The 213,798-nt window shown below is 43.1% G+C and overlaps 5 protein-coding genes across 23 annotated transcripts; 1 reads left to right on the plus strand and 4 right to left on the minus strand.

The window, feature by feature from the left end:
• Positions 1-10,088: 10,088 nt before the first annotated feature.
• Positions 10,089-84,116, minus strand: ATP7B (ATPase copper transporting beta). 7 transcript variants are annotated; one of them, XM_053899906.1, is made up of 22 exons: positions 83,815-84,116; positions 83,398-83,502; positions 50,135-51,389; positions 42,950-43,207; positions 40,734-40,897; positions 38,801-38,962; positions 36,604-36,680; positions 34,666-34,840; positions 32,770-33,003; positions 31,979-32,070; positions 24,521-24,648; positions 24,252-24,406; positions 23,899-24,033; positions 20,826-21,020; positions 18,727-18,909; positions 17,296-17,464; positions 15,512-15,655; positions 14,080-14,321; positions 12,235-12,438; positions 12,017-12,134; positions 11,453-11,555; positions 10,089-10,856 (listed from the first exon to the last, which is right to left on the minus strand). In XM_053899906.1, exons 2-22 carry the CDS (start codon positions 83,446-83,448, stop codon positions 10,583-10,585), a joined length of 4,518 nt encoding a protein of 1,505 aa, XP_053755881.1. In that variant the 5' UTR covers positions 83,449-83,502; positions 83,815-84,116; the 3' UTR covers positions 10,089-10,582. The 7 variants fall into 7 exon arrangements, with proteins under 7 accessions (XP_053755881.1, XP_053755888.1, XP_053755864.1 ...); XM_053899913.1 differs by lacking the exon at positions 83,398-83,502 and having other exon boundaries at positions 14,080-14,222; XM_053899889.1 differs by lacking the exons at positions 83,398-83,502; positions 83,815-84,116 and adding an exon at positions 61,901-62,892.
• Positions 84,117-84,360: 244 nt separating this feature from the next.
• Positions 84,361-98,047, plus strand: ALG11 (ALG11 alpha-1,2-mannosyltransferase). Its single transcript, XM_019447649.2, has 4 exons — positions 84,361-84,479; positions 90,384-90,614; positions 94,284-95,215; positions 97,722-98,047. The coding sequence occupies exons 1-4, from the start codon at positions 84,436-84,438 to the stop codon at positions 97,991-97,993; spliced, it is 1,479 nt and encodes a 492-aa protein (XP_019303194.2). The 5' UTR covers positions 84,361-84,435; the 3' UTR covers positions 97,994-98,047.
• Positions 98,048-102,377: 4,330 nt separating this feature from the next.
• NEK5 (NIMA related kinase 5) lies at positions 102,378-163,903 on the minus strand. 8 transcript variants are annotated; one of them, XM_019447642.2, is made up of 24 exons: positions 163,697-163,759; positions 162,294-162,453; positions 162,046-162,184; positions 153,158-153,254; positions 146,092-146,189; positions 144,347-144,430; positions 144,186-144,256; positions 143,006-143,092; positions 140,995-141,049; positions 138,889-139,089; positions 138,728-138,809; positions 136,731-136,864; positions 134,126-134,310; positions 133,238-133,304; positions 131,844-131,960; positions 130,768-130,854; positions 129,077-129,169; positions 126,681-126,761; positions 126,377-126,445; positions 124,527-124,635; positions 119,056-119,205; positions 117,872-118,009; positions 111,683-111,788; positions 102,378-104,182 (listed from the first exon to the last, which is right to left on the minus strand). In XM_019447642.2, the coding sequence occupies exons 3-24, from the start codon at positions 162,160-162,162 to the stop codon at positions 103,915-103,917; spliced, it is 2,496 nt and encodes an 831-aa protein (XP_019303187.2). In that variant the 5' UTR covers positions 162,163-162,184; positions 162,294-162,453; positions 163,697-163,759; the 3' UTR covers positions 102,378-103,914. The 8 variants fall into 8 exon arrangements, with proteins under 8 accessions (XP_019303187.2, XP_019303188.2, XP_019303185.2 ...); XM_019447643.2 differs by lacking the exon at positions 163,697-163,759 and adding an exon at positions 163,385-163,477; XM_019447640.2 differs by lacking the exon at positions 162,294-162,453 and having other exon boundaries at positions 163,697-163,903.
• Positions 163,904-166,801: 2,898 nt separating this feature from the next.
• Positions 166,802-191,641, minus strand: NEK3 (NIMA related kinase 3). Of its 4 annotated transcripts, none has more exons than XM_019447654.2 (17): positions 191,541-191,641; positions 188,555-188,726; positions 186,219-186,312; positions 186,034-186,131; positions 184,191-184,274; positions 183,551-183,618; positions 183,385-183,471; positions 181,267-181,321; positions 178,233-178,433; positions 177,516-177,588; positions 174,495-174,544; positions 171,127-171,226; positions 170,466-170,606; positions 170,077-170,211; positions 167,810-167,936; positions 167,296-167,376; positions 166,802-167,186 (listed from the first exon to the last, which is right to left on the minus strand). In XM_019447654.2, the coding sequence occupies exons 2-17, from the start codon at positions 188,669-188,671 to the stop codon at positions 167,159-167,161; spliced, it is 1,539 nt and encodes a 512-aa protein (XP_019303199.2). In that variant the 5' UTR covers positions 188,672-188,726; positions 191,541-191,641; the 3' UTR covers positions 166,802-167,158. The 4 variants fall into 4 exon arrangements, with proteins under 4 accessions (XP_019303199.2, XP_019303196.2, XP_019303195.2 ...); XM_019447651.2 differs by lacking the exon at positions 191,541-191,641 and adding an exon at positions 191,362-191,521 and having other exon boundaries at positions 174,495-174,541; XM_019447650.2 differs by lacking the exon at positions 191,541-191,641 and adding an exon at positions 191,362-191,520.
• Positions 191,642-197,492: 5,851 nt separating this feature from the next.
• Positions 197,493-212,840, minus strand: CKAP2 (cytoskeleton associated protein 2). 3 transcript variants are annotated; one of them, XM_019447663.2, is made up of 9 exons: positions 212,676-212,840; positions 211,652-211,733; positions 205,306-205,381; positions 204,333-205,195; positions 203,678-203,882; positions 202,271-202,441; positions 200,023-200,092; positions 198,259-198,511; positions 197,493-197,767 (listed from the first exon to the last, which is right to left on the minus strand). In XM_019447663.2, exons 1-9 carry the CDS (start codon positions 212,743-212,745, stop codon positions 197,512-197,514), a joined length of 2,046 nt encoding a protein of 681 aa, XP_019303208.2. In that variant the 5' UTR covers positions 212,746-212,840; the 3' UTR covers positions 197,493-197,511. The 3 variants fall into 3 exon arrangements, with proteins under 3 accessions (XP_019303208.2, XP_053755947.1, XP_053755955.1); XM_053899972.1 differs by having other exon boundaries at positions 205,306-205,384; XM_053899980.1 differs by lacking the exon at positions 212,676-212,840 and adding an exon at positions 212,053-212,158 and having other exon boundaries at positions 205,306-205,384.
• Positions 212,841-213,798: the final 958 nt, after the last annotated feature.

Below are 213,798 nucleotides of genomic sequence, written 5' to 3' on the forward strand. Positions count from 1 at the left end.
GGATCCTCTGAGGCTTGGCTGTCCTGGGGCTGTCCCTCTCTACGACACGCCAGGTGGCCTCTGCCTCGAAAGTGCCATCACAAGCCCACCTGACTGCCAGGCAGCACCTGTCTTCTGCTAGCCCCGGCCACGAGGGGAGCTCTGAGCAGCCCGCAGCCACTGCAGCAAAACGCAGCCTGGAGGGGGATGGGCTGCTCTACTTTTGAGCCATCAGAACTGAAGGGGTTCAAGCATTTTCTCCCACATATATGCTCCCTCCTCTTCCCTCTCTCCAACTCAGCCAGGAGGGGCAGCCTGAGGGGCGGGGGCAGAGTCCAATGCATTTTCTCCGAATTCAACCGAAGGTGAGCCTTCTCCTGGTTCACACGTCCATGCCATCATCCCTCCCTCTGACCAGTGTGGGGGGTTGTGGCGTGTGTGTGTGTGTGTGTGTGTGTGTGTGTCGGGAAAGGTGCGCAAGTTGAGCCTGATGTGTAGTCTTCCCATTAACTCATCTGGGTTGGGCCATTTTGAAATATAAAAGCAAGACTTCTGACGTCGTTCTCCCGGTCCTCCCTCCCACCTCTCTCCGGGCAACACTGGCCTCTATGCAGGAGAGGTCATGGGGTGGAGACAAATGGGCTGGGGAGAGGTGGACAACTCTTCATTCACAGACCACCCCTTAGAGTTACTACCTGAAATACTTCCACAGTTACTGCATCAGGAGAACCTCTGCCTGTGCCCTATTCTTTTTTAGACAGACACACGAGAGTTTCCGAGAGCTCCATTAAGGAGTCTCCATGAAGGAGTCCTGTTTATACACCAGGGTTTTCCAAACTCACCTGGCTTCCGGAGATTCTTTGGAGAAGCTTGAGCGGGCCCGGGGGGCAGGCTTAGGCTGTGACTGCTGGCACTGGTTGGCTCAGGGGACTTCGGTGACCTTAGTGGGGTGGCTTTGTTTCCTATGGCTGCTGAAAGAAATTATCACAAACTTAGCAGCTCAAATTTATTATCTTGCAGTTCTGGAGGTCAGAAGTCCAAAATGGGTGTTATGGGCTAAGATCAAGACATCGGCAGGGGTGTTTTCTTCTGGAAGCTCAAGGGAAGAGTCCATTTCCCTGCCTTTCCCAGCTTCTTGAAGCCACCTTCATTCCTTGGTTGGAGCCCCCATCCTCCGGCTTCGAGCACAACACCCCAACCCCTGCTTCTGTCCTCCCATGTCCTTCTCTGACCCTGACCTTCCTGTGTCACACTTGTGAGGACCCTCATGAGGATACTGGCCCAGCTGGGTAATCCGGGACCCTCTCCTCGCCTCAAGATCTTTCACTCCATCACGCCCGCAAAGTCCCATTCACAGGGTTGGAAGACGAGGGTGTGCACATCAGTGGGGACCACTGTTCTGTCAACCAGAGTGTGTGGTGCTGGAGGGATGAAGTGGGCTGTTTGAAGCCTTGACTAGATTCAGGTGGTGGCATGTTACCTCATGTGGAGCCGACTGGGTGGGCTTCTTGGACAAGCCTCTTTGTTGGCAAGTTCAGACAGGGCCTTGGGAATTCAACACTGCAGCCCACCTATGCCAGCAGGGATAGAGGGACAAACTTTTGACAAACCCGCCCTGGTTTTAGACTCCGAGATCTGGGCTGTGACTCGGGCCTCCTTACCTCTTATAGAGGCCCTGCTTCCAAGCTATTTGATGAAGTGTCTCAAGAAATCAGATACAAATGGGCCAATGAGGAGCTGGCTTTGTGGACCTGACATGGCCTCAGCGTCCCGGGTCATGACGAGCCGGGGAAGCAGTGGAACCGGTGACTTGTTAATGTCAGGAGAAACAAAAACAGAATCAGCTGTGCCAGATCCACACTGAGGTTTGGGAAAGGCATCAGCCAGAGTACCTCATCTCTGGGGTCCACGCGAGCAGCTCCCCAGGGGGGGCGCTTCTTGAAAGTGGGCTTGCCCTGTGACTGAGGTTGAGGACTGAGGACCAGGACTTGAAAGAATCCTGTGACACAAACAACTCCAAAGCTGCCTGTTAAAAAAGAAAATAACAGCAAAAAAAGAAAAGAAAAAAAAGAAAGATAAAAAAGGAGGATGGAAAGAAGGGAGGGAGGGAGAGAGGGGAGGGGGGAGTAAAAGAAAGAAAAGGAAAAGAGGGGGGAGGGGAAGGGCAGAAGGAGAGGGGATGAAAAGCCCCTCCAACCACCCCCCACCCCCCCCCCCCCACCAACCTTTCCCCCAGGCCCTCAGCCCATCCTCCTGCAGAGCTGAGAAGCCAGGAGGCTCTTCAGCTTTCATGGCAGGTGTATCTCCTTCCACAGGTGCACTCTAGCCCGAATGTATCCAGTTGAACCATATTTCTGCATGTGTATCTGTTTTGTTCCTGCTTTGGGAAGAAGCATCCTTTGAATTTCATGAATGAGAGAACATCAGTCCCACTCCAGGCTCAGGGGTAGGTAGGGAAGAGGAGGAACTTCCTATCTAGCTGAGTCTGGAAATCACACCTTCCTCAGCCTCTGACCCTATATGAACAAGTCTGTTGTGTCCCCTGCCTTTCAGCGCCCACGCCCTGGGCCACCCGGGGCGACCATCCGGAGATTGGAGCCAAGATGCCGTTGGACTCTCTTTCCCCAACTGTTGCCTTCCTTATCAGTTCTTGGGAGAGGAGGCAGGCTGTTGAGGGTCATCACCATCCTGTGAGAGGATTTCTGCCCATTAGGGCCGTGTGTGTGTATGTGTGTGTGTGTGTGTGTGTGTGTGTGTGTGTGTGTGTGTACACTGGGGAGGCAAGAGGAGGAGGAAGGAAGGAGTCATTTGCATTGACTGTCCTTCAAGTGGACAGGACAACAATGAGAACTGATGGTGAAAACCACATATATACTAAACATTACCTAAAAATGGGTAGAGCCTTAAATGGAAAACAAAGCTGTCACCCTGAGGTGTCTAGTATTTTTCACACTTTAGTGGACACCCCACTAGAACCAAACTTAAGTATCCCTAAAGTCAGGGACTGGCAGTATAAGCTTCTTTTAGAATCCCCAAAGTAATAAATTCCAAGATTTAGCTGGATTCTAAGCTCATATGGATTTTAGCTTTAATTCTGACCATTTAACAGGAAGGGGAAAACAGAAGTTTATGAAACATGTATAATCTTCCAGAAAACAAGATCCCCTCTCTGCCCCCACCCTGCAGTGGACCTTTATTAAAGGCAGGTTATCCTGTGATAAATCCACATGATGTCATGGCCTCTGTACTTCTGTGATGGAGGTAGCACACCTCTGCCTGGGGCATATTTAGCCACCAAAGCTGAGTCATCAGAAACAGGAGAGCAAGCTTGTTCTGTTTAATCAAATATCAGTATATTCTTTAGGACACCATACCTGAAGTGATGTAATTCTACCCTGGAGAGAAAGGAAAGACATCAAAAGAGATTGGTAAAAATGCTCAAAGTCCTAAATAGGACGCAGACGAGTTGAGACAAGGTCCTGCCTTCTCAACCAGGCTGATAGGACCAAAAAAAGAAGCCGCTTTCCTTTTTCACGCCTCTTGCTCACTAGCACCCTTAACTTATTTCCCTAATTCCCACTGTGCATCATGCAAACCGTCAATACATACTCACATCCACAATTCCATTCGAGCCACACAAACAGGTGAAGTAGGAGTTATTGATTCGGGAGCTCAGAAAGCAGAGTGACCTTCTCGTGGGATGGAATCCTGCTTTGAACTCAGGTCTAAAGTGGATGCTTTTACCCTCTCCTCCACTGTATGGCCTCCCCCTGCCCTGTTCTTCCTGGAACTTTGGACATGCCACGGCAGAGCATCAGACTCTAGAACCACCAGGAATTGAGAAGCAGGAGTCAAGCCCGGTGCCCGGCATCTGGACAAGAGTGCTCCTTTTAGGAGTTTGAGCCCCGCGTCAGGCTCTGTGCTAACAGCTCAGAGCCTGGAGCCTGGTTTGGATTCTGTGTCTCCCTCTCCTTCTGCCCCTCCCCTGCTTGTGCTCGCTCTTTCTCTCTCTTTCAAAAATAAATAAACATTGAAAAATTTCTTTTTTTTCAACTTTTATTTTATTTTTTTTTTATTTTTGGGACAGAGAGAGACAGAGCATGAACGGGGGAGGGGCAGAGAGAGAGGGAGACACAGAATCGGAAACAGGCTCCAGGCTCTGAGCCATCAGCCCAGAGCCTGACGCGGGGCTCGAACTCACGGACCGCGAGATCGTGACCTGGCTGAAGTCAGACGCTCAACCGACTGCGTCACCCAGGCGCCCCAACATTGAAAAATTTCTTAAAGCAAGCCACATGGTCCATGAAGTCTGAGAAGCAGACCCGTAAGTGGGCCTTCCTCCGGCCCAGTGAGGGAATATATAGGGTGATTTTTACCTGCTTGTGAGGAAAGGCTGAGCTGTTTTCATCCTAGATGACATCCACCGTGACATCCACCATCACCCGTGACATCGACGGCAGCTGACATTTGTGGCGTGCTGAGGATGTGCTTTCCTCAGATGACTTCATTGTATCCTCACATGATCCTGGGAAGTGGAAACTGTAATTCTGCCCATTTTGTACAGATGAGAGAGCCGAGGCCCCAGGTCATGCTTTATTTTTTCAATCGCAACGAGGTAGGAGGCTCTATAGAAGACACCTGCATTGCCTGGTAAGGTTCCTGAGACCATCGGCCACCTTGCACTTGTGTGGGGGTTTCCTACGGACTGCCCCTTATCCACATTATCTCGGGACAGGAAAGAGGGTGGGGCTCCCCACCGAATAGAAGAAGAAATAGAGGTCCGCGGCAGGAAAGCCCTGCTCAGGATCAAGTGACCCTCCCAAGGGTGTCGTTTGGACACTGCGGGGAACACACTTCTGCCCAGGGGGTTGGGGTGGAGTCCTATAAACCCAAGGCAAACACAGGAGTCTCAGAACTTAGAGCTAGGGGCCATTGAAAATCACTATGAGACTTTAAAACTCTTTTTTTTTTCTTTTTTTAATGTTCAAGCTTAAAAAAAAAAAAGCCTTAACTTGGAAATAGCATGAAGCTCAGACGCACATGGTGATGGAGAAATTCACTGCCGAGTCGTCCCCACCACGTACTCCGCACGGCTAAACGCGGGCTGCCAGCACAAATACATCGTAGTTCAGAGGCCCCTTTGCCAGAGCCAGACTCCAGCCTCACCTTCTGCCACGTCTCCTATTTTCATTTTGATGAGGTTTATTTGAATTTCCAGATGCTCCAAAAAAAAAAAAAAAAAAAATGATCAAGAGAATTTAGGATCCTGCTGCCAACTAGGAGGTTGTTTTGGTCAGAGAGACACCTGGTGGCTCTTGAGATAAACCACACAGTCCTGCGAAAGGACACTCTCTTCCCCCAAGCATGTGACGGGGACCAGGGGTGCCAGGGAGGCCCGGCTTCTCCTGCCGAGAGCACTGGGCATCACCTTTGCAGGGAGGTGGGTGGGCCCCACAGGGCCAGAGCTGAGTGGGCTTAAACACCCTTCCCGGCTTTGTTCCCTGGACAGTCCGCTGGAGGCCCCTCAGCTTGGTCACCCCCATCTGTGGAAATGAGACTGACTGATGCCCACTGCTCTTACTGTCATTGCGAGGACAGGGTGAGCAGGAAAGACAGAGCCCACTGTGGCCCCAGCACACAGCTGGCGGCCTGGCCTCCCAGGGTTTGAACGTTGTCACGGGGTCTTGGGTACCAGTCGGTTCACAACAGCTCTGTCCCCAGCACGTTACAGCACCTCTCCCTCCACTAGATCAGAACGCTGGGTCCCCGGAGACAGACAGGCTTTGCTCCCTCCGGGTCTCCATGTGGTTCTCCCACGAAGGACGCCCTCCACATAATCATGCTCGTGGGGTTTCCTTTTGGGTGCTATTCCCCAGCCCCCCCGCCCTCCCCAGTTTACAGATCTCTCTATGCTTAAATCTTGCTGTAAGTGGTTACCACATTCATAGGAAGTAAAAAGAGGTAACAGCTATTTCCTTTTCAGAGGAAAAAATGTTACATTTCCATCAATCCTTGTTTTCATCTTAGCCCTTGGATGATTTCACATGTGTTTATTCATCTCTTTGAATCGAATAAAGGAGACGCTGGGATTTCATGGCACTATTTAACATTCTCGTACTCTATCCTGTAATTTCAACCGTTGCCATTGTCTTCACACAAAGGAGAACAGCAGACAAGTAGACATCTCCCTCTGGGATAAACCCACACAGTGGCGTATGTGTCCCTGCCTGAGCTGAGTGAGAAAATGCAGAAAGCAGAGTGGTTTCGCTCCCAGCAGCTCCACAGTGCATTCCAAACTAGATCCACGCTCCCACATACAGGGTCATCTGCAAAGGGAAACTGAGTCAGCGTGAATGCTTGCTGAGAGCATTTCTCTGTATATGCATTCCTCTGTATCTGCTTGTTGTCTTTAAATAAAAGATGCAGTTAAGAAAAAGTTGTATGCAAAATAAAACTTTCCTAACTCAAGGAGAACTTTATATGCATTAGGGAATTTACCTACTGAAATATTGACATGAATTTTTTAAAACATAAAAAGAATACCTTCTAATTCAAATAATCTTTTCTTTTTTTTTTTTTTTATTTATTTTTGGGACAGAGAGAGACAGAGCATGAACGGGGGAGGGGCAGAGAGAGAGGGAGACACAGAATCGGAAACAGGCTCCAGGCTCCGAGCCATCAGCCCAGAGCCTGACGCGGGGCTCGAACTCACGGACCGCGAGATCGTGACCTGGCTGAAGTCGGACGCTTAACCGACTGCGCCACCCAGGTGCCCCTCAAATAATCTTTTCTAATTAACCTATTTGGTGGGCTGATCTTGGTCTATGCTGGATTTTCTTAAAATAAAGGCCACTTTTATTATTCTTGGTTTCTAAATTTTTTTTAATTTATTTATTTTGAGAGAGAGCGTGAGCTTGAGCTGGGGAGGAGTAGAGAGAGGGGGAGAGAAAGAATCCCAAGCAGGCTCCACGTTGTCAGTGGACAATTGTCAGTGCCTGATGTGGGACTTGAACTCATAAACTGTGAGATCATAACCTGAGCCAAAATCCAGAGTCAGACCCTTAACCGACTGAGCCACCCAGGCACCCCAATCTTGGTCTCTTAGTAAACTAGCAGAACAACTTTAGTATCTACCTCTTGACACGTCAGCTTCCCGGTGCCTCTTCACCAAGAAAACTACAATTATTATTTGCTTATAGGGTGACCCCTATAAGCTCTCATTGTAGATTCTGTCCTTCACAAGCCTTCACGAAGATCTTAAAGGCTGAAAACTTATCAGAAATGGATAGACGCTGTGATTTATTCTGGTGCGTGTGGAATCGTATCAGGGAGATCTGCTCAAATTTTAGAAAGATCTATTTTTTAAAGAAATGGAATCCTCTCTTCCCACAAGGAGACATGCATACAACGAAACCCCCACACCTGGGCTTCCAGAAAAACAGTCAAGGGTGCCTGGCTTGAAGTCCTACATGGTGTGCTGGAGAAACCATAGGGCACCAGGAAGTGCGACACATCTGTGACTGGTTCTTGATGTGGTCATACTGGGCCACAAAGATGACCACCTCAGTGATTCTACGGAGAAGCGTTGGTCTCAGGATATGACAGAGGGAAAAATCTCAAACTGGATAAAGGATATGTCACCAACATGTCCACAGAATCTACAATGAGAGCAGCATTCTGAAGTGATGCAGTTTGTGTCAGTGACTTCACAAGGTCTATCTCCCTTTTTGGGAAGGTGACCACGCGTCCCAGTTTGCTGGCTAGTGTCACTGCAGGCCGGCTGGCCTGGCCAAGTATTAATAGCGCCTCCTTTCACTCTTAAAAGTGTCCTGGTTTGGATGATAAATTACTCTGTCACCTCAGCCTCAGCTGGAGCTCGCTTGCGGCCCGCTCGCCACCCCAAGATGCCCACGGAGCCTTCCCAGCAGAGGCCCTTGGTCCAGACTCTTCGACTACTCCCCCTGCCCCGCTCCCTTAGGGCCAAGGGACCCAAAACACATCCCTCCGGATTAAAACACGTGTGTCTGACGCAGCATTTTGTTGACAATTCCTCTCGATGAGAGAAGTGCATTTAATGGGGCAGATCGAGGCCCGTGTCTGGCCCGGTGGGACAGATACCTGGATGGGGTTGCCCCCCAGGGTTCTCTCCACACACCACCAAGGCAGGCCCTGTATCTGGGAGAGGGGCCCACATGGTGCCAGGGGTGGCACATCAGAGGGTCTGGCCACCCCCCACGGCCTCCACGGTTTAAAACCCTGCCCTTCTGTGCCCTGATGAGGCAGACCAAAGCCGGCACCTTGCAGAAGTTCTCAGTGAAGACGGAGCCACATTGGCCTCAGTTATGCTTCTCACACACGCGGAGCCAGCAAGAGGCAGACTTTCAGATGAATAAAAATAAACTTTATTCTAATGCAGCATGGAAAGTTTTTGGAATAGGGACTGCTCTTATCTGACGCACACAAAAATCCTTACCCCTTGAACATCTAAAGGTTACATTCTGTGCAATTATATAAATATTTTCATGGCCATATACACATGATGTTTATGGTCCTAAAAGCCTTTGAAAAAAATCAATGCAGTTAGATTCTTTAGACAATGATTAACCTAGTTAAGAAAACAAGAAACACTCCCAAGCACAGCCAGGAATAAAGGAAGGGAAGAACAGGAAGGGGCCTGGAAGGAGAGGAAGGCTGAAAATGATAGAGGCACTACAGAACCCTGCACTTGCATTTTAGAGGGCAAGACCCAACAAAATGGAATCATATGCGAAAATGGAAACAAACCATCCAAGGAGAAGGTGAGTAAGTTGACCCCATGGTCAAATTTCATGCCCAGTTGATAACAATGAGTATATTGCCTGGCAGCTTTGTTCTTCTAAGAGCCAAGTGCCCTTTTCCTATTGATTCTTACCAAACTGATAATCGGGTGGCAGTGGCAATAAAGAAAAGATTTCAGAGCCAAGAGACATGGATTTGGATCCCCGTTTTGGCAAGTGTGCTGGCTGTGTGATCCTGGACAGGATACATAGCCTCTCTGGGCCTACTGCCCCGCCTATAAAATGTGGACAATAGTATCTGCTTTGCTGGTATGCTGGGAGGATTAGAGGTAACCTATAGAAAGTGCTTATATTGTCCCTGAAAAATAACTGATACTCAATAAATAAAATTCTTCTGTGTATGCAATCAGGGCTCTACCTTAAAATTTATTTCATCCTACTCGTCTACTCCCATGTAGTTCTGTCAACTACCACCGACTTTAGAGTCTAAAACTGGCCCCATTCCTGCCCCACCACAAAGAGCCACTCAAAGTGTGAAAGACTGTCCCTCGGGGAAGGTGTGGTGACTCCTTTCCTAAGGCACTGATTCAGGGTGCAGAAGTAGGAGCTCATGGAGAATAACTGATTTCCTCTGATTTGGGTATCGTTGTTTGCTTGGAGTTGCACACCACCAGGGACACGCCTGGCAGGAGTTCTGAATGAATGCCACGAGGTGACGGTCACGCAGCAGACCACGTAATTTGGTGGTCACGCAGCAGACCACGTAATTTGGCCTCCCGGAGGCCTGCAAGGAGGTTCCTGTGAGTGCACACACCTCCCCGTGGGACACCCATTTCAAGCACCACAGGCCTCCCAGGGTCCCAAGTGCCTGGACCCCACAGGGAGCAGAATTTCTCAGGTCTCAGGCTCTGAGACCCTCCCTCCAGTGGGGCAGCGACAATCCACAACAGCAGGCCATTCTGTGGGGGAGACGGCCCAGTGGGTGCCGCCTGTGGTGCACGCTCCCGCCCCACGGGATTCACCACTTGAGCTGCAGCGACGAGAGAACCACAGACACGGAGGAGGCCACCGTGGCCGCTGAGCACGTGGCCAGGACTCTGTGGCCAAGCGGCACACTAGCGAGAAAGAAAACTCTCCTCAACCTGAAGAGAAGCATGGCAGGCTCTCCGGCCAAGCATGTGAGGGAGCAGATTCTGGCAGAAGTGCCCAGGAGCAGCAGCAGGGATCACTACGGCATCAGCCATACCCTCAGAGACTGGGCAGGGCTTCGGGGGGGCGGGGGGGGTGGCACATCCCCAGTGTGAAGAACAGAAAAGGAAGAGACCGTGCCGGCAGAAGTCAATGGGGTGCATTTGAGGTAAACTGCGGTCTCAGATACTCGATGCGTGTGGGTCTTGTCAAAACTCACGGCTTTTCATGAGTTTCAAGGAAAGGCCCAGCCAAGTTTTTGGTCCTTTTACAAGCAATCATCCCAAATACAAAAGCAGAGGCCTGTGCGGAGGGCTGGCTGTCCCCTCCTCTGCGAGAGTCCAGCCACGTTCCCGATAAGCCCGTGCCAACAGCAGGGTCTGGCCAGGATGCCTGGCCCCTGTGCTAGTGGGATCTAGGCAGGGTGGGCCGACCCAGGGGCCACGTCTGGATGCGGCACGTGCTAGGAGAGATGACCAGGAATGTCCAGGGAGCGGAAGTCCCCGAGGCCGGACAGGAGCCTCGTCCGTCTTGCTGCTGGTGCCGCACTTGACCGGCTCGAGCCTCGTCTACCAGGAAAGCCGGCCCGACTATTCAGCAAGGAGACCGAGCCCCGGGACCGTACCCGCCCGGAGCTTTCAGATGCACTGCTCCTCATCTCTGTCATTCAGGAGCAGAGACCATTTGTCCCCATTGTCGTCAGCCCCAGCACTGTGCCGAGACAGCCTGTCCGACTTCAGTGAGGACAGAGACACCTGGCTGATGTAGCTGACCTGGTCCCAGGGCGTGGCCCTCGGTGAGTCCCGTCGCCGGTCATCCATGCCAACGTGCACGCTGACCTGGGACGCAGTCAGGGGCTTCATGTGGCCCTGGGCCTGGGCCTCATACCTCTCCAGGTCGGGCTTCTTATAGCTGCAAGGCAAGGATCCAAGAGCATTTGAGACATTGTGGACAGAGGCTTTTTTTTTTTTTTTTTCTTTTTGGAACTTGGCAAAGACCTCTCATCAAAGTCTTTCAATAACATACAGTATCAAAACCTCATGGATTTTAAAGGGCAGGGTATTGAGCTCCCAGGATTCAGGTAAAGTTCACCTGATTCAGAAACTTGCTATCTAAATGCCTGGCACATAGTAGGCTGCCATTAACTTTTGTTAAGTGAAAGCATGAACAAATATGTTTTTCAAAAAAGATAAAATAATAATGCATGAGGATCCCATGTCTACATGACATTTCCACGTCAACAACTCTTGAGCCGACTAACTATAACAGCCGAGCATGTGATGATGGCTGTGAGGTGGAGAATTACTCGCTCGTGGTGCTGATGAAGCCATTACACACACACACACACACACAGCTCCACCGTCCTGTCTTTGCCTCAGGTGCGCTGGGAACCTGCACATGGCACACATCCAGCCAGCCCAGGAGGCAGAGGGAAAGGGGTGGCTGGGTGGAGGGAGAAGGCTTGGGGGGTGCCGCCGTGGCACATGCTCCCGCCTCCGGGGACTCACCACTTGAGTTGCAGCGACGAGAGAACCACAGACACGGAGGAGGCCGCCATGGCCGCTGAGCCCATCCACGGCTGTAGCACGATGCCGATGGGCATGAAGACCCCTGGCCAAGGGAAGGACGACACTCACGCCACAGCCCAGAGGCGAGGGGCACCGCTTTGGGCTGCCCACTGTGAAGTTCTCCTTGGGGTGGCTCAGAAGCCCCTGCTGCCACGTCATGACCATGTGCCAACAGGCAGTCTCAGAGCTGGGTAGGGGTGCCGTCAAAGGGACTGGGCTCACCCACCCACCCTGGCCTTCCCGGGACGGTGCCCAAATGGCATCGCGGGTTTCAGGAGGAGCTCCAAGGGAGCAGGGAACCCCAGGGACCCTCTTTGCAGCTTTCGTTTACCTTTAGAGACTTATGAAGCAGAGAACATAATGAAACCAAACTCTTTCTAAAACACTCTGGCAGCCAGTGAAGCAGGTTACCCACTAGGCTGGCAGGAACCCAGCAGGCAGACAGAAGCCTGCTGTCAAAGAAGCTGGAGTCAAAGGTCAGCAAACAGGTGAGAGCCACCCTACCTGCTGCGATGGGTATCCCGATCAGATTATAAATCAATGCCAGCACCAGATTGAGTCGTACTCTCCAGACGGTCCTCTTGGAGAGGTGAATGCTCGCCACCACGTCAAGCAAGTCGTTCTGTAGGAGGAACACACGGTCAGTCAGGAGCTCTGTCCCACGGCCCTCACCGCTCCCATGACCTGGACAACAGGGCGGGAGAAGACAGAGCCAAGCTCACTCTGATGAGGACAACGTCAGCAGCCTCAATGGCGACATCTGTGCCTGTCCCGATGGCAATGCCCACGTCGGCCCGGGCCAAGGCCGGCGAGTCGTTGACCCCATCTCCCACCATGGCGACTCTCTTCCCTTCATTCTGGAGCTCCTGGACCTTGGCCACCTTGTGAGAAGGCAGCACCTCTGCAAAGACTTTGTTGATGCCAACCTAAAGGGAAAGGAAAAGAGAAGTCAAGGAACAAATACACGACACCTGCTGTTGGCAAAGGACGGTGAACAGTAGCAGAAATGTGTGAGTCATCTTCCCCCGGTCCAGTCAATGACGTCAGTCACCAAACCCTGCAGATCCCAGGGCACGCGTGCCCATCCTGGTGCCCTCCCCCACTTCCACGGAGGCTTAGGCCCCTGCGGGTCTCCCTGCCCACCTCCCAGCCTCCCCTCCCCCTATGCCCACCGTGGTCTTCCCGAAGCAGTGGTCAGCCGATCACGCTACTCTTGCTTAAAGATTTCCAGTGGCTCCCACTTCCCCTTAGGATGACAACCGCACTCCTCGGTCTGCCTCCCAAGGCCCCCCCCCCCATAACTGGTTTCTGCGTGTCTCTGACCTTCTGCCTTGTGGCCCAGCAGGCCCAGCCTGGACTCTGCCCCGTTCAGCTCCTGGCAGCTCTCCAGCCCACTGCTGGGGAGCTCAGGCTGCCTGCTCTGTCCTGGATCCGTCAGTTACCCTTTCTCCATCCCTCCCCCTTTTCTTCATCTGACCACCCCTGCTCAAGCATTTCCTCCCCTGGGAAGGGGTCTCCAGCCCTTGCCAGGGCGGGGGTGGGGGGTGTGATCTGGCATCCCCCACATGTCCTGTGCACTTTTCTGTTGGAGAACTGAGCCCTCAGTTCAACCCTGGCCACTGGTCCACCCTCCCCCCAGGACAGTGAGCTGCTGGAGGGCAGGTGCCCTCTTCACTCTGCTCTGTAGCCTGTCACATAGGTGGTGCTTAGGAAGTGCTTGCTGAACTGATAAATGATTTTTAACCAGGAAGAGGCATGGGTACTCAACAAGACCATCGTTAGCAAGGAAGGCCACGTATAGAGAGGTACTGGGGCTTCCCTTATAGGAAGCAGTTCATTTTCAAAAACATACACTTTATACCTCTTTGGGGAGGCTGTGTAATTTTTAGGAATTTGCACCGGAGCCATCGGCCTGGGCGGAGTCGGGCAGACAGGAAGCAGTGCCTAGGAGTGAGCGTTGCTGGAGAACTGCCCGTGACCCAGCCGTGTGGGCTGCACACGCTTGGGAAGAGCTGAGCTGGGGCACCCAAGTGGCTCGGTCGGTTGAGCGTCCGACTTCGGCTCAGGTCGTGATCTCACGGTCCTTGGGTTCGAGCCCCACGTCAGGCTCTGTGCTGACAGCTCAGAGCCTGGAGCCTGCTTCCGATTCTGTGTCTCCCTCTCTTTCTGCCCTTCCCCACTCATGCGTGCACTCTCTCTCTCTCGCTCAAAAATAAACATTAAAAAAAAAAAAGAGCTGAGCTGACAAAACATTCCCTTAAACCCCAAATCTAGAAAGTTGTGTATTTCAACTCTCAAGCCATGATTTTTTTTCCCCATTGGAGATACAGACGCAGAGGATGTTGGAATTGCCTTCTGCAACGGCAGCACAGTGGTCTCCCGTGGGATGCTGCACAGCTCGGGCCAGAACAGAGCATGAGGAGAGAAATGCACCCAGCATGGGGAAAGACCAGACGCAAGGTGGGGCACTGGATGCGCTGGCTGTCTCTGACTTTTCCCCCTCAAACTGCTCCAGTGGGCTTAAGATCAATTTGAAAGGGCAAAGATCCCCGGCCCCCAGCCCCCACCTGGGTGGCAATGGCTCTGGCAGTCTTCCGGTTGTCCCCAGTGATCAGAACCACGTCCACGCCCATGCTCTTCAGCGTGTGCACGGCCAGGGCTGCCTCCTGCTTGACAGCATCCGCGATGGCAATCATCCCGCAGAGCACGCCTGCAGGGGACACCCTCAGGTGAGTCCTCAATGGAGGGCGCTGGGTGGCCCGAGGGGCAAAGGAGGAAAGAAAGGAGGCTCCACTACCGGTGATCATTTCTATAATGCAACATCACATGCGAAAGCAAAGCACCGAAGTACAAAACATAACGTGGCTTTGATTCTGCATTCTTAAAAGTTACCTACATTTGTAGATGCATACAAAAGTCTGGAAGGAACATGAAATGCTAACAGTGGCTCTCCGAAGGCTAGGATAAGGAGTAATTTCATTTTCTTCTTTATAGTTCTCAGAATCTTCCAAATATTCTGCAAGGAACATCTATCACTTTGCAGAGTGTCTGGGTCATAATAACGCAATGCATGTTAGCTATTGTTTTTGGAACATGAGAATCGGAATGAGTACAACAGATGCTACTTAAAAGTGATGAATGTCCAAACAGAAAATCAGTCCTTCCTTTTTCTCTTCCTTCCTATAGAACGCATCTCTGTATAACTTTTTTGTTTGTTTTGTTTTGTTTTGCGTGAATCTTCGGATCCTGAGGCAGGAAGGCTTTCGAGGACTGGGGTGCGGGGGGGTCAGATGCGGGCGAGTGGTGTGACCGAGGGCACGGCCCCTTCAGCCGAGCAGATTCCGGTCTGAGGAGCTGAGGGGACTGCGGGCTTATAAGGACTTTGGAAAGGGCATGGTGGTGTGAGCAGGAGAAAAGAGTGACAGAGGACATATCTGGTTGCAGCAGTAAAAAGGAGAATAATTTCTGTTGCTCATCTGCATACATTTTCACTTCTATAAGAGGGAACACCAGCAAAGGAAGGTTCCAATGCACTGAGGCGTGAAGCCGCGGACATAACCTGAGGACTGAGGCACATGCAATCCTGGAGAGCTCGGTGGAGCGGGCAGTGGGTCTCGCTACTGGAGGGCACCCCGTGGCCAACCTTCCCAGACAGCAAACCGCGGCTGCGTCTGCAGTGATGGGGGAGGCGGGTGACCGAACGTCGGGCTCAGATGGACGCAGACAATGACAGCGAGGGCAGTGTAGAACGTAAGACCAAGGAGGCCGACACCGCCTTGCTCTGGGTGTCGGGGAAGGAGGGACACAACGAGAGAGACACCTCCACACCGAGAACGAAGTGAAAAACTGGCAAGGCAGCCTTTTGGGCTATAGAATTTAAATTAACAGACAGGAAAATATATTTAAAAAAAAAAAACCCGAGAAAGTCTATTTTTGCCAGATAGCCCTAAGAAACTTCGTTTCTGAGAGCAGAAGGCAGGGGTGGGTGGGGCGTTTTACCATCTATGGCCACCAGGATGGCTGTCTGGCCTTTCATCTCGTGATCTGTCATAGTGTCACTGATGTCGCTGGAAATGGTTAAGCCGTTGCGCCTCATCCATTCGCGGTTCCCAATCAGCACAGAGAAGGTCTGGGGGGTTGCATCTGTTCAAAAGAGTTTGTGGTTATTCCCAAAGAGTCCAATTTTACTGTGAGAAAGGACTAAAAACCGTGGGATCCTTTGAACAGCAGAATGTCCTTTCAACCGTTCTGAAAAACTGTACCTAGTAAGCCCCTCTCGTAGCACCATCCTTGAAGGACAAGGGAAAAAAGAGTAATTAATGTGTGGAATGTGAGCGTGTGAATTAAAAGGGGGTGGATTAAAAGCTACATGCAGTACGTGTGAAAATGTTATGAGCCCATTAACCATTAGGCAGTGTTCTTGTTTGCCTTTAAGAAGTATCTGCTGGTTCTTTTTCTGCAGAGATTTGAAGCAGCAATTGTAGCTTGGTACAGATGCCTGGCCCAAGGGGCATCAGCAAATAACTAGTCTCTATCTAGGAAATGTCTTAAAGCTGTTCCTCCTAAAAGTCTAGGCGAGTCTTCCCCGTCACCTTTTTTTTTTTTTTAAAGATTTACTAAAAAAAATTTTTTTTAATGTTTATTTATTTTGAGACAGAGAGAGAGAGAGAGAGGGAGGGAGGGGCAGAGAGAGGGAGACACAGAATCCGAAGCAGGCTCCGGGCTCCGAGCTGTCAGCACAGAGCCCGACGCAGGGCTCGAACTCATGAACTGCAAGATCATGACCTGAGCTGAAGTCAGACACTCAACCAACTGAGCCACCCAGGCGCCCCTCACTCTTTTTCTTTCTAAATGTTTATTTATTTTTGAGAGAGAGAGCACACACACACACACACACACATACACATGCTGGGGAGGAAGAGACGGGGACAGAGGATCTGAAGCGGGTGTGTTGACAGCAGTGAGCCTGATGCGGGGCTTGAACTAACTACAAGATCATGACTTGAGTTGAAGTCGGACACTTAACCTACTGAGCTACCCAGGCACCCCATCTCCTGTCACCTTTTAACTCTGTGTGCCACTAACTTAGGTGTCACCACACAGACCAGTCCCCGGAAGCTAAATGGAAGGGTCACTCTAGGGTTCTAAACTGCTAGAAGGTGGCAGGTGGCTTCTAGCAATATGCATTCCCAAGCAAGACTGAACTACCAATGCACTTAAGAGAGAATACTAGACACGGGGTTTTGGGGTTGGGAGGGTTTCTACACTCTTACGGCGGTGGCTAGCAAGCTATGCTTAGAGTCAGAAAAGCCGCTATTTGAAGACAGCTGTCGCTCCACGCAGTACCCCTTCTTGGCTTGGGCAGACCATTCCCCTCTGCATTCTCTGCCGCCAGCTCTGTAAACATGACACATCCCATCAGAGCTCCACCGCACGGGAGGGAGACGGGAAGGGCAAAAGCAGAATTCCCATCTGTCTGCTTTGTAGCTTAGGAGAAGACCCACTTGGGATGAAAAAGAGGAGACTCAAGATTACGGGTCGCAGAAACAACCCTCTATGAATTTCAGTAGCGTCAAGACTCAGATACATCAGAGAACACAACAGAGAAGCCACAGGTCTTCCTGGGGGAGGCGGGCATGCGGCACCCCAGCCATGAGCCACCCCCATCCATAGCAGGGGACCCAGCGGTGCTGGCCCGGGCTCCCTGGTTTGGCATGCCGCCACCTGACCCGGCCGGACCCCACCCCTGGCAGGCCGGGCAGAGAGACGAGAGCCAGGGGTACCTGTCTCCTCAGGGACACCGCCAACGCTGTTTGAGACCCCAGCCTGTGTGCTCCACTGGCGCTTGCCATGGGCCACGATGCCCTCCACGTTGCTGACTTTACAGCCAATTCCGCAGCCTGGCACCGCCTGGAAGTCTGTGCAGTACCCCAAGGTCTCTGTTCCCAGCTCCTGTGGAGGCAGGGAGGGAGGGGAGGTGAGTAGGAAGGAGGACAGACCCGGGAGCGGGGCAGGAAGGCAAAGCACCAGCCAGAACTGAGGGGTAAGCAGGACCGGGAAGGGGAGGAGACGGACTAATAACTCTGCAATCCCTTCTCTTATCCGACACCGACACTATGATTATTAAACTGATGCCTCATGATACTGGACAAAGGGCAGACTGAAAGGAGGAGAGCAGTTCACAGCAAATGCCTCAAATTAAAGGAGGTGGGAGAGCAAAAAGAGGAAAGATTATTTTTATGTTGCAAATCATTTCATGAAAACGATGGAATGGGGAAATGGTAACAGAGCCGCTCTGAGCCCAGCAGGAGGGTAACCACCCCTTTACAGACCCTGGGGGACGAGGACAGTGGCAGGAGAAAGGACTGAGGAGCTGTTTCATCTGGGTTAACTACACAGCAGAGAAGTGCTGAGAGAGCACAGCTCATCCTGAAACATCAGGAGAGAGGGGACATGGTGGTCCGAAGGACCCTACACAAAATGCCAAAGGAGATTTCTGGAAGAGTCCCTGTCCAGGTGGAGCTGTCCACTTTTCCCCCAGGCATCCACACCACCTTTCTACATTCACATAATCCTATTCGCCCAGACCGTTTAAAATTTTTCAGGGCAATATTCTGGCACATCCCGCTGCCTCTATGTTTAGACTGAAAACGGAAAACTACACAGGCCTTTCCTCTGGAGAGGTCGAAGGATGACCGCTTCCCCATTAACTGCCAAGAACCCACGGGGCGTTTCGCTCACGGCTGCTGGTTCCTCTCCATTTCCCCGTCCCCAGTTGAGGGCTCCCTCCTTGCTTCACCCCGACCCCTCATTTGGTTTCGTATCCCTCTTGCACTAAGTGCTCGTAAGGGACCGAACTGTTCCATCTGTCCTTCCCACCCGACCACCAGCTCCCAGAGCACAGAAGCTCGGTACGTTCTCAGTAAATGAGTGTTAACGCTGAACTGCTTTTGTGATAATCTGGCAACGGGATGAGGGACCCAGCGCTGTGAGCCGTATCTCCAACCTGTTGCTCCGCAGGGGCTGCTGAGGGGTTTCCGGACCCCACAAGCCAAGGCCTCCCGGAAGGCAGCTGACTCAGGTTACAGAGGTCAAGGAGAAAAGGCCTGTGAGGAGGAAGGCGCTTGGAGGCTTCCAGCCCAGCCGGTGACAGCGGGGGAGGTGGAGGAAGGGGAGGGCGCGGGGCGGGGCGAGCAATGCCCAGGTCGACATACCTCTTTACAGTACTTGGTGACCGCCACACCCAGGGGGTGCTCGCTGCTGGCCTCCGCAGTCCCCACCACAGCAAGAACCTTCCTGAGGGGCAGCGTGGCCACATCCGCGAGCAGGAGGACCCTCATGACCTTGGGGACCCCGTGGGTAATGGTGCCAGTTTTGTCAAACATCACAGTCTTTATCTGCCAAAACAACCAACCACACCTTGGTGATCACGTATACAGATGGAAGGGACTTGAAGAGTCCACACAACCTTGAGGCAGAACTCCACTCAACTAAGCTCGAGTGAGTAACATCCCTTCACGACTCCATTAACTCAATCCTCCACGATCAATCCCGGGTTCACGCACTCCCGCGACAGAGACACTGTCTCCCTCTCAGTCCAGCTGGAACAATCCACGCTGTGACTTAACCCTTGCCAGGTCGAGCCAGAAGTTGTCACTCCAGTGTGACAGGAGATGGCATGGCACCGTCTTCTGGGCAATGCCACCACGCACGTCTGTCCGTGTCAGCGCCCTGCAGTGTCTCTGCGGCCGCCTGAGAATAAGGCGCTCACGCTGCAGCTGGAGGGAGGGGAAGGCGGTGCCCCTGGCCATGTAACCAACCACCGGAGCCACTTTCTCCGCCTGTCCCACTGGGTCCGTGGTCCCCACGGGTCTGGGCTCTGCTGGTCGGTCCCTGTGTCCGCGGCCACAGCCCAGCGACCCCTGAACTCCACACTCCCCCAGGCCCCGTCGAAGGCCAGCTGCTCGCCGTGCCCAGACTGCCCCACAGGCCCGGCTCTCCCTCACTTAGCAAACAACACTCAGCTCTTTGTTTCTGATGCCGAGCGCCAGCCTCAGCAACGCACTTAACTGCTCTTCCTCCAACAATTCTTGCAGCCTTTCGTCCCTCCCTCCACTCTGCAGGCACAGGGGTCTTCCCAACAAGTAACCCAGTTCCATCCTGCGGGGCTTCAGACCCCTCCACGGCCCCTTGCTGTTCTTGGGGTTAAGTTCCGGATCCAATCTGGAGTTGACAGAAACTCCCAGGCCCTGCCTTCCCTGCCTTTCTCCCTCAGCAGCCTCTTCTCCTGTCAGTCTCTCTCTCTCTCATTTCCTTCTGGTTCCTCATTACTTATTCAGCAAGTAACCGCTGAGCGCTTCCGATGTGCCGGACCCTGGGCAAGATGGTGGGGACACAACGGTGAGAAAAGAGTTCCCAGTCCCTGATCTTATGGAGCCTATGATAGGACAGTACAGCCTCCCCAGGCTGTTCCACTGCCAGAACATCCTTCCCGACCTCCGCTGTCTGGCTCACTCTGGCTCTACTGGTTGGTCCCAGGTGAACCCCCTGTACTTCCTTTCCTGCCTCTGCACCCACTCACCCCCAGGCCGACACACACAAGTGCAGGTTAGGTCCCTGCTAAACCACCCTGCCAGCCTCACACGCTCTCACGGATCTGTGGTCTGCATACTCCACACCTGCCTCTCCCACTAACGTGTGAGCTCCCTCACAGCAGAGGCCCATGGCCATTGCCAGGGCCTAGGACAGGACCCACACACACAAAGTAAATGCTCAACAAACGTAAATAAACGGAGGGACGGAAAGTTAGGGATGGGCATGTTGGGCCGAAGAAAGATTCTTCATAAACACGGTTGCTGCCTATTCCACTCCCGGGAGTGAGGATCCCTCTGCTAATCACATGTTTGTGCTCCAGTACTGTCTGAGCCCGGCTCCCCGGGCGTGAGTCCCAGCTCTGCCAAAGCTGTAGGCCTTTGGGCAAATTGCCTCACCTCCTCCCGCTGTAGCTTCCTCATCTGCAAAACGGGAATAATAAGCACCCACCTCAAAGAGTTGTTAATGAGACGAAATCAATTTGTATTTAATCTTACAACTCTTAGCTGTTGTTGCTATCATTCCCCGTCAGTCCTGGCTTTCTGTTTTATTTAATTAACGGAGTGCCCTCGAGCCTCTTCCAGGTTGTCCTCTTAATACAGAATTTAAACAGATACCATTTTCACGAGGACTAAGTTTCAAAAAAAAAAAATCACACAGCAACAGCTACAAAGTCATTCCAGCCAAGACCCCAAAGGACAGGCAGGAGAGCAAGGCCAACCTTGTGGGCCATTTCCAGAGGCTTGCCTCCCTTGATGAGGATGCCATTCTGGGCGGCCACCCCGGTGCCCACCATGACCGCCGTGGGTGTGGCCAAGCCCAGCGAGCAGGGGCAGGCAATGCAGAGCACCGTGATGGATGTCTGGAACGCAAACCGGATGATCACCTCTGTCTGGGAGATGTGCTTGTTGGGGGTCTGAAAAGAGGAAACAGATACAGGCAGGCTGAGGGTTAAATGAGGGATCCCACAGACTCCTAATCACATGAGAACATTTCAAGGCAGGCAGTGGGACCTGAGTCTGTGTGACGAGCGGGGGTTTGGGAAACATGGCGCGTTCCACTCTGCCTCAGTGTTGTGTTATCACATGGTTCATTCACTGTTCCCCAGCCCAGTTTTCCAACCTGATCCCACAGGCTTTCCTCTGAGAGAGGCATGATGAGAGGTATATGAAACTCTGCTGGAGGAAGGAGCATGGACTCTAGAATCGGACTAGGTATGTCCATTTCCTGGCCCTGACACTAATTTGACTTCTCCGGGTCTCAGCTCCCTCACATACAAAATGGAGACAATAATACCAATAATGCCCAGCTGGTTGTTATAAGGGTTAAATGAGATTATATATATATATATACATATAAACATATAAATGTGCATTGTACAATATCTAGCAGAAGAAAGGCACCTAAAAATTGTAACTATTACACTTTCCGTATTACATAGTAACAATATTACATGTTATTTTTATCATTCTTATGAAAACTTTAAAAAATCATAGATCTCTAAGGCATCTACCCTAAGATGATAATCATACAAGTGGCTAAAGATACAAAGATACTTATCACAGCGTTTTTATAATGGCAAAAAACTAGAGACAACCCATAGGGAATGAATTAATTAAATTGTGGGTATGAAAAAAATAATTGTGGGTATGATGTACATAATGGAATATTATGCAATTGTTGAAATCATGATGTGTATCTATCCTTGCCGACATGGAAAGACATCAGTAACACTGCTGGATAAAAAAAGCAACCACAAAATGGCATGTGTTGTGACTGAATTAGTGTGAAATTATCTGCCCATATCTCTACATAGTCCTTCAACAATACTGGAAGGATGTTCACCAAAGTGCAAAAAATTGTTACTCCTAGGGACAGGATTTGGAGCCACCTTTATTTTCTTCTATTTTTTTCACTACTGTTTTCTTGGTAAACTCCAAACAAACAAAATATGGGTCTCTTTTCCAGTTACCTAGCGACCCACAAGGTTGTTACTCTTTGCATTCTGACATTGTGATTTATCTTGGTTTATTTTTCAAAATGGCGGCTGTCTCTGAGGTACAATCAGGAGACATTATATTCACTTTAATTATAGTATGTTTTCTAAATCAAGGATACAGAGCACAATCTCTTTAGCGTTCATCTATATTCCTTGATTTTGAAAGGCAGAATCCTAAAATAAGGTGCATTATTAAAGGGTCATTTCACTTTGATTAGAAACAGTTGCATTTAGATAGAAGGGCGCAGTATTTAAGACATAATTGTGGTTTTTAGAGATAAAGATGATATGATTAAAAAAAAAAAACACAGTAATTCTCGTTAAAATGACACCGGACACTCCGACGGGACTGGGTGGACTTCTAGAAGGTGACATGAACGTCTCCCTACAAGTGACATCACACAGCAGGGTGACAGTATCTTAAAGGAACATGCAGTACCTCATGCGCCAGCATCCTCCCTGATATTGCAGATAAAAACAAAAGAAGCCAACGTAAGATGGAAAGGCAGAGACCAGCAGAAAGTCACATATTCCAACTTGTTTGGGAATGACTTTTCCCACAGCCACATGCCAAGGAGCTGCTCTCCCGCAAAAGTGGACATTTGGGGGCAGTCAGGTGCCATAATAGCCCCAGGCAAATTCTAGGAATACGGTCCCAGGTTACTCTTAAAAGCACTGAGGTCTCCTTAAGATGTCAGGAAGAGTTTAACATGGACATTTTTCATTTTAAGATAGGAAATTAGAGACAGGAAGTGACATCTTAGTATATGACATGCACCCTGAGAATGTAAGATGTGCTTTTAATTATGGGCATTTTTTTTTTTTAAGAAAAAAATGCTCTGGTCCATGTTTCTTACATTATGGCCCTAAGGTAAAATACGCATTAGACTTGGCTGAATATAAAACACTGTTCCACTCACTGGGCAGTTATCAAATACTACACCATGTGGGCCATTCACTGTTGATGTACATCAAGGTTTCTCAGTCTCAGCACTACTGACATTTGGGCTCACATAATTCTTTGTCGTGGGGGGCTGTGCTCTGTGTGGTAGGCCATCGGGCAGCATCCCTGGTCTCTACCCACTAGATGTCAGTAGTATTCCCTCCCCAGTCAGGACAACCAAAAACGTCTCCAGACGTTGCCAGATGTCTCTGGGGGCAACAAAATTACTCCCAACTGAGCATCACCACAGTTCCTATTTCTCAGGCAGAAAAGCTTTTTTTGTATTTTACACCCTTTTTGGAAGTTTGATAAAACTGTCGTTCCTAAGATCATATTCTTTAATCACTTTTTAACTCAAGAAAGTATATTCCATGGTCTCATGTTATGTTTAATAAATATTTAATTATTAAGAAGCTTTGGCGTTGCTTGGGAGGCTGCAAGGTTGAGGAATGATTGATGGACATAGACAGCAAAAAACATTTTTCTTAAAATCTGTTAAGTAATATTATCATGCCATCAAAATTGTGAAGTGATCTACGATATGTGCCTTATAACCCCAGAAATGGCCAAGATCACATAATGTAAATGTTTTAAGCATTACAACCGAGAGCCCACTGGTATCTGTATAATCATCTAACTAAAGAACCGAGAGGATCTTTAAAAAAACCTGCAGGAACAGAGTGACTGATCATCCTATCCTGGCTAAGACTTTGCTGCCTTAAGTAAGCAAAACAAGCAAATAAATGTAATGGGTAATTAAAGCCCAATGAATCTAAGACATGAGAGAATAGGGTTAATGGCAAGAGGTTATTTAAAACACAGCAACCATACTGCCCAAAGCATTCAACTTACAGGAAAGTATTTCTGAACAACACCAAAATCGATAAAACCGATTATAATCCATACCACCAACGTCAACGTGGAAATGATGATGATAAATGGGACAAAATATCCACTAAACCGGTCAGCCAGTTGCTGAATGGGTGCCTATGAAAACAAAACACCAAGACCAGGGGAAATTACAATCCACAAAGAAATAAAACACCACAAGCATGAGCAAGAACTGGGGTTCCGAGCCCCCTCGTTAACTACGCTTACTAATCAATCTCTACTCCGCAAAATCTGCCTGATTTTATGAAGCTCTTGGAGTCATTCCTAAAATGAGGAAGCTGAAGTTGTATTATTTTGTTAAATTTCTTCATTACCTTTGACATCTGAGCCTCTTCTACTAATTTCACAATCTGAGCCAAAGTGGTGTCATTGCCCACGTGGGTGGCGTTAATGAGCACAGAGCCATGTGCGTTTATAGACCCAGCAATCACTGTGCTTCCGGGTTTCTTAGTGACAGGCATGGCTTCTCCTAGAGGGGGAGAAAAGAGACCAACCATCATGCATTCAGCCCCACTTGGCACTCATGTGACCTGGCAGGTGCTGTGATACCCACCCAAAGGGAACATGAAACAAGCCACCTAACCTGTGATGAGAGACTCGTCAGCCATGGTACTGCCTTCCAGGACTTTCCCATCCACCGGGAACTTTCCGCCGGGGACGACCTTGATGACGTCGCCCCGCTGCACCAGCTCCATGGGTACTTGCTCCTCTCTGAAACAAATGCCACTCAAGTTATGCACACAGCAATTAACTGGAGCTCACTCCTGCTGGTTTGCCACCCGGGTCGGGTTCTAGACAACGTGTTGGACTGGTTACACTCTTGGCTTTTACACTGACTGGCAGTATTCATTTTATCTGTTCATTTACAGATTGAGTCAATATTTGGTGCACAGCTAAGTGACAGGTGCTGTACTAGACACTGGAAATACAGCTGTGAACAGGACAGCAAAGTCCCTACCCTCATGAAGACCAATTCTGCGGAAAAAAACAGACAATGAACAGGACAGTCCGAGGTATTAAATAAGTGTTATGATGCAAATAATGTGACTCAAGGGCTTTTTTTTTGGGGGGGGGGGTTCACTTGGAAGACATGCTGTGACCTGGAAGACAAGAAGGGCCAACATACAGGGGAAGGAAAGTTCAAGGGGAAAAACTCTGCTAATGCGAAGGCCCTAAGGCAGGAAGGAAGGGCGCCTCTGAAAAACAAGAAGTGAAGCAGGCAGAGTCCCGATCCCGTTGAGTCTTGCAGAACAGAGTACGGGCTTCAAACGTTAAGAGTTTTACTGGAAAGTGACATAATTTGATTCACATTTTCAAGTCATCGCTCTGGCTGCTGCATGAGCACAGGGTGGCAGGGACAATAATAGAGGCTGGGAGAAGAGGTGGGCAAGCAAAAGATGGCAGTGGCGTGGGCCAGAGATGGCGTGAACACCCAGGATATTTCCAGGACGTGCAGATACGCCAAATGAGTAAAGAAAAGAAGCAAAGAGGGGCGCCTGGGTGGCTCAGTCGGTTAAGCGGCCGACTTCGGCTCAGGTCATGATCTCGCGGTCCGTGAGTTTTAGCCCTGCGTCGGGCTCTGTGCTGACAGCTCGGAGCCTGGAACCTGTTTCGGATTCTGTGTCTCCCTCTCTCTGACCCTCCCCCATTCATGCTCTGTCTCTCTCTGTCTCAAAAATAAATAAACGTTTAAAAAAAAAAGAAAAGAAAAGAAGCAAAGAGGAGCTCGAAATTCTCAGTTACTGAGATGGAGACAAGTGTGCAGAAGCCGCTGAAGGACAGAGAGAGAAGAGATGAAATAAAGACCTTCATTTTGACATGTCGGGTGTGGGATGCCTATCTGAGTCAAGTAGGGAGCAGAAAATATGACTGGAGCTGAGAGAAGAGGGCAGAGCTAGAGGTACAAATCCCAGAGTTGTCAAAATACACATGGTACCTACAGCCCTGAAATGGTGCAAGGTCACCTGGGAGCATAAGTGGAAAAGAGAGGGAGTTCTAGATCCAAGCCCTGGTGCTGGGGCCACACTGGAGGCTGAACAGGTGGGAGGGCCAGCCAGCGGCAGGGAGGCAGATGGGCCAGTGGGGATGGCAGACTGCGGGAGCAGACGTCCTAGCCTCAGCCACAGCAGGCGTCACTACCCAGACGCGATACGGGCAAACTTCATCATACTCTGCACTTAAGATCTGCCTACTTCCGTGAAGGTAAGTCACACTTTCATAAAAAAGAAAACCAACAAGAAGTTTCAAATGGAGACACTGGGGGGCAGGGGAAATGCTGGTGGAGAGGCATTAAAATCAGCAATGGCTGGGTCGGGGCAATGGAAATGAATTGACGTGTGAAGGAAAAGCAATTTCAGCAACCGATGGAGGCAGCAGCCCAGCGGGATGGGCAGAGGAGAGCGTGCGAAGCTAGGAGACAGGCCGCGGCTCAAGAAGCTCTCACAGGAGGTTTTGCAGAAGAGAGAGTGGAGTCAGACAGGCGCGAGTGGGTCGTAGGTGTGTGTGTGGACTGGATGCCGGTCCCCAGACAGACAGAGACACATGGTGGGGGAGAGGAGGGAAGGACAGAGCGAAGGGAGGCCGCTGGAGAACCACCCAGGGGCCACATAACACATCATTGTGCACAGCACGGGTTTGAACCACGTGGGTCCACATATACGCGGTTTTTCAATAAATACAACAGAGTACTGTAAGCAGATTTTCTCTTCCTCCTGATTTTCTTGACATTTTCTTTTCTCTAGCTTACTTTATTATAGGAATAGAGTATATAACAACCTGCAAAGTAAGTGTTCATTGACTGTTTATGTTATCGGTAAGGCTTCTAGTCAACAGCTGATTCGTTTCGGGGGAGTCAAAAGTTATACTCGGATTTTCGACTCTGCACTGGGTCAGCACCCCAAACCCCCACCGCTGCTCAAGGGTCGACTGTTGAGAACCGTGCCTCGTGATCAAATGCTGACAAAGTCAACTAAGCAGGCTCTGGGGTTATTTTACACACTTCTTTCATTCTATAATGATTCATTCTTATCAGATGCTAAGGATGCCTTATCAATGTGAGAAGGTAAAATGGACATTTACTGAGTGCACATCCTGTGCTAGATTTTTACTTATTTTCTCATTGAATCTTCCCAGAAGTATATGAGGTAAGTGATATTCACTCCCATTTGAGCAAAAACCTGAAGATTTCTTAGGAAGGCACAGAATTGAACCTACATGCCCATTTCTTTCAACGTTGCTATGTGTAAGCGTATAAAACCCCAGAGCCAAAGTGTGCAGAGATGTTAAGTATTGACATCAAAACTTTCTTTTTTAAAAACTGTGCAGGAGCACCGTCTGCATAACGAGGATTCAAGAGTCTGTCTGTCTGTCCGTCTGTCTCCAAAGGTCTGGTGCTGCCTCCATGCTCCATGCCACCACCTCCCTGCAAGGCTGTGAGCGCACGCTGCCCCCCCAGGAGCATACGGACGCAGTAAGCGTTTAGTGTCCCCAGACCAAGCGCCACATGTGCCACTGTGTGCACCAGGTGCCAGGGACGCAGTGGTGAGCAAAAGAAGACACGGCCCTGACCCTGGGAGCTCAGAGTCCTCGTGAGGGCCCTGGTGAGTCACAGGGCAGTGGTGCCATCTGGGTCAAGTCCTAGTACAAAGCCACAGTGTCCTCCATTCAACAATGGCGATTTTGTTCCAGGATTAACTGAGATGATGCGTGTTAAGGACTGAGCACAGTGCCTGACATACAGTGAGCACCCAGTGAATGCTGGTGACTTCTATCATATCACCTAATGGACATTTTCACTATTGACGGGCCTCTGCGCAGCAGGTACCGTGCTGGGCTTGGGTACGAACAGGACAAAGCGAGCCTTCCTCTCAGGAGGTTTACTGCCCAGAAGCTACAAGCAGATCCGAGTATGTAAGTTCAATAATGGCCACAATACAATCAATGGAGCAGGAAAAGAAGGGCCCTTTAAAAGGACAGGGAGTGGGGGCGCCTGGGTGGCTCAGTCGGTTAAGTGGCCGACTTCAGCTCAGGTCATGATCTCGAGGTCCGTGAGTTCGAGCCCCGTGTCGGGCTCTGTGCTGACCGCTCAGAGCCTGGAGCCTGTTTCAGATTCTGTGTCTCCCTCTCTCTGACCCTCCCCCATTCATGCTCTATCTCTCTCTGTCTCAAAAATAAACGTTAAAAAAAACATTTTTTTTTTAAAAAAGCTTTAAAAAAATTTTAAAAAAAAGGACAGGGAGTGGCACCCTGAAGTCTCAAGTGCTGGGAGTAGATGTGCAGAAATCTGTTTGGTGGCTGGGCAGGCAGGGTGGCAAACAAGAAGAGGAGACTTCTCCATAATCTGAGAATGTTCTCTGCTGCTTCTTCAAATCTTCCAGTGATGGGAGACGCCCAGGCCCTGCCCTTCTGGGGCCCGTCCACACAACCCAGAGGAGTTTCTCATCACACAAGATCTCTTCCGAGGCCTGTGTCAGGAGAAGGAACGCCTGCTCACTAGCAAAGGGGCGTAGGGAGCTGACATCAGAACCTTCTCCCCCAGCATAACCTAACTACCAAGCTTTGGAAGGTTCGCTTAATCTGTGACTTGCCCCTTTGATCTAAATTGACCACATCTTTCTAAGCCTAAACAGCTTGATTTGAGGTGAACAGCACTTTCTGGGAGTCAAGGTGGCTCCTTCCAGCGAGTTCCCAGCGTTTCTTCTTCAGAAGCTTGTGTCCCCCGCAAAACACCACCCTGCGGGAATACATTTAATGGAAAGGCGGTGTTTTCCCTAGCATTTCTTCCGCTTTAAGAGTTTCTGCCAGCAGTCTGTCTACCTCACCTGTCTCCTCTCTCCTCTCCTTCCTCATCTAACACAAAGTAAAAAGACAAAGAAAAACTTAGAGGAGAACAGACACAAACCTAGGTAAGATTTGTAACTCTGTTTTCCCCACTCTAACAGGAGCCTTCAATGCGGGAGCCTAGGGACCAGGCTGTGTGGACCTTTTAAGGTCAAGCACAAACACGGTGTAATTTCACAGTCACTTCATTCACTCAACGAGTATCTGAGCACCTGCCACATGGGTGTCCCAGGGTGAGTGGAGACATGGAGTACACAGAGGAGTGACAGCCAAGTGGGCCAGGGGACAGGAAAGGCTTCTTGAGGATGTGACCCCCAAGCCGAGCCCTGAAGGACAAGACGACAGGTGAAGGGGAAGAAGAAAGGTGTCGGGGGAGACCTGAGAGCCCCTTTCTGGGAGCTGCCAGTGGGGTGTGGCCAAAACGAGGTGGAGGGACGGCGACACAAGGGGCTGGGTCCACCGGGGACACCGGCGGACGCCGAATCTCACGTGTGCGCTCACAGACTTCACCCTAAGGACAGCAGGGAAGCGCTACAGAGGAATGCAATCAGATCCGGGTGTCCAAGAGACCACTGGTTTGAATGTGGGAAAAGAGTTAGAAAGAGCCTTGGCTAGAAGCAGGGGGCCAATGAAGACCCTGCTGCAGTGTTGTAGGGGACAGAGCGGTGGTCTGAGCAGGCGTGGTGAAAACAGACACCACAGACACGTCCCCACCGGCAGAGGCCCGGACGTGGCAAGACCCCGCAGAAGGCAGAGGCTGACTTGGGGGTCACAGCACTGGTAGGCCTCATGTTACACAGAAGGTCAATGCCTCGGGAGGGCAGTGTGTGGCTATGGGCCTGTCACCTCCCAGCGGCCTGAAGCACCCTTTCAGGAAGGTGGGGGGGGGGGGGGGAAGAAGCACCCTACTTTCAGACGGGAATCGTGCCTCACAGGCCTTGACTGACGCTCTCCCAGCACACAGCTCGTCTGCGGCAAAGCCAGAAGGAACTCTGGCTTTGAAAATGGCACCGCCACAGTGATGACGGCAGTAGAAGGGCCCACGGGGTGTCCACAAGCAAATACTAATCACCATCTCTGGAAAAACACGGAGCTGTGACGGGGGGAGCCCCACCATCCTTGGGCCATTTCAGGTAGCTTCTGTCTCCTGGCAGAGACGCATGTCCCCTCATACTCAAATCAAGGCAGGAGTCCCTGGACCTGCAGCCAGTGCCTTCAGGAGCACCTCAAAATGAAAGGCGACCAGTAAAAGCGGCCGGTCCATGGCTTTGTTCCCAGCCGGAACATTCCCGCATCCCAGAAACTCTCAGGTCATTAATTTGTGAGAAAAAGAAGCCAAGGTGTGCAACCACTGTGGAGCCACGGCAGTCGAGTGCGTGGAGCCCCCACCTGCCAGCTGCTGTCACACAGTGTCCACCCACCTGCAAGACAGGTGAGCCGATGGCCGAGAGGGCGCCTGTCCCAGCTCTGCCACTCACCCGCCCGCCAAGGACTCTGGGCAAGTCACGCCACCCCACTGGGCTTCGGGTTCTTCCTAAAGAAATGGGGCCGTGGGAGCACCCACCTCCCAGGGGAGTGATCGGGTTAAATTAGGCAGTTTAACCTACTGGTCGCTACTGGGAATGGTATCCTGTAAGTTCTCAAATCTCAACTATCGCTACTGTAATTCTGACTCATATTCAAAAGCCAGCATCAGGGCAAAAACCAGTGCTTCCAGGCCGTGGTCGGCCGGTGCCTCATTCTCTGATTCATGTTTTCGGCGCAGGCTCGCCGAGTACCCCCTCGGGAAGCAACGGAGGAGGGCCTGTCTCAGCCTCCGACGGCCATCCTGGGGCACACACTCACGAACCCACACTGGCCACGGCATGCACAACGGGCAGTACCATTGGGGTGGGGCACAGGGCTGCTTCGACAACATGAGTTTGGACTGTAAGTCATGCTGGATGGTAAGAAGCAGCAAAGACAGACACACTGAAGAGCAATGAGACACTGACAGAGGGACGTTCCTGAGCAGAGGCCCAGAAGGAGAGGAAGGGAGCGTACAGAGGGAAGGCTAGCTTTGTAGGCTGAGTGACAGGAAACTGATGCATTTCCCACCCCGGAGTCAGAGTGAGATCACAGTCCAAAGGGGAGAGTGGTGGGGCTGGAGAGAGAATTCAGGAATGTGAAGGTCTGAAATAAGCACTGCCTAGAATATGAAAACGAGGCTGACCAGGGAAATACAGAAGCCTGAATTCGCGAAAATGCCTGTATTATTAAATATGCGTTGGAGTGCCTGGGTGGCTCAGTCAGTTAAGCATCTGGCTTCGGCTCAGGTCATGATCTCACGGTTCGTGAGTTCGAGCTCCACGTTGGGCTCTGTGCTGACATCTCAGAGCCTGGAGCCTGCTTTGGATTCTGTCTCCTTCTCTCTCTGCCCCTCCCCCACTCATGCTCTGTCTTTCTCTCTCTAAAATAAGAAAACATAAAAAAATTAAAAAAAAAAATAAGTAAATATGCCTTAAAAGCCAGTATGTGTAAGGGTTAAGAATATGGGCTGTGGAACCAAGAGCTTGGGTTATAACTCAATTCCACTACTGAATACCTGTGTGACTTTAGGCCACTTGCTTAGCCTTTTTGAACTTCACTTTCCTCATCTGCAAAATAAAGGTAATAATAGTCCCCTCCTCCTACAGTTTTTTTTTTTTAATTTAGATGTACTATAAAGAGGTTAAAAGTGTCTGACAATAAATGCTATATAAGTTCCAGCAATAATAATAACCACCATATTATTTTTAGTATCTGCTAACTATATGAAGAAGAAAAATACTTCTCCCATCTGTATTCCTTGGCAAGTTGAACCTCATCCCTCAGCCTCGTAAATCCTCAGGTCTTGCAAGGAAGGCCCAACGTGTGGACCGTGCTCCGTGCTCTGTGAAGCTTTCCCTGACCACCCCTAGCCTTCCTCTTCTCAATTCCAGAAACACGAATCACCTAGACCTCTCATTTGTCATTCAGCAAACCACACCACCTTGAATTCTCGTGGCTCTCGTAATCTCTAAACGCCTTATTAACTACCTGGATCAACAGGATGGACCTGACCACACAAGTCTTTGCTGGCCCCCACAATGTCTAGCGTAAGGTCATGAACACAATGGGTGTCTCAGGTGTCTTACACAGTCTGATATAAATTGGTCGAAAACTTTGGATGAAGACAACCCACCTGATGATCAAGTTGTCCTCGCCAAGGGTCACAACGGTGGCTTCTGTGGCTTGGAGAGACATGAGTTTGGCAAGGGCTTCTGAGGTTTTGCTCTAGGAAATGGCCAGAATGGAAAACAAGCTATCATAAGCTGACCGGTGCAAACCCAGACCAATGCTTACCAGGCGGGTATCAGAGAAAATCCCTGCGGAAAGAGGCCGACCCCTCATAACACACACAAAGTGCACATCAAAAGGCTCCTCCAGGATGGATGTTACCCACTGCAGTCATCTCCACACTGAAGGTACAATACCACCAAGTTCTATGAATTACATTTCAGCTGAAAAGACAGGACCAGTCTGCCTACTAACTGCCTCTTTTTTTTTTTTTTAAGGTTCAATTTAATTTCTTTTAGGGCCTCAGTCCTACTCTTTTATAGAATACATTAAAATGCAGGGTGTTAAAAATGGCCTGACCGTAAGATGGAAACATGGATTTCTAGACTCATGAGCCAAATACTCAGTTATATACGAAGAGGCAGTATTCGTGCGGGCCTGAAATCCGGAGTTCTTTTCATTACACAATGCGCCTGAATAAAGGTTTCAGTAATTAACCAGATTAGCTGGGATTTCAGAAGTAGCAATCAGTTTGGAGATTAGTGATCAGAACACCTAATTATATGTCGGTTTCACATTTCTTTAAGTCTTTTGCCAGACTGTGTATAATTAGTAATTCTAAACAAGGCGTTCACATGAATTAAGACTTATATTACTGAAGACACAGTTCTTCTTTTCACCCAGAGCTGCAGTTACCTTCGCCACGTGTTCCAGCCACCGGCCCAGGGCAATGAACACAAAGAGCATGGGGGGGGTGTCAAAGAAGGTCACGGGGCTTCTCTCCGCCTTCTCAGCCACGGCCACCACCAGGATGATGACTGAGTAGGTATAGGCGATGCTCGTGGCCAGCACGATGAGCACGTCCATGTTGGCCGCCCCGTGCCGCAGAGATCTGTAGGCCTGGATGTAGAAGTACCACCCGCCAAGGAGCTGAAAGACAGAGGACAGCAACAGTGCATGAGCAGGCATCCAGTCCAAGGAGCAACCAGAGACCTGGGGGCCCCTCAGGGCTGCAAATGCTTAGACATTACTTTCTACTCTGCGAGTGACATGTAGGAAAAGTATTTCCTGATTCATAAGACTACTGGCCACAGGAACGGAGGGTCAAGGTCATGGGGGACCTTTCAAACCCACAGCACATGACCTGAATGTCCATCAGCAGAGAACGGTGGCAATGGTGACATCAATCATGGTTCATTTATAACATGGATAGTGCTATGCAGTCCCAAAAGAGGATGTGTGCTAGGTCTATAAACCACTCACCTGAAAGATGCCCATGAGACATGGTTAAGTGAAAAAGCCAGTTATAAATCAGTTTATCTAGTATGATCCTATTTCAGTTAAAAAATACAAAGTCCCAGGGTGCCTGGGTGGCTCAGTCAGTTAAAGCGTCCGACTTCGGCTCAGGTCATGATCTTGCGGTCCGTGAGTTCGAGCCCCACATCAGGCTCTGTGCTGACTGCTCGGAGCCTGGAGTCTGTTTCAGATTCTGTGTCTCCCTCTCTCTCTGACCCTCCCCCGTTCATGCTCTGTCTCTCTCTGTCTCAAAAATAAATAAACATTTAAAAAAAATTAAAAAAAAAACCAAAGTCCGTGTGGCTATATTATGTGAACATGTACACACATACATATACGTGAAAATGAGTATTTTTTCTACATAGATGAAGATCTGTAAACACACATGCCCAACCAGCAAAAATACTAAGGTAACCCTAGGGAACAGGATTGGGCTGGAGGCAGGGTATGATTCTAGCAAAAGAATATCTTCCCCTTTGCTTCTCCTACTTCAGTATGGTTTGGATTGCCTACAATAAATATATATTACATTTATAATTAAAAAGAAAATACAGAGAAAAGCAAATTCAGCTGACAAATAATTACACTCAGTCTTAAACCAGAGACATTCTCACGTTACCTCAGGAGTTTTATTTTTTATTCTAAAACAGATGGGAGGGCACACTTCCCACCAGAAACACAGCCAGCTCCTAAATATCGTCCCTAGAGTAGAAGCTCCAGCAGGCCCATCTCTTCTAAATTATAATTTCCTCAGGGGGCACCTGGGTGGCTCATTCGGTTAAGTGTCCAACTTTGGCCCAGGTCACGATCTCACGGCTCGTGGGTTCGAGCCCCGTGTCGGGCTCTCTGCTGACAGCTCGGAGCCTGGAGCCTGCTTCGGATTCTGCGTCTCCCTCTCTCTGTGCCCCTCTCCTGCTCATGCTCTGTCTCTCTCTGTCTCTCAAAAATAAATAAACATTAGAAACAATTTTTTAGTAAATTATAATTTCCTCAGAACCACAGCCCTGTTATTCGGGGCACGAGCCGCTGCTTTTGACAGCAAAGGCAATGCAAACTAAACAATAAACAAATAAGGGACACACCGCGTCACCAACACCTACAACCACCTACAACCACTGTGAAAGTGACAGCGAAACCAGGTCCTTTCAGTGCCCCCCGCAGGTCCTAAAGGAAAACAGCAGCCCCTGCAGGAAAGCTGTGATAAAATGCCGCCTAAGCCAAGCTGATGGGCTGTGTCTGGCATGACAGAGCAGAGAATCTGCTGGCCACACAGAGGCAGGGAGGGAAGATACCCACCTGGACAAAGGTGCACAGGATAAAGAAGATGAGATTTAGAATGGACAGTCCTGGAACGATGTTGTGGTCCAGGACCATTGTCTCGTGGGGCTCATTGCTGGGCACCAACATATAGATCATTAAACCCATAACAGGGATGCCAAACATCAGGCTGCACAGAAAAGACTTCTTCCACCTGCAAAGCAAAGCAGCACAGCAACCTATTAGGTGCCACCTGCCAGCTGGGTTATGGGCTAGTCTCCTCCTGGGGGCTCAGGTTAAGACTTGCCTTTGGCACACGTCTGGGATGGACGGCCAAGGGTACGAAAATGAAGGGAAGGTTCTCTCCCTGACGCCTGCCACCTGAGAGGATATCTAAACGTTCACACTTCTCAGGGCTGTTCCAGGGACATATAGGCAGCCTCTGCCTGCCCATGGCTGACCTGTTGCCTCTAATCTCTAGGGGAGGCAACTGAGGCCCAGAACTGAGAATCTAGACCCAGGAAGTTGAACATCCCAGTCCATATGGCTGCCTGCTGCTCTTTCTTCAAAATAAAATCTTATACAGACTCCCAAGTAAAAAGTAGGTAAGAGCAAAATTGTATTAGTATGAACATACTTATACGTTTGACCTTCAAAATAGAGTCAGTAACTGGGGCGCCTGGGTGGCTCAGTCGGTTAAGCGTCCGACTTCGGCTCAGGTCATGATCTTGCCGTCTGTGGGTTCAAGCCCCGCCATCAGGCTCTGTGCTGACAGCTCAGAGCCTGGAGCCTGCTTCCAATTCTGTGACTCCCACTCTCTCTGCCCCTCCCCCGCTCACACTCTCTCTCTGTCTCTCTCTCTCTCAAAATAGTAAATATTAAAAAAAATAAAAGAGTCAGTGAGAACCGTAAAGCATTCTTGATGGACACCACAGTGACAGCTCTGGTCTCCTGTCAGCGTCAGCATCCATGCAATTCCCACCGACTGTTGTGGAAGCTCTGACACGTCTCCACCCTGGCCCACAGACCCTGGCCTACAACACTGAAGTCTACACTCTCAGGCTGCCGCCAGGGCCCTGGAATTAGCCCGGCCGCTGGCCTTCCAGGTGCATCTCCTTTCAGTCCTTGCCTCCTCCAGGCATGCCAACCAGAGCAAAGGACAGGAGTCCCTGAGGGCCCCCCCGCTGTCACCTCCATGCCCCTTGAGAACTCTCACCTCAACCCCCACCTCCACTGCCTGGCCAACTTCCACTCATTCTTTGAGGCTCAGATCATGTGTCTCCTGCTAGTTGGTTTCCCAGACCCCCTTAACCCACCTGATCCACCTCCCACCCACTCTTTCCTAGCCCAGCCGTGACAGTATCCCACTCATTCCTAACACCAGGCATAGCGCCCTACATACGACAGTGCCCGTGTGTTTGCTGAATGAGTAAGTGCACATCTGCATCAACGAATAAACTCAGGCCTCCTTCTTCCCAGGCCATTTTCTTTCCAGTGACCAGGCTTCCTGCCCTCAGACCCCACTTCCAGAACCCTTTCAAATAAAGTCTTAAGATACTGTGTTGTAAAAGGAAAAACCCACACCCTCTCCCTCCCATCCCAACTTAAGTGCTGTCCTGTCTGTTAGCCACCAGCTGTAAGTGGCTATCTAAATTAAAATCAGTTAAGATCAAATGAAATTAAAGAAACTCAGTTCCTTAGTCCCATGAGCAGCTCAGCAGCTGGTGGCTGCCAGACTGGGCCCTGAGGGTAGAGAACACTTCTGTCATCGCGAGGAGGTCTGTCGGGACAGCGCTCTTCTAGAGGGTTAATGTCACAAGGGTAGTAAGGCAGCTAGTCCATGTGGACGGCACTGTGGGAAGCCAGGTGGGCAGGGACACCCTTAAGCACAGAACGAGGCAGTCAGGCCCAGTGGGGCGGGCGGAGGGGGGGGACACTTAGACAAGAGATCCAGCGTTTCTTTTCTGTTCTACCTACTGCTTTATTTCCACCTTGTGGTCCAAGTGATGCACGTTGGGGTTTCTCTGGGCCGGGGAAGCATGAAAGCCGATTTCCTTGTTATTAAAAAAAGAAAAGTGAGAAAGAGGGAGGAAGGCACTTGGTTAAAACATGCGTTGGTAGAAAGCATTTTACATCTTTTGAAATTAGAAAGTCATTCGAAAATCGCTCAAAAGACTGGATTGGTTTTTCCGTTCATGACTTCCGTTCCCAAATCATACTACAAGTCCTGTCATACTTGTCATACTTGTCATACTACAAGTCCAGCACCAGCTATGCTCACAGACTGTGTCATCCCCAAGGAGGTGGCCCCAGACGGTGACTCCTATTCCTTCTGTGGGTTAAGGCAGCAGGTTCTGGAAGAAACTTCAGCATGCCCCGAGGCTGGTCAATGCTGAATTAGACACACAGAACTGCTGTGTGAAGAACCCCAAACATGGAGGGGTCAGGGGCTGTCACTCATTCCCTGCATGAGGAAACTGAAGGTCAGAGGTTAGAGATCCTGCCCAGAGCCATCGTGCTGTCAGAAGAGCGAGGCCCAGTGCTTGGTGCTCAGGTCTCCGGACTCCCAGCCCAGACCCTGGCTCCCTCAACACCTGCGCGCTGCGGCTCCCACTGAAGCCAGATGGGGACTGTACCGCAATCTGCTGGTTCTTTTCAGCGTTTCTTGCGCCGCCTCGCTCCCTGACCCTCTCTTCCTTATTTGATCTGACCCCTTTACGAAATTACACAGGAAAAGCTGTCAGGAAATGTCCCAAGAGTCAGCACAATATAAAGAGGGGCCTCGGACTCTCATGTTGGGATTTCACACAAAAATTAAAAGTTCTGGTTGGAGAAAGAGCATCTAGGACCGTGTAAAGACAAATCCTTTTACGACTAATACCAACCTAATTTCATTAGGAAAAGATGCACCAGAGATGCAAGAACGGAGGCCAGACATTGGTAATATTCCTCAGACACGGATAAAGGCGGCACCGCCCTGAGATCGGCAGGCAGAATGGGGGCCGGGACGGGCATGGTAAGTAAGAAGGGTGACTGACATGTGCTCAAAGCACCACCTGGGACTCTCCCGCCTATGAGCACAACAGTCTGACTTCTTAGCCTCATCAGGGCCACATCACTGCCGTTCTGTATGACCTGTGGTGTGGCAAAACTCGAAAGGCCGCTGAGCTTGGAACTGTAAGGTCTGGGTTTGAGGGCCAGTCCTGCAACCTTTAGCCGGGTACCAGCGAGCAAAGTCACTTAACCTCTCTGGGGATCTTTCTCCATCTGATAAAGAAGCTGTGTTGTGTGCCTCTAAGACAGAATTATTAGCAGCAGCAGCAGCAGCCTACATAACACACATCAAAGAGCTCTGCTAAGCCACAGAACAGGCAACATCTCCCTTAAACACGCGCGCAGTGAAGAGAAAATGGATGACAACTTCAAGCCTGCCACAAGATGCTTCCCTGCGTTAGAACTTCCTGCTGAACTCCATTTATCCTGACCATCAGTTATTACGAGTTAATCTCGTTCAGTTTTGACTATCTTCACCCATTCAGCTCAGCACTAATGTTCACCCGCTCACGGTGTGGTAGAATACAGGCCTTAAAAAGGAAATGGCGGTGTCTGTGGACAAAGCGAGGGAGGGAACAGAGGTAGGGAGTGCATGAACACTAAGTAATTTTCCAAAAGAGAAACGACCAAACTCTCCCATCAACGAGCAGTCCTGACATAGTGGCAAAACGCAGTACAATTCGTCTCATTTCCAACAATCCTTCAGTCTATAGATGTTTGGTCCAGGCTTAAATAATACTTCATAATTACAATTAGGTAATTAAACCCCATGTGCCAGGTATCCTGCTGATACTGATGTTTCTCCAGGAATATCTGCAATTAAGACAATAATATCCTTTTTCTTACCCATTCACTGATTTTCACCCTCAGACTGTCTGATATTGACTTGATTTCACAGTTTATTTTAAAACAATCCACCTTTATTTCCATCGGAAAACCTGAAGGAGAGGTTAGGTGACTTTTTTCTTTTTAATTTTTTTGGTTAGCTATATTTTCTCATTTTCCTACAGTGCATATAAATCACTGTTTTGAAAAAGGAAGGTATTTTTTTTTAAATTGAAATATAGTTGATGCACAACGCTACATTAGTTCGTATAATGTTTTTAAATGAACGACTTACCTCGATAATCTTGACAATATCCCGCGGACCAATCATTTCAGGATCAAACTTCACGTGGGCTTTGCTGGTGGCAAGGGCCACAGAGGCGTAGGTGATGCCGTTCGTTCTGGTGAGTTTGGACTCTATGTTGTGAACGCAGGATGCACAGGTCATGCCCGTGATCTGCCGCACAAGACAAAAATACTACTCAGGACTGAGAGGATCCCGTCAAAGGCACACGGGGGGCTGGGTTAACAGGCAGCCACGAGGCACCCTTCCTGAGGCCCTGGACTCCCACCTCCAGACCTGTGTGCAGGACTTTCACCCGGAACATTCCCCCAGGGGCTGTGGGCATAGAAACAGTGCTTCTTCCCTAACTCGGGGACAAGAGACGTAGCCAGTCACTGAGCAGATGGCAACAGACCGAGGCTTCACTTCCAGCTCTGACAGTGATGGGCTTTCGTGAGCCACCCTACCCTCTCCGTGAGGCCACTGCTGCCACGCCACGCTGTGTGTCTTCACATCACGGAGTGAGACATGCCATCCCTGGATATGTATTTAGGCAAGTCAGATGAGTCACTCTTCCAAGTATCAGAGGTCAACATTTCCCAGAATACTAATTAAATACAGACCTAAAATGTCCGGTGTCTGAGCATGTGATAACGATATAACTGACACTGCTCAGTTTAAGATAAAAAACACTGTTCAAAAAATGTTTTCACCGGGGTGCCTGGGTGGCTCAGTTGGTTAAGCGTCTGACTCTGGCTCAGGTCACGACCTTGAGGTCCATGGGCTCGAGCCCTGCTTGGGGCTCTGTACTGACAGCTCAGAGCCTGGGGCCTGTTTCAGATTCTGTGTCTCCCTCTCTCTGCCTCCCCGTGCTCATGCTCTGTCTCTCTCTCTCTCAAAAACAAATAAACATTAAAAACAATCTTTTTTTAATGTTTTCACCTTTCCCAATAATATTTGTGATCTAGATTTTCCACAGTAGTCTGAGAGAGGCAGAGGCATCCCCTTGGGGCTGAGGGTCTGCAGCGAGGGTCCTGCTCCTGTGGCGGGCATGACCGGGGCTAGAACCCAGAGAGCAGGTCGTGTTACCTGACCACACACTGGGAGGCCTGTCCAGGGCAAAGGGTTTGCTCTACAGAGAATGTCACTTATCAAGAGCTCAAAGTGCCACTCGTGTCCTTAGTACTCTTTCTTTAAACATTTACTTACTACTAACGGCAGTAACTGAACACAGTTAAGGAAGCAAGACCCTTTCACCTCAGTAAAACAGCATTACTCACAGTCTCCCCTTATTTACACATAAAAAGCTTTGTACGGAAGTGCCTGTGAACACAGCATACTGGAAATGCTAGATGTACCCAATGTTTCAGTGATTTGCGGTCATGTGCAGATGACAGTAGACAGACAGGAAAAACGAGGCCTCGTACCATCCCCTCCCCGTCCACACTAGGCACAGCAACCATCCTTACCGTTCATCTTGGACCGTGTGCTTCAGGACGCCGGTCGCCAGTTACCTTCTAGACACCCCTGTGCCTACGAGCCGGCCCTCCCCCACTGTGGTGGCACTGGTTGACGCTGGCTACCACACCGACTCACCTCCCCTGGCCTTGCCACATCTCTGCATTCTAGCTTCCCTCTGGGCCTTATGGAATGCGGTCATATTCAACTCTCTCAAGACCAAGCTCTGGGGGTCCTCTTCCTCCCACACTCCCGCCACCCACCTCCTCCTCCTCACACCTTGAAGGCGCCCAGTGGGATGTACCCCTATGACTCTGTGACATAACTGACATTCCTGCACAAAATGAACAGGTCACTGTTGTTGGCTTCAAAGGAGAACGCAACTCCGACAACACGCAGGATACGTGCAAAATGGGAGAAGTTTCCCGGCCCCTGTCAGACGCCTGCAGCCCTCTTGCCCCAGCGCCCGCCCGGCCGCTGCACTTACGATCAGCTCGAGGTCACCATCTGAGCCTGTGTAGTTTTCCATTACTGCAGCCTCAAAGCCCAAGTCCTGGATGAGCTGAGCTATCTCCAGCGGCTGGATGACTTCCGGATTGTACTTAATCTCTGCCTTTCCAGCCATCAAGGCGACCAGCACCGAGAGAATACCTGGAACCGTCGGGCCACAGTTACAACACTCCAGGCAGGGCCTCTGGGATGACACATTCAACACAACCTAACAAAGAAACACATCTGCTCCCAGAAGCCTCTAGAACAGGAGTTCTCAAAGCGGACTGCACTTTAGGATCACCTGGCCTTTTAACGAGCACCATGCCTGGCCCCAAACCCAAACCAGTTAAACCAGGACCCCTCAGGGTGGGTGCCAGGCATCTTTTTGTAAAGCTCCCCAGGCGACTTTAACGTACCAGCCAAGTGTGAGAACCACTGTTCTAGAACAGCACTCCTCACACGTTGATGGGCAAATCAACCGAGGACCTTGTTAAACTACAGATTCCGGCTCAGTAGGTTTGGAGTGGGTCTGAGGTTCTGTAGGTCCACCCGGCTCCCAGGTGATGCCTGTGCTGCTGGCCCCGGGATGGCAGCAGGGTGGGATGGGGGGTGGGGTGGGTGGCTTTGAGTCAGGCTGGAGAAGACACGGACCGTGTCCACACCTCACAGCAAGGGATACAGTCTGCAGCTTGCAACTACTAAATGTCAGTTAAATGGTGTCCTTTTCCCTCAGACACTTTTCATACACGGAGAAAACAATTCTTTCAAAAGTGGTTGTCCTTACTCTTTTTCAGGCTCTGATCCCATTCAGAAGTGGAAGAGAAATCCTACAGATTATAGACTACCCCGACTTACAATTAATTTGGCTTAAAAATTTTCAACTTCATTTTGGTGCGAGAGTGATACACATTCGTTAGAAACCAGACTTCAGATTTTGGGTTTGGATCTTTCCTGGGGCTACGCCATCATGACAATGAGCGACAGATACACATTCTGACACATTTCAGGGTGGCTCGGCCAAGCTATGATGTTTGGTCGGTTAGGTGTATTAAACACATTTTTTTAAACGTTCATGCATTTTTGTAGGGGAGAGGGGCAGAGAGAGAGGGAGGGAGAGAATCCCAAGCAGGGTCCGTACCATCAGCACAGAGCCCAACATGGGGCTGTGAACCTGAGCCAAAACCAAGAGTCTGATGCTTCACGGACTGAGCCATCTAGGCTTTAATGCATTTTTGACTTACAATATTTTTAACATACGATGCATTGACTGGGACATGATGCCATTGTATATCCAGTGAGATTATTTGTGAGTTTGAGGGGGAAAATAAGACTCATTCACATAAAAGAAAGAAACGTGCTTTAGAAAGGATGCCATAAGGAATAAAAATGAGGGCTGCAAGTCGGGAAAAGAAACACAGGAACCATGAGATGTAGGATATTTTATGAACAGCCAGCCCATGGATGACAAAGAAACTGTTCGAACACCTAAATTTGAGAAGAGTCTTTCTAGAGCTCCAGCCACGATAAAACATAGGGAACAAGAGGCTGGAGACACATCATCCTAATTTGGGGCTGCCTGTGATGGCCAAGGAATCTGAGCAGAGAGATACATGGAAAGAGAGAAAGGGACTCCACTGGCAAGGTCGTCATGGTTAAGATATTTTCCAAACAAAAGTGGGACAGGATCTTTGTTGCACTTTCAGGTTTCAGAGACAGTACTGGAAACGTAGTCCAGAGGACAAAACTTGGGCACTTCCGTTAACACTCTATGATTTACAGGGACAAAGGACAGAATATTCAAAATTGCAACTTCTCTGCAAACTGCAGGCTACGTATTCATGTGCTAGCTGGAGGCTGACGGATGGGACTGGGGGTGGGGGTGGAGGAGATAAAGACCACCACTAGGACAAGCTGAGGAAGTTACCCACGGAATGTCCCTGACCTTTAAACTGGACTGCCCCTCACTAACTTACTCGGAGACATTTTATCTTAAACAAACTAAACACTTCCTAAGCAGCAGAATGCCGATTGCCCAAGAACATCAGACAAACATCTCTACCATCACCTAATGAACTTGCTGCCAGAGTATCAGGGCTGCTGACAAACTGAGTCAATGAGGATCGTGAAGGGAGAGCACAGTGCCCATTCTGCTGACCGCAGGGGCTCACAGCCTACACGCGGCTTCCCCAGTTCAGTGTGTAGATGGCTTACCTGCCTCTTTCTGAAGGTTTCTCTCTATGTTAGACACACAGGATGCACAGGTCATGCCTGTGATCTGTAAAAAGCACTTCTGTGGTGCCACTGCTGTAGAGGCCTGCGGGGACTTTGACGAGCTGCCGGGGTTGTGGTTCTTAGGGAGCCCCCCAGCATGGGGAGCCGTTCCCTGCACAGACACAGGTCCGCCAGCTGTGGTGTGCACTGTGGAATTACCTGCGCTGCGGTTCCCAACATGGTTGCTGTAACAGTTTTCTAGGATAAAATGGAAGAAATCATTCAGATTAAAAGGACAAAGAACTTTTTTTACAACAGGAGGTTCGAGCCTGACAAAGTTCTTAAAACAGCTCCATGAAGGTTGGTGTTTCCATCACTGTCCCCCACCTCCCCACAACTAGAGACACAGGCACACAGTGACAGACACATGAAAAGATGCCAATACTCAAGAATGGAATGCTCCAGTTGGATGAGTGCTCTAATTAGATGATGACAACAAGAAGAACTCACCAGGCCCTCTGCGAAGCACACGTCCTTTAAAACAGCTGTGGTACATAGGACTATCGCCCCCATTTTATAAAGAACTGAGTTAGAAGAAATTTTTTTTTATTCTTTATTTTTGAGAGAGAGAGACAGAGTGCAAGTGGGGGAGGAAGAGAGAGAGAGGGAGACCCAGAATCCGAAGCAGGCTCCAGGCTCCGAGCTGTCAGCACAGAGCCCGATGCAGGGCTAGAACTCAAGAACCGCGAGTTCATGACCTGAGCTGAAGTCAGATGCTTAACCGACTAAGCCACCCAGGCGCCCCTGAGTTACAAGAAATTTAAAAATGTGCCCCGAATTCCTCAGGTGATAAGTAATGAAGCTTTTTCTAAACCAGGTCTCTACCTCCAGGATCTGTCCCTTTAACCACGGTCACATTCTGGTTAGCAGTCCTTCACTCCCTCCCTACAACAATCAAAACAACCCAACACACCTTTATTGAGTTGTTTGCCTTTTTCTTATCGTTTGCCTACGTCCTGTATGTACTCTGGACACGAATCCTTGCCGTGGGTCCGCACTGCAAGTATCTGCTCCCGGTCTGTGCTCCGCACCTGCACTCTCATCTAATGGTGTCTCTTTTGATAAAAGAAGTCCCGAATGTTAATGAGGTCTGACTTATCAACCAACTAAACCAACTCTCATGGTTAGTATGTTTCGTGCTACCTAAACAGTGAAAATGTTCATGCTGCTTTCTTCTAGAAGCTGCTATTTTAATGAACTTCCCCATCAGGCCTATGATACCTGCATTTTAACTTTGTGTAGGTAAGAGGTAAGAGTTAGGGTTAATTTCTCTCCACTTGGATATCCAGTGGAACCAGCTCCATAAACCGAAAAGACCATCCTCTCCCCCACCGAGTTCTGGGATGAGGGTGCAGACGCTGTTGGGGACCATTTTTCTCCCCACCGCATGTGTGTATATGTATACGTAACTAATCACCCAGGTCAAGATGTAGAAAGTTTTCATCACTCCAGAAAGTCAGACCTTTTGATAACAGAATTTGATAACAGAAAGGACCTTTAAGAGTATATGCAAAAGATAATTACATCATTTAAAAAACGAACTCTCGCTATTTGAAAATCCACAGCTGCAGAAGATAGAAGTTGGCATTAACCTGTACTGACAATAGGCCATGACTTTGCAAAGTTTTTCTTCTAAATAAATCTCACATCCTGGGATGTTTTGCTCATTTTCTGAAAGGTGCTAAAAACTACTTCCGAAACTCATTCTAAGAGTCCGGTTGATCAACACTTTCAGCACCTTCAGTGAAAACCCTCCAAGGACCTGGCCTTACAGGACCCCTCTACCTTCTGGAAGCAGAGACCACACCTCATCCATCAGCACAGGTGTACTCTCCTGGTCTTTGTCATTGTTCAAAATGACTCTGGCCTTTGGATCTCAAATTCACAAAAGCTGTTTTGTAGCCTCAGCCTCTCGACATTCTATCTCTACCCATCAACCCCTCCAGCACCCATTAACCCCTCCCATTACCTGTCCAACTCTCTTGCACCCATCAACCCCTCCAGTACCCATCAACCCTTCCCTTACCTGTCAAACCCTCCTGCACCCATCAACCCCCCCCTTACCTATCCAATCCTTCTGTACCCATCAATCCCCCAGCACCCATCAACCCCTGACATACCCATCAATCCCTCCCATACCCATCACCCCCCCCCCCGCACCCATCACCCCCTGTACCCAACAACCCCAACCATACCTGTCCAACCCTCCTGTACCCATTAACCCCTCCTGTACCCATCAACCCCTCCCATACCCATGAACCCTCCTGCACCTGTCCAACCTCTCCTGATTTTCCCAGTCCATCATCTGTTTTCTGGATTCACCTGCATGTCTATCCAAATATTGTAGTCAACAATTTTAATATTGGTACTATTACAGAGAATTTCATACCCCCCTTACTAACTTATAATTTACACATTGCCATTTCTTCCACATTGAGATCTAACTCAACTAAATTCAGGGCTTCTGGAGATTGCTAAAGAAAGTTGAATTAAACTAACAAGACCCAAACAAGCCTGTGTTATTGGGTCGTTTTTCTTTATCAATCTACGCTAATACTATGGGTGGGCATTCAGCTTTCTGGAAGTCTACCTGACAATATTATCAAAAACAGTACCTCTAACTGCTTGGCACTTAGTAGAGGCACAATAAGTATTTGTAATGGAATGAAATAATGTTTACTCTCTGTGACCGAGCAATTACACTTTCAGGTATTTACCGTAAGGAAATAACTGTGTGCACAAAATTTAGCCTCAAAGATGCCCATCAGTATTCTTTACAATCACATGCACATGAAGTAGATGGGAACAGTCCAGTAGGAAACTGGTTATGACTAAGTTACGGTGCATCCATATGACGGAATGATTTGCAGCCACTCAACATGGTGTTGCAGACATATGGACGGACCTATAAGTATGTTTATGATAAATTGTGGGGTGAAAGAGATTACAAAACCACTATGTATAATACAAATCTATGTATTTCTAAATATAAATTACACATGCTTTGGAAAAGCCCAGAAAAGTATATGTGAAATAAAGTACACCACGTGGATTCTGGGGTAAGAATATTCTAGACAGAGGGATAGCAGGTACAAGACCTTGAGGTGAGGACAAGCCTGATATGAGGATTGGAAAGGGGTTAGAAAGGTAGGGAGTCGGGGGGGGGGGGGGAGGGAGGGGGCTTCTAGATCACCCTAAGGACTCCCTCTTAAGATGGGAAGGTTTCAGAGTATTAACAGAGTAACAGGATTACTGTGAATACTGGGCAGGGAACAGACTGTAAGGCTGAAAGGCGGGAAGGAGAGACTAGCTCAGAGCCTGTCTAGTGGACACAGCTGATGGTGGCTTGTACCAGGATGCTGGCCCGTCTGACCTTATCTTCCATTACTTATATTCAAGTTCCACCCAAGCCAGACTGCTCCCGAGACAAGCTGGAGCTCATGTCTCCTCCGACTTTTCCCGGTGTGTGGTCTTGCCCCTCTCTGCCTGCTGAGATGCCATCGCGTTCTGAAGTCTTACCCGAGCCCAGCTCCAATGTCACCTCCATTATCCGGTCTTTGGGAGCCCCACAACCAGATGCCGGCTTTTCTCCTCATCTTTTGAATCTCAGGAGTGCTTTACCTACACTTGCCTTGTCGCATGTATTCCAACCTGCCTTGGATGATGGGTCTCTGATCTGCTTCCTTGTTAGAGTATGAGCTGTATGTGGGCGGGTCCTGGACGGCCTCCGAGTACTCATGGCGGCCAGGACAGTGCCTGGGGCCCAGAAGACCCTCAGTACGTGCTGGGATGAGGGAACAGTGCCCCAGAAGTGACATTATCCATTTACAAGGCTGAGGGGAACATGTCATACATGATAGATGACTTTTCCTCACGCTGTATTCATATATCCAATCACCTGTCCATTAATTCATTCATACAAAAAACATTTACCAGGCAACCAGTGCACAAATGCAGAGCTGATTTCTAGATAAAAACCAGATCTTACTGTATTTTTAGCTGTCAAATAAGCTGACTGAAATTCAGTGTCTGCCACTTGCCTACATGCTCTTGATCATTCCCCTTCCTCTCCCTGTTCCATTATCAAGGGGGCTGACCCTGCAAAACCACTTTTCCCAGGCTCCCTTGTCAACTGGTTTCTGGTTAAATTTGGTATCCTGGAGGTAGCAAGTGGGAAACAGGACAGAAATGGGGGAAACCTAATGTGTTTCCCATCTACCTACTGGGAGCCCAGCTCCTGGCCACGGCCTCTCCCTTAGTAGCTCCGGTGGTGAGCCAGCTCCCACCAGGCGACCTCAGCCCCTGGGCTCTGGTGGCACCCTCCTGCCTGGGGTGCCAGCTTCTGCTACCAGCCATCTCTTGGGTTTCCTTCCCATTCCCTGGTTTGGTTATTCGGCTCTCTAACTTGTCTGAGTAGCTCCTAGATTAAATCCCGTCACTGAGCTACCCCACGACCCAGCTTGTCACAGCCTGTTATTTTCTTTCTCTTTCGCTTCCTTCACAAATACCTACTATGTGCTGGGTGCTGCTGAGTCCAAGGAGAAACAAATCACCTGGTTTGAAGACTGTGCTCAAGAAAAGCCCCTCTTCCTGGTCAATCCGGAATGACCAATCAAATACACGTAATTCTTTTTTAATATCTAAGTGGCTACAGTGATAGTTACCGGCACACTTACGGTTTATCCTAAATTAAGACTGCCAGGTGAAATACAAGACGCCCAGCTACATGTGAATTTCAGGTAAACAACAAATACTTTCTTAGTATAAGCGTGCCCCAAATGTTGCCTGGGACATACTTATACCAAAACATTAGTCACTGTTGATCTGAAATTCAAATTGAACTAAGTGTCCTATATTTTATTTGCTAAATCTAGTACACTAAATACCTCTTGGGCTAAACACATAATTCTGTCCAATAAAAATCACTGTTCTTTTCTTTCTAGGCTTACTTGGTCAAATCCAATTATTCTGGATTATGCAGTTCAATGCAAATTTCTTTTTACTGCCAACAACCTGACTCTACTGTTTAAAGACTTGAAACCTCATACAAATAGAGCAGATGATGACTCTGTACTACATTTCCTACCATTTAAGTACAGGATTTACTGTTCCATTGTGTGTTCCATTGTGTGTTCCTTACTGATTTTTGTTTAAAAACAAACTCCTTCCTGAAACGTGGTACAAAAGACAAAGTACAGAACGGGGCCGAGTCATTCCACATGACTTACCCACTGCCTTTAAGGGTGTAAGTGCAGGCCAGCCCCACTGACAGGGGACCTTTCCAAGGAGACGCACTTTATCTCGGCGGCCGCTGCAAAGTACATGTGGGAAGCCCCAGTCCAGCTGGCCCTGGGCGCAGCCGGGGGGCTTTGCCCACGAGCCCCTCCTGGTGCCGGGCTGGCCACCGCCCTGCAGCACAGTCTGAGTGCCCGCAGCTGGCACTGTATCGTCCTGGTCTACCTGCAACTCGCCCCGCCCCACGGGGCCAGTACCTTGGGACCCAAACGGTTAAAACCTTGCTGCCCACACAGCTGGCTGTGGCATGTCCCGCGCTTCCTCATCTCCGGCCTGGCTCTGAAGGCCGCACCTATCCATCACCTCTCCACCGCCGCTTGGCTCGTCTCCTGGAGGTCTGCGGCTCCACCATGCAGCTGGGCTCACTGGAGCCTCCCCCACCTCCTAGTTGCACGGAGCCTGAGGCCCCTGAAACAGCTTCCTTTCTTTCCAGGGTGCCGTCCCTGTCTGTGACGATTTCCTCCTCCGGACACCCCTTCCTTCCACACCAGTGCCATCACGTTCCTCCCTCTGCCCTTCCCCGGTCACGCTCGCTTTCCCTGGTCTTCCGTCACTTCCCCTGGCTCCTGCCACTCCAATCTGCATTTCCAGCCCCACTCTCCAGGAATTCAAGCCGGCCTCCGGCAACTGCACACCTAGGGCTCCCCGCCGGCTCTCCCTTTCCTCCACGGCCTGCCCCATCACACCCCTCCTCTGGACCAAGCTTGCTGGACCCAACCTCCTGAATGTCACCCTATTCCGTCTCTTGCCCTCCAGCCCCACCTCCTCTCACCCAGCCTCCCACACGGCCTCCGTGCCTCCATCCACACTACACTGACACCGACTGGCCAGCTCAAGTGCAAACTCACCTGCGCTTCCTCTGATTAAAATCCACTGCCGATGCCTGGGTGGCGAGGTCGGGTGAGCGTCCGATTCTTGATTTTGGCTCAGGTCACGAGCTCACAGTTCGTGAGATCAGCCCCAAGTGTCAGCACAGAACCTGCTTGGGATTCTCTCTCTCCCTTTCTCTCTGCCCCTCTCCTGCTCGCTCTCTCTCTCTCTCAAAAGAAGTATATAAACTTAAAAAAGAAATCCACTGCTGACCCCCTGGCCTTTACAGTCAAGTCCAAGTTCAGCTGACACTCAGACCCGTTCAGAGTGGTCCCCCTGCTGTCCCGCCCGTCTCTCCACCTTCCTGAGTCCTCATGCTTGCTCGGGCTCCTGTCAGCAACCCCAGCACACTGTGCTGCCTCCTGGCCTCCAGCATCCCCGTCCCATCCTGGAGCTCACCGGCTCACACGGGGCTACAACATAAGCTCTCAGGAGTCTCACTTGCTCACCAGCCCACCGCTCCCAGGCCCGGGCGCCCGGCAGAAATGCACCCCTCTACCCACAGCCATCAAGGAGGGCAAGGGCAATCATCACTGAATCCCCTCAATTCCCACTTTCAACAGAATGGGATCCAGGTGAGACTAAGGTTCTGTTTTTATTGTTTGGTTGGGCAGAGAAATCTCAGAGAGTGTGATGATGGTTCTTCTGGAGACAGAAGAGCCTGATGTTCCCCCTGGCCCCACAGGACTCTTTTTTAAAAAGAACACAGAATCAGGAGTTCTCTTCAGAAAAATGCAAAGAACTTAGCATTTCATTCCCAGCTACATGAGAGGCAAAAGCTATACACCCAGAAATTCGACTTCTTCTATCCTGATACACTTGACACGCAAGGAAAAGTTGCAGAATGTTGTCACCAACATTGGCCGGTGAGCAGTGAGTGTGGCCGCTGTCACTCTGTCCTAAGATGCAAGGAGAAAGGAGAGGACCCCAGGGTGTGCTTCACGTGGGTCAACTACGTACCAGAAACGACTGACGCCTTGAATCCCATTTCTTCAACAGCAGCTCGGAGTCCTTCCGGGTTAATTACAGAGGGATCATAGAGCACCACTCCAGTCCCTTCAGTCAGAGAGACTGATACTCGCCGCACCCCTTCCCTGCGGGAGAGCAGGCCTTCGATGGACTGGACGCAGGACGCACAGGTCATGCCACCAATGGCAAGCACCACGGTACTGCACAGGCCCTGCATCCGGGTTCCCTGGGCGGGGGCGGGGGCAGGGGCGGGGGCGGGGGCGAGATGCGTGGAAGGCCTGTTATCCGTGCCACTCCCTGCTGCTCCGTCAGGAAGAGAAACTTGAAAGTTCCCAGGAGGAAGAGCCTCAATGGCCCTCTGCAGGGCCCCGGGGGTGACACGAGAAGGGTCAAACTGTACTTGGGCAATTCTGTTCTCCAAGGACACTTGAATACTTTGAACGCCTGGGAGTTGACCTATATTTTCTTCAATATTCAGGACACAAGATTTACAGTGCATTCCATCTACTCTCAGTTGCAGGGTGACCACACGGCTCCCTTGGTGCCCCAAGGTCCCAGAGTTATTGAGATTCTGGGTACCAGACGTCAAAGGGGTCTTTGGGTTGGTCCTCTGTAGCCGCCCAATATCAATTGGTCCCAGGCTTACGGGTGCCACTCTGTTCTTGATGACAGCTTCAAATCCCATGTCGTTTACGTGGTCCCTGAGGTCTTGGGGCTGAATGAGATAAGGCTGGTAAGTAATGACTGCCTCCTGGGTGCCAAGGGAGACTCGGGCCCTCACTACCCCTTGCAGCTTCCCCAGCCTGCCTTCGATGGAGCTGACACAGGACTGGCAGGTCATGCCCTCCACCCGAAGCTTGACCGTGGCCTCCAGGGCAGACGAGGATCTCGAGGGCCAGGAGGCGGCCTTTCCTTCTGTGATGCTGGCCTCGAAGCCCATGTCCTCGATGTGACGGCATACCTGCGGCAGGCTCAGGACCGACGGCACATAGTTCACAGTCGCGCTGCCTTGTTCCAGGGAAACCTTAATGCTCACGATGCCTTTCAAACTCGAAATCCTGCCCTCGATAGACTTTACACACGACTGGCAAGTCATGCCCGAAATGCTGATGGTGCCAGTGGTCGTCTGAGAGGGGCACATGCTGTCCAGACCACCCTCGTAGCCAACATTGTCAAAGGCGAAACTCTGCTTCTGCTGCATTGCTGGCTCCCAGACACGAGCGGGCAAAGAATGTTTAGACAGGATCTAAAAGGAAAAGAAAGAACACTTTTTTATCCTTAAAACTAAATATTTGTGGGGCATCTGGGTGGGTCAGTCAGTTAAGCGTCAGACTCTTGATTTTGGCTCAGGTCATGATCTCCCAGGTTCGTGAGATCTAGCCCTGCGTCGGGCTTGTGCTGACAGTGGGAAGCCTGGTTGGGATTCTCTCTCTCCCTCTCTCTCTGCCCCTCCCCTACTCACACACACACACACACACACACTCTCTCTCTCTCTCTCTTAAAGATAAATATTTTTTTTTAAAAAGCTTAATATTTGCTAAAATATCCCAGCTTGTCTGGCACTGAGAAAATGGAAAACATTGCCACTGGTGTCAAAACATCCTGAGAGTATAACAACATTAAATGCAGGGAAAGGAAGATATAAAGACATTATTTATCTAATGAAATGGTTCCAATGGGTTTCTTTTAGCTTGAACATTCTGTGACTCTGAACCTAGAAGTCAACTGCCCACCTTGTTTTCCTTACCTCGAAGATGCGGAGGTCTCTACAGGGAAGGAGGGGAGCGTGATGCAGCTCATGTGCACAGAATGAGCGTGGCAGGCCCCCAGCAGAGGCAGACAGCACAGTGGCCCACAACGGGAGGGCGGAGGCTCTCAGCAGAGCCCCCCTCACCTCTGGCTGATACCTGAAATCTCCCTGCAGAACGTGGTCCTTTGAGCTCAAACGCTGGGGGTGCTGCTGCAATGCACATACACAGAATAGGCAACACCTGACTTCTGTATCTCCTTCTAGGGGTGTCCCTGTCATTCTCTCAGCAGGGGTTAAATTCAACAACCGTAGGGCACCTGCTCTGAATGCCGACCTCCGAGGCCCCGTGGGGTCAGACCACATGCCTGGGGAAAAAGGTCTGGCGGTATGCTCCTCGAGCCAGGGAAATGAGCACGAGTGGCTGGGCCAAGAGGGGCAGGAGGCAGAGAGCTGGGGGAACTTCTCTGTTCTGCCTCCACTGAGCATCACTGCCCTCCTGGGTTAGGGACAGTTGTGGTCACTACCTAAAATTAAAAGTGTTTTACCAAATTAAGTGGACCCATCTTCTTAATGCACCAGAGTATACGCATAATTTCCTGACTTCTCATAATGATGTGGCTTCACCTGTTCCATTCACAAAACCAAATCCTCCTTTCACAGGGTCCCAGGCTCACCACTCTCCTAATTAGATACAGTTTTTATACCAGTACTATTCCATGCTTCAGAAATTCGGGAACAGGCCTTTACATACAGTATGTGACAAAAAAGCATGCCAGTCTCTGTGCTTACACAATCCTACTTAGATCTTCAGATGAATCTCCATTACATGGATTGACCTTCTCCGTAACCCTGTGCATAAAATAAAATGCCTATCTTTCCAACTTCAGCTTTTTGAGAACCTTAACAAAACCTTAACCTTTTTTTTTAAGTTTATTTATTTATTTTGAGAGAGAGAGAAAGCAGAAGTTGGGGAGGGGCAGAAAGAAAGGGAAAGAGAGAATCCCAAGCAGGCTCCACACTGTCAGTGCAGAGGCCGACGCGGGGCCACAGCCCACAAAGAACGAGATCATGGCCTGAGCCCAAATCTAGAGTCTGATGCTTAACCAACGGAGCCACCCAGGTGCCCTGAAAGTTTAAATAACTTCTAAAGCAGACGATAAATGTTCATTTGTACATCCACAAAGGAAATCCGAAACTAGTCTGGGATTAATAATTATAAAGAACTGTTTTAACAGCATTCACTGTAGTATTCCCTAAAATAGTAGAGAAAAAAAAAGTAAACAAGTAATTTACGGGATAGCCACTCAAGCGTTCATTGCATTCAATAAATATACTGAAATTACCTGTGGTACAAATCAAATTACCTGTGGTACAGAAGTGCAGTATACGATAAGGATGACATAGCACAACGGTATTAAGTGGATAACTGGGAAAAACACAATTTGGGACCTATACACCAAGAGATATTTCTGAGACCTCAGATAGTAATAATACAAGAAAACACAGGAAAATACCCATTACAATCTCAGGCAAGGGCAGGTCTAAATACAAGAAAAGAAACAGAAAAACAAGAAAATCCAAAAGCTAGAGAAGACTGATAAATCTAACCACAATAAGAGAAAATATGGCTCTGACCAAGGAAAATGATAAATGAGAAATGGGGGGGGGGGGGGGGAGGAAGATTTGCTCCATACTAAGCAAGAGCTAATTTTGTTAAAATGTATAGAGCTCCTTCTAAAAAGAAAAAGGCCAACAATCCAACAGAAAAGAGGCAGTCCATCAAACAGGAAACGCAAACGCCTTTTCAACATCTGCAGAAACAATAGTAAGGAAGAAATGTAACACTCCAATAGCACGGTGGCCCTTCTCACCACTCAGGCTGGCACCATCCACGCAGTCCCTAGAGCTGGTGAGGGCATCACCTCTCATGAGGGCAACTTGGCACTACATATGAAAATGACAAATCCAAATATTCTTTGGCCCAACAACTCTATTTCTATGAATTTACTCAATAAATATATTTGTTCACGTATAAAAGCAAGCATGCAACAGGGGCGCCTGGGTGGCTCAGTCGGTTGAGCGTCCAACTTCGGCTCAGGTCATGATCTAACAGTCTGTGGGTTCGAGCCCCGCATCAGGCTCTGTGCTGACAGCTCAGAGCCTGGAGCCTGTTTCAGATTCTGTGTCTCCCTCTTTCTCTGACCCTCCCCTGTTCATGCTCTCTCTCTGTCTCAAAAATAAATAAATGTTAAAAAAAAAATTTTTTTTTAAAAATTAAAAAAAAAAAGCAAGCATGCAACAAAGATATTAAACACTGCAAAGAACTGGAAACATAAATGCCCATCAATAAGAGGTCAATTAACTAAATTATTGAACGGTTATACAGAGGAATGGTTTCCAGCTCTTAAAAAAGGAATGAGGCAGCTCTAAATATACTGAAATAGCAAATATATTATTCAGTGAACAAAAGCAAGACACAGAATTTACGGTGAATACAGTGTTTTAGTTATCTGTTGCTGCCTGACAAGCCAAATCTAGTGGCTCAGAGAGATAGCTCACAGTTTTTCAATTTGGACAGGGCTCAGCGGGGAAGGCTTGTCTGCTCCTCATGGCATCGTCTGGGGCAGCCTCAGTGAGACTGGAGGTTCCACTTCCAAGAAGACGGTTTGTCCGCGACATGGCTGGCAGGTTGATGTGGGTGACTGGAAGCTGTTAGCAGAGACCTCAGTTCTCTTCCATGGAGCCTCTCCACGTGGCTAGGCTGGGTACCTCACAGCTGGTGGTTTCTGGGTTCTGAGAGGGAGCGTCACAATAGTGAACATTCCCAGAGAACAGGTCCCAGTATGCAAGCGCTTACCAAGCCTCTGCTAGCATCACGCTTGCTAATTCACCATTGGCCACAGCCAGGCACATGGCGAAGCTCAGTCAGTACGGGAAGGAATTATATAAGGGCTTAAATACAAGGAGCTGTAGTTCGTTGGGAGAGCCACCAAAGTTACTTCTATCATAGCATGCTAGCACTATTTGTGAGCAAAGGAGTATTATCCCCATAGCTGCTTGTATATACATGGACGGGCTCTGGGAGAAGGCATAAGAAACTGGTACAGAGTCTGAGGAGGATCGGCTGAGGCAAGGAGAGGGGAGGAAGAGTTATTTTTCAACGTATAACCTATCGTACAATGCGCACACATTACCAAATTCTAAAAAATAATTAGTTTAAAACTGAAAATTAAAGAAAAAAAACCACACAGGAGTAAAAGGAGATCCAGAACCGTGACTTGATTGTAACCGGTATTAAATAATTAATTGAAAAAGCTAAAAGAAAAACTACGATATTCAAGGACACTTGCTTTAATACAGTATCTTAATAAGTAGAATTGCCTCCCTAAAACAAGACATAACCCTCAATCACCTAGTCTGTTGGAAAAACAAATCCCTAATGATTTACTACCCAACTGATCTAACCCAACTGAGTTAGATCTAGCTCTAACTCACCAAACCCCAGGCCACAATGCTAGCTCTTAATCCCTGGATTATGGATTCTATGCTCCGGCCAAAAGGGTTTGCAGAAGCGTTAGAAGCTATTTGTTTGTAGCAAACAATACTCAGAGGCCCCCCTTCTAGACAGGCAGGTTCCTAAAGACAAGCAGTTACAAAAGACAAAGCTTTGCTTTGCACGGAACACTTTATGAAACACGAAAGTCTCTGTTGGTTTAGAAGCAACCTCATAACTGTTGCTGGGTGTTTGGATAGTTTTTAAGTGTATACAATCGGTACGTGTGTGTGGTTTTAATTCCATTCCTCAGTGAGGAGAATCTTTGTCAGGGGGGAAACTCAAATGAATTCAAACAAACACGTTGAGGTTTAAGGGCACATTGGAGAGGGGGTCCAGGGAACAAAGTGTGTCCTGGGAAAACTTTATGGAAGCCCTAATGTTGCCTAATTCTCACTGAATTATATATTTCTTGAGAACAGACATCTGGGACTTACTTCTTTGGCAAGCCCAACAACACACTGGGGAAGAACTAACTTTGGAATTTTTAACAAACTATCAGTATACTGGGCATCAGGATTAGAAGGGACTGGAAACACAGGAGGAGGGGGGAAATTCCACAGAGGGGAATCCAAACATGAACTTCAATTCTCTGCTACTCTCTGGACACCCAGGGCACATGGACTTTGCTGTGAGTGCCAGGGCTTGTAAAAGAAAAGACGGGTAAAGGAATACAAATGGTCGGTTCACCAAGATGGAGCCAGGAAAGGAAAATAAGATGTGCAGACAGGCCAGCCTGGTATGAAGAAATTGGAAGTGCGGTGCCACGCTTTGATGAAAGGTTTCAAAGCCAGACTGAAATTGAAAAGCCCAGAAATGGCATGCCTTGTAGAAAATGCCCGTGACCACAAATCAAAGAGCAATTCTACCGTGTGCACAAAGCAAGGACCGCTAGAGCCACTTTTGAGAGCTCTCAGTCTCACTTATCGGATCTCCGTCAACCGTAAGGACACCGCTCGCCCATTTATCCTTGAGACTTCTTTCACCTTGAAGGGTGTGTGCCACCCTTAACAACTTTGAAGGCAAAAACGATATACAGGCATGCAATTCTTCCAGCATATAACTTCCACCCCCCACAACTCTACGCACCCGAGCTTTCAAAATACAGAGAAGTCCTGGTTCTTTCATACGCACGCAGATCCAATAAGAGAAAATAGTCAATGGTTCTCAGTGGTATTTTATGGGGATGGCATTTTACATCTCTAATGCTCAAGATAATTCTACAAAGAGATATTCTTATCACCATTTTACTGTGGAAACAGACTCCGATTTATCAAAGGTCACAAAGCAATTTAAGTAACAGCTAGGATTTAAATCCGGCTCAAAAGTCCAGCAGGCTATTTTTTTAAAAACAACATTTAAGGTTACATTTTCCTTTTAGCCATGTTAATTACAGGAGGAGACTGCAATGCAGAAAAGCAAAATGCAGAAAAACATGGAAAAACAGCCACATCTTACCTGCCACAATAAGGAACAGGCTAACACCTCAGCAAGTGAGCAAAGTAAGGAGGAGGCAGAAGAGCGGCCGGGAGCCCTGAGCCCGGCCGCTGGCTTCTGAGTCGGGCCTTCGCCCCTTAGTATGTCACCTCTCGGGGTCTCTGGTACTTCAGAAAAACTACAGCGGAACACTGGCACTCATTCTGCTCCCTTCAATATTCCTAACTGCAAATGCATTTCAAGGCAACTACATTTGCAAGAGGAGGCAGGACGCAAGGAGAGGTGGCGGTGGTTCTGGGACCTTCCACATCCTCTGGAATACATTGTGAATGAGTCACTGCCAGGCCCTACCCTTATCTGAGAAATCCCTGGATGTCAGAGGTTCCTAAGAGAGGGAGGGTCCGAAGAGATTGTTTGACTCAAGAAAAGATCCCACATGAAACACCCAGGCGGACTGGCGTCAGTCTCTAAAACCTCCACTGAGGAAGAATCAATGTCTTGTTGCTAAACCTGTATGTATGCAGATTTATTAATACATAAAATTGAGGTTACCTGCGGGTGAGACTGTCTATGTTTTTCAGTTCTTAAAATTTAAATTAAAAAAAAAAAAGCTTCCATCAAAAAACACATGTGGTTTTGTACTTTTTCTAAGGCAAAGAAGAAAATGTCTTGGGTTCTATATTTGTGTTTTTAGAGCAAGGGAGAGAGAAAGCATGTGAGCGGGGAAGAGGGACAGATGGGGGGAGGGGGAGAGAGAGAGAGAGACAGAGAGACAGAGAGAATGAATTGTAATCAGGCTCCACGCCCAGTGTGGACCCAGAATCAGGACTTGATCCCATGACCCAGGGATCATGACCTGAGCGGAAATCAAGAGTCCCACACTCAACTGACTGAACCACCCAGGCGCCCCAGAAAATGTCTTGTTAAACCCCACGATGTAAACATTATTAATCACTGTGATACAGATGACAACAATGATGCACCAGTGATATACATGGTCTCATACTCTACAACACACTTTCACATATTTGGGTAAATATCTGTCCTTCCTACTTGCTGGGAATTTACTGAGGGTACATCTGACAGTCTTAGGTATGAATTCCAGCCACGTCTGAGCAAACCCGAACCTCCGTTTTCTTAGCTCCACTTAAAGTGGGGTAGTAAAAATACCCACCCTACAATTTTGCAGGAAGGCCGGAAAGCTAAAAAGATTTAAAAGGCTAACATAATAAATGTGTGACAGGGACTATGACAACACACATGGCTCATTTGGTCTTCAAAAGTGGCCCAAGGAGGTAGGCAGGGAACTTACTATTTCCACCCTTTAACTGATAAGGAAAACTAAAGATTAAAACTAGTATACATAATCCCCCAGCCCCCACTCCAACCCCTTCAAACTGTCCCTCCAGGATGTCTTACAAGCGTCCAGAAAGAGCTTCCACCAACTATTATTTCAACTTTATTTACTGAAAAAACGAACCAACCAAAACCCAGGCACTAATTCAAACACTGATGAGGGCCGACTACATACCTGGGCTGTCTGTGTGTGACACTTGGAACTCTGCCCTCGAGGGCCACCCCAGCTGTGGGGTTGACTATGTCGTTCCTGGGAAATTCTGGACAAATGTATTGCCTATTTCCTTCTCTTGACCACAGCAAGGGAAAATATCAACTCTTACTGAGAAACTGGGTGCAGTACATCCATTTTCTTGGGAGAAACAGTGCATTAAGTTAAATAAAATAAACCAGTCTCAATATATACATACGATGCATGTTGTTTTCTACACACAACAAAATAAAATTTAGAAATTCACAAACGATAAGACCTCTCCAAGAAGCACTTCACGATTATTACCTCAGAGAACTTGTTTGCAATCTCATTCCAAATAGCTTTAGTATGAACAGTTTCAGAGAATTTCATTGCTTTTAACTTACATCTATCCTAACAAATATTCCATCAGACTTTTACCAAATCAAAAGCATTTTTTCAGCTTCTCTGATAACACTACATTGCAAGCCCTTCCCGTCAAAGAAATTTTTGGGATATTTTTTTCTTTGGAATATTTTTAAATATTTGAATGAAACGGTCTAAGCCAGAATCATAAGGTCATAATTCCCTTAGGTCGTTTGCCAGAATTACAAGATCATGATGTAAAAGACCTACATTAAATACATGCAACAGTACCACTGGTTAGAAGAAATGTCACAGCAACGCTATGAACTCAGATAATTATATGACCGAAGTCAATGAACTTGGCATTATTTTTGCTTATTATTATTATTATCATCATTATTGATAAATTCCATGTGATTGTCACATGTGGTGAAATAATCTAGTTAGCATTTCATCACACAAAATTGTATTCTAGAATGGCTAACAAATGTAAGTTCATGCCTAGAATTATAGGTATGATCAGCTAAACATAAAACAAGTATATTCCTTTGAAAGACTTAGGTGTGGATGCATATTTATAATGTATGCTACTCTGTAATGCACAGTAGGAACTTGCTACGAAATAGAATCCTCAGAAAAAGAAGTGCAAATCGTTGATAAACCTTTTAAAAAATAATAACAATATAGGGTCAAATGATATTTGACAAGAGAGCCAATACTCAGTGGAGAGAAAAAATAGTCTCTTCAATAAACGGTGCTCGAGAAATTGGACATTCACATGTCAAAGAATGAAAATGGACCCCTATCTTACACCACTCATGAAAATTAACCCTAAATGGATTAAAGACTTAAATGGAAGACCAGAAACCATAAAACTCTGGAAGAAAATACAGGAAAAAGCTCCTTGACATACATGGATCCTGGCGATGATTTTTTGGATATGACACCTAAAAGCACAAGCAACAAAATCAAAAATAAGCAAGTGGGACCACATCAAACTATGAAGTTTCTACACAGCAAAATAAACCATCAACAAAATGAAAAGACAACCCACAGAATGGGAAAAAAAATATTTGCAAACCACATATCTGATAAGGGGTTAATAGCCAAAATCCATAAAGAATTCATACACCTCAATAGCAAAATTTATATTTATATTTATTTTTATAATTACACACAAACAAAAAAATAGGAAGAGGAAATGAACAGACACGTTTCCAAAGAAGACGTACAAATCGCCAGCAGGTACATGTAAAGGTGTTCAACGTCACCAGTCACCGGAGATATGCAAATCAAAACCACTATGAGATAGCACCTCAGGTCTGTTAAAATGGCTATCATCAAAAAGACATACTAAGTACTAAACAAGTTAACTCTCAAGTAGATCCAAAGTTTGATTATAATAGACTTTGAGTAAATACACTGTTGACGATGAACAAATACTCAGTTACAAATGACTTTTAGCTTGGTTCTTCTCATCCTAAACCAGCTACTACAAATTTCCCCCATTTGAGAATAGTTAAATTCTTTCTAAAAGTAATCCTAAATTTAAAAGCAGGACTGCAATTAAACCTGATGATACAGATGTGTATATAAATATAGATGTATATACATCATGTGTGTGTGTGTGTGGGTGTATGCCCACAAAATATTAAGTAAAAAATGTAAGGTAGGTAATACCATGCACGGCCTGATCCTCTGTTTGTAAATAAATAAATAGATACATGTACACATATATGGCTAAGGCATACGGTTGCTTACATTTTCTTCCTAATACTTTTCTCTATTCCCCCTGCCTCATCCGAAATTTGTCTTGTATAATGAGCACGTTACTTGTGTAATCAGAGCTCTAGAAAAAAATAGTTAGAACTGTGCTCCGACAGATTAATTGGCTGACACAGTTCTACCAGACATTCAGAGGGCACCAAACACATCTTGAGTTGGGAATTCTACTGAAAATCATAATTTTGGCAGAAACGATACCATTTTGCATTTCCGTAGTACTCCACAAAGTGCTTTCACAATCCCGTGAGGTGGCACTTACTACTTCCACTTTGCAGTGGGGCATTTGGAGCTGGAGGAGCCCGGGCCTCACCTGCCAGGTCCCCCAGACCCACAACGGCAGAGCCCAGATCTGCACCAGATCCCCAGGACCACAGCCTCGACGTGGGTCTCTACTTGGGTCCTCCTTTCAGACAGGCTCCCCCAGCCAGGTTCAGGTTGCTCCCCTAGTTACATGAAATTAGTAATGGCCATTTAAAAATTAGGATATTTCACATTCAAATATCTCAGACATAGGCTGGATTTTGTGAAGTAGTATTCTGAACATTTTAAAGCAATGTTAAGCATTCCCATCCCAATCTAATATTTGTCTTAGACACTCAGCTAAAAATATAAAGTTAACCATGCACTGCATAAGGGCATTCAGAAATTTCCTTCAACAGATGTAAATCTCTTGCATAGTACATTTCAAAAATCTCTTTTCACAAAATTTCCTTTAGCAAATGTGGGGACTTTTTAAACAATAAAACCCAGGAGAAACAAACATAACTCTTAAAGGGTCAAAGGACTTCAAAAACTTTTCCTTTGTTGCTAACTGGTATTTTTTCATCTGCCCTGGTCAATGAAAAAGACCCTACACAAACCACCAGTCCCACCCGGAAATGTTACTACAAGGCTCTTATAAAACGTTACACTGCCCTACTTTTGAACATGACCTGACCTCTGGGTTAACAAAATGTTCAGTTGCTTAAGAAGAACAGCTTCGTTTTGCAGCAACACATTCAAAATGTTTATTTAGTCGAAATACGGAGATTAACAAAATAAGGTACACATTTTAAAAAGCAAAAAGAGGGCAAAACTCCATTTTTGTCTGATCTGCCTTCCGGAAAACTTTTGCCCCACAGAGGCTTACAAAATATCCTAAAAACAAGCGAGAAACCCAACGGTTACCATGATGGACTTTATCTCTGGATAAAGTCTGGAGAATCACCTCTCAACTCTGGCTCCCCATCCCCAGCCGCGCTTCCCTGATCCCCCATTCGTAAGACAAGGGAGGAACCTCCATCTGAAAGCCCGTCCAACTCCCTCTCGGCTTTTTAGCCCTTCTGCAATTGCACTGACCTGATTGGAACGGATTCCCCGTGTTCCATTCAAAACCTTCTGTGAAAACTCTCCTTCCTCCTCCGAAGTCACTGGCCTGGTGGAGCCCCTGGTCCCAGGATTCCTCCTGAAGGACCACCGCTTGTGGACGGACACGAGGGTCACCTGTGGGTCACCCAGAGTCGCCAGGAAGGACGGCTCAGGGCTCCCGGGCGTGTCACCCCCGGCTTTCTCCATCGCTATGTCCACGGTCACACCTTTACCCACCATTCAAGCAAGCTGTTCACCCTCACCAGACTACCTGGTCGAGTGAGAAGGAAATGCTTTAAAAGTGTCCTCCTAACTAGCAGGGGGTGGCACCTGTGATCTGTCAGTCCTGCAGATTCCCCTCTGCTCTGGAGCCAGCGGGGGAGAGGCTGCCGGCCAAGTCTAGCAGCCAGCTTCTGAACTTGGGCAGGCTGCACACTGCTGTATGTATATTTACTCTTGTTTACCTACATCCTTCCAACCAACTGGCACCCTCTCACTCACCACACTGCTTTCGGCCCTGGGAATCTCTGCACACGGCCCCACGCGTGCCCTCACCCAGCCCTGCCAGAACACCCGGCCAGCGTGTGCAGGAGCCCGGCACACAGTCACCTCCCAAAGCTGAGCACAGTTTCCTTTTGGCCGTGTGCACTCCCAGAAACCCAGCCTCGAGGCAGGGGAGAAATGACACTTCCCTTCATTACCAAACTTCCAACGCTTTCTTGGAATAACTTCAGCGGCCTCTTCCATAGCTCCAATGCTGGCGGTGTGCAGCACGCTAGGGGACAGAAGTATTTCCTAGGCAACATGACTTGCATTTTCAAGAAGGTGTAAGAAAGGTCCATGTTTCCTGCAGCTTTGTTTTCCCTTGGACCAACTTGGCTTGGCTTCAGTAAGAACTGACTGCAAAAACGCACTGGATAACAAAGGCTCATCCTTGTTATCCTTTTTTGTACGTGGGAGGACAGCCAGGAACGAACCCACAATTCAGGCTTCTCCAGCTACCCCCCGCTGTCCACAGGAGGATTAAGAGAAGGGGGCAGTGTGGTAATCCAGGCAGCCTCCCACTTGGCTGGGCAGCACTGTCTCCCTTCCCACCCCCACCGGCTCACAGACCGGGAAGGAGGCAACCTCATCACCCAGGGAAGGAAAGGCTCCGCCAGCCACTAATCCTGGCAACGCCGCCCCCTGCCAGTGTGTGTAAAGTGTCCATGCTGCCCACTGAATTGAGTTGGTAAAAACATTCCTCTCGCAGAATGAACATGCCCCTGGCAGGGGAGGGTGAGGTCACAGTGGCAGGTCCCTGAGGGCATTTAGAACACATCCGCTTCTGCTCAAGCTCCCTGAGGATTCTGCCTCCTAAGGAGTTACCTACAGTAACCCTTCCTCCCCGTTAAACTGCCACTGCTGCCCCCAGAAATGCTGAGCAAGAGCCCTGTTCTGCCTGAGGGAAGGCGGCCTCACCACTGGCCCATGAGCCACACGTCCTAGGAGACCGGTTCCTCTTCTGCCTCTTATTTACCCTGTGGGGATGTGACTTTGTGTTTGCTCCCACTTCTGAAAAACGCTCCAGGCAGCCAGCTCCAAAATGTGTCTCCCTTGGCTTCTTATCCTCCTTGTGCTCAGTCAAAAAAGAATCTGCCTGCATTTCTAAGAAGTGCCATTCAAATCAGTGACAACAAAGGAATGGCATGTGTGATGCTAGGGGCCCAACTCCACATAGGGGCCGCTGGCACAGAGGAGTCCGGTATATCTGCCCCTGCTTTCTCGCGATCACTCAAATCTTGCTCATCTCTGGTCTTCCCGATAAGGTCCAGACCCAGGGTCTGGGTGTGCCTGCCGACCCCCCGCCCCCCCCCCCCCACATTTCCTTTATTGGGCATAGTAAGTGCGTTCTCCAGATAACCTAATCTGATCTCTTTAAACACCAGATCTTTTTTTTAATGTTTATTTATTTTGAGAGAGAGAGAGAGAGAGCGCACTAGACAGCACAGGTGAGTGGGGAGAAGGGCAGGGAGAGGAGAGAGAATCCCAAGCAAGCTCCATGCTGTCAGCACAGAACCTACCTCTGAGCTTGATCCCACGTACTGTGACATCAGGATTTGAGCCGAAATCAAGAGCAGGACACATAACCCACTAAGCCACCCAAGCGCCCCTAAGCACCAGATATTTAAAAAATTTTTGTCATTTTGGGTAGAAATCCTCCCCCAAATATGCCGTGTATTTCTGCTGTCTTTTTAAAACCTGAGTTACTACCATATTTCAAATTTTCCTTGGTGATATGGGATCATTCTAACTATAAATACTAGTTCTGTGTTATAGATATGAATAGTTAATAATGAAAGTAGTTGGCATCATACATCCCAAGTGCTTTTGACGAGTCTATCCTGTTCCATGACCTATGGAAAATATAAATGCTTTACTGTAAAATATTTTTACTTCTCCTAAATGGCCACTCAGACCCAGAACACAGCTAGAAAAAGGAGGCTGGAGGGCCGCCTGGGTGGCTTAGTCAGTTAAGTGTACGACTTCGGCTCAGGCCATGATCTCACGGTTCATGAGTTCGAGCTCTACATCCGGCTCTGTGCTGACAGCTCAGCACCTGGAGCCTGCTTCCGATTCTGTCTCTCCCTCTCATTCTTGGCCCCTCCCCCAGTCACGCTCTGTCTCTGTCTCTCAAAAAATAAATGTTTAAAAAAGAAAAGAAAAGAAAAAGGAGACTGGGGGCCAGGTTAGAAGAGGCATGAAGTTTAGATTTTGTCCAATAGACAGCAGAGAATTGCCAATTTTTAACACAGAGGACTTATATCATTTGTGACTTAGAAATACAGTTTGGGCAGGCATGAGAGCTAAGACTCAGAGAAGAGGGGACTATCAGGTTACAAGAAGCAGAGAAAATGAATAGTAGAGTAGGATTAAACAAATGAGGAGGGCCTCCAGGCTCAGCGATCAAGTGATCACAGCTGGCGAGGACCTGAGGCGGACAGAGCCATTTCCAGTTTGGCAGAGATGAGGAGGAATGGTGGGGAGGTACCTCTGGGGTGAACATGGTGCCTTCTCCTTTGTTCCCACAAGTTCTAGGGGACCTGCCAAACAGCCAAAGCATAAGCCATTTTCCCTGGTTGAGTATCAAGTCCAAACTCCTCTTTCCTGCGCCTCCCCCTTTCCTCACACCTGACCCCCGGGTCCCCTCCTCTGTCTGGCTAATCCTCCTTATCCTTTTAAGTCCTGCTCTCAGCGGACTGGCCTCTATTCACGCCAGCAGGGCTCTCTCTCTCTCCCTCACCCGAATTCCAGTGTCACTGACGCAACACCACAGACCTGGCAGGTATGGAGCCTCTACGTTTAGAGGAGGCCAAGCCTTCTCTCTCCACTGAGGCTGTATCCGGACCAGCCCTTGCGCCCAGTGGCAGGAAACACTGCAAGCTCCCGAAGACGAGGTTCTTCCGTCTTACCTAACACGGTGATGAACAAATATCATCCCCCAGATGTTAAATACATGCTCACAGAGATGAAGTACAGACAGATCTGAATGCGCTTTCCACCTAGAACTGCACGGTGCTTTTTGTCCCCGTTACCACGGGGGAAGGGCACACTCACCTCTCACGTATTCCTTCCAGAACTACAGGTCTTCAAGGGTCTCCTCATGCTAAACTATTTTGCTTCCCACATGTGCAAATTATCTCAGCGGTCTTCCAAAATAAATTCACCTTGTTTATCTCCGACTCACCTTCCCAGTCTCTGTGGATCTTGTTTGCATAAAAATAAAAATCCCTTTGATGTCCTAAACCCTCCTGTTGCAACCTGAGGATCCTGGGCCCAAAGGCAGATGGGCAGCTCACGTTTCCATGGCCTCTGGGACAGACGACCCTATATGCAAGAGGGCCATCTGGTTCAAATATTTCAGCACTTTCCAAAGATGACCAGCTTGGCCTGGCTCGAGGCTCACCCTGGGTGGGGCTTCTTAGGAAAAACACTGGGCCAGTCCTCCCGAGACAGGCAGAGGAACCCCAGATCCTGTGACAGGACAGGACAACAGAACCTGACACTAAGCCATATGCTGGGAAGCAGTGGCCCAGAAGGTTCCCATACAGAGAACATGAGCAGTACAAACAGCACATCCCTCACAACGGAGGCGGAATGTTAATAAATGAATATAATTTACAGCCTGAGAGCCAACCATTCAGGTGCTTATGTGCAACAGAAGACACAAGACATACTCTGCCCTCAGGAGTTCATTAGCAGGTTAGGAGAGAAGAACAGGAGAGGACAGTATGAAAGTATAAAAGACATCCTTCAAACATTAGGTGTTCGGGGTGGGAAGGGTTGCTGCAGGCCAATTACCCTGGGAGACTTGCCAGGGGAAGGACTGGGGGGCTGTTCCTCACACCCCAGGAATTGGTGGTTTCTGAGACTGAAACAGTTAGCTAAGCACAGTTTTTATATTAGCTTACTAGCAGGAGACAAAAACGAAAAAAAAAAAACATGCCTGGCTTGATAGCCTACAGTGAAAAAAATTACAATAGTTCTAAACCATAAAGAGACTGGACAGGGCCAAAAAGAGAAACAGTTGAGATTGTCAGAGTAAAGGCCAATGTTTCACTTCCACAGTTAACTACATACACCTTCAACTCCCTTGGCTGCTCCGGTCATCTGATGCCCACCTGGTGCAACCCCAGCCCTGGTTTCCTCCACGGCCCCAGACTACCCCAAACTCTGGGTCTGTCGGCCCCCAGCTGAATGAGGATGACACCAAACATGGCCAGGCTGGTCGGCCATGCTGCCTCAAAACCATGAACCTGGAGAGGCCACTAGCCGTCCAACTGTGCACCTCCCTAGTCCCCTCCCTCTCCACTCTCCTGGAGGACGTGCCAGACGTCTCACCACCCGTCCCGTCCCCCCCCCCCCCCCCCCGCTGCTCCTCTGACCTCCACTCCCTACCCCCAGCTCCAGTCTCTCTCCACTGATGAGCCTGCTTTCTACTATGCTGAAATAACAGAAGCAAAACAAGTTGCCAACATCTCAACCACCCGCCCACCTGTGTTAGCGCCTTCCCTCTGGCGGTAGGGTGAACTGTTCTTACCCCCGAGGTCAGGCTCCAAGTACCCACCCCTTCCTGGGTTTCCTCCCACCCCCCCTGATAGATTCTTCTCAGAGGCCTTCACAGGAGCCTACTGGTCCCCAAACCCCTTAGTGCTGGAGTGGCTTGCAGCTCAGCCCTTGGACCCCTTCCCCGTCTGTACTCATTCCTTGGTGAACTCATTCAGTCCAGTAGAAATACCACTTATACCCAGTAACTCCCAATTCCACACTTAGGGATCCAAAGGCTCAACCAGCATCCCCTGCTGGCTATTTAATATGCATCTCAAATGTGAAACTTGCCTAAAACTGAGCTCCCAGTATTCTGCCCCTTCCCTGCTTCTACCACCGTCTTTCCCATTTCCTCCCTTCCACTCGCCCAGCGCAAACACTTGCATTAACCCTTGATAAGAACTGCGTCCTGCATTCAAACCCACAGGTAAATGTTGAGCAAATCCTGTCAGTTCCATGTTTAAGTATGTGCAGCATCCATGTGTACCCCCTACTACATACAGCTCAGATCCAAACCACCAGCACATCTCACCTGCGGTACTAAAACAATCCCCCAGGTGGTTCTTGGCACCTAAAGTCTATTCTCAACACAAAAACCAGAGGAGTCCCCTTAAAGGGGAAGTCAGACGACTGCAGTCAGCTCCACTCCCGTCTCCTCTGTAACCAATCCACACACTGCTCACCCCTCACTCACTGGGCTAAATCTCTTCTGATCCGGCAGTTTTTGTAACAAAGCAAAAGGCATGCTCCACCCTCAGGGCCTTTGTGCCCACTACTCTCTACTCTCTCAGCTTAAAAACAACCCTCCTCCAACACCCCATATCCAGGTGGTTCACTTCCTCACCTTCCTCAAATGTCACCTTCTCAGTGACTTGCCCGGTTACCCCCTTTTCATTTCAAACACTCCCGCTGCCGCTGCCCATCCTTTCCTGCCAAGTTTTTGGAGTACTCAACTACCATTGATACGGTAATATATATTTTACTTACTTATATATTTACTGACTGTCTCTCCATTAGGATGTAAGTTTCACAAGCGCAGGAAACCCTTGTCTGTTTTCTTTACTCACCTCTGTATTCCCAGCACTACAACAGTGCTTACATTTACGTTTCTCGATAAGTATTTGTTGAACGAATGACACAGAAAACTAAACAAAAACAACTCACGTAATTTTTTGCTATAAAAAACAGACTGCCAAACTTTCAAACAAGTATTCAACATTCAGAAGGTACCCCATCCTAGGCTGGCTCTCTTCTCCCTTACTTCTTTTCTCCTCTAAGCCAACAGTCTAAACTCAACTACTACTGAGAACAGGACTTATAAAAAAAATAAAAAAAGAAAAATCAGCTGAGTAAATTTGAAGATATAATTGGCTTTATGGAATGCTTCATGCATCAGGCAGCACCCCATCGACCAAGTAAAGGGGCACCCCAAGGGGTTGTACAGAATGGAAGTTTTTAAGGGAAGGAGGGTGGGGCCTGAAAGTTGTAAGCAACAGAAAAGAAAAGACTGAAAGGATTGTTTCAGACAAGATCATCTTCCCTGAGAGGGAAGGGGAGAGGGTCTTACTATGTGCTGAACCTCATCTTCCTTTAGGGGACAGACAAGACCCGCGTGACAGAATACCTCACTGGTGCTTATCAGAAAACTCCTAACCAGTTAAGGGTTGTATTTCTGCAGGAGGTTGAAACTTCACTTAGGTTAGGTAGGAACCCCTGGTTTACACAGTCTTGGGGCCTTAACCTAAGTGGCACCATTTTGATCCTGTGGTTTTCTTGTTAACCTGCTCCACCTAAAAGAGGCAGTTACTCCTGTGCTCTGGCCAATTATTGTCAAAGGGCCTTGTCAGAGCTTCCAAGAGAAGGTAAGTAGCTGCAATTTTACACAATAAAATCTTCTAACTTAAAAATGTTGAAAACATGGGCCCCTGGGTGGCTCAGTAGGTTAAGACCCCAACTCTTGATTTGGGCTCAGGTCATGATCTCACAGTTCGTGGGTTTGAGCCCCTTGACAGGCTAGTAGCATGGGAACCTGCTTGGGATTCTGTCTCCCTTTCTCTCTGCCCCTCCCCTGTGCTCTCTTCCTCTCTATTTCTCTCTCAAAAATAAAGAAACATTTAAAAATAAATAAATAAATATTAAAAAAATAAAAATGCTGAAAACAGACACAAAGTTCTGGTCAATGAAACATAAGGAAAAGCTGTTTGTCAGGGGTCCTGAGAAGGCGCCTTAAAAGAGAGAGTGGGTTTGCCCTTACCCCTTCCTCATTTCTGCTGTGTATAACATGGATTAGATGGCTGGAGTCCTGGCAGCCAGCTTAAGGCCATGAGGTCTCAGGAACATGCAGCTGCATCCTAGCTTGCTAGAGCAGAGAGAGCGGAATCTAGCTTGCTAGAGCAGAAGGAAGGCGGAATCCCTGATGACCCTGAGATGCCAAACCAACCTGGGACACATGCCGTTAGACTTCACTGACAGCCACGTTGCTTTGGGCTTTCTCTTACACACAGCCAAACACAATACAATTCTATTATAAGTGTCAAATGCGGTAGAGGAGTAGGAACTTCTGGCATGGCAGTACGAGTTATGCAGATCAGCTCCCCAGTGAAATTGGCGAAAATTATTTTATTTTAAATTTATTTATTTGGGGGAAGGACAGAGACAGAGGGAGAGAGAGAATCCCAAGCGGGCTCCATGCGTCAGTACAGAGCCTGATGCGGGGCTTGATCTCACAAACCATGAGATCACTGCCTGAGCCAAAATCAAGAGTGGACGCCTAATCGACTGGGCCACCCAGGTGCCTTTGAAAATTATTTTAAAGAAACCGAACAAATATGAAAAATAGCTGGAAATGATCCTAAAGACATACAGCAAATGAAGAAACGATTTAATTCAAGAAAACCTACTAGGGGCTCCTGGGTGGCTCAATCAATTAAGTGTCTGACTTCAGCTCAGGTCGTGATGTCACAGTTTGTGAGTTCGAGCCCCGCGTCAGGCTCTGTGCTGACAGCTCGGAGCCTGGAGCCTGCTTCAGTTTCTGTGTCTGCCTCGCTCTCTGCCCCTCCCCTGCTCTCTGTCTCTCTCTCTGTCTCTCTCCCTCAAAAATAAGCACTTTAAAAAAATTTTTTTGAAAACCTACTAACATCAGTTAAAAACAGCAAGAGTCTGTGCTGTTTTTTTTTTTTTTAAGTTTATTTACTTGTTTTGAGAGAGAGAGAGTGGGGGGAGGAGCAAAGGGAGAGAGGGAATCCTAAGCAGACTCCTGGCTAGCACAGTGCCTGATGAAGAACTGTGAGTTCATGACCTGAGCGATATCAAGAGTCAGATGCTTAATCACTTAATTGACTGAGGCCCTCCTCCCCGCCCCCCACCCCGGAGCCCCGAGTCCGCGCTGTGTGACTCAAGACCTCACTCCCTCACCTCTCCGAACTCAGCGAGGTGGAAACTCCACTTGACTGGTGCAGCCAAGAACACAGGGATCACTCTCCACCCAGCAACCAGTCGGTGGGCTTTCTTCCCAGGAGGGGCAAGGCATCGGCACTTCTTACCCTGTCCATCTCATCCTGATGTTGAAGCTAAGTTGCAGGCTGATGCAGCCAAGAGGTGGAGGTTCCCTTCTTCCAACTAGTCCCCGCTGGTGGTACAAAGGCTCTACCTTGAGCATGGTGCACCCAGAATATGGGGCCTCAACTGCCCTTGCTCTGGTTCGTAACATTGTGGTTCCAACCCAAGAGGGGAAAGCTGAGCAGAACGGAGGGTATTGCCGACCCCGTGCCGCTGGCGAATTCCCTTCTCCACGCACTCAACTCTAAAAGAGGGAGAGCCAGAGAAAAGTGTGACATCATTGCCATCCCCAGTTCGAGCCTTGGCTCAGAAATTGTGCCTGGGTGAGGCAACTGGGAGGAGACAGGTGGATCGACTGGACATATAGATGAAACTATAGGCTGGCCAGTTTGCTGGAGTGACCTGGGAAAAGAGGCCACGAGGGAGAATATGACCAGGGTCAGAACAAATCTCAAAACACTGAGCTCAGGAACATCCCATCAAAGGAGCCTGAGTCTGAATGGACCCAGCTGTGGAGCAATGTATGCCCCTGGCATTATTGAAAACAATAGATCAGCCAGCAATTAGTGGAGCTTAATAGCTAGGTGCAGCCAGGAAAAACCACAAAGACAAAATAATTGTTATTACAAGGTGACTGAGGGCACACTCAGGGCTGTGCACTTGAGAAACAACAACAGAGGCTCAATACTGCCAGGGTGAACGGTCTGGCTCTTGATTTCGGCTCAGGTCATGATCTCATGGTCATTGAGATCGAGGCCCATATCAGCTAGAGCCTGCTTGGGATTCTCTCTCTCCCTCTCTCTCTCTCTTGCTCTCACTCTTGCTCTCTCTCAAAATAAATAAATAAACATTAAAAAAAAAAGGTCTCCACTAAAATAATCTAGTAGGTCACTAAATAATAAAAAAGCAAGCCCTTGGGGGGCACCGTCAGTTAAGCAACCGACTTTGGCTCAGGTCACGATCTCATGGTTTGTGAGTTTGAGCCCCGCGTAAGGCTCTGTGCTGATAACTTGGAGCCTGGAGCCTGCTACAGATTCTGTGTCTCCCTCTCTCTCTGTCCCTCTCCCACTCACAGTCTCAGTCTCTCTCTCTCTCTCTCTCTCAAAAATAAAATAAACATTAAAAAAATTAAAGAAACAAAAGCAACCCCTTGGGTGGGGTGGTGAGGGAGTAGCAGCATGCAGAATTGTCTAAAATGTCCAGTTTCTAACAAAAAATTATGAGACACGCAAAAAAAGAGTATGACCCATACACCAGGGGAAAAAAGCAGCCTATAATTGCAACCAGATGTAGGATTTAATATACAAAGGCAGAAACCATTAAAAACATTTTAAAGAAATAAAGAAAGGGATGATGACAATATCACATCAAATAGAAAATATCAGTAAGTAGACAGAAATCGTAAAAAAGGAACCAAATGGAAATTCTGCAGTTGAAAAGTATAGAAACTGAAATGAAAAGTTACTAGTTGAGTTTAACAGTAGATTTGAGCTGAAAGAATCAGCCAACAAGAAGAGAGCTCAAAGAGATAATGCCATCTCAGAGAGGAAAAAAAGAATGCAAAAAAATTAATAGAACCTCATGAAACTGTGACCCACAGGGTTAATGAGGTTGAAACTAGCATAAAGTTTAAAGCTTGTTTCCAGAGAACTCTTTCCCCCTAATCACCTGTTGTGTCTTTTCAGACCCCGCTATCAAACCCACTAGTTGTCTCTGCAGAAGCCTGGGCTCGTGGTCAACTGATACAGTTCCAGCCTATGAACAAGCAAGGCCCTGCCTTCCTTACCCAAGATAACAAGCCAAGACCCCATCCAGTTTATACTAGCTCTTGGAGCATGCCCACACCCCGTCTCCGTGTCCTAAGATATAAGATAACCTGTTGACATCAGGGCTGAATATTAAGTCTTCCTCTAAAGTGAACATGGGATATATGTTATATGTATATTTGCTCAATGCACATGCTACATTGTGCCTCATGAACAGTCATAAGTTTCCCTGCCCTATTCATCAATATGTATGCAATCTCAACCCCTACGATTATTAAAAAAAAAACTTGTTCTCTCCTCTTTTAGGCAGACCGATTTGAGGCTTGCCCTCCTGTCTCCTCACTTGTCTGCCTCTCAAATAAACCCTTTCCTGGCTGCAAACCTAATGTTTTGGTGATCGGTTCTGCTTTGTATTGGGCAGATGGATTTGGGTTCGGTTACACTCATAGAAATTTGGGACACCACTGCCCATACCAACTCAAGTGTAATGGGAGACCAGGAAAGACAAAGTAGGAAAAATACTCAAAGAAATATTGACTGAAAACTTCTCCAAACCTAATGAAAAACTACTATTACTACTACTACTACTAATAATGGCCTACACATCCAAAAAGTTCCATGAACTTTAGACTCAAAAACACAAATAGATTAAAAATGAAAGAATGGAAAAAGATACATCTGGCAAATGGCAACCACAAGAACACTGAGGTAGTTATGCTAATACCAAACAAAACAGACTTTAAAACAATGTTACCAGAAATAAAGAGGTACATTTTATAATGACAAAAGTCACTCCATGAGGAAAATGTAAAAATTATAAACATATACATCTAAAAACAGAACACAAAATGGGTTCCCAGACAAAAATAACGGGCAGAAATGAGAAGAGCAAAGACAATTCAGGGGTGCCCGGGTGGCTCAGTGGTTAAGTGTCCGACTCTTGATTTCCGCTCAGGTCATGATCGCGTGAGTTCGAGCCCCGCATGGGGCTCTGCGCTGACAGCGCAGAGTCCACTTGGGACTCTCCATCTCTCTGCTCCTCCCCTGCTTATGTTCTCTCTCTCTCTCTCTCTCTCTCTCTCTCTCTCAAAATAAATAAATAAACTTAAAAGAAATTTTAAAAAATAAATAACACATTTTTTAAAAAAAAGACAATTCACCAGTGACACTTGGAGACTTCAATACCCACTTTCAAAAATGAACAAAACTGTGCAGAATATCAACAAGGAAACACGTGACATTGTGGTTTATAGGAAACCTAAAGGCCTTGGAATCTCTTAAGTGATGGCAGATTAAAATTCTCATTAATACCCTGCCCAATGCAACTCTTCCACCTGGCTGTTCCTGAGTGACATCCTTTCATAACACACGATATAAGTAGGTACTTCTCTCAGTTCTGTGAGCCCCTCTAGCAAATTAACTGAACCCAAGGAGTCAGAAGTCAGTCAGAGGCACAGGTAACAGTCTGGACTTGCAACTGGTGTCTGAACCGGCGAAGCAGGAGTCTTTAGAACTCAGTCTTGCAGAATTGAGCTCTTAACCTGTGGGATCTGATGCTATCTCCAGAAAGCTAATTAAGTTAGGTTGTAGAACACCCAGCTGGCCCAAGAAGTGCTTGGCGTGGGGAAAAACACCCACACGCTGGAACTGGTAGCAGAATCACAAAACAGAAGACAGGAACAACACTGTAAACCAACCAGACCCATTTAATAAAATGGAAATAATGCAAAGTCTGTTCTTCACTCATAATAGAATAAAAAAATCAGTAAAGAAAGAAATCCGGGAAACTCACAAATAAGTGGAAATTAAACAACACACTCCTAATAACCAATGAGTCAAAGAAGAAACTAAAAGGGAGATTAGGAAATACTTTGAGATAAACGAAAATGAAGACACAACTTACCAAAATGTATGAGATGCAGCTAAAGCAATGCTTAGAGGGAAACTTATAGTTGTCAATGCCTGTATTAAGAAGGAAGGATCTCAAATCAATAACCTAACCTTCTGCCTAAGACACTGGGAAAAAAAGACAACTAAACTAAACCTAAAGAAGCATAAGGAAGTTATATTAGTATCCTAGTATTGCTGTAAAAAAATACCACAAATTGAGTACTGGAAAGTTATTGTCTCCTAGTTCTGGAGGTTAGAAGTCAAAGATTTTCCTTTTGGGGGGCTCTGAAGGAGAATGTGTTCTATGCCTCTCTCCTACTTCCTGGTGGTTACTGTCAATCCTTAGCATTTCTTGGTTAATAGAAGCATCACTCCAATCTCTGTGTCAGTAATCAGGAAGCTTTCTCTTCTCTGTGCCTTCATATGGTACTCTTATAAGGAGAGCAGTAATTGGATTTAAGGTCCACCAGGATCCTGTATGACTTCATCTGAATGTAACTAATTACACCTGCAAAGAGCCTATTTCCACGTAAGACGACGTTCACGGGTACGAGGGCTTAGGACTTCAACCTATCTTTTGGGGGCACCGTTCAACCCACAACACAAGAAAATAATGAAGATTAGAGAAAAAAATTAATGAAATAGAGAATAGAAAAATACAGAAAACTGTTGAAACCAAAAGCTGATTCTTTGAAAAGATCAATAGAATTGACAAACCTTTAGCTAGAATGACCAATGACCAAAGAAACAAAGACTCAAAGTACTAGAATGAGAAACGAAAGAGGGGTTATTATCACTGATCTTAAAGAAATAAGGTTTATATTAGATACAATTAGAAACAACTATATGCCAACAAGTTAGGTAAATTGGATGGAAACAGCCAATTCTAAAAAGAAAAACTACCAAAACTGAGTTAAGAAGAAACAGACAATCTGAATCAACTGTTAAGAAGTAAGATACTGAATTAATAATCGGAAAGCTTTCCAAGAAAAAAAGCCCAGGCATTCAGACAGGTACTGAATGCCATCAAATATTAATTAAGGAGAATTAATACAAAATTTCAGTAAAGTCTTCCAAAAAACAAAAGACAAGGGAACGCGGCTCAGTTCATTCTATGTATAAGGACAGCATTACCTGGATACCAAAACCAGACAAAGATATCACAAGAAAACTACAAACCAATATCTCAGGTGAATATGGACAAAAAGATTCCTCAACAATACAGTAGGAAACCATATCCAACAACATATAAAAAATATTACATGCCATGACCAAGTTGGATCTTTCCAGGAATGCAAGTCTGGCTTACCATCCAAAATCAATTCATGGAATACACGACATAGAATAAAAAACAAAAGACACTTTGTCATCTCAACAGACACAGCGAAAGCATTTGACAAAATCCAAAATCCTTTCATGATAAAAACGCTCAACAAACTAGGAATTGGAGGGAACTTCCTCAACCTGGTAAGGCATATCTCTGCAAAACCAAGAGCTAACCTCATACTTAATGGCGAAAGGCTGGAAGCTTTCCCCTAAGATCAGAAATAGACAAAGATTCCATTTACATGAAATCTTTGCAATAGGCAAATCTAAAGATATAGAAAGTGGATTAGTGGTTGCTTAGGCAAGGGGACCATGTGGAGGTGGGGAGTGATAGATGAAGGGTGTAGGCTTTGTTTCTGAGGTAATGAAGATACTATAAAACTGATTGTTGTGATGATTGCATGTACCTGTGACTCATCTTAATAAAGCTGTTTTTCAAATGTTTTAGTGTTTATTTATTTTGAAAGAGAGAGAAAGCACCCACACACGAGCACACAGGCACACTGTCGCTGTCGGTGCAGAGCCCGCTGCAGGGCTTGATCTCGCTACCTAGAGATCATGACCTGAGCCAAATCAAGAGTGGGACGATTAACGCTTACCTGAGGCACCCAGGCACCCCTAAGCGGTTTGTTTTTTTTTTTTTTTTGACATCATTAGAGACACCATTAAAATAAGAATTAGGGAGGATCTGCCTTTGGCATTCATGGAATCCTCAACAAAGGAGGTTCCAGACAAGAGGTGAAGCAACAGGAACAGAAGTGGACAGAGCGCCAGTGTATATACCAGGAGAATGCTCATAATTGCAAAAGCACCCAAACCACCCAGTATCCTTCAAGCAAAATGGATAAACGGTGCTATATTCCCACAATGGCATACTGCACAACAACGAATCTCAGAAATGTAATGGCCAGTAAATTAAACTACTGGGGCTCCACCAAAATAAAAAGCTTTTGCACAGTGAAAGAAACCATCAACAAAACAAAAGAGCAACCTGCCGAATGGGAGAAGATATTTGTAAATGACATATCCAATAAAGGCTTGATGTTCAAACTGTATAAAGAACACACCAACCTCAACACCAAAAAAACAAATAATCCAATTAAAAATGGGCAGAGAACTTAAATAGACATATGTCTAAAAAAACATACAGGTGGCCGACAGACCCGGGCAAAGATGCTCAACATCACTAATCTTCAGGGAAAGGCAAATCGAAACCACAATAGGATATTACCTCACACCTGTCAGACTGGCTAAAATCAAAAACATAAGAAACAACAAGTGCTGATGAGGATGTGGAGAAAAAAGGAACCCTCATGCGCTGTTGGTGGGAATGCAAGCTGGTGCAGCCATTGTGGAAAACGGTATGGAGTTGCTTCAAAAATTAAAAATAGAATTACCATATGATCCAGTACTTCCAGTACTGGATATTTACCCAAAGAAAACTAAAACACTAATTTGAAAACACATATGCACCCCTATGTTTACCACAGCATTATCTGTAATAGTCCAGATATGGAAGCAGCCCAAGTGTCCATCCACAGATGAGTGGATAAAGATGTGGGGTATATGTGTGTATATATATGAAATGGGGTATTAGCCACAAAAAAAAGAATGGAATCTTGCCATTGCAACGACATGGATGGATCTAGAGAGTATATTACCAAGTGAAATCAGTTAGAGAAAGACAAATACTTTATGATTTCATTCTTATGTGGAATTTAAGAAACAAAACAAATGAGCAAAAAAAAAAGAGAAGGAGAGAGAGAGAGAGAGAGAGAGAGAGAGAGAGAGAGAGAGAGACAAAAAAACAGACTCTTCAACAGAGAGAACAAACTATTGCCAGAGGGGAGGTAGGTAGGCGGATGGGCAAATAGAAGAGGATTAAGAGTACACGCATCACGACGAGCACTGGATAATGTAGAGAATTGGGGAATCACTATATTATATACCTGAAACTAACATAAACACCGTATGTTAATTATACTGGAATTAAAAATTAAAAATTTTTATTTAAAATAAATAATTTTTTTGTTTTAATTTTTTAAATGTTTATTTATTTTTGAGAAAGAGAGACAGAGAGAGAGAGAGACAGAGAGCACATGAGTGGGGGAGGGACAGAAGAGAGGGTGACACAGAATCCAAAGAAGGCTCCAGGCTCTGAGCTGTCAGCACAGAGCCCGACATGGGGCTTGAACTCACAGATCACATATCATGACCTGGGCCGAAGTGGGACACCCAAACAAGTCACCCAGGAGCCCCTAAAATAAATAATTTTCTTAATGTGATATCTACTTAGAGAAGCTAGCACAGAAGACTAAACACACGACAACGGAATTTTTATAAAGCTCAGAAACAAGCAAAACTAAATAATGTATTGTTCAGGCATTCATATATGTGTGATAAAATTTTACAAAAACAAAAACAAAAGCTGAGTTACAACGAACAAAGAACAGGATGGCGGTTACCTCTAGAGTGGGTACTTCTAACGGTGACACCAGAGAAGGAACAGTTGAGTGGATGCCATTCATGTCCATGTTGGCATGGACAACATTCTCGTTCTTGGGTCAGGTGGTAGGTTCACAGGCATTCTCTATCTTACTATACTTTATAACTACATATATGGTTATAGACATTTCTTTTATGTCCAATAAACTGATAGAATAATAAAAGAAAAATCTTAAAGTGAATAGGTGAGTGGAAACCTGCAAATGAAGACGATTCTTTCTGGAAGACTGAGAAAGAAGGAGAGGGGAGAAATAGTACGAGAGCAAACGGGAGACACAGGTAATGGGAGAGATTTTAAAATGAAGGCAAATGGCATGAGTTTATAAACCAAAGGGAGAAGTCTGCAGAAAGAGGAAAAGACTGGAGGTGAGAAAAGACATGACCAGTAAGGGCTCCAAAACAGGTAGAGAAGAAGGGATACGGGACAAGGGCACTGAGGCCAGGGAGAGAACCTTGAAAAGAAAGCAAGCCTGTCCTGAGACTAGATGAGGAAGTGAAAATACGTTGTAGATATAAATAAAATTCTGGAAGAAGATGCACTGAGGGAGGCAGAAAGATGAAGAAAACCATATACAATGGTATCCAGCTTTCTTGAAGTAAGCACTGAGGTCATCTGTTGAAAATAAGGAAGGCAGAGATGAGCAAGCAAGGAAGGTTTGAAAGAGTCGCAAGAAGTTGACACAGAACAAGTGAAAAGCAGGCACAGATGAGATGAGAAACAAGAAACCACTAGCAGCATCAAGGGGGGGTTGCCTGCATTTCCCAGCAGTTCTGTCCCTGTGGTGTGGCAGCAGGGCCCTGGGACAGCAGTTGGAGGACCCTGGACTGGGGGGCGGGGGCAGCAGGAGGGAGCCTGGGAGGAAACTTCAGACTACACCAAGTGGTCCTCCAAGATAGGGAGAGGGCATACAAGTTTACTGATAATAATAACAGCCTCCGTGATGGGCAGCTTTTAAAGCCTATTAAAAAAAAAAACAACACCACTGAGTTTAGAGAAAGAAACACACACACACACACACACACACACACACACACACACACACACACACAGGAAAGACTGACTGAGCTCACTGGACTGAAATAGGCCTAAGACGTTAATGTTGGTTATCTTTCAGAAACAAGATTGTATTTATTTCTAAAAATTAGTAACTTGATGCAGCGAAAGCAAGCAATGAAGGAAGTTTACAAATATGCTAACAGCCATCCTAAGAGTAAGAAAGAATAAAAGTGAATTTTCCCCTTTTGGTCTTTATTTTCCAAATTTCAGTCACAGAATTAAATTACTTTTATAATAGTAATTTTTAGTTTCTGTGGGAACAGAGGCTTCAACAGAATTGCTGCATTCTGAATCCACAGGTTTCAAACCACTGGTGTTTTTAAATCTTATTTGCCATGCTGGTTACATCACAATGAAAAGTCCCTCTCTGCTTTGCCCTCTACTTTATCTCATCGACCTTTGATCTGCTTAGATTTTTTTCCTTTAACTTAGTTTAAAAAAAAAAAAAAGCCAGACATTCGAGAATTTCACTGGGTAAGGATTTCTAATCCTACTGATAAAATAATATTGCACAGGCTTGAACATGGACACATTCTGCTACCTGTGCTATGGCATCAGTGGACAGTAATGGACTTGGGTCATCTCCATCCTTGCAATGAAGATGTCAGATAAAGAAGCACTTAAAATTCAATTCTCTTTCCCCCCCGCCAGCTTTTTTTTTTTAGTGTTTATTTCTTTGTTTTGAAAGAGAATCTCAAGCAGGGTCCACACTATCAGCGCAGAGCCCGACGTGGGGCTCGATCTCACGACCCTGGGATCATAACCCGAGCCACAATCAAGAGTTGGATGGTTAACTGATTGAACCACCCCGGCACCCCTCCCCCACCGCAGTTTACTCCCAGTTAGTCCTGGACCAACTATTCTCTGTGTTGTTGCTAGAAGGACTACCATTGCCTCTGATGCTCTGGACACTGAAGAGTGCAGAAAACCTCCACTGTCTCCTGACATGACACTGGGAACGGGGCTCCCAGTTCTGTAGGGCTTTGGCCACCTTGGATCTGGATGGGGTGACCCCAGCAAAGGCCTCTGATCAGGTCTCCAGCACCTCTGTTCCCAGTTTGCCCTTTACTTCCGAAGAGCACCATACACCATTTCCCCCTGTGCAAACTCCCCTGTCTGTGGGATAAAGTCCAAAGGCCTGAGAAACAGAGCCTTCCACAACCACTTTCCAGGCTGTCAAGCCACTCAGGGCAAATCTGTCTTTCCACTTCTGGCCTCTGCACCTTTGCACATGCCGGACTCTACCTGCGACATCCCTCTTCTCATTCTTCTGTGTGCCCAGCTGACACATTTCTCCTTCAAAACCTCAGTCATGAAATACCTCTTCTTAAAGTTCTTTTTGCATCCCTTCCTCCCAGGAAAGGCCAATCGCTCTTGCCTGTGCGTGCTATGCTGTATACAGACGTCTTTGTTCTGGCACCTATGACCGTCAGCCCCAAGAGTACAGGGGCTGACCTCTATTCATCTTGGTGCCACTACTGCACTTCTTCTCTGCTTTGGCCCAGCGTCAGAAAAAAAGAAGGCACTCCATGTGTGTAGAGTGAAGGCTGAATGACCTAGCTCATGGACCACCACCCTTTCAGGGTTACTGCTGCCCCAGACAGGCCTCCGGAGAGAAAACAATGCGTTGGGGGTGGGGGTAGGGAAAAATCTTGCTAGAACTCATTCATTCAAGAACAACTCTGGTGCACCTATTATAATAGCTATGGAGAATTTTTTTTCTCTTGAGATAGAGAGAGAACAGGTAAGTAGGGGAGAGGAGCAAAGTGAGAGAGAGAGAATCTTGAGCAGGCTCCACAGTGAGCAAGGAGCCCAACACAGGGCTCCATCCCTGGGACCATGACCTGGGCTGAAATCAAGAATCGTACACTCAACCGACCGAGCCACTCAGGTACCCTTGGAGAATGTTTTTTTAAGAGATACAAACCTGGTCCCTACTTTCAAGAAGCACAGAGTTGATCAAAAAAAAAAAAAAAAAAAAAAAAAAAAGCTATATTCAGATAAGTTTAAATAATCATACCATATGACCAGGTGTCAAGGAAGTTTGAAAGAAAATATATACCCAAGAAAGTCAAAGCAGCCTGGCGAGGACTCAATTCCAGATCTCCCTGTTACTAGCTCTTATTAGTTGTAGGACCTTGAGGAAGTGACTTCACCTCTCTCTGCCTCAGTCCCCCCACCTGTAAAGAGGATGAATTCTGACCTCGTATTGTACTACTTCCTCTCCTTCTCTCTGTTCCAGCCACTCTGGCTTTCTTTTACTGTTCCTCCCCTGTTCGGCTCACTCTGGACTTAGGACATTGACACCTTCTGGTTCCTCAACCTAGAACGTTCCTCCCAAATCTGAACCGTTCAGGTCTCTACTCATACAACCTCCTCAGAGATAATTTCCTGACGACCTGCCCTAGATAGTATCTCCCCTCCCATGTCCTGCCTAATGCCCATACTCGGATTTATTTACTCCACAACACTTACCAGTGCCAAAAATCACACTATTTGTCTACCCTTTTTAATTTCTGCCATCTCCCACTAGGACATAAATTCCTTGAGGGCAGGGTCTTAGTCTTAATTGGATCCCCAGTGCCTAGAATGGCTGGCACAGAGTAAATACTAAAAAAAAAAACAAAAAAAAAAAATTGTTAGGGGCACCTGGGTGGTTTAGTCAGTTAAGCATCTGACTTTGGTTCAGGTCATGATCCTACTGTTCATGAGTTCGAGCCCCACTTTGGGTGAAGCGCTGACAGTGTGGGGCCTATGTGGGATTCTCTCTCTCACCCCCTCACTCACTCATGCCCCCCCTCAAAAAAAAACAACAACAACTGTTAAATAAGTGGCGATAACAAAAAAATAATACCTACATCAAAGGGTTTTGTAAGGATTAAATAAGACAGTGCACATTAAAGAATATAAAGTGCTTAGTACAGTGCCTAGCAGGTAGTAGGCTCAGTAACATCAGCTAATACTATTCTCTAAGAAATCCAGAAGAGGCTGAGGTCAACACAGGGAGAAGCAGTCACCAAAGTTTCAAGGAGGAAGCATCTTGAGCTTGATCTGGAATGATAAGGATTGTTCTGATGGGTAGAGAGGTGGGGGCACCGTAGGGAGTTAGAGGTGTGCCCCTGTCTGAGCCACCCTCCCCCATGTGTTCTTTGCACCTCCATTAAATGCAGAGCCATCACACTTAGAGGCATCTATTGACCAGCCTCTGTCTACCCATCCATTAATCCACTTCCCTTTCATTTCTGTACCACCAGAGCCTAAGACAAATTTCGCTACAAAAGGGCACAAAATAATGTTGTTGAGTTCACTTTAGAAATCTGTAGACCAGCAATTCAGGCCTACATGTCCATCCTAAAGAAATACTCAAGTGTCAGCATTAAAAATCATGTACGAGGATGTCCTCTACAGCATGGCTTGTGAAGGGAGGAAAAAAAGTTAGAAATACACAGAATCTCCACCCACAGGGAAAAAATAAAACTTACTATGGTATGCATCCATATTGTATAGAGGTTAAATTGAACAACAAGATAGATGTTTATGTACTGATATCAAACAATCTCCAAAAGACAGTTTTATTGGGGGGGAAGGGGAAGAAAAGAAAGGTTGGAGAATACACACTATGTGATCTCATTTACAACAAACAAACAAAAATTTTAAAACCACATACATACAAAACCTAAAGATTTATCTGGAGATACACACACACACACACACACACACACACACATTTTTTAACCACTGTATTTTCAGCTCTTCAGTACCATGCCTGAAACATGCAGTAAGTGTTCAATAAATGTTTGCAGAACAAAGGATGGCATATGTAAATGTACAGAAAAGGATTAGGAAGCAGATCTGCTTTTCATGCTCAATGTTTCTGTGCTGTTTGCATTTTTAAGTCACCACATTAATGCGTTACTTGTATAATTAAAATGAATTCAAAACAGTTCTTTAAAAAAACAGTTGCAGGACCTGGATAAAAAGAGACCCGCGCACTCTTCATAACTTCTCTGGGTAACTAATTTACTCGTCCTGGGCAATTAGGGCTCTTACACAGCAACTCAACGCTCACTTTAACAAATCCAGCTTCAGACATAAAGAGGAGTGGGAAAGTGCTGGGTTTTAAATTGTTCCTGCAAACCCGTTAAAGGCATAGCATTTGTAAGGGCGCTCTCCTGGAGCTAGGGCTCTAGCCCCCTGCCTTCCCCGAGCAAGCCAGGCCGCAGAGAAAGGCAGGCAGGTGGGCGTGGAAAGTCCTCCAGGTAGGTGTGAGCACGCGGCGCTCGGGTAGGGAAACTTACTTTCCAACCGGCCCCTACTCTAGCAGTAAGCTGCCTCTCCTGCTCAAGCATCCTCCTCCGGAGGAACCAATTTCTTCTGTGATCCGCCCAGAGCCCACAGGTCACCTGGTTAGTGGAGAAGTGCGGTGTTAAAACCCCGGGAGCGGGTTGTGGGTGGCATCTCTGCGGTTCGGCTCTCTCACCCGGGGAAGGGTCTGGAAAAGGTCTCCTGCATTTCAGACCAGGGGATCAGCAGCCCTCGCCCCACCGGCTAATTCAAAGTTGCGCGCCCTGGCGCCCTGGCCCTTGGGGGGGGGGGGGGGGGTGCGGGGATAAGCGCAAGGGCGGAGGGTTGGCCTCGGACCCTCATTCACACCCGGAGGCGGCCCTGCCCGTGCCCCTGGCGGGGACCGGTCCTCCCTCCCAAGTCTCCGCTACCTCGGGCCGGTACGCTGCGGACTCGGTCTTAGGCCCCCGGCGTGTGAAGGACAAGAGGGCGGGCGAGCGGCGCAGAGCCGAGCCGGAGATGCAGATCCCAGGGCTCGCCAACCGCCGGCAGAGAGGTGCGGCGTGGCGGGCACCTTCTTCGGGTCCGCTCCGCACAGCTGCCTCTCAGCTCCGCGCTTCGCTCCGGGGCGTCGCGGGTCCCAAATGCCGCAGCTGCCGCGGGAGTGAACTCCGCACCTGGGAAATCGATCCGAGATGCGCAAGGGCCTCCCATTGGTCTCAACGGCCGGCGGGCCCCGGGCTGGGGGCTTCCAGTGGGGGAGGGGGCCGAGGGCGGGTGCCCGGCTGTCCATCACAGGCCACGCCCACTCCCGCCCTACTCCCACTACGGCCCCGCCCGCTGGGGGGGCGGGACCCTTGTGCGCCACGCCGAAAACTTGTCTCCTCCCCGGGAGATTCTATTGACTGGAAGGCCGTGGGAAGCTACTACCAGCAGCCAATTGAAACGCGAAACCTGCCCCATAGGGGCGGAGAGAACACCGCCCGCTTCCTCTGGAGCCAATAGAGAAGAGGAACAGAGAAGCGCTTCCTGAGTTCGGGGGTCGAGGGAAGATGGCGACCACCAAAGGGGGTTGGTGCTTGTGCGAGTTACTGAGGTGAGGAGCTGGCGGTGTGGGCTCGCAGGCGCTTTCTGTTTCGCGGTGGTTCTTGTCCGCCCAGGGCAACTGAAGTTTGCGGGGAAGGGGATCTTCTAGTCACGAATCTAGGCCTCAAGGATAGCGCTATTCTCACTTCGGAGTCTTTTAATTAGACTGAAGCTGACTGGGTTAAAGACTCAGTTAACCGCGTTTTCTTCGCCTGCCCCACTTCTGGCTGAAGGGTGCAGTTTCCCTTCCTTTTTCTTTTTTGTTCGCACTCCAACGATTCTGTTATAAATTATCCATATTCATTTCTCGTTTTCCTTTATAATGGAGCCATGGATCATTTTCCAAACTATCGTGTCTCTTTTTGGTAAAGAATAAACTGGCTCTTGTCACGTCTTAGTTTCCCCTCTTTCACTCACCAAAATGGTCGCTGTTAACATATGTCACTTAAATATGTTAACCTTGAAAATAAAACAGCTATCTTACCAGCAAAAATGGTTTGGTTGGTTTTGTTTGTTTTTTTCGGGAGTAGCAGAGAATTGCATTTCTGGATATACAAGCTATGACAAAACCATACCTGGCAAGTTCTACCAACGAGAGGACCGTTGTTTTATGGAGAAGGAGGAAGTTGAAGGGGTGGGGGGTTGAAGTAAAGTCTGCTGGAGAAAAGCAAGAGTAGTGAGGGTTTCTCATTGGCTGAGTTGCAGGAGTACTCTTGTAGGAAATGCGACGTACATCTCTCCCTGTTGGGGCCTGTTAGTGGCCATTCTATCGTGTTTAGGATTCTACTGTTGGATGCTGTCATTGACAGTTCTTCATGAAATTGACATTTGAGTGATAGGGCTCTTCTGCGTTCCCCCTTCTGGCCTCCTGACTCCATTTCAGTGAGATTTCTCTTTATTTTCACAAATAAAACGTTTATGTTGAATCATCTGGTTCATGATCATCCATTGATCTTTATTTCCGGTTGATGTAGGAGTAATATAAAATTGTATTACATAGGTAATACATTGTTTCTTATAGAAGAGTTAGGAAATAGAGGAGCAAAAAAGAAAACTGACCAGGCGTGCTACCATCTGGAGATAACTACTGTTAACATTTTGGTGAAAAAAAAAAAAAACCCAGACTTTTTTCCCCCCTACTTTTATTGTTGTAATACTACTGTTTTGTTTTTTTTTAATTTTTTTTATTTTTAATTTTTTTTTTTTTACGTTTATTTATTTTTGAGACAGAGAGAGACAAAGCATGAACGGGGGAGGGTCAGAGTGAGGGAGACACAGAATCTGAAACAGGCTCCAGGCTCTGAGCTGTCAGCACAGAGCCCGACGCGGGGCTCAAACTCATGGACCGTGAGATCGTGACCTGAGCCGAAGTCGGCTGCTCAACCAACTGAGCCACCCAGGCGCCCCTAAATGTTTATTTATTTTTGAGAGAAAGAGACAGCGCGAGTGGGGGAGGGGCAGAGAGAGAGGGAGACACAGAATCTGAAACAGGCTCCAGGCTCTGAGCAGTCAGCACAGAGCCCGATGCGGGGCTGCAACTCATGGACGGCGAGATCATGACCTGGGCCGAAGTGGGCCGCTTAACCAACTGAGCCACCCAGGCGCCCCATAATACTACTGTTTTTTACCTGACTTGCCCTAAATTTATTAAAAAAAAAAAAAAAAAAAAAGACCTATTATATTCCATCTACACAGTTCTTTTAACACCTACCTATTTTTGTTCAGGTTGAAATTTGTAATTAGCATGATAGCATCCTGCAGTGTATACATATTCTCTCCAAAATTCAGGTATTGTTTCTTCATTTTTGTCCCCTCTACTCCAATTTCTATGATTATTTAAAACATTTTGAACAGGAAAGTCTATTTTCAGAGGCTTCCTATTCTTCCCTGACATTTGAAATATCCCTGACTCTGTGCTTTGCGCATTACAATGGCTAAATAAATGTTTGTTGAATGAATGAGTCACTGTTGATTAGTTATCTTTTAAAGCCTTGGGTTTCTGTGGTAAACATTATTTAATGGCACATATTTTTAGTTTATATATATATATATATATATATATATATAAATGTATGTGTGTGTGTGTGTATACTGTATACTTTAATGTTTATTTTTGAGAGTGAGAGAGAGCATGAGTTGAGGAAGGGCAGAGAGCGAGGGAAACACAGAATCTGAAGCAGGCTCCAGGCTCTGAGTTGTCAGCACAGAGCTCTATGTGGGGCTCAAACTCGTGAACCATGAGATCATGACCTGAGCCAAAGTTGGACGCTCAGCCAACTGAGCCACCCAGGCGCCCCTATTTTTAGTTAGATTTAAACAAATTCTAAAATGGATAGTTTTGATGTGCAAGTACTGTAGGATGTTTAATAAATTTAGTCTGTATCTTTGAAACTAAGAGACTCAATAAAGGACTGGCTCAACTGTAGTTATTAGTAGGATTTATTTTTTCTGATTTTAAGTTAAATAGTTCAGTTTGAAAATCCTATCACATGAATCTTCCCACTTAAATCATTAGAAGGAAATGCCATAAAAATCCTTGGATTCTATGGATCAGCCTCATTTTAAATTAAATGGGCTTTTAACTTTTCCTGGGAAAGCTGTGTAATATTCTTTTTATGAACAGATATATTCCAAACATTAAATAATTGACAAATCTTACCACTTATGTCAAACCCTGTTCATCCTTTAAGTCAGTAGTTCTCAAAGTATGGTCCATAGACCTTGACAGGTCCTCAAGACCCTTTTAATAGTTCTTCAAGATCAAAACTATTTTTATAATAATTGAAGCTAACATTTGCTTTCTCATTATGTTTACATTTGCACCAATGGTGCAAAAGTAATAGTGGATAAAACTGCTACTTACTACAAATCGAGGCAATGACATCAAAGTATACGAGAAGTCTTGTGTTTTTCACCACCGTGTACTTGCTAAAGCCAGTTTTACTAAGAATGTCCTTGATGAAACAGTAAAAATTAATTTTGTTAATTAACCTTGAGTTGAATACATATCTTTTTAATATATATAATGTTTTCATACTGAAGTATGATGGTTATCTCAAGGAAAAGTTCTTGCATGATTGCTAAGTTGAAAGCTGAATTAGACACTTTTTTATGGGATGTGGTTTCTACTTGAAAGAATGACTGACAAAGTATGGTTCTTCTGACTTGGGTATTTGAAAATGAATGAAGTGACCCTGTCAGTTCAAAGAAAACAAGTGACAGAATTTATTGCTAATAATAAAGTTTGAACTTTCAAGTGAAAATTAGAATTTTGGAGAACCTGTATCTGCCATTCAAAGCTTGACCACTTTCCAATAATTAAAAGATTTTCCTGAAGAGATGGGTAGTGATATTAACAAATGTGATTTGGGGATATTATACAGTGAAAAAATGTGCCCACATTTGGAAAGTCTACGTGAGTCATGAACCAATATTTTCCAAATAATCGAGTCATGACATTACAAAATCATGTATAGGTAAAAGATCCACTTAAAGTACAAGATTTCAGTATAACACAGTATGAAAAGGGCATTGATTGGCTTTCAAACTCCATGTTGCACCTGACAATTAAGAAATTACCACTTGTCTAATTTGGTATAACATCACAGAAAAATGCTGTAACCATCTGAAAAGGGTATTTAAACATACTCCCTTTTCCTACTACATATCTGAGTGAGCTTAGATTTCCTTCATATACTTCAAGTAAAACAACATATCACTAAGATTGAATGCAGAAGCAGATATTAAAAGCCACTATCTTTTGTTAAGCCAGACATTAAAGAGATCTGCAAATATCTAAAACAGTAATACCCTTCTTACTGAATTTCCTTTTTGTTTGTTTGGAAAAAAGGGTTTTTTTTTTTAAATAAAAATGTGTTTTATATTAACTTGTAATGGATTTGTCATTGTCAGAATAATTCATTAAATTCCTCAGTTTCATTTCTGATATGCTAAATATTGGTAGATATAATCAACGAAAATGAGTATTTCTCAACAAGGGGTGATTTTAACTTCTGCAGGACATTTAGCAATGTCGAAATAATTCTTATGGTCATGATTGGAAGGGCACTATAGGCATCCAGTGGGTTGAGACCAGGAATGCAGCTAAACATCCTATAATGCATAAAACAGTCCCTGCAGACAAAGAATTATTGTGGTCTAAAATGTCAGCAGTGCCGAGTTTGGGAAATCCTGATAGAAATAAAAGCTGTATGGGGTCTTCAGGAATTTTTAAGAGTTTAAAGATATCCTGAGATCAATCATTCTAATAAGTCAAATACGTCTTCAAATAGTGCACTTATTCACAATAGGAAATCCCACATGAGAAGTTTGTTTCCAAACTAAATATAAATAAGATATTTATTTCTACCGGGGCTCCTGGGTGGCTCAGTCGGTTAAGCATCCAACTCTTGTTTTGGCTCAGGTCATGATCTCATGGTTCGTAAGTTCCAGCCCTACGTCAGGCTCTGCACTGTCAGATTTTCTCTCTGTGCTTGGGATTCTCTCTCTCCCTCTCTGCCCCTCCCACTTACTCTCTGTCTCTCTCTCTCAAAATAAATAAAACTTTAAAAATTAATAAAAAAAGTTATTTCTCTGAAGAATTTATGTCTTCTACTTATGGACAATGAAAACTATGCAAGTACACAAAATATCCCCATACATGCTTGGATCATTAAGCCCTTCAGAGCCCAACCTGCTTTTCACTACCACGTACAAACTTAGAGTCTGTATATCTATGTCTCCCACCTGTCACTGCTCTCCACCAAATACTTGAACTCCCCGGCCCTGAGTTTTCATTATTTAAGTTTTAGTATTTTAGTGTTTTTATGTGTTACAAGCTCCCCGGATCCTTTATAAAGGGTAGGCAGGATAATAAAAAATATGAAGCTAGATACCAACTGTATTGCCCAACGCTAACAGAAAAACACACTTTGAAAAATTATTTTAACATCATCTAAGAGACGTGTGAAGAGGTAAAGAATTTTGTATGCAGTCAACAAACACGGATGCCTTCTCTGGGCCAGGCATTATGCTAGGCGTTGGCATCCAGTGGTAAAGAAGCCTGGGTCCTTCCTTGCCTTTGCAGAGCTTCTGTCAGCCTGGCAGTAAGAGCCTTTTAGCAGTCAGTGGGGGAGTGAGTATGGAGTAGAAGTAGGTTGTCAGAGCATTTATGGCAACTCATTTAGAGGCACATAAGGAAAGGCAGTGTTCTAGGGCCATAGAAACAGATCAGATGCAGAACTTGTAATAGAAATGGAGAGATCTAAGTTCCTCTCACCCCAGAAATGGTTCTATTTGAGGCGAAGTGAAAGAATAAAAATGATTTGCTACCTCACCAAACTTTTAACTAATTAAATGTTCATTATTGATCATTCAGAAGACATACTGCTCGGGTTCTGTGTCGTGATTTTTGAGGGTCAGATGCCATTCCTGATCATGTCTTGTTTAGGTTAATAATTAAATTTTAGTTTTTAGTCCTTTTTTTTTAAATTTTTTTTAACATTTACCTATTTTTGAGACAGGGAGAGACAGAGCATGAACAGGGGAGGGTCAGAGAGAGGGAGACACAGAATCTGAAACAGGCTCCAGGCTCTGAGCTGTCAGCACAGAGCCCGACGCGGGGCTCGAACTCACGGACCACGAGATCATGACCTGAGCCGAAGCCGGCCGCTTAACCGACTGAGCCACCCCGGTGCCCCTGTTTTTAGTCCCCTAACACATACACTGTTAGGAGAAAAGTGGCTCAACATTGATTTTTACTGCTGATTAAAAAGTATTTCGTTAGCAGACTCCCAGGTATAAAAATCTGTCTTTACTACTGATACATAAAGTGGATATGTAAAAGTAGACTTTAATTTGTTGTTTCTTTTGAATGGGCATTCTGTTGATTTTTATATTTTCCTTCTTGTTTCAGGTTTTTGTATTCATTATTCCTCCCTGGCCTGACAGTATGTGGAATTTTATGCATATGTTTGTTCATTATCCTCTGGGGAATCAGACTGCTGGTACGAAGAAAGAAAGAGTCAGTAGCAACTAGCAAAAATGGGAAAAATCAACTGGTGATTGCATTTTTTCATCCGTACTGCAATGCTGGCGGCGGAGGAGAAAGAGTTTTGTGGTGTGCCTTAAGGGCTCTGCAGAAAAAGTAGGTATGCATCTTTCTTAGGTCATTTGCTCTCGTATTACCTTTAAAAAAAAAATCATTGCCCAGAAATTTACCTTTCTCTCACCTTACTCGTGGCCAGGAATTAATTGTTCTTCAATAAGGAAACGCTTCTGTTATGTGCCAGCCTGCCTTACAAGATCCTGTTGAATTTTAGTTGATATGATAAAGAAATGGAAAGGGAAAGTATCCACCCTTTAATGACAAAACTTAGCGGGGATAACTGTCACCTTGGAAGAACGTGTGGAGAAGTTGAATAGTAAACAGAAATATATCAAGTAATACCGAGGAACACTTTAAGCCTGAATACATTTAGTCCATAGTGGCACACAGGAGATAATCTCTGTGAGAGCATCTATCTGATTTTAATGTTGATATCATTACCAGCTAGTCTTAAATTACCATGTTCGAAAGAATATGCTACTACCCGGTCATTTCATGTTTTAGGCTTCCTTCTCTCCACCTGCATCTCCAGACGTAGAAGGAATAAACACAGTAAAGTACAAATTCCATTTGTGGTTTTATCATAGGAGGAAACTATTCTTCTTCCCTGGTTACGCTACTTCCTGGCACATGCCCTCCATCCAGTTCCAGAGCCTTCACACAGAATTCCCTTCACTCTACATCTCTGTTTCTCGGCTCATCCTGGCTTCCAGCCACCACCCTTGTATTTCCTCTGCCATCTTCCATAACTCCCTGGATCTAAAACATGTTCTTAGATCTCAGCTTACTGCCCGCCTTTCTGAGGCCTTCCCTGCTCCTTCTCTAATCACTACTGCTCTTTCCTTCTCCTAACTCTGTGCATTAGCTTGTCTACCTGGATTCTCTCACTCTTGAGGGCAGCGGTAAAGTTTTGTGATAGCTCTACTGTAGTCCCCAGCAAACTCTGTTATTCCCAAGTCACCTGCAATGAAAGAAGTCCAAATCCTCAGTAGGACTTAGAAGATACTTTTTCATCTTGTTCTTGCCACATTTTATTTTTCATCCCTCCCCATTCCTTCATGTATACTTTGCTCAGCACACTGAACTAGGAGCATCAGGCTCTCTCTATAGATTCCTTGCCTTTCCATACGGTGTTCCTTTTTTTTCTGACCTTTTTCTCCTCAGCTAATTTCTACAAGCCTCTCCTGACTCAGCATAAACTACAATACACTTTTCATTCGATCTAGAAATATTTCTTGGGGACCTACTCTGTGTCAGGCACTGTTGAGTTGAGATTGAATGATGAACAAAATAGATCATGGATCTTAGATTTTAGTGGAGAGGAGACAAAATAATATCTAAAAAGAAAAATACCAAATGGTGAGAGATGCTACGCAAGAAATTAAAATAGGACTCCATACTTTATTTTTTTAGTGTTTACTTATTTTGAGAGAGAGAGAACGGGAAAGGGGCAGAGAGAGGGAGAAAGAGAATTCCAAGCAGGCTCTGCACTGAGCAGAGCTTGGGGCTTGATCTCATGACCATGAGATCATGATCTGAGCCGAAATCAAGAGTCAGATGCCTAACCGGCAGAGCCACTCAGGTGCCCCGGGAATGATTCCGTACTTTAGACTGAGTAAGTAGGGAAAATCTCCAAGGAGGTGATACTTCTGAAGTTTAAATGACAAAAGCAGCTGACGTGTACTGAGCATTTACTATGTGCCAGGCATTGTTTGAAGTGTTTTACACATGTCAGCTCATTCAATCTTCAGAGTAACCTTACAAGGTTGTTACTGTTACCCTCATTTGACAGATAAGGGAACTGCATTACAGAGCCCATGTTGTAAATCACATGCCATACCGTCTGCCTCAGGAAAACACAGTGAAGATGAGAAAAGAGAGTTCAAAACAGAGGGAACAACTCTTGCAAGTCCCCTAAGACTGGAAGGAGCCTGTCTTGTTCAGAGAAAGGAATCCAGTTTGGCTGACCCTGTGGGTACATGAGAGAGCGGAGGCAGGGTCCAGATTACTCAGGGCTTGAGTGAGTAGAGTGAGGAGTCTAGCTGGTATTCTAAGTGCTGTGGGAAACTATATGAGTGTTTCAGACAGAGAGATGATATTCTGCTTATCCGTTGCTATATGACAAGCCACCCCAAACGTAATGGCTAAAGCAAGAATTTCTCATTATTTTTCACAGTTTGGGGATTGATGGGCCCTGTTTGAAATCCTGCATACCAAGCTTCTGCAGTTAGATGGCATCTGGCTCCGAGTCATCTGAAGGCTTCTCCACTAACATACCTGCTTCCTGGGCTGGGATGATTGCAACAGCGACAGTGGGTGAGGGTGGGGAACACTGGTCAGGCATCTCTGTCGCCCGCAGCCTCTCTACGTGACTCGCTTGGGCTTGCACACAACATGGCAGTCTCAGGATAGTTGGATGTCTTATGTGACAGCTGACTTCTCTAGAGCAAAGCAGAAATTACCATCCCCATAGAACTTGGCTCTCGAAACTGGCAAAATGTCACCTTTGACATAGTCTATTGGTAAAAGCAGTCACAGAGCCCATCATTCCAGGGGAAGGGACATAGATCCCACCACTTGATAAGTGTCAAAGAATCTGTGGCCATCTTTAAGCAACCGGAGATGACAATCGTTTTTACGTTTTATAAGGATCATTCCAGGGGCACCTGAGTGGCTCAGTGGGTTAAGCATCTGACTCTTAATCTCAGTTCAGGTCATGATCTCACGGTTCTTGAGTTTGAGCCCCGCTTCGGGCTCTGCACTGACAGTGCGGAGCCTGCTTGCGATTCTCTCGGTCTCTCTGCCCCTCTCCCTGCTCATGTGTGCAAGCTCTCTCCCTCTCTCTCTGTCTCTCAAAAATAAATAAACATTAAAAAAAAAAAAAAAAAAAAAAAAAAAACCTCAGTCTAAGGATCATTCTGCCTGTGGGGAAGTGCAATTAGATGCTCATCCTTTGGGTCTGCACAGCATCCCATGGCTGTCTTTATCAACACATATCACAGTTTTGCAGTTTTCTGTTTATATATCTGTTTTCCCCACTGAACTCAGCTCCTCGAGGGTAAAGACCCTCTAATCCCTGAATCCCCAGAACCTAGTAGCTCATACTAGATACTTAAGAAATGTTTTATGACTCAATAGCCAAAAACACCAGAGCAAATGCCAAAAGCATAGTCATAAGGATATATACTTTTAAAGACTTCCATTATTATTATACCCTATCTAATTTTGATGCAGGCACCTGATCTAGCTTTTAGAATCTTATTGCATTTCTCAGATAAAAATAGAGTAACGCTTTAGCATCTATGATCCTGTCTAAAGATACACTTAGTAAGTTTTAACTCTTGTTTAGGAGTACGTTATTGATATTACCATTTTATACTGAAAAGATCGTCAGAATAAAGTTTCTGTGTATTTCATAAAAGCGGAAATGTCAGCAATTTCTGTTGATGTCTGCTCTATGCAAAACTCTCAGAAGAGGAAATAGCAAAGAACTCGAAGTCTCATTTGGAGGACTAACATTTAACTCCCAGGACAGCAGAGGACTCGGGATCAGTAGACCAAGTGCAATGAAGGAAAAACAGTGGAAAACATTTTTTTTCAATATAGAAATAACCTTCTTTATGATTGTGACAAAATAATTATCTCCAACTTTTCTGCTCGATTTTAACCTAAACTAGTGAAAATCTTAACTACTGCATTCTGTTTTAGGTATCCTGAAGCAAGTTATGTTGTGTATACTGGTGACGTGAACGTCAGTGGTCAACAGATACTAGAAGGTGCTTTCCGAAGATTTAACATCAGGCTCACTCACCCAGTGAAGTTTGTTTTCCTGAGGAAACGCTACCTTGTGGAAGATTCGCTCTATCCTCACTTCACACTGCTGGGCCAAAGTCTAGGATCCATTTTTCTTGGCTGGGAAGCTCTAATGCAGTGTGTTCCTGACGTTTACATCGATTCAATGGGATACGCGTTCACACTGCCTCTGTTTAAGTATCTAGGTGGTTGTCGCATTGGCAGCTACGTTCATTATCCCACGATCAGCACGGATATGCTGTCTGTAGTGAAGAACCAAAATGTCGGATTTAATAACGCAGCCTTCATTACCAGGAATCCTTTTCTCAGCAAAGTAAAGCTCATCTATTACTATTTATTTGCTTTTATTTATGGACTTGTGGGTTCTTGCAGTGATGTAGTGATGGTCAATTCTTCTTGGACACTAAACCACATTCTCTCACTGTGGAAAGTCGGGAATTGCACTAATATTGTTTACCCACCTTGTGATGTACAGACCTTTCTGGACATTCCCTTACATGAGAAAAAGACAACCCCAGGACATTTGCTGGTTTCCATTGGCCAGTTCCGGCCTGAAAAGAATCATCCTTTGCAGATCAAAGCCTTTGCTAAATTGCTGAATAAGAAGGTGGCTGGGTCACTTCCTTCCCTTAAACTTGTCCTCATTGGAGGGTGTCGTAACCAAGATGATGAGCTCAGGGTAAACCAACTGAGAAAGCTTTCTGAGGATCTGGGAGTTCAAGAAGATGTGGAATTTAAAATAAACATTCCATTTGATGAGTTAAAGACTTACTTGTCTGAAGCAACAATTGGTCTGCACACCATGTGGAACGAGCATTTTGGGATTGGTGAGTTTGTCCTTTCAGCAACTCGTTTGGTGTCATGAGATGTACATTTGGGTTCTCTTGATAAAATAATAATACTCTAGAAGTTCACATCAGGTCTAATTCTCCTCTCCCAGTCTGCCAAGTAAACTTTTTTCATTTGAGACCCCGCAGGACATAACAGTATGTAGTCAATAATAATAGCTGATATTTATTGACAGCTTACCGTGCATAAGTCACTGTTGAGATCTTTACAAGTATTATCTGATTTAATCCTCTCTGAAACCCTGCTTGATGTACTGTTATTTCCATTTGACGAATAAAGAAACTCAGGCACAGAGAGGTTTTGAACTTGCCCTTGTTCAGCCTTAGCAATAAGAGATAGAGCTTGGATCCTAACTCAGCCCCTGCTCTTACCTACCAGTTTCTCTGCCCCACCTAACCCTATGTCTGGACTGGTACAGATTCCTGGCCTAATCTCACTGAAGGACCAAATCCGAATCTCCGGGTGGGGCCCAGGTAGATGTATTTCAGTAAAGCTCATCAGGTGATTTTCATGTACACCAAAAGCTGAGCTGACAGGGCTCCTCATGGCAATTCTGTTGTTTCTTCTGTTGATTCCCTGCCCATTATTGAAATGGCCTACCCTCCTTTTTCTGCCAAATCCCATTATAAGTGTCTGACTTTCATCTCCTTAGCCTTTAATTTAGCCTTTCTTGTTTATTCTAGCACAAGCTGCTCTCTATATCCTGACTTCCTGTTATGCATACATTTGGTATAAAGTCAACTGCTGTCTTGTATCTAATTTGGTTCAACATCTATTTCTCAAATGGCTGCTTTGTGTCCACACTGCTAAGTGTTCAGGGAAAATGGAAAAACATAAAGTGAAGTCTCCTGTGCTAAGGCTATGATTTCTCTTACCCTCCTGTCTATCCCTAGTGGGTCGCACATTACTGAGCCCAGACATACAGCAAGAACTTTTTGATTCAGACCTTCTGCACAGGGTCTGACTCCCTGTGCCTCCTCCCGCGGAGACTTACTGGAGCATTCATTGTGCCAGGCACGTGGCGGGTGCTGGGAAAATGACTGGGAGACAGGACCTGTTGTTCCCTTCTGAGACTTCCAGCTCTGTGTGTGATAAAGACCAGTTAAACAGCACTTTACTGGACACGGTGCTAAGTGCTGTGCCAGGGCAAGTGCAGGGTGATTTGAAGCACCCAAGAGAAACACCTAACAGATTTGTGAGGTCAGAGAACAGTTGCCCAAGGAAGTGGTGTGATACGTAAGCTGGGACCTGAACGGTAATTAGAAGTTAGCCTTGCAAGAGATGGGAGAATATCCAGCAGAGGGAACAGCATCGTGACAGGTGGGACCATAAGGGCACTAGCAGGTGCACTCAGGGAACTAAGGGTTCGGTATGGCCGGAGCACGCAGGAGGAACAGCACGCTGATGGAGAGGGGAGCTGGGGCCAGGTGAAGCCAGTGGGAAAAGATAGACTGATTTTGAGTATCGGATTTAAAAGCTTTCTATTTCCTCAAGTTCACTGTGTTGCCGTGGAGGGGTGGATCAGTGAGGAGCAGGGAGGGCCAGGGGAGGAAGGCAGGAGGATGTGTCGGGCTGCCCTGGCAACCTGGGTGACGTGCTGTGGTACAAACACGGTAGGCGAACGCGCTCGAGGGAAATTCTGAGGCAGGATTGAACAGGACGTGGTGATTAATTGGATGTCTTACGTGAAGGAGAGAGAAGAGTCCAAGAGGACCTCCTGGGGTTTTGAGTGTAGGCAAATGTATGAACAGTGGATGGCTCTCACCTCGAGACAGACTCCCAAGAGGAGAGGCAGTTGATGAGCCAGGTTCCCAGCAGGTAGAGTTAGAATGATCTGCAGGACACGGAGGTGGGTGTGTCCGGTGGACACTTGTCTCTACGAGTCTGCAGTGCAGGTGAGGGACCGGACCAGGAAACACCGACGGAGGAGCTCGTTGCCGTCCGGGTCGTTACGGAAGCCCCACGGAAGAGGGTCAGGTGGCCTCGTGAAAGTGCCCAGTGAGAAGAGGCCCCTGCTGCAAAATGCTGAGAACGAGCAGGGTTCAGAAGTGGGCAGAAGAGGAGGAGCCAGCAAAGAAGAAGAAGTAGAGGGAGGAGGGCAGCCTCCTAATGCTGTAACTGGAACTCCTGAAATTTTGCTTTTGGTATCTCTTTACACCTTTTACCTTTCAGTCTGCCATCTTGCCAGCCTGCTGTAGTCTACTTCGTTTTATTACCTGCAGGGATCTGTTTTTTACAGACTGTTCTCTCGCCTGCTTGTCTGTTTCAATTAAGAACCAAGTAGCATTATTGTGAAGGCTAAAAACTAAAAAACTTAAAATTACTTGACGCCATGGAAGTTTAGTGAGCAGATTTATAGGCCCAACAGACATGTGGTTAAATTTCTCATGAGTGTCCTAAACTTTATAGAGGTTTCTGCTCATCCTTGTTCTTGTGAACACTCTCAGAAAGTTCAAAGACCACGTGGTTTTGTTTCTTTCTCAGGAGTTGTCGAGTGTATGGCAGCTGGCACGATTATCCTCGCACACAACTCAGGGGGCCCCAAGCTTGACATTGTCGTCCCTCACGAAGGAGAGATAACTGGATTTCTGGCTGAAAGCGAAGAAGGCTACGCGGAAACCATGGCTCATATTCTTTCCATGTCTGAGGAAAAGAGACTCCAAATCCGAAGCAGTGCTCGGGCATCTGTAAGCAGATTCTCTGATCAGGAGTTTGAACTGGCGTTCCTGTCATCTGTGGAGAGCTTATTCAAATAATGTCATATCTGTACGGATGAAAGATATTTTATATAAAATGGAGACATACCTTCATTCGTGAGTAATTTTTCTAAGCTTTTTCTGTATTGTAATAAAGTCACCTAAGCAGTGCTCTCAGCAGTATGTATATAGACAGGATATTTATTTCAGTGAAAATGACAAAGGTCAAAATTACCTAAATTGTTTGAATGAAAAAATTTTAGATTAGGATTTTGTCTCAAATTCTGAAAAATATGGATCTGAAAGAAAAAAATGAACCAACCATCTTAATTTTGGTCTAATTCACATTTTTCAAGTCCTATTTGTCAAATCACTGTACTTTAGAACCCAGGAAAGAGAATTTACCTTTAGAAAAAAAGGAAATGTCGAAAGGAAAATGGAAGACTGATAATTAATAGTTTGGTACTTTAGAAATGTTCTGCTCTCTTGGGAACACAGAAAAATTCTAGTCCATTTAAATCCTAAATAGTAATTGTGGATGGCCTTCTTGGATATATCTAAAGATTCTCTTAAAAGAGAAAAGAGACTTTTGGCAGGCTTAATCATGTTCTGAAAGCTTGTAGTGAAAAGGCAGGGACTGGGACCGCCCTGTGGGCATGTGTCGGCTCGCAGGGGCCAGGAGGCCTCCAGCGATCCTTCCCACAGCTCCATATTTGTGAAATTAGGTTTTTGTTTGGTGCTATCAGTACATTTGATAAGGATACTCTCATCATCCCTTCACATTTCCACATCGCAGGAGGCTGGAAGCTAGCTTTAAGTTGTTCAGAAGGTCTGAGTGAGATGGCTTTGATAAGTTGTTTTTCTGATAGCCATGATAGAGTAGCCAGATCCAACCACCCAGTCTCCGTTATCAGCATCATGCCTTGTAAGATGATGAGGTGGCATTTTGAAAAGAGCACCAAAACACCTGGGCCTGATCCCTGTGTCATCATTTGCAAACATCTGATCTCTTAATACTTAAGCTGCTGCTTAATCTTTTTGAAACTTACATTCTACATCTATAATCTGGAGATGCTAATACCTGTCCTCACTACCTCCTAGTGATTCTGAGATGGAAAGTATGTGAAAAATACCTGGATAATTATCCAAGTTTTTTAAAGGTACCTTTATAAAGTACTTTAAAGATAACAATTTATAGTATATGTCTTTCGTAATCCTCCTTATTAACGCATTAGGGTTTAGTGTAGGCGAGTGGTTACTAAGTCAGTAGCTACGAATCAGTACACATTTAATGGGACTTCTGTGCTGAATAACTAGCACGAAAAGTATGTGGCTGTGCAGATGCAGTTACAGAGAACTACAGCATTTGGCATTTTCTGCACACATAATTAGCTCCTTCTAGTTCAGGGAATCCACCTCCTGCACAGTCTGATACATATATATATATATATATATATATATATATATATTTTTTTTTTTTTTTTTTTTTTTTTTTTTTTAATTTATTGTCAAGTTCGTTAACATACAGTGTAGTCTTGGCTTCAGGAGTAGATTCCTGTGATTCATCACTTACATACAACACCCAGTGCTCATCCCTACAAGTGCCCTCCTCAAAGCCCATCACCCAAATTCCCCGCCCCCCCAACCACCCATGACCATCAACCCTCAGTTTGTTCTCTGTATTTAGAGTCTCTTATGGTTTGCCTCCCTCTCTGGATTTTATTTTTCCTTCCCTTCCCCTATGGTCATCTAGTTTCTCAAATTCCACATGAGTGAAATCATGTATCTGTCTTTCTCTGTCAATCTGATACATTTTTTTGTTAGGAGCATGTGAAAGAGGTATGTTTTTCACTTCCAAACTCCTCTCATCCAGTCACCGACCTGGCCAGCTTCATCGTCTCCTTCCAGTCGTTGACTCATCTACAGGCCACCTTCTGTCATCAGGTCAAAAAGCAGCAAAACAGAGGCCCAGGATGATATTACACACCAACATAGCTTTGGGTGGAGATGATTCAGTTTAGAAAAGAAAGATGGGGGTGTCTGGGTGGCTCAGTCAGTTAAGCATCCAACTTTGGCTCAGGTCATAATCTCGCAGTTCATGAGTTCGAGTCCCCCACAACAGGTTCTCTGCTGTCAGCGCAGAGCCTGCTTTGGATCCTCTGTCACCCTCTCTGCCCTCCCCTGTTTGTGCTCTTTCTCTCTTAAAAAAAAAAATAAACATTTAAAAAGAAAAAGAAGACTAGTGGACATTGGAGTTGGAAGGAACCCTACAAATCCTCTAATCCAGTTTTCTTCCTTTCAACTTTACAGACAAGAATAATTTAAAGACCTAAAGACTCCATTTCACAAAGCTGTTTAAGGACAAAAATTGGGATTATAACCTGGGACTTCTGACTCCAGCCCAGTTCACTGTCTTATCTTACAGCTGGTCTTTTGTGGTAAGATCCATACCACCGCCCCCTGAGTTTACCCATCAGCCCATAGAAAATCATGAGAATAAAGATAAAGAAATTGAAAGGGACTAAGAAGTAAAGGAAGAAAGGTTTCTGAAATCCCATAAAGCATTTCTTAATCTTGTTTCTTCAAAATTATTTTTTCATTTGTCACAAACATCACTGGAAACATAATTTGCATATATGTTCATCTTCCCTGTTCCTAATGTGATAGGACATGTCTTTTTTTTTTTTTTTGGAAGGACTGATAACCATGGAAAGCATCAAAGCAATATGTCTGCTGTCTGAAGAACTCTTGAGTGACTATTCCTGTAAAACATTGTTTTTGAGTGGTCCAAACACAGTATATTTTGAACCCACAGCAGTGGGGATGCACATTCTTATTTCAGTTGTGCATAACAAAATACCTGTTCTTTGTATATCTACTTGTATCTAAATATGACTTTAATAGATACAAAATCTGTTTGTCTCTAAGTATGATAGGAAGTGGTTTTCAGTCTCTTGGATACTTTTCCACATATGGTGTATTTGTCCCCTCATGCAGGCTCTCAATTCGGAATTATTTGTTATCTACTACCAGTACTTCTAAGCTCCACATGCCAAGAATTTAAAAAATAAAAATGAAAAATTTAAAGATAAACTAAAATTGTCTCGCCTCTAGTACCCAAGAAGAATAGGTTGTCAGGTTTAATAGACTTTTTCCTTTTAATGAATATTTCGGACCTACCAAACACTGCAGAACTTCATATGTTTTAATAATTTTGGGGTTTCTTTTTTACAAAGTCATAGACAAAATTCTGAGAGAGTAGCCCCTGTAATTATCAGTGCTTTCAGAGTATTTGTGTTTAATTATGTGAATGTACCCTAGACTCCAGGACTCTAATATGAATAGGGTGTCTGTGCTAAATCTTTCAGTGGGTACAACAAAAAAGTTAACCATGAGAAGCAATTCTGCAAATTACTAGAATCACATTATGCCCCTGTAATTTCCCCTACCTCTCCCACTGTTCCTCAGCTAATTGTTTTTCCTCTGTCCCCATCCTAAATCTAAGGCCACCCTTGGCTTCAAAGAAGCATCAGTTCTAATATTCGAGTGCTACGTGCTCACTTGGACTATACATGTTACAAAATACTTAAAAGGGAAGTTAAAAGTTTGTACACATTTAAAGAATGATCAGTTTGATAGCTAGGATACATAGTTACTAACATGCATAATTTTTAATAAAATTTATTCTAAAAACACATGCAGGTGTAATCAATAGTTTCAACTTAACAAATGCAGCTACGTCTAAACCCAGAATAAAGTAATCAATTGTGCCTCAAGAACATGATTTAGATAACAGTGTACGTAAGATGGGTAAGGTGAATTAGGAGCTGACGTAGGTTGAAAAACCTTGAAGATATGTATACTTATCACAATGAATACCTCCTACTTTACAGCAAAGATTTTAAAATCTTACAGTGAATAAGGGTTGGTGGCTGTTAGCTAAAGGAGACTTTAGCCACACATCTTGTCATTGGAGCAAACTTGATAGGCTTATTCTTAAACATTGACCTTTTTAAAAAAAGTGTTTTTTTAATGTTTATTTGAGACAGAGAGAGAGAGAGAGAGAGCGTGAGCTAGGGAGGGGCAGAGAGAGAGGGAAACACAGAATCCAAAGCAGGCTCCAGGCTCAGCTGTCAGCACAGAGTCCGATACGGGGCTTGAACCCACAAACTGGGAGATCATGACCTGAGCTGAAGTCGGACACTTAACCGACTGAGCCACCCACGTGCCCCTTAAACATTGACCCTAAACATTCATTCTTTTTTTCCTTTTTCTCTGCATATAACTGACTGGTCTTTGGATCTTTGGAATTTTCAGGAACCAAGTTTCATTCTCCATGCATTCAATTACTATCTAGAATGAGGATTAAATGAAGCATATTAACAGATTTATTATGCCTTAACCACAGAATGTTCCAAAAGTAAAACACGTATATGCTGACCAGTAAGAGTCAGTAGGATTAATGATGCTTTAATCTTTCGGGGTCATGTGTTACCACGGTTGAAATTAACAGTGGTAAGAAATTTTTAAATATTCTCAGCCTCATGATGTGACCATACTGAGCCATCTCCCTTAAAGAGCAGCTTGAAACCCTATACACCAAGCTGAAAGGAACTTTCACCAAGGAAAATACAGGATGCATCCGACAGTTAGGGGAATCTTGATACTTTCCCCACATTTAATAAAATTATATCAAATGTAAATACTAAGCAGACCTTAGAAATATTCTGGCCAACCCCTCCTCATCCTTGTTTCATTGGCTTAGCAATGTATTAATGTGTAATTTCAGTTTTATTTTTATTCCAGAGCATCTATTTCAGGGAGAATTCTACCACTTAGAATTATAACCCCTTTGTCCTTCATAGAAGCAACACAATAAATCAACAAATATCTATTAAACTCCAGGCACATGTTCAACACTGGGATTGTTCTCTGCTAAGCACCATATATAAAAAGATCAGCGTACGATGTAAGTAAGATATCAGATGTAAGTAAGATGAAGGCTTCTTGCCTTCAAGAAGCTTATAATCTATACATTTGAAGCTATTAGAAATTAATTCAATAAAACATAATAAAATGAATATTTGGTGCGTAATTAACATGATGGGCCTTGATCCTCTCTTTGCTCAATTACCCTACTCTCTTAAGTGTCAACATCAGCTTCAAAAAAGTGTATTCAGTATGACTTCAGAAATCCCCAAATCACAGTTTTCTACAATGGCAGATTATTCTAAATGAATTTGTTTGTACATTGTATTAGTTTTCTACCATTGTCTTAACAAATTTAAATTTATCAAATTTAAACTTACCAAATTTAGTTAAAACAACACAAATTTATTATCTTACAATTCTGTAGGTCAGAAGTCTAAAGTGGATTTCCAGAAGCCAAAATCAAGATGTCAGCAAGACTGTGTTCCCTCTGCGGGCTTCTGGGGAAAGTCCATGGCCTGGCCTTTCCCAGATTCTAGAAGCTGCCTGTATTCCTTGGCATATGGCATGTTCCTCCATCTTCAAAGGCGGCAGCACCAGGCTCATCCCCACTCACCCTGACATCTCTCTGGTTCTCTCTTCTGCCTCCTTCCGCTGTTAAACACCCTTTGATTATATTGGGCCCACCTGGGTAATCAAAAACACCCTCCCCTATTTGAAGGTCAGCTGAGTAGCAGCCTTACTTCCACCTGCAACCTTAATTCCCCTTTACCATGTGACAATATATTCACATCACTGGGTGTGCTGCAGGGTGGCAGGAAGAGAGACTCATTACTCTGCCTATCACATCTACTGTCTGAAAGATTTCTTGATAGAAATTTTAAAGTAAAAATACTAATTTCTATACTCAAATTAGTCAGCCTTACTGTCTAAATTGGGAGAAAAATTAATAAACCCCTGGGATGACTGGAAAACTCTTACAGAATGAATATTAATGACTTGTGCCCAGACACTATACCTAATAGATACTAACTTATCACTTAGTACAATAATCATACTTGTACATTTTGATGTGTTGTTGATGTTTCTTGGTTTTCATCAGCAATGCATACTTTGTCATTAGATCGAGTAGAAATATTCTCTAAACCTTCACTGAATTCTGCATATTTCTGTATGCTTATCTCCTCTCCTCCTAACTTTCCAGCACCCTTAGAAAAACCAGGAGACTCTTCTCTGTTTTCTTCCTCTTTAGAAGTAGCAAGTTTTTCTAGGGATTCTATTACTTCATTTCTCAACTCATCTTCAGATTCTTCAAAATTTCTGAAATAAGAGTTAAAAATTAACTTTATGATATCAAAATAATTAAAAATGCATATGAAAGGTAGTTTCCCTTCTCATTTCCCACTCCCACTTGAGCAATTTAATAGATGCATTTTCCCCTACGTAACGCATTATTTATTATATCCGTCTGGTTTTCCTAAGAATGACAAAAAACCAATGTTGGGATAATCAGTATTCTATTTAGTTGGACTTGTGTTTGACAATTTTAATTATATTTATTAATACCCATCTACTCTTATGTTTAAAAAGTGAAGAAGAGAAAAAATAATAAAAGAATAAAAAACAGCTGCCATATAGTGAGCCCTTATTATATACCAGTGACTGCCCTCGAGCACTTACATAACTGTATTTCATCTAATACTAGCAACAATTTGAGGTAGACATATTCACCATCAATTTATTAAGAATCTGGGCTCAGAGGTTAATAAAACTTGCCCAAGGTCTCACAGATACTAATTAGTAGGACGAGGAACTGAAATTATATCTAAGACCTCAACACTGATATTTTTAGAAGGGAAGAAGGCAAGAGACCAAGAAAACCATGTCAACAATCCCAGATATCTACATGGCAAGTAAAGAGGCTGAGGAAGATCTGGTAAGAGCCAAGAAAGTGTTCATCATGGAAGCCAAGGAAGAGAGAATTTCCAGATAGGGAGCAGCCAAGTAAGAGGAAGACAGAAATGACAGTTGGACCTGGCAATTTCAAGGTAATAGATGACCTTTGCAAGAACATTTCTGGCCTGCTGTGTGGCAGGAGTGATTCTACAGTGGATCAAGAAAGCAGTAGGAGGTAAGCAAGTGACAACAAGGAGCTTAAACTCCTCTGAGGGGAGCCTGGCTCTGAAAGGACAGTGTTAACTTGAGAACATGAAGGCAGTGATTTTTTGGTGTTTCTCAAGATGGGAGAGATTTGGGCATGTTTATATGCTGAGAGAAAGTAGGGAATAGAGAGACATTAAAAATAACGGAGAGGGGCATCTGTGTGGCTCAGTCAGTTGAGCACCCAACTCTTAATTTTGGCTCAGGTCATGTTCCCAGGGTCATGGGATAGAGCCCTGCATTGGACTCCATGCTGACCATGGAGCCTGCTTAATATTCTCTCTCTCCCCCACTCTGCCTCTGCCCCTGCCCCACTCACAATCTGTCTCTCTCTCTCTCTAAAAAAAAAAAAAAAAAAAAAAGAGACAGATAACAGACAGGAACAAGTTCTCTGAAAAAAGCTGGGATTCAGAGTACCCATACCAGGATGTGCTTTCAGCAGGAAGGGAGACAATTTTTTTGTCTGAGAAGGAAGATAGGGAGAGAGAAGGCAATGAGGACTTCTGTGGACAGAGCAGTTATGGAACTAGACAATCAAGACCGTTCTGCTTACAAACCACATGCTATCTCTGTGAGGTAGGAGGCATGGTCACATGACAACAGTGAGGTGGATGGTGGGAGAGCGTGCAGGGCAGATACACAGGAGGAGCACAGAGACAGAAAGGGAAGAAAGAAAATTTAAAAAACAAAACTTCAAAATGAAACTTCTAAAACAAAATAAGCCTATAAACTAAAATTCCAAAACACATGAATAAATCTAATGGTAAGAAAGATAGGCGAGAAATTTTATTTAAAGTTGGAGCAGGGGTTAAGTCCAGATTTATTACTTTTATGGAGGATTTTTATAATGCTCTTAAAGTAAGTATGCTCAAAAAGATAAATTAAAGCACAGCATCCATTTTAAAATGTTTTCAAATTAGGGGAAATAATTATGCAATAATTAAACAACACATAAATATATAAACAATTATGAATCTTAGAGATACATAATCATTTAAATTAAAAACTTAATAGATGATGGGGCACCTGGGTGGCTCAGTTGTTTAAGTGTCCAACTCTTTGTTTTGACTCAGGTCATGATCTCATGGTCCATGAGTTTGAGCCCCACATCAGGCTCTGTGCCAACAGTATGGAGCCTGCTTGGGATTCTCTCTCCCTCTCTCCCTGCCCCTTCCCTGCTCATGCTCTCTCTCTCTCAAAATAAATAAACTAAAAAAAAACTTAATAGATGATACCCAGATAGGTTTGAAAATAGTATTCAAGAATTCACCCAGAATGGAACAGAGATGAATAAAAAATACAAAAGTACAATTAGATGTTACTGGGGACAGATTGAGAAGCTCCAAAACATATCTGTTTTGAGGGCCACAATGGAGGGAATAAGAAAAACATTTGGAAAAGTAATAAGTAAAAATGTTCCAGAACTAAAGACAGTCATAGGTCCTCACAAGAAAGTGAGCCAAGCAGGATAAAAGAGAAATCCAGACCCAGACATATAACAGTGAAACATAAGAACACAAAGATAAAAAGAAAATTATGAACATGCTGGGGAGAAAGTGAGCATATCTATAAAGGAAAAACAATCAGCATATTTCTCATCAACAATAATAAAGATCAAGAGAAAAACCATTGTCAACCTAAAATTGTATACCCAGCTGAATTATAAATAAAGCAATAAAATAATTTTGGATATGCAAACATATCCAAAATTTACCACCCACCAAATTATTAGATAATATTATCTTAAAGAATTATTGGAGAATATACATCAGCAAGAAGAAAACTGAAATAGGAAGAAAAGCACAGACTAGAAAAAACCATGGCAAATTCAAAGAATGATAAACTATAATGGCAAACTGAGTTAGGTTTGAGAGTAAAATATATATATTTCATCAAAAAAAAAAAGGGTAAAATTGGATTACATGATTTGATGTCTCAGACTTAAAATGTTCCAAACCTTAAAAAAAAAGTGTAGGGGTACAGGGGGCAGGCAGTAAAGATGGTGAATACAAGAGGGTTCATTATGCTGTTCTCCATACTTTCACTATGTTTGAAGTTTTCCACAATAAAAAAAAAAAAATGTTTTTTAAGTAAAATTGTAACCCTAGATAACAATATTAGAATGGAAGTGTTAGCGGTTAAAGGTGTTCATCATATTTGGGAAGAAAAAAGATAACTGAACAACTTCTGAATTTGTTAGATAAATCTGTAGGAAGTACATAAAAGCTAGCTATTAAAAGAATAGAAATATAATCTGTATCTTTAAAACTAGTACAGAGAAAACAGGAGTAATACAGAAAAGTTTGTGATTGTAACATAAGGTTAGAAAACAGGAGGGGAAGGAAATGACAAATGATAACGAACAGAAAATACAAAATCAAGCTTAAAATATAGAGTGAACCCCAAATATGTCAATAATGCTAATGATTTTTATTATATTAAATTAATTAAGAGACAGAGGTTATTACAGGACAAGAAGCAAATCAACCAACTACATGCATTTTGTAAGAAACACATTATAATGGGGCGCCTGGGTGGCTCAGTCGGTTAAGTGTCCGACTTCGGCTCAGGTCACGATCTCGCAGTCCGTGAGTTCGAGCCCCACGTCAGGCTCTGGGCTGAAGGCTCAGAGCCTGGAGCCTGCTTCTGATTCTGTGTCTCCCACTCTCTCTGACCCTCCCCCGTTCATGCTCTGTCTCTCTCTGTCTCAAAAATAAATAAACTTAAAAAAAAATTTTTTTAAAAAAGAAACACATTATAATGAAACCATATGGAAATTATAAAAATAAAATTCATGTCAGAAAAATACTTAAAAGTTAAATAAAATAACTTAAAAGTTGGAATAGCAATGTCAGTGTCCGACAAAACAGAATTTAAGGCAAACAGCTTTAATAGGGACAAAAATTACAATACATAATGTAAAAAGGGGGGGATACTCTATCAAACTGATATTACAATCATAAATTAGAACACAGCTTCTATATATTTAAAGTACATTGAAAGGAGATAGAAATATGAGGAGAAATTATCAAAGCCACAAACACAGATGAAGATTTTAATGTACTTCTATCTAGAAGTGATAAAGGAAATAAAATCCATAGAGTAGTTTAACAAAAAAATGTTTTAAGCTTGATAATTATATAGAACATATGTACCCCCAGAAAAGTAAGAATATGCATTTTTTTCAAGTACATATATAACTGTCATAAAATTAACACTGCACTGAATAGCAAAGGGAGTCCCAATAAACTTTTCCAAACCACTAAAACTCAGATGATGGTCTCTGTCCAAAATGCAAATAAATTGGAAACTCTGATTTTTGAAAGTGATTAAAAAATGCATTAGTCAGAAACTTCAAACCTGAATCATACCATAACAAGAAATCCCAGACAGAAATCTTGGCAAAATACTGGCCAATATATATTGGCAAAATATATATATCTAACAAAGAACTGGTGGCAAGGCTATCTAAATAATGCCTGTAACTCAGAAACTACATAGACACCACACATACCCATTAGATTGGTTAAATTTTTATTTTTATCTTACTTTTATTTATTTTTATTATTTTTAAAGTTTATTTACTTATTTGAGAGAGACAGAGACAGTGTGAGGGAGGGAGGGGCAGAGAGAGAGGGAGAGAGAGAATCCCAAGCAAGCCTCAGGCTACCAGCACAGAGCCCGACACGGGGCTGGAACACACAAACACACAAGATCACGACCTGAGCCGAAACCAAGAGTCGGATACTCAACCGACTAGGCCACCCAGGCGCCCCAAGATTGGTTAATTTTTAAAAATTGATCATGCCAAGTGTTGGTAAAGATGTAGAGCAACTAGAAATCTTATACACCATTCAACAGGGGGATGTAAAATGGCACAACCACTTTGGAAAATAGTTTGGCAGTTTTTTAAGAAGTTAAACATTCACCTACCAAACAACTCAGTCATTCCACTCCTACAGTTTTACTCATGAGAAATGGAATTTATGTCCACGCAAAGACATGTACATAAATATTCATAGCAGCTTTATTTATAATAGCCCAAAACTAGAAATAATCCAAACATCAATGGTTAGGTGAATGTATTACTAAATTGTGGTAATATATATATTATATATATTATATTATATATATATTATATATATACATGTATATAATGTATATAATTATAATATATAATGTATATAATATAATAATATATTGTATATATATCTCAAACGGAAGGGTTTCCACAGAGCCTCAGGGTGTTGTCCCTCAGAATCTAAGCAAAAGCTCAAGACAGGGAAGCACTTATGTAAAAAAGATCTGTGGAACTGGCTTTTGTCTAATGAAGTGAATCCCAGTAAGATTTGCAGAAACCTACATGATTTTCGAAAGAAATATATACGCAGAAACATAGCCAGGTTGAACCAAAAGGGACACAGACAATCCTAATTGGAAAGAAATGGCTGGACTCTAAAATTCTACTGCCAGGAAGCAGGCTGAGAAAATTCTCTCCTCCCTTCCTTCCTGCCCTCCTTTACTTGCTAGACAGGTTGATTCTAATGTTCGTATGGAAAAATAAACAAGCAAAACTAGATAGAAAAATACTGACAAAAGCAAAGTATTTAAGGGAACTAGCGCTCCAAAATAATAATTCATATTATGAATATGTTTATAATATAATAATTAGACTGGCAAGAATAAGAATTGGATGCAAGCACATATAAAAATGTAGCACGTCATAGAAGTGACATTTTAAATTGGTAGCAAAAATAAAGATTTTCGATAAATGGTGTTGGAGTAAGGAAGGAGTTATTTGGAAAAAAATAAAGTTAGAGCCACACTTTGCAGTGTAATATGAGTGAAATCCAAGAGGATTAAAATATTTAACTAAACAAAATTAAATCATAAAAGTACTTAAAAATTCTGGTATCACTTCTTATGAAATAATTGATAAACCTAGTTAGATAAAAAATAAGAAATTTCTACATCATGAGCCACTATAAATAAAATCAAAATGCAAACAAAAAACGGGAAAATATTCTAGAGCCATATTATAGATAAAACATTAATCTCCTTAAAATACACAAGGTTCCCCAAATCAATACAATGTTAGTAGCCTAATTTTTTTTTTTAACGTTTATTTATTTTTGAGACAGAGAGAGACAGAGCATGAACAGGGGAGGAGCAGAGAGAGAGGGAGACACAGAATCTGAAACAGGCTCCAGGCTCTGAGCAGTCAGCACAGAGCCCGACGCGGGGCTTGAACTCACGGACCGCGAGATCGTGACCTGAGCCAAAGTCGGACGCTTAACCGACCAAGCCACCCAGGCACCCCTAGTAGCCTAATTTTTTAAATGGCTAAGGCTATGAATAATTGTCTCCAATGAGGAAATAAAGATGGTTCTTAAGCATTTGGAAAGACAACCTTACTCAGAAAAGAAATGCTAATTAAACGTAACCTTAAATGTCACTTTTTAACCTATCAGTTGTGCAATCGTCCTTAAGTTTGGTAACACGCTAAACAAGAAAATGTACAAGGTCACAGGCACTTTTGTACTCTGTCAGTGGAAGTGTTCATAGGTGTTAACCTCTGTGAAGGGCAATCTGACAATATTCAATTACAAATGTACATACAAATAGTATGTAAATTACTATTTGTACATTATGATACGTATTCAAGCTACAGTGTTAAGTGATAAAAGGAAGCTGCAAGAGAGTATGTGCACTATGAAACTTCGTACAAAAAAGAAAAAGAATACACACATACACAAGATACACATATTGGCTTACAGTTTAATGCAATTCCTCAGGGGAGGTGTGCACATGAGGCATATTTAATGCCTCTGGGAAGAGGAATTGTCATAGCAGGAAGACTATGACAAAGTTTAACCTCTGAATTTGGAGCCATGTGACTATATTACCTATGTAAATTTTAAAAAATTAAAACATTTTTTAAAAAGTACATGATAAAATTTTTTTAATTCAAAAGACTCCAAGTTTTAGAACTAATAAAGAGAATTCAGTAAGGTTACAGGATACAACATCAGTAGTGTTCTATGCACTCATGGTAGCCAAGGTGAAACATAGTAAAAGAAAAATGACCCCCTTAATAATGACAACAGCAACAACAAAAAAAGTTAGGTGGTACCTATATGTTGTGAATAAGACTACAAAAATGCTGAAGGATATTTTATGAAAAGACATAAAGAGATGCAAGCTATACTATATTCATGGATGTTCAGATTTATGATCATAAAGATGTCAAATCCTATAAACTACTCAACAAATGTAATGTCATTGTCATCAAAATCCCAACAAAGCTTTTCATGACACTTTACAATAAAATGCAAAGATGTATGTGTTAAGTATATCTTAAGGCAACAATAGCTAAGATAACTTTGAAGAAAAAGATATGGAGACAAGAAGGTATGAAACTAGTCCTACCACATACCAAGAGATATGGTAAATGCACAGTAATTTAAGACAGAACATCACTCCTGCAGAGATAGGAAACAATGCCATTGGAAAAGAACAGAGAGCCTGGAAACAAACCCACATGTGTAGTAAAACTTGGTCTCCTTAGCTAGGTCTCTGAGACTATTGTTCAAGTCTCAACAACAGCATTTTCACTTTCTACCAGCGCTTCACTCAGGCATCTGGATAGGACCTACTTACGTATCATCATCGTCCGATCTTGGTTGTTCCTCATCTACTTCAATGCCAGGGGCCATTCCCACATTTCCCTCATCTTCTCTAGGAAGCCACTGTTTTAATGTTCCCACTGTTAAAGAAATAAGAGAGATTAAAACATCCCAGCCTATATACCCAATGAGGGGTATACCCAAATCCTGTATTGAACATCAACCATAAAGGTAAAGCCTTTGAATCATTTCCATTAAATCAGAGAATATGACAGGAATGACAAGTGACATCCCAACAATCGCACATTGTCTGAAGGTGGTAGGCAACACAAGACCAGAAAGAGAAGTGAGAGGAATCAGGATCAGAGATGAAGAGACAAGGGGCGCCTGGGTGGCTCAGTCAGTTAAGTGTCCAACTCTTGATTTTGGCTCAGGTTGTGATACCACGGTTGTGGGGTTGAACCCCATGTCCAACTCTTCCCTGACAGCTCGGAGCCTGCTTGGGATTCTCTTTCTTCCTCTCTCTCTGTCCCACTTCCCCTCCTCTCTCAAAATAAATAAACTTAAAAAAGAGAGAGAGATGAAAAGACAAAATACTCCCACTTTGGGGATAGATGCTTTGATTGTATAGAAAATTTAAGAAAATCTTCTATTGTAAAAACTTAAGATTTGCCATTTTTATTGGATCACACTATTCTTCATCCACTGATTATAAGATGCATTATTATTTTACACACCAATAGCAAAGAAAATGTTACTGACAAAATGACAAAATGATTCCTTAGCCCTTAGAATTTATATTTTATAAACATAAACTATTATAAGAACTTTTAGTCCTTTCTAAGCATACATTTTAAATATTGTATCAGTCTTGTATATTCCTAAAAAGGAAAATATAAGTTAAACAAATTGAATAACATATAATTAAAATGCCTCACATTCAGAGTATTACTCCTCTGAATTATTTTTTTATATTATCAATCAAAATTTTTGGATCCTGACTCAGAGATACCATAATAAAATGATTTAGGAGACAATTAAGATATTCTGAATTATTCTTTCATTAATGTCTGTGTTTTCTAAATTATGATAAGAAGCACGTAACATAAATTTACCCTCTTAACAAGTTTTAAGTGTACAGTATTGTTAACTATATGCACACTGCTGTATAAGAGATTTCTAGAACTTTTTCATCTTGCATGGCTGAAACTCTAAAGAAGACCCCATTCTCACTCTCCCCTGCCCCTGGAAATCACGATTCTACTTTGTTTCTAAGAGTCTGACTTCTCTAAATACCTCACACAAGTGGACTCATTCAGTGTTTGTCTTTTTGTGACTGGCTTATTTCACTTACATACTGTCCTCAAGTTTCACCCATGTTGTAGCATACGACGTGATTTCTTTCTTTCCTTTTCATGGCTGAATAATATTCTATGCTATGAATATGCCTCATTCTCCTTACCCATTCATCCAGTGATGGACATTCCAGGTTGCTCCCACATCTTGACTATAGTGAATACTGCTACAATGAACATGGATGTGCAAAAATATCTCTTCGTTCTTTTGGACATACACCCACAAGAGGACTTGCTGCATTATATGGAAAATCTATTTAAATTTTGTTTAGGAACCTCCATATGCTTTTTATTATGGCTGCACTATCTTACAATCTCACCAATAGTGCATAAGGGTTCTAATTATTTCGCATCAACGCTTATTTTCTGTTTTGTTTTTTGTTATTGTTGTTGTTTTTGTTGTTGTTGTTGTTTGGCTAGCAGTCATCCTAACAGATGTGAAATGATATCTCTGTGTGGTTTTTATTTGAATTTCCCTGATGATGAGTGATGTTGAGCATCTTTTCATATGCTTATCATTGATGTCTAGGCTTTTTTCCTGCATAACTTCAACCTTGGTGCGATCAATAGCAATGTTGAGACATATTTTCTTAAAATCTAAAACACTAAAAGGGTTTACAAAAAAATTTAAAATGCTGGCTTCCTAAGCTGGCTTTAAAACTATAAAGGCTTAGCCTCCGTTTGACTCCCACTTTGGGAATTTTGTTATACATGTCTACATTAGTTAGCTTTTCCAGAATAAACCACCACGTAACTTAGTGGTTTAAAACAGTAACCATTTATTTAGGTCACTACCCTGCCATTAGGCAGCTCGGACTGGGCTTCGCTGGCTGGCTCTTCTGGTCTTGGTTGAGCCCAATCATGCATGTGCGGTCACTTGCCAGGCCAGCTGGAGGCTGGCTGGCCTACTGTGGCCTCTCTTGGGTGGCTTGCCTCTCTTTTCCACATGGTCTCTTCATTTTCCAGCAGGCCAACTGGAGGGAGTTGAGAGATAGACAGAGTTCCAAAAAAAAAAAAAAGAGCAGCAGTGCCTTGAATACTCAGATTTGGCACACCACCACTTCTACTCATCCTACCCACGTAAGCAAATTACAAAGGCCAATTGATATTTAAGGGGAAAGAAAAAAAAAGCCATTTAATGATGGAGAAGCTGCAAAGTCATATTGAAAAGGGCACAGATACAGGGAAGAGTGAAGGACTATGCCCATTTTGGGAGCCCACCATAACCTACGTCTCCCACATGTCCTCTGCAACCATCTGGTTCCTAGGGGTCTAAACAGTGTTTCACGTTAGTCTCCAGGAAAAAATCCCACCCACTGCTAACAAGTGGGATTAGAAATAGTAACTTTTCTCCAAAGGTGAAATTAAAAACAAAGTGTGGCTTTTTCTCTCTGGTAAACTATTCACGTACATAACTACAAGTAGAAATTTCACCACACTGTAATAAAATATTTACCTATTTTTAATCAATATGTTTCATCCCAAATCATAGCTTATATTGTTTCCTAAAGTGCACTATAAAATAAATGAACTGATTGATACATATCATCTATGAGGTTGTCTGGCTGATTAATAGCAGCCTGAATATTCCACTTGGTATAGGATTCATAGTTTTTGGTTTCCTGTTTTAGGAAGACAATTTTAGCAGGCTTTTATTTTTTGTTTAACAAGAGAGAAGAAAGAATGACTATAGCTAACTGTAGAAATGTAAATCAGCTGTTATCAGGATGTGCAACCATGATGTTACCAAGGCAACTCTGTGGCCTGAAAATTTACACAAGAAACATGGAGGTTACCTTCCCACCAAGGATCCCCTTGGAGTGGTTAAATGATAAACAAAATTACTGACCTGAATTAATTATGCACATGTAAAAAAAAAAAAAGTACTTGTCCTCATCTAAAGAGTGTAGCTTTTATTAGTAAGAGTCATTGAAAAGGATTTTATGAAAGTCTTGCTATCTCAAAGTGAGGATAAATTAAACACGTAGTTGATAAAGTTTCATTTTTTAATGGAATGCAGGGCTAGAAGCATGAAAGAAATTGGAAGTTTAAGCTAAAGACTGATGAAGGGTATATGAAAAATGCTTAAATGTATGACCAATAGCTAATCCTTACAAGCCTTTATAAACTGTGTCTATTATACCTGCAATCAAAGTTAGTAAAACTTACACATTCAGAAAGCCTTCATGAAGATTCTATACAGCCATAAGAATTATTTCTCACATTGTAATTTCCCTCTCCAACTTGACGGCCATACAAATATTGGTAATTACATGCTCTTGCATAAAGTTATACTAAAGCTGTGCTGTGGTTTTATGTTCATTCACAAAGACTATGGCCATCTACTAAGTTCTAGGCACTAGGGATAGAGAGACAAAGCAGAGTGGTAATCAAGACAAAGCTCTCATAAGCTTATAGTCTAGGGAGGAAGATAGTAAGAATAAGAAATTAAAGTGAACTTTAGTTTTATGATCAGACAATTATAGTGTCTCGTGGGGTATTAAGCAGGGAAGCCAAACCTAGAGGCAGGCAAGGGAAACATGCTTAGATATTTTCTCAATCATTTAAAGCAGTGGCTCCCCGTCAGTGGGACCCAGGCAGTAGTTTGAGACCCAGGTTTTTCATAGCAATCATAAAAATGCAAATAAATTCACGACAGCATCTTTTTTATGACATGAATTCAAACAATAAATATAATGATGAAAGGTCAATATTGCATGCGTTTAACAAATAATTTGAGCGTGAATGAATTTAAGTGTCAGACCGAATGAATGTGAAATTGTCAGAAGCAGCTAAGAGAAAAGGTGGGGAGACTGTAGACAAACTTGAGGACTTCCTAGAATTTTTTGGATTAAAGAGAAACATATTAATATAGATACAGGGTCTTCCACTCACTCATGCAAAAGAGCATTCAAGGTTCGACTTTATTTCAGACCCCTTTACAAAAAGCCCCATTGGGTACTATAGGGAAAAGAAGGAAGAGAAGGGTAACTGCTGATGAAACACACTGACAGAAATGGTAGGAGGTTCATCAGAGGGAAATCTTACAGGAGGTATAATTCTGATCAAAGAGGCAGGCATTCCAAACCAAGGGAGGAATATATGATGGTGGAGAAATGCAAGCAAACCTTGGCATTGCAACAGGCCGACCTGATCTTTAAGGTGCTTAGAATCCACAAAGAGACTGGATTTTATTCTGGGGGTAAGAGAGAATCTTGTGCAGGATTTTAAGCTGAAAAGAGATTTGGTCTTTTTTAGGAGGAGGATTATCAGGCAGGAGTGCAAAGGGTTGAGCTGAAGGAAGAAAAGATGACCAGAGACAGGAAGTCAAGAGGCCACAAGCACTCAGAGCACAGCTGGGGCAGGAGGCGTGTCAACGCCCTGAGCAGGTTGCAAAAGAAAACATCTGCACTCTGCTTTGAATGCACCTGTGGAGCCAAATTCCTATTTCCAATCTCACTTGATAGATCAATTGTTCATACATGCCCAATGTAAAGCCATCTGTGTAAAAATACATGAAGTTCATGAACTAATTAATTAATTAGGCATGACAGACCAAATGAAGGTTTTCTATGACTCTCTCTAAGAATCACAGGCACAAATGGAAGCAGAGGCATCATAGCCACCAAGTATGTCCCCACCTCAGTGTCTTGAAAGAGGAACACCATCCTTCCTACCTGGCCTGGGGTCCCAGCCCTTGGCTTCCAGGCCAAACCAGGTCAGCCCAAAGCTTCCTCCTTACCGCCTCCAGTCCCATCCTCAGGGACAACGCTTTTAGCCCAGCACAGAAGGGAAGGGAGCAAACAAACAGGCAATTACATCGCTTTTTATAATTCGAAAGTACTGGAAAGAGAGTCTTAAAGGCAGTTTCTCCCTTTCTCCCTCTCTCTCCTCTTAAGTTTTAAGCAACAGTGTGTCAACTGACAGAAGTAGTAAGAGCGAAGGATTTCGAAGGACTTCTTACACTCAGGGACTCTGGCCCCCCCTACTTCTTCTAGATTTTAGTCAAACTGCTTTTCTCAGGGCCTGACACAGACTCGTGTACCTGTATGTCCTTCCCACCTGATACGTTCTTTCTTCTCTACATTCTTGAAGACTCAACTTTCACAAAGATTTCACAAAGTTTGTGAAGTTTAGGCTTCACAAACTGGCCGACTCACTCTTGGGCAGGAAGGTGCCTATCTTACATTATTCTCAAGGTTGTACACATTTTTGCATCGTTCTTTATCAGCCTCTGTTATACCTAGCTTGTATCTATGCCTCCTTACCACCTCAATCTCACCCTGAAACACAGAGTCCCTAACCTCGCACCTGTGCCGAGGCGCCTGCCTGCCTATGGCGACTTCCTTGTAGCATTGCACACCTGAGCAAAGACAAAATCCCAAAATAGGAATTGCCTCAAACTTTTGAAAATGATGGTTGGCTTTCCATAAGGTAAACACAAACATAATCTTGCTAAAAATCAGAGGCAAAATAAAAAAACCTTCCCAAAGCCAAGAAACTCTATTATGATGCATTTTCATTGCCTATAGGATAATAATTTGTCTACTGAATAGCTGTCAGAAATATACTGTCAGGTAGAGCTAAGCAAGACCAGCTGATCATCTACAGAGCCACTTGCCCTACTTACTTATTTTCACCAGTTGTCAACTGATTAAAGAAAATTACCCCACTTTTCTCAGAAGCTCGAGTCTTTTGTTAGCAGCATTTGGGATGGGCTCAGACAAAGCAAATCAGCTTCTGCAAAGGCTGAGACCTTTACCGTTCTCTCTCCGGGCTGAAGGTATTTTTATCCCCTTTCTACATTTACAGGTCTCTGACAAAGTTCCTCAGGCGACTGGTTATATTTTTAAAAATAAGCTGCATACCCAATTCTCTTTCGTTGGCAGAAAACGAGCTACTTGTTAGACGTGCTGCAGCCAAAGCGTTCATTAAAGCTCCTGGCACTTCGTGCCGCCACTGTTTCCTATTTTCTGGAACGCCTTCGGTCACAATCCCTTGGCCACCTGAAGAGGAAACTGTGTTACTGAAAATAAAAATGTTTCTTCATTTGACTTCTTATAAAATCACGGAATGTTAGAAGGTGACCTAATCCCACCCCTCATGTTACCAGCAAGAAAACGGAGATACAGAAAAGGTTAGTGACTTATGACACATGGCTGATGGGTAGGAGAGTCACTTTTGTGCTTTGTAAACTAGCCACACTGGTATGTTAAAATTTCTATTCCACTTGTTTATTTTAAACTAGGTTTTCCTTCTTATCATCTCATTGGCTTCAAACAGATGAAATTGTATTATGTTTGCAAGCCCCCTCTTGCAAGTTTGAGGACTTTAGTGTTTTTTAATGGTATAAATGTAAGTCAACTCACACATTTATAAATGTCTGTGATATAGTTACACATTTCAAGTTATGAAATGGGTATAAAGTTCAGCTCTCCTCCAACCCTATGTTATCAAGAGGAACATAGGAAGTAAGAAAAATCTTCACCACCTGTAAAAATAACACCCAGACTTTGCTGTGAACACCTCCTATGGAAAGACTATGACGGAAGCTCAGATGTAAATGAAGGAATTTAGGTTGGAAATATCATATTCTAAACACTCCTAACATTTCAATAGCACACTGGTTTACAAAGTAATTTTATATGTATTTTTGTACTGCTAACTCTAACCTTTGTGGATAGCCATCATCTTAATTCAGATTTTATTGATGGAAAAAAAACAACCCCTGCAAGAAATTCCAAGGAAGTAATGGGGCTAGCAAGGGAAGGCAAGTCAAGCCAACTGTCCTTCCTTAGACAATCTCCCTCCCCACAAGGAAAGGGGATTCTGGATCTTTCCTCCTTTCTATTCTCATGAACTGGAGTCATCAGTTGTCTAGCATAATTAGCAAGCAAGTTTCTCAGGAGGTGGGGCAGATACCAGAACAATGTCTTTGAAATATATTTGATACCAAATGTATAGGGATTGTACTAAAAGGACTGTGGCATCAAGCTGAGCACCAGCAACAAAGCTGCAGCTGCGGCTTTGTCTCCCCCTGCTGGCAACTTACACTGAACGAGTGTAGATTCCCCGCCCAGCAGAGTGGAACAGGTGGAGGTCATGTCACCGGCTGCCATCATCGCCAGGAGAGTCTGAGGAGCTCGTGCATCCCACTGTCTCCTGTTCTCTGCAGCAGCACCAGTATCTTGAATGAACAACTCTGAGTATGAGAAAATGACTCGTTATTTTAAAAGCAGTCAAAGTGCAACTAATTGTACCAAAGAGTACTCAGGAACCCTGGAGGCAGTCCATCAGCTGGTACACTCAAAAACAGAGAAATGACCACCTCATTCGAACACAGATTGTTACAGACTGAATGCTTGTGCCCAGTCTCCACCCCAGATTCCTATGTGGAAACCTAATGCCCAATGTGATGATATTGGGAGGTGGGGTTTTCCAGGGCGGGGGCGGGGGGAATGATGAGGTCATGAGGGTGGAGCCCTCATGAATGGGATTAGTGCTCTTATAAAAGAGACCCCGCAGAGCTCTTCACCCTTTCTGCTAAGTGAGGACACAGTGAAAACATGGCACTGGGCCCTCACCAGACACCAACTCTGCCAGCACCAAGATCTTGGACTTTCCAGCTTCCAGAACTGTGAGAAATAAATGTTGTTTATAAGCCACTGAGTTAATGGCATTTTGTTATAGCAGCCCAAACAGACTAAGGCATACATCATAACTTACAAGACTGAAATTTTAAACAGGTTTACGAGCTGTTCCATTTTTATTAGTAATATTTGATTGACTAGCCAATATATCCAAATGTTAGTAAATATTAGTGACAAGAATGGACAAATTCCTTGAGGTACTTCTGAGCATTTTACTTCAGTCGGTTTCCATGGAAATGCATTCAGTTCTGTTATCTTAATTTAAAAATCTTTTTATTTACTACTATGTTTCACTATAGGAAATATGAAAATCAGATAAGTAGAAGAAAATAAAAGTTACCCATAATCTCACCGTCTAGAGACTATTAAAAATTTAAAAATTTCTCCTTGAATATAGATTCTGTGTTTTGAAACAAAAACGGGCCTCACACTATGCGTAACCTTCAGAACTTACTCTTTTCAATGAGTAACATATCATAGTCAGTTTATTAGCTACTCTTCTATATGCCCATCTTAAAGCAAATATAGTATTGTTTTGCGGATGTATTAGAATTCTTTGTAATTGGATGTTTAGTTTGCTAGTAAGTTTTCACTTTTATAAATAATACTATAATGAGATCATCGTAGCTAAATGTTTGTGGACATTCATGATTATTTACCCTAGAAAAACTACAGAAGGTGACAATTCTAGGAGCTAGATTATTTACTTTACCAAAGCTTTTCACTGCTAACGTGGACTCTATTACTAATTTGCTCATGATTGTTTTCCATGTATTTTGAATAGTTTTCCCTAACCAAAAACACCTATATTTTCTCTTACTTCTTTTTCTTTTTTTGTTGTTGTTTTAAATTCTAGTTAGTTTACAGTGTAATATTAGTTTCAGGTATACAATGTAGTGATTCAACACTTCCATACATCACCCAGTGCCCATCACAAGTGCACTCTTTAATCCCCGTCACATACTTAACCCTTCCCCCCAGCCCCCTCACCTCTGGTAACCATCAGTTTGTTCTCTATAGTTAAGAGTCTGCTTCATGGTTTGCCTTTCTCTCTCTCACTTTCCCAGTGCTCATTTGTTTCTTAAATTCCACATATGAGTGAAATCGTATATTGGTTTTTCTCTGATTTATTTCACTTAGGATAATATTCTCTAGCTCTATCCATGTTGTTGCAAATGGCAAGATTTCATTCTGTTTGATGGCTGAGTAAAATTCCACTCTGTGTGTGTGTGTGTGTGTGTGTGTGTGTGTGTGTGTGTGTGTGTGTGTGTGACATCTTCTTTACCCATTCATCAGTTGATGAACACTTGGGCTGTTTCCATAGTTTGGCTATTGTAGAAAATGCTGCTATAAATAGTGGGATGCATATCTCTCTTTGAATTAGTATTTGTGTATTCTTTGGGTAAATACCTAGTAGTGCAATTGCTGGGATATTTCTATCTAATAGGACTAGATCTATTTTTCACTTTTTGAGGAATCTCCATACTGTTTTCCAGAAGGGCCGCACCAGTTTGCATTCCTACCAAAGGGTTCCCCTTTCTTTCACATCCTCGCCAACATCTGTTGTTTCTTGTATTGTTGATTCCAGCCGTTCTGACAGGTGTGAGGTGACATCTCATTGTGGTTTTGGTTTGCTTTTCCCTGATGATCAGTGATGTTGAGCATCTTTGTCTGTTGGACATCTGTCTGTCTTCTTTGGGAAAATATCTACTCATGTCTTCTGCCATTTTTTAATTGGATTATTCATTTTTGGGGTACTGAGTTTTATAAGTTCTTTATATGTTTCAGATACTAACCCTTTATCGGGTATGTTATTTGCAAACATCTTCTCTATTCCATAGCTTTCCTTTAGTTTCAATTGTTCGTTTAATTAACTTTCTAATATATATCTTCATTTTTTACATATAAATTCTTTGGCTTTTTAAATTTTTATTTTCATTTTGTTGTATCATTATATAGGGTCTGACTTCACAACTTTCCCCCAAATTGTTAACTGATTGGCCTAGCAACATTTATTTGATTGAGCCTTTCTTTCCCACTAACTTGTGATATAACTTTCAGCATAGGCTAAGTTATTATCCATACTCAGATTTGTTTCTAAACTATTTCTTCTTTTACTGCTTTATCTATTCTGATGCTAGTATCATAGTCTTTCAATGACTATAATTTATAGAATATATTTTGACATTTGAAAGCCATATGTGCCCCTTCGAATCTCCAACATTCTCCAAACTGCCAAGATGTTCTCATCTTTTTGTCGTTTTGATTGAAACTGACAAAATCCATATATATATTTGGAAAGAATATTTCTAATATAGAACAGTGTTATTTCTCCCCATTTACTCAAGTGATCTTTACCTCAGTAAGGTTTTATAATGTTCTTCACATGCTCTGCAAAACCCTTATAAAGTTTATTCCTAAATTATATATGTGTACACACACACACACTTGCTGTTGTTACTGGAAATGAGATCTGAAAACTAAATGAGAAAAATACTTGCGATACATATTATAGGTAACGCTTTAACTTCAAGAGTCTTATAAAGCGAAAAATAAATGCCATTTTCAGTGGATAAATGAATGAAAGATGAAAGCACATAATTCACAAGAGAAATATGGATGATCAAAACATATGGGAAAAAATTTTCAACCTGAATTATAATTACAGGAATGCAGAGAAGTTTAAAGACGATTTTCTGTACCCAACTGAAATCTCTTTAATCTAAAAAAAAAGGCAGCTACATCTTGTGAGACCTACAACTTACAGTCTCCTCTTTCCAGAAAATTTATGCAATGCAAAGAATAACCTTGGAATTTGTCCCTTCCTCTGCAACTTTCGCTCAGGCCACTATAAGATCCTGACGGCCAAACCTATAGGTTCTTATTCAACCCACTTCACTTAGCCTTTCCAGTTGATGCTGCCAACCCTGCACCTCCTTCTAGAACTTTCCTCTTTTGGCTTCACTCTCTCTGTATTTTTCCAAAACTTGTCTAAACATCGTTAGGGTCTGTCCCAAGCTCTATTTCCTTCTCACTCTAGTCCCTCTGCCTAGGTATTTTCGACCATCGTTAAGGTGATTATGATAATACTGTGTGTAAACTATGGAGACTCTGACTTGTCCAAGAGCTTCAGTCTTCCACAGCTAGCATCTTCTAAGCATCTCCAGCCGAGGCTCAGAAAGACCCAAACCTCAATGTGTCCCAAATCTAGAGTGTGATACTATGTCCGCTCACCTCCCTCAGCACGATGTGTGTGCCTATTTGGCTGGTAACAGCCTCATCCACCTGAATTGGAAAACTGGGAGGATCCTTGACCTCCTTCTCTTCCTCAACCGCCACACTCAGGGGTTCACACTTCGGTGTCTATTGTCACCGCACCGCTCTGGCCTGTGCACCTGTCATTTCACACCTGAGCTATTTGTCTCCTGCCTGCAGTCTGGCCACTTACATGCACACCATCCTTACACTGCAGCCAGCCTGGTCTTTCTCCATCACAAAGAGCATTTAATTCCCTTTGGTTGAAGGTCACCATACAGGAAAAGCCCAAGCTCTTTAGCATGCCAAGCTCTGTAGGAACGGGTACCTCCCTGACTCTCCAGCCAGCTGGCACTGTAATGATGATTAGTATTTGGGCTCAGAAAACATGTTTTGTACCCCCTCTCTTTGGCTTGATGCTACTGAGATGTCGAGGGCAGACTCCGTTTTCATTCATCGCTGAGATCCTTACCACCTCGCACGGTCTGTGCACATGGAGATTCTCAGCAAGATGCCTGCTGAACTGAATAAAGGTTTATTTTCTGGAATCACCTGGACATGAGGTGAAGTGTATTATTCTAGGAAGAAGACCCCCAAGCCAAGCGAAGGCACGTAAATGCTCACACAGCTGTAAGGGAAGAGGGGTGCTCCAGGAGGCTGCATGCATCCCATCATCAGCGGTAGGAAAGAGGGGTGCTGGGGCAGGAAAGGTGGGTGAGCACAGGCTCAGGTCCCACAATGTTAAACAGGATACTATGTGGAATGGGCTGTGAGGAATCCTGTAAGCATTATCCAGAAAAAGTTTAAGTAGAAGAGTCATATAGCAAGATAACTCCGGCAGCTATTTAGAGAACGAAGGGGAAAATACTAGAGAAAAGAAGGACACATAAGAGAATAAGGCAGGGCAGTGAGGCACAGGAAAAAGACAAGTTAGAAACAGCATTTATGAAGCACCTACTATGTGCCAGGTACTCGATATATCACATTTCACTTTTGTCCTCACAGTAAGCCTGTGTGGCAAGTACTATTATCCCCGTTCCTAGGAGGAAGCTGAGGTTCAGAGCACTGTAGTCATTTGTGAAAGGTCACACAGTCAGAAAGTGGCAGTGGCAGCTCGGATCCAAACTCCACGCATTCACTATCTCGCCACACTGCTGAGAGACGACCGGGCCCTAAACCGGTGGCCGAGGGGCTGAAGGAAGAGGAAAACTCCAGAGACGTCTCAGAGGAGAACCCAGCACGGTGTGCAGCAGGAACGGTCAGCCTGATGCTGGCAGTCCCCACAATAAAGGATGGCTGGGAAGGAAGAGCTCCAAAATTCAAGTGACAACTGATGAATCCGAGAGGCTAGTGGGACTTGTCCAAGGAACAGTCCAGCAGACAATGAGAACGTGGGTGGTGTGGAGCTGCCGGCTGGGGGCAGGTGCCTAAGGAGACAGCACAGAGCAGGTGCAAAGGGCTGGGTCCCTGGGGGCAGAGGAGCCAGGGCTCTGCCAGCTAGGGCCCATTGAGCAGGGCAGGTGACACGGAGTTGCAGGTGAGCGAGGAGAGGGACTGTGATGGATCGCCAACAAAATGTTCTTTCTCATCTATGGCTTTCAAGAGCCACAACACGTACCTGCTTCTGGACAACAGAGTTTTTCAAATGCTTTGTCTGTATAATCTTCATATTCCTTAAGCTTCATGTCATCCTCAAAGGTCAAAGTTTCATTTCGCACATCCGTTACCTAAAGCAATTCCACAGTGTTTCATGACAAATAAGCCATATTTTTTGGAAAGAAATACGTTGAAAATTTTTTGTGTGTGTTCTCAGTAACAACATTTACCAAGGCATGTGAGAAGTATTCAACATATGTATATTAAACAAATAAGTTAGTAGCATTTTAAAACTGGAACTATGTTGGAACAAGATAGAAACAGGAATGTTTTTGTTTCTTCTCCTCCTTTCTCAACAGCGACAAGCACCAATCATAGGGCAACTTGATTTTATCCAGACTTCCTGCCTTGAATTCTATCCTCCTGCAGTTCCATTCTATAGAACTCTCAAGGTTATCTCATCCACGCCCTGCTTTAAGTGCACAATGTTCCCAATCAGGTCCCTAAAACTGCTCCTAATACTCCACAAACAATACTAAAATGATCACTCTGTTTTAAGCACATCAAAGCATCGAGTAACAAAGGGTGAAGAACCCTGACAGATAACACTTTTTTTTACTCTCTTCCTTTATACTAACAGGCCAGCTTTGGCACCTGGCTTCATAGAAGTGCCGTGGATGTACCACTCCAGCCCTGAAATAGGTCCCCGGATCTGCCCCCTCTGGTCCCCATAGGGCTGGGACGCTAAGACACCTAGTGGTTAAAGAGAAGTGAGTATTAACTATCACCACTCTAAGAAGTCTCTATGTGGCAAAATGCTAATAAAAATCTGAAAGGTAATTGGAGCACAGAGGATTTTTAGGGCAGGGAAACTATTCCGTATGGTACCATAATGATGGATACGTGTCGCTATATGTCTGACAAAACCCACAGAATGTACAAAACCAAGAGTGAACCCTAATGTGAACCAGGGACTTTGGGTGATTATGATGTGCCCATCTAGGTTTATCAGGTATAACAAATGTTCCACCCCGGGGCGGGAGGGGGGTAGGCTGTGCATGTGTGGAACCAGGAATGGATGGGAAATCTCTGTACCTTCTGTTCATTTTTGCCATGGACCCAAAAATGCTCTAACACATGAAGTCTGTTCAAAACAAAAAAATCTAAAAGAAATGATAGCATTAAAAATTTTGCAGCTAATGAAGAACATGAATGAAAGAAATTAAGTATCAGACGTGATATAGCTCCTATGTGTTTACACGTAACTTTTGGTAATTTAAAAGGCAGAGTTAGTGAAGGTGAAATGGAGACACAAATCAGTTGATTCTGATTTTTGTAAACAGGTCTGGTAAAAAGTGGGATTAAAAAAGATGTTGAATACAAGTAATAAAACGAAGTTTGAGTTTATCGCATTCGTGCATTTATCACTATGTCAATGAGAGCCCAAGTGCATAACTGAGATTTATCCAAAGATCAGCAGAAACTTATCAATAACTAATTAAGACCTAAAAGAAATGTGCACTGTTTCAGGATATCTGCTCAATGTTTTAGGTAAGTATATTAGTTGTTGACTATAATTAAGTCTTCTATTTTAATTTGGCAAGGACAAACAGTTCATATTATGAGAAAATAATTCCTTTACAAGAGAAAAGTAAATTAGATTGGAATAATCCATCTAAGGGAATAATCTCAATGAAAAAAAGAATGGTAAGATAAAAAGCCTTTTGGAAGACTCATTTGAACACCAAAGTTCCTTCTAGGAAGACTTAAGAAAATTCTCCCTATGGCCTATTGAAAAACTTCATTAAATGTGCTATTGAGACACTCATTTTTCTCATACCTATTAATGGAAATAAATACTTAATGGCATACCTCTTCCTCTTGGAGGGTTTTTTCATCAGAAATACATTGGTTTAAACTAATTTCAAATTTCACTCCTCTCTAGAAGAAAGCAAGGAAAATAATGTTAGTTTAGCAATCTAATAAAAGTGTTAAAATTACAACTCCTATTTGACATTACAGATACTTAAAACCGTTAGCTGAACATCACAAAATAAGGCAATTCCACAAAATAGTAGGGGGAAAAGTCCTATAGGCAACCCAGATTGCAAGGTGTGCCCCCCCCCCCTCCACAGCGAGCTGTTTAATATGACCCACAAGATCAAATGTTTATTACCTTAGCTTTACAGTTCTGTTCTGGAATGTTACTTTCCTTTATGGTCTGAACTCTAATTTGTTTCAAGTCTCTTTCAATATCCTGCAAGTTTAGAGAAAAATTAAAATCTAGCATTTAACATTGATCAAACAATGATAGTTTCACAACCCCTGAATTCACAGCATGGTCTGTTTACATTACTTGACTTCTGGATTGAATCCAATGATTAATTTGAGCATCAAAACATGCCTTTGTAAAGGAAAATTAATAATAATTCACTAAAAACTTGGACACAACATCCATTAACTTGAAATAGCAATACATTGGACGCTGGCATTGCAATGGCAAAAATTCCATAATGTGGCAATGCTTATCACTCTGGTCCAGTACAACTAATCTAATTCAAGAATATAATTTTGGCTACAGGATCCCTCCCTTAAGAGGCTTACGATTGTAACCAGGAAAACAAGTGCACTGCTCACAATAGTAAAAAGGAAGGAGAGGGCTCTAAAAATTGCTGGGCAATTTCAAAGAAGAGAAGATGACTGTGAAAGTAGATGACGAGACTGTCGAAGGAACAGGTGAGAGGTGAACTGTAAGTACTGGGCTTTCTTGGGATGCAGTCCGGGGCCCTCTGCCCCTCTCTTCCTCAGTGCAGGGTGTTAGCAGTTGCTATGGATTTAAGGGTCCTTATGCAAGGACCCTGAAGTGTGCACCTCCAGGGATGCTCTTTCCTCCCCTCTGAGCGGCAGGCTCACCTACTTAACTGCCTACTTAGCATCATCTTCACCCTGACGTTCATTCCACACATTCACACAGAGAACCCACCATGTGCCGGACACCGTCCTACACATTGGGTTAGTGCGGTGAATGTGACCAAAGATCCCTGCTGACATGGAACTTCCATTTTACTGCAATAACATAGATACTAAATGAGTTCAATTAGCAACTCGTTGCAGAAAGTGCTATGTGCTATGAAGGAAATCAAACAGGGTGACAGCACAGAAAAAGAGGAGAGGAGGAGGGTAATGCAGGAAAAGCCTGTCCTGGCATGTGATGGAATCCCTGGAACGATGTTGCACCTTGCATATATGAAGGTCCGGGGAAAGTATGTTCCGTGTGTGGGGAGCCCTGAAGCAGGCATGGAGTCCCTCAGATTTTCTCCAACTCAGTATGTCCAGAGTACAACCCCCCGCCCCACAACCTTGCTCCCCACTCTTCCCCATCTTAGTAAATGATATTTACTTTTAAGCCAGAAACACAGGAGTCTTTTTGGTGTGTGTGTGTGTGTGTGTGTGTGTGTGTGTTTTAATGCTCTCTTCTCTCCGCCATGTTACAGGAGGTCTCTATCATCTCTCCCTTAGAATTCAGTGCTGCCTCATCTGTAGGTACATTGCATACAGCAGGTGTTAGTTTGAATCATTAATCCCTGCTTCCCCTGCAGCCCTGGGAAGGGCACGTTTCTGCCTTGCAATATTACGAACTCTGAAACAGGACTGTGACTTTTGTATCTCACTGATTTTGTGAAGCTGCCTGTCTAGATTTGATTGTGGGGTCTGGTTGTCTCATTTGTACAAGAAGTGTCCTATGGCTTTATTTTCCTTAAAATACAACCATCTTAGACTCCCGAGCCCCATCCCCCCAAGTTGGTTCACGTTAAAGTTCCTGGCATCACGTCGTGGAAGGTCCCAAGCAAAACACTCGGGGAGCCTTTCAGTCTTCACCAACATTGGCCCCCCTCACCCACCCTTAACCAAGCCCTCGTGGCACCTTGAAGATAAAGGTGAAAGACCTCCCAGAAAGAAAAAAAAAAAAACCTTCTTGGGAGCCATTTGATAATTCATCTCTGCCCAGTTCCCTCCTCCCACCAAAAACGTAAGGTTGAAGTAAAGACATTAACCATCAGCTTTCTGACCAAGGTGTCTGAGACACTGATTCGAACACCATCCAGAAAGCTGAACTCTTATACACACACACGAGAGTCCTTCTCACACATGGCTGCACACTAAATCACCCAGCCGGCTTCTGAAAACAGGATGCCTGGGCCCCACCCCAGACCATCTGGGGGTAGAGCCTAGGTGTTGAGTTTTTAAGAACTTCTGCACACAGCTCTCCTGCACAGTGAGGGGTAAGAACTTCCGGCCTAGAGGAGCACCTGGGTGGCTCAGTCAGTTGAGCACTGACTCTTGGTTTTGGCTCAGTTCATGATCTCATGGTTCGTGGGTTAGAGCCCCAAATCGGGGCCTGGAGCCTGCTCCGGATTCTGTGTCTCCATCTCTCTGGACCCTTCCCCCACACATGCTCTGTCTCTCTCTCTCAAAATTAAATAAACTTAAAAAAAAAAAAAAAAAAAAAAGAACGCCCAGGCTACAGCCACCTCACTGGGAAACACATTATCACCTACTAATAACCATCACCTGTACAGGAGCTTCTTCCTGAGGTGCTTCTTGGGGGACGGGCAGGTCACTTTTCTTCACTAAATAGGTTTTATAACTTATTTTTGAGTCCTCCTAAAAATACAAATTACACACAGTCAACAGGAGTGGTTCTCAGTCAGTTCTGAGGTCCACATTGTGAATCGCGGCGTTTTGAGCGGGATCTAGTGAGGAAACGCTCCACTCCCACTGCGCAGGTGCCATCGGCGGGAATGGCTGCACAGCGCTCTCCTTCCCGCTCCTTCCCCCTTCCTCCATCCCCCCACCCGGTGGCCGCCTCAGCATCCCCCACCAACATCTTTCCCCACACGCATCTTTCCTGGTCTTTCTAGAAAAGTCTGCTGTCTTCCCGGACTCAGGTTTCCCATCACAGACCTGCCTTAAAAACAAGGCAGATGATGACTCAAAACTCCCCACCGTTAACCAAGCCTCTGCTCTAGAAAGAACCATCTCCAACCCTCCCCGCTCCAGCTCCCCCAGTCTTGCGTGAACCTCTTTGTGGTTCCTGCAGAATGCCCTCCCCCTCAGCCCTGTCTCTCCAAACTCTGTTCTTCTTCTCAGAGCAGATTAGATCCCACCTCCGTTCTTCCATGAAAACTCTCACGGGGCTCATCTACTCCTGTGCACAAGGCTTAACTATATTCAGTCTTACTCGATCACTGCTCATACATGCCGTATCTTTCCAACTCTTTTGAGGAGAAGTACGTATGTTAGAAGAGTAGAGGTTTTAGAATCAGATATTTAGTCTGCCTGGTAATATCTAAGTGACTTTGGGTGAGTTATTTAACTTCTCTATTATGGGGAGTAAAATGAGATAAAGTGTGTGAAGACTAGTTCAGAAGTCCGTACGTATAACTGAATTGTACCACATGCTCACTTCATTTGTATTAATTCATCTATATGCACTCGGGGGTGGGGGAGAGGGGAAAAAGAAACCAAGTCCAGTAGTGTGGCCAGTTCCGCTCATGAGCATGAGCCGGGGGCCAGCTGTATCCTCAGCCGGCCTCAGAACCTCAGGCCTCTCACAGGAGTAGCACTCCAGGGCAGTGAGGGTGGTTCACTGGTTAAACATCTGTGTGTTTTTCATGCGACATGGTCTACAAACACAGGCTAGCTACCTCATCTGGAGCTCTACTGAAAAAGCAGTGATCTGAGAGATGGAAGATCTGAGAGATGGATCTCTCTCTCTCAGAGATCTGAGAGATCCAAAGTGGCGCCTTTAAGAGATTTTCAAGAATCATCTTGACTGCACTCAAATGTGGCCCGATACAGGCTTTCAAACCTCACCCCTGCATATGAGGCTATTCCAGCATTGCTGAATTCAATAAGTGCTCATCTTTTTTCCTATCTTATGGGCCTGGACTAACCTTCTGCTTCTGACCTAGTTCTGGTGTAAAGTCAATCAGTATTGACTAATTCACGAGGCAGACAACGAACAGGTATTTTTAAGGATGGCCGGTCCTAACAGAATCTCAGATACCCTCGCCATCGTGTGTAGTCGCAAGTAAACCATATTAAAAGTTTCAGTTAGATCTGTTAGCTTTCCCATTAAAAGGTTGCATGATAATATTTTCTAATTGCCATGAGGAGAACGCTGCTTTTGAAACCCTGCTCACTTTAGGTAGATCGAAATCAGTAGTACCATATTTCCTTCGGGAGAAAAATGTATTCACCTCTAGTTCACTCCCCATCTTCTTTCTAATTTCCTTCATGTCATTGTGGTACTGTTGGCGTATTTCCTCTAGCTGCTTCCAATATTCCTGGAAAGCAATCCCAATTCAAAAGGTTGAAATGTTGGTGAACAATTGAACAAAGTAATCTCTTATACAGCCTACGATTTAAAGAATGTGTGACAAACAGTAAGAATCAGAAAACCCATTGTTCCTAAAGATGATAATCTATGTCTTAGCTGTGGTACTTCCCTCCCTGTGACTTCGACGGGGTGGCTTGGGGTGATCTCACTTTTATATATAACCCTAACTGTGCTCATGACATACAATTACTTCATATATCCACTTTTATGGGTTGAGTTTTACCCCCCTAGAAAAGCTATTTTGGGTCCTAACCTCCAGTACCTCAGAATGTGACCTTATTTGGAAATAGTGTCACTGCGGATATAGCTGGTTAAGCGAAGATGTGGTCATACTGGAGTAGAGCGGATCCCTAACCCAACATGGGGGGTGGGGGGAGCTTTTAAGAAGAAAGCCACGTGAAGGCAGAGACACTGAGAGAGAATGCCATGTGTTGACGGCAGAGAATGAGTCATGTGGCTGCAAGCCAAGGAATGTCAAAGATTGCTGACAAGCCACAAGAAGTGGGCAAGAAGCAAAGGATTCCCCTACAGCTTTCAGAGGGAGCATGGCCCTGCCGCCATCTTGACTGTGGACTTCCAGCTTCCGGAACTGGGAGACAATACATGTCTGTTGTGTTACACCATCCAGTTTGTTGTACTTTGTGAAGGCAGCCCCAGAAAGCGAATACATATTTCAAAAATGTTAATGATGGGTGGTTACTTTATCAATCCAAGGTAAAAAGCCTTATGAAGTTCATTCTCCAAGGAGGTGAAATATGTATCTCGGTAACTCCTCGAACTCCCAGCATGGAGGTTCACACGAGTGTGTCCAACAAGTACTGGGCAAGGGAGCTCCGCCTTTCAGGTGTACTGTTGGAATACTAAAAGTAATATACAGAACAGCACAAAAGACAATGGCAAGTACATTGGGAGCCCGGGAATTAGATTGCTTCTAACCTGTTCCTTCATTTTGTTTCTCCTGATCTGCAGCTCCTGGAATCTAGACTCTTCTCCATTACTTCTTAGCTCTTGTCTCTGTTTGTGATTTGGCTCAGCAGAAGATGGACGAAGACCCTATCAATCGAATGAAATAATTTTATTTATTAAAAAAATTTTTTTTAACATTTATTTATTTTTGAGACAGAGAGAGACAGAGCATGAATGGGGGAGGGTCAGAGAGAGAGGGAAACACAGAATCTGAAACAGGCTCCAGGCTCTGAGCTGTCAGCACAGAGCCTGACGCGGGGCTCAAACTCACGGACCGTGATATCATGACCTGAGCTGAAGTCGGACGCTTAACCGACTGAGCCACCCAGGTGCCCCTCAAATGAAATAATTTTAAAAGCATATTTGCATCTTAGAAACATCTTCTCATTTGACCTTTTTCTTTAAACAAGAATTATATTGTGAATAAAACTCACTATTTGGGATGAGCAGAATTTTCTTAATTTAAATATGAAATACTTAAAAAGTAAAGAAATTTAATAAAGCCACTTATGTTGTTATCCTAAGCAATCAATATTTTATGCTACCATGTGAGACACCCAGATTCATTTTCTGAACTAGTAAACTATGATTGCGAAATTAAAGTTCTGTAAAAGTTGAGCCATCACTGGAGCATCAGGTTAGGTAGGGGAACAGAACTAGAGCTTTTGAGTAGTTCAAAGTAAGAGTAATAGAAATAGAATGCGTATCCAGCCTCCACCCAGGAACTCTGACACTAAAGAATAAAGGTTAAACTTTAAAAAGCTAACTTTCATTTCAAATAAAATACAATAGTCACTTTTTAAAAGATGTGTAGTATTCTAATAAAATAGAATCAAAGAATTGTAGCACTGAAAGGGACCTCAAAGCTCATCTACTCCCAAACTGTCACTTATAAAAAGGAAACTGAGGCTCAGAGAGGTTGTATGACCTGCCTAAGGTCACACAGCAAGGGACAGAGCCAGGAAAGAAACCAGGCCGCCCAAACTCTGATTCAAGCCTATTCCCATTATTCTTCTTTAGCTATTAAGGGGCACCTGGTTGGCTCAGTCAGTTGAGAGTCCAACTCTTGATTTCAGCTCAGGTCATGATCCCAGGGTCGTGGGATCAAGCCCCACATAGGGCTCCATGCTGAGCATGGCTCCTGTGTAAGATCCTCTTTCTCTCTCCCTCTGCCCCTCTCCCCTGCTCGTTCTCTCTCTCTCTCTCTCTCTCTCTAAAGTAAAAAAAAGAAAAGAAAAATAAAAATTGGAGAAGGTGGAGAGTAGTCTTGATCTTCTATGCAGAATGCACTTGGACATAAGGACCCATGAATATCTGTGAACAGGAAGTTCCTGATTGCCTCTGACGATCGGTATTTTACTTACCAACTGCTCTTCCACTTTCAGCTTATACTGTTGAGCTTCAAATCTCCTCTGAAGGTATTCAGCAGGCCTTAGAAAATAAAAATGTTCAGCTTGAGTAGAAACTTTTACTAGTCTTAGGCACCAATTTGAGGAGTGGATTTTCAATTCAGGAATGCGATTCACAGTTCACCTGTGGCTTAAAGTTCTGAGTTCAAGAAGTGGTTCAGAGTTACAGAATGCATTCTGTGGACTCAGGAAGAAAAGGAAGCAAAGAGAACTGTACCAATTGGGGATACAGGAGAGGATAAAACAGAAACATATTCTGATGCAGTGACTTTTCTTCAGGACAGGATCAGTCCATCCATGGTCTACAATATGTTGGAGGGAAAAAGAAAAATCCATACCATGATATTCTCACGCTTTGGGCAGGCATCTGACTGATGGCCTTGCACCCCTGATTTGACTGCCAGTTGCCTGTCCATTTCCTGCACTACACTCTGAGCTCCACGACGCCGTGGTTGTGTGCCATTCCTGTACCTCTAGAGGCTCTTCATGCTGGCGCACAAATGAAAGATCCCAGGAAAATACATGCTGAATTTTCAGTATGTCTTTTTAATATGTCTCAAATGATAATCTGATTACAATTCAATTGTTATTGATTAATATTAATAATTTCTTTGGAAAATAACATACATACATGTTCATGGTTCCATGAAGAAGAAGACAAGCTACATCAGATTTGAGATGAAAAAGAGCAAAAGAAACTCTGACTTGAGTATTCAAGATGAAGAGTTTGGAAGTGCCTCTTAGTTTATTTGTTTTAGGAAAATTTGGAAGGGCTTCAGAATAAATGTTGATATATCAAGATACTTTCAGAGGACCAAAGCTTAACTAAGATTCTGACATTACCATTGACCTGGTGATGGACTGTGGCTTTCTTCCTGTTTATAATTCTCCTCCACTCCAGAATCTTTTGGAGGAACACAGTGGTAACTTGGTTCATGAGTTCTCTTCCGCAACATGTCAAGTTGAGCATAATAATAATCATAATGACCACAGAGTACAGGAAGTTTGGGCCTTTCTACCATTTTTATCTGAAGGATCAAAAAGAAGAGGAAAGATTTTGAAGACACATAATTAAAATCTCTAATAATTGACAGTTTGATGGTGACCATAGCTAGGACAAGGCACTGAAGGTATGTTTTTGGTTTTTTGCTCTAGACTGGTTTTCAGAGGTAAATAATCTTAGAAGCCCCAAATCCTGGAAATGGAAAATACTTGAGAAGTCTAAGTACTATAGCACAGTAGTTTATCATTTTATTAAGGTGTGAATAGGAATCTTGCATACTTCATGATTGGTCTACCAAAAATACTTAGCTAGTGAGTATGCCTAGTCAACCCAAGATCTGAAACTAAACTCAGAATTACTACTTTATATTTTCATAAGCTTATTTACATCTTGCTGTACTTTATGGGAGAACAAATGGTATTGTGCCACCCACAAATTTGGGGATTCGCAATATTTTTAGGTTCTGATAAATTGACTAAATACAAAATGTCATCATGACTTGAAGGAAAGAAAATGCTGAATCATTCAGTCCTTCTTCCCAAGTAAACACAAGGAAAGTCATGTAACAGCTGCCACAGGCATATTATCACCCCAAGCTACATCTCACCACCCTTCCCAAACAAAATAGAATGGTAGGAGAACCAGAAACAAGTGTTTGTCTTGGAGTTAAGTAAGGCCACCGAGCTATAAGACAAGAACAAGGCCAAATTAACACATGAAAACCAGTCAGGACCCTGTTGCTGAACAGCAAACTAGGGTCAATTTAACGTCAACCAGGACAATTCTGCCTACTGAACAGATGATAACAAAAGAGTAAAAGAAGTTCAAACCATTGGAAAGGACTAGAACTGGTAGCTGGAAATCTAAATACCCAAACAAATGGTTTAAACTGAAATTTCCTCACTGTGAAGAAGTAACACACTATCTCCTCTGTTCTTCTTAATGCTCTGTGGTTCATATATATGGTAATTGAACCACATCGAATTGTAGATATTGGACGATTTTTAACTTACAAAAAATGGCAACTTCATATGGTTTTATTTAGATATTAAAATAAGTGTATAAAATCTGGTTTATCAGTCTAAACATAAATTATGTATTCATTTTAAAAATCTTTTAAAGTATGACTTACGTTTCTTAGTTTTGCAATTTTACCTATATATAACCCCAAACAAGGTCCTACTGATGACTTGTTGAAAAGTGTCTAGAAATAGAGACAAGTATTGAAGAAAATTAACAGCTTCTTTAGGGTTTTGTCTAAAACCCCAAATGGTAATGAGAACACCACAGGTGGTCCCTGTGGAGACCCACTCATTCCATTGCATTAGCAGAAACCTTCAATGGATTGATTAGAAAAACATCAACTTGTTCTCCTAACTTAATCCATCCTTGAATCTTTTAGATGTTTTCTCTCTCCTAGGAGTCTGCTACAGAGTATTCTAAATCACAACATACTTTTAAATTTCTGTTTTTAAGTTTATTTGTTTATTTTTGTAGTAATCTCCACACCCAACGTGGGGCTTGAACTCATTACTCTGAGATCAAGAATTACGTGTTTTTCCGACTGAGACGGCCAGGTGCCCTGACTTTTAAATTTCTTTAACAAAGTTAAACCATGGTCTATCAAATGAAGAACAATAATTTAATAAATAGTTTCAAAATCTATCTATAAACCACACATTTTCTAAAATGTCTATATAGCAAGTAAACCTGAGTAAACGTATTTCCAAATGGTCCTCTAATTATACCATAAGCCTTCTTTAAAAATACAATTCTTCAACTAAAAGACAATAGCCATTTAATCATTTATATACCAGAAGCATTTCACTAGCATCAACTAAGAGATTCAATGCTCTGCTAATGTGGATTCAGATAAATAAGCATAAAGAATCTCTAGGAAAAAAATCACTGATTATATAATAAAAGTTTCTCAATTATACATAACACGTTAGAATTAAGAGAACGAAATGCATATGTCTGGGACTCCTGGGTGGCTCAGTTGGTAATGCATCTGACTCTTGATCTCAGGTCAGGTCTTGATCTCAGGGTCATGAGTTCAAGCCCTGCACTGGGCTCCACGCAGGCATGGAGCCTACTTTAAAAAAAAAAAAAAGCATAATGTTTTCTGCAGTTATGCTACTCACTTGTTTTATATAGAAAAATGTTATTTCTTTAAATAAATTAAAGATTTTTGAGTTGTAAAAGGAAAACTAAAACTAGTACATAGACTACTTATAAGAAATTACAGCATTGTTTTTAAAAATATAATAACTAGAAGTTATCTAATGAGATACCACTTGAATGCTCATCACAGAATGATTTTACTGAAAGTACAAAATAAGGAGACTCCAAAGTAATGAGCTTGTACTTCACGAACATGTGCAAGTAGATCCATAGAACACGCTACCTGCTAACAAACTAGAGAAAGAGTTTAGTACAACTTACGGCTATGGGCTTCTGGGCTCCAGCTGGTGGTCTCCATTCATTTCTATGTAATATTTCCTTCCTTTTAACAGGCACTGATATCCTTGATCTTGGTAGGCACTTTCCCTGGAATCTCGCTTTCTGTATTTTAGAATCTTATTTAACCAAAATAAAACAACTTCAATTTCTTTAAAATGTTCGCATTTTAGTATCGATGCTTGTGAGAGTATAAACATAAGGGACATATCGTAACACAGTAAGCTCACTTTAGCCAGAGATATTTAGACCCAGTGGGAGAAGTGCTGATGGAAAACCGCCATGCATTTAAAAAAATGCTTATTTATTTTGAGAGAGAGAGGCACAGAAAGGGAGAGAGGATCCCAACCAAGCAGGCTCCACGCTGTCAGTGCAGAGCCCGACGCGGGGCTCGATCCCACGAACTGTGAGATCACGACCTGAGCCCAGATTAAGAGTTGGACGCTTAAGTGACTGAGCCACCCAGGCGCCCCACACCATGCTCTTTCTTTGAACAGAGAAAACCGTTCTATCTAGGGTTCCTTCACATATTTCTAGTAATATATAACACTACTTTTAAAAAATTAGGGATTAATGCTAACATTTACAGAGACAGCATGCATCAGATATGTACAAGTAATAACCAGATATGTACAATAATCAGACATGTACAAGTAATTACATATAGTCATCACAGCTTGGGTTATAGGCCACATCACTCATGCCACATTGTTGTTTTCAGTGTATGAGCAGGTTTCTAACATGTCTGTGTTTGTCACCATCAGGCTTTTTTCCTGTTTTCCTTTCTTTCTTATATTAGAAATGTGGACAGCATGCTTTTTCTCACCCTCCACTTATCCACTTTTGAAATGTCCTCAGTCTAGGCCCACACATAACTACACCAGACCAAATTACACATGGCAGAGGGATTCATTCACTCTTCTTCCCTTGACAACTTTCCTCAAGTTCAGTTTCTCTATCACAGTAGATAGATTTCCCTGACTCATTGGGGAGATTTTCTCCTCCTCTTCACCCTTTCAGTTCAGACATTTGGTTATGACTAAGTCTATGCTGCTCTTATTTCACAACATCAATGACATTGGTAATTTTGTCTTCTTTAATGACTCTCTCTCTCTCTCTCTCTCTCACACACACACACACATACACACACACACGCACAGAGCACATCATCAGCTGACTCCTGAAACCACCACTAAAATTGTTTTTCTATTGATCATGACCATAAAGTATTACCTGCTTCCTTCAGGGGTCATATAATAAAGATCACACTATTACCAATTATGTCTGAGGTACTAACTTCAGCTCTAAGGGGCCTTTGCAAGAGAATTCCGAATCGCCAGTCTATCCTCTCTGTTTTTAAAAAATAAGCTTCATCTCATTGTCCCAGGCCTGTCTGTGAACCTTCTCTTACTGTCTCTTTCCTATGCAAAAGTTAGGTTAGGATTCTATTTCTTTTTTTTTTTTTTTAATTTTTTTAAACTTATTTATTTATTTTGAGAGAGAGAGAGAGAGAATATGCTGGGGAGGGGCAGAAAGGAGGAGAGACAGAATCTCAAGCAGGCTTTACACCATCAGCATACAGCCCAGTGTGGGGTTTGAACTCACAAACTGTGAGATCATGACGTAAGCCAAGGTCAAGAATCAGACGCTTAACTGACTGCACCTCCCAGGCACCCCAGGATTCTACTTCTTCAAGTGTCTCTTTATTCGTAAATCCACTGCTTCTTGACGTTTCCTAACTAATGAGAAGAGAGGACATAAGTTATCCAGATCATGCGTCGGCTAGATATACAGGCACCACCATTAGTCACCATTCAACAAGATGATTTTTCTCCTGCTTCCACTACTCATATTCTTTAAACATCCATATTCGGTGCATTTGGTGGAATTTCCATCCTAATGTTGCCAGCCATATATCCCAACTCACTGTGTGAGATGCACATAGGACAGGTGTTTTGATCACACGGTCAAATCGTTCTTACCTTGGATCCCCTTCCCTGGAGGTTGAGAAGCCAATGATCTTGCTTTATGAGTGATGCTGTGATTGAATTCCTCGTGCATGACCTAAGATGAAACACATGTGTCAAGGACTTGCTAACCAAAATCTCTGTCAAAATCCACACAGAATCACCTCAGAGCTCACCTCAGGAGTCAAGTATCTGGCAATAAGATTCTCTAAAAATGGCCTTTTCAAAATGGAATTAATAGATGGCCGATCTCGGGGAGAGACTTCGAAGAGCTGAGATATCAAGGCCTGCAGGTCATGGGAAAACCTCGGGGATATTGGGGCAAAATGTGCTTGACAAATCTTCAGAACCAGCTGGTGTAAGTTGTTACCCTCAAACTGGAAGGACAAGGAATAATGATCCTAAGTCAGAGAAGAATTCAGTACTTGCATGTAAAGTAATAATAAGAAACAAAACAGAGTTTCCAGCAGGTGCTCACCACCTGTGCCCCCATCGGCGGGCACGCTGCAGGGACACACTCTCACACTTGGGGTGGGGCCCTCTGCCTGTCGCCCTCAGATTCCTGCACTCCAGAACTGGGGGTGCTAGAACTGACCGCCCTTCCCTTTTCCGGCTGAGGGGCCCTTGTGAAAGCAGTCCCTTTGCCTTTGCCCAATCCGGACTTTTTAAATAAACAAAGTGGAATTTGAATCTCAAAAAAAAAAAAAAAAATGCAAAAACAAAAAACAATGTTTTAAAGCTTCATTTGGAAGCACCATAGTCCACCCTAAATTGCTGTCATCAACTAATACCTAATGAGTAGGTATTATAGGTAGTTACCCAATGTGATGTCATGTTATGTAAAACAAGGTTTTTTTAGTTTTAATTTTTCCTTATTATCAAAATAATATGTATTCATTCTAAAAAACGAGAAGGTATAGGAAGCTACAAAGAGGGCAAGTACATATGATTTTCCCGGCCAGCGGTATATTTCCTTCTAGTCTTTTTCAAAATAATGTTTATTGGGGTGCCTGCCTGGCTCAGTGCAGGGTTATGAGTTCAAGCCCCATGTTGGGCATAGAGCTTACGTTAAAAAAAAAAAAAGAAAGAAAGAAAAAGTAAAATAATGTTTACAGAGTTGAGGTCATAATAACATGAAATTTTACACCTTGCTTTCTAAATTAATATGACATAAACATTTCCTCAAAAATTCCTCATGAACCAGAAAACCTTCCATTTTGTGAAGTCATTGGTTATTTACACATAATAATAATGCTCAGCAGCCTGGGGTGGCTGTAAAGATCCCGTTTTGATCAGGCCCTTACTAGCTGTGTGGCCACTGACAATAATAGTAATAATTAATAATAACAGTAATAACAGCAGAAAAGAGTTAACACAGCAGGTTAAGGACTGCTCTCCTTAGAAGAACCTGCTAACTATATTGCACCTTGGCTGGCATCTGGGAACTCACATTGCAGGAGTGTTCCCACCACTCTCTAAATATTCAGAGTGGCTTTCTTTGCCTATACCACTTGTGCAAATAATATGGTTTACGCTGATCACCTGCCTTCTTCCTGGGACTCTGGAAGCTTAGTATATGCCAAATATAGGGTGCCTACATGACGAGTGCCACATAAAAACCTTGGGCACTGGGTCTCTAAAGAGCTTCTCTGGTTGCTAACATGTCACATGTGCTGTCACAACATGTTGCTGGAGAAATTAGCGTATCCTGTGTGACTCCATTGGGAGAGGCTCTTAGAAGCTTGTGCTTGGTTTCCTATAGACTTCACCCCATGCACCTTTCCCCTTTGCTGATTATATTCGCACACAGTGTATTTATTTTTATTTTTTTAACAATTAACTTTTTACGTTGATTGATTTTGAGAGAGAGAGCTCATGTGCAGGTGAGCAGGGGAGGGGCAGAGAGAGGGAGAGGGAGAATCCCAAGCCGACTGCACACTGCCAGCACAGAGCCCCATGTGGGGCTCAGACTCACAAACCGTGAGATCATGACCGGAGCTGAAATCAAGAGTCGGACACTTAATCAAATGAGCCACCCAGGTGTCCCTCACATGATTTATTTTTAATGAAAATATTCTATGTATACTATTCTCTAACCTGGATATTTAAGTTGGACATCTTTCCATGTCAGTATATATAGGTCGACCATTCGTCTTAATATCTTGTCCATATAATTTTTAACAATCTAATAACTCCAAACATTAACCTTGTTCCTCTCAAAAGTTAATTTCACTTACACAGTTTCAATAATTCAAGATTAATTTGACAATTAATATACTTACCGGATGCTTGAGTGTGCAAAGCTCATATAAGACACAGCCAAGAGACCAAATATCCCTGGGGAAGACAAGAGTTCACATGCCAAGAAATATCCATAATTCCGAATTAAAGCCTTTATCCTTACAGTGCTCTGTATTTGTGTATCTTTACAATTTTATAGGTTGACCAGCTTTTTTTTTTTACAAATGAGTTCAGATACGTCATCTATTCTTAGTCCTAAGAGATAAAATTAAAACAATATGTAGTTTGTCAGAATCCCAGCAGAGAAAAGATACACAAACTCTGCTACAATCTGAGGGCTCAGGGTTTACTTCAGCTTCATGTGCTCAAAGAAAATGTGTGTATGTTTGGGATTTTGAACAATTCAGAGGAAGAAGGCAGGACTCAAACACAGATTTGTTTTGATTCAAAGGGGAAAATCGGGTTGATTTACAAAGGTATATTCTACTCCAGGCTATTGCCAGAACCAAAGTTCTACTAAGTAAGGACATAGCAGTTGGCACTCCATAAACTGAAAAATATGCTAACAGTACATGACTGGAGACTTGCTCTTTAGTACTTATATATGACTGGTTTAATAAGGAGCTACTTTATAGAACAAAAAGCATCATTAAATCTAAAAAAACTGAAGAAAACATAATGAGAAGTGAAAAAAAAGTGAAAACAAGGATTCAGTACAGTGAGGAAAAGGGTTCCACTGCTTTGCAATACTTCCTCTGTGTGCAGCAGGAGCCGAGAAAGACATCCCAAAGGCTTGAGGAAATGAAGGGTGATGATTATAGAACAGGTAGGAAACAACTTCCAGCTGTTTCCTAGCATTTTTCTAAGAGTTTCTAGAAACTCACTGGCCCCACTTCCTACGATCACACAGAATTTTGTCTTCACTGGGTCATCTGTAGGTCCCCTCCCCTGTCCCAGAGCGCCCCCTATAGCCAGGGTGGTCCAACAGGGAATGCAGCCACCGGGCCGGATGGGAACATGTACAAGTCTTACACCACCCTGTTTGTGGTGCGGACTATGGTGAACCAGGGACTGGTTTTCTGAGCTCAAGCGGGGTACCCAGCTGATTTTTCCTAAGATTTCCAATTATCAGAAACACCAAATCAGTTTACTTAAATGTTGATTCAAATTCTTAAAAAGCAGTACAAGGAAACAAAACAATGCTGCTGACCCAGGGCTCTTCTCTGGACAGTCTGCCCTCCCACCCAGGTTGCACCAGCTGCCTTGCTGTAACTTGAGGCCAAACCCCCTCTTGATATTAGAGGCTATTAAAAAAAAAAAAAAAAAAAAGCCTGTTTTTCTATGCAGAGAAATGTTTACTATTCTTTTTTAGAAATCTCTGCCATCTGGGCTTTGCCCTCCACTTATCTCTTGCAAAGTCAAACAGCCAAACATCTCTTGGGGATTTTCCTAAACAAATGGAAAATTAACTCCCAGAAGGAACTCAGTCTTCCTGATAAGCCAACAAGTTCATCTGGCAGCCAGCTTTGAAAAGTGGATTTTTTTTTCCCCTTCTTACATAGAAGTAAAAACTACCTCATGTTCACCTTTTCCTACTGCGTATATCAATATTACTCCTGAACAGTGGGCTTAGTATCGTATTCATAAAACTAGCTGGGTTTTAAAGCTGGAAGATACCTTAACAATTACCTGGCCCACACTCTCTGTTCCTGCTAGGGGAACTGAGGCCCACAGAGGTTAACCGACTTGGTCGAGTTGGTGACGGGGCTCTGCCACCAGACCTCCCTGCCTTCTATCTGACCCATCCACAACACTTTCCCGTATTTGGCTAAATAGCGTTCAGAAGGTATGAAGAGCAAATAGACGGACATCACAGTGACTGCAATTTTCAATATTCCTTTTATCACCTGTATTTTTAAGTGAAGTGGCCAAGATAGTCACTGGGGTCCCCATTTCACACATGAAGAAAATGCAATTACATAAGTACCATAAGAAAAAGAGAACCTACCAGCGTCAGTACTGAGACTTTCAAACCAATAGTCGGTAACTCACGTTTTATTGTTGTAGGGTTTATTCTGACAGATCTCTGGGGACAGGTAGTAAGGTGTTCCAATACAAGTTCTAGCAAGTTCCATGGAACTAGCAAATCATATTAAATAATAAAACAACACAGTTTATTACTGGAGTAAGAAAAGGCTTAAGACACAGACATGCAAGAAAAAAAGTATAAAAATGGATAACACAAAATTTGATGAATGCACATACTGAAATAAAGCAAACATATTGCATACTAACAACAAGAATAATAAAGTTAGTTGACTTTTTTTAAAGTTAGTTGATTTTTAAGTTTATAATTTACCTCCCCAAAATCAACACATAAAACAAATTTATGGCTCAAAGACTCCACAAAGAAGTACAATTGTTATATTATAAAACTCTTAGATGCAGAAAGAATTCTCCCTTTCCAATTACCAAAGTAATGCAATCTCACGGCTTAAAATTTGGAAAACACGAAAGTGAATAAAGAAGAAAAAAATTACCCAGAATCTCACTACCCCAAAACAGCTATTATTTAAAATTTGGATATATTTCCTTCTCATCTTTTTTCCAGGCATATTTTTCATATGACTGTGATCACGGAGTATTTAAAATTCAGAATTCCATTTTTTGCCTTCATATGACAAAGTTTGTTCCCATGTCATCAAGAAGTCTTCAAAATCATAAATATAAATGGCTACATAATATTCAGGTCCACGCTTATGCCGTGTTTTATAAAATTTACCTATTTCCCAATTATAAGGCACTTAAATTATTCCAAATTTCAAACTATTCCCTGAGAACAAATTCCCAGGAATAGAATGATTAAAAATCTCTTGATACTTATTACCACTAAATTGTCTTCCAAAGCAGTTGCATCGATACATTCCCCGGAGCATGTGTGAATTTGCCTGTTTCACTAAATGCACTAGCTTTGTGCGTATTCAGTCACAGCTCCTGTGATAAGCTTATCTCACACTACACAATACTGCCACCATCATTGTATTATACCGAGATTTATCTTGGAAATTTTACTCTCAGACCAAGTATCATCTGAATGACTTAAGGCATTTATAGAAATAGTTATCTCAAACTATCTGGAAACCAAGCTTTTAATATCTTAATTCATGATACCTAAAAATACATATTTTGGCTGTTATGAATAGAAAGAAAAAGGATTTTTAAAAGCACTTACTTGTTCAGAACTCTTGCTATCCCGAAGTCCCCGAGCTTTGCAACCATTCCATTCTTGCTAAGAAAAATGTTCTATAAATAGAGAGAATGCTATGTTGTGGGAGATATTTCAAGAAAACAACAAGATCGTTTTCTGTCTTGATCTTCTCTCTGAACTCCTACCTGTGCTTTTATGTCCCTGTGTAAGATCTTCCTGTCGTGAATATATTTTAGTCCTAGAGAAATCTGTACAAACCAACTCAGAATCTGTAGAGGGAACATTAAACGAAACTGGTCAGTGGTCTGGTGGTCACTGAAATGTCTTCATGATAATGTACAAAAAGAGAGAAATGACACATTTGTGTGTCCGAACTTATATGAATGAAACTACTGGAAATACCATCTTATCACATTATTCTCTTTTTATAGCTAGAAAAATGGAGGTTGCAAAAGGCAATTTGAATGCACTGGTATCAAAGTACAGAAAAAGTACAGAAAAAGATAAGTAGAAGCAGGGGAGAGAGGGAGGCAGTTCATGATTTTCTTTTTTCTTAACGCTGGTCTGCTAACTGCTCTAGGACAGTAGATAAGCAGCATTTCCTGATAACCCTGGTGCCATGAGGGTTTCCTTTTCAGTGGAAAGAGGGTGCCCAGGGCAGAGAGGGAAAGCAGAAGAGGCAGAGAATCTATGAGGTTGTTAACAATTTTAATGAATTATCAATATGTATCTAATATAAAAACAACAAATATCTTACTTTTAAAACTTAATTTCCTTTCTTAGTCTTGATTTTATTTTCTCGTAGCTGGCCATGAGCCTCTTTTTAAAAATGTGTTCTAGGCCTGTAAAGATTTCCTTAAACTATTCTAAAATTTCATTGGTTCTTTGGATGCCAGGTTACACAGAAAAAGAAAAACACAAGGAAAAAACCTATACTCCAGATGCTAAGATTGTTATAATTTTCATTCTTTTCCAACAGAGGTAAATGTAACTCAAAATTTTGTAGAGAAAAGTATTTTTATTAAATGAAGCAAAATAATACCTGGATAGGAAGAAAGGAGGGTTTCTACAAATATGGAATTTAATATAAAATGTAAATGAACATAGGAAGAATGCGTGATTAAATTTGCAAACTTTGTAGAGATCCTGATTCCTGAATCATCTGTCTATTCAAACTATTCTATTGTGTGCCGTAGAAAATGATATAGGCATGAGGCTCTTACATGGTAGAACAGAACAAAGAAACAAATGGCCGAAAGAAAGATGGCAGGCCATTCCTGTGCACGGCTCCAGGCAGTGGCCTGCCTTATCCATCACACAGGCCCGATTCAGAATCCCTTCTACACACACATACTTGCTGTCTCCTTCATGAGTACAGCTCCCAGGAGGGTTCCAGAGGAAGCTCCGAGTATGGAAGAAAAATGTGTTTGTGCAAAGAGGGAATGGGAATTGCGGCCATTATTCTTCACCTTTTCTCTCCTCTTTCTTCATAATCAATGAAACTAAATAGCCAATTGCCACGAAGGCCTTCCATGCTCCCTAGCAAAGTGGGATAGCTATTTTAAAACAGCATACTAAATGGTAAAAGGAAGAAGAGTAAAGCTATAAATATGTCACATTTGAAATGGCTGAGGAACATCCACATTCACATTTTTTTAGCCAGGAAGATTTATCTCAAGGGCATCCTACATGAGATTGTCCAAAAATACACTATCGTTTCTCAAAGTTCACTCTCAAAAAGAGATTCAATTTCAGTTCAATTGCAAACATGTTCTGGACTAAATCTATCAAGAATATTGATACACTGTTTTATGATTTAAATTTTCTCTACCAGCAATCATGCTGTATATAAATATGGTCTATTACTTACAGCACTATAAATCTAATTGCCCCTCATACAAATTAAAAGGCAAAATGGAGGTGTTTTTACCTGATCTTCGCTAAATAACACTCCCCGTTGTCTATGGATCCTTTTCATGAGATCCCCTCCGTCACAATACTCCATCACAATAAACAGCCTATTGTTCTCTGTAAGAAAAGGCATCATTCATTACCTTTCATGTTCCCGAAGATGGAGAATATAACAGAAAAATGCAGTATGCAATTGTTAAAAACTCTGGCTGTAGAATCATGATGGACTGGGTTCTCATCCCACTTCACCACTTAACATTTCTTAGCTCTGTGACTCCGGGCAAGTTATTTAAATTTCTCTGTGCGTCATTATCTCATCTGTAAGGTGGAGATCATCATATAGAAACTCCTCTCAGGAGTGTCATAAAGGTTAAACAAGTTAATCCATATCAGATGCTTAGAACAATGCCTGCATATAAAGAAGAGTTCCATCAATGTTAACAATTGTTATTAACACATTCCTGCAAGATGTGAGAAATCTGCTGTAAAATAGCAGCCGGGAATCTTAACCAAAACCCCAGGAAGAATTAATAGACCTTTGAACTTGAGTATAACCTTTTATTTATATGGCCCGTACTCAGCTATGTTGTTGAGAACAATACGCACTCTTCTCAACTGACCTCTGCCTGACCTACTTTCTAGAGTAATGCGCATTCTCCATTCCTGCTGCCCACTCAGGGTTTCCACTTGTGGCTACTGACCTCTCTAGCCTGCTCAGCTACCTCTGTTCCCACTAATTCTCACCAAGATCATCGTGTGCATTCCCAAATCTGCTTAGGCCAATTATACTTGTTATTACAATTATTGCATGAACTGATGAAATACGAATGGAAAAAGAGAGATGTGATTATTTCTACAAAACCTATGTTGAATACTGTGGAGAACTCAATAAAAGCGAATAGCTTTAAAAAAAAAAAAATGCCATCGACCTAAACGTTGGATAAGACAAGTGGAAAATAACCAAGAAAGCTTTAAAAAGATTGGAGCTTTAAAAAGAAAGCTCTAAAAAGAAATGGAGGAGAGTCGCCTATGTAAGAATATTCAGAACTCTATGCAATGAACACATAATCAAAGATGAGGCCTCGGTCTTATGTCAAAAGTTTGGCAAGTGATTGTGCATTTATAGATGAAAATTAAACACGTTTGTATGATTTTCTGCTTAACCAGCCTTTCCCCTTAACCAGCCAGCTGCCAGTGGGGCTCCTGTTAGGAAACGGCTCCTACTCAGTTATTCACATCTCCTGCTATGTTGTGGGTTCCCTGCAGACAGAGCCCACACTTTGCTCTTCTGTATTCCCTGCACCTAGCACAGTAGAAGGCACATGGAAGGGGCTTAATCAAGTTTGGTTAAGTGGTTTCATAAAACATGTAAGGAACACAAAAACATGGCACAAAATCAGGGGTGAATCTCCCTAGTGTTTTGCCCTGTAGTGACCGAACATCCGCTAAATGCCAGAATCTCTTGCCAAATAGCTATCATTTGCTACCTCTCTCTTTCAAGTAGCTCAAACCAACTTTAAAGTGGCCGCGAGCATCCTGACAGCATCTGCCCTCGGTTGTGGTTGCATCTAATTCACAAACTCAGTGCTCCTTTCACATAACACTTCAATGTCCACCTCCCTCCTCAAACGGGACAGATCCATTCATTCATCCACAGACTTTTACCGAGGACATGCCAAGGAATGTGGTGCTGGGAATAAAAGGTAAATAAGCCATCCTTCCTGCACAAGGCGTGGACCGTAGAGTTGGCAAATCAGTGAGTACACGTGAGAAGAGCTAAGTGGAAGTCTGTGCCCTGGAGGGCAAAGGGGACAAGAGCCAGTCGAGGACAGACTTGGGGAGTCTACGAGGGTCTTAAGAAGGTATTTCCTGACACACCCTAATCACCTAGGGATCAGTTATTTTCAGGAACATATTACTTTTAGGAGACCTACTGTTTCTCATAGCTGAGTCATTGAAAGGGCTGCCATAGTGATGAAGGGATGACAATCTCAAAACCACGGAACAGTCAAAGTCAGGAAAGCTAAGGACAAAGGGTTCCATTTTACTCACTTTCCACCAACCTACAATTCACTCAGCCTTACACTGGCTTTCCGTGAAAGAGATTAATTGGCTGGTTCAGAAGTAATCATGGCTGAGCCATCTTAAAAAAACTATTTGGGGGGCGCCTGGGTGGCTCGGTCGGTTAAGCGTCTGACTTCAGCTCAGGTCATGATCTCACAGTTCGTGAGTTCGAGCCCCGCGTCAGGCTCTGTGCTGACAGCTTGGAGCCTGTTTCGGATTCTGTGTCTCCCTCTCTCTCTGCCCCTCCCCTGTTCATGCTCTGTCTCTCTCTGTCTCAAAAATAAATAAACGTTAAAAAAAAAAAACTATTTGGGTCAATGAGCATCATTTGGCTCTAAATATCCATTGCCTCCCCACTAGCTACTGTTAATTTCATATTTAAATGGGGTTAGAACTGTCTGGAAATATCATTTATGTTCTCAAATTTTCCATCTGTTTAAGAAGAATAAGCACCGTAGGAGGGGGAAGAGGTATGAGAAAGAATTTTGTTCTCACGGCCTCCAATCCCATTGATGGAAATAAAGAATGCAATACACTGGCACAATAATACAGTAGATTATATGCCACGTGAGCAAGCGTTTGGAGGTGCTCAGAGCAGAGGTGACAGAGGTCCCTTTCTGCAAATATTAAGACTGTATTTAATCTTAAAGAATATTTGAAAATGCAGAGAAGAGGAAAAGGATGCTCTCTAAAAAGGAAGTACAAGACACACTGTAGGGCAGCAACTTCTGGAACTATAGAGCTCATGGGTCATTGACCTTTCAAAACTATTTAGGGACACTAACAGTAGGGACTGACATTAAGCAACTTTTCTGTTGTCAAATTCGAACACTTAAAAGACAACTGCTGTAATTAATTCATTCTAAACTGCACTTTTAAAAAGTTAGGATTGCATCTTACAGACATTGGCATCTTCTAATCGGTTGCTGGGGGCCCAGCAGTCTTGGTGTTATTATACCGCCTGCATAACTTTTACACCTTAACCAATTTAATTTGCTTATAGTTGCCTTTTTATGTATGCACAAGAGTAATAGAAAGTAAATAAGTCTAAAAAGGCTCTTTTAGTACACATTAAATACAAAATTGTGATAAAAAAAAGCACTGTGTTAGGGTCTAATTGACAGTATTGTTTCTTGTAATTAGCATAGAATGGTGTATCTTGTAACTAATGGCCTCTAGATTTGATGAAATATCATCCATTACCACCATCATTCCATAAATAAAAGCATTTTAGCACCCCACATCAAGGAGGGACACAGAATCGGCCTAAAGAATAAAAATACCTCCTGCTATTCTCCCTTACTCATTGTACTCTACTCACACTGACTTCCCAGTGCGCTCTGTGCCAGGTATGAGATTCTGTACTATTTACAAGCCTGTGACTATTTCACGGATGCCAGGACATGCGACTCCTGGGCCAGAGGCAAAGGACTTTATTACTCTTGGCAAAAGCAGGAGTCAGAGCTTCACGTTAGCGCTCGTTCTCTGTGTCCCCCAAACTCCACGGAGGTACAACATGTGAGCCTAGACAAGCATATGCACTGCAGTGGGCCACGTTACAGGAAAGGAACACTGACCTTGAGGAATCTGCTGCATTTTAGTGAGCAGTGAACAAGCCAGCTCCGCCTTGGGGGAAATGTCTCATCCGTCAGTGTCGCTCACTACAAACACAATATGTAGCTGGGTAGACAGCGGTCAGGGCTCTGCGTTCCTGGCACACCCAGCAAGCGCGTGTGAGATGCTCAGGGCCCACAGCAGATTGCCTCTCCCCAAAGCCTCCTGGCCAATCCTTTAACCCATCAGGCCTGCTCTTGCCTCCTGCCTTTGCAGTGGCTGTTGCTCTATCCTAGGAAACTCTTCCCCAGAGTTTAGCATGGCTCTTCAAGTCTTTGCTCAAATGACTGCCCTATTCTAACTTGTTTCCTCACTCCTGCCTCACCCTATTTTATTTTGCCACAGCACTTATCACCTTCTAGTATACGACACAGTGTGCTTATTAATTAAGTTAACATTTATTGTCCAACCCTCCCCACCCTTTCCTCTGGGCCTATAAAACTCCACAGTCGATAGCAGGCAGAATTCTAAGATGGCCCCAGTGCACACACCTTATGGACTCCCTCCCCCAGAGTGAGGGTACAACCTGTAAATACGATGGGCTATCACTCCCATGGTTATGTCATGTCATACAGCGAAGGGGATCTTGCTGATATAACTGAAGTCAGTTGACTTTGAGTTAATAGAAAAGGAGATTTTACCGGTGGGCTTGACCTAAACACAGCATCCATCCAAATCTAAGTCTAGAGGTCAGAGACAGAGGAAGTGAGAGATTCCAAGGGAGAGAAGGCCTACAAAAGGGCAGCTGGCCTCTGGAAGCCCATACCCACCCCAGTGAAATAGATGAATTCTGCCAGCACCGTGAATAAGCATGGAAGACAATGCTGAGCCTCTGATGAGACAGCAGACCCAGTGGAGACAAAGACCCTGAGCGGAGAATCCAGAGAACCAAACCCAGACCTGTGATCTAGAGAGGTTAGGAAAAGATAAATGGGTGTTGGTTCAAGCCACTGAATTTGTGGTCACTTGTTACACAGCAACAGAAAACAACAGTGTGGGGGACACTGGCCAATTTTGTTCACCAATGATCCCTAAAACTTAGAACATGCCTAGCATATAACAGGCACTCGATAAATATTTACTGAAAGAATTTAAATGGAATTAACTTAGCTTCAGGAAAAATCTCACTACATCGCCTTATTATTCATATGTTGTTTCAAACTTACAAAAACTTCATACTTTTTATAGATAAACATTTACTGAACTAGAGCCATGGTTCTGTTCAGAGACAAGCTGTTGAGGGTAAACAAAGGCTTTATCTTGACTCTGAGCTGTCCCGGGCTACAAAGGGTTCTGTGGCTTTCAGATAAGCTCCATGTTTCAAGTCCCAACAACCTGCAGGCAAACCCATTGTCCTCATTGCTCTAGTTTTCCTAAACACACACTTCAAAAACAAAAAATAAAGCTGCCATAAGAAAGTTTAAGCTTACAATATAAACAGACTCAGTAGAGGTCATTTCTTCTGTACAAATGACCTCTGATTTTAAAACAGTATCTATGTCAACGGTCCTCAAATATTTACCTTGCATAAAGACATATTCCACTCTCTGAAAGTGGTCCAGTCCATGTACTCATTCAGCAATTGTATATTAAGCACCTACTATGTGTTAGATGCTGAGGATCCAGTGCTGAGAAAAGGATTCAATAGATCTACTGTCTTACAGGGACTATCGTACACCAATTCATACCTGTAAACACACACACACACACACACACACACACAAAGTGCAGAGGTGCGGTGCAAGGTCAGGAAGGGGGCTCTGACGGGAACTGTGATCTCGGAGAAAGCCTGAGCGTGAGCGTTAGCCAGACAGAGGGAATAATAGCAATAACCCGAGGAATAAGGAAAAGATTGTCTTCTGGCTTGTTAGGAATCGATGAATAGAAATGTAGGGCCCTTACTCAGTGGCTGCCCCTTAGAAGTTGTTCAAAATAACCCAACTCCCTGCTCAGATGTACTGCTCAAGTCCCAAGTAGACCTCAGAAGAACCCTGTTCATACCCAGGAGTTGAAGAGGGCCACACTGAATGCAGAGGTTTTAATTTGTGAGAAACATGGGGCACCTGGGTGGCTAAGTCAGTTGAGCGTCCGACTTCCGCTCAGGTCATGATCTCACGGTTCGTAGTTCGGGCCCCGCATCAGGCTCTGTGCTGACAAGCTCAGAGCCTGGAGCCTGCTTCAGATTCTGTGTCTCCCTCTCTCTCTGCCCTCCCCCCCTTTAAAAATAATAAATATTTAAAAAATTGTAAGAAACACAGTGCCCTACACAGTGTAAAAGCTCAAACAGTAGGGGCTATGTATATTTATTTACTGATGTTTACACCCCCTGAGGGTGCTTGAAGGCATCTAGGTAACATTCCTGTTCCATTAACTACTCAGCACGTGTGAACTGAAGCACCCACCCCAGTGCTGGGGGCTGGCACGGGGATGCTCCACAGTGAACCGTGTGCAGCCTTACACACACCTGACATACAGGATATGTGTTTATTGTCTGTCTCTTCCCCCTAGAATGGAGGCCCCATGAGGACAGGACCTTGTGCCTGTTTTGTTCACTGTTATATTCCTGGCTCTCAGAACAACGCCTGGCATCGAGGGCACTCAATAAAACTTTGTTAAGTGAGTGAATGGTCTTTGACCAATGCTCCTTTCGTGTTTTGTTTTGTATTTTTACCCCTGGAGCCAAGTGGTGGATGAAGGCAGAAGAGATGTTGTATTCAGGCATCCACAGGAAGGGAATTGCTTCCTTAAAGCTTCTCCCCCTCTGCTTTGGCTGTTTGCTTGGCCACGGTGCGTGGCTGTTCGCCGCCTCTCTGTAAGAGGACTGGACAGCCCACCTGTTGCCCCAGCGCATGCAAGGACTCTCAGAGGCAGGATATCCCCTCCTTGTCACCATGTCATTGGGACTGCTGTGCCAACAAGACCGTGAGCTCAGAACGATCGTGAGAAACAGGCCACATCCTAGCAGGGCTCCGACGGTGATGGCGTGGTGGACCCTGTGTCTCGCCCTTTTCTCTGGCTCAGGAGAACAGCGTGCTCCGTACCTGGGCGGCTCCATCACCTGGACCCCAGACTTAAGACCCTGCCCACTCACAGCCAACGTGCATTGTGAGACATACATGTGTATTACTGGAGGCCACAATCTAGGAGTTATTAGCATACCAATCATTAGCTATCTGAGACGGTAAGAATTAAGGACACGTAGGAAAACTTGAGCAAACTTGGAAAAGTCGTCTACGAAAACTCACTAGAGAAGTAAAGTTAATGTCTCAAATGACCATTTAAGTAAACGGGAAAACGAGTCTGTTTACGAAACCTAATTTATGCACAGTTCCCAGGAACGTATCCCTTATAGATGTCTACGTGACTACACTTTATTAAAACCCTGGAAGCACATTAGAAAGTCAAACCTTGAAACGAACTGAAGAAGGTTACGATGTTGGGATGCTTCATCTTTGCCAGGAGAACTACTTCTTTCGTTGATGCTTCTTTTTCTTGGGTGGGCATCTAAAGTATATTAAGAGAGGATAGTCTGTAAAGATAACTTGCTTTCGAGAACATGCGTTCTGCTCACTGTCATCTGAAATTCTTCAGAATTTCACTGGCTCCTAATGCCACTTCTGAAACTGATCTACAGTGGCAGGAAATGACATCCCTAGAATTAGCAGAGCAGATCTGTATCTAACCAATGGTTTATGACAATTGTAAACAAAAAAATAAATATTTCTGGTGAAGGTGTGCTGTCTTAAAGGTTCAGTTGTGGGGCGCCTGAGAGGCTAAGTCGGTTGAGAGTCCTACTTCAGCTCAGGTCATGATCCCACGGTTCATGGGTTCGAACCCCGCGTCGGGCTCAGTGCTGACCGCTCAGAGCCTGGAGCCTGCTTCAGGTTCTGTGTCTCCCTCTCTCTCTGCCCCTCCCCTGCTTGTGCTCTGTCTCTTTCCATCTCAAAAATAAATAAACATTAAAAAAAAAAAGGTTCAGTTGCATTGGTGGCATTGTGTTAATTATTCAGGCATCTAGAGGAAACTTATTGGAATATTTATCTTTCAGCAGCAATGACATTCTTTATAAAAATGCAATGTTCCAGCAGCAATCGCTACTGAGAAGAATCAAATGAAATCTTAAGAAGAAGGTCATATATCACATCAATCAGACCAGTAAAATTCTATGTTAAGATGACACCATTTTTCACTTGCAAATAAAAACTGTCTCTTGTGACTTCATTTCTGATTTGATGTACTTTCTTACTATTCAATATATCATCTACTGCCCAGTATTTTTCGATGGTGTTGGTGGCAGCGGCAGCGGCCACCCTTCGCTTTCACCTCTACTTCCTCCTTCTCAACCTTTTGCCATCATTTCCACCCTGTCATTTCCACCCTGGCTTCTGGCCTCTGCAGGTCCCCGGTTCCTCTCCACTGCTCCCTCTGTAATGTTCTTCGACACTGGCCCACACTTGATGTGGGAGTTCCCAAATTTCTCATCCTCATTGAGATTTAAGGATTTTGTAAAAATTAACGTTCTCGATCCCAGCCTGACTGCCTCCTACCTATGTGCCCTTCAGCAAGGCCTTTGAAGCTTCTCAGCTTCAGTTCCTTCCACCCCATTAAACTGCACAGCTGGTGCAAATGAGCTTCAAAACCAAAAGGAACTGGGGCACCTGGATGGCTCAGTCGGTTAAGCATCCGAATTCAGCACAGGTAATCCCGTGGTTCGTGGGTTTGAGCCCCGTGTTGGGCTCTGCACTGACAGCGTGAAGCCTGCTTGGGATTCTCTCTCACCCTCTCTCTCTGCCCCTTTCCCGCTCGCTCTCTCTCTCTCCCCCTCCAAAATAAATAAACATAAAAAAAAAAAGAAACTGAAGTATTCTTACCAGGTTGATAGACTTGGCTACTCAACTACTTTAACTGCTATTTTTCAAAAGAACATTATACACAAAATCAAAAGGCAAATGCAGGTAGGTCACTGCATTTTGATGGTTAGGTAAAAATATTGGCAATGTATGTGACAAATAGTTCTGTATTTACAATATATAAAGGAGTCCTGGCAAATTAACAAGAAAAGAAAGGCAAATCTGCCAATAGAAATAGGGCAAAATACACGAATGGGCAACTCACAAAAACTAAACAAAAATGACTGACAAAGAGAAAAGAAAATATTCAACCTCACTCAATAATCAAAAGAGCAAGGATGAAAACAAAACTTGATAGCATGCATGTCTCATCAAAAACATGGTCAAAGACAAAAAGAATTTTAATACATAGGGTTATCCAAACAGCAGCAAAACGGCACTCGTAGACTTCTGGTGTTAAGTATATGAACTGGTAAAATTTTCCTGGGAAGGAGGTGTTATAAGACGTACTAAGAAACTTTAAAAATGCTCCAGGATCTGACTTAGTAATTCTTCCAGAAATTTATCCAAAGAAAATAATCAGAAACGTGCTTCAGCACTCTCCTATGACAACCTTCATCACCATGTTTTACTATTAGTTTTTTATTTCTTTAATTTTAGTTTTTAAGTTGATTTTGTTTATTTTGAGAGAGACAGAGACAGTGCAAGTGGGGGAGGGGCAGAGAGAGCAAGAGAGAGAGAGAGAGAGAGAGAGAATCCCAGGCAGGCTCTGCACTGTCAGCACAGAGCCCGATGAGGGGCTTGAACCCACAAAACCGCAAGATCATAACCTGAGCCGAAACCAAGAGTCCAACTCTTAACTGACTGAGCAGGCACTCTTATTATTAGTGTTTTAATTACTATCATAATACACACTTGTGATTTTAAAAACTATCTGAAGCCAGACAGAAGTGAACACAATGGAAATGAAACTTCCCCTTGTCCACAACCCCACTCATTCCACGAATTCTTATGCCGTAGGAGTAATTGCTGTTAATTGCTAAAACTTTCTATAAATTTTTAATTTTATTTTTTTAAGTTTATTTATTTATTTTGACAGAGTACACAGGAGAGAGAGAGAGAGAGAGAGAGAGAGAGAATATCCCAGGCAGGCTCCACAACATCAGTGCAGAGCCTGATGCAGGACTTGAACTCATGAACTGTGAGATCACGACCTGAGCAGAAACCAAGAGCCAGACACTTAACTGACTGAGCCACCCAGGCTAAACCTTTTTATTTAATGCACATATAGGTAAACACACATAGTCTGTTTAATAAAAATGACTCATATTAGGGGAGCCTGGGTGGCTCAGTCAGATAAGCGTCTGACTCTTGATTTTGGCCCAGGTCATGAGCTCACGGTTTGTGGGATCGAGCCCGGCATTGGACTCTGTGCTGATAGCATGGATTCTCTCTCCCTCTCTCTGCCCCTCCCCCCACTTGTTCTCTTTCTCTCTCTCTCACTCTCACTCTCTCGCTCTCTTAAAATAAAATAAATAAACTTAAAAAGTGACTCAAACAGCTAAACATAAGGGAAGGGAAACAAAAACAATATAAAAACAGGGAGGGGGACAAAACAGAAGAGACTTTTAAATATGGAGAAGAAACTGAGGGTTACAGGAGGGGTTGTGGGAGGGGGGATGGGCTAAATGGGTAAGGGGCTCCTGAAATCATTGCTGCACTATATGCTAACTAATTTGGATGTAAATTTAAAAAAATAAAAAATAAAATTAAAAAAAAAGTGACTCCTATTCTACATATTACATGGTATTTAATCATACCCCAAAAATCAAACATACATGTCCAAAAAGAGAAGAAGTTAAATGATGGTGTTTTTAACCTGATGTTGTATTATGCAGTCATCACAAATCAAGGGAGGCAATGTGTTAGAGCAGAAAGAGCAGAGGAAGAAATAGAAAGATCGTTGAGCAAATCACTTAACATCTTTGAGCCTCAGCTCTTTTACCTATACAGGGAAGCAAGAGATCTCCCTTCAGGGTTGTTGTCAGGATTAAATAAGTTGATACAGGTAAAGTACCCAGGATGGCAGAATGTCTAATAGGCACCCAGTTAATGGTAACCATTATCACTATTATTGTGAACATTTAATATTATGAGAACATTTTATATGAACACATTGAATGACTTGGGAAAATACAATATATTGCTAAAAATAAAAAGCTGCAATAGAAGGGTATATCCACCATGGCACCAATCATTCCAACAGCTTATAAAGTATCTATGCATTAAAAATAGCCCAGGGTAATGCCTGGGTGGCTCAGTCGGTTAAGTGTCTGACTTTGGCTCAGGTCATGATCTCACGGTTTATGGGTTTGAGCCCCGCATCAGGTTCTGTGCTGAGAGCTTGGAACCTGGAGCTTTCTTTGCACTGTGTGTCTCCCTCTCTGTCTGTACCCCATCCCCCTACTTGTGCTCTGTCTCTGTCTCTCAAAAATAAATAAAAACATTTTTAAAAATAAAAAAAAAATAGCCCAGAGATGGGGTGCCTGGGTGGCTCAGTTGGTTAAGCGTCCAACTTTTGATTTCAGCTCAGGACATGGTCTCTGGGTTTGTGAGTTTGAGCCCTGCATCAGGCTGTGCGCTGACAGCTTAGAGGCTGCTTGGGATTCTCTCTTTCCCTCTGTCTCTCCCAGCTCACACGTGCTCCCTCTCTCAAAATAAATAATCTCTAAAAAAAAAATTAAAATAGCCTGGAGAGAAATTCACCATAATGTTAATAGTGATTAAGAGAAAGGTTATAAATGATTTTTATTTTCCTCTAAATGGTCTTAATTTCCCCTTCGGTTCTTTTCAAAAATTTCTACAATGAACATTTTTATTTTATAATCAAGAAAATATACAACACATATTTGGAAGCAAGAATCAAAAGAATAATGCGGCTGGCCAGCTCAGTTAAGAAAGCATGTGACTCTTGACCTCAGGGTTGATCTCAGGAGTTCAAGCCCCACCTTGGGTATAGAGCTTACTTTAAAAAAAAAAAAAAAAAAAAAAGAACCAAAATAATATGCTTGGTAATAGTAGGATGATAAGAGAAAAAATATTAGATTTTTGGTACCTATAAGAAAATGAGCAATTCACGTTCTGGCGTTTAGAGTTTACTGCGTGGAGAGGCATTGGAGATGTGAAAAGAAACATAGATTTCTTTAGCTGAGAAGTGATGAAAAACTACATTAGGGTAGAAAAGGGAGAAAGAGTAATACATGTTAATACTGGGACACAGGCATTGCTAGGCAAATTTAATAACAGAAAGACATACGAAAAAGCAAGAAGGACGAGGCCTAACATAACATTCTCCCTAGTGATGGATGGATACCAGGGTGGTTCATGAGAAAAAGGATGAAAGAAAATCAGTGCTGTATTAGAAAAATGTGGTCAATTTTTTATTATCTATACTAAAGAATGGGAGAGACGTTATGAACTGCATTAATATACATTGTTAAAGAGGGTTCACCTCCCAAATAGTTTCTTCTTTACTTAGAATTAAAATGGTGTTATAATCCCTAAGTATGTACCAGCTTAACAGAAGAATTAGAAGGCCTGAAGGTATCTATCAATTGAATTATTTATGCAATAACAACGTACTGAACACCTACCAGTGCTGTGTGGAATACCAAGATGAGTAAAGCCTGGATTCTGCCTGCACAGAAAACACAGTCTAATAAGGGGGAGAAGGCATAGACGCACACACAAACCAGCCAAAGCACATCAGACTAGAAGGCAATCAGCACATAACAACATGATGGATAAAAAGCTATGGAGTTTACAGAGAGAGATTATTTTGAGTCGGAAGGTCCTGGAAGGTTTCCTGGAGCTCAGCCCTAAACAAGTGGGATCTTGATGCTTAGAGATGGGCAAAGACTTTCTTGAAAGAAAGAGCCCCATGGGTGAGCACTGAGGCTAGGGTGCAAAGGGTTTGCATGCGGGGGAGGGATGCTGGACATGGAATGTGGGAACAAATCAGCGAGAGTGTCAAAACTAATCTGAAGAGTGAAAGAATATAAAAGTACAGTATAATCCCACATTCCACCTACATTATAGCAATCTAGGACATCTTCCTTTGACATATGTGAATATATGTGTGTGTGTATAAATACTGAGACGGAGAGAAAGATAATATGTATTTTTACAAAGATTGCCTCATTGTGCACATACTGTTTTCCCAATTTGCAGAAGCCATGACATTTCTCATGTCAATATTTCACCTACAACATGATTTCTAAGAACTGCTTTGTTTTTCATAAATTATGTAACCAATCCCCAGCTGCTGGACATTTAAGTTGCTTTCTAACTGTACATCTCTGAAGATTTCCCTTTGAATAAACCCCCAGAAACAGATGTACTAGATCCTAGGATGTATACTTTTTTCCTTTCCTTTTTGAAGGGACGCCCAGGTGGCTCAGTAGGTTAAGCAACCGACTTTGGCTTAGGTCATGATCTCATGGCCTGTGAGTTTGAGCCCCATGCCGGGTTCTATGCTGAGAGCTCAGAGCCTGAAGCCTGATTCAGATTCTGTGTCTTCGTCTTCCTCTCTGCCCCTCCCCTGCTCATACTCTGTCTCTCTCTCTCCCTCTCAAAAATAAAAACATTAAAAAAATTCAAAATGAAGACAGCTTTCCTGCTTATACAAATAATACAACTCATGGGGCACCTGGGTGGCTCAGTCGGTTGAGCATCTGACTTCAGCCTAGGTCATGATCTTCCTGTTCCCAACCAAGTTCGAGCCCTGTGTTGGGCTCTATGCTGACAGCTCAGAGCCTGGAGCCTGTTTCGGATTCTGTGTCTCCCTCTCTCTCTCTGCCCCTCCCCCACGCATGCCCCTCCCCTCTCAAAAACAAATAAACGTTACAAAAATTTTAAAATTCTGACACTGCAGAAAGGAATGGTGGAGGTGAAATCCCATCACTCAGCAATAATCAGTTAGTGTGTGTGTGTGTAACATTAACAGTACATACACACACACACACATACACACAAGTGCTGGTGGCCTGATTTTGTTTTCATCATCACAACATATTGCGGACCTATAATACAAACACAGCATGGATCCTTCCAAGGCTTTGATACACAGAGTTCTCTTCATTGTGATACCAATTTACCTTCCTCCCAGTAGAGGGAGACAGTGCCCACTTCCTCCACTTTCATACTCCTTCTAATCCTTCCCAAATGCGTACGCAAAAAGTGAAATTGTTTGACTTCTATTTCTTAGTTTACTAAGGAGTAAGTATGATTACTTCTTCAGCTACGGGTTTTTTCTTTTTATTCATTTACAAAAGGCTAGCACCGTTAGGTCAATACTTGGCAAATATTTTTGGCATTCTGTCAACTTTGAATTTATTCGTGGTGGGTTTTGTCATACAGAAGTTTGATGTTTTCATGCAGTCAAAGATGACAATGCATCTAGCCATCTTTTCCTTTATGACTTCTGTCTACGGGAAGGTCTGTGGACATGACTGGAGCATTATCAAAATTTTGCTGGAGCCGTGACAAAGCTACTGGGTAACCCAGGGAATTGGTGAAAGGAGTAAGACAAACTCGAGGGAGAGAAAGAGCCAACGGTATTTAGCAAGTAGTTGGATGTGGAGAGAGATAAAACTCAGAGATGACTCCTCAGTCTTGAGCCTCGGTATCACAAGGGCACTAATGTCACGAGCATAGTGTGGCACAGAGCAGATGAAATGCAGAACCAGGGTGCTGGAAGGTATCCTCATTGGAGACAGAGTTGTAAGTGTGGCCTGCGACCTGGTGAGGTCTGCAGTGAGGCGATGGCCCAGGGAAAGAGAAGAGTGTCAGCCAAGAACAGATGGTTGGGACAGATAGAGGATGAGGAAATAGGGAGGCCTGAGAAAGAGCAGTCAGATAAACGAGAGAGTGTGAGCAGAACAATGTTGCAGAAGGAAGCTCTGACAGGCCGCTAGAATAATAGGACACTTGTAGAAGTATGCCACCGGAGCCATGAAAAGGGACTTATATTGGTAAATAAAGCATTCTCCCTGAGGCTAACCATCTACACCAGAGCTTGCTTTCTTTCGTTTGTTTATTTTGAGAGAGAGAGAGAGAAAGCATGAGTCAAGGAGAGGCAGAGAGAGGGGGAGAGAATCCCAAGCAGGCTCCACACTGTCAACGCAGAGCTCGAACCCACTAACCGTGAGATCATGACCTGAGCCGAAGTCAGATGCTTAACTGACTGAGCCACTCAGGCGCCCCTGAGTTTTATACAGCAAACTTACATCTGAGCTTTCACATAAGTTTGGGAAGTCCTTTTTTCTTTGCAACTTTTAAGAATTGTGGTAAAGTATATAGAACATAAATATATACCATTTTAAATGAGAAATTCAGTGGCATTAAGTACGCTCACGCTGCAACTTATGAAGTCCATTTTGCACACATCTGGGGGTTTTGTTTTTGTTTTTTTTTTTTTTAAGATTTTATTTTTAAGTAATCTCTACACCCAACGTGGGGCTCGAACTTATAACAGTCACATGCTTTCCCGACTGAGCAACTGAGCCAGCCAGAAGCCCCATTTTGCAGACATTTTGTATGGAAGGTCTTCTGCTACCCTCAATCATAAATCCTCCAGAAGACAACCAACAACACTTGCCTTAAAATTAATTCTAGCATGCGATGGGCATTGTTGTCCCAACATTTGAAACGCACACATCACTAGAGAGGGTGACACAAATGCTGAGAGGAATTCCACAAAAATGATTCCTTTTCAATGAAATATATTTCATTAGTCTCCAAAATCGTTAAGCTAACAGAAGTACATTGTTTTCCTCCATTCATTCAATGCATTCAATAAATGTTTTTGAGCGCCTATCACGTGCCAGGCACTGTCCTACATGCTGAAGGAGACAGACAAGAAACGCATGAAGAAATAAGTGAGCAAAGTAATTCCTGATTATAAATGCCATTCAGAAAATGGGGCAGTGCAATAAGGAGTGATTGAGGGTGTGTTGCTACCTCAGTTTCTCACGTTTAGAGAAAGAGTCTTTGTGGAGGGGACCCGATGATGGAGATACAGCCAGAGGAAGAGGACCACCCTGTGGCCAAACAGAAAAGTCAAGCAATAGAGCAGAAGAAATCTCACAGACCTTGCAGGCCACCCTCAAGTGCCACAGGAGCCAGATGCTATAATCTTATTTTTCTTTTCCTCTTTTTCCCTCCCCTCCCCTCTCCTCTCCTCTCCTTTCCTTTTTCTAATAAAATCATTGGTTGCTGTTTGGACCACGGACTTAGGAGTTTGAGTAAACCAGTTAACTGAAGCTTAAAGTTCATACTATGAAAACAAACAAGCAAAAAAAAATGTGCTTCCTTTTCATACCTAATTAAAAGCCAGTTGAATGTAATACCGAAAATGAACAGGAATGTGAACTTCTTCAATTTACCTTTGCAAAATCGATCTCCTTTATAACACAGTGCTTGCTATCCGATGTCCTTTTAGCCAAGAATGCTTTCCCGAAGGCACCTTCCCCAATGGCCTTAATCACATCATATTTATCCATGGTCTCGAATGCACGGTGGCTCCTGAAATCAGAGCGATGAAATTTTATCACACACTGTTCATAAACATAAAGTCACAAAATTGATCACTACAACGTAAAAGAACTTATTTTGCTAAAATTTTCCTACCAACCTCACCAAGACAGTCAAATAACTTTCCTTGTGGCCACAGGAGACAACCAAAGTGAAACTGCTTTTTGGTAGAATCTCAGGTCAGACTCAGCTTTGATACACTGTAGTGTTGTGATCTTGGGGAAGTCACTTAATCTCTGAAAACTTCACTTTCCCAATTCCTAAAATGGAAATAACAATTCCCATATGTGCAAGATTGTTCTGAGAATCAAAGATACACCACCTCGGGTCTTGGCATCTCTATAAAGCAGGAATGTCTTTAAGGCTCGCGCAGTTTTACAGTTCGGCCCTTCTCACCGGGGACGTGCTGCCCCCTAGGGGACACCTTGGGAATTTGTGGATGTTTTCCTGTTCTCGGCAGAGTTGGAGAAGCACTCTGGCATTTAGAAGTGGCTTGGGCCTCAGATACTAATGTCCTGCGATGCGAGGAACAGTCCTGAAGATAAAGGATTATCCTGCGGCCTTACAACCTTAGCAAATCCCCACACACATTCAGGTGCGTGGAAAAATCCGTTTATAATTACCTGCGGCTAGAACCAAATTCCATTTTACATGTAAATACAGATTTTTTTTTTTTTTTGCAGTTTTAACGAACATTGAATTTTCGAGGAATGCAACTGCATGTAAATCAAGGCTTGACTGCACTTTTTGTTTAGAAAATTACCAAGAACCGTGCACCGGTGTGGAAAATCACGCCCCCGCTGGCCGCGCTGCTCCTGGTAGCCGAAACCTAACAGCGGGCGGCGGTCACCGTCAGGTGCCTCCCTGCCCAGGTGCGGGCACTTGGCTACTTCACGACGTCTTCAAGTGTGGACTAACCAAGCATTTGCAGACTGAAATGCAGACTTTGTTGTAAACGGTTCCCTTGCGTTTCCTCTTTATACTGCAATTAGGGCATCATGCCCACTTTTAAACCTTGCGTGAGCAGGCAGGTTATGTTTTCGATAATTTGTGTCAGGGTAGGAAGGGGGACAACTGCGTGGGTGGCATGGGGGAACCAGCCCCGCTGCCAGGGGAGGCCCGAGACACCCGAGGATCGGGTTTTGAGTAAGGTGGCTGGGGAATCGGAACTCGAGGGCACCAGCCCCGTACCTGAGAGACGGCGACCCACCGCCCAGACAACACCAGTGGGTGGAAGCCCCCAGCTCTCGGGACAAGCCTTCTCCCTTAGAAGCACCCCGGGAGGCGGCCGCCGGGTGGGCGGCCGAGCTTGCGCCGAGTTTGCGCGCTGGCGGGAGCGCGGCGTGTCGCACGTTGCCACGGAGAATGACGCGGGCCCAGGACTTCGGACGGCTCCCCTGCAGACCCTGTCTACCCCGCAGGGGCTCGTCCCTTTCCCCGCGGCTCCCGGAGCTCCGGGGACAGCTCGGGATTAGGATCCGGGGCGTCCCGCCCGCAGCATACCTGTTCAGCCGATTCCGCAGGTTGGGAAGCGTCCCGGGGGAATCTGGGTCCCCGGACCGCCCCGCTTCCGGACCGCCGGGGCGGAGCCGCCCGGGAAAACGCAGGCGGGGCTCCGGGAGCAAGCTGCGAGAGGAGGGGTCTACGCAGTCCACCCAGAAGTTGGGTCCAGGGCCAGGGAGTTTGGAGTTACTTTGTCGTAGGTCGGGACTCCAGCGCCTATCCCAGCACACAAGCACACCGCGCCTCTTTCTTGCGTACCAGATGGTTTGCGGTTTTGGATATTTATTTCTGTTTGCAACAACCCAGCAAGGTTGTGGTCTCCCAGTCAAGGAGAGTTTTTTGTGCAAGGTCTCAAATACTGTCAAGGGTTGGAGACTGTTTTGTCTACAGCTGGCGGCCTCCATGGGGGTTCTTTTACAAAACTGGATGCCGCCCTGAGGCCTGCAAACAGGCCCCCTCCTCCTCCTCCTCATTCCCCACTCCCAATTGCACACCAAGCTGCTGTCTAAAACGTTTCATTACCTGTCTAAGTAGCTGAAAAGGATGTAATTTCCAGCAATTATAAATATTGACACAAGTAAGACATATCCAAAGGAATCTAAAAACTACAGCAATTTGAAACCAACAATCATTCTTTTTTTAAGTAAGCTTCTTTTGAGAATCACAATGTGTACATCATTTCTTTCTCTCCTTAAACTCATATCCCCATAGGTAATGTTTTTCTGCTTCAAAGTTATATTGATCACCTTATCATATAAATGGAAATTTACATTTCCTGATCATAGGCTTTTATTTTTTTATTGAATTATTAACATTACTAGTAGTATATAACTGGTAAAAATAAAATGAATCACACTGATAAATAATCATTAAACATAAAAAGTAAATTTGTTATGGAAATTCATCTCTTAAAGATGTCAATGGATTTTTCTCTTCCTCCCAATTAGTATCCACAGATGAATGCTAACTTTTTGCTAGAATCGACAAGGTTCAACAATGATTCTCTTGCTTTTCTTTCATCCCTCCCTTCCTTCCTTTTTTCTTTCCTTTCTTCTTTCCTTCCTTCCTTCCTCCCAGCTGTAAGTATTAAGAAATCTCATTCATTTAAATAAATAATAGGAAGTTTTTTTAAAAGTGTACCTCAAAAGCAAAACTCTGTTGGGGCACCTGGGTGGCTCAGTCGGCTAGTGTCCAGACTTTGGCTCAGGTCATGATCTCATAGTTAATGAGTTCAGGCCCCACACAGGGATGATTGCTATCAGCACAGAGCCCACTTCAGATCCTCTGTCCCCCTCTCTCTTTGCCCCTCCCCTGCTCTCTCCCAACAATAAAAAAATTTTTTTTAAATAATAAAAGCAAACTCTGCAAACCATCTGACTTTTGAAAGGATTTGTCATCTAATCAAGACTCAGTCTCTCAATAACTATACATAATTCCAAGTTCCCTTTGTTTGGTGGTTTGGAAATGTTTACACCCTGGGGCAATGCTAAAATTTGAGATGACTAAGAGGTATCCAATACTGTTATTTATGGAAGCTGAGTATCCGGAGCTATCCTTAAAGTGACCCCCGCCTACCTTAATTCTTGAAAAGTCTTCAAGAGAGCGGCTAAAAAGGAGCTAACCTAAGTAACTCTGGGAAATGGTGTTTTAACTGGAACTCTAAGGTTAAAAGCACTAGGACAACACATAAATGCTGTACTCTAGTTGGGAAATTTGTTTCTCACGGGAGTATGGGCTAATTATTTGGAAACTGCTTTACATTTGTATCCTGGGGTTGAGCAGTTAAGTGGATAGTGGATGGTTCGGGCCAGGTTTCTCACTATCAGAGAGAGAAGCTACAGAAGAGCGAGGGGAAAGGCCAGGGTGAACCTTTGGTACTAAATCAGACTCCAGGACATCAGTATGAACTCGCCCTTAGCTTAATATACATACAGATGGAGAGATACAGAACGACTATAGTTGTGTGCATGTGCACAGGACAGTAAACACAGATGGATTTCCTAGCTCTGTCTGCTGAGAGGGCCTAGGAGCAGGGACACTTCAGTAGCAACAAGCACACCCAGCACCCCGATCCTGGTTTTGAAACCATGACAGGAACCAAGGCTCCTTGGAGAAATGGCTGATTCTGAAGCTGGGACAGAGACGCTTCAAGATGAGCCTAGACCGTCTTCTTGTAGTACCAGAAAGTACCAGAAAGTGTTCCCAAAACACAAAAGAATGAGGGCATGTCAAAGGAACATAGAGGTAACCTGAAAAACTCCCAATGGCCAAAGCTGGAACAGTTTAAGCAAAAATACAAATGACTTAGCTCTGGATTACAGCCCCCTTCAGGAGGTACAGCTTAATTTCTCAGCACCTGAGTATGGGCTGGACTTGGTGACTCACTTGCAATGAACAGGACCCAGAAATCGAAAACCAGTAACCTTACAGTTTAACCTTGTAGCAGACATCACCTTCATCAAGCAATCAAAGCTAACAGCAGCAGTAACAAATCAGGTTGACTAGATGTCTAAGGGTAAATAAAATGTGTGGGGTGAAGGGCTATACCATGGTTTTTGTTCCTGAAAATTAAAAAAAAAAAATGGTTTACATCTACAAGATGCATGTATTCCACATTTTCAGGAGATGCTCAGTAACCATCCTGCTGTAGATTCAACTGCTTTCCCATTCTTCACTGGAGCACTGCTCCCCGTACTGCCTCGGGCTTCTGCTGTTTGCACACTCGCTCGGGGAGATCCCCTGGGAGAAGCCTCTTTCTTCTATAGTAAAATATCTCACCTCACAACAGCATCCCACGATGGAATGACAACGGACTGACGGGACCCCAGCACGTGTGTGTCATGCCCCACACATACTGGCATCCCATTAGTTCCACGGCACACTCTAGTGTCCAATACGTCCCGCCTCTGGCCTGTTTCTTTCTCCTGCCCAGGACTGCCAACTGCAGACAAGATCTGTAGCCCCCTCACCCTGTCCCACAGCTGATCCGCTGACCTGGGTGCCATGAGGGGCCGTATTTAAGGATTGCGGATTGTTGGTGAAGATCACTGAAGATCATGGATCACTACCCAGAAATAAGTCTTACTGGAAAACTGGACAACATCATTATGGTCTAATTAAATTTATTTTGATCCTCAAACCTTTAGGAAATGTAAAAAGAGTTGTGCAGCAATTAAACACAAATCATAACAATCGCAGAAATAATATTATGGGCCGTGGCCATGGTCTATGTTCAGCGTCCCTATGAGGAAGGCATTATTATCCTCGTTTTAGAGTTGTGGACACTGGGGCTCCAAGAGGTTAAATAATCTCCCACAATCACACAAAATGTAAGCAGCAGCATCCCATTTCTGTTCTGACTGCAAGCCTGAAGCTCAGAGCCATTCGTCCACGCCTTCTCTTTGAGTTCAAAAACGAGAGTTACAGATATTTTAAACCTTGTGACACTGATCAGGAACAGTTTTAAATATTCAGTTTCCCCCTCTTCATTCTGTGTCCAAAGAAAAATACACATCCTGTGAGCTGATACCATCCAAACATTAATTCCTCACTTTAAACATCTACGCGATATTAACGACAGAGCACTTCTTGGGCGTTACCCATCAGACATTCCTGGCCAGCCAGCTCGCAGCTTCAGTTCTGACACCCAGTCAAGGCTGTCGTCGTCCTCCTCAAAATCCCTGTGAAGAAACAATTTGGATACTAAGCCTCCATATTAGGGGCACAGCAAGTATTTTTTTTGATGGCTCAAAACAGAACGCCACCATCACAATATTCACATTTTTGGAAAACGAGCTCCATAAGGCAACCGAACGGAGGGAAAACATTGTTATCCCTTCCACAGGATTGCTTCTTTCATGTTTCTACAACATTTGCAAATAAAATCCAACATATTAAAAAATAGTAAGTCCAAGCTAAACGATCATAAAATACGGCTCAGTCAGGAATTCTGTAATAATACTGTAACACATTACCCATCCCAGACAAAAGATCAAGATATAAACATTCATTTGTGATGTCAAGTAATATAACCAGTTCCTGCTAAACCTGAAATTAAGGTATAATTGACATCATGCACACCAACTAACACCATCTAGGTATATCCCAACATACGTGTCCTCTGCATCCAATCTAGGCTCCAGTCTCTCTGGGTCCAAAGTGACAGAATCGTGGCCTCCATCCACACTGTCTGATGCTTCTGTTTCTTCAGAGAGGGGGCCCTTCAAGAACTCTTCTGAGCCTTCAAGAGGAATAATAACAGAAATTATGCCAATTTTAACAGCATTTACTTATTTAGTGAACATAGGACTAAAATCCTCCAGAAGACAGCTGGCTAACTGAGGACAATGCCAGGCCCTGTATTTCTTCTGTAGCGCCTCCCCACATTACACAGCATGATTTCTGGCATAAAACAGGCCCATGAAGCATCAGTATCGCTATTAAATTTATAAGCAGAACTTTCTTCAAAAGAAGAATGCAGAAAAGTACACTTAAAACCTCCAAATATAAGAACCTATATTAAAGTTACCTTTGGATGGTTGTATTACAGTTGTTTTTCCTTTAAGCTCCCTACCCCCAACTTTTTCCAGTGGTGGAGAAGAACATTAGGGAATGGCAACCACAAGCGTCCCTTCAAGAAATTTTCCAGATGGCAATCGCTTTATTTTTTGCTCACGCAACAATAACCTAACACAAAAATGTGGGCTAAATCTTTATAAAACCCTTCAAAACAGAGCTATGGCAGAGTTTCTGAACAGTGACTTTCCTGAAACGACAAAACCTTTATCATTGGACCAAAAACAAACCCCAGGACCTACAATCGCTAAAACAAAATTCACAACCGTTAACCTTCCTGAACACTCCGTCCCGTGTATCCACCTGCGCCCAGGGTTCCTGTGACACAGCGGGGCGGTTCTATCAGGACACATCTCCACAATTCACCTACACTCCTCTAAACCTCTGACGTGAGGGCCATGTTCCCCCCACACTCTTTCAGGGGAGGAACTGTGTTTTATTCTTCCTTCTTCTTCTTTTTTAAATCTTAACCTAGCATAAGTTAGGCACTCAATAAACACTGACCAAATAAACAAATACAACTAAATCTGTTACAGTAAACACAGTTGAGACTTGCCACAGCATTACATGCTTTACTTGGCATAATTTGTCTTAGATCTTAACCTAGCAAGGTGGCTTAATAACTGAATGATCAAACTTATACACACATGTACACACATGTAGACACCCTTAATGCACTGCTTCGGCCTGGATTCCTAAAGAGAGTATTACAAAAGGTGATGTCGTGCAGTTTTAGTGAAAATGTCTGTAGAAACAATAAAAAAATCAAATCCTAATGATTTCTCTTTCTTGAGCTCTATTCAATTCGGCAGAATTCAAGCACAGAGCAAAAGAAATCTTGAAGTTCCTCCAAGTTTACTATGATGGAGTCTGAACTAAAGTCAGTAAAGCAGTGGTGTATTCTGCATGGAAAAATGGACTACCCTCCAAAGTAGTCCCACCCTTGTTAAAACCAACAAACAAGTAAACAATAAAAAGTAATGAAGGGGCGCCTAGGTGGCTTGGTCCAAGTTTAAGCATCCGACTTCGGCTCAGATCATGATCTCATGGTTTGTGGGCTGGAGCCCTGCATCGGGCTCTGTGCTGTGTGAGGAGCTTGCTTCAGATTCTCTGCCCCCCTCTCTCTTTGCCCTTCCCCGCTATCACACACTCTCTCTCTCTCTCAAAAACATTTAAAAAATAAATAAAAACCAAATAAAAGTAATGAAGCTCCATGGGAAATCTTAATTATAGCTCAAGACTGGCTAAAAAAAAACTCAAGAAAACCTAAAAAATACAATGTTCTGAATCATTTCATAACTTTAAAATCAGTTATAACTTCTGGGGCATCTGGGTGGCTGAGCCGGTTAAGCGTCTGCCTTCGACTCAGGTCACGAACTCCTGGTTCACGGGTTGGAGCCCCAAGTTGGGCTCTGTGCTGACAGCTCAGAGGCTGGAGCCTGCTTTGGATTCTGTATCTCCCTCTCTCTCTGTTCCTCCCCCACTCACACTCTGTCTCTCTCTCTCTCAAAAATAAAGATTAAAAAAAATTTTTTTTTAATAAAATCATTTACAACTTTAAAATCAAAGTTTCTGGGAGGGACAAATGGGGAATTATTTAATGGGTACGTAATTTCAGATTCGGAAGATGGGAAAAATTCTAGAGATGGATGGTGATGATGGCTGCACAACATATATGTATTTAATGCCCCTGAACTGCACACCTAAAAATGGCTTACATGGTAAATTTTAGTTTATGCATATTTTACCACACTTTAAAAAAAAAATCAAAGTGTTTCCACGGTTACGTAATAGACTTGAGTCACCTGGTCTATATATTGTGTATGTTTGAAACGCCAGGCTGAGATCAGCATTCTTGAGGATGTTCATCAAAGTTTCTGGAGTCTCTTTGAGCCACTGCTTACGGGTGCTATTTTCACTGTACTTTATTACAGAACCACCTAGTTGTGAAAAGGTAACTGTTAGTGCCACGTAAAAGAGATGTTCAGCATATATCTTCCAGACAATATTTTAGGCTAATTATATTTTACTCTCTACTAAAATCTATTTCACTTGTCTCCATGAGCACTGCTCTCATGCATGACACCTAAGATCTTTCACAGAGTGATAATAAAAACAACAAGAATGACGTCTAGCCCATTAAACAACCATTAGAAAATGTTCTCTAATAACACTGTTCGATCGGACTACTGACCTCTATCATCCCCGGCCCCTAAACTGGAGGCGAGGATGGCTGCATTTTCCAAAGCCGTGAGAGCTGTGTTGGGTACATTTTTCTCCCACTGTCGCCTGAGAGGACTTGGTGAACTGGCTTTCTTCGGATGGACTGATTTATCTGATTTCAAAATGTTAAAAAGGACTGCTAAGCATATTATTTATTCATCTATATGCACATATATGCTTGAACAACTATACGGAAGTCTTTCTTTTCTCTTTAAACTCACCTCCACTCACAACGATGTTCTTCTAAGTAGTAAAGGGAATGGAAAAAAAAAAAAAACCTCCAAATGAAAAAGTAAAGCTAATCATTAAAGTGAATTTTTAAAAATATTTATATACTATACAATGTACAAAGAATGAAGCCCTGAGAGGGTGTATATTTCTGGACATGGTTTCTATGGTAGATAGTGCAACAAATACTGTTTTTTCTAAAGGCTCTTACTGATCAACACTATTCTCTTTTTTTGTGAGTGATAAAATATTCCTGTACCATGAAATAAATCACTAGATAAGCAAACAAAAATCTGCCAGCCCACTGGCTCACGATACCTACAACCAAGTAAGGTGAAAGTTAGTATTCCTTCCATATTTCCCAGTTCCTCACTTACACAGTGACTCAAATTTGAATAACTTACCTTTCTCTTCACTTACTCTCCTCAGTGCACTTTCGATTGAATTTTTATGAATGCTTTCTAAATCAGTGTCGCTGTACTTTCTACCTTGTTCTTCCCCTTGCTTGAAAAGAGATTAAAAATAAAGATGAAGCAATGCTTGAATTGCTATAAACAAGGTAAAGTGTGCAAAGTCAGCTACCTAAATTTTAATTAAAGATTAATGAATTAAAAAAACATTAATAACTATAGGACCCCATATATAACTGTATGTAGAAGCCATATACATCATACATATGTAAGTTAAAAAACACATACATACCTATTTATGTATATTAAAGTCATACACATTACTAATCATTAATATTGATCGTTGCAACTATGAAGAGGATATATAAAACGACAGACGTCTTTGAGAGGCCTTCACAGAAGCAATGAGGAATGAAAATTTTCAATACGGTTTGCTGTATTGGGCTTTTCATGCTGGAATATCAAAGTGAGATCTTTTATAAAGTTGCTATATATACTCAAAACGTTCCCACTTTTCGGGGTGCCTGGGTGGCTCAGTCAGTGGAGCGGCCGACTTCGGCTCAGGTCATGATCTCGTGGTCCGTGAGTTCGAGCCCCGCGTCGGGCTCTGTGCTGACAGCTCAGAGCCTGGAGCCTGTTTCAGATTCTGTGTCTCCCTCTCTCTGACCCTCCCCCATTCATGCTCTGTCTCTCTCTGTCTCAACAATAAATAAACATTAAAAAAAAAAATAAAATGTTCCCACTTTTCAGTATTTTTCCAAATCATCTAAGCTTCTGATTTCATGAAGTATAGCAACACACTGTCTAGATGCCACTAAATCTGCATATATTTGAGAAGGAATACATATCCTGTGCCTCGACGGTTTCCAGCATATAGGTTCTCAATGATTTGTTGAATAAATAAACAGTAGGCTGTAGCTGGCACACTGTTCCTTATTTCTATACAGTGGTTCTCAAACTTCTCTCCCCATATGGCGAAGGACCCACAATAGACAAAGAAGTCAGAATCTCGGCTGGGTAGTGGTGATGAGCAGTTTTAAAAGCCTTGAGAGGGGGACGCCTGGGTGGCTCAGTCAGTTAAGCATGGGACTCTTGGTTTTGGCTCAGGTGGTTTACTGAGTTCGAGCCCCACATTGGGCTCTGTGCTGCCAGTGTGGAGCCTGCTTGAGATTCTCTCTCTCCCTCACTCTGCCCCTCCCCCCTCAATAAATAAATAAACTTAAAAAAATATTTAAAAAACAAAGCCTTGAGGGGATTCCGATGTTCCATTCCCATTAACAGTCACTGCTCCACAGACAGCAGCCTCCGACACCATTCGTGGCTCCACACCACTCAGCTCTGCCCTCCTGCCATCATATCTTGCCGGCTTACTTTCTGGCTCTTTCTTCAATCTGCATACATTTTGCTCCCTTTTCATCTTGCGAGAACACATGGACATGTCCACTATAGGTAGGTATTAACATGACAGTGGTGGGGGTGCCTTGGTGTCTGAGTTAGTTAAGCATCTGACTTTAGCTCAGGTCATGATTTCACAGTTTGTGGGTTCGAGCCCCACATTGGGCTCCACACCAATGTTTGGGATTCTCTTTCTCCCTCTCTCTCTCTCTCTGCCCCTCCCGAACTTGTGCATGCGCTCTCTCTCTCTCTCAAAATAAATAAACTAAAAAAAAAAAAAATGAAACAAAACAAAATAAAATAAAACAAAAAAAAAAAAACAAAATAAAATAAAATAGACAGTGGTGGTCACCTACAACAGGAGTCAGGATTGTCTGCAAGGGGCCCAGAGAAAACTTTTTAGGTGGCTGGGATTTCTAGATCTTGATTGTGGTGGTGGTTATAGGACTGTATAAAATTTCCAAATTCATCAAACTCTATACTAATGGGTAAATTTTATTGTCTATAAATCATGCCTCATTCAAGCTGGGGAAAAAAAATAGATATGCCCACAAAATTAAAAAACAAAGTACAGGGGCAGGATCTATTCCATTTGGCCACATAATGGTGGATGCTGTTATTTATTTACAGCCAAATCTCCATTCCAAAAATTTCCAAGTTTAATTAGTAGTACATTCCATAAATAGAAAATTTTGCTGTTAGCGCAAATTTTTTTTCTTTTTGGAATTAAAAGGTTGATTAAAATGTTGAAGAAAGAAAAAAATCATCAGTGTGACACAAGTTACTGAGTTGGGCATGGTAACACTAGGAAGCGGACCCACTGTTCCTATTCAGGACTTGACTGCAGTTTTAGTATCAAAGAGCTCCCAGCCACCCAGGGCAAAACAAGACAAATGGAACCCTGAATGCCAGGCTGAAAAGTGTCAGCTTGCTTTCTCAGATAATGGGGAGGCACTAAGAGTTCCTGAACAGAAAAATGTCAAGATCAAAACAGAGATGGAAGTATTATTTAGCCATAAAAAGGAAAATATTCTGATACAGGCTATAACATGGATGGACTTTAAAAACACTATGCTAAGCAAAAGAAGCCAGACACAAAGGACAAATATTGTATGATTCCGCACCTAGGTAGTATCTAGACCAGCCACATTTATAGAGACAGAAAGTAGAATGGAGGTCACTAGGAGCTGGGGTGGCTGTGCAGGGTGGGGAGGAATGGGGAGTTATTGGACAGTGGGCAGAGTTTCTGTAATGGGGATGAAAAGGTCCTGGAAACAGAGTGTGCTGCTGGTTGTACAACATTGTGACTATAATTGATGCTGCTGAATCGCATGCTTAAAAATGGCTAGAATGGTAAAATCCTATGTCATACATGTTTTGCCACAATGAAAAACAAACCACAGCCAGACTAAAACAAAATTTTCATGGCGGAAAGCAGAACAAAGTTCTCTCACATCTATATTGAAACCACTTGTCATCAAGAATACAAATGAAAAAAACGGGTTTGGGGCAGAAAAAGGAGAAAGAGAAAGAAAGAAAGAAAGAAAAGAAAGAAAGAAAGAAAGAAAGAAAGAAAGAAAGAAAGAAAGAAAGAAAGGAAGGAAGGAAGAAAGAAAGAGAGAAAGAAAGAAAGGAAGGAAAGAAGAAAGAAAGAGAAAGAAAGGAAGAAAGAGAAAGAAAGAAAGAAAGAAAGAAAGAAAGAAAGAAAGAAAGAAAGAAAGAAAAAAGGAAGGAAGGAAGGAAGAAGAAACAAAGAAAAGAGAAAAAGCAAAGTAAATGAACCAGCGATTGATGTCCTAAAGTGGCTCAGCTGGCGGTGCAGGACAACAGCCACCAATTACTTCATGTGCCAAAGGATGAAAAACTACCGGCCAGGACGGACCAGGTCCCAGTCTTATAAACATCTCATGGCACTGGATGGTACCCAGTAGACAGGTGTTTCACAAACGTAATTTTAAAGCACTTACCGTTGTGGTTGCCTCATTTTCCAAAGCTATCCTGATTCTGCTGGAGTCTGCTAAAAAAGAAAAGAGAAGGTAGGAAGAGAAAGCATGTACAGGCTCACATTATTAAGTTCCTAATGTGATTTGCACAAAGCTTGAAAGACAAGTGAAGATAAATGAAGTTTTTAAAGTCAAAGGGCCAAAGCATTAGCCTGAATAGGGATATCAAGATTTAGTCACCTAGTAATTAGAAAAGAGGCTATTTCTGCTGTTTTATTCCTAATGTTAACATCTTAAAGGTAAGGCATCAGTACACACTTATGCCAGCCCATACAGGCACTAGGAGGTAAAACACTCTGCATACCTGGAAGGTCATTATCATCTTCAGCTCAGGCTAGCTATGCAGTCTGTGCTCTCCCTGCTGTTATAGCAGCTGGAATAGGTATCCCTCATAAGAAATGAGCTGCTTCCTTACCTACAATAGCCAAGCTATGTAAAGAGCCCACAAGTGTCCATCAATTGATGAATGGATAAAGAAGATTTGGCATACATATACAATGGAATATTACTCAGCCATCAAAAAGAATGAAATCTTGCCATTTGCAATGGCACGGATGGAGCTAGAGAGTATTATGCTAAGCTAAATAAGTCAGTCAGACAGAGACAAATACCATATGATTACATTCATATGTAGAATTTAGGAAACAAAACAGATGAACATATGGGAAGGGAAAAGAAAAAGAGAGAGAGGCAAACCATAAGAGACTCTTAACTGGAACACTTTGGTGGCTCAGTGGGTTAAGCGTCTGACTGTTGATTTCAGCTCAGCTCATGATCTCGCAGTTAGTGAGTACAAGCCCCACATCGGGCTCTGTGCTGACAGTGAGGAGCATCTGACTTCAGCTCAGGTCATGATCTGTGGTTCGTGGGTTCGAGCCCCGCTCGGTCTCTGTGCTGACAGCTCAGAGCCTGAAGCCGGCTTCAGATTCTGTGTCTCCCTCTCTCTCTGCCCCTCCCCTGCTCATGCTCTCTCTCTCTCTCAAAAATAAACATTAAAAAATTTTTTAACGAAAAAAAATTCTTTTTAAAAAGAGAGAGACTCTTAACTATAGAGAACAGAGGGTTGATGGAGGGAGGTGGGTGGGGGATGGGCAAAAGAGGTGATGGGTATTAAGGCAGGCACTTGTTGTGATGAGCACTGGGTGCTGTATGTAAGTGATGAATCACTAAATTCTACTCCTGAAACAAATATTACACTGTATGTTAACTAACTAGAATTTAAGTTAAAATTTGGAGAAAAATAAATTGAGCTGCTTATTCCATCACAAGGCACTAGCAGCCATCAGGGAGCTGGCACCAGGTCCCTTTGGTAAGAGTGGCTGATTTTCCCTGGCAGAGCCCTGCCATCCATGTTCCTCATTCATTCAACATTTTAAAAAATTGCTATTGAGCATCTGTGATGACAGGTGCCGAGGATACGACAGTGAGTAAATCAGACCCAGTCCCCGCCCTCACATAGCGTTCACTGTTCTGCTGCCACTGACCCTTGATCGGGTGGAGATGCCACCAGACACACGGTCTGACATGGTAGCACTTCTCCACTGCTTTATTCCTCTTTTTAGAAACTGTAAAACTAGGGGCGCTTGGGTGGCTCAGTCGGTTGAGCGTCCAGCTCTTGATTTTGGCTCAGGTCATGATCTCAAGGTTCATGAGTACGAGCCCCACGTCGGCCTCCCTGATGGCAGTGCAGAGTCTGCTTGGGATTCTGTCTCCGTGTCTCTCTGCCCCTCCCCTGCTCACTCTCTCTATCAAGGTAAGTAAAAAGAAAGAAAGAAAGAAAGAAAGAAAGAAAGAAAGAAAGAAAGAAAGAAAGAAAGAAAGAAAGAAAGAAAGAAGGAAAGAAAGAAAGAAAGAAAGTTGTAAAACTACACTTAGCCAAACTATCTTGAAACTTATCTTAAGACTTTTTTATTGTTGTTGCTCAGCATTTTAAAACTATTTGCCACTCCCCTGGGATGCGGACAAAAGCCACAAAATAGTATGTAAAGTACAATTAACACTAAAGCAAACTGCTGAAACAAAGGGAACTGGCCACCCCTGAAGGAATGGAGAAAAGGCTGAATTACAAGACCAAAGGGCTCACATTACATTCTTACAAAAATAACATTTAAAATTTAACTTTCAGAAAGCAGTACAGTTTTTGAGTGTTTCTTTTGGAGTATCCAACGCGAAGACAGTGAGAACCAAACAATGGAGGTTTTGCAACATGTCCCTACAGTGACTGGATGATCTATTTCTATTTCTGTCCTCTCTTATTCTGGTCATAGCTACCATCTTCGTTGGATCTCATCAGATGGAAGGTCTGAGTCACTGATGATAAATAAAAAGGAACAAAACAGGGGCACCTGACTGGCTTAGTGGGCACAGCATACAACAGGTCTTGATCTCAGAGTGGTAAGTTCGAGCCTCACGTTGAGCATGGAGTTTACTTAAAAAAAAATTTTTTTTTAAATAAAAGGGACAATAATAGCTTTGAAAAAATTAAGAGATGACAATTTCCAAAGAGACAATAAATTACATTTGAAATTTGTTCAGGATTGACTAAACATGTATGGAAATTCTGTGCAGCCATTATGTGGACAGTTCCAACTTCCGAAAAGGCTGTTTTTAAAATTTTGTTTACCAGATGATTCTTTGGAAACTTGGGGATAATTTCCTAGAAGATTAACATTGCATTTTCATGGTTGTATTCCTAGGCTAGCCCACAGAAGCCTTCTACCTGACCAAAGTAAACATGGTACTAATAATGAAACAGAGAACAATCTTCACATCCCTAAAATCTCCAAACTAGGCTTTTTGATTCCTAGCAGACTAAATATACAAGAGTCAGTACAGAATTACATCAGAAATAGCAATAAGAAAAATTTGACTTTTGGGAGTATCTCTGAAATTGTCTCCAGTAACTTGAAAATCATATTTTTATTTTTTGTTATACTACATTTTAAAAGAACACTGAGCAAAAAATAAGCTGTCCAAAATTCTTACTTTTTTTTCTTGGTGTACTATGCTTGGAATTTTTGGTTTCTTCTAATACCTGTTCACCATATTCTGTGATGATCTGAAAATTTAAAGCAGAGAATTTAAAGATGTGGAATAGGCTTTTCTATAGACATTGCCATAATGTCATTTAATTATCAACATTCTTCCCCACAATCATATTTACAGTTGAAAAGTAAAAATACTGGGGTGCCTGGGTGGCTCAGTCATTTTGAGCATCTGACTTTGGCTGAGGTCATGATCTCACAGTTTGTGAGTTTGAGCCCCGCGTCGGGCTCTGCTGACAGCTCAGAGCCTGGAGCCTGCTTCAGATTCTGTGTCTCTCTCTGCCCTCCCCCACTCACTCTGTCTCTCTTTCTCTATGTCAAAAATAAATAAACATTAAAAAAACTTTTCTAATTAAAAAAAGGGAAGTAAAAATGCCATTTAGAAAATACATATCATTTAGGCACACAAGTAGATGTTTCTGTAGGTCTAGAAAAATATCTGAAAGCTTACACAGACAGATTCTGTGATTCTATTCTATTCTCAGGGAATAGCATTGCGGAAGGGAGAGAAGAAAGGAAAGGAAGTGTGTATTTTTTTAATACACTTCTGCATTATTTGCATCTTTATAAGCATGTACAACATGTCAGTGTTTAAAAGATAACAAATCACTTTACCACACTCGAAAACTGCTCACAACGGATCCAACACGTATCATACCTCTGGGGGTAAGCACTGGCGGACAAGTCGAGCCAAGGAACTTCTAGAGAGAAGTGTTGTAGCAGAAGGGCGATGTGAGGGGTTCCTCTTAAACATCTGCTTGATCAGATGCTGCAGCTCACAGGAGTACTGAGAAGGCAGTGGCCTCAGGGACCCCTGACATATTTTGAGAATAAGACTTTTCCAGCTATTTGCCTGAAACTAAAAGGTAAAACCGAACTGTAAGAGCAGATACAAGGGGAGAGGAGAAGTAAGAAATTACCAGCTCAACTGAATTCTCATGAATCATTTTAATTTTATAAATGTATCTGCTGCCTGGTCATTTTTTTTCCTGGGGGAGGGGGTTCCTTAAGGTACTATTTGAAATCTTACGTTGGGTTCAGAAGAAAGGTAAGCATAAAAAGTGCAAAACTTCCCCACCTAGAGAAAGTCTTAGCATCAGTGCCAGCTTTGGGTATGCTCTCACTCATAATCAATGTGTTTGCAGATACACATTTTTAACATATTTTAAAAATCCAAGTAACACATACGTGTAGCTTTTTAAGAACTCAACGGTACTAACAGCCTTATGATAAGTGTAACATCCCTTTGAACCTCAAAATCTCCCAGGCCTGCCCCCCTGTGATGCGTACTCCAGACTTTTCCAGCTTTAGACCTCTACTGCCAAATCCCTTTTACCTTTCATGTCATCAAAGTAGCTTTTAAAATTTGATAAGCAATAGAATGGGATACAAAATGACATGCCAGAATAACATTAAAAAAATCTCTACTGCATAATAGACACTGGAATGAAGATTAGATGTTGGTTAGCCCCGGTAATACTCAAGTAAGAACATGTTGGCATTCTGCCTTGGAAGGGCGCTACGCTATGGATGAAATATACAGGTGAAGATATGAAAAAGGAAAAAAATCAACACATTACAAGAGAAAAATTCAGGTAGTGAAACATAAGCGTGAATCTGCTTTGGAACCATTATGCCAGGTTTCTGCATTTCCTAAAGGTTGGAGAACTACTTTCGCCTCAAAGCAGATGAGAGAACAGACGGTGTGCCGAACATCGAGGCCCTACACTCCTGAATTCTTATTCTTGCTAGAAAAAAATACGAACAGGTATATGAAAGTCTACAAAAAAAAAAAAAAAAGACAAAATCAGGGGAATAAAGAATATAATCCTAAATAAGATACTGGAATTTTAAAAATTATTTGTATACAACAGTGGTTTTCCACTTGAGCTACACATTAGAATTAACTGTTTTAGAACCACTACCATCCAAGACACAATCAGGGATTTTAATTCGATTAGTCTGGCATAGGCCCAGACGTCACCATTTTTTAAGGTTTCCCAAATTGTTCTAATCATGCAGCTGGCGTTATAAACCACACATATTCAAGGAAGACAGCCTCTTACCCTCATGTGCCTTCACTGTGAGTTCCTTTCACCTAATGGTGGTGAAGGCTTTTTCTCCTTCATTCACTCTCATATGTTCTCAAGCACGTCTGTAAAGATGCTTGGTAGAGGGGGATGGGGATGGGTGAAATAGGTGAAGGGGATTAAGAGGTACAGACTTCCAGGTATGAAATAAATAAGTCACAGGGATGAAGAGTACAGCATAGGGCATATAGTCGATAATACTGTAATAACTTTGTGTGATGACAGAGGGTAACTACACTTACGGTGAGCATTTTCCATTGTATAGAACAGTTGAATCACTATGTTGTACACCTGAAACTAATATAAGACTCTATGTCAACCATATTTTAATTACAATTTTAAAAATTAAAAATTAAAAAAATGCTTGGTTAGAGCCAAGTTTCAATCTGTGCCCAAAGAACAGAATTTATTACTATGCAAGGCTAAGACCTAACAGGGACTGGTACTGTTAGTTCTGTGTTAATAAAAAAGTGCTCAATAAGCAGGGCAAGTCATTTAGCCTCTTCTTTGCTACATTATTTCTTAAAATATCTTGAAAAAATAAATATAAAAATAATTTTTTCCACAGTAGCCAAAAGGTGAAAATAACCCAAATGTCCAACGACAGATAAATGGATAAACAAAACGTGGTATAAACACACAATGGAATATTCAGTACAGAAAGGTATGAAATTCTGACCCAAAAGGAAAAGTACTGTGTAATACCACTTACATGAAATATCTGGAATATGCAAATTCACAGAGACAAAAAGTGGATTAAAGGTCACCAGGGGCTGGCGGGGAGGGACAGGGATGAGAAGTTATCGTTTAATGGGTACGGAGTTTCCTGTTTGGAGCCATGGAAAAGTTCTGCAGATAGGTAGTAGTAATGACTGCACAATATTGTGAAGTAATCGGTGCCACTTAAAATGGTTAACATGGTAAATCTTATGTTATATATATTTTACCAACATAAAAAAAATTGAGAATAGCGGAAAAAGGGAAGGAAAGAAGGAGGGAAGGAAGGAAAGAAGGCAGTCAAGCAGGCAAGCTAAATATACAACTACAAAAACTAAATCTTGGAAATTTCCTATTAGTATATGCTACAAAAGGGGCTCAAGGCAAAAGTGATACCAATGGAATGAAAACTTGTGTATGAACTCATCAGCGAGAAGCTGGAGGAGGGTAATGTATCCTCCAGACTGACAAGGTACTTTAGTACTGAAAAACGAAGCAAGTCGGTACCATTTACACCGAGTTTTATGCAGGGTAACTTACAGAGGGGGGTGATGGGCGGGCGGGTGAGGCAGGAGGCAGATCCAGGCACTACACAACTATTCTCTGTCCCCATTCTTCACCCCTTCTCCCCAGCTATGCTGACTTAACCCCCAGCTTTTATGGAGTGAGGGGCATGGTGGTGAGGCCACAAGGCAGTTATCTAAAGTGGTGCCAGCTGTGAGCCAGAGGGAAGAACAAGACGGAAGGCCAAAGATGGAGTCTATGCGGTCAGCACTCCTACATTAACCCAGGAAAGCCAACTGCCAAGTGGAATCTGGTACATTCCTGAGGACATAGCCAGACATTACAAGAGGCTGCCTTTTCCATTTTGCACACCATACTTACTGGATGCTTAAGGGTACAGAGTTCATACAGAATGCATCCCAAGGACCAGATGTCACTGGAAGCATAAAGAAGCAACGTAATGACAAATGGGTTATGAGTGAATATGTGGAATATAAAAAAAAAAAAAAAAGAAATATTACCTTTAATAAGAATAGGTGTCAAAAGTAATTCCTAGCTATTACAATAAAACATATGATAAAATAATAAAAAAAATAAAATAAACTATATGGTAAGTTTGGTCTAACACTTAGATATTTACTAACAGGAATGTTCACAATACAACTCTCTGTTCCCCAGCCCCTACCCTCCCAAATCAGGGTGGTTCCGGTATGATTTCAGCAGCATGTGGTACAAGAGGGTGTATCTGTGGACTCAGACTAGCATAGTTGGAAGGACTTTAGAAGTCATGCAGTGCAGCTCCCACTCAGACCCGTGTACAGCCCCAGGCCCTGATGAACAGCGCTCAACCTCGGGTGGGGCCCACGCCCCTGCTGGCTGGCTCTGTGGGCTGGCCGTCTTCCTTATCAGAAGCTAAAATGTGTCTCTTGGGAACCCTCACCACCCCGTGTTAGCTCCACATACCTAAACAAAGAGAATAAGCCTACTCATCCCTCCACAAAACAGTTCTTCAAAAATCAGAAAACTGACTTCTCTAGTTTGCTCCACACGCCCACCCTTCTGCATACGAAGCATCCCCTTTTCCTCCATCGCTCTCACCGCCTGGTTGCCATGCCCCAGACTTTTTCTATGTGATGTTCTTTGCATTTTAACTAATGGCTTTAAGCAACCGTTTCTCCCAACTTTTTATTTTTTTTTTAATTTCAAACCTACAGAAAAGTAAATGCCCGCATGCTCTTTCTTAGACTCCCCAATGTTAACATTTGCCACGTTTGCAGGCTATTGCCCTCTTCCATATAAATCTGAACCTCTTGAAAATAAGACTGCAGACAGCAAAGCCTTCACCCCTAACATGTCGATACGTATCTCCTAAGAACAAGGAACACTCTTCCTCATAAACACAAAACCATGATCACGTCCAAGAAATGTAACCTTAATTCAGTAATATTATTGAGTATTTGTCCAAACTCAAATTTCCCCAATTGTCCTCATAAGTTCCTGGACAGCTGTTCTATTCCCATTTCACTCAATTTTACTCTTAAAGGAACCTATTCAGTATGGATTATCATGCCTTTCCATAAATCAACTCGACAAAAGGTAACAAGAGCCTTTAGGTGTTTCTACTTCTAAGAATTCATGCCAGGAATGTGTAGAAAATAATGACCTATGTTTAGACACAACAGGTATATTAATTACAATACTGTTTGTGATGCTGAAAATTGGAAATATATCATTAGATCAACAACACTATTTATGAAGAGTTTAAATGCATGGTGAAATGAATATGATATAATGTAAAGTAAAAAAAAAGCAGGAAGCCAACTTGCATATAGAGTACATAAACTAGGTTTGGGGGGGAAGTGAATGGATGGAAAAAACACCAAAATGTTATTAATAGCAGGGAAAAAGTGACAGTCATATCCTTTCTTATATATCTCTCTATTTCCAAAATTCTCCCTGCTCATCCACTCCATCAATGCGCACGTATTACTTGTATTCAGAAAAATATTATTTTTTAAACCATAAGGCCTTAATATTCTCTCCTTATATTTAATTAACCTATCGTTTAAGTGCTCATTATCCAGTCCTGTAATGTTAACTCATTGACATAACCCAGCGGTCCCCGAATTCTGCTGCACATTGGAATCATTTGGGGATCCTGGAAATTACCGATGCCTGCTTCCCACCCCCAGACATTCTGATGTAAAGGGCAGAGCTGTAACCTGTGCCTTGGGATTTTCAAAAGTGGGAGCGGCAGAGTGTGAGAAGCAGTGTTATTATTCACACTGTCCCTAGACATGACTAGCCTTTCCTTCAGCATTTACCTTTGGCTCCTTTCAGCTCTGATTAAAACAGTTGGGAAACTGTGACTTTCATTTAGAAGCCTGGGCATTCTACATTGCTTTCAAATATGTAATTTTAAAGATCAAACTTCACTTGAAGGCTGCAGTGCCTGTCGCCAAGCGGTCATGCTTGCATCGAATTAAATACATTACTTACCTTTTATTGTTATAAGGCATGTTTTCCCAAATTTCTGGGGGCACATAATAAGGTGTTCCCACATATGTACAAGCAAACGCCATAGGACTGAAACCATAAAAAGGCAAAGAATGATTATAGAGCATTCCTGAAGAATGGAGGTTTTGATTGCTACAGAAGTACATACCTGGAGAGAAGACGGGCAGATCCAAAATCTCCCAGTTTTACTCTTCCATTTTGGGTGAGGAAGATATTCTGCGTTAAAAAAGAAGACCTCAGATTATGTCTTCCATCATTCACACATAAGGCAGAGATTTCCGGAGAAGCTGTCTTTCAAAGCCCACTGATGACAGAGATTAAGGGGAGAGATGCTGACAGCTGAGTCCCTGAGTGGAACACAAAAGGACAAGATACCCTCTTGACAGCTACATATTCCCCTGCTTGGAAATTCAGGATCCCTGCTTAGAAATCAAACAAGTGAGCTTAAGATTGTATCAGCAGAGCCTGATGGACCACCTGGGAGCCTGTGTCAGCATGATGCCTCCGTGTGGCTGGTCTAGGTCTTGACCATTTTCCATCAGAGATCATATGGTCACAGTAAGCAGTCGCAAAGAGAGTGTGGATCATATTAACATATACTACTAAAGAGATTTAATGATCTTTTTCAGGTAGTACCTTATCTGGCTTGTATAAATATTAGGATGACAAATATTTCTAAGCTAAGTAAAAATGTCCCCAAAGGAAACAGAATAACACAGAAAAAAGACTGAGTGGAACAGTTTTTGTTTCTGTTTTTGCTTTTAGGCCCCACAAGGTATTCCACTTACCTTGGACTTGATATCTCTGTGTAAAACGCGTTTCTTGTGAATGTGATTTACTCCAAGGCACATTTGTGTAAACCAATTAAGTATCTGGAAGGAAAAAGGAGGCAATAATTGCAGGAAGGCAATAACTGGTTTGTGTTAACCCCAAATCCCAAAGAATCGTCTCTAGGCCTTAGTTGACCTGGGTTTTCCATAATGTAAATACAGAACTCCTAAAAATTACATAGTTCAACTAAGATTCAATGTTGCCTGGAGAAATTCAGAAAAACCATGAAGCCCATGTTTCATCATCTTACGTATGATCTAAATAACAACTTAGTTCAATAAAACTCTCACTATGGTTTTCTTGAATTCAACCAAATAAAAGTATTTCTTAAATATGTATATAAAGATAGTTCACCACTAAGGAATAAATACACTACTCCTTTTTGTAATCATTATGTCAGATTTTCATTTACTTTGTCAGAATGCTCATATGTTAACATTAAAGGATTTCATTCTATTGTCAACAATCCTGTGAGGTCAGCATTTTCTGCTCATAAATCCCCAGTCAATAGTACTCAGAATTTCCAGGTGCTTAGGGAGCCTATGTTTAAATGTCAAACTGATTTCTTTTTTCTTTTTTTAATTTTTAAAAAATAAAATGTTTTTTAAATGTTTATTTTTGAGAGAGAGAGAGACAGAGTGAGACTGGGGGGAAGGACAGAAAGAGAGAAGGAGACACAGAATCCAAAGCAGGCTCCAGGCTCCGAGCTGTCAGCACAGAGCCTGACATGGGGCTCAAACTCACCAGCTGTGAGATCATGACCCGAGGGGAAGTCAGATGCTTAACCAACTGAGCCACCAAGCCGCCCCGATTTTTTTTCTTTTTTGCTATGGAGATTCATTCCTTTGAAGTCAAGGCTGACTTCCTTCTCTGGAACCCATATTTTTAATACCACAACTTCTAAATGAAAAATATTTATACCAATATACTTTCATAACATGCATTATTCCCTAAATCAAACTAAATCTTATTAAGGTTGTTTATTTAAATATTTTCCTTAGTCAATTCATTTCAATAGTATTTAATACACATTAAATACTTTTAATTAATACCATTAATTTACAATTAATAAATTAATTTAATTTAATTTAATACATATTAAATACTTTTCCATTAAAAAGGCAGGAAGTACTAGACTTAAGGGAATGTGCTAATCTGTAAAAGGAAAAAGAGTGAGAATATATACTGTCAAGAAAAAGGAATTTATGCTTCATTCTTTGGATGATCCCGTAATGCAAAATAAATCCACCCACCTTCTGAAATTTCAATACAACACACTTGTGAATTTTAAATATATAGGGCAATATATGAATCAGACAATTCTGAAATTCTTCTAAACACGTAAGTTTTATTCCTTGATATTTTATAAACAGGGGTGCCTGAGGAGCTCAGTCTGTTGAGCATCCAACTCTTGATTTCAACTCAGGTCTTGATTTCGGTTGTGGCTTCAAGCCCTGTGTTGGCCTCTGTGATGAGTGTGGAGCCTGCCAAGGATTCTCTCTCTCTTTCTCTGCCCCTCCCTCGCTTGCACTCTCCCTCTTTAAAATTAAAAAAAAAAAATCTTTAATGTTGATATTTTATCAACATATCTATTTAACTTCCTAAAGATATCTCAGGCAGCCAGATCTTGAACACAAAGCTGTAGCACTGATAATGGAAATGAGTTGTTTCTAACAAGTGTGAATCTAACAAGTGTATCAGGTAATCACAGGTACAATGCCTTTATTTGAACTTCTACAAATTTTACAAGGAAAGTTTGCTTCCAAACCTTGAGAGAAACTATATAAGTCAGTCTCTTACCATATCTTCAGGAAACAACTTTCCTTTCTGATGCTTAATCTTTTGCATGAGGTCCCCTCCGTCACAATACTCCATCACAATATACAGGTGTCCCTCAGCTAAAACAAAAAGAAGACTCTTTAGGAAAGCCTGGTGGCCACAAATCAAATTCTACATTGCATGTATTTGGGGGAATTCATATTTACCTTCAAATGATTCTTTAAAGGCAACAATATTGGGGTGTTTCATTTTGGCTAACAGAACAGCCTCCTTCCTAGAATTCCGTGTACCAGAGAAAGACTAGAAAAAGATTTTAAACAGCATAAATGTAATACTTCATTTTAAAATAGATAGCTTTACAACAATACAGTATACAGTTGACCTCTGAACCACATGGGGGTCAGGGGCAATGGCCCCCGTGCAATTGAAAATCCACATGTGACACGTGACTCCCCAAAAATGTAGCTACTAATAGCCTTGCCAATAACATGCACAGTCAGTTGTCACACATGTTGTATGTTTTATGTATTATATACTGTATTCTTACAATAAAGTAAGCTAAAGAAAAGAAAATGTTATTAAGAAAATCACAAGGGAGAAAAAATACATTTATACTACTATACTGCGTTTATCAAAAAAATACTCATATAAGTGGACCCATGCAGTTCAAACCTGTGTTGTTCAAGGGTCAGGTGTGCTTTGTATACTTCAATGCTAGATGCAGTTTTAAAGCACTGCACTTTGACCCAACTTATGTTTATCAAACTCTTAAGAGAAAATGTGGTGATTTTTTAATTATGGCTGTATTATGCTTAAGCTGACCCCTTATATCCTTACAAACATAGAATATAAACCAGTTTTAATACAGTCTAAGAGGGGTGCTTGGGTGGCTCCGTCGGTTAAGGATCTGACTTCTGCTCAAGTCATGACCTCACAGTTGATGGGTTCAAGTCCTCCTAGGGCTCTATGCTGACGGCACAGAGCCTGGGGCCTGCTTCGGATTCTGTGTCTCCCTCTCTCTCTGCCCCTCCCCCACTTGCCCTTGCTCTGTCTCTCTCTCTCTGTCAAAAATAAATAAAAACATGAGAGACATGTGGGGGAGGGGCAGAGAGAGAGGGAGACACAGAATCCGAAGCAGGCTCCAGGCTCTAAGCTGGCAGCACAGAGCCCAGTGTGGGGCTCGAACCCACAAACTGTGAGATCATGACCTGAGCCAAAGTCGGACGCTCAACTGACTGAACCACCCAGGTGCCCCTAAAACATTTTTTTTAACATGAGCCTGAGCATAAATTTTTGGGGGAGCCAAGATGCCATTAACAATAGTTATCCTTAAAGAAAACCTGGGGCTGTCATGTTTTACTGTCTGCATTTGGTTTTCCAGACCACTGGCCCAGATGAAAAAGGAGACTGATGCGTTACTGTGGTAAGGATGGAAGGAGATGATTTACAAAAGAAGCTTCCAAAGCTGTTTGTCCCCTCACTTATTCTCCGAGGACGAAATCCTGAATGACTTATCTTTCAATTAAGAAACTGCCATTGACTACATACTAGCATAAGGGTTCTCAGAGCAGCACCGCCACCATCTGGGAACTCCTTAAAATGCAAATTCACAGGCCCGCCTGGACCTACTCAACCAGAAGGGGGGGCAGCCATCTGTGTTTTCACCTCCAGATGACTCTGAAGCCCACCTGAGAATCACTAAACGAGGTCAAGAATGCAGTGGGGAAATACAATTCTGAGAATTTTATTAAAATGTATTTTTAAAAACTTGATCAAGACATTATCAAGCTGCCTCCATGGCACATTCTTTTCTATGACACATTGTTTCTATGACAACTATGATAAACACTGATAAGTCAGCACCTTCCTCATCTTACAAGGAAATAAAACCCAAAACTGAGCCACAGAATACGTTCCCTGAGACCGAAGGTTGGCACTTTAGGTTTTTGCTCTTCATGGCATTTTTATGCTCCATTTTCATTAATATGACACCTGAGCTGCTGTTGGCAAAGATTCTTACCCTCTTAGGTACGCAAAATTGGAAATTATTACAAATTATTCCTTGAGATAAAAGCAACAGCAATTGCCTCCTGGACTATTTTTCTCCCTTATTGTTAATTACAATATCCAAAAATTCATATAAAATATATCAAGACATGCTGGCTCAGTCAAAAGAGCATCTGACGCTTGATCTTGGGGTCATGAGTTTGAGCCCCGCATTGGGTGTAGACATTTAATAAGTTGTATTAAGCAAATGCAACTTAAATATATATATATATATATATATATATATATATATATATATATACATATATATATACGTACATATATATATGTACATATATATGTACATATATATGTATATATATGTATATATCATATATATATGATATATACATATATCAAGACCTTGTAAAGCTAATGAATAAACTCATTACATCTTTTGCTCACAAAAGCAATTCCATGTTAAATCTCAAGAACTTATTTCCCTGGCCAAATTGCATGTACACTTTCGACATGAGCTAATTGCTTCAGGAGGTACCTTGGGAAGCCTTATTTCCTTCATGGCAAACGTCTGGTTACTGTTCTCTTGCTGAACCAAAAGGGCTCTGCCGAAGGAGCCCTCTCCAATTACTCTTAGGACCAAGTAGCCATCCATGCTGGGCACCCTACAGCCCTCCTCCACTCGCACCGTCACCACAGCCTCTCGCAACCTGTATTCAAAAACAGAAATGTTGACAAATGTATTTTCAAAAGGCAGAATCAATTCAAAGTAGCTCTAATCACCCTAATAGGACGACAGCAATTTATTCCTTGTCTACCGTTAAACAGGTAGACCCTGAACACTCACGCCAGCTTTTATAATCCCGAATAAAAACCCCATTTACAGGGGCACCTGGGTGGCTCAGGCAGCTAAGCAACTTGATTTCGGTTCCAGTCATGATCTCACAGTTCCTGAGTTCGAGCCCTGCATGGAGCCCCACACTGGGCTCCACACCGACAGCATGCTTGGGATTCTCTCTCTCCCTCTCTGTTCCTCCTTCAATCATGCTTGCTCTCTCTAAATAAATAAATAAATAAACCTTAAAGATATATTTACAGAACTGTACTGCATTTATCAAAACATCCATGCATAAGTGAACTTGAGCAGTTCAAACTCGTGTTGTTCAAGGGTCAAGCGTGGTTTGTATACTTCAGTGCTAGATGCAGTTTGACAACACTGCACTTTGATCTCGCATGGTCCCTGCCATCGCACGTGCCCCAAAGCAGAGACCTCCGACCTCAACAAATGCAGGGTGGTGAGTCTCACAGAGTTACGCTGGCACACGGCAGAAATATCCAGAGGAGTTAGGAAAATGGTATTTAACTGAAGTCTGAAGGATGAATGGAAGTTGGCCAGGAAAAGAGAGAAGAGTGATGTAGGCAGAGGGGCTGGCATATTTTAAGAGCAAAAGAGACTGTTCAGTTCAAGGAAGTGAAAAAACTGTAACAGGCTGGTGAGGCAGACAGGGCCTTGTATGAAAGCTACTGTACGTCAAGCTCAGGTGGCTGGATTTTCTCTTTGGGGTAATTAATGTGCTGTCTCTGAAGGATTTTAATCAAGAGAGCATATTAGAAAACTCACTCACTCTGGCTGCAGAGCGAATGGATCGCAGAGGGGAGGGCGCCTGAGGGCTGGAGTGGGACTCCAACAATAAAAAAGGCAAAAAAATGATGATGGAGTAGAAGAGGGTGGTGGCAATGGCGATGAAGAAACAAGAAGGAAATATGTAGAAAGAATTGGCAAGGGTTTTAGCAATACATTTATGGGGAACAAGCTGGGAGAAGGGGACAAGGTAGACTCCCAGGTTTCTGGTATAAACTGGGTGAATGACATCATTCCCTGAAAGAAAGGAAAACCACAATGGTGGTGGTGGTAGTGTGTGTACGTGTGTGTGTATGTTTCTGGCAGTGAGAGTGTGGCAGGGGCGGGGAAAGGCATGGTGAAGGGAGACATGTTCATTTTAAGACACGTTGAGTTGGAGATGCCTGGGATTAAGAAAGATAAATACTGGGGCAGCTGGGTGGCTCAGTCAGTTAAGCCTCTGATTTAGGTCATGATCTCTCGGCTGGTGAGTTGGAGCCCTGAGTGGGGCTCTGTGTTGAGCTGTCAGCCTGTGTCGGATTCTGTGTTTCCCTCCCTCTATGCCCCCCCTCTCTCTCTGCCCCTCCCTTGCTCGCTCCATCTCTCTCTCTCTCTCTCAAAATTAAAGAAACATTAAAAAAAGAAGAAGAAGAGATACGTAGAGCCTTTGAACTTCAGTGTCCCTTTCTGTATTTCTAGGATGAAGCAGTTAGCTGGATGGATCACAGGTAAAAGAGAATGAATATAAAGTTCCTAACACTCTGCCTGGTACAGAGGAGACCCTGGATAAATGGCAGCTATTATTATTATTATTACAATTTTAGAAAGATGATGCGATTTTTTTCACTGTAGGAAAAAAAAACTCACTAGAATGAATTACCTTAGCTTTTAGAAAGCTTACTTGTAGTTTTGTTTTTGTTTTAAAATCACACCACAAAAAAATAAATAAATAAATAAATAAAATAAAATAAAATAAAATCACACCACAAAGAATTATGAGGCACGGAGAGCTCCGTAGGTAAAGCAAAACTCACAAACCAAAATCTACATAGTACAGGGACCTGTAAAATGCCATTTATATTCATGCGTGTCATAGAAGGGCCAGGAAACTCTAGAAATTTCTGCATATTGACTAACTTAGATGCATTGTGTTCAAAACCAATTCTTTTCAGGAACATTCAGGTTTTCAGTATATTCAGGGATCTGAAAGAAAAGTTCTTTGCCACTATTCTAGTTGACTCTTGGTACTACCCGATTTAACAAGGGGGCCAAGTTTTCCCATGTTCCTATTCTTTTATTCTTCAGGGTCTTTATTTTATGTAATGGACAGTAACCGATGAGGAAGGGCAATCACTGATTTTTCTTAACTGAAAACCAGCATTTATTTGGTCCTTTCTGCCCATATTTGCCCATTACTCAATATTAACACCCATATTTCGGTAAAAGACCTGTGTATACTCTGAGCGTCACCAAGTCCCTTTGCATGCCTCTCCCAATCAAAAACTAGTAAAAGTGATTTGCAAATGGCCAGAAATGGGAGCACGGGTGCAAAACCTTGGCATTCAAGTTTAGAAGGTGTCGCGTGCGGGAGGCCAGCCGCGCCCAAATCCTTCCTCCGGGAGAAGCTGCGCCACCTCGCAGTCCTCCACCTGCACCTGCGGTGCACCTGCGCGGCGCCGGGCGCCCAAAGGACCCGAGGCTGCGAGGGAGAGGGGGGAGGGGACCTGCGGGCGAGCGGCCCAGGCCCGGGGCGGAGCTGGGGTGTGGATCCTCGAGCGCCGAGAGCCGGTCTCCCGCTCGCCCCCGCCGCGCGAGGGCATCGCCCACTCCAGGGGCCCCAAGCCGCCACTGCGGTCGCGCTCATTCTTCCAGAGTCTCCGTGCCCGGCGGCGGCACCGCTTACCAGCTTCCCCGGCGATCCGAGCCGGCTTCTGCGTCCGCGCGTTTCCGCTGGGCGGGCCCAGCAGGTCGTCTCTCGGGTTGCCGGTGAAGGAAGGTCCCCGGGTTGGGCGGGAGGCGCTGTTATCGGAGTAGCCGGGCCTACTAAGGGCGCGTTTTAAAAATTGTTGATCCACGTTGCTCTAGAACAATGCCAGTAACATTGAGGGGAAAGAATCTTCCAGCAACGTGAGTTTTGCCTCCAATTTAAGCGAACGGCTCATGTAGACCAGTTTCTTGGGCCCAGCATTCCCCTTACTAGCTGAGTGACATTGGGCAAGTGTGGAGAGGGAAACAGTCCCTCCAACCCCCATGTCCATATCCTTCTCCATGGAAGTTGTGGATGTTAGGTTCCATGGTAAAGGCAGTTAAGATTGCAGGTGGAATTAAGGTTGCTAACCAACTAACTCTAAAATATGGAGATGACTGGATTCTCCAGGCAGGCCCAGGGTGATCACAAGGGCCCCTGCAAGTGGAAGACAGGGGCAGAGTAGTGGTCAGAGAGATCTGAAGATGGAGGTCGGGGCCATCAGCCAAGGGATGCAGGAGGACTCAAGAAGCTGGAAAAGGCCAGGAAACAAATTGCCCCCTTGAACTTCCAGAAGAAACACAATCCTGTCTATACTTTGTTTTTAGTGCAGTGAGATCTAATCCAGACTTCTGACTTGCAGAAGAGAATACATTTGTGTTGTTTTAAGCCACTGTGTGGTGATTTGTTATAAGGGCAAGTCTAGAAAACTCATACAGCAAGTCATTAAACCTCTCTGTGTATGAGTATAGGACCTGCCTCATAGGAGTAGTGTGAAAATCAAAATGGGTATACGGTAAAACCTTGGATTGCGAGTAACTTGTTCTGTGAGTGTTCTGCAAGACGAGCAAACATTTCTAATAAATTTTAACTTGATAAAGGAGCTAAGTCTTATAATACGAGTAGTACATGATGCTGAAAGTCACATGATCACAACTGAGCCAAAGATTCTTCTCTCTCTCTCTCTGGGATTGTGGGTGATGTCTCCCATGCTCCGATGCTGGGTCTCAGGCCATTGTGTTTGGCAGAAATCAGTGATTTTTCAGAATGTTGGAAGGTGCCCACAACTGGCACTGGTGTATTTTTTGTCACTTCAAAGCACCAATGGACAGTCCTTTGCTTTTCCATACAAGAGTAAGCTTAGGAACACTTTGCTTCATTCTAGGTCATTGGATGGGTTCCTTGTTAAAGGTGCACAAAAAGAAAAAGATTCCATTGAGCCAAGAGACAGCCGTGATTCTGTTAGTGATATTGAAAATCGTCCTACACAATAACCCTCCTCTCTTGTTGTCTCCCCACATCAGCCATGAAGGTTTTCAAAGGTAGGTGCAGTTAATTTTTCTTTATATTTTGTATTTTCTTTATTATTTTGTATTATATTACAATCTTGTTATCATTAAAATTTTTTTTTATTTTTTTATTTTTTTGAGAGAGAAACAGAGAGTGAGCGGGGGAGGAGCAGAGAGAAAGAGGATGACACAGACTCTGAATTAGGCTCCAGGCTCTGAGCTGTCAGCACAGAGCCCAAAGTGGGGCTTGAACTCATGAACGGCGAGATCATGACCTGAGCCAAAGTCAGATGGTTAACCAACTGAGCCACCCAGGTCCCCCAGTATTGTTATCATTTTTACATGAATATTTTTGGGTTGTGGAACGAACCATCTGAGTTTCCATGATTTCTTATGGGAAATTCATTTTGATATACAAGTGCTTTGGATTACAAGCATGTTTCTGGAACGAATTATGCTTGCAAACAAAGGTTTCACTGTATTAGAATATATACATATTAGAACAACTTCTGTCTACTTGTCTGTGCCGAACGTGTTCACCATAATATGGCAGCGTTAATATGCTATCATTCTATAATGTAGAGATAAGAGCAGGGTCTCTGGAGTATAATGTTCTTTCTGAATGGTCAACATTTGCAACATCTGCATTGGTTGGTTTCAATTAAAGAAACAAAAACAAAACTACTATACATGTCTATGCCCAGAATGCTACTAGTTTCCATGAACTAATTAATGCTCATGCTGTTCAAGCCGCAGGCACAGACCTCAACCACTTTATATTCCTGACAGCGCTGGGGCAAAAGTCATAAAACCGCCCAACTCTTTTCTTTCTTGCCCTGTGTCAATAGTCATGAAAGGGACTCTTTTATCTTGTTCCATGAATGTATTAGTTTTCTAGGGCTGCCCTAACAAAAACAAAGTGTCACAAACTGAGTGGCTTAAACCACAAAAGTGTATCCTGTTACAGTTCTGGAGCCTATGTGTCCAAAATAAAGGTGTCAGCAGGATTCTTGCTGAGGACTCAGAGAGGGACCTGTTCTGGGCCTCTCTGGCTTGTAAAATGCTGTCTCTTCCCTGTGTCTTCACATCACCTTCCCAGTCATATTAGACTAGGAGCCAACCCTAGTCCAGTCTTATCTCATATTAATTACATCTGCAATGACCCTATTTCCAAATAAGGTCACATTCTGAAGTCCTGGGGGCTAAAACTCCAACATAACTTTTTTGGTGTGATATAATTCAATCTGTAACAAGCAGCAAGCAGAGACTAGTGAGCATGGGGAAGAGGAAATAGAACAGATCTGACCCCTTTTCTCTATAGCTGTTGCCAAACTATGGCTCCCAGGCAGGGGAGCTTCTGAACTGGGTAGTGATTGGAAATAAAATGTTGCTATAGGTAACATATACAAGGTACTAGGCATTGTTTTAAGTGAATCAATACATGTAAAGTGTTTAGAATAGGACTAGATAACGCTAAGTGTCAGCTATCAACTCATTTTAATCTCCAAAACACCCCTAAAGTTACAATTATTATCTCTGGAGCACAGAGGTTTTTTGTCTCAGGTCCCATAGCTAGTAAGTGGTAAAACTGGAATTAGAACCCCAGCGGTATGGTATGACTCAAGTCTGACTCTTTTCTCTTTAAAGTTTATTTATTTGGAGAGAGAGCATACATACACACACGCAAGCAGGGAGGGACAGAGAGAGAGAGACAGTGAAAGAGAGAGAATTCCAAGCAGGCTCTGCACTGTCAGCACAGAGCCTGACGCGGGGCTCAAACTCACGAACTGTGAGATCATGACGGGAGCTGAAATCAAGAGTCAGACGTTTAATCAACTGAGCCACCCGGGTGCCCCTCAAGTCTGATTCTTAACCATGATCCTTTCAGTGTTAGATGTTGCTTGCAGCCGTAAACAGTGTCAAAAGCTGAGTTACAAAGTTCCCATGTAGTCTTAATGTTACATTGATCTAGGTCAATGAAAAATTCCTTATGACTTAGTAAATTAGAGAAAAAGCAAGTTGTAAAACCATATATGAAGTATGGTACCGTTTATGAACAAAGCAAAACAAAACCTACAAAATCCACACATACACGTGTCTATAGGTGTACAAGTCTGTGTATATGTTAAATACACAGAAAAAATTTGGAAGGTTACTAAAACTAGCAACATTTAAGAAGGGTGGTGTGGGGCACCTGGGTGGCTCAGTTGGTTAAGCGTCTGGCTTCCGCTCAGATCATGATCTCACGGTTCCTGGGTTCAGTTTGGGTCCCGCATCAGGCTCTTCACGGACATCTCAGAGCCTGGGGCCTGCTTCGGATTCTTTGTCTCCCTCTTTCTGCCCCTCCCCTGTGCGCACCCTGTCTCTCTCAAAATAAACAAATTAAAAAAAAAAAAAAAAAAGGAGTCTCTGTCTGCTTTGTAGTTACTTCAATCATTCTGTTTACTGGTGACCTTTGCTCCCCAAACTTCATTTGGTCACTCAGTGCCTCATATTTACATATTTCAGGTATAACTACATAGAAAAGACTGACTCTCAGTCCTGATTCCAAATACCTATGGAAAGGAACCTGACAGTCCAGATTGGGTCAGGTACCCATTCTGGTTAATCAACCAGGGGACAGCCAGATAATACATAGCACAAAAATGACAAAGGGAATGATCTCCACTTTACCCCTTAGAAAGATGAGATTCAACTAGGTAAACTTCTCCATGATCACATAACTTTTAGGGGAAGGTAGGAGCTGAGATTTTGAATGTAGATCCATTGGACTTTAAAGCTTATGCACCATATATCATATGCTTGGAGATATTTATCTTGGAACAAACTGAGATCAGCCATGATAACCGTCCTTGAGCACCTGAAAAGGAGCAATTACCTACGTCTGGAAAGGTTAGCACCAGGACTATTTAAAGAGACAGATTTTCCTGCAGTTAAGGGAGGAAAGGGAGGGAAAAAGCACTCTATGAAACTTGTCCAAACATAGAACAACTTATCTCAAGCTCCCTATCACTGAGGTATCTGAAGCTATGTTATATGGCTAAGTGAACCATATGGTATGCTTATTATAAAGCTAGGAGTACAGGCCAGCTTGAAGTTTATTTCAAAATGGCATATTTTGCACCATTCATACAAAGTATGAAAAAAAATATGGTAAAAATTAAGGTAAACCTTTAGATAGACTGATAATTTTTCAAAAAGAAATACACCATTAAACACATATTTAAGTATTAAAAACTCCAAGTCAGATCTCACTATAATGTGTTTCAAAAGCGAAATTTAAATTCATTGACTGTGGTTAAACTGCATTTCATATTTGTTGAAATAAATGTCACTGAAACATCGAAATACAGATATATTTATTTATAAATATTAGGTACACAGTTTATAAAAGACTAAAAATCCTCTCTAGGACACAAAACTATTATAGAACAAAGATAGGTGCTATTATACAAATGGAATGAGTGAACATAAGACTATGTGATTCTTAAGCACATTTATATTACACACAGTTTTAAAACTAACATATCTTTGAACCTGTAGAATTGGTAGGTGATGTATTAAAGAATTAGTTCAGAGACTTACAAAACAATTTTATTGGTGATATTTATGTGTGGGGAGAAGAAACTGTTTATCGCATATAACTATCACGTTTCAAGGGACATGACTTAACAAGAAAGTTTTTATAAGAAACTATTCGTTATTTTAGAAATTCTACCTACATTAGAATAACATTATATATTCCTGCTCTAATTCCAACTATATCAAGTGAAATGATAAAATTTAAAATTGTAGCATTTTAGATAGTCAAGTTACAAAAGGAACTAAAGAAACTCAGATTGAAAGTTTCAAATACCCACTGAGTTCGACACCTTTTCTTTCTTAGTACAAAGTATCTGCTCTTAGACATGGGGTATTCAGTTAATTACCCTTCCTGGTGACCTCAGCTACAATAAAAAAGAAAGAAGCCAACAGAGACCACAGACTCACTAGCACTGATGGAAAGCGATAGTGAAGAGCCAAAGCACAACAGACCACAGCAGTCTGGGTAACAACAACTGGGTGGAAAAGCAAGCTAAATCTTCCACGTCTTCACATTTGAATGGAGTCACTCTACACATTACAATTACCGACTTTTCGACTGATCTATAGAATCAAGGAAAGGCAATGAAAAGTCAGCATTCTGTTTAAAGGCTGTCATGTATATTACACATTTCAAGAACAAGCCTATGCAAATACATCAATTTTATCTAGAACACCTTTTCTGATGATGCAGCATTACTGTACTTATATTTAATGACTAAAAATTTATCTCTAACTTAAGACGATTAAAAGTGAACAAGTCAACATTATGATGAAACCTGTTTATAGCCAAGGAATATAGTAAACTACTTGACAAATTTACCATCTTAGAAACTCCCTCTGCTAAGATCGAAAAGGTAGGATTAGCTCTCTGCTGCCCAGAAGGCAATACCTGCTATAAGGTATTGAACATCAGTAAGAGAGCTTACTGCCATGAATACTTAGGTACTTGGCCCACTCCTAAGAGACACACAAAGCCACAACAAGCAAACAAAATACCCCAGGAACAATAAAAAAACCCATTTCTCATCATCACTTTATTTCTCTTCTGCCGTTCCAGGCTCTGAGAACATTGGGCATAGTGCTGAATTGGGACGGCATACGAAAGCATCGGTTTCACCTCCCAACTCTGTTAATTGTTCCAATGAAGACACACAAGGATAATGGTCTTTTAACATATCTGGCAATTTAGAAGTCTTCTCTTGAATACGTCGAGAACGTCTCACTGGTGTTAGAAACTTTAGCTCTTTAAATGTAGAATCTGTATTGTCAAACTGTATCTTCTTTTTTACACTAAAAAGACAAAAATTATTCCCAGAGTTAAAAAACATTAACATTTTTACTTGTTCTTTTATGCCATTTATCTTACTATAACTTGTATGTGACAACCGTGTGATTGGCTGTCTTACAGAAAAAAGTTACCAAAGCTCCTTGTAGTTAGGAACTTATTCTTTCTGTATTTGTTGTCACAGCACATATACAACAGATTCTTGAAAATCTGTACAATTGGCTATTTGCTCAATTCCAAAACCTACTATTATCAATAGCTTACAGACATTAAAGTAAAATATCAAAGTTTTCTTTCACAAAATGGCAATACTTAGGGAAAAGCAAAGCAAATCCAGTATTTAAAGGGTGAAATGTCCCAATGATATTGATTTGCTTGAAACCTTTACCTATTAATAAATGATAGTTCTAATCGAAAGTGAAATATTTTTAGATACCATATTTATTATTCCTAAACATAAAAACAAATCACAGCACAGTACATTTTGAAAGCTTACCTTTGTAGGTATGGTGTAGTAGACACATTATATTTAATTAAGCAACTCCCCCTGGTTTCTGTACTGGGGGTTTTAACATCATTGGTTGAATCTTTTGTTTTGTCATCTTGCTCTTTTTCATCATCTTGAAATACCACATTTCTAGTTTTCTTTTCCATTTCTGGTTTTCCTGACTCTAGATTAACCCCTCTATCTTCAGTGCTGACTTCATGGATGTATTCCTTGGTTGCACAAGCCTCCTCAATATTTTCTCCTATAGAAATACATTTCTAGATTAAGCTTTGGGCCAAATTGAAAGAGCAAAATCAGAAGGCATTAAAGTTATTCATAGTTGGTCAGATTTTCAAAATCAACGAAACAAACTGCCATCTCCTAACCATTTCGTTTCCTAAGCCAATACTGCTGACAACTATTGACAAATATTTACTGTCGCCTGTGGGTCAGGGGTTGTAGATACAAATATAAGAATGAAACCATTCCTGTCCTTTAAGAAGTTGAAAATAATTATAAAATGAGAAAAATGCCATATAACTGAGGTAAGAATAAGGGGTCATAGGAACCCATGAAATGGAATAACTACCTTTGTGTGAGAGACAGCGAGATGGCTATGGAAAGCTTTCAAGTGACGCTTAGGCTGGGGCTTGAGAAAAGAGTACTCGACAAGACCTAGGAAGACAATCTTGGTATGAAGCTTAAAAGAAAATGACCTATTAAGACAACATTAAAGGGCCAGAGTGCTTAGAATACACGGTAAGAAGCAAGGTGGGAATGTGGGGAAGAGGTGATGGGTTCAGATAGGTATGAAGGGCTGGACTGTAATGACCTCTACATGCTAGAAGTTTGGTAAAAAAATCTCTACTGGAGCGACAGAGATACAATAAGGTTTGATCACTACAACAGATGGTTTAGAATGGCAAGGAATGAAAAGGAATGATCTGTGATGATAAGAAGACAAAGCTATGGTTGTCTTAAGCAAGGTGGCAGAGAGGTAGGCAGTGAGGAGGAAGGGCTCGATTTAAGAGTTATTTCTAAGTTAGGACTTAACAAATGGATGCATGTGCGTGTCTGAATGAGTGTGCAGGTATAGTGGGGGCATCTCTTCCAAAATTTCTTGCGTAGGCCTCTTTAACCACAGAGGATTTTCTTTTTTGGGAGGAAGAGATGATGGTATGGGGAAGCAATGAGGGACAACAATGAGTCCAAAATAAAACATGCTAGATGTGAAACACTGGAGACGTCCTGGTAAATCCATCAAGCCGAGACGACCTCTAGATTTGACGAGTAGGAAATTATTAGAGATTTTTAGTAAGAGGTGTTTCAGTTATATGATACATCTGAATCTAGAAAATGTTTACATTTCATAAACCTGACAGCTAATGAATCTCTTACCTCTATCTCCTATCCCTAGCAAAGAGAATTCTTGAAGAGCTTCTCTAGAGCACAGAACAGATGACAGAATTTCACAGGTAAAATTTTAGAGATGATCTAATCAAATTGCCTCACTTTTAACACAGGAAACTGAGGCCTAGAGAGGTAAGGTAACTTTCACAGACACTCAATGACAAATTTGAGTTTTGAACCAGATCTCCTAATTAAAAATTCTTTACACTACATAAAGCCACTGAATCTTGGAGGGAGGTATGCCAATAGATGTAAGAGGAGAGAAACAACTGACAAATTTAACAAGTTTAAAAAGATAAAAGAAAAATAATTCAATGAATTTTAATAAAATCACAATTCACTTGAAGAAAATAAAAAACTTACCATATTTAACTTTTTCTTGACTCTTCATTGTCAGAATATCTGCAATGGTATGTCGCATCTCTTCAATAGGCTTAATTGTTTTAGTGAGGGAAATAAAAGTTTTATATTCTCAGACATTAACGAGATTGTCCAAGTCAAAAATATTTTAAACAGTGATTACATTTCATACTTCAATTAATAAAACAAAGCAGTGGTTCTTAGACCATGTCTCTTTTCTCAAAATACTTATTTTGGCCACTCAAATTTTTAAAAATGTCTTTGCCATTTAAAAAAAATTTTTTCGGGGTTGGGGAGGGCGCCTGGGTGGCTCAGTCGGTTAAGCGTCTCACTTCGGCCCAGATCATGGTCTCACAGTTTGTGGGTTCAGGCCTCATGTTGGGCTCTGTGCTGACAGCTCAGAGCCTGGAGCCTGCTTTGGATTCTGTGTCTCCCTGTCTCTCTCTCTGCCCCTCCTCAGCTCATACTCGCATTCTGTCTCTGTCAAAAATAAACTTTAAAAAATTAAAAAAAAAAAAATTAAAAAAAAAATTTTTTTAATGTTTATTTTTCAGACAGAGTGAGAGTGGGGGAGGTGCAGAAAGAGAGGGAGACACAGAATCTGAAACAGGCTCCAGGCTCTGAGCTGTCAGCACAGAGCGTGACACAGGGCTCCAACTTACGGACCGCGAGATCATAACCTGAGCTGAAGTCGGACCCTTAACTGACTGAGCCACTGAGGCGCCCCAGCTCTTTTCCAATTTAAAGGGTAGAATTATCAGATTAAAACTTTTCCCCACAATTTTTCTTAAGACTGCTTGTCTGGATATAAACAAAATTCATGGACAAGTAACAAGTAACACTAATCTCTATTAAAGAGCTAATAATATACAGTAAATTTAATATGAGATTTACACCTTTTCTCCTATGTCCATGGTTATATATTTTTTCCACAGGCTATTAAATGCATCTCTGAAGAGCTCAAGGTTGATCAGCCTAACATTTCACTCATTCAAATTCCACAGTTCACTAAGTGTCCATGATATTCTAGAACATAAAAGTACTTACTATGTTCCTTTGAACTGCCCTGACTGCTAATGCAACATATTCAAGACATTATACAAAAGGGAAGTTCTGGCTCATATTCTTAGTTCTAGCACATAGTCCTTACCTACTCACTCATCCTGCTTTCACTTTTCTTTTGCAAATTTTAATCCTTGTTTTTCCACTTTCTGCTCCAGTGTCACATCTTCCTCTTTACACACTGCTTTCTATGTGAACCTTTGGCCCCGGTTATGCATCCAGCTAATCTGCCTTAAGCCACTTTAAGTAACGCCCCTTCTGGTTCAGTGCAGTAGGAACCTAACACTCCCTTCCAGGTGGGATTCTGTCAAATACAATTTCCCGTCAGCAAAGCGCTTTATACGTAATAGCCATTGAGAGAATATCTGCTGAATATTTGATTTTTGATTCAGGTGAAAGGTCAAATAGTATCCGCTGGCTTTGCTGAGAATAAAGTGAGTAGACCTTTCTTAAAGAAAGACTGAAGAAAAACATTTTTTTTAAAAACCCTCTTTATAAATAATCTCTAAAAATGCATGTTGAGAAACTTGGTCAAAGGGAAATGCATTTTAGAAATATTTGCCCATAAAAACAAAAACCCAGTCAAATAAAAAAACTGGAGATACAACTTATTCTAGAGCCAGGGCCTTTGTAGCAATAGACCAGGAAGAGGCAAGAGGTATGGTATCAAATCACTATGGTGGTTATGTGTCAGAGAAACTAGGTGACTGCCATTTTCTATGTGTGGGCAGGACCAAACACGGGGCATAAAAATATAAGTACATTAAGAAACGCTCTTAAAGCAATCGGGTTCTCTCACAAAGCCACAGAACCCGCTAACATTTAGATGTTAATTCTACTTACTTTATATTCGTTAAATACATTTTAATATTAAAAATTCAATATCCCAGATGTCTTAACTAGGAAATGTGTAAAATGACATGTTGTACTAAAATATTTCTCACAGCATTTTTCACGAAATTTACATTTCAGCTTATATTCATCTTCTAAGTCCAATTATCCCTAGTTCACAAGCAAGTTTTAGAAGGTTAAGAAACAGCTTTTATAATATGCAATCATTGTGGCCTTTAAACATTCATTACTACTACATATATAACCACACTTTTATCAAGTTATTTTGTAATGTGCTCCAAAATAAATCTGAATCTTTTACACTGTAATAATAAAGATTATTAAGTTTTAATCTTACCTGAGCGCCTGCCAGAATGGCTTTCTCATAGATTGTGATAATGTTTTCAATAGGACTTGTGAGTGGTTCAATACGTGCAAGGCATATCCAATATTTAACAAGCTTTTTGGCATCTGGAATATTTTTAATCAGGTCATTAAGTATGACCAATATTTCTTCTTTTGGGCATCCCTAAAATAGCAAGAAGTGAAATGAGTGATCTCATTTAGCCTCCAAACTATGAACAATTAAGTAAGCTTGATCTATAATCAAGATCAATGATAATGAGAGAAAAAACTGATAGAATATTATTCATAAGAATATTCACTGTTCTCTTCCTTACTCCAAACTTATTCTGAATGGCTAACAAGAAGCATATTAGTCATGAATACAAAGCAGGGAAAAAATGAAATTAAGTTGAGAAAAACATTAAGTCAAAAATGACCAACACTCTACATGGTCTTGATCCTTTTCCTTATCCTTATCCTTTTACATATTGTGGGATTCCATTCAATATTTGAGTGGGAATTTTTGCATCTACGAAATGTTTATGGGGGAGAACAGCTTCTGGTTTTAAAAATTGTCTTTATCAGGTCTTGATATTAAGGCTAAAATGAATCTGTTACGATGTATGTACTTAAGGGCTAGACACAGATAGTAGGGCAGAAAAACTCCACAGTTTCAATGACAAACCCTAGCTAAGCAGAATTAAGAATATAACCAGAGAAACTCCGAGTCTAATTTTTACTGGTCCTCAGAATCACAAAAAGTCTAAAGATGCTCCTGAAGACCAGAGTAAGGTTTGAAATCATACTCATAGATTCAGTCTTGCTGTGGATCTTGGACACCGTGGGTAACCAAAGCAAGATTAAAAAGTATTCAGGAAATAAAGGAAACATTCTAGAGTTATTATACTCTGTAGGATTTTGGTCCAAATAGTGAAACTCTACAATAAGTTCAAGACCATGATGATGTTGGTTTAGATTAATGGAATTTTGTTTGAAATATTTTAGCTAACTTGAATTTCATGTGAGATAATGACTAATTTATGTAGCTAGTCTTTGGTAAAATATGTAATGAGTGGAAAAAATAATATGAAAACATGCTGAAGGAATGGAAAAAACAGAAGTATCAGAGTGAATATCCACCCTCAGCCCATTTTATATTAACATCTTACAGAAACATAATATTTATAAGTAAAAAAAAAAATCCAGTAAAAACCTAATTATCCCTTTGATCTATTTATATGAACTCAATGAAAATGCAGTCCATTAAAGGCTAAAGATAAACAATCTCATAATTAACATTAAATCTACATAACACCACTAACACATTACATGGTCAAAGAGTGACAAGGTAATTTGGTGAGATAACATTTATAAGATAATTTACAAACTATAAACTACTATACGAATATAAGGACTGTACCTCACTAATCAGGTTTAGGCATTCAGAAAATGTCTTGTTCACTTTTTCGGTAAATAATCTCTGTTCGTCTTCTTCTACCATGGTGGTCCAAAAGGACCCAACTGGGTTTTCGTGTTGCCCTTCAGGCTCAGGCTGGGTAACTCCTGAGCTAGGAGGCCTTTTCAGGACTTTCCTTTTGCCAGCTTTCCACTCACTCAGACGAGCTCTACAGTTAGAAGCAGGATACAAGCATTACTGTGATATTGATGATAGAATTCTCTCAGAGGAGAAGTTAAAAAATAGCTCAGGTCTTGAAGTAGCTCCATGCTAGTGGCACATACATAAGTTCACAAGTTCAAAGAAAGAGGAATATGGAACATATCAATGTTAATTATATGCTCAAAGACCCTGAGAATGCATTTTTAAATGGAGAGGTTATAAAATATTTCCCAATTGTATTAAGCATTATAACTTAGATTACATCAGACCTAATGAAAGACACTCAAGCACAAGAACTTAGGTCATGCTGTGCCACAACATAAATTTGCTTAAATTTGCACACGACAGAAGAGAATCTACACTTGCACACAAATTCTAATACATTCAAGGAGATGATAAGCCAAACCACAAGAGCTACTCTGCTGAAAATTAAGCTAATAAAATTACATTTACTTACTTTCTCTCTTCTGCTGTTTCTTTGGGCTGAGCTGATCTATCAATAGTTGCTTTTGCTATTGTATGCCTGCGAGGGTCAACGTTTTTCGACTTTTCTATCAGTTTGGTGTTAGAAGACGAAACAGGCCTGGCTACGATTTCAGACTTCACACTTCTTGTTAGTGTCTTCTTTCTTTCTATATCCTGAGAACCGGTTTTGGCACTAGATGAAACTGTGTTTAATTGCACTAACTCTTTCTCGAGAGGCCCTTTCCGAATCGTAACATTGGCCGAGCTTCTACCGATGCCTGGTCTCATAGCGTCCTGAGCATTGTCGCGGTGACTTCTAATAGGAGGTCGCAGAAGCTGTCTGTTCTGAATTGTAGTGCTCACAAGTTTAGTGGCAGTCGTCACGTTAGAGGCTCTATCGCTTTTCGCTGTCACACTGCTGCTGTTTGTGCGCAGAGGCTCTGTAGCTTTAGGGACTGTAGTCGAAAGTTTCTTTATTGCCGCAGAACTCTCATCTCTGATTTGTAGAGGCTTTCTAAATGAATTAATCTTAGACTGAACAATTTGGCCACGGTAAGATCCAAGCACAAGCTTCTTGGACATGTTAGCATCTTGCTTTGGTTTTTCTGTCATTACTTGTTTCTTTTTATTGTTGTTTTTAAGATGAAACACTTGGCTTAATGTCATGTGTTGACCTGGAGGGTCACCTTTAATTGGTTCCAACTGCCCAGTTTGATTATTATCCTCAGAATTAGGTGTATCAATTGCTGTAGTTGAATTGGTTAGTTCATTAGAAGGCCTTAAAGGAATACAATTTTTTTCCATTGTTATATTATTTTTGCTCCCGGGAGGTCTACTGACATTTTCTTTACCAGCCTAGAAGAGTGATTTATGACAAATTGGTATTTCAGAATTCATCTCTTTAAGAGTTTAGGAAAGGGAAGGGGGAAAAGGGACAGTTTATGAGGGCTATGTCCATATCTTACCATTTTTGTTTTAAATTTCAGAACTTTTGTCTCTTCATGGACCTGGCCCTCAGAGGTCATCACTTTCTGGTCTCTACTACTTTAAAAAAAAAAAAAAAGGGAGAAAAGTTTAACCACAGACCAAGTGAGTTTTGTCTTTGGCAGGAGTAATGGGAGGATATTAACAATCATCTGACTTTGTAATTTTAAATTAACGCAAGAACTGAGCTGAGATTTATTTATGAAGCAAAACTCTTCTTTCTTTATTATAGGGTGACTTAATAGTGTAAACAAGATGGCTGGAGAATTTAGATATTTTCTTAAAAGTCTTAACACCCTCTGCATACAGAATAGGTAAACACATTTGATAACCTCATTCCAAACCATTCTTCTTAGTCACTCAAACAAATCCTCAAAACCTTTATCAAGCAACACTTCCTTTGGTTAGTTTTTAGTACTTAGTAACAGATTTACTTTGAAAAAAAAAATTAAAAATAGCCCCTCTTCAAATAAATGGTGCTGGGAAAACTGGACAGCCACATGCAAAAGAATGAAACTAGACCACTTTCTTACACCATACATAAAGATGAACTCAAAATGCATTAAAGACCTAAACGTGAGACCTGAAACCATAAAGCTCCTAAAAGGAAACAGAGGTAGGAAAGTCCTGGACACCGGCCTTAGCCATAGTTTGTGGGATGTATTGTGTCCCCTCAGGCAAGGGAAACAAAAGTAAAAATAATGGAAAGTTCATCAAACTAAAAGCCTCTGCACAGTATCAAACCATCAACAAAACAAAAAGGCAATCTACTAAGTGAGAGAAGTTATTTACATGGGATATATCTGATAAATCAGGGGTTAATTTCCAAAATTTATAAAGAACTCCTACAGCTCAACATGAAGAAAACTCAATTAAAAAATGCACAGAGGACCCGAGCAGACATTTTTCCAAAAACATACAGATGGTCAACAAACCCGTGAAAAGGTGCTCAACATCACTCGTCATCAGGGAAATGCAAATCAAAACCACAACGAGATATTACTTCACACCTGTCAGAATGGCTACTGACAAAAAGACAAAAGATAACAAGTGTTGGAAAGGATGTGGAAAAAAGGGAGACCTTGTGCAATGAAAATATAAATTGGTGCAGCCAATGGAAAACAGCATGAAGTTTCCTCAAAAAATTCATAAATAGAAATACCAGATGATCCAGTAATTCTACTTCTGGGTATTTACCTGAAGAGTATATGAAAACACTAGTTCAAAAAGATACATGCACCCCCGGGGTTTACTGCAGCATTATTCACAATATCCCTGATAGAAGCAACCTAAGTGTCCATCAATAAATGAATGGACAAGGAAGATGTGGCATATATATACACTGGAATATTACTCAGCCATAAAAGAGAAAATCTTGGGGTACCTGGGTGGCTCAGTCAGTTAAGCATCCAAGTTCGGCTCAGGTCATAATCTCGCAGTTTGTGAGTTTGAGCCCCACGTTGGGCTCTGTGCTGACAGTTCAGGGCCTGGAGCGTGCTTCAGATTCTGTGTCTCCCTCTCTTTCTCTCTCTCTCTGCCCCCCCCCCCCCCACACTCTCTGTCTCTCTCTCTCAAAAATAAATAAATATTTAAAAAGAAAAGAAAAGAAAATCTTGCCATTTGTGACAAAATGGATAGACCTTGAGGGTATTCCGCCAAGTGAAATAAGGCAGTTGGAGAAAGACAAATACCATACAATTTCACTTATATGTGGAATCTACAAATACAAAACAAAAACAAGCAACAAACAAAAAATAGAAACAGACTCAAATACAGACTGCCTAAGAGGAGGGTGGTGGGAGATGGATGAAAATAGGTAAAGGGTAAATAAGTATATATATATGGGAAAATAGGTATAAAGTAAATAAGTCACTGGAATGAAAAGTATAGTATAGGAAATATAGTCAATAATATTATAGTAACTTTTTATGGTGACAGAAAGCAACTACACTTTCCATGGTAAGCATTTAATGTATTCAACTGCCAAATCACTATGATGTATACCTAAAACTAATATGTCAATTATACTTTGATTAAAAAGAAGAAAAGAAAAAGGGAAAGAAAAAAAATAGCCCTCCCAAAAGAAATCCAAAATTTTCCATACACACACAGCCCAATTCATTATAAATATGGACTTCAGTTTCTAGATGGCAATGCATTTAGAATATGTTATCTAAAACAAATGCTTCCTCAAGAATTTAACCTACACTCCTTTTAACAGATACAGACTGGTTAGTACAGGCCATGAGATTCTCTTAGCAAGTCATTATAACAATTTGCATTCCGTAAAGAAAAGAAAAAAGAGGATCAATTAGACATCCCATTGATTCTAAGACAGTTCCCAAGTTCAGAGATGCTAAAATGTAAAAAAAGGGTACATTTTAGAATCAACAAAACTTGTTACCCCTATAGTTGATAATTTGGGTTACGTTGCCTCTCGCATCTTTTTGCTTAGTCTGCTCGGACAAGGGGCAGATCTTTGACATAGCTTGTACTACACATTTTTAAAAATTTTATGATTTAATTTACATCCAAGTTAGTTCGCATAAGGTACAACAATGATTTCAGGAGTAGATTCCTTAATGCCCCTTACCCATTTAGACCATCCCCCCCTCCCACATCCCCTCCAGCAACCCTCTGTTTGTTCTCTATATTTAAGTCTTTTATGTTTTGTCCCCCTCCCTGTTTTTATATTATTTTTACTTCCCTTCCCTTATGCTCATCTGTTTTGTATCTTAAAATTCCTCATATGAGTGAAGTCATGTATTTGTCTTTCTCTGACTAATTTCACTTAGCATAACACCCTCCAGTTCCATCCATCCCTCCAGTAGTTGCAAATGGCAAGATTTCATTCTTTTTGATTGCCAAGTAATACTCCATTTGTACTACACATTTTGAATGATGGCAAAGAGTCAAGATGCATCAGTGAACACAGCAATGTCTCCCCAGTTTAAACCCCTGCATTCACTGCCTGATGGTAAATACTCCTCTTGTTATTCACTGGCCTGTAGTCCGGTGCGGGGTGGGAGACGATGCTCACGGTCAGTCTGTCAGGTGCTCCCAATGTGGTACCTTAACTAATCAGACCCTCAATTACTTCTGGGCTTACAGTATACTGTGATGTTATCTCATGGAGAACATCGGAAGCAATCTTAACAAGAAATAGCCCTTCCTTCCTCCACCAAAGACTGCCAGCCTATGTGCCTCTGTACCCATACATTCCGCCTTCCTTGGCAGATAAACTGACACCATGCTGACCTATGGGCAAACTCTCCATTTGTGCTGTCTCGCTTGAGCACTGAGGATCTTTGTTCTTGTTTTTATTCATTCTTCTGCATCATTAATTACCCCTCTGCTACATCATTCCCATCCGCATATAAACACTATATATTATATCTCATCTTAAAAGCCTTAAACCCCACATTCCCTTTCAGCTTTATAGCAAAACTCCTCAAAAGTATGTATCTAAACACACTGTCCCCATGTTGTCGTATTACATTCTCTCTCCAGCCCATATCCATTGGGAATGTGTCCTCACCACTCTACTGGAGGCTCCTAGTGTCATCTCCTTCTGTCTTTCTACAACTCAGGGATCAATTCTGTTTTCACCTTACTGCACCTTTCAACAGCACCTGACAGGTAGTCATTCTTTCTTTCAACACTCTCTTCACTCTGCTGCCGGATCACCAACTCCTCCCTTCCTCCTACCTCGGTGGTCCGTCCGCTTCTTTCAAGTCTGTCTCCCTTCTTCCTGACCTCGCTGGGGCTCAAAGCTGCATTCAAATTTTAAACTTTTCTTTTGCCTTTTTATTTTAGTTTTATACTTCTCAGGGACTCCTCTATTTCTGTCTGTGCTAACAGAATCCTAGCGCTTGGTCTTGAAATTGCTGGCCTTTTTAACTGCTAGCTAAAAAAAAAAAAACAACACATCAGGATAAGGAGAATCCACCTTATTCACCCGTCCAGTATGGAGTTATATGAAAATACATCTGAATATATATATATAATGCTATTCTACCTTGTGATGATAAAACTGTCCTCACAAGCCTTATCTACACATAGGAATCTTAAAGTACCCATGCTAGAGATTGTAAAATAGAATGATTTAATTTTGAAAAGCTGCGACTCTGATTGGCTGTCTATTTAACAATTTGTTGCTCAAGTAATATTTTAATTGACATCTGTTTTCTGAAAGGAATATAGTACTTGTGAGATTTCTTGTAAAGCCAGAAGAATTTCAGAATTTTCTTTTCTTCCCATTGTGTATAAGAGTATTATAAACCCCATGACCCAGTTAGATTCCTTATTTAAGTTAGTAGTTGAGAGTCATGCTCTGTCTTACTTGAGTTAATATTCTCTTTGCTTACTCTCTAGTAATCTTATTCCCCCTCAAGGTTTTAAAAATATATCACCTACCAACTGGCAATTCCCATGTTTATATCTCTGATCCCAATCTCAAGCCAGCCCTTCAGATGTGTAACTCTTTGGCCTTTCCACTTGGATGTCTTGTTGGTGCCTCAGATTTAGCATGGCCAAAACAGAGCTCCTGATTACCCCATCCCTCCCTTAGTCTTCCCCATCTCGATATATGGTATCACTAGCCACTCAGTTATTCAAATAAAAAATCTAGGATCATCTTTTTGTCTTAAATGAAGAAACGAGGAATTTGTGAAAGAAAATGTATAACCATTTACATGTAAATGTAAAACATTTCAAGTAAAGTAACACTAATGTAAAATTAAAAAGATTATTAAAAGTTTGGAATTAATGCCAAACTTACATCAACTTGCAAAATTATAAATAGTTCAAAGAATATCCGTATACTGTTTTCCCAGATTTGTTTAGTGACAGCCTTTTATTCCATATGTATTATAATTTGCACTGTTTCTGAACATGTGTATGTGTGGAGTATATACAATGTTTTCTAACTGAACCTTTCAAGTTAAGATATATACACAATTGCTCTTTACCCCTAAATGCTTCAATGTTCATTTCCTACAAGTGGTGATTTTTCTCTTACATAACTGTAACACGGTTATCAAGTTAATAAATTCAACTTGATATACCCCTTAATCTACTATTTATATTCTAGCTGAAAACTGACATAATAATGTCCTTTATAACATTTCCCCTTTCACAATCGGGTACAAGGGTCAGGTATTGGATTGAATGGTATCTCTTAATCTGGAACATTCAGAGTCATCTTAAACTCCTTGCTTTCTTTCACATCTCATACCCTTCCATCACCAAGTCCTGTCATCTCTACCTCCCAAATATAAACACAACCGGACCACTCAACCATGAGGAAGGGTATGAAGCATTCACAGAGACAAAATATATCAATAACTGTTGGAAGAAACTAGAGAAATCAGGAGAATAGAATAACTCATGAACCAATCGTCTGTGTGGAAAGCCACTGAGAGATCATGAAATAATAGCCATCACTTATTGCACTCTCGCTATATACCAGGCATAGTACAATGCATTTACTAGCTCAATTAATCCCCAAGAAACACATATTACTATCCCATTTTAATAAAGTAAACAGACTCAAAGAGGCCAGGTAACTCTCCAGAGGTTATGTAGTTGTAATGGCAGACTTACAGATTCCAGTCCTAATCACTCTAAAGCCAATGCTCTTCGATTGCACAGAAAGAGCCTAAAGGATGTTACTAGCAGTTCTCTCTGGAGGGGACCTTTTGATTTTCCGCCTTATATACTTTCACGGGTTTTTGTTTTAGCCACAACCATGTACTATTTTTAAAATTTTAACAAAATAACACCAAGATATTTCTATGGAGAACTGAGAATATAATGAATGTGCTTCAAATATTTGGGGGGAATGCTCTCTCTCTGACACATACACAGTAAAAACTTTGCTAAATTAAGAAAGACCGACCTTTGTAGCACTGTATAGACCACAGTCAGTATTTTGATATATACAAACACTTTGCTTTAAAATTGTTTCATCATAGAGTGTGAATTAATTTACACAGGAAGCGATGACCTAATGCTGTGCTATCCAAGAAGGTATGGCTACTGAGCACTTGAAAAGTGGCTAGTCCAAACTGACTTGTGAAAGTGTAAAATACACACCAGACTTTGAAAACTCACTACCAAAAAGGAATGCAAATTATCTTAATAACTTTTAAGAATTACATGTTGAAATGATAACACGGGATATATTGGATTAAATGTTATTAGAATTCACCTTTAAAAAATGTGGCTACTAAAAAATTTTAAATTACAGTACAATTGAGGCTCCCATTACATTTTTATTAGACAGCTCTAATTTTACAGACCTGAAATCAGAAAATTTGACCTCACCTGGATATGTGATTTTCCTCCTTGTATGCAAAAAACGTTTTTCTTTTTAACATATGTTCCTTGAGTTTCTGTCTTCTTTGTTCTAAATAACAAAAAGGCGACAAGTCAACATTGGTTACAACGATAACATCAAATATTCACTAAATGCAGATCTTCAAAAAATGTTCTACTAGAGATCACATCTTGTATACAACAGAAAATTTCTCAATTCAGAAATAATCCCATTTCTAAGAAATTGTTACCGTAAATGGTGCCCACAACTACTGCACAAGAATCACCTTTTCCTCTGTCTTTAAGTGAAAAATCTGGAGAAAATTATTTTCAATACACGGTTACTGAAAGCCAAGCTTTAGGAAACTAAATAGCAGATAAGAGACACCAGACTCTAAGCTCTAATTTACCAGTACTGGGTTGGGTGAGAGTTTCTTTCCTCTACTTTCCCATGTGGAGGACAAAGAATTAACATTATTTCTGAAGACCCAGCCAACCCTGGATTTACACAAAGTTGATTGATTGTCTTTAATTTGAAGCATCAGATGAGGCAGCCCACCTCTCCAAATACTCGCGCTCAGGAAGAGGGAGAGGCCTGCGCAAGCGCAGTGGGCTCTCGGTCCGGGCGCGGCCCCGCCCCCGCGGGTCCCGCGTCCCGAACGCAGGGGCCGGCTGGAGTGTCACGCACGCTCCCTCGCTAAACGGACGTCTTCACTGCAGGCCCATCCTCGCCGCCAGTGGGTCACGCCCGGCCAGTAACGACCGCACGGGAGGCGCTTAGCCCGCACAGTGACACCACGGACCGGGAACCGCTCTGGTTTGTCCATTTCGAAAATGCCGAGGATGCGGCTGCGAGAGGCCGAGCGATCTGTCCAGGCTTCTCACACAACTGGTCAGGACTGAAGCCGGGGGACCCGAGGCCTCGGCCGCTGAGTCCGAGCCACCCCCTCCCCCACGGTCGTCCGCGTCCCCACCCTCTCGGACAAACCCGGGCTCCTGCAGGTCGCGCCGCTCCCGCCACCGCGGCCCTCACCTCTGAACTCGGGCTGGGCCCTCTGGCTCGGGGGCAGTTGTAGCTCCCGGGGCACTGCTGGGGTGCTCATGGCTACTGCGGGCGGAGGACGCGTCTCGGCCCTGACAGTCCCGCACTGCTCAAGCCAAGGCAGCGGCAAACTGAACACGCCGCCTGCCCCGCTGCAGGAGGCGCGGCGTGAATTGAATGAACCAATGGGCGCAGGGGGCGGAGCCTGGGCCGCGGTTGCTGGGGCGGGTCTTGCCTCCCCTGGGTTCAGTTAGAGCTGCTCAGCTGAGTCCCCGGGCTGGCAAACCTGATCAGCTGTTTCCGTGTTTGACTTGCGACCTGGGGGGGTGGGCCTGCAAAGTCCTTGCTGTGTGGCAGATGGGACTTGTCTTTGGACGCCCATAGTGCGTGGAGGAAGGCAGACTAGAAAATTGTCTATAGGTTGCACTTATTAAACAGGGCGTGTTTGCTGAGGAGGCTGTAAGCATCTACTGCTGTACAAAAGCATGTGTATTTCCCTTTCACAAACATTACTTCGTTGCCATAGGACGACTGGGAGTGGGATTGTAGGACCCCTGACAACATGGACTCCTCTGGCAGTCCATCCTGTTTATGCTCCTGCAATGACTTCCCTCCGGATCCGTGTTCCAGGACCCCTGAAGGTTCATGTATGCCCTGACCACAATGCAGGATGGCTTGTTCTGATCGTCACGAAAGTGGCGCACAGAAGGAGACACTTTAGCTAAGCAGTAGAGCTGACAGGCCCACAGAAGGTGCCACTCTACGTAACTGTTCCAGCCGGGTTTTAAGCATGGAGACAGAGACTGGAGGATACAATTTTTGTATCCCTGGCGCGGGTCTGAGAGGCTCCCGAGCTGGCTCTCAACTGCCAGTTCTTGCCGTCTTTCTCTGCTTTTTTTCCTGAAAGCATCATATGGTAGCATCTTGCTAATGAAGTTTGGGATTTTATATTCTGTTGCTGCTTTTTCTTGATGAAATGTTAAGTGTAACATTGTGTAACTTTGCCTGCACTTGAGGCCAGTTCTGGAAGAACTAACAGCCAAACAGCACGCATCACCATCCCTCAGACATTACTGCTGTTTGTATATTACTGTTAATATTGTCAGTTATGTAC

This window comes from Panthera pardus, unplaced genomic scaffold (genome assembly GCF_024362965.1).
Source record: "Panthera pardus isolate Hobbes unplaced genomic scaffold, ASM2436296v1 HiC_scaffold_1, whole genome shotgun sequence".
Classification (NCBI taxonomy): domain Eukaryota; kingdom Metazoa; phylum Chordata; class Mammalia; order Carnivora; family Felidae; genus Panthera; species Panthera pardus.

What these genes read in the sequence shown, in the direction of transcription:
- ATP7B (XM_053899915.1), bottom strand. Translation starts at nt 52,379, where the DNA reads ATGCTCAGTGGAGGCAGAACAGAGAAGTTCCCCCAGCTCTCTGCCTCC. An exon ending in GAGGACAACTTGATCATCAG is followed by an intron (nt 24,649 to 31,978) that starts GTGGGTTGTCTT and finishes CATTTGTTTCAG; the next exon opens with AGAGGAGCAAGTACCCATGG. An exon ending in TTGTTCAGAAATACTTTCCT is followed by an intron (nt 21,021 to 23,898) that starts GTAAGTTGAATG and finishes TCCTCTTTTCAG; the next exon opens with ACCCCCAACAAGCACATCTC.
- ALG11 (XM_019447649.2), top strand. Translation starts at nt 84,436, where the DNA reads ATGGCGACCACCAAAGGGGGTTGGTGCTTGTGCGAGTTACTGAG. An exon ending in TGCTTGTGCGAGTTACTGAG is followed by an intron (nt 84,480 to 90,383) that starts GTGAGGAGCTGG and finishes TTCTTGTTTCAG; the next exon opens with GTTTTTGTATTCATTATTCC. An exon ending in TTAAGGGCTCTGCAGAAAAA is followed by an intron (nt 90,615 to 94,283) that starts GTAGGTATGCAT and finishes ATTCTGTTTTAG; the next exon opens with GTATCCTGAAGCAAGTTATG.
- NEK5 (XM_019447640.2), bottom strand. Translation starts at nt 162,162, where the DNA reads ATGGATAAATATGATGTGATTAAGGCCATTGGGGAAGGTGCCTTCGGG. An exon ending in AAACCCTACAACAATAAAAC is followed by an intron (nt 141,050 to 143,005) that starts GTGAGTTACCGA and finishes TGTCTTCCCCAG; the next exon opens with GGATATTTGGTCTCTTGGCT. An exon ending in AACAGAACTGTAAAGCTAAG is followed by an intron (nt 126,446 to 126,680) that starts GTAATAAACATT and finishes GCTTTCTTCTAG; the next exon opens with AGAGGAGTGAAATTTGAAAT.
- NEK3 (XM_019447650.2), bottom strand. Translation starts at nt 191,501, where the DNA reads ATGAGCGCGACCGCAGTGGCGGCTTGGGGCCCCTGGAGTGGGCGATGC. An exon ending in AAAATGAGGCAACCACAACG is followed by an intron (nt 171,227 to 174,494) that starts GTAAGTGCTTTA and finishes TCTCTTTTCAAG; the next exon opens with CAAGGGGAAGAACAAGGTAG. An exon ending in ATACACAATATATAGACCAG is followed by an intron (nt 167,937 to 170,076) that starts GTGACTCAAGTC and finishes TTCCTCTTGAAG; the next exon opens with GCTCAGAAGAGTTCTTGAAG.
- CKAP2 (XM_053899972.1), bottom strand. Translation starts at nt 212,745, where the DNA reads ATGAGCACCCCAGCAGTGCCCCGGGAGCTACAACTGCCCCCGAGCCAG. An exon ending in GCCTAAACCTGATTAGTGAG is followed by an intron (nt 202,442 to 203,677) that starts GTACAGTCCTTA and finishes TTGCTATTTTAG; the next exon opens with GGATGCCCAAAAGAAGAAAT. An exon ending in TCAAGAAAAAGTTAAATATG is followed by an intron (nt 198,512 to 200,022) that starts GTAAGTTTTTTA and finishes GTATTTCTATAG; the next exon opens with GAGAAAATATTGAGGAGGCT.